The following is a 230,270-nucleotide window of genomic DNA, read 5'->3' on the forward strand; positions in this document are numbered from 1 at the left end:
AGGCTTGTTTTTTTAACACTCTTACAACTTTTGGAATTATTATCTACTGTGGCTATGTTTGATTTAAACCCATGATTTCTCTGACCGCCACCTTTGTTTTTCTCCTTCCTGTCTTTTGTTTCTATCCTTGTTTCCCTTTCCTCTGTCTCCCTGCTCAGGTTCCCAACCCCCTGCCATTTTAGTTTAAACCCTCCCCCAGAGCACTAGCAAACATCGGTCCCGGTCCTGCCCAGGTGCAAACCATCCGGTTTGTACTAGCCCCACCTCCCCCAGAACTGGTTCCAATGTCCCATGAATTTGAATCCCTCCCCCTTGCACCATTCCTCTAGCCACGTAGTCATCTGAAATACCCTTCTATTTCTACTCTGACTAGCACGTGGCACTGGTAGCAATCCTGAGATTACTACCTTGGAGGTCCTATTTTTTAATTGACCTCCTAACCCCCTATATTCATCTTTTAGGATCTCATCCGGTTTTTTGCCTATATCGTTGGTACCTATATGCACCACGACAATTGGCTGTTCACCCTCCCCTTCCAAAATGTTCTGCAGCCGCTCTGGAGGCACCCTTGACCCTTGCACCAGGAAGGCAACATACCATCCTGGAGTCACGTTTGCGGCCGCAGAAACCCCTATCTATTCCCCTTACAATAGAATCCCTTATTACTATAGCTCTCCCACTCTTTTTCCTCCTGTCCTGTGCAGCAGAACCACCCACGGTGCCAGGAAGTTGGCTGCTGCTGCCTTCCCCTGATAAGCCATCCTCCCCAACAATATCCAAAGCGGTATATCTATTTGAGAGGGGGATGGTCACAGGGGACCCCTGCACTACCTGCCTGCGCCTACTACTCTGCCTGGTGGTCACCCATTCTCTTCCTGCCTGTGCAGCCTTTACCTGCGGTGTGACCAACTCTCTAAACGTGCTATCCACAATGTCCTCAGCATCGCAAATGCTCCAGTATGTATCCACTCGCAGCTCCAGCACCGCAATGCGGTCTGTCAGTAGCTGCAGCTGGATACACTTCCCGCACACATGGTTAACAGGGACACAGGAAGTGTCACAAGAATTACACCCTATAAACTCCGCCACCTCGCTCATTATATCACCGCCATCACTCCTCACATGGCCGCTGCTGTGGGGCCTACCTGCTCCACCACCTCACTTTATATCACCACCGCCGCTCCTCACAAGTCCGCCGCCACCACCGCTGTGGGGCCTACCTGCGCCTCGGATAATAGATACATAGAAGATAGGAGCAGTAGTTGGCCATTCGGCCCCTCGAGTACCTGAAGGAAAGAAATTTGCAGGGTTACGGGGAAAGGGTGGGGAGTGGGACTAGCTGAAGTAGTCTTGCAGAGAGCCGGCACAGGCTCGACGGACTGAATGGCCTCCTTCTGTGCTGTAACCATTCTCTGATTCTATAAAATATTAGAAAGTTTGTTCTACAGAAGCACGAGGTTTATCTGATTTTATTGATGAATTTAAAAAGTCTCTATTAAAACCTGAGCCAGTGTGTTGTGAGCCAAAGAGCCTTTTGTCCAATGAGGGGAATAAAGGCCCACAGCCTCCCCTGGCCCCTGGCCCTGAACAAGGGACTGGAGAAACTCGCTGCCCTGCGGATCAGACTATCAGCCGGCGCTAGTCCCGCCCCTCGGGCTCCCCGACTGGTTGGAGGAACCGCCGCCGGCTCACTCCTCCAGCCCCGCCCCGCTCGCTCCCTATTGGTCGGAAGCTCCCATCAATCAGGCCGCGAGCCCGGGTCACGTGTCCCCGAGGAGATCACGTGCTCCGTCCAATTGACGCCGCTCGGTCCGGGGCCTCGCGGACTCTCAGGTTTTTCTATTTCTCTTTATTCTCTCCCGATCCACCCCTCCCCCCCACCCCACGTGATTCTCCACCCAATCGGAGCGGAGAAACTCACTTTGCGTCACCGATCACGACTCTGGAACCGACACCAAGGCATTTCCCCGGAATGCCCCGTGCCGACTCCGTCCGGCAGGATCCGAGTGCGCAGGCGCAGCTCCGAGTGGGGGAGGGGGGTTGGTGTCCTCTGGGCATGCGCAGTTATTACCCTTGGTGACCGGGAGGGGTCGCTGTACCGGACTCGGCCCAAACCGCCGCTCTGTGTGTGCATGCGCGGACTCTCGGCTGTCAATCAACCAACTAACTGCCAGAAGAGGTCGCTGGTGAGAACAGTGAAGAAAGAAAGACTTGCATTTCTAAAGCGCCTTTCACCACCACCGGACGCCCCAAAGTGCTTTACAGCCAATGAAGTATTTTTGAAGTGTAGTCACTGTTGTAATGTAGGAAACGCGGCAGTCAATTAGCACGCAGCAAGCTCCCACAAACAGCAATGTGATAATGACCAGATATTCTATCATTTTGTTACATTGATTGAGGGATAAACATTGACTAGGACACCGGGGATAATTTCCCTGCTCTGGAGAGCACCGAGGCGGCAGTACAAAAGGAGGAGTGAGGCGAGGCCCGACCAGATCGGACCAGGAGAGCACCGAGGCGGCAGTACAAAGGGAGGAGAGAAGCGAGGCCCGACCAGATCGGACCAGGAGAGCACCGAGGCGGCAGTACAAAAGGAGGAGAGAGGCGAGGCCCGACCAGATCGGACCAGGAGAGCACCGAGGCGGCAGTACAAAAGGAGGAGAGAGGCGAGGCACACTAACTCAGCAGCGGGGAGAGAGGTAAAAAGTGATCAGAGTGTGACGTCACCAGGGAGCAGGTAAGTGATTGGTTGGTGAGTATTTCTCTTTTTTAAACTTTAACTCTGTAGTTTATAGTTACTAAGGTCTTTTCTGGTGTAGCAGGGACTGTTGGTAAACCATACAAGCGCCTTAGAGTTATCCTTAATTGGTGATAGTGAATTAATTTAAATTAATTAAAGGGTAAGTCATGCCAGGAGAGCCCAGCCCCGTGTTATGCTCCTCTTGCTCTATGTGGGAATTCAGGGACACTCCCGGTGTCCCTGATGACCACGTGTGCCAGAAATGCATCCAGCTGCGGCTACTAGCAGACCACATTGCGGAGCTGGAGCTGCGGATGAATGGGCTTTGGAGCATTCACGATGCTGAGAGGGTCGTGGATAACACGTTTAGTGAGTTGGTCACACCGCAGGTAATGGCTGCACAGGCAGAAGGGAAATGGGTGACCATCAGGCAGAGCAGTAGAGGCAGGCAGGTAGTGCAGGAGACCCCTGTGGCCATCCCCCTCTCAAACAGGTATACCGATTTGGATACTGTTGAGGGGGATGACTGACCAGGGGTGCTTCTGCTGCTCAGGAAGGGAGGAAAAAGAGTGGGAGAGCAATAGTGGTAGGGGATTCTATCGTAAGGGGTACAGATAGGCGTTTCTGTGGCCGTAAACTTGACTCCAGGATGGTTTGTTGCCTCCCTGGTGCCAGGGTCAAGGATGTCACTGAACAGCTTCAGGGCATTCTGAAGGGGGAGGGTGAACAGTCAGAGGTCATGGTTCACATTGGGACCAATGACATGGGTAGGAAGAGGGATGAGGTCCTGCAGCAAGAATTTAGGGAGCGAGGTAGCAGATTAAAGAGCAGGACCTCAAAGGTTGTAATCTCTGGATTACTCCCGGTGCCACGTGCTAGTGAGTATAGGAATAGGAGGATAGAACAGATGAATGCATGGCTAAAGAGTTGGTGCAGGAGGGAGGGCTTTAGTTTCCTGGATCACTGGGCCTGCTTCTGGGACAGGTGGGACTTGTACAAGTCAGACGGGTTGCACCTGAACCAGAGCGGGACAAATATCATTGCGGGGAGGTTTGCTAGCACTGTTTGGGGGGGTTTAAACTAAAATGGCAGGGGGTTGGGAACCTGAGCAGGGAGACAGAGGAAAGGAAAACAGGGATAAAAGCAAAAGATAGGAAGGAGAAAAACAAAAGTGGCAGCCAGAGGAATCAACGGTTTAAATCAAACGTGGCCACAGTAAATAATAATTCTAATAGGTCTAAGTGTGTTAAAAAAACAAGCCTGAAGGCTTTGTGTCTTAATGCGAGGAGCATTTGTAATAAGGTGGACGAATTGGCTGCGCAAATAGAGGTAAACGAATATGATTTGGTTGGGATTACGGAAACGTGGCTCAAGGATGGCCAAGACTGGGAACTCTACAACCAGGGGTATTCGATATTCAGGAAAGATAGGCAAAAAGGAAAGGGAGGTGGGGTAGCATTACTGGTTAAAGAAGGGATTAATACAATTGTAATGAACGATATTAGCTCTGATGATGTGGAATCTGTATGGGTAGAATTGAGAAATACTAAGGGGAAAAATACATTAGTGGGAGTGGTATATAGACCTCCCAACAGTCAGGCGGAGGTTGGGGATGGCATTAAAAGGGAAATTAAAGAAGCGTGCAATAAGGGCACAGCAGTCATCATGGGTGACTTTAATCTACATATAGATTAGGCCAACCAAATTAGTAACAATACTGTGGAGGAGGAATTCCTGGAGTGTTTACGGGATCTTTCCTGGACCAATATGTCGAGGAACCAACCAGAGATCAGGCCATCTTAGACTGGGTATTATGTAACGACAAAGGATTAATTAGCAATCTTGTTGTACGAGGCCCCTTGGGTCTGAGCGATCATAATATGATCGAATACTTCATGAAGATGGAGAATGAAGTAGTTGACTCAGAGACAAGGGTCCTCAATTTAAATAAAGGAAACTGCGATGGTCTGAGGAGCGAGTTGGGTAGGATTGATTGGGGAATGGCACTCAAAGGGTTGATGGTGGATAGGCAATGGCAAACATTCAAAGACCGAATGGATGAGCTACAGAATTTGTTCATTCCAGTTTGGCAAAAAAATAAAACAAAAAAGGTGACTCAACCGTGGCTAACAAGGGAAATTAGGGATAGCATAAGATCCAAGGAGACGACATATAAATTGGCCAGAAAAAGCAATAATCCTGAGGATTGGGAGCAGTTTAGGAGTCAACAAAGGAGGACAAAGGGATTAATTAAGAAAGGGAAAATAGAATATGAGAGTAACCTAGCATGGAACATAAAAACTGACTGTTAAAGCTTTTATAGATATGTGAAGAGAAAAAGATTGGTGAAGTCAAGCGTAGGTCCCTTACAGTCGGAATCAGGGGAAATTATAATGGGAAACAAAGAAATGGCAGACCAACTAAATTCATACTTTGGTTCTGTCTTCACAAAGGAGGACACAAATAACCTCCCAGAAATACCACGGAACATAGGGTCTGATGAAAGGTTGGAACTGAAAGATATCAGTATTTGTAGGGAAATGGTGTTAGGAAAATTGATGGGACTGAAGGCCCATAAATCCCCAGGGCCTGATAATCTACATCCCAGGGTACTTAAGGAAGCGGCCCTAGAAATAGTAGATGCATTGCTGGTCATCTTCCGGAACTCAATAGACTCTGGAACAGTACCCATGGATTGGAGGGTAGCTAATGTTACCCCACTATTGAAAAAAGGTGGCAGAGAAAAAGCGGGGAATTATAGACCGGTAAGCCTGACATCGGTAGTGGGGAAAATGCTAGAGTCCATTATAAAAGATGTAACAGCAGAGCACTTGGAAAGCAGTGACAGGATCAGACAAAGTCAACATAGATTTACAAAAGGTAAATCATGCTTGACTAATCTACTGGAATTTTTTGAGGATGTAACTGGCAAAATAGATAAGGGAGAACCAGTGGATGTGGTGTATTTGGACTTTCAGAAGGCTTTCGATAAGGTCCCACATAAGAGATTAGCGTGCAAAATTAAGGCACATGGGATTGGGGGCAAGGTATTGACTTGGATAGAGAACTGGTTGGCGGACAGAAAGCAAAGAGTTGGAATAAACGGTTCATTTTCCGAGTGGCAGGCAGTGACTAGTGGGGTACCGCAAGGATCGGTCCTAGGGCCCCAGCTGTTCACAATATATATTAATGATCTGGACGAGGGAATTGGATGTAATATCTCCAAATTTGCAGACGACACAAAGCTGGGTGGGAGGGTAAGCTGTGAGGAGGATGTCGTGAAACTCCAGTACGATTTGGACAGATTGGGCAGAAACATGGCAAATGCACTATAATGTGGATAAATGTGAGGTTATCCACTTTGGTGGCAAAAACAGGAAGGCAGATTATTATTTGAATGGCAATAGATTGGGAGAAGGGGAAGTGCAAAGAGACCTGGGTGTTCTTGTGCACCAGTCGCTGAAGGTAAGCATGCAGGTGCAGCAGGCGGTTAAGAAGGCAAATGGTATGTTGGCCTTCGTAGCAAGAGGGTTCGAGTACAGGAACAAGGATGTCTTGCTACAGTTGTACAGGGCCTTGGTGAGACCGCACCTTGAGTACTGTGTGCAGTTTTGGTCGCCTTACCTGAGGAAGGACGTTCTTGCCATGGAAGGAGTGCAGCGAAGATTCACCAGGCTGATACCTGGGATGGCAGGAATGACATATGAGGAGAGATTGTGTCGATTGGGCTTATACTCACTGGAGTTTAGAAGATTGAGAGGGAATCTCATCGAAACTTAGAAAATTCTGTCAGGCCTGGACAGACTAGATGCAGGAAGGATGTTTATGCTGGCCGGGGAGTCCAGAACCAGGGGTTATAGTCTAAGGATAAGGGGTAAGCCATTTAGGACTGAAATGAGGAGGAATTTCTTCACCCAGAGAGTGGTGAACCTGTGGAATTCTCTGCCACAGAGGGCGGTGGAGGACAGTTCATTAAATATATTCAAGAAAGAGTTGGATATATTTCTTGAGGCTAAAGGGATCAAGGGATATGGGGAGAAGGCAGGGACAGGGTACTGAATTTGGATGATCAGCCATGATCTCATTAAATGGTGGAGCAGGCTCGAAGGGCTGAATGGCCTACTCCTGCTCCTATCTTCTATGTTTCTATGTTTCCCACATTACAACAGTGAGTACACTCCAAAAGTACTTCATTGGTTGTAAAGCACTTCAAGACGTCTGGTGGTCATGAAAGGCACTATATAAATGCAAGCCTTTCTTTCTTGAAATAGTGCCATAGGATCATTGACGTCCACCTGAGAGAGCAGACGGGGCCTCAGTTTAATGTCTCATCAGAAAGACGCCACCTCCGACAGTGCCGCACTCCCTCAGCACTGCACTGCAGTGCTAGCGTAGATTTTTGTGCTCAAACCTCTGGAGTGGGACTTAGAACCCACAACTTTCTGACTCAGAGACGAGAGTGCTACCAACTGAGCCACAGCTGACACTAAAGAAGAAGTAGTTCTAACGAAAGGTCATCGACCTGAAACATTAACTCTGTTTCTCTCTCCACAGACGCTGCCTGACCTGCTGCGTATTTCCAGCATTTTCTGTTTTTATTAAAGAAACGAGGGAGTGATTGCTGACAGGAAGAATGTTGGGTTGTCCTGCGCATGCGCACCTCCCTGGCGGCTGAGGCGAAACACTGACTCGCTCCTACCTGAGCCACACATGCATACCTGATGTTGCGGCCCCGCATGCGCACCCGATGTTCCAACCGCGGGGTTTTGTGCGCTGAGCATGCGCATTGCGGACCGATCGGGACGGGCGATTGTGGAGCAGGAGGGAGAGCGCGGGGGCCATGAGCACATGCGCAGGACTCAGAGTCAACAGATCGCTTTCTGCAGTGCCGGGGGCTTGTGGGTATTACAGCCGCCATTACTGCTGATCCTTTCAACCAACCTGTGCAGCAGCTGGGGCCTGAAAATCAGCTTCACTGCCCCTAGGTTCGGAAAGGGGAAAATTAAACAACAGTTTGCCTCTGATCCTTTTCTGAACTCGATTTACTGGGTTATAGAAGTGGAGCAGTTACAGGCAGGAAGCTCAGACCAATCATCACATCAAAATCTGAGGGTCGCTCGATTCATCAGGACCTGAATATCATCAGCCTTTGCACATGGAAGGAGAAAGCAGCCATGACAAACGGCACACGTGTTCAGTATGTAGACACGGATTCAGCCGATCGCCTGACCTGGTGGGACACGTGCAACGTCACACCGGGGAGAAACCGGGTAAAGGTGGGGACAGTGGAAAGGGAGTCAGTTCCCCGTCTGCATTGGAAGTTCAACGGCGCAGTCACACCAGGGACAGTCCATTCACCTGCTCCGTGTGTGGAAAGGGATTTGTTTGTTCATCCCACCTGCAAACACACCAGCGAGTTCACACTGGGGAGAGACCATTTCAATGTCCTGACTGTGGGAAGAGCTTTAAAAGTCCCGGGCATCTGAAGCGACACCAGCTTGTTCACACTGATGAGAGGCCGTTTACAGGTTCTGACTGTGGGAAGAGCTTTAAAAGCCCCGGGATCTGAAGGGACACCAGTGCCTCCACACTGTGGAGAGGCCATTCACCTGCTCCGTGCGTTGGAAGGGATTCTTGCAGTCCTCCACACTGCTGACACACCAGCTTGTTCACATTGATGAAAAGCCATTTAAATGTTCTCACTGTGGGAAGAGCTTTAAAATCCCCCGGGAGCTCAAGCAACACCAGCGAGTTCACACTGGGGAAAGGCAGTTCACCTGCTTCGTGTGTGGGAAGGGATTCACTCAGTCATCCACCCTGCAGACACACCAGCTTGTTCACACTGACGAGAGACCCTATAAATGTTCTGACTGTGGGAAAAGCTTTAAAAGCTCCAGGGAGCTGAAGAGACACAACACCTACACACTGGGGAGAGGCCGTTCACCTGCTCCGTGTGTGGGAAGAGATTCGCTCGGTCCTCCAACCTGCTGATACACCAGCGAGTTCACACTGACGAGAGACCCTTTAAATGTTCTGACTGTGGGAAGAGCTTTAAAAGCTCTAACATCCTTAAGGGACACCAGCGTGTTCACACTGATCATCAAATCTAACAGCACAGAAGGAGGTGATTCGGCCCATCGAGTCTGTGCCGGCTCTTTGAAAGAGCTGTCCAATTTAGTCCCAAACCACAGCTTTATCCCCAGAACTCTGCAAACTAGTCCTCTTCAAAGACATGTCCAATTACTGTTTGAAAGTTCCTGTGGAACCTGATTCCAGCATCCTTTCAGATGGTGCGTTCCAGATCTTAACAACCCTCTGTGTGAAAACAATTCTCCTCATTTCCCTCTAGTTCTTTTAGCAACTATTTTAAATCTGTGACCTTTGGTTACCAACCCACTTGCCAGAGTGAACAGTTTCTCCCTACTTGCTCGATCAAAACCCCTCATCATTTTGAACCCCTCTATTAGGTCTCCTCTTAACCTTCTCTGCTCTAAGGGGAACAATCCCAGCTTCTCCAGTCTCTCCACATAACTGAAGTCCCTCATCCCTGGTACCATCCTGGTCAACCTCCTCTGTATCCTCTCCAAGGCCTTGACATCCTTCCTAAAGTGTGGTGCCCAGAACTGTACACAATACTCCAGCTGAGGCCAAAACCCTGCAGCTGTACAACACCCTGGTTAGACCACACCTGGAGTACTGTGAGCAGTTCTGGGCACCACACCTTAGGAAGGATATATTGGCCTTGGAGGGAGTGCAGCGTAGGTTTACCAGAATGATGCCCGGACTTCAAGGGTTAAGTTACGAGGAGGGATTACACAAATTAGGGTTGTATTCCCTGGAATTTAGAAGGTTAAGGTGTGATCTGATGGAAGTTTTCAGGATATTAAGGGGAACAGAGGGTAGATAGAGAGAAACTATTTCCGCTGGTTGGGGATTCTCGGACTGGGGGCATCGTCTAAAAATTAGAGCCAGACCTTTCAGGAGTGAAATTAGGAAACACTTCTACACACAAAGGGTGGTAGAAGTTTGGAACTCTCTTCTGCAAACGGCAATTGATGCGAGATCAATTGTTAATTTTCAATCTGAGATTGATAGGTTTTTGTTACCCAAAGGTATTAAGAGATATGGGCCAAAGGCGGGTGTATGGAGTTAGATCGCAGATCAGCCATGATCACATTGAATGGCAGAACAGGCTCGAGGGGCTGAATGGCCTCCTCCTGTCCTATGTTCCTAACTAGTGATTTGTAAATGTTTAGTGTAACTTCTTTGTTTTTGTATTCAATGGCCCTATTTACAAAGCCAAGTATCCCATACGCTTTCTGAACCGCCTCACCAACTTGCCGTGGCACTTTCAAAGAATTATGAATATGGACCCCCAGGTCCCTCTGCTCTTGCGCCCCCTCAAAATAGTCCCATTTAGATTATACGGCCTCTCCCTGTTGTTCCTGCCAAAGTGCATCACTTCACACTTATCCTCATTTAATTTCATCTGCCTTGTGTCTGCTCATTTCACAGTCTGTCTCTGTCCTTCTGAAGTCTGCTACTACTATGCTCACTATTTACTACGTTGCCAAGTTTTGTATCATCCGTAAACTTCAAAATTGTACACCTATACCCAAGTCCAGGTCAGTTATATATAACAAGAAAAGCAATGGTCCTAATCCCGACCTCTGGGGGAACCCACTGCATATTTCCCTCCACTCAGAAAAACATCCCTCAGCACTGCTCACTGTCTCCTATCCCTCAGCCAATTATATACCCAAATTACCATCATCCCTTTAATTTCCTGTGCTTCTATTTTCCGAATAAGTCTCTTATGTGGTACTTTGTCAAATGCCTTTAGAAAGTCCATATATACAACATCTACTGCACTACCTTCATCAACCCTCTGTTACTTCATCAAAGAACTCAATCAGGTTAGTCAGACACGATTTACCTTTAACAAATCCATACTGGCTGCCCCTTATTAACCCATGCTTCTCCAAGTGAGAATTAATTTTGACCTTGACAATGGTCTCTAGTCGTTCACCTACCACTGACATTAGACTGATTGGCCTGTAGTTACCAGGTTTATCCCTCTCCCCTTTTTTAAACAGGGTGTAACATTTGCAATCCTCCAGTCCTCTGGCACCCCTCCCATATATCTGAGGGAGATTGAAAGATTGTGGTCGGAGCTTCTGCTATCTCCACCCTAGCTTCCCTCAACAACCTAGGATGTATCCCATCCGGACCGGGTGACTTGTTAACTTTGAGTGATGACAACCTATTTAGCACCTGCTTTCTATCCATTTTTATCCAATTTCTCTACTCCCCCCTCCTCTACTGCGACATGAACTTCATCCTCTTCTTTTGTGGAGACAGATGCTAAGTGCTCATTCAGTACCTCAGCCACGCCCTCTGCCTCCGTATGATGTGCGCCTATTTGGTCCCTAATCGGCCCCACCATTCATTTAACTATCCTTTTACTTTTCATATGTTTATAGAAGATTTTTGGGTTCTCTTTTATGTTACCCGCTAATCTTTTCTCATATTCTCTTTGCCCTTATATCCTGTTTCAATTTCCCCCGCACTCTCTGTATGCTCCCGGTTTTTGACTGTATTCTGTACCTGACATTTGTCGTAAACCTCCTTTCTCTGTTTTATTCTAACCTCGATATCCTTTGTCATCGGGAGCTCTAGCTTTGGATGCCCATCTTTCCTCCTTATGGGAATATGCTTGGTTTGTACCCGAACTATCTCAGCCTTGAAGGCCTGCCATTGGTCATTTACTGTTTTCCTGGACAATCTTTGTTTCCAGTCCACCTGTGCTCGATCCCTTCTCAAATCACTGAAATTGGCTCTCTTCCAGCTGGGTATTTTCACCATTGATTCTTCTTTGTCCCTTTCCATAACTACTTTAAACCCAATGATATTGTGATCACTGTTAGCCAGATCCCTCCTGTCCCAGAACCGATGAGAGACCCTTTAAATGTTATGACTGTGCAAAGAGGTTTCAGAGTTCATCCAACCTGCTGAGTCACCAGCGAGTTCACACAGATCTTCAAAAAAAGGAAGATGTTTTAGAAAGGCTGGCGGCACTAAAAGTTCACAGCCATCTCAGAGTAGTGTCCCTTTAATTACAATCTTGAGGAACAAGAAGAATCGCTGTCCCTTTAACTACCACAAATCCCTGTGTGGAGGAGAGGGGGAGATACAGTCTGTCCCAGTAACTGTCGCAGAACAGAATTAACGACCCTGTCCCATAAGGGCTTGACCCTTCCCCACTCCCTGCTTTTCCTCAAGTGTCTCATCCTTAAAATTCTCAGCCTTGTTTTCAAATCCCTCCGTGGCCTCATCCCTCCCTATCTATGTAATCTCTTCCAGACTCTACAAACCGCACCCCCCCCCCCCGCCCGAGATATTTGTGCTTCTCTAATTCTGCCCTCTTGAGCATCCCTGATTTTAATCGCTCCACCATTGGTGGCCGTGCCTTCAGCTGCCTGGGCCCGAAGCTCTGGAATTCCTTCCCTAAACCTCTCCATCTCTCTACCTCTCTCTCCTTCTTTAAGATGCTCTTTGACGAAGCTTTTGGTCATCTGCCCTACTATCTCCTTATGTGGCTCGGTGTCAAATTTTGTTTTATAACGATCCTGTGAAGAGCCTTGGGATGTTTTACTACATTAAAGGCGCTTTATAAAGACAAGTGGTTGCTGTTTCCTGAAACTAATAATAAATTCCCCAGAGGGAAAAAAACTTGTACTTTTACTCCCAAATATTAGAAAGTTTGTTCCACAGAAGCACGGGGTTTATCTGCTTTTATGGATGAAATTAAAAGGTCTCCAATAAACCTGAGCCAGTGTGTTGTGAGCCAAAGGGCCTTGCGTCCAATGAGGGGAATAAAGGCCCACAGCCTCCCCTGGCCCTGGGCCCTGAGCAAGGGACTGGAGAAACTCACTGCCCTCTGGATCAGACAATCAGCCGGCGCTAGTCCTGCCCCTCGGGCTCCCCGATTGGTTGGAGGACCCGCTGCCGGCTCGCTCCTCCAGCCCTGCCCCACTCGCTCCCTATTGGTCGGAAGCTCACGTCAATAACGTAGTACCATTATTCAAGAAGGGTAGCAGGGATAAACCAGGGAATTACAGGCCAGTGAGCCTAACATCTGTGGTAGGGAAATTATTGGAAAAAATTCTGAGGGACAGAATTAGTCTCCACTTGGAGAGGCAAGGATTAATCGGGGATAGTCAGCATGGCTTTGTCAAGGGTAAATCATGTCTGACTAATCTGATTGAATTTTTCGAGGGGGTGACTAGCTGTGTAGATGAGGGAAATGCTGTGGATGTGGTTTACATGGACTTCAGTAAAGCTTTTGACAAAGTCCCGCATAGGAGACTGGTCAAGAAGGTAAGAGCCCATGGGATCCAGGGGGCCTTGGCGCGTTGGATCCTAAACTGGCTGAGTGGCAGGAGGCAGAGGGTGATGGTCGAAGGTTGCTTTTGTGACTGGAAGCCTGTGTCCAGTGGGGTACCTCAGGGATCGGTGCTGGGTCCCTTGCTGTTTGTGATCTACATTAACGATTTGGATGAGAATGTAAAGGGTATGATCAGTAAGTTCGCGGATGACACGAAAATTGGTGGGGTGGTAAATTGCGAGGAGGAAAGTCTCAGGCTACAGGACGATATTAACGGGTTGGTCAGATGGGCGGAAAAGTGGCAAATGGAATTTAACCCGGAAAAATGCGAGGTGATGCATTTTGGACGGTCAAATAAGGCAAGGGAATACACAATGGGTGGTAGGGCCCTAGGAAGTACAGAGGGTCAGAGGGACCTTGGTGTACATGTACATAGATCCCTGAAGGCAGCGGAGCAGGTAGATAAGGTGGTTAAAAAGGCATATGGGATACTTGCCTTCATTAGCAGAGGCATAGAATATAAGAGTAGGGAGGTTATGATGGAGCTGTACAAAACGCTGGTGAGGCCACAGCTGGAGTACTGTGTGCAGTTCTGGTCGCCTCACTATAGGAAGGATGTGATTGCTCTGGAGAGGGTGCAGAGAAGATTCACCAGGATGTTACCTGGGATGGAGCGCCTTAGCTATGAAGAGAGACTCTACAGGCTGGGGTTGTTTTCCTTGGAGCAAAGGAGGCTGAGGGGGGACCTGATTGAGGTGTACAAAATGATGAGGGGCATAGATAGGGTAGATAAAGAGGAACTTTTCCCCTTAGTAGGGGGGTCAATAACAAGGGGGCACAGATTCAGGGTAAGGGGCAGGAGATTTAGGGGGGATTTGAGGAGGAACTTTTTCACCCAGAGGGTGGTTGGAAGCTGGAACTCACTGCCTGAAAGGGTGGTAGAGGCAGGAACCCTCACAACATTCAAGAAGCATTTGGATGAGCACTTGAAATGCCATTGCATACAAGGCTATGGACCAAATGCTGGAAAATGGGATTAGACTGGACAGGGATGGATGGGCGGCGCAGACACGATGGGCCGAAGGGCCTCTTTCTGTGCTGTAAAACTCTATGACTCTAATCAGGCAGTGGGCCCAGGTCACGTGTCCCTCACTGACTTTACAAAGAAAGCCCCGCGCGGTCACCGGGCAGAGCTGCAGGCCGGCGGGAGCGGGTTCGGGAGGTTAATAAACTGCGGGTAAGCCGCGCCTCAGGGTTTATAAAGTTGGAGAACGGTCTCAGGCCCGAATGAGATCCAGCGGCCGAATGTGTTCTGCCGGACGGCAGCGGTGAGGCTTTTTCTCGGTGACAGGCCCGGGGGGTTACCCGCCGCCATCTTGGCGAAGGAAAGACAGACCGGTTCTACCTGCAGCAGGGCGCATGCGTGGCCATCTTTGTACAGGAACAGAGAGTGGGCAGGGCTTCAGTGTCCCAGTGGCCAGGAGAGACAATCATTGACTCATTGATTTTATTCTCACTCTGCACACAGCAGGTGGAGAACTGAACCCAACCAGAGTAGAGGGAGGGGGAAAACTGGGAGTGGAGGAAAGAAATGTTGGAGATGGTGCGATGGGTTTGGATTCCAGCACAGGGAGCAGGGAGAGTGTGTGGGACGGGGATTTACAGCTTTGGGGTTAAAATGTGTTATTTTGGTCATATTTCTAGATTTGTCATTTTCTGCCCACAGGGCAATCACAGTGCACTGACCAACACCTCAGCTTGTCAGAATAGGGCAGGTGGAACCGAGCCAGAGGCAGCTCTGGGACTTCATCTTCTGAGCATTGGGTTGGGAAAGAAGAATTCCATTGTTTATTGGGCCCTGGGCGAGCACTGCCCTCCCTCCCACAATTTTAATATTTTGATGCATCTGTCTATTTATATACTGGAAATGTTTTAATTGCTTTCACAGCAAAATGCATTTATTATTAAACCTCCACAGAAGCAAGTGTAGTAACAATTGAATAAAACTCAGAGAGTTGTCGGGATCTGGAACGCTCGACCTGAAAAGGTCATGAGCTGATTCCATCAATGATTTTAAAAGGGAGTTGGGCGGGTACTTGAGGATGAGGATCTTACAGGGTTACGGACAACAAGCAGGGATGTGGGACTAAGCACGAGTGCTCTTTCTAAGAGCCAGCACAGGCACGATGGGCCAAATGGCCTCCTTCGTGCTGTACTTTTCAATGATTCTATGAAAACTAACAGAACCAAACAAAGAAATGATCTTAGAGTCATAGAGTTATACAGCACGGATAGAGGCCCTTCGGCCCATCGTGTCCGCGCCGGCCATCAAGCCCTGTCTAATCTAATCCCATATTCCAGCATTTGGTCCGTAGCCTTGTATGCTATGGCATTTCAAGTGCTCATCCAAATGCTTCTTGAATGTTGTGAGGGTTCCAGCCTCCACAACCCTTTCAGGCAGTGAGTTCCAGACTCCAACCACCCTCTGGGTGAAAAAGTTTTCTCAAATCCCCTCTAAACCTCCCACCCTTTACCTTGAATCTATGCCCCCTAGTTATTGACCCTTCTACTAAGGGAAAAAGCTCCTTAGTATCCATAGAATGACAAAATTGCAAAAATTGTTTATACCAATCTGGCATAAAAGGAAATCTAAAAAGGTGACTCAACCGTGGATAACAGGGGAAATTAGAGACAGCATAAAATCCAAAGATAGGGCGTATAAAATAGCCAAAAAAAGCGCCAGAGCGGAAGATTGGGAACAGTTTAAGATAGAGCAAAGGAGGGCAAAGGGCATAATCAAGAGGGGCAAAATAGCTTACGAAAACAAGCTGGCGGAAAATATAAAAACTAACTCCAAAAGCTTTTATAAGTATATCAAAAGGAAAAGACTGGTGAAAACCAAAGTTGGTCCATTGCAGTCAGATACGGGGGAATATATAATGGGAAATAAGGAAATGGCAGATCAACTAAATGCATACTTTGGGTCAGTCTTTACGAAGGAAGACACAAAAAACCTCCCTGGGATATCGGGAAAAATAGGGACATTGGCAAAGGAGGAACTGACGCAAATCAATATCTCTAAGGATATGGTGTTAAGGAAGCTAAAGGGATTGAAGGTGGACAAATCCCCAGGGCCTGATAACATGCATCCTAGGGTACTGAAGGAGGTGGCCCTAGAGATAGCGGATGCACTAAGGATGATTTTTCAGAATTCATTAGACTCGGGAACAGTGCCGATGGATTGGAGGGTAGCTAACGTTACCCCACTATTCAAAAAGGGGGGTAGGGAAAAAGCAGGTAATTACAGACCTGTAAGCCTTACATCAGTTGTGGGCAAAATGCTGGAGTCCATCATTAAGGATGAAATAGCGGAGCACTTAGCAAATGGGGACAGGATAGGACAGAGTCAACATGGATTTACAAAGGGTAAATCGTGCTTGACTAATCTATTGGAATTTTTTGAGGGAGTAACTGGTAGAATAGATGGGGGAGAGCCAGTAGATGTGGTGTACCTGGACTTCCAAAAGGCCTTCGATAAGGTCCCACATAAAAGATTAGCATGGAAAATTGAGGCTCATGGGATAAAGGGGAAAGTTTTGGCGTGGATAGGGAACTGGCTGTCAGATAGAAAACAGAGAGTTGGAATAAACGGCTCATTTTCTGAATGGCAGGCAGTAACAAGTGGGGTACCACAGGGATCTGTCCTGGGCCCCCAGCTGTTCACAATTTACATTAATGACCTGGATCAGGGAGTCGGATGCAGCATTTCCAAATTTGCAGACGACACTAAACTAGGAGGGGGGGTGGGCTCAGAGGAAGAGACCAGGAAGCTCCAGAGCGATTTGGACAGACTGGGCGATTGGGCGGATAAATGGCAGATGCACTATAATGTGGACAAGTGCGAAGTTATCCACCTTGGGTGCAGGAACGGGAGGGCAAATTATTATTTAAATGGCAATAGATTGGGAGAGAGACCTGGGTGTTCTTGTACACCAGTCACTGAAGGCGAGCATGCAGGTGCAACAGGCGGTCAAGAAGGCAAAACGGTATGCTGGCCTTCATAGCAAAAGGGTTAGAATACAGGAACAGGGATACCTTGCTGCAGCTGTACAGGGCACTGGTGAGACCACACCTCGAGTACTGTGTACAGTTTTGGTCGCCTCATCTGAGGAAGGATGTTCTTGCCATGGAGGGGGTGCAGCGGCGATTCACCAGGCTGATACCAGGAATGGCGGGGAATGACCTATGAGGAGAGACTATGTAGTTTAGGGATGTACACACTGGAGTTTAGAAGATTGAGAGGGGACCTCATAGAAGTGTATAAAATTCTGACAGGTCTAGACAGACTGGATGCAGAAGGAATGTTTCCCTTGGCGGGTGAGAACAGAACTAGAGGACATAATTTAAGGATAAGGGCTAAACCATTTAGGACAGAGATGAGGGGGAATTTCTTCACTCAGAGAGTGGTGAACCTGTGGAACTCATTGCCACAGAGGGCAGTGTATGCCAGCTCATTAAATATATTTAAGAGGGAATTAGATATATTTCTACGGGCAAAAGGGGTTAAGGGTTACGGAGAGAAGGCGGGGGACGGGATACTGAATTAAAGGATCAGCCATGATCTCATTAAATGGCGGAGCAGGCACGAAGGGCCGAATGGCCTACTCCTGCTCCTATCTTCTATGTATCTATGTATCCTATCTATGCCCCTCATAATTTTGTACACCCTCAATCATGTCCCCCCTCAGCCTCCTCTGCTCCAAGGAAAACAAACCCAATCTGCCCAGTCTCTCTTCATAGCTGAAGCGCTCCAGCCCTGGTAACATCCTGGTGAATCTCCTCTGCACCCTCTCCAAAGCTATCACATCCTTCCTGTAGTGTGGCGACCAGAACTGCACACAGTATTCCAGCTGTGGCCTAACCAGTGTTTTATACAGCTCCATCATAACCTCCTTGCTCTTATATTCTATGCCTCGGCTAATGAAGGCAAGTATCCCATATGCCTTTTTTACCACCTTATCCACCTGTTCCGCCGCCTTCAGGGATCTGTGTAACTTGCACACCCAGATCCCTCTGACCCTCCGTCTTGCCTAGGGTCTTACCATTCATTGTGTATTCCCTTGCCTTGTTAGTCCCCCCCAAAGTGCATCATCTCGCACTTTTCGGGTTAAATTCCATTTGCCACTGTTCTGCCCATCTGACCAACCCATCTATATCGTCCTGCAGACTGAGACTACCCTCCTCGCTATTTACCACCCTACCAATTTTTGTATCATCCGCGAACTTACTGATCATACCTTTTACATTCATATCCAAGTCATTAATGTAGACCACAAACAGCAAGGGACCCAGCACCGATCCCTGTGGTACCCCACTGGCCACAGGCTTCCAGTCACAAAAACAACCTTCCATCATCACCCTCTGCCTTCTGCCACTAAGCCAGTTTTGTATCCAATGTGCCAAGGCACCCTGGATTCCATGGGCTCTTACCTTCTTGACCAGTCTCCTGTGCGGGACTTTATCGAAGGCCTTACTGAAATCCATGTATACCACATCCACTGCATTACCCCTCATCCACACACCTAGTCACCCCCTCAAAAAATTCAATCAAATTAGTCAGACATGATCTTCCCTTGACAAAGCCATGTTGACTATCCCTGATTAATCCTTGCCTCTCCAAGTGGAGACTAATTTTGTCCCTCAGAATTTTTTCCAATAATTTTCCTACCACTGATGTTAGGCTCACTGGCCTGTAGTTCCCCGGTTTTTCCCTACTCCCCTTCTTGAATAATGGTACTACATTAGCAGTTCTCCAGTCCTCTGGCACATCCCCTGTGGCCAGAGAGGTCCTGAATATATGTGTTAGAGCCCCCCGCAATCTCTTCCTTTGCCTCACACAGCAGCCTGGGATACATTTCGTCCGGGCCTGGGGATTTATCCATTTTTAGGCCTGCTAAAACCGCCAATACCTCCTCCCTCTCGATGTTGATATGTTCGAGCATATCACAGTCCCCCCCGCCCTATTTCTATGTCTACATCGTCCCTCTCCATAGTGAAAACAGATGCAAAAAATTCATTTAGAACCCCTCCTACATCTTCCGGCTCCACACACAGATTGCCACTTTTGTCCCTAATGGGGCCCTATTTTTTCCCTAGTTATCCTCTTACCCTTAATCTATATATATAAAGTGGCTCTTCTGTCTGTCTGTCCGTCCGTTCTCTATACGTTTGAAAGTTATAGAGTGTACCTACGCGCGCGTCACGTCAAAAGAAAGCTTGCGATTCCGGACCGGTCATAGGCATATTTACGTTTTGGCCCGGACAAAAATCCCACCCGCGGTATCCAAAAAACATTCAAAATTCCACTCATTAGCAGCTCATTAGCGACCGTGTGACATCGAGGGGTCGACCAATCGTACGGCGGGTTCCTGGCGCGTGCCATCCTACAGTTGAATGTTGAGTGACTTGACGATTGACCAATCCTACGCTTCGGTGACCTGACGGTCGACCAATCGGTGAGTGTGTGGGGCGGGCCTTATCGTTCTGAACAGAGGTGAGTGGCCGCCATCTTGCTTCCATTCTTTTTCCTGCTTTCTGCGTCTTTCTTTTCAAATATACATTTCCAGCAAAATAAAAATTGAATTTATTAAATTGTTTAAAAAAAAACTTCATTCATTTGTAAATATTTTTTCTAACCTGAACATTCTTTTTCCTACCTTTCCCTGTTTTCTTGTTAGGCCTGAAAGCCTGGGCCTTTCTTGCCCAGCCAGGCCCGAGCTAGGGCTTCTGCTGAACTCCTCACACCACTGCACCCCCCGTCACGTTACCTGGGGCAACGGCGTCAGCCACGAGGGTCAGGGTGCACGCGCAGCAGGGAGCAGCTGAGACACGGCGTCTCTCTGTTCCGCGCTCGGCTCGGGCGGGGGGCGGGTCCCTCAGCCGCAATCGGCGATCTGGAGGGCGGGGCTCCGGAGAGCGGGAGGGCGGGGCTAAGGAGAGTGGGACGCCGCAGCTCGGGAGGGCGGGGGCGGGGCTCGGGACATCGGGGGGGACGGGAGGCGGGAGATCGGGGGGCGGGACATCGGGAGATCGCGGGACGGGACATCAGGAGATCGCGGGCCCCGGACTACAGATCGGGGGGGGCGGGGCTCGGGAGATCGGGGGGGGGGGGGGGGCGGGGGCTCGGGAGATCGGGGGGGGGCGGGGCTCGGGTGATTGGGGGGCAGGGCTCAGGGACTCTCCCCCTTCCCTCCCCTCCCCCCCCTCCTCCCCTCCCCTTCCCCCCTCCCCTCCCCACTCCCTCCCCGCCCCTCCCCTACTTCCCTTCCCTTTCCGACCCCTCCCCTTACCCCTCCTCCCCCTCCCCTCCCAATCTCTCTCTCTCTCACTCCCAATCTCTCTCTCTCACACTCCCAATCTCGCTCTCTCTCACACTCCCAATCTCTCTCTCTCTCACACTCCCAATCTCTCTCTCTCTCACACTCCCAATCTCTCTCTCTCACACTCCCAATCTCTCTCTCTCACACTCCCAGTCTCTTTCTCTCACACACTCCCAATCTCTCTCTCTCACACTCTCCCAATCTCTCTCTCTCTCACACTCCCAATCTCTCTCTCTCACACTCCCAATCTCTCTCTCACACTCCCAATCTCTCTCTCTCTCACTCCCAATCTCTCTCTCTCTCACACTCCCAATCTCTCTCTCTCTCACACCCCCAATCTCTCTCTCACACTCCCAATCTCTCTCTCACACTCCCAATCTCTCTCTCACACTGCAAGTCGCTCTCTCTTCCCCCCAGTCGCTCTCTCTCCCCCCCAGTCTCTCTCTCTCCCCCCAGTCTCTCTCTCTCCCCACCAATCACTCTCTCTCCCCCCCAGTCGCTCTCTCTTCCCCCCAGTCGCTCTCTCTCCTCCCCCCCAGTCGCTCTCTCTCTTCCCCCCCAGTCGCTCTCTCTTCCCCCCCAGTCGCTCTCTCTTCCCCCCCAGTCGCTCTCTTCCCCCCCAGTCGCTCTCTCTTCCCCCCCAGTCGCTCTCTTCCCCCCCAGTCGCTCTCTCTTCCCCCCCAGTCGCTCTCTCTCCCCCCTCAGTCGCACTCTCTTCCCCCCCAGTCGCTCTCTCTTCCCCCCCCAGTCGCTCTCTCTTCCCCTGTCTCTCTCTCTCCCCCCTCAGTCGCACTCTCTTCCCCCCCAGTCGCTCTCTCTTCCCCCCAGTCGCTCTCTCCTCCCCCCCAATCGCTCTCTCTTCCCCCCCGTCTCTCTCCCCCCTCAGTCGCACTCTCTCCCCCCTCAGTCGCACTCTCTTCCCCCCAGTCGCTCTCTCTTCCCCCCAGTCGCTCTCTCTTCCCCCCCAGTCGCTCTCTCTTCCCCCCCAGTCGCTCTCTCTTCCCCCCCTCTCTCGCTCACACTCCCAATCTCTCCCTCGCTTTCTCACACTCCCAATCTCTCTCTCTCACACTCCCAATCTCTCTCTCACGCTCCCAATCTCTCTCTCACGCTCCCAATCTCTCTCTCACGCTCCCAATCTCTCTCTCACGCTCCCAATCTCTCTCTCACGCTCCCAATCTCTCTCTCACGCTCCCAATCTCTCTCTCTCACGCTCCCAATCTCTCTCTCTCACACTCCCAATCTGTCTCTCTCACACTCCCAATCTCTCTCTCTCACACTCCCAATCTCTCTCTCTCACACTCCCAATCTCACACTCCCAATCTCTCTCTCTCACACTCCCAATCTCTCGCTCTCACACTCCCAATCTCTCTCTCACACTCCCAATCTCTCTCTCTCACACTCCCAATCTCTCTCTCTCACACTCCAAATCTCTCCCTCTCACACTCCCAATCTCTCTCTCTCACACTCCCAATCTCTCTCTCACACTCCCAATCTCTCTCTCACACTCCCAATCTCTCTCTCTCACACTCCCAATCTCTCTCTCACACTCCCAATCTCTCTCTCTCACACTCCCAATCTCTCTCTCTCACACTCCCAATCTCTCTCTCTCTCACTCCCAATCTCTCTCTCTCTCACACTCCCAATCTCTCTCTCTCACACTCCCAATCTCTCTCTCTCACACTCCCAATCTCTCTCTCTCTCTCCCAATCTCTCTCTCTCTCTCTCACGTTCCCAATCTCTCTCTCTCACGCTCCCAATATCTCTCTCTCTCACTCCCAATCTCTCTCTCTCACACTCCCAATCTCTCTCTCTGACACTCCCAATCTCTCTCACACTCCCAATCTCTCTCTCTCTCACACTCCCAGTCTCTCTCTCTCTCACACTCCCAATCTCTCTCTCTCTCACACTCCCAGTCTCTCTCTCACACTCCCAATCTCTCTCTCACACCCAATCTCTCTCTCACACTCCCAATCTCTCTCTCTCACACTCCCAATCTCTCTCTCTCTCACATTCCCAATCACACTCCCAATCTCTCTCTCTCTCACACTCCCAGTCTCTCTCTCTCACACTCCCAATCTCTCTCTCTCACGCTCCCAATCCCTCTCTCTCACACTCCCAGTCTCTCTCTCTCTCACTCCCAATCTCTCTCTCTCTCACACTCCCAATCTCTCTCTCTCTCACACTCCCAATCTCTCTCTCTCACGCTCCCAATCCCTCTCTCTCACACTCCCAGTCTCTCTCTCTCACACTCCCAATCTCTCTCTCTCACGCTCCCAATCCCTCTCTCTCACACTCCCAGTCTCTCTCTCTCACACTCCCAATCTCTCTCTCTCACACTCCCAATCTCTCTCTCTCTCACATTCCCAATCACACTCCCAATCTCTCTCTCTCTCACTCCCAGTCTCTCTCTCTCACACTCCCAATCTCTCTCTCACGCTCCCAATCCCTCTCTCTCTCACTCCCAATCTCTCTCTCTCTCACACTCCCAATCTCTCTCTCTCTCACACTCCCAATCTCTCTCTCTCTCACACTCCCAATCTCTCTCTCTCTCACACTCCCAGTCTCTCTCTCTCACACTGCCAGCCTCTCTCTCTCTCACACTCCCAATCTCTCTCTCTCTCACACTCCCAATCTCTCTCTCACACTCCCAATCTCTCTCTCTCTCACACTCCCAATCTCTCTCTCTCTCACACTCCCAATCTCTCTCTCTCTCACTCCCAGTCTCTCTCTCTCACACTCCCAATCTCTCTCTCTCTCCCAGTCTCTCTCTCACACTTCCAATCTCTCTCTCACACTCCCAATCCCTCTCTCTCTCACACTCCCAGTCTCTCTCTCTCACACTCCCAATCTCTCTCTCTCTCTCACACTCCCAGTCTCTCTCTCTCACACTCCCAATCTCTCTCTCACACTCCCAATTTCTCTCTCTCTCACACTCCAAATCTCTCTCTCACACTCCCAATCTCTCTCTCTCTCACACTCCCAATCTCTCTCTCTCTCACACTCCCAGTCTCTCTCTCTCTCACACTCCCAATCTCTCTCTCTCTCACACTCCCAGTCTCTCTATCACACACTCCCAGTCTCTCTATCACACACTCCCAGTCTCTCTCTCTCTCACACTCTCAATCTCTCTCTCTCTCACACTCCCAATCTCTCTCTCTCACACTCCCAATCTCTCTCTCTCTCAGTCCCAGTCTCTCTCTCACACACTCCCAGTCTCTCTCTCTCACACTGCCAGCCTCTCTCTCTCTCACACTCCCAATCTCTCTCTCACTCCCAATCTCTCTCTCACACTCCCAATCTCTCTCTCTCTCTCACTCTTAATCTCTCTCTCTCTCTCTCACTCCCAGTCTCTCTCTCTCTCACACTCCCAATCTCTCTCTCTCACACTTCCAATCTCTCTCTCACACTCCCAGTCTCTCTCTCTCACACTCCCAGTCTCTCTCTCTCTCACACTCCCAATCTCTCTCTCTCTCTCACGTTCCCAATCTCTCTCTCTCACGCTCCCAATCTCTCTCTCTCTCACACCCCCAATCTCTCTCTCACACTCCCAATCTCTCTCTCTCTCACACTCCCAATCTCTCTCTCACACTCCCAATCTCTTCCTCTCTCACTGCAAGTCGCTCTCTCTTTCCCCCAGTCGCTCTCTCTTCCCCCCAGACTCTCTCTCCCCCCCAGTCTCTCTCTCTCCCCCCCAGTCTCTCTCTCTCCCCCCCAGTCGCTCTCTCTCCCCCCAGTCGCTCTCTCTCTTCCCCCCAGTCGCTCTCTCTCCTCCCCCCCAGTCGCTCTCTCTCTTCCCCCCCAGTCGCTCTCTCTTCCCCCCCAGTCGCTCTCTCTTCCCCCCCAGTTGCTCTCTCTTCCCGTCTCTCTCTCTCCCCCCTCAGTCGCACTCTCTTCCCCCCCAGTCGCTCTCTCTTCCCCCCAGTCGCTCTCTCTTCCCCCCAGTCGCTCTCTCTTCCTCCCAGTCGCTCTCTCTTCCCCCCAGTCGCTCTCTCTTCCCCCCCAATCGCTCTCTCTTCCCCCCCGTCTCTCTCTCTCCCCCCGTCTCTCTCCCCCCTCAGTCGCACTCTCTTCCCCCCAGTCGCTCTCTCTTCCCCCCAGTCGCTCTCTCTTCCCCCCCAGTCGCTCTCTCTTCCCCCCCAGTCGCTCTCGCTTCCCCCCCAAGTCGCTCTCTCACACTCCCAATCTCTCCCTCGCTCTCTCACACTCCCAATCTCTCTCTCTCACACTCCCAATCTCTCTCTCTCTCACACTCCCAATCTCTCTCTCTCACACTCCCAATCTCTCTCTCTCACACTCCCAATCTCTCTCTCACACTCCCAATCTCTCTCTCTCACACTCCCAATCTCTCTCTCTCACACTCCCAATCTCTCTCTCTCTCACTCCCAATCTCTCTCTCTCACACTCCCAATCTCTCTCTCTCTCTCGTTCCCAATCTCTCTCTCTCTCACGCTCCCAATCTCTCTCTCTCTCACACTCCCAATCTCTCTCTCTCACACTCCCAATCTCTCTCTCTGACACTCCCAATCTCTCTCTCACACTCCCAATCTCTCTCTCTCTCACACTCCCAGTCTCTCTCTCTCTCACACTCCCAATCTCTCTCTCTCACACTCCCAGTCTCTCTCTCTCTCACACTCCCAATCTCTCGCTCTCTCACTCCCAGTCTCTCTCACACTCCCAATCTCTCTCTCACATTCCCAATCACACTCCCAATCTCTCTCTCTCTCACACTCCCAGTCTCTCTCTCTCACACTCCCAATCTCTCTCACTCCCAGTCTCTCTCTCTCACACTCCCAATCCCTCTCTCTCTCACACTCCCAGTCTCTCTCTCTCTCACACTCCCAATCTCTCTCACACTTATAATTTCTGTCTCTCACACTCCCAATCTCTCTCTCTCTCACTCCCAGTCTCTCTCTCACACACTCCCAGTCTCTCTCACACTCTCAATCTCTCTCACACTCCCAATCTCTCTCTCACACTCCCAATCTCTCTCTCACACTCCCAGTCTCTCTCTCTCACACTGCCAGCCTCTCTCTCTCTCACACTCCCAATCTCTCTCTCTCTCACACTCCCAATCTCTCTCTCACACTCCCAATCTCTCTCTCTCTCTCACACTCCCAATCTCTCTCTCTCACTCCCAGTCTCTCTCTCTCACACTCCCAATCTCTCTCTCTCTCTCCCAGTCTCTCTCTCTCACACTTCCAATCCCTCTCTCTCTCACACTCCCAGTCTCTCTCTCTCTCACTCCAAATTTCTCTCTCTCTCACACTCCAAATCTCTCTCTCACACTCCCAATCTCTCTCTCTCACACTCCCAGTCTCTCTCTCTCTCACACTCCCAATCTCTCTCTCTCTCACACTCCCAGTCTCTCTCTCTCTCACACTCCCAATCTCTCTCTCTCTCACACTCCCAGTCTCTCTCTCACACACTCCCAGTCTCTCTCTCTCTCACACTCTCAATCTCTCTCTCTCTCACACTCCCAATCTCTCTCTCACACTGCCAGCCTCTCTCTCTCTCACACTCCCAATCTCTCTCTCTCTCACTCCCAATCTCTCTCTCACACTCCCAATCTCTCTCTCTCTCTCTCACTCCCAATCTCTCTCTCTCTCTCACTCCCAGTCCCAGTCTCTCTCTCTCTCACACTCCCAATCTCTCTCTCTCACACTTCCAATCTCTCTCTCTCTCTCACACTCCCAGTCTCTCTCTCTCTCACACTCCCAGTCTCTCTCTCTCACACTCCCAATCTCTCTCTCTCTGTCACGCTCCCAATCTCTCTCTCTCACACTCCCAATCTCTCTCACACTCCCAATCTCTCTCTCTCACACTCCCAATCTCTCTCTCTCTCACTCCCAATCTCTCTCTCTCTCACTCCCAATCTCTCTCTCTCACACTCCCAATCTCTCTCTCTCACACCCCCAATCTCTCTCTCACACTCCCAATCTCTCTCTCTCTCTCACACTCCCAATCTCTCTCTCACACTCCCAATCTCTCTCTCTCACACTGCAAGTCGCTCTCTCTTTCCCCCAGTCGCTCTCTCTTCCCCCCAGACTCTCTCTCCCCCCAGTCTCTCTCTCTCCCCCCCAATCGCTCTCTCTCCCCCCCGTCGCTCTCTCTCTTCCCCCCAGTCGCTCTCTCTCCTCCCCCCCAGTCGCTCTCTCTCTTCCCCCCCAGTCGCTCTCTTCCCCCCCAGTCGCTCTCTCTTCCCGTCTCTCTCTCTCCCCCCTCAGTCGCACTCTCTTCCCCCCCAGTCGCTCTCTCTTCCCCCCAGTCACTCTCTCTTCCCCCCCAATCGCTCTCTCTTCCCCCCCGTCTCTCTCCCCCCTCAGTCGCACTCTCTCCCCCCTCAGTCGCGCTCTCTTCCCCCCAGTCGCTCTCTCTTCCCCCCCAGTCGCTCTCTCTTCCCCCCCAGTCGCTCTCTCTTCCCCCCCCAGTCGCTCTCTTCCCCCCTCTCTCTCTCACACTCCCAATCTCTCCCTCACTCTCTCACACTCCCAATCTCTCTCTCTCACGCTCCCAATCTCTCTCTCACGCTCCCAATCTCTCTCTCACGCTCCCAATCTCTCTCTCTCTCACACTCCCAATCTCTCTCTCTCTCACACTCCCAATCTCTCTCTCTCACACTCCCAATCTCTCTCTCTCACACTCCCAATCTCTCTCTCTCACACTCCCAATCTCTCTCTCTCATACTCCCAATCTCTCTCTCTCACACTCCCAATCTCTCTCTCTCACACTCCCAATCTCTCTCTCTCACACTCCCAATCTCTCTCTCTCACACTCCCAATCTCTCTCTCTCACACTCCCAATCTCTCTCTCTCACACTCCCAATCTCTCTCTCTCACACTCCCAATCTCTCTCTCACACTCCCAATCTCTCTCTCTCACACTCCCAATCTCTCTCTCACACTCCCAATCTCTCTCTCTCTCTCCCAATCTCTCTCTCTCACGCTCCCAATCTCTTTCTCTCTCACGCTCCCAATCTCTCTCTCTCACACTCCCAATCTCTCTCTCTGACACTCCCAATCTCTCTCACACTCCCAATCTCTCTCTCTCTCACACTCCCAGTCTCTCTCACTCTCACACTCCCAATCTCTCTCTCTCACACTCCCAGTCTCTCTCTCTCTCTCACACTCCCAATCTCTCTCTCACTCCCAGTCTCTCTCTCTCACACTCCCAATCTCTCTCTCACGCTCCCAATCCCTCTCTCTCTCACACTCCCAGTCTCTCTCTCTCTCACACTCCCAAACTCTCTCACACTTATAATTTCTGTCTCTCACACTCCCAATCTCTCTCTCTCTCACACTCCCAATCTCTCTCTCTCTCTCACACTCCCAGTCTCTCTCTCACACACTCCCAGTCTCTCTCTCACACTGCCAGCCTCTCTCTCTCTCACACTCCCAATCTCTCTCTCTCACACTCCCAATCTCTCTCTCACACTCCCAATCTCTCTCTCTCACACTCCCAATCTCTCTCTCTCACTCCCAGTCTCTCTCTCTCACACTCCCAATCTCTCTCTCTCTCTCTCCCAGTCTCTCTCTCTCACACTTCCAATCTCTCTCTCTCTCACACTCCCAATCCCTCTCTCTCTCACACTCCCAGTCTCTCTCTCTCTCACACTCCCAGTCTCTCTCTCTCTCACACTCCCAGTCTCTCTCTCTCTCACACTCCCAGTCTCTCTCTCTCTCACACTCCCAGTCTCTCTCTCTCTCACACTCCCAATCTCTCTCTCACACTCCCAATCTCTCTCTCTCTCACACTCCCAATCTCTCTCTCTCACACTCCCAATCTCTCTCTCTCTCACACTCCAAATCTCTCTCTCACACTCCCAATCTCTCTCTCTCACACTCCCAGTCTCTCTCTCTCTCACACTCCCAATCTCTCTCTCTCACACTCCCAGTCTCTCTCTCTCTCACACTCCCAATCTCTCTCTCTCTCACACTCCCAGTCTCTCTCTCACACACTCCCAGTCTCTCTCTCTCTCACACTCTCAATCTCTCTCTCTCACACTGCCAGCCTCTCTCTCTCTCACACTCCCAATCTCTCTCTCTCACACTTCCAATCTCTCTCTCTCACACTCCCAGTCTCTCTCTCTCACACTCCCAGTCTCTCTCTCTCACACTCTCAATCTCTCTCTCTCTCACACTGCCAGCCTCTCTCTCTCTCACACTCCCAATCTCTCTCTCTCTCACTCCCAATCTCTCTCTCTCACTCCCAATCTCTCTCTCTCACTCCCAATCTCTCTCTCTCACTCCCAGTCTCTCTCTCTCTCACACTCCCAATCTCTCTCTCTCACACTTCCAATCTCTCTCTCTCTCTCTCACACTCCCAGTCTCTCTCTCACACTCCCAGTCTCTCTCACACTCCCAATCTCTCTCTCTCTCTCCCAATCTCTCTCTCTCTCTCTCACGTTCCCAATCTCTCTCTCTCTCACGCTCCCTATCTCTCTCTCTCTCACACTCCCAATCTCTCTCTCTCACTCCCAATCGCTCTCTCACACTCCCAATCTCTCTCTCTCACTCCCAATCTCTCTCTCTCTCACTCCCAATCTCTCTCTCTCTCACACTCCCAATCTCTCTCACACCCCCAATCTCTCTCTCACACTCCCAATCTCTCTCTCTCTCTCACACTCCCAATCTCTCTCTCACACTCCCAATCTCTCTCTCTCACACTGCAAGTCGCTCTCTCTTTCCCCCAGTCGCTCTCTCTTCCCCCCAGACTCTCTCTCCCCCCCCAGTCTCTCTCTCTCCCCCTAGTCTCTCTCTCTCCCCACCAATCGCTCTCTCTCCCCCCCAGTCGCTCTCTCTCTTCCCCCCAGTCGCTCTCTCTCCTCCCCCCCAGTCGCTCTCTCTCTTCCCCCCCCAGCCGCTCTCTCTTTCCCCCCAGTCGCTCTCTCTTCCCCCCCCAGTCGCTCTCTCTTCCCCCCAGTCGCTCTCTCTCCCCCCCCAGTCGCTCTCTCTCCCCGCTCAGTCGCACTCTCTTCCCCGCCAGTCGCTCTCTCTCCCCGCTCAGTCGCTCTCTCTTCCCCCCCAGTCGCTCTCTCTTCCCCCCAGTCGCTCTCTCTTCCCCCCCAGTCGCTCTCTCTTCCCGTCTCTCTCTCTCCCCCCTCAGTCGCACTCTCTCCCCCCTCAGTCGCACTCTCTTCCCCCCCAGTCGCTCTCTCTTCCCCCCAGTCGCTCTCTCTTGCCCCCCCAGTCCCTCTCTCTTCCCCCCCAGTCGCTCTCTCTTCCCCCCCTATCTCTCTCACACTCCCAATCTCTCCCTCGCTCTCTCACACTCCCAATCTCTCTCTCTCACACTCCCAATCTCTCTCTCACACTCCCAATCTCTCTCTCACGCTCCCAATCTCTCTCTCACGCTCCCAATCTCTCTCTCTCTCACTCCGAATCTCTCTCTCTCGCACTCCCAATCTCTCTCTCTCGCACTCCCAATCTCTCTCTCACACTCCCAATCTCTCTCTCTCACACTCCCAATCTCTCTCTCTCACACTCCCAATCTCTCTCTCTCTCTCCCAATCTCTCTCTCTCTCTCTCACGTTCCCAATCTCTCTCTCTCTCCACGCTCCCAATCTCTCTCTCTCTCACACTCCCAATCTCTCTCTCTCACACTCCCAATCGCTCTCTCACACTCCCAATCTCTCTCTCTCACTCCCAATCTCTCTCTCTCACTCCCAATCTCTCTCTCTCTCACACTCCCAATCTCTCTCTCTCACACCCCCAATCTCTCTCTCACACTCCCAATCTCTCTCTCTCTCTCACACTCCCAATCTCTCTCTCTCTCACACTCCCAATCTCTCTCTCACACACTGCAAGTCGCTCTCTCTTTCCCCAGTCGCTCTCTCTTCCCCCCAGACTCTCTCTCCCCCCCAGTCTCTCTCTCTCCCCCCAGTCTCTCTCTCTCCCCACCAATCGCTCTCTCTCTCCCCCCCAGTCGCTCTCTCTCTTCCCCCCAGTCGCTCTCTCTCCTCCCCCCCAGTCGCTCTCTCTCTTCCCCCCCAGCCGCTCTCTCTTCCCCCCCAGTCGCTCTCTCTTCCCCCCCAGTCGCTCTCTCTTCCCCCCCAGTCGCTCTCTCTCCCCGCTCAGTCGCACTCTCTTCCCCGCCAGTCGCTCTCTCTTCCCCCCCAGTCGCTCTCTCTTCCCCCCAGTCGCTCTCTCTTCCCCTGTCTCTCTCTCTCCCCCCTCAGTCGCACTCTCTTCCCCCCAGTCGCTCTCTCTTCCCCCCCCAATCGCTCTCTCTTCCCCCCCGTCTCTCTCTCTCCCCCCGTCTCTCTCCCCCCTCAGTCGCACTTCGCTCCCCCCTCAGTCGCACTCTCTTCCCCCCAGTCGCTCTCTCTTCCCCCCAGTCGCTCTCTCTTGCCCCCCCAGTCGCTCTCTCTTCCCCCCAGTCGCTCTCTCTCACACTCCCAATCTCTCCCTCGCTCTCTCACACTCCCAATCTCTCTCTCTCACACTCCCAATCTCTCTCTCACACTCCCAATCTCTCTCTCACGCTCCCAATCTCTCTCACGCTCCCAATCTCTCTCTCACACTCCCAATCTCTCTCTCGCACTCCCAATCTCTCTCTCGCACTCCCAATCTCTCTCTCTCGCACTCCCAATCTCTCTCTCGCACTCCCAATCTCTCTCTCTCTCACACTCCCAATCTCTCTCTCTCACACTCCCAATCTCTCTCTCTCACACTCCCAATCTCTCTCTCACACTCCCAATCTCTCTCTCACACTCCCAATCTCTCTCTCTCACACTCCCAATCTCTCTCTCTCACACTCCCAATCTCTCTCTCTCACACTCCCAATCTCTCTCTCTCACACTCCCAATCTCTCTCTCTCACACTCCCAATCTCTCTCTCTCTCTCACGTTCCCAATCTCTCTCTCTCTCACGCTCCCAATCTCTCTCTCTCTCACACTCCCAATCTCTCTCTCTCACACTCCCAATCTCTCTCTGACACTCCCAATCTCTCTCTCACACTCCCAATCTCTCTCTCTCTCACACTCCCAATCTCTCTCTCACACTCCCAGTCTCTCTCTCACACTCCCAATCTCTCTCTCTCACACTCCCAGTCTCTCTCTCTCTCACACTCCCAATCTCTCTCTCTCTCACACTCCCAGTCTCTCTCTCTCTCACACTCTCAATCTCTCTCTCTCACACTGCCAGCCTCTCTCTCTCTCACACTCCCAATCTCTCTCTCTCACACTTCCAATCTCTCTCTCTCACACTCCCAGTCTCTCTCTCTCACACTCCCAGTCTCTCTCACACTCTCAATCTCTCTCTCTCTCACACTGCCAGCCTCTCTCTCTCTCACACTCCCAATCTCTCTCGCTCTCACTCCCAATCTCTCTCTCTCACTCCCAATCTCTCTCTCTCACTCTCACACTCCCAATCTCTCTCTCTCACACTTCCAATCTCTCTCTCTCTCTCTCACACTCCCAGTCTCTCTCTCTCACACTCCCAGTCTCTCTCACACTCCCAATCTCTCTCTCTCTCTCCCAATCTCTCTCTCTCTCTCTCACGTTCCCAATCTCTCTCTCTCTCACGCTCCCTATCTCTCTCTCTCTCACACTCCCAATCTCTCTCTCTCACACTCCCAATCGCTCTCTCACACTCCCAATCTCTCTCTCTCACTCCCAATCTCTCTCTCTCTCACTCCCAATCTCTCTCTCTCTCACACTCCCAATCTCTCTCTCTCTCACACCCCCAATCTCTCTCTCACACTCCCAATCTCTCTCTCTCTCTCACACTCCCAATCTCTCTCTCACACTCCCAATCTCTCTCTCTCACACTGCAAGTCGCTCTCTCTTTCCCCCAGTCGCTCTCTCTTCCCCCCAGACTCTCTCTCCCCTCCCAGTCTCTCTCTCCCCCTAGTCTCTCTCTCTCCCCACCAATCGCTCTCTCTCCCCCCCAGTCGCTCTCTCTCTTCCCCCCAGTCGCTCTCTCTCCTCCCCCCCAGTCGCTCTCTCTCTTCTCCCCCAGCCGCTCTCTCTTTCCCCCCAGTCGCTCTCTCTTCCCCCCCCAGTCGCTCTCTCTTCCCCCCCAGTCGCTCTCTCTCCCCCCCCAGTCGCTCTCTCTCCCCGCTCAGTCGCACTCTCTTCCCCGCCAGTCGCTCTCTCTTCCCCCCCAGTCGCTCTCTCTTCCCCCCAGTCGCTCTCTCTTCCCCCCCAGTCGCTCTCTCTTCTCTCTCCCCTGTCTCTCTCTCTCCCCCTCAGTCGCACTCTCTCCCCCCTCAGTCGCACTCTCTTCCCCCCAGTCGCTCTCTCTTCCCCCCAGTCGCTCTCTCTTGCCCCCCCAGTCCCTCTCTCTTCCCCCCCAGTCGCTCTCTCTTCCCCCCCTATCTCTCTCACACTCCCAATCTCTCCCTCGCTCTCTCACACTCCCAATCTCTCTCTCTCACACTCCCAATCTCTCTCTCACACTCCCAATCTCTCTCTCACACTCCCAATCTCTCTCTCACGCTCCCAATCTCTCTCTCTCTCACGCTCCCAATCTCTCTCTCTCGCACTCCGAATCTCTCTCTCTCGCACTCCAATCTCTCTCTCTCGCACTCCCAATCTCTCTCTCACACTCCCAATCTCTCTCTCTCACACTCCCAATCTCTCTCTCTCACACTCCCAATCTCTCTCTCTCTCTCCCAATCTCTCTCTCTCTCTCTCACGTTCCCAATCTCTCTCTCTCTCACGCTCCCAATCTCTCTCTCTCTCACACTCCCAATCTCTCTCTCTCACACTCCCAATCGCTCTCTCACACTCCCAATCTCTCCTCTCTCACTCCCAATCTCTCTCTCTCACTCCCAATCTCTCTCTCTCACTCCCAATCTCTCTCTCTCTCACACTCCCAATCTCTCTCTCTCACACCCCCAATCTCTCTCTCACACTCCCAATCTCTCTCTCTCTCTCACACTCCCAATCTCTCTCTCTCTCTCACACTCCCAATCTCTCTCTCACACACTGCAAGTCGCTCTCTCTTTCCCCCAGTCGCTCTCTCTTCCCCCCAGACTCTCTCTCCCCCCCAGTCTCTCTCTCTCCCCCCAGTCTCTCTCTCTCCCCACCAATCGCTCTCTCTCCCCCCCAGTCGCTCTCTCTCTTCCCCCAGTCGCTCTCTCTCCTCCCCCCCAGTCGCTCTCTCTCTTCCCCCCCAGCCGCACTCTCTTCCCCCGCCAGTCGCTCTCTCTTCCCCCCAGTCGCTCTCTCTTCCCCCCAGTCGCTCTCTCTTCCCCCCCAGTCGCTCTCTCTTCCCCTGTCTCTCTCTCTCCCCCCTCAGTCGCACTCTCTTCCCCCCAGTCGCTCTCTCTTCCCCCCCAATCGCTCTCTCTTCCCCCCGTCTCTCTCTCTCCCCCGTCTCTCTCCCCCCTCAGTCGCACTCCGCTCCCCCCTCAGTCGCACTCTCTTCCCCCCAGTCGCTCTCTCTTCCCCCCAGTCGCTCTCTCTTGCCCCCCCAGTCGCTCTCTCTTCCCCCCCAGTCGCTCTCATCTTCCCCCCCTCTCTCTCTCACACTCCCAATCTCTCCCTCGCTCTCTCACACTCCCAATCTCTCTCTCTCACACTCCCAATCTCTCTCTCACGCTCCCAATCTCTCTCTCACCGCTCCCAATCTCTCTCTCACGCTCCCAATCTCTCTCTCTCTCGCACTCCAATCTCTCTCTCTCGCACTCCCAATCTCTCTCTCTCGCACTCCCAATCTCTCTCTCTCGCACTCCCAATCTCTCTCTCTCGCACTCCCAATCTCTCTCTCGCACTCCCAATCTCTCTCTCTCTCACACTCCCAATCTCTCTCTCTCACACTCCCAATCTCTCTCTCTCACACTCCCAATCTCTCTCTCTCACACTCCCAATCTCTCTCTCACACTCCCAATCTCTCTCTCACACTCCCAATCTCTCTCTCTCACACTCCCAATCTCTCTCTCTCACTCCCAATCTCTCTCTCTCACTCCCAATCTCTCTCTCTCACACTCCCAATCTCTCTCTCTCACACCCCCAATCTCTCTCTCACACTCCCAATCTCTCTCTCTCTCTCACACTCCCAATCTCTCTCTCTCTCTCACACTCCCAATCTCTCTCTCACACACTGCAAGTCGCTCTCTCTTTCCCCCAGTCGCTCTCTCTTCCCCCCAGACTCTCTCTCCCCCCCAGTCTCTCTCTCTCCCCCCAGTCTCTCTCTCTCCCCACCAATCGCTCTCTCTCCCCCCCAGTCGCTCTCTCTCTTCCCCCCAGTCGCTCTCTCTCCTCCCCCCCAGTCGCTCTCTCTCTTCCCCCCCAGCGCACTCTCTTCCCCGCCAGTCGCTCTCTCTTCCCCCCCAGTCGCTCTCTCTTCCCCCCAGTCGCTCTCTCTTCCCCCCCAGTCGCTCTCTCTTCCCCTGTCTCTCTCTCTCCCCCCTCAGTCGCACTCTCTTCCCCCCAGTCGCTCTCTCTTCCCCCCAATCGCTCTCTCTTCCCCCCGTCTCTCTCTCTCCCCCCGTCTCTCTCCCCCCTCAGTCGCACTCGCTCCCCCCTCAGTCGCACTCTCTTCCCCCAGTCACTCTCTCTTCCCCCCAGTCGCTCTCTCTTGCCCCCCCAGTCGCTCTCTCTTCCCCCCAGTCGCTCTCTCTTCCCCCCCTCTCTCTCTCACACTCCCAATCTCTCCCTCGCTCTCTCACACTCCCAATCTCTCTCTCTCACACTCCCAATCTCTCTCTCACGCTCCCAATCTCTCTCTCACGCTCCCAATCTCTCTCTCTCTCGCACTCCCAATCTCTCTCTCTCGCACTCCCAATCTCTCTCTCTCGCACTCCCAATCTCTCTCTCTCGCACTCCCAATCTCTCTCTCTCGCACTCCCAATCTCTCTCTCGCACTCCCAATCTCTCTCTCTCTCACACTCCCAATCTCTCTCTCTCACACTCCCAATCTCTCTCTCTCACACTCCCAATCTCTCTCTCTCAACTCCCAATCTCTCTCTCACACTCCCAATCTCTCTCTCACACTCCCAATCTCTCTCTCACACTCCCAATCTCTCTCTCTCACACTCCCAATCTCTCTCTCTCACACTCCCAATCTCTCTCTCTCACACTCCCAATCTCTCTCTCTCACACTCCCAATCTCTCTCTCACGTTCCCAATCTCTCTCTCTCTCACGCTCCCAATCTCTCTCTCTCTCACACTCCCAATCTCTCTCTCTCACACTCCCAATCTCTCTCTCTGACACTCCCAATCTCTCTCTCACACTCCCAATCTCTCTCTCTCTCACACTCCCAATCTCTCTCTCACACTCCCAGTCTCTCTCTCACACTCCCAATCTCTCTCTCTCTCACACTCCCAGTCTCTCTCTCTCTCACACTCCCAGTCTCTCTCACACTCCCAATCTCTCTCTCTCCCACACTCCCAATCTCTCTCTCTCACACCCAATCTCTCTCTCTCACACTCCCAATCTCTCTCTCTCACACTCCCAATCTCTCTCTCTCACACTCCCAATCTCTCTCTCTCTCACATTCCCAATCACACTCCCAATCTCTCTCTCTCTGACACTCCCAGTCTCTCTCTCTCTCACACTCCCAATCTCTCTCACTCCCAGTCTCTCTCTCTCACACTCCCAATCTCTCTCTCTCACGCTCACAATCCCTCTCTCTCTCACACTCCCAGTCTCTCTCTCTCACACTCCCAGTCTCTCTCTCACACTCCCAATCTCTCTCTCTCTCTCACACTCCCAGTCTCTCTCTCTCTCACACTCCCAATCTCTCTCTCTCACACACTTATAATTTCTCTGTCTCTCACACTCCCAATCTCTCTCTCTCTCACACTCCCAGTCTCTCTCTCACACACTCCCAGTCTCTCTCACACTCTCAATCTCTCTCACACACCCAATCTCTCTCTCTCTCACACTCCCAATCTCTCTCTCTCTCTCACACTCCCAGTCTCTCTCTCACACACTCCCAGTCTCTCTCTCTCACACTGCCAGCCTCTCTCTCTCTCACACTCCCAATCTCTCTCTCACACTCCCAATCTCTCTCTCTCTCTCACACTCCCAATCTCTCTCTCTCTCTCTCACTCCCAGTCTCTCTCTCTCTCACACTCCCAATCTCTCTCTCTCTCTCCCAGTCTCTCTCTCTCACGCTTCCAATCTCTCTCTCTCTCACACTCCCAATCCCTCTCTCTCTCACACTCCCAGTCTCTCTCTCTCTCACACTCCCAATCTCTCTCTCTCTCACACTCCCAATCTCTCTCTCTCTCTCACACTCCCAGTCTCTCTCTCTCTCACACTCCCAATCTCTCACTCTCTCACTCCAAATTTCTCTCTCTCTCACACTCCAAATCTCTCTCTCACACTCCCAATCTCTCTCTCACACTCCCAGTCTCTCTATCTCTCACACTCCCAATCTCTCTCTCTCTCACACTCCCAGTCTCTCTCTCTCACACTCCCAATCTCTCTCTCTCACACTCCCAATCTCTCTCTCTCACACTCCCAATCTCTCTCTCTCTCTCCCAATCTCTCTCTCTCTCTCACGTTCCCAATCTCTCTCTCTCTCACGCTCCCAATCTCTCTCTCTCTCACACTCCCAATCCCTCTCTCTCTCACACTCCCAGTCTCTCTCTCTCTCACACTCCCAATCTCTCTCTCTCTCACACTCCCAATCTCTCTCTCTCTCACACTCCCAGTCTCTCTCTCTCTCACACTCCCAATCTCTCTCTCTCTCACTCCAAATTTCTCTCTCTCTCACACTCCAAATCTCTCTCTCACACTCCCAATCTCTCTCTCTCACACTCCCAGTCTCTCTATCTCTCACACTCCCAATCTCTCTCTCTCTCACACTCCCAGTCTCTCTCTCTCACACTCCCAATCTCTCTCTCTCACACTCCCAATCTCTCTCTCTCACACTCCCAATCTCTCTCTCTCTCCCAATCTCTCTCTCTCTCTCTCACGTTCCCAATCTCTCTCTCTCTCACGCTCCCAATCTCTCTCTCTCTCACACTCCCAATCTCTCTCTCTCACACTCCCAATCGCTCTCTCACACTCCCAATCTCTCTCTCTCACTCCCAATCTCTCTCTCTCACTCCCAATCTCTCTCTCTCTCACACTCCCAATCTCTCTCTCTCACTCCCAGTCTCTCTCTCTCACACTCCCAATCTCTCTCTCTCTCACACTCCCAATCTCGCTCTCTCACACTCCCAATCTCTCTCTCTCACTCCCAATCTCTCTCTCTCACTCCCAATCTCTCTCTCTCTCACACTCCCAATCTCTCTCTCTCACTCCCAGTCTCTCTCTCTCACACTCCCAATCTCTCTCTCTCACGCTCCCAATCCCTCTCTCTCTCACACTCCCAGTCTCTCTCTCTCTCACACTCCCAGTCTCTCTCTCACACTCCCAATCTCTCTCTCTCTCTCACACTCCCAGTCTCTCTCACACTCCCAATCTCTCTCTCTCACACACTTATAATTTCTCTGTCTCTCACACTCCCAATCTCTCTCTCTCTCACACTCCCAGTCTCTCTCTCACACACTCCCAGTCTCTCTCACACTCTCAATCTCTCTCACACACCCAATCTCTCTCTCTCTCACACTCCCAATCTCTCTCTCTCTCTCACACTCCCAGTCTCTCTCTCACACACTCCCAGTCTCTCTCTCTCACACTGCCAGCCTCTCTCTCTCTCACACTCCCAATCTCTCACACTCCCAATCTCTCTCTCACACTCCCAATCTCTCTCTCTCTCTCACACTCCCAATCTCTCTCTCTCTCTCTCACTCCCAGTCTCTCTCTCTCTCACACTCCCAATCTCTCTCTCTCTCTCCCAGTCTCTCTCTCTCACGCTTCCAATCTCTCTCTCTCTCACACTCCCAATCCCTCTCTCTCTCACACTCCCAGTCTCTCTCTCTCTCACACTCCCAATCTCTCTCTCTCTCACACTCCCAATCTCTCTCTCTCTCACACTCCCAGTCTCTCTCTCTCTCACACTCCCAATCTCTCTCTCTCTCACTCCAAATTTCTCTCTCTCTCACACTCCAAATCTCTCTCTCTCACACTCCCAGTCTCTCTATCTCTCACACTCCCAATCTCTCTCTCTCTCACACTCCCAGTCTCTCTCTCTCACACTCCCAATCTCTCTCTCTCACACTCCCAATCTCTCTCTCTCTCTCCCAATCTCTCTCTCACGTTCCCAATCTCTCTCTCTCACGCTCCCAATCTCTCTCTCTCTCACACTCCCAATCTCTCTCTCTCACACTCCCAATCGCTCTCTCACACTCCCAATCTCTCTCTCTCACTCCCAATCTCTCTCTCTCACTCCCAATCTCTCTCTCTCTCACACTCCCAATCTCTCTCTCTCACACCCCCAATCTCTCTCTCACACTCCCAATCTCTCTCTCTCTCTCACACTCCCAATCTCTCTCTCTCTCTCACACTCCCAATCTCTCTCTCACACACTGCAAGTCGCTCTCTCTTTCCCCCAGTCGCTCTCTCTTCCCCCCAGACTCTCTCTCCCCCCCAGTCTCTCTCTCTCCCCCAGTCTCTCTCTCTCCCCACCAATCGCTCTCTCTCCCCCCCAGTCGCTCTCTCTCTTCCCCCCAGTCGCTCTCTCTCCTCCCCCCCAGTCGCTCTCTCTCTTCCCCCCCAGCCGCTCTCTTCCCCCCCAGTCGCTCTCTCTTCCCCCCCAGTCGCTCTCTCTTCCCCCCCAGTCGCTCTCTCTCCCCGCTCAGTCGCACTCTCTTCCCCGCCAGTCGCTCTCTCTTCCCCCCCAGTCGCTCTCTCTTCCCCCCAGTCGCTCTCTCTTCCCCCCCAGTCGCTCTCTCTTCCCCTGTCTCTCTCTCTCCCCCCTCAGTCGCACTCTCTTCCCCCCAGTCGCTCTCTCTTCCCCCCCAATCGCTCTCTCTTCCCCCCCGTCTCTCTCTCTCCCCCCGTCTCTCTCCCCCCTCAGTCGCACTCGCTCCCCCCTCAGTCGCACTCTCTTCCCCCCAGTCGCTCTCTCTTCCCCCCAGTCGCTCTCTCTTGCCCCCCCAGTCGCTCTCTCTTCCCCCCCAGTTGCTCTCTCTTCCCCCCCTCTCTCTCTCACACTCCCAATCTCTCCCTCGCTCTCTCACACTCCCAATCTCTCTCTCTCACACTCCCAATCTCTCTCTCACACTCCCAATCTCTCTCTCACGCTCCCAATCTCTCTCTCACGCTCCCAATCTCTCTCTCTCTCGCACTCCCAATCTCTCTCTCTCGCACTCCCAATCTCTCTCTCTCGCACTCCCAATCTCTCTCTCTCGCACTCCCAATCTCTCTCTCGCACTCCCAATCTCTCTCTCTCTCACACTCCCAATCTCTCTCTCTCACACTCCCAATCTCTCTCTCTCACTCCCAATCTCTCTCTCACACTCCCAATCTCTCTCTCACACTCCCAATCTCTCTCTCACACTCCCAATCTCTCTCTCTCACACTCCCAATCTCTCTCTCTCACACTCCCAATCTCTCTCTCTCACACTCCCAATCTCTCTCTCTCTCTCACGTTCCCAATCTCTCTCTCTCTCACGCTCCCAATCTCTCTCTCTCTCACACTCCCAATCTCTCTCTCTCACACTCCCAATCTCTCTCTCTGACACTCCCAATCTCTCTCTCACACTCCCAATCTCTCTCTCTCTCACACTCCCAATCTCTCTCTCACACTCCCAGTCTCTCTCTCACACTCCCAATCTCTCTCTCACACTCCCAGTCTCTCTCTCTCTCACACTCCCAATCTCTCTCTCTCTCACACTCCCAGTCTCTCTCTCTCTCACACTCCCAGTCTCTCTCACACTCCCAATCTCTCTCTCTCCCACACTCCCAATCTCTCTCACACTCCCAATCTCTCTCTCTCACACACTTATAATTTCTCTGTCTCTCACACTCCCAATCTCTCTCTCTCTCACACTCCCAGTCTCTCTCTCACACACTCCCAGTCTCTCTCACACTCTCAATCTCTCTCACACACCCAATCTCTCTCTCTCTCACACTCCCAATCTCTCTCTCTCTCTCACACTCCCAGTCTCTCTCTCACACACTCCCAGTCTCTCTCTCTCACACTGCCAGCCTCTCTCTCTCTCACACTCCCAATCTCTCACACTCCCAATCTCTCTCTCATACTCCCAATCTCTCTCTCTCTCACACTCCCAATCTCTCTCTCTCTCTCTCACTCCCAGTCTCTCTCTCTCTCACACTCCCAATCTCTCTCTCTCTCGCTTCCAATCTCTCTCTCTCTCACACTCCCAATCCCTCTCTCTCTCACACTCCCAGTCTCTCTCTCTCTCACACTCCCAATCTCTCTCTCTCTCACACTCCCAATCTCTCTCTCTCTCACACTCCCAGTCTCTCTCTCTCTCACACTCCCAATCTCTCTCTCTCTCACTCCAAATTTCTCTCTCTCTCACACTCCAAATCTCTCTCTCACACTCCCAATCTCTCTCTCTCACACTCCCAGTCTCTCTATCTCTCACACTCCCAATCTCTCTCTCTCTCACACTCCCAATCTCTCTCTCTCTCACACTCCCAGTCTCTCTCTCTCACACTCCCAATCTCTCTCTCTCACACTCCCAGTCTCTCTCTCACACTCCCAGTCTCTCTCTCACACACTCCCAGTCTCTCTCTCACACTCCCAATCTCTCTCTCTCACACTCCCAATCTCTCTCTCTCTCACACTCCCAGCCTCTCTCTCTCTCACACTCCCAATCTCTCTCTCTCTCTCACTCCCAGTCTCTCTCTCTCTCACTCCCAGTCTCTCTCTCTCTCACACTCCCAATCTCTCTCTCTCTCACTCCCAATCTCTCTCTCTCACTCCCAATCTCTCTCTCTCTCTCCTAATCTCTCTCTCTCTCACTCCCAATCTCTCTCTCTCTCTCACACTCCCAATCTCTCTCTCTCTCACACTCCCAGTCTCTCTCTCTCACACTCCCAGTCTCTCTTTCTCACACTCCCAGTCTCTCTCTCTCACATTCCCAATCTCTCTCTCTCTCACACTCCCAATCTCTCTCTCTCACACTCCCAATCTCTCTCTCTCACACTCCCAATCTCTCTCTCTCACACTCCCAGTCTCTCTCTCTCTCACTCCCAATCTCTCTCTCTCTCTCACACTCCCAATCTCTCTCTCTCTCTCCTTCCCTCTCTCTCTCTCTCTCCTTCCCTCTCTCTCTCTCCTTCCCTCTCTCTCTCTCTCCTTCCCTCTCTCTCTCTGTCTCTCTCTCCTTCCCTCTCTTTCTCTCTCCTTCCCTCTCTCCTTCCATCTCTCTCTCTCTCTTTCCATCTCTCTCTCTCTTTCCTTCCATCTCTCTCTCTCTCTCCTTCCATCTCTCTCTCTCCTTCCCTCTCTCTCGTTCCCTCTCTCTCGTTCCCTCTCTCTCTCCTTCCCTCTCTCTCGTTCCCCCTCTCTCTCTCTCCTTCCCTCTCTCTCTTCCCCCCAGTCGCTCCCTCTCTCTCTTCCAACAACAACATGCCCTCAAAAAGCCTCGGCACCGCCGGGCTCCCCCAGCTAGTATACTTATAAAACATCTTAGGATTTTCCTTTATTTTGCTCGCCAGTATTATTTCATGGCCCCTCCTTGATCTCCTAATTTCTTTTTTAAGTATCCCCCTGCACTTTTTGTACTCCTCTAGGGCTTCCTCCATCTTTAGCCTTTTGTATCTGCCAAAAGCCCTCCTTTTTTTTCTAATCCATTCTCGTATATCCCCTGACATCCAAGGTTCCCTGTGGTTTTTGGAACCACCCTTGACCTTTACGGGAACATGTTGCCATTGCATGATCTCAATCTCCCTTCTGAAAGCCTCCCATTGCTCCGATGCGGATTTTCCTACAAGTAGCTGATCCCAGTCCATTTTGGCCAGATCCTGCCTTATCCTATTAAAATCGGCCTTCCCCCAATTTAGAACCTTTATTTCTGGCCCATCCCTGTCCTTTTCCATGACCACCTTAAATCTCACCATATTATGGTCACTGTCACCAAAGTGCTCACCTACTAGCACTTCTTCCACTTGGCCGGCCACATTCCCTAGAATTAGGTCCAGTACCGCCCCCTCTCTTGTAGGACCTTCTACATGCTGGCTCAAAAAGCTCTCCTGGATGCACTTTAAGAATTCTACACCCTCTGTGCCTTTCACACTCTGACTATCCCAGTTAATATTGGGGAAGTTGAAATCCCCCATTATTATTACTCTATTATTTGCACATTTCTCTGAGATTTGCCTACATATCTGTTCCTCTATCTCCCCCTGACTGTTTGGAGGCCTATAGTACACTCCCAGCAAAGTGCTTGCCCCCTTTTTGTTTTTAAGCTCCACCCATATGGCCTCATTAGAGGAACCTGCTAATATGTCATCCCTCCTTACTGCAGTAATTGACTCCTTAATTAATATTGCGACACCCCCTCCTCTTATACCTCCCCCTCTGTCTCGCCTGAAGATTCTGTACCCCGGAATATTGAGCTGCCAGTCTTGCCCCTCCCTCAACCATGTCTCCGTGATAGCAACAATATCATACTCCCATGTGTTTATCAACACCTTCAGTTCATCCACCTTATTTGCAAGACTCCTTGCATTAAAATAGATGCCATCCAGCCTTGCCCTTGTATATTTGCCCTGTCTACCAAGCTGACTTGTTTTTTTCTCTATAATTGGCAGCACATCACCCCCTATTTCAGCTCCCCTCTGTATCCCATCCCCCTGCCAAGTTAGTTTAAACCCCCCCCAACAGTGCTAGCAAACCTCCCCGCAAGGATATTTGTCCCGCTCTGGTTCAGGTGCAACCCGTCCGACTTGTACAAGTCCCACCTTTCCCAGAAGCAGGCCCAGTGATCCAGGAAACTAAAACCCTCCCTCTTGCACCAACTCTTTAGCCACGCATTCATCTGTTCTATCCTCCTATTCCTATACTCACTAGCATGTGGCACTGGGAGTAATCCAGAGATTACAACCTTTGAGGTCCTGTTTTTTAATCTGCTACCTAGCTCCCTAAATTCTTGATGCAGGACCTCATCCCCCTTCCTACCTATGTCGTTGGTCCCAATGTGGACCACGACCTCTGCCTGCTCACCCTCCCCCTTAAGAATGCCCTGTAGCCGCTCAGTGACATCCATGACCCTGGCCCCAGGGAGGCAACAAACCATCCTGGAGTCACGTTTGCGGCCACAGAAACGCCTATCTGTTCCCCTTATGATAGAATCCCCTACCACTATTGCTCTCCAACTCCTTTTCCTTCCTTTCTGAGCAGCAGAAGCTTCACTGGTGCCAGGAAGTTGGCTGCTGCTGCCTTCCCCTGGTGAGTCATCCCCCTCAACAGTATCCAACTTGGTATACCTGTTTGAAAGGGGGCTGTCCGCAGGGGGCCCCTGCACATCCTGCCTGCCTCTGTTGCTCCGCCTGATGGTCACCCAAGTTCTTTCTGCCTGTGCAGCCCTACCCTGCGGCGTGAACAACTTGCTAAACGTGCTATCCACGACCCTCTCAGCATCGCGCATGCTCCAAAACTCATCCACCCGCAGCTCGAGCGCCGCAATGCGGTCTACAAGTAGCTGCAGCTGGATGCATTTCCCACACACATGGTCGCCAGGGACACTGGCAGTGTCCCTGACTTCCCACATAGAGCAAGAGGAGCAGAACACGGGGCTGAGCTCTCCTGCCATGACTTACTCCTTTAATTAATTTAAAAATATATTCAATACCCCAGTTACAGGTATACTCTAGGGCGCTTTATTTACCAACTGTCCCCACTACAACACAGAGACCCTAGAAATTTAACACCACAGAATTCAAGCTTGTATTGAAAAGAGAGAAATACTCACCAACCAATCACTTACCTGCTCCCTGGTGACGCCACACCCCAAATACTTTTTACCTCTCTGCTGCCCTCTGAGCTCGCAGACTGGAGTTTGTTATGCCTCTCCTGGCCCCGCTGCCGCTTTAAATACTTCGCCGCCGCCGCCGAGTCTCCCACAGGTCCGCCGCTCTCGCTACCTGCCGCCGCTGCTCTGAGGCCTCTCCTGGCCCCGCTGCCGCTTTAAGTACCTCGCCGCCGCCGCGTCTCCCACAGGTCCGCCGCTCTCGCTACCTGCCGCCGCTGCTCTTCCTTGGTTATTGATCGTTTCACTAAATTTCAACAGAGTTCTCTATACACCAACAACAACTTACCTTTATATAGAGCTTTTAAAACATCTTGCTGCAGTTGTACAGGGCCTTGGTGAGACCGCACCTTGAGTATTGTGTGCAGTTTTGGTCGCCTTATCTGGGGAAGGACGTTCTTGCCATGGAAGGAGTGCAGCGAAGATTCACCAGGCTGATACCTGGGATGGCAGGAATGATGTATAAGGAGAGATTGCGTTGATTGGGCTTATACTCGCTGGAGTTTAGAAGATTGAGAGGGGATCTCATCGAAACCTATAAAATTCTGTCAGGCCTGGACAGACTAAATGCAGGAAGGATGTTTCTGATGGCTGGGGAGTCCAGAACCAGGGTCATAGTCTAAGGATAAGGGGTAAACCATTTAGGACTGAAATGAGGAGGAATTTCTTCACCCAGAGAGTGGTGAACCTGTGGAATTCTCTGCCACAGAGGGCAGTGGAGGCCAGTTCATTAAATATATTCAAGAAAGAGTTGGATATATTTCTTAAGGCTAAAGGGATCAAGGGATATGGGGAGAAGGCAGGGACAGGGTACTGAATTTGGATGATCAGCCATGATCTCATTGAATGGCGGAGCAGGCTCGAAGGGTCGAATGGCCTACTCCTGCTCCTATCTTCTATGTTTCAAGGCACTTTACAGTAGGGTAATAAGACAACAATCGACACACATATTTTGTTTGTGGTCCAGTGCACTGACACAAAGTTCCTTCAAAACTGTAACAATTTTATTGCGGTTGCTGTGAAGGCTGCGCTCACTCTACTCGTACACCTGGTCTCCAAAGGAGGCAAAACAGGACTAATGCTGCCGAGCTCAGCTCTTTTTGATCAGAAAATATCAACTGTTTCGCCTCGCCAGGAAATGCACAAAAGAGGCAGCAGTGCTCATTGGCTGCCCAGGGAAGTCCTATTTAGATTAAACTCCTTCACCCAGAGGGTGCTGAGAATGTGGAACTTGCTGCCACAGGAAGCAGTTGAGGCGAAGAGCATGGATGTATTTAAGGGGAAGCTGGATAAACACATGGGAGAAAGGAATAGAAGGAGATGCTGATAGGGTGAGATGAAGAGAGATGGGAGGAGGCTCGTGTGGAGCATAAACACCACATGGACCAGTTGGGCCGATTGGCCTGTTTCTGTGCTGTACAATCTGTGTAATTCTATGTAATAAGAGAGGAGAGAATGTTCCATAGAAACTAGAATTATCTGTTCCGAATTTTAATCCTGAACTTACAGTGATGTCTTTTGTAAACTGCTTTTACAGGGAAATATCATCGGCCTTTGAATGTGGAAGGAGAAATGTTTACCTGTTCTGTCTGTGGGAAAAGATTTCAAAGATCGGTGTGACTGGAAAAGCACCGAGACACACACACCCGAGTGAGAGTGTTCCAGTGCACTGACTGTGGAAAGAGCTTTAACCAGTTACACAGTCTGAAAAACATCGCACCGTTCACAGCGGGGAGAAACCGTACACGTGTTGTGTGTGTGGATGAGGCTTCAACCGATTGTCCAACCTGGAGAGACACAAGGACACCCACACCACGGAGAAACTGTGGGGGCTGTGGGAAGGGATTTAGCTCCCCGTCCCGGCTGGGAACTCATTGATGCTGTCACACCGGGGAGAGGCTGTTCACCTGCTCCAAGTGTTGGAAGGGATTTAGTCAGTCATCCCACCTTCTGACACACCAGCGACTTCACACTGAGGAGAGACCATTCAGTTACTCTCACTGTGGGAAGAGGTTCAGGCAGTCATCTCAGCTCATTGAGCACCAGTGCATTCACACTGGGGAGAGACCATTCACCTGCCCTGTGTGTGAGAAGGGATTCACTAATTCATCCACCCTGCTGATACACCAGCACATTGACACTGCAGAGAGGCCATTCACCTGCCTCGTGTGTGAGAAGGGATTCACTAATTCCTCTGACCTTCTGAGACACCAGCGCATTCACACTGGGGAGAGGCCATTCACCTGCTCCGTGTGTGGGAAGGGATTCAATCAGTCATACAACCTGCTGACACACCAGCGAGTTCACACCGGGGAGAAACCGTTCACCTGCTCAGTGTGTGAGAAGGGATTCAATCAGTCATCCAACCTGCTGAGACACCAGCAAGTTCACAAGTGACTGCAGGGGTTCGATTCTGCTGTTATTGCTGCTGTTAATCACATCCAGGACTGAACCATGTTCATTCTGACAGTTGGGGTTTGTTTCTGCTGATGTTAATAACCCCTGTAACTGGGCTGGATTTTAATATTCTGGATATATAGCTGATTGAGTTGTCAGGGCTGCAGTGTCCCTTTAAGTACTGCTGTCTGATCTTTCCCCTTAATTTCTGATGAGTGTTCCTGAAATATTTTACAATAAAATTATGAACTTTTACTTCAATGGTAAATTAATCTTTGCTATAAAATCTACAATTAATTGCCTGAAAGATTCCATTGACTATCATCTCCAATTAGAAAGTGCTGATTAATCCTCGCTGATAACTCTTACTGACTTGCACATTACACACAGTGGCACCTCCATTATCCACCAGAAAGAAGGGGAATGGGAATTGGTGGAGAATCGAGAGTTCCAAAATGTTGCCCCTCCCATCTGGTACAGCAATCCCCTCGGCACGGGAATAGAGACAAGTCCAGTTATAGTGACGGGATGAGTTAAAGGTATTTACTCAGGCGGGCGGAAGGTGGGAAGTGGTGTTCCATGGGGATTGGTGCTGGGACCACTGTTGTTCACCATTTACATAAATGATTTGGATTTGGGAATCAGAAGTACAATTTCAAAATTTGCTGATGACACTAAATTGGGGGGTGTAGTTAATACTGAGGAAGACTGCGATAGCATCCTTGTAGAATTATTCAGTTGTGTTCAGTAAATAACACCATTTTTTAATTTGCTTTGACTGATCAGATCACTATATAGTTATGTGAAAAACAGAAATCATTAAAAGCTCCCAATTTCAGAATTGTTAGATTCAAACTCAACTTCTCCCAAGCACAATCTAACATTTCAAAAATTGTAATGGATGTAGGCGAGATATTAGGACTGTTGTCTAACACAATCCAAACAGAGTGACACACAGACAGATGGGCAGGTGTAGCTTCACAGCGAATCCTTTCAAGCCTCACTAAAAAGTGGCAGACTGGCAATCCATTGTTCACTAATGGAGTTGTGATCTTTGTAAATTAAGAAATGGAAATGTGTCAAAGAGTTGATTAACAGAGTGGGGCATCATCTTCCTTTGATTTCTATTTCTGACACCAGGCAACAGAAAAAGGTCATTACAACACGACATAAACAGACTCTTCAGGTGTGAGACATCAGACTTCCGAACAACACGTCTGCCAGCTCGGCCACAAACCTCAGTACAGTCAACCTTTCAGCAGCTGCAGCCCTGATTAAATAACTAGTAGTTTAACATGTCTAGTAGAACTTTTGTATCAAAATGGAAGAAATATATTTGTTACACACACACAATTAATAATTCAATCACAAAGTGATTGTCAGGATTGATTTTCGCCTCTTGATACCTTCCGTGTCCAGCGGTCGAGGAAGGTATCAAGTGAACCGGTGGACACCGCCTGCCCCCTCTCCAGGGCCACCCGGGCAGGGACAAGACCATGGGAGAGAGGCAGGCAGCCAGAGTGACCCCCCCCATGGGCCCCGCCCATCCTGAGCCTACAAATTGCTGTTTTCACCAGGCCCAAGAGCAGGTCCAGGAGAAGATCCTCCAAGTTACCCACGCCCTTCCGCACCAGTTAGGCAAAGATTAGGAGTGTGGGGCTAAAGTGTAACCAAGAGTTGAGGAGCAGCCCCTTCAGGGAACTACACAGGGGCTGTAACCTCTCACACTGAATATATACACGGCCCGTGGACTCCTCTAGGCCCCAGAAACCACATCTGGCCTTGGAGTCTGGAAAGGAGCTTAAACTGTTGCACACGACAGCTCCCTGCAACAGTCTCCTCCCCAGATTCCCAATGGAGCTGGGAAGGACTCCCGCAAAGAGAGCCCTCCATTGGGGACCCTCACCTCCATCAGACAGCAAGATGACCCGGCAGTCTGATTGAGATTGGGCAATAAACAAAATTAATCAATAAATGACACAGAAACCCGAGTCCCCGGATCCTCAGCCCTGGTGTGAAGTACGCTGGCCACCAATTTTCCGTTACTAACTCGCACCTCAGGCCCCGCCCAGTCTGGTTTAATTACTAAATGTTTTCTAACTCGGGTTCAGGCCTGTCATTCTGAGGGAAACAAGGCCTCATTTATTGGTGTGTCCCACCCGAGCGGCTGTTAATGGCTTTAATAAACTGGTAGCAAGGTTTTTTTTAAAAGGTGGAATGAGGTGAAAAACGCAACTGGCGATGCCTCAAAACTCACGGACAGAGAAATCCACTTCATCAGTGCCCCTGCCACAGGACTCAATATCCACCCGCTCCACCACTGGTGCACTGTGTCTGCAGTATGTACGGTCTACAAGAGGACCACGGTCAGGCCGTGTGGAGTCAAGGGCCAGGCAGCAGAATGGATGGAAAGATCGCTGCAAACTTCCCTTAACTCCAACACTCTGATTTCTGTTTTGTAGCCAGCTTTCCATCCATTCTGCTGCCTGGCCCTTCCCTACACACAGCCTGACCTTGGTCATCTTGTCGATCTTACATACTGTTATGGATAGCAAGCTGGTCACAAAACAGAAAAGAGAGAGTAGGGGTTAAGAATAGCTACTCAGACTGGCAAAAGGTGGGAAGTGGTGTTCCACAGGGATCGGCGCTGGGATCACTATTGTTCACCATTTACATAAATGATTTGGACGCGTGAATCAGAAGAACAATTTCAAAATTTGTTGATAACACCAAATTGGGAGGTAGAGTTAATACTGAGGAAGACAAAATGCAAGAAGACATTAATAAATTTCAGAATGGGCGTGTAATTGGCAAATGAATTTCACTGTAGATCAGTGTGAAGTGCTGTGTTAATGAATTTCACTATAGATCAGTGTGAGGCGGTGTGTTAATGAATTTCACTATAGGTCAGTTTGAGGTGGTGTGTTAATGAATTTCACTATAGATCAGTGTGAGGTGGTGTGTTAATGAATTTCACTGCAGATCAGTGTGAGGTGGTGTGTTAATGAATTTCACTGCAGATCAGTGTGAGCGGGTGTGTCAATGAATTTCACTATAGATCAGTGTGAGGTGGTGTGTTAATGAATTTCACTATAGATCAGTGTGAGGTGGTGTGTTAATGAATTTCACTATAGGTCAGTGTGAGGTGGTGTGTTTTGGTGGGAAGAATAAGGAGGCCACTCACTACACTTGGACAAGGGGGTGAAATTGTGTTGCTTTGTGCCTCCCGCGATATTCAGCAGGAGGTTAGCGGCGTAGGTAGTCGGTAGCTCCCCGCGGCACTGCACCGCCGGCAATGACATCATCGCCAAGCGCAGCACCCCGGCGGCAACCTTGGGTTACGACCCCTGACCTATCACCGGACGATATGTCCGACAGGGTCAGGTGTCGTTTCTGCAGCCGCGGCGATGCCACTTAAAGGGCAGGTGTCGGGCGGCAACTTTTTATTTTGGCCAACTGCCAGCACCTGCCCCCTTCCCTTTCTTCTTCAGGGTGTCGGCCGCAATCGCACAGCCCGGCGCTCCTCTTGATCCGACACCCCACTCCCCAGTGGTCCAGCAGGGCCCAGGTGTGCGCAGTGCTGCGCCCCTCCCCTTTAATCAGGGAGGGAGGTCTGCTATGGCATGGTGCAACATGCCGACGGGCATGGCGCTGCGACACGAAGTGCCGTGAAATTCACTGGTAGCGCCTCAAGAGGGAGGGGAGCGCTTCCAGTAGCACCCTGCCTCCTGCCTGGGGCGCTACCACTGAATTTAATGCACAAGGGCGCTAACTTTTTCAGGGCGCTAAAATTAGCCCCAGTGACGTTAGCGACCCAAAGGGGGCATCACCGAATTTCCCCCTAAGAGTCTAAATGGGCTGGAGGAGCAGAGGGATCCAGGGATACAGATACACAAATCACTAAAAGTAGCAACACAGGTTAATAAGGCCATTAAAATAAAAGCACTGGGGTACATTCCTAAAGGAGCATTCTGTTCCGTGCCTAGGAGCTCTGAACCATGGCAGAGAGTAGCTGGGACACGTTTCTCACATGCCTTGACATTAACCTGCACGGCAACTTTGCTGTCAGTGAAGAGAGACAAGAAAAACCAAGTGCCGTTTGCCCCTCTCAGTGTGACCCTGAAGGACTGTGTCCAGGCTGGAGTTCTGTTCCCACCGTATGATCCTCCCGCAGATTGTCCTTTGAGCTCCAGCCAGGTGATGCGAAACACTCAGGTGGGAAAGAAGAAAATCTACAATAATGTGTTTAAAACAAAGCTGGTTTATTTGACATCTATCCAGAATATTAAACTCCAGCCCAGTTATAGGGGTTATTAACATCAGCAGAAACAAACCCCAACTGTCAGAATGAACATGGTTCAGTCCTGGATGTGATTTAACAGCAGCAATAACAGCAGAATCCAACCCCTGCAGTCACTTGTGAACTCGCTGGTGTGTCAGCCGGTTGGATGCCTGAGTGAATCCATTCCCACACTCAGAGCAGGTGAACGGCCTCTCCACAGTGTGAACTTGTTGGTGTGTCAGCAGTTTGGATGCCAGAGTGAATCCCTTCCCTCACACGGAGCAGGTGAACGGCCTCTCCCCAGTGTGACTGCGCTGGTGTACAGTGAGCTCAGATGATCGCCTGAACCGAGTCCCGCAGTGAGAGCACCTGAACGGTCTCTCGTCAGTGTGAACACGTTGATGGTATGTCAGTACCCTGGAACTTTTAAAGCACTTCCCACAGTCCGGGCAATTAAAAGGTCTCTCATCAGTGTGAACTCGCTGGTGATTCAGCAGGTTCGATGAATTAGTGAATCCTTTCCCACACTCGGAGCAGGTGAACGGCCTCTCCCCAGTGTGAACTCGCTGGTGATTCAGCAGGTTGGATGAATTAGTGAATCCCTTCCCACACTCAGAGCAGGTGAATGGCCTGTCCCCAGTGTGAACTCGCTGATGATTCAGCAGGTTGGATGACTGAGTGAATCCCTTCCCACACTCAGAGCAGGTGAACGGTCTCTCCCCAGTGTGAACTCGCTGATGATTCAGCAGGTCAGATGACTGAGTGAATCCCTTCCCACACTCAGAGCAGGTGAATGGCCTCTCCCCAGTGTGAACTCGCTGGTGTGTCAGTAGGTGGGATAACCGAGTGTATCCCTTCCCACACTCAGAGCAGGTGAATGGCCTCTCCCCGGTGTGAATACGCTGGTGACTCAGTAGGTGGGATGACTGAGTGAATCCCTTCCCACACTCCGAGCAGGTGAACGGCCTCTCTCCAGTGTGAACACGCTGGTGTGTCAGTAGGTGAGATGAATTAGTGAATCCCTTCCCACACTCAAAGCAGGTGAACGGTCTCTCTCCAGTGTGAACTCGCTGGTGATTCAGCAGGCTGGATGAATTAGTGAATCCCTTCCCACACTCAAAGCAGGTGAACGGTCTCTCCCCGGTGTGAACACGCTGGTGTGTCTGAAGGTCAGATGACTGAGTGCATCCCTTCCCACACTCAGAGCAGGTGAATGGCCTCTCCCCAGTGTGAACACGCTGGTGTGTCAGCAGGCTGGATGACTGAGTGAATCCCTTCCCACACTCAGAGCAGGTGAATGGCCTCTCCCCGGTGTGAATGCGCTTGTGTCTCGATAGGCCAGATGGTTGGCTGAAGCCTCGTCCACACACAGAACACGTGTACGGTTTCTCCCCGCTGTGAATGGTGCTTTTTGCTTCCATGTTCAGAGGCCGGTGAGATTCAGATCCGACGAGTCAAGTGACTCTGTCAGATCTTGAAGTGATGTTTGGTTTGAGCTTACCGTCTGTAAATCCTCCCCTTCCAGTGCCCTGTAAAATTAATATAAAACAGGGAGCGTGAGAGACAACCCACAAGAAAACAAAGGCAGGTTGTGAAATTGAGCTCAATGAATCTGGTCAATTGTGGGGCCGGCACTAGAAAAAAGTGACCATGAAAGCTGCCGGATTGTCATAAAAACCCAACTGGTTCACTGATGTCCTTCGGGAAGGGAATCCGCCACCTGGTCTGGGCCTACACACAACTCTGGCCTCTATGGGAGGAGAGAGAGAGAGAGGTGGGAGTGGGAGGGGGAGGGTGCGAAGGAAAGGAACTTTATACATCTGCAACTTGACCAGAACTTTGATAGAACCTCCAAAACCCGCAACCTCCACCACCTAGAAGGACAAGGGCAGCTGTTGTATGGGAGCACCATCACATCCAAGTTCCCCTCCAAGTCACACATCATCCTGACTCAGATATATTCATCGTTGCTGGGTCATAATCCTGGAACTCCTTACCGAACAACATTGTGGGAATACCTTCACCACACGGACTGCAGTAGTTCAAGAAGGCGACTCACCACCCCCTTCTCAATGGGAAACTGGGGATTGGCAATATTTGCTGCTCTTGCGAGCTACGCCCACATCCAGAGAATGAATTAAAACAAATCTGTAGATGTAAACTGGATTAAAAGCCTGTACAGAAATACTTGTTCCTAAAAGAATACTCTTTTACATTGTACGGACAGTGTCTGTGTAACAACCTAATCTCCCCTAGAATCCACCTCCCTTGACAGTCTCACATTGGAAATTGTTGGGTCCTCCTGGGCTCACAAGTACTGGGGGTTAAACCCAGCAGCTTCTCCTCCATCTCCACTCCAGCTCAAACTGAAACAAGAAACATACAAACATAGAAACACAGAAGATAGAAGCAGGAGTAGGCTATTCGACCCCTCAAGCCTGCTCCGCCATTCAATGCGATCATGGCTGATCATCCAAATTCAGTACCCGGTCCCTGCTTTCTCCCCATATCCCTTGATCCCTTTAGCTTTAAGAAATATATCCAATTCCTTTTTGAATATATTTAATGTATTGGCCTCTACTGCCTTCTGTGGTAGAGAATTCCACAGGTTCACCACTCTCTGGGTGAAGAAATTCCTCCTAATTTCTGTCCTAAATGGCTTACCCCGTATCCTTAGACTGTCACCCCAGGTTCTGGACTCCCCAGCCATCAGGAACATCCTTCCTGCATCTAGTCTGTCCAGTCCTGTCAGAATTTTACAAGTTTCAATGCGATCCCCTCTCATTCTTGTAAACTCCAGCGAGTACAAGCCCAATCGTCCCAATCTCTCCTCATACGTCATTCCTGCCATCCCAGGTATCAGCCTGGTGAATCTTCATTGAACTCTTTCCACGGCAAGAACATCCTTCCTCAGAGAAGGCGACCAAAACTGCACACAATACTCAAGATGTGGTCTCACCAAGGCCCTGTACAACTGCAGCAAGCCATCCTTCTTCCTGTACTCAAACCCTCTCGCTACGAAGGCCAACATACCATTTGCCTTCTTAACCGCCTGCTGCACCTGCATGCTTACCTTCAGCGACTGGTGCACAAGGACACCCAGGTCTCATTGCACTTCCCCTTCTCCCAATCTATTGCCATTCAGATAATAATCTGCCTTCCTGTTTTTGCCACCAAAGTGGATAACCTCACATTTATCCACGTTATATTGCATCTGCCATGCTTCTGCCCAATCACCCAACCTGTCCAAATCATCCTGTAGTTTCTCGGCATCCTCCTCACAGCACACACGCCCACCCAGCTTTGTGTCGTCTGCAAATTTGGAGATATTACATCTAGTTCCCTTGTCTAGATCATTAATATATATTGTGAATAGCTGGGGTCCGAGGACCGATCACTGTGGTACCCCACTAGTCACTGCCTGCCACTCGGAAAAAGACCCGTTTATTCCAACTCTTTGCTTTATGTCTGCCAACCAGTTCTCTATCCAAGTCAATACCTTGCCCCCAATCCCAGGTGCCTTAACTTTACACACTAATCTCTTATGCGGGACTTATCGAAAGCCTTCTGAAAGTCCAAATACACAACTTCCACTGGTTCTCCCTTATCTATTTTACTAGTTACATCCTCAACAATGAAGCAACAAAAAGACCTACACAGGCAGCCAGGGACCTACCTTCCGTCAGCCTGCAATAAAACTCATCCCCACAGCTGCTGACTAATGGCGGCTGCAGCACCCACAATTCCCCGCACCCCAGAAACCGCTCTATGCAACGCGCCAATTTCCCCGCTGAGAGTGCGCATGCTCCCCAGGGCCGTGGGCCATTCTGGGAGCCTGGCTCCTGTCCTTTGTTCTGAGTCAGACTCAGTGGTACCAGCTGAAGAAACCGGGAAGCGGCGGCTCGGATGGGAGAGGCGCTGCACCCTGGGTTTCCTGGTGCCGGGGCCCAGCCGCCCTGATTCTGATTGAGTTTTTGATGAGGTAACAGAGAGGGTTGATGAGGGCAATGTGGTTAACGTGGTGTACATAGATTTCCAAAAGGCGTTCGACAAGTGCCACATTATAGACTTGCCAGCAAAGTTGAAGCCCATGGAATAAAAGGGACAGTGGCGGCATGGATACGAAATTGGCAAACTGACAGAAAACAGAGAGTAGTGGTGAACGGTTGTTTTGCGGACTGGAAGAAGGTATACAGTGGTGTTCCCCAGGGGTCGGCACTAGGACCACTGCTTTACTTGATATATATTAATGACTTAGACTTGGGTGTACAGTGCACAATTTCAAAATTTGCAGGTGACACAAAACTTGGAAGTATAGTGACCAGTGAGGAGGATAGTGATAGACTTCAGGAAGACATAGACAGGCTGGTGGAATGGGCGGACATGTGGCAGATGAAATTTAACGCAGAAAAGTGCGAAGTGATACATTTTGGTAGGAAGAACCAAGTGAGGCAATATAAACTAAAGGGTACAATTCTAAAATGTGTGCATGAACAGAGAGACCTGGGGGTATGTGTGCACAAATCGTTGAATGTGGCAGGGCAGGTTGAGAAAGTGGCAAAAAAACATACGGGATCCTGGGCTTAATAAATAGAGGCATAGAGTCCAAAAGCAAGGAGGTTATGATGAACCTTTATAAAACACTGGTTCGGCCTCAACTGGAGTATTGTGTCTAATTCTGGGCCCCGCACTTTATGAAGGATGTGAAGGCCTCAGAGAGGGTGCAGAAAAGATTTACAAGAATGGTTCCAGGTATGAGGGACTTCAGTTAGGTGGATAGACTGGCGAAGCTGGGGTTGTTCTCCTTAGAGCAGAGAGGTTGAGAGGAGATTTGATAGAGGTGTTCAAAATCACGAGGGGTCAGGACAGAGTAGAGAGAGAAACTGTTCCCATTGGTGGAAGGGTCGAGAACCAGAGGACACAGATTTAAGGTGATTGGCAGAAGAACCAAAGGCGACATGAGAAAAAACTTTTTTACTCAGCGCGTGGTTAGGATCTGAAATGCACTGCCTGAGAGGGTGGTGGAGGCAGATTCAATCACAGCTTTCAAAAGGGAATTGGATAAGTGCCTGAAGTAAAGAAATTTGCAGGGTTACGGGGAAAGGGCGGGGAGTGGGACTAGCTGAAGTGGTCTTGCAGTGAGCTGGCACGGGCTCGACGGGCCGAATGGCCTCCTTCTGTGCTGTAAACATTCTCTGATTCTATAAAATATTAGAAGGTTTGTTCCACAGAAGCACGAGGTTCATTTGCTTTTATTGATGAATTTAAAAAGTCTCTATTGAAACCTGAGCCAGTGTTGTGAGCCAACGAGCCTTGTGTCCAATGAGGGGAATAAAGGCCCACAGCCTCCCCTGGCTCTGGGCCCTGAACAAGGGACTGGAGAAACTCGCTGCCCTGTGCATCAGACAATCAGCCGGCACTAGTCCCGCCCCTTGGGCTCCCCGATTGGTTGGAGGACACACCCCGCTCGCTCCCTATTGGTCGGAAGCTCCCGTCAATCAGGCCCTGGGCCCAGGTCACGTGTCCCCGAGGAGCTCACGTGCTCCATCCAACTGACGCCGCTCGGTCCGGGGCCTCGCGGACTCTCAGGTTTTTCTGTTTCTCTTTATTCTCTCCCGATCCACCCCTCCCCCACCACCCCGCGCGATTCTCCGCCCAATCGGAGCGGAGAAAACTCACTTTGCGCCACCGATCAAGACTCTGGACCCGACACCAAGGCCTTTCCCCGGAATGGCCCGCACCGACTCCGTCCCGCAGGATCCGAGTGCGCAGGCGCAGCTCCGAGTGGGGTTGTTGCCCTTGGTGACCGGGAGAGGTCGCTGTGCCGGACTCGGTCCAAACCGTCGCGCCCTGTGCGCATGCGCGGACTATCGTCTGTCAATCAACCATCAGCCAGAATAGGTCCCTGGTGAGAACAGTGAAGAAAGAAAGACTTGCATTTCTATAGCGCCTTTCACCACCACCGGACGTCCCAAAGTGCTTTACAGCCAATGAAGTACTTTTGAAGTGTAGTCACTGTTGTCATGTAGGAAATGTGGCAGTCACATAGCGCACAGCAAGCTCCCACAAACAGCAATGTGATAATGACCAGATAATCTATCTTTTTGTTAACTCTGTTTCTCTCTCTACGGATGTTGCCTGGCCTGCTGAGTGTTTCCAGCATTTCCTGTTGTTATTTCAGATTTCCAACATCTGCAGTATTTTGCTATTATCCTTTTGTTATTGATTGAGGGATAAACATTGGCTAGGACACCGGGGATATTTCCCCTGCTCTTTCTCACATTATATCAGTGACTACACCTCAAAAGTACTTCATTGGCTGTAAAGCACTTCAAGACGTCTGCTGGTCATGAAAGCACTGTATAAATGCAAGTCTTTCTTTCTCAAAATAGTGCCATGGGATCTTTTACATCCACCTGAGAGAGCAGACAGGGCCTCAGTTTAATGTCTCATCCGAAAGACGCAACCTCTGACAGTGCCTCAGTACTGCACTGGAGTGTCAGCCTGAATTTTTGTGCTCAAGTCTCTGGAGTGGGAGTTGAACCCACAACCTTATGCCTCAGAGGCAAGAGTGCTACCATAGAGTCATAGATTTATACAGCACAGAAAGGGGCCCTTCGGCCCATCGTGTCCACGCCGGCCATCAAGCCCTGTCTATTCTAATCCCATTTTCCAGCACTTGGTCCGTAGCCTTGTATGCTATGGTGTTTCAAGTGCTCATCTAAATGCTTCTTGAATGTTGTGAGGGTTCCTGCCTCTACCACCCTTTCAGGCAGTGAGTTCCAGATTCCAACCACCCTCTGGGTGAAAAAGCTTTTCCTCAAATCCCCTCTAAATCTCCTGCCCCTTACCTTGAAACTATGCCCCCTGGTTACTGACCCCTCTACTAAGGGGAAAAGTTCCTTTCTATCTTCCCTATCGATGCCCCTCAATTTTGTACACCTCAATCAGGTCCCCCCTCAGCCTTCTCTGCTCTAAGGAAAACAATCCCAGCCTGTCCAGTCTCTCTTCATAGCTGAAGCACTCCAGCCCAGGTAAAATCCTGGTGAATGTCCTCTGCACCCTCTCCAATGCAATCACATCCTTCCTATCGTGTGGTGACCAGAACTGCACACAGTATTCCAGCTGTGGCCTAACTAGCGTTTTGTACAGCTCCATCATAACCCCCCTGCTCTTATATACATATCCTCGGCAAATGAAGGCAAGTATCCCATATGCCTTCTTAACCACCTTATCTAGCTGTCCAGCTGCCCTCAGGGATCTATGTACATGCACACCAAGGTCCCTCTGATCCTCTGTCCTTCCTAGGGTTCTACCATTCATTGTGTATTCCCTTGTTAGTCCCCCCAAAATGCATCACCTCACACTTTTCAGGGTTAAATTCCATTTGTCACTGTGCTGCCCATCTAACCAACCCGTCTATATTCTCCTGCAGCCTGAGGCTTCCCTCCTCGCTATTTACCACTCCACCAATTTTCCTGCCATCTGCGAACTTACTGATCATACCTCCTACATTCATATCTAAATCATTAATGTACACTACAAACAGCAAAGGACCCAGACCCTGTGGTACACCACTGGACACAGGCTTCCAGTCACAAAAACATCCTTCAACCATCACCCTCTGCCTCCTGCCACTAAGCCAATTTTGGATCCAATGTGCCAAATTGCCCTGGATCCCATGGGCTCTTACCTTCTTGACCAGTCTCCCATGTGGGACTTTGTCAAAAGCCTTACTGAAGTCCATGTAGACTACATCAACTGCACTGCCCTCATCCACACACCTAGTCACCCCCATCGAAAAATTCAATCAAATTGGTTAGACATGATCTCCCCCTGACAAAACCATGCTGACTATCCTTGATTAATCCTTGCCTCTCCAAGTGGAGACTAATTCTGTCCCTCAGAATTTTTTCCAATAATTTCCCTACCACTGATGTTCAGCTCACTGGCCTGTAATTCCCTGGTTTATCCCTACTACTACCCTTCTTGAATAATGGTACTACGTTAGCTGTTCTCCAGTCCTCTGGCACCTCCCCTGTGGCCAGAGAGGTTCTGAAAATGTGTGTCAGAGCCCCTGCAATCTCCTCCCTTGCCTCGCACAGCAGGCTGGGATACATCTCATCTAGGCCTGGGGGTTTATCCACTTTTAAGCCCGCTAAAACCACTAGTACCTCCTCCCTCTCAATGCTAATTTGTTCAAGTATATCACAATCCCCCTGCCTGATTTCTATGCCTGCATCGTCCTTCTCCATAGTGAACACAGATGCAAAATATTAATTTAAAACCTCACCTACATCTTCTGGCTCTACACACAGATTGCCACTTTGGTCCCTAATGGGCTCTACTCTTTCCCTGGTTATCCTCTTGTCCTTAATATACTAATAAAACACCTTGGGATTTTCCTTTATTTTGCCTGCCAGTGTTTTCTCATGACCCCTCTTCATTCTCCTAATTTCTTTTTTAAGTACCCCCCTGCACTTTCTATGCTCCTCTAGGGCTTCCACTGTTTTTAGTCCTTTGTATCTGCCAAAAGCCTCCCTTTTTTCCCTAAACCATTCTTGTATGTCCCTTGACATCCAGGGTTCCCTGGGTGTGTTGGTCCCACCCTTGACCTTTACAGGAACATGTTGGCGTTGTACTCTCTATTTCCTTTCTGAAAGACTCCCACTGCTCTGATGTGGATTTTCCTACAAGTGGCTGATCCCAGTCCACTTTGGCCAGATCCTGCCTTATCATATTAAAATCGGCCTTCCCCCAATTTAGAACCTTTATTTCTGGCCCATCTTTGTCTTTTCCATGACCACCTTAAATCTCACCATATTATGGTCACTGTCACCAAAGTGCTCACCTACTAGCACTTCTTCCACTTAGCTGGCCACATTCCCTCGAATTTGGTGCAGTACCGCCCCCTCTCTTGTCGGACTTTCTACATGTTGGCTGAAAAAGCTCTCCTGGATGCACTTTAAGGATTCCACACCCTCTAAGCCTTTCACACTCTGACTATCCCAGTTAATATTGGGGAAGTTGAAATCCCCAACAATTATTACCCTATTATTTCTACACTTCCCAGAGATTTGCCCACAAATCTGTTCCTCTACCTCCCCCTTACTGTTTGGGGGCCTATAGTACACTCCCAGCAAAGTGCTTGCCCCATTTTGTTTTTAAGTTCTACCCATATGGCCTCATTAGAGGAACCTGCTAAGGTGTCATCCCTCCTCACAGCAGAAATTGACTCCTTGATTAATATTACTAACCTGATTTTGGGTCAACTCTTGGAGTATTCATGTTTAATAAATCTCCGGGAGAAGGAGTCGCTTCACTTCTACTGGTTCCTGGGGCCTGATCACCTTACCCAGGTGCAGGGCATTGATTCTGGGGGGTGTATTATTGCACCGCTTGGTGTACTTGAGAAGAGCCCCCGGGGGGCGAGAGCGGGAGGGTCCGGGGGGGGGGGCGAGTGCGGGAGGGTCCGGGGGGGCGAGTGCGGGAGGGTCCGGGGGGGCGAGTGCGGGAGGGTCCGGGGGGGCGAGTGCGGGAGGGTCCGGGGGGGCGAGTGCGGGAGGGTCCGGGGGGGCGAGTGCGGGAGGGTCCGGGGGGGGCGAGTGCGGGAGGGCGAGTGCGGGAGGGTCCGGGGGGGCGAGTGCGGGAGGGTCCGGGGGGGCGAGTGCGGGAGGGTCCGGGGGGGCGAGTGCGGGAGGGTCCGGGGGGGCGAGTGCGGGAGGGTCCGGGGGGGGGGCGAGTGCGGGAGGGTCCGGGGGGGCGAGTGCGGGAGGGTCCGGGGGGGGGCGAGTGCGGGAGGGTCCGGGGGGGCGAGTGCGGGAGGGTCCGGGGGGCGAGTGCGGGAGGGTCCGGGGGGGCGAGTGCGGGAGGGTCCGGGGGGCCGAGTGCGGGAGGGTCCGGGGGGGCGAGTGCGGGAGGGTCCGGGGGGGCGAGTGCGGGAGGGTCCGGGGGGGCGAGTGCGGGAGGGTCCGGGGGAGCGAGTGCGGGAGGGTCCGGGGGGGCGAGTGCGGGAGGGTCCGGGGGGGCGAGTGCGGGAGGGTCCGGGGGGGCGAGTGCGGGAGGGTCCGGGGGGGCGAGTGCGGGAGGGTCCGGGGGGGCGAGTGCGGGAGGGTCCGGGGGGCGAGTGCGGGAGGGTCCGGGGGGGCGAGTGCGGGAGGGTCCGGGGGGGCGAGTGCGGGAGGGTCCGGGGGGGCGAGTGCGGGAGGGTCCGGGGGGGCGAGTGCGGGAGGGTCCGGGGGGGCGAGTGCGGGAGGGTCCGGGGGGGCGAGTGCGGGAGGGTCCGGGGGGGCGAGTGCGGGAGGGTCCGGGGGGGGCGAGTGCGGGAGGGTCCGGGGGGGCGAGTGCGGGAGGGTCCGGGGGGGGCGAGTGCGGGAGGGTCCGGGGGGGGCGAGTGCGGGAGGGTCCGGGGGGGGGCGAGTGCGGGAGGGTCCGGGGGGGCGAGTGCGGGAGGGTCCGGGGGGGCGAGTGCGGGAGGGTCCGGGGGGGGGCGAGTGCGGGAGGGTCCGGGGGGGCGAGTGCGGGAGGGTCCGGGGGGGCGAGTGCGGGAGGGTCCGGGGGGGCGCGAGTGCGGGAGGGTCCGGGGGGGGCGAGTGCGGGAGGGTCCGGGGGGCGCGAGTGCGGGAGGGTCCGGGGGGCGAGTGCGGGAGGGTCCGGGGGGGCGAGTGCGGGAGGGTCCGGGGGGGGCGAGTGCGGGAGGGTCCGGGGGGGGCGAGTGCGGGAGGGTCCGGGGGGGCGAGTGCGGGAGGGTCCGGGGGGGGGCGAGTGCGGGAGGGTCCGGGGGGGGGAGAGTGCGGGAGGGTCCGGGGGGCGAGTGCGGGAGGGTCCGGGGGGGGCGAGTGCGGGAGGGTCCGGGGGGGGCGAGTGCGGGAGGGTCCGGGGGGGCGAGTGCGGGAGGGTCCGGGGGGGGGCGAGTGCGGGAGGGTCCGGGGGGGGAGAGTGCGGGAGGGCCCGGGGGGGGCGAGTGCGGGAGGGCGAGTGCGGGAGGGTCCGGGGGGCGAGTGCGGGAGGGTCCGGGGGGCGAGTGCGGGAGGGTCCGGGGGGGCGAGTGCGGGAGGGTCCGGGGGGGGGCGAGTGCGGGAGGGTCCGGGGGGGGGAGAGTGCGGGAGGGTCCGGGGGGCGAGTGCGGGAGGGTCCGGGGGGGGCGAGTGCGGGAGGGTCCGGGGGGGGCGAGTGCGGGAGGGTCCGGGGGGGCGAGTGCGGGAGGGTCCGGGGGGGGGCGAGTGCGGGAGGGTCCGGGGGGGGAGAGTGCGGGAGGGCCCGGGGGGGGCGAGTGCGGGAGGGCGAGTGCGGGAGGGTCCGGGGGGCGAGTGCGGGAGGGTCCGGGGGGCGAGTGCGGGAGGGTCCGGGGGGCGAGTGCGGGAGGGTCCGGGGGGGCGAGTGCGGGAGGGTCCGGGGGGGCGAGTGCGGGAGGGTCCGGGGGGGCGAGTGCGGGAGGGTCCGGGGGGGCGAGTGCGGGAGGGTCCGGGGGGGCGAGTGCGGGAGGGTCCGGGGGGGCGAGTGCGGGAGGGTCCGGGGGGGCGAGTGCGGGAGGGTCCGGGGGGGCGAGTGCGGGAGGGTCCGGGGGGCGAGTGCGGGAGGGTCCGGGGGGCGAGTGCGGGAGGGTCCGGGGGGCGAGTGCGGGAGGGTCCGGGGGGGCGAGTGCGGGAGGGCGAGTGCGGGAGGGTCCGGGGGGGCGAGTGCGGGAGGGTCCGGGGGGGCGAGTGCGGGAGGGTCCGGGGGGGCGAGTGCGGGAGGGTCCGGGGGGGCGAGTGCGGGAGGGTCCGGGGGGGCGAGTGCGGGAGGGTCCGGGGGGGCGAGTGCGGGAGGGTCCGGGGGGGCGAGTGCGGGAGGGTCCGGGGGGCGAGTGCGGGAGGGTCCGGGGGGCGAGTGCGGGAGGGTCCGGGGGGCGAGTGCGGGAGGGTCCGGGGGGCGAGTGCGGGAGGGTCCGGGGGGGCGAGTGCGGGAGGGTCCGGGGGGGGCGAGTGCGGGAGGGTCCGGGGGGGCGAGTGCGGGAGGGTCCGGGGGGGCGAGTGCGGGAGGGTCCGGGGGGGCGAGTGCGGGAGGGTCCGGGGGGCGAGTGCGGGAGGGTCCGGGGGGCGAGTGCGGGAGGGTCCGGGGGGCGAGTGCGGGAGGGTCCGGGGGGCGAGTGCGGGAGGGTCCGGGGGGGCGAGTGCGGGAGGGTCCGGGGGGGGCGAGTGCGGGAGGGTCCGGGGGGGCGAGTGCGGGAGGGTCCGGGGGGGCGAGTGCGGGAGGGTCCGGGGGGGCGAGTGCGGGAGGGTCCGGGGGGGCGAGTGCGGGAGGGTCCGGGGGGCGAGTGCGGGAGGGTCCGGGGGGCGAGTGCGGGAGGGTCCGGGGGGCGAGTGCGGGAGGGTCCGGGGGGCGAGTGCGGGAGGGTCCGGGGGGGCGAGTGCGGGGGGGCGAGTGCGGGAGGGTCCGGGGGGGCGAGTGCGGGAGGGTCCGGGGGGGCGAGTGCGGGAGGGTCCGGGGGGGCGAGTGCGGGAGGGTCCGGGGGGGCGAGTGCGGGAGGGTCCGGGGGGGCGAGTGCGGGAGGGTCCGGGGGGCGAGTGCGGGAGGGTCCGGGGGGCGAGTGCGGGAGGGTCCGGGGGGCGAGTGCGGGAGGGTCCGGGGGGCGAGTGCGGGAGGGTCCATCTCCAGGACCAGTGTGTATCTGAGTCAATGGGACTCTCTCTCACCTTTCTCCCCAGTCCATCTCCAGGACCAGTGTGTATCTGGGTGAATGGGACTCTCTCTGACCTTTCTCCTGTCGGGGGGCATCTTTTAACTGGTTTAAGGTAATTCACCTGGTCTGCAGCCTTTGCCTGCACTCTGACTAATTCCAATCTTTTACCTGGTTTACAGTAATTCACCTGGTCAGGCAGCCTGCTGCTACACTGTAAACCAATTTCCAATAAACCAATTTTCAAACAGCAGTTTTGAATCGCTACCCCACCTTCCAGTTCTGACTGAAGGACTTATAATTAATGATATTAAAACAGACAAATGGTCTGGATGAGAGAAAAATCAAGTTTTATTAACTAAATAAACTACAATCAAATTGTAAACTATACCACACGAACACAGTAATAACAGTAAAATTGCTTAAATGGGGGAATGCAGACGGTAAAAACGAGGGATTAGATGGCTCCAATGTTAATTAAACAATCTTAGCAATATCCCCTTAATTACCATCCCCTAACTCCTTACTAGGTTGCTTTGCTGAGGAGTCAGAAACTCTGCTCACATGTGGTCCAGCGAAGTGCGAGAGCGGGGCTCACCTGTGGTCCCAGGAAGTAAACAGAGAGCGATAGCTTCTCAGGAGCTATCATATATACCTGGTGAGAACCCCCCTCCCCCCGCTGCTTGCTTGTCTGGAACATTCGCGCCCAAAAAGTTCCAACACACAAGAGAAAAGCTGTGATTGGCTAACTCAAAGTGGTTGGACTGGGTTAGTGTGTCTGCACTGTGGGGCGAAATGTTCCCGCCCACATCCGGAGCTCACCTGGGCTAAAACAAAAGGGAATACAACTGCTCTGTTGTCCAGAATGACGGGTGATTTAAACCCATTCAGTTCTTAAACTGTAGCAGGTCAAAATCCGTTCCAGGGTTCAGTCTCTCATAGTCTGTGAGAGAGCTCTGAATGGCTGTGTAAACAGAAGCAGTTTCAAATCGATTGTCCTGCTGTGGGTCTCAAGTGGGTAATTGCTTATATCAATAAGCAACTTCAAGTGCTGAGAGGGAAACTCCCTGGTTTGACTGACAGGTCTGACTCAGCCACTGCTAGATCCTCCCACTTTATACACAGACATCACAGGCTGGTTTTTTAAGCCCCAGTATCTTGGCCAATGCTTTCTGTGGCCATTTTAAAACCTTTTGCGATTGCCCAAACTCCAGGGAACGATTTTATTAAGATGTACTGTCTCAAGGTGTGTGAATATTTCCACGAATTCCTCGATTCCATTGTTGTCCATGTTCTTTCCATCTCAGCAGTCTTTTGCGGTTCTAGGCACATTTTTAAAACATTGTAGACAAGTCACATCACCCAATTCCTCGTCCACGATGTGGACCAATATTTTTCAATCTTCAGGGAAAATAGGGGATTTTGAGAAACCCCTACACTCCCCAGTCCATCGCCAGGACCAGTGTGTATCTGAGTCAATGAGACTCTCTCGGACCTTCCTCCCCAGTCCATCTCCAGGACCAGTGTGTATCTGAATCAATGGGACTCTCTTACCTTGCTCCCCAGTCGATCTCTGGAAGCTCCTTGAATCGGAAGGGTTATCTCCGGTTGGTGCGCACAATCCTGTGCTGGTTCACCTGCTGTTGTTCCTCAGTCAAAATCCCTGTTTACTTCAAGCTGAGCACCTTCCTCAATCACAGCATCATTCATCGGGAGATCTAATTATGGCAAAGCAGAAAATAAGAACAATATTGAGAGCGTGAAATAATGTAATGTAGACTTTTAATCTGCTTACTAATAATTCAATTTCAAGGCCGAGTATTGGTTTGATTTTGCCCCTTTCCTCAGATCCCCAGTTCAGGGGCTGTGTGCTTAGTTTGGAGATTTTCCTCATTGTAAATTTCCAGCTGCCTGAGACTCCCCCATTTCCACTGCTCTGGGCGGAAATGCGCCATTTTCTGTCAAAACTGCTCGTGAATCCACCACGCCCTCCACCCCCAGACCAGCCCCTGTATCGAGAGTCGGTTCAGCTCATTCCCCGGGACCTGATGAACCTACCACGCCCGGACCAGCCACTGTACTGTGACTGGTTCAGCTCATTCCCCGGGACCTGATGAATCCACCACACCTTCTACCGCCGGACCAGCCCCTGTATTGTGAGCCAGTTCAGCTCATTCCCCGGGACCTGATGAACCCACCGCGCCCTCCACCCCCGGACCAGCCCCTGTATTGTGAGCCAGTTCAGCTCATTCCCCGGGACCTGATGCTGACAGGAAGCTCCCCTCCATTACAAACCGGTTCTGTTGCACTTTAACATCCCTCCCTGTGATATAAATCATTAGAACGGAGACTTCCACTTTCTCACTCCTGTAGACGGAAATGCGCCATTTTCTCTGCCGAGTTACTAACCAGCACTGTGACCCTCCCTCCCTCGCTGTGATCTAAACTTGGGGCTGAGCAGCCACTGTCGGGCCGGGTGCTGAATGGAGCGGAGTTCCCTCAGTCACAGAGCGCCAGCCTAGCTCCAAGTTGAAGTTTAAGCCTCATTGTTCAGGACTCCCCCACCAGAGGAAATAGTTTCTCTCGATCCTGTCAATTCCTTTAATCATCTTAAACACCTCAATTAGATCACCCCTTGATCTTCTATATTCAAGGGAATAGAAGGCTGGTCTTTGCAACCTGTCCTGATAATTGAACCATTTTAGCTCAGGTATCATCCGATGAATCCCCTCTGCATCCCTTCCAAGGCCAACATCTCTCTTCTGAGGGGCGGTGCCCAGAACTGAACAACATGTGGAACAATATTCACTACTCAAAAATATGAGACAGAGTTTATCAAATTTAAAAAAGAAAGTTCCTAAACCATAGCAAGAGGAAGTCTTACCAATTATATGTATCCACATACCCTACTGCTCAGAACCAACAGGTTCCTACTCCTGGACTGCCGAGTACATAGACAGGAGTTTACACTGAATGTTTCACAGACTTTTAGATATAACTTGGAGCCAAGGCCTCTGGCACTGAGATCGGACAGATTGTTACCCTGACAACAGAGGAAATCACTCACCGACAATAACTGAAAACAGAAATAACATAAACCAACGTCACATGTTCAGAGTTTAGTGAAGAACATTAACCCTGAACATTCAGCCAGTGTTTCTAACCATGAAGCTGCGATTCCAATAACGGATTTTTAACACCACCAGACCTGACACTGCGGGTTTACTGAATCCACCGTCAGTTCAATCTGTACAGAACATTAAGCAGTGCCACATCTACAGAAATACATCAATACAATAGTCGCATTGTTGGAGATTCACCGTGACCGCTGAAAAGCAGATTGTCTTAAACCAGCTAAATCTGTTAGTTCTCGAATTGTATGTATCCAGACACCTGGATCATGGGACCAACAAGAAACTTTTTTCCTGACAACACAAAATAATTTTACTAATAATCATTAAAATATAAGATTTACGTATCATTTTATACTTAAACGCTAATCATTTAATTCAACTGCCATCGTGAAATTCAGAAATAGATTTACTGATAGAAAATAACTCAGCAAATCCAGCGTCCAGTTCAGAATTGTAATTCACAACTGAGTGCCGTTTGTCACGGAGTGCAGCTTGGAACAGAAACATAGAAGATAGGAGCAGGAGTAGGCCATTCGGTCCCTTCAGCCTGGTGAATCTTCGCTGCACTCCCTCCATGGCAAGAACATCCTTCCTCAGATAAGGCGACCAAAACTGCACACAATACTCAAGGTGTGGTCTCACCAAGGCCCTGTACAACTGCAGCAAGACATCCTTGTTCCTGTACTCAAACCCTCTCACTACGAAGGCCAACATACCATTTGCCTTCTGAACCGCCTGCTGCACCTGCATGCTTACCTTCAGCGACTGGTGCACAAGGACACCCAGGTCTCGTTGCACTTCCCCTTCTCCCAATCTATTGCCATTCAGATAATAATCTGCCTTTTCGTTTTTGACATCAAAGTGGATAACCTCTCATTTATCCACATTATATTGCATCTGCCATGCTTCTGCCCAAATCATACTGGAGTTCTCGGCATCCTCCTCACAGCGCACACGCCCACCCAGCTTTGTGTCGTCTGCAAACTTGGAGATATTACACCTGGTTCCCTCGTCCAGATCATTAATATATATTGTGAATACCTGGGGTCCAAGGACCGATCTCTGCGGTACCCCACTAGTCACTGCCTGCCACTCAGAAAAAGAGCTGTTTATTCCAACTCTTCGCTTTCTGTCGGCCAACCAGTTCTCTCGCCAAGTCAATACCTTGCCCCCAATCCCATGTGCCTTAACTTTACACAGAGTGTAAACCTGCGTGTTTAATGAGACAGGGAGTTAGGTGAGGAGTGGAGGGAGGTGCTCCTTTCTTCATCTATCTTTGTCAGCCTTCAGGAGAGCAGAAGTTAAAAAGCTGCACGAGAGGGGACAGAGAACCAGTGGGAGTTCGGCTCTGTGAAACCCCCCAACCGCATTCGGAGGAAAATAGGTGACATCACAGGGAAAAGGGTAAGTGATTGGTCGGTGAGTATTTTGCTCACTTCTCTTATCTTTTAAAGCCCAGGAAGTTTATTAGTAATTGTAAGGTTTCATTAGTATTAGTAAAGTTTACTAGCAGTAATAAATCTTATTGGGTGTAGTAGGGTTATAAAATAAATAAATTAAGACTCAATAAAGATAGCAGGGCAGGTGAGGTGTTGCGACTGCAGTAGGAGGGAGCTCCTGGACGCCAGTCTGATCCAGGACGAACACGTCTGTGATAAGTGTCTGCGGCTCGAGGAGCTTCGGCTCAGTGTTGATGAGCTGGAGGCCGAGATGCGGACACTGCGACACATCAGGGAGGGGGAAAGTTACCTGGACACGTTACTCCAGGAGGCAGTCACACCCCTTAGGTTAGGGTCTTTGGATTTGGTCAGTGGTCAGGGACAGGAGGATGTGACTGCGAGTGAAATCGAAACATAGAAGATAGGAGCAGGAGTAGGCCATTCGGCCCCTCGAGCCTGTTCCGCCATTTAACGAGATCAAGGCTGATCATCCAAATTCAGTACCCTGTCCCTGCTTTCTCCCCCTATCCCTGCGTCCTTTTAGCCGTAAGAAATATATCCAACTCCTTCTTGAATATATTTAATGAATTGGCCTCCACCGCCTTATTTGGTAGAGAATTCCACAGGTTCACCTCTCTCTGGGTGAAGAAATTCCTCCTCATTTCTGTCCTAAATGGCTTACCCCTTATCCTTAGACTGCAACCCCTGGTTCTGGACTCCCCGACCATCGGGAACATCCTTCCTGCATCTAGTCTGTCTAGTCCTGTTAGAATTTTAAAAGTTTCAATGAGATCACCTCTCATTCTTCTAAACTCCAGCGAGTATAAGCCCAATCGACCCAATCTCTCATACGTCACTCCTGCCATCCCAGGTATCACCCTGGTGAATCTTCGCCGTACTCCTTCCATGGCAAGAACATCCTTCCTCAGATAAGGCGACCAAAACTGCACACAATACTTAAGGTGTGGTCTCACCAAGGCCCTGTACAACTGCAGCAAACATCCTTGTTCATGTACTCGAACCCTCTTGCTACGAAGGCCAACATACCATTTGCCTTCTTAACTGCCTGCTGTACCTGCATGCTTACCTTCAGCGACTGGTGCACAAGGACACCCAGGTCTCGTTGCACTTCCCCTTCTCCCAATCTATTGCTGTTCAGATAATAATCTGCCTTCCTGTTTTTGCCACCAAAGTGGATAACCTAGCATTTATCCACATTATACTGCATCTGCCATTCTTCTGCCTAATCACCCAACCTGTCCAAATCATACTGGGCTTTCTCGGCATCCTCCTCACAGCACACACGCCCACCCAGCTTTGTGTCGTCTACAAACTTGGAGATATTACATCTTGTCCCCTCGTCTAGATCATTTATATATATTGTGAATAGCTGGGGTCCGAGGACCGATCCCTGGGGTACCCCACTAGTCACTGCCTGCCACTCGGACAAAGACCCATTTATTCCAACTCTTTGCTTCCTGTCTGCCAACCAGTTCTCTATCCAAGTCAGTACCTTGCCCCCAATCCCAGGTGCCTTAACTTTACATGCTAATCTCTTATACGGGACCTTATCGAAAGCCTTCCGAAAGTCCAAATACACCACAGCTACTGGTTCTCCCTTATCTATTTTACCAGTTACATCCTCAAAAAATTCCAGTAGATTAGTCAAGCACGATTTACCTTTTGTAAATCCATGTTGACTTTGTCCAATCCTATCACTGTTTTCCAAGTGCTATTACATCTTTTATAATGGACTCTAGCATTTTCCCCCCACTACCGATGTCAGGCTTACCGGTCTATAATTCCCAGTTTTCTCTCTACCACCTTTTTTGAATAGTGGGGTAACATTAGCTACCCTCCAATCCATGGGAACTGTTCGAGTCTATTGAATTTTGGAAGATAGACTATTTCTAGGGCCACTTCCTTAAGTACCCTAGGATGTAGATTATCAGGCCCTGGGGATTTATTGGACTTCAATCCCGTCAATTTCCCTAACACCATTTCCCTACAAATACGGATTTCTTTCAGTTCCTCCCTCTCATTAGACCCTATGTTCCCCGACATCTCTGGGAGGTTATTTGTGTCCTCCTTTGTGAAGACAGAACCAAAGTACAGGAAACTTCGCGATATCCGGCACCGACGGGACCGAGCTGCTGCCGATCTATCCAAACTTCCGGATAGACCAGCGCTAATGTTGTAGGATACGGAGGTTTTCATCTCCGTATCTGACAACAAACACTGTTGCTTAGCAACAGCTTGTAAACACTCAGCCCGTAACTTGGAAGCGTCTCTGAAGCTGTAGCTAAGCTACAGAGATGCTTTCCAGAGCCTGCCTGTTAAAAGAATGCTAGGAGAAGAAATAAAACCTAACCAAAATGGCTGCTGATTTCTGCTGTTAGATCGAGGTTTACGGACATACAACCTCCGGATAAACCAAAGTTTCCTGTATGTATTTAATTGGTTGGCCATTTCTTTGTTCCCCATTATAAATTCCCCTGATTCTGACTGCAAGGGACCTACGCTCGACTTCACCAAACTTTTTCTCTTCAAATATCTATAGAAGCTTTTGCAGTCAGTTTTTATGTTCCCTGAAAGCTTACTCTCATACTCTATTTTCCCCCCTCTTAATTAATCCCTTTGTCCTCCTTTGCTGAATCCTAAACTGCTCCCAATCCTCAGGTTTACTGCTTTTGCTGGCCAATTTATATGTCCTCTCCTTGGATCTTATGCTATCCCTAATTTCCCTTGTTAGCCACGGTTGAGTCAACTTTTTTGTTTTATTTTTATGCCAAACAGGGATGAAAAAATTCTGTAGTTCATCCATGCGGTCTTTGAATGTTTGCCATTGCCTATCCACCATCAACCCTGAGTGACATTCCCCAATCAATCCTACCCAACTCGCGCCTCATACCATCGTAGTTTCCTTTATTTAAATTCAGGACCCTAGTCTCCGAGTCAACTACTTCACTCTCCATCTTAATGAAGAAATCTATCATATTATGATCGCTCCGACCCAAGGGGCCTCACAACAAGATTGCTAATTAATCCTCTCATTACATAATACCCAGTCTAAGATGGCCTAATCCCTAGTTGGTTCCTCGACATATTGGTCCAGGAAACCATCCCGTATATACTCCAGGAATTCCTCCTCCACAGTATTGTTACTAATTTAGTTAGCCCAATCTATATGTAAAGTCACCCATGATAACTGCTGTGCCCTTATTGCACGCATCTCTAATTTAGCGTTTAATGCCATCTCCAACTTCCGCATTACTGTTTGGGGTTCTTTATACCACTCCCACTAACGTTTTCTGCCCCTTGGCATTTCTCAATTCTACCCATACAGATGCCACAACATCAGAGCTAATATCCTTCCTTACAATTGTGTTAATCCCTCTAACCAGCAATGCTACCCCACCTCCTTTTCACCTTTCTTTCCTGAATATTGAATACCCCTGGATGTTGAGTTCCCAGCCTTGGTCACCCTGGAGCCATGTTTCCATAATCCCAATCATATCATATCGGTTTACCTCTATTTGCACAGCTAATTCATCCACTTTATTACGAATGCTCCTTGCATTAAGACACAAAGCCTTCAGGCTTGTTTTTTAATGCTCTTAGACCTTTTAGAATTACTATTTACTGTGGCCATATTTGATTTAAACCCTTGATTTCTCTGACTGCCACCTTTGTTTTTCTCCTTCCTGTCTTTTGCTTCTATCCTTGTTTCCCTTTCCTCTGTCTCCCTGCTCAGGTTCCCAACCCCCTGCCATTTTAGTTTAAACCCTCCCCCAGAGCACTGGCAAACACTCCCGAGGACATCGGTCCCGGTCCTGCCCAGGTGCAAACTGTCAGTTTTGTACTGGTCCCACCTCCCCAGAAACAGTTCCAATGTCCCAGGAATTTGAATCCCTCCCCCTTGCACCATTCCTCTAGCCACATATTCATCTGAAATATCATTCTATTGCTACTCTGACTAGCACGTGGCACTGGTAGCAATCCTGAGATTACTACCTTTGAGGTCCTATTTTTAAATTTACCTCCTAACTCCCTATATTCAGCTTTTAGGACCTCATCCCGTTTTTTACCTATATCGTTGGTACCTATATGTACCACGACAACTGGCTGTTCACCCTCCCCTTCCAAAATGTTCTGCAGCCGCTCTGGAGACATCCTTGACCCTTGCACCAGGAGGCAACATACCATCCTGGAGTCACGTTTGTGGCCGCAGAAACGCCTATCTGTTCCCCTTACAATAGAATCCCCTATTACTATAGCTCTCCCACTCTTTTTTCCTCCCATCCTGTGCAGCAGAACCACCCACAGTGCCAGGAAGTTGGCTGCTGCTGCCTTCCCCTGATAAGCCATCCTCCCCAACAATATCCAAAGCGGTATATCTGAGAGAGGGGGATGGTCACAGGGGACTCCTGCACTACCTGCCTGCACCTACTACTCTGCCTGGTGGTCACCCATTCTCTTCCTGCCTGTGCAGCCTTTACCTGCGGTGTGACCAACTCTCTAAACATGCTATCCACGATTTCCTCAGCATCGCGAATGCTCCGGTATGTATCCACTCGCAGCTCCAGCGCCGCAATGCGGTTTGTCAGTAGCTGCAGCTGGATACACTTCCCGCACACATGGTCGTCAGGGACACAGGAACTGTCCCTGATTTCCCATAGTGCAGGAAGAGCATACCACGGCACAGGAGCTCTCCTACCATGCCTTACCCTTTAATTCATTCAAATTAAATTAAAAAAGTGAGGCAGGTATGGGGACCCAGGAGGTGGGGGAGCCTCAGCCTTTGCAATTGTCCAACAGGTTTGAGGTTCTTGCGGCCTGTATGGATGAAAGCAGTGGCTGCAGGGTGGATGAGCAAACTGACCGTGGCACCGAGGTACAGTAAGCGATTCAAGCGGGGGGAGTTAATAGGAATATATAGTGGTAATAAGGGATAGCATAGTAAGGGCGATAGATACAGTTCTCTGCGGCCAAGAGCGAGAGTCCAGATGGCTGTGTTGCCTGCCCGGTGCCAGGGTTCAGGATATCTGCTCTGGGCTAGAGAGGAACTTGCAGTGGGAGGGGGAGGAGCCAATGGTCATGGTCCATGTAGGTACCAACAACACAGTTAGAACTAGGAAAGCGGTTCTGCTGAGAGACTGAGCAGCTAGGGGCTAAATTAAAAAGCAGAGCCTCAAGGGTAATAATGTCTGCATTATTACCTGAGCCACGAGCAAATTGGCATAGGGTAAATCAAATTAGAGAGATGAATGCGTGGCTCAAAGACTGGTGTGGGAGAAATGGGTTTCGATTCCTGGGGCACTGGCACCACACTGGGGAAAGTGGGATCTGTATCGTTGGGACGGTCTTCACTTGAACCGTGCTGGGACCAGTGTTCTGGCGAGTCATATAACTAGGGCGGTAGAGAGGGTTTTAAACTAAATAGTGGGGGCAAGGAATCAAATTTGGGAAGATGTGGTAAATCAAAGAGTAGAGACAAGGCAATAGAGAAAGGTATTAATATGGGAAATGATAAACAGACCGTGACAGGAAGGGATAGAGAGGACAAATCTAAGAGTAAATCAACAGTTAAGGCTAGAGGTTACAAAAATAAAAAGGACAAAACTAAAGGCTCTGCATCTGAATGCACGTAGCATTCAAAACAAAACAAAGGAACTGATGGCGCAAATAGGAATAAATAAGTATGATCCGATAGCCATTACAGAAACATGGCTGCAGGATGACATAGATTGGGACCTGAATGTTGAAGAGTATGTGACATTTAGGAAGGACAGAAAGCTAGGAAAAGGTGGAGGGGTGGCTCTGTTAATTAATGATGGTATTAGCACAATAGAGAGGGATGACCTAAGTTCAGGAAACCAGGATGTAGAAGTGGTTTGGGTAGAGATGAGAAATGATAAAGGCAAGAAGTCACTTGTGGGAGTGGTGTACAGGCCCCCTAACAGTAACCACACGGTAGGATGGAGTATAAAGGAAGAAATAATGGGAGCTTGTCAGAAAGGTATGGCAATAATCATGGGGGATTTAATCTACATAGAGACCGGAAAAATCAGATGGGCAAAGGTAGCCTAAATGAGGAGTTCATAGAATGTTTTCAGGATAGTTTCTTACAACAGCACGTTCTGGAGCCAACCAGAGAGCAGACTATACTAGACCTGGTATTGTGCAACGAGATAGGATTAAAGACCTCAGTGAAGGAGCCCCTAGGTAGCAGCAATCATAATATGATTGAACTTTACCTTCAGTTTGAGGGAGAGAAGAGTGGGTCCAAGACTAGTATTTTAAAATTAAATGAGGGCAATTACAAGGACATGAAAGCAGAGCTAGTTAAAGTGAACTGGCAAATTAGGTTAAGGGATAGGTCAATAGAGATGCAGTGGCAGACATTTAAGGGGATATTTCAGAATACACAGAATATACACATTCCAACGAGAAAGAAAAATTCCAAGGGGAGGACCCACCATCCATGGTTAACTAAAAAAAATTAGCAATAGCATCCAACTTAAAGAAAAAGCATATAATTGCGCAAAGATGGCTGGCAGGTCAGAAGATAGGACAGAATATAAAAAACAGCAAAGAGTGACTAAAAGATTAATGAGAAAAATTAGAGTACGAGAGAAAACTAGCTAGAAATATAAAAACAGATAGCAAGTGCTTCTATTGATATTTAATAAAGAAAAGATTTAACAAAAAGTGTCTCAGGGAATTAAAAATGGAAAATAAGAAGATGGCAGTTGAATTGTACAGGCATTTTGTATCGGTCTTCACCATAGAGGATACAAGTAACATCCCAGAAATAGCTGTAAATCAGGAAATGGAAGGGAGGGAGGAACCAGTGTGTATCTGAGTCAATGGGACTCACTCTGAACTTTCTCCCCAGTCCATCTCCAGGAACAGTGTGTATCTGAGTCAATGGGACTCTCGCTGACCTTTTCCCCCCAGTCGATCTCTGGAAGCTCTTCGAATCGGAAGAGTTCTCTCCAGTTGGTGCTCTCACAATCCTATGTTGGTTCACCTGCTGTCGTTCCTCAGTCTACAATCCCTGTTTACTCTCAGCTGTGGACCTCTCAATCACTCAGTCTTTCACCAGGAGATCTAATTATGGCAGGACTGAAAATAACAACATGAATAGTGTGAAGTAATGTAATGTAGACTTTTCTTCAGCTTAATAAAAATAAAAGTTTGGGTCCGAGTGCTTCTGTCTGATGTTGTCCCTTTTCTCAAATCCCCGCCACGCCCGCTTGGGCTTCCAGCAAATCACCAAAGTTCTGGATAGAAATGTACAAATTCCCTGTGCTTTAGGCAAACCGAAGCTGGGGCCATCTTTCCCAGGTAACACACTGGCTGATCTCACTGGTCCCATCCTCCCTGGGTTACACACTGTCTGATCTCACTGGGCCCATCCTCCCCGGGTTACACTGTCTGATCTCACTGGGCCCATCCTCCCCGGGTTACACACTGTCTGATCACACTGGGCCCATCCTCCCCGGGTTACACACTGTCTGATCACACTGGGCCCATCCTCCCCGGGTTACACACTGTCTGATCACACTGGGCCCATCCTCCCCGGGTTACACACTGTCTGATCACACTGGGCCCATCCTCCCTGGGTTACACACTGTCTGATCACACTGGGCCCATCCTCCCTGGGTTACACACTGTCTGATCTCACTAGGCCCATCCTCCCCGGGTTACACACTGTCTGATCACACTGGGCCCATCCTCCCCGGGTTACACAATCATAGAAATTTACTGCACAGAAGGCCGCCATTCGGCCCATCTTGTCTGAGCCGGCTGACAAAGATCTATCCACTCTAATCCCACTTTCCAGCACTTGGTCCGTAGCCTGGTAGCTTACAGCACTTCAAGTGCATATCCAAGCAGTTTTTAAACGTGATGAGCTTCTCTGCCTCTACCACCCTTTCAGGCAGTGAGTTCCAGACCTCCACCACCCTCGGTGTAAAAAAAAACTTACCTCAAAACCCCTCTAACCCTTTGACCATCTGCTTTAAATCTATGCCCCCCTGATTATTGACCCTTCTGCTAAGGGAAATAGATCTTTCCTATCCACTCTATCTAGGCCCCTAATAATTTGATACACCTCAATCGAGTCTCCCCTTGGCCTTCTCTGTTCCAAAGAAAACAACCCCAGCCTATCCAATCTTTCCACATAGCAAAAATTCCCCAGCCCAGGCAAAATCCCCGTAAATCTCCTCTGCAATGCAATCACATCCTTCCTGTAATGTGTTGACCAGAACTGCACGCAGTATTCTAGCTGCGGCCTAGCTATACAGTTCACGCATTACCTCCCAGCTCTTATATTCTATGCCTCGGCTAGTAAAGACCTTGCTCCTGTGTCCATCCACTAGAGGGTGCAGAGCAGATGTAATTTTTTTCACCCAGAGGGTGGTGGGAGTCTGGAACTCACTGTCTGAAAGGATGGTCGAGGCAGAGACCCTCAGCACATTTAAAAAGTACTTGGGTGTACACTTGAAGAGCCGTAACCTACAGGGCTGTGGAGCAAGAGTCTGCAGGACGGGTTCATGGAATCCATTCGGGACAGTTTCCTGGAACAAAATGTCATGGAACCAACAATGTTAGAACTTGTATTGTGTAATAAGACAGGGTTAATTGGCAATCTCATAGTAAACGATCTACTGGGGCAGAGTGATCATAATATGTTAGAACTTCACATTAATTTTGAGAGTGACTTGCCTAAGTCCGAAACTAGTGTCTTAAACTTAAATAAAGCCAATTACATTAGGTATGAGGGGCGAGTTGGCTGAGGTAGATTGGAAAAATAGATTAAAAAGGTATGGCAGTAGATAAGCAGTGGCTAGCATTTAAAGAAATATTTCATAATTCTCAACTAAAATACATTCCATTGAGAAACAAAAACTCCACGGGAAGTGATCCAACCATGGCTAACTAAAGGTGGTAAGGATAGCATTAGATTGACAGAAGCTTATAATGTTGCAAAGAATAATAGTAAGCCTGAGGATTGAGAGTTTCAGAAACCAGCAAAGATTGACCAAAAATTGATAAAAAAGGGAAAAAATGCAATGACAGAAAACAAGCAAGAAATCTAAAAGCAGATTGTAAGAGTTTCTACAAGTATGTAGGAAGGAAGAGAGTAGCAAAAGTAAACATTGGTCCCTTAGAGGCTGAGACAGGAGAAATTATTATGGTGAATAAGGAAATGGCAGAAACGTTAAACAAATATTTTGTATCTGTCTTCACAGTAGAAGACACAAAAAGCAGACCAAAAATGGTGGGGAACCAAGGGTCTAATGAGGGTGAGGAACTTAACGTAATTCATATAAGTAGAGAAAAAGTACTAGAGAATCTAATAGGACTGAAAACCGACAAATCCCCTGGACCCGACGGCCTACATCCTAGGGTTGTAAAAAAGAGGTGGCTGAAGAGATAGTGGATACATTTGGAAGTTCAAAACCAAATTCCCTAGATTCTGGAAGGGTCCCAGTGGATTGGAAGGTCGCAAATGTAACACCGATATTCAAGAAAGGAGGGAAGAGAGAAAACAGGGCACTACAGGCCAGTTAGCCCGACATCAGTCATTCGGAAAACACTAGAATCCAGTGTTAAGGAAGTGGTATCAGGGCACGTAGAAAAATCATAACATGATTAGGCAGAGTCAACATGGTTTTATGAAAGGGAAATCATGTTTGACAAATTTATTAGAGTTTTTGAGGATGTTACTAGCAGGGTAGATAAAGTGGAACCAGTGGATGTAGTATATTTGGATTTCCAAAAGGCATTCGATAAGGTGTCACATAAAAGGTTATTGCACAAGATTCGGGCTCATGGGGTTGGGGTAATATAGTAGCATGGATCAAGGATTGGTTACCAGACAGAAAACAGAGAGTAGGGATAAACGGACCTTTTTCAGGTTGGCAGGCTGTAACTAGTGGGGTGCCGCAAGGATCAGTGTTGGGGCCTCAACTATTTACAATCTACATTAATGACCTAGATGAAGGGACCGAGTGTAATGTATCCAAGTTTGCCGACGATACAAATCTAGGTGGGACGGTAAACTGAGGAGAACACAAAGACTCTGCAAAGGGATATAGACAGACTAAGGTGAGTGGGCAGTAAGGTGGCAGATGGCGTGTAATGTGGGGAAATGTGAGGTTATTCACTTTGGTAGGAAGAATAGAAAAACAGAATATTTTTTAAATAGTGAGAAACTTTCAAATGTTGGTGTTCGGAAAGATTTGGGTGTCCTCGTGCAAGAAACACAGAAAGCTAGCGTGCAGGTACAGCAAGCAATAAGGAAGGCAAATGGCATGTTGGCATTTATTGCAAGGGGGTTGGAGTATAAGAGTAAGGAAGTCTTGCTACAATTGTACAGGGCCTTGGTGAGACCACACCTGGAGTACTGTGCACAGTTTTGGTCTCCTTATCTAAGGAAGGATATACTTGCCTTGGAGGCGGTGCAACGAAGGTTCACTAGATTGCTTCCTGGGATGAGGGGGCTGTCCTATGATGCGAGATTGTGTAGAATAGGCCTATACTCTCTGGAGTTTAGAAGAATGAGAGGTGATCTCATTGAAACATACAAGATTCTGAAGGGGATTGACAGGGTAGATGCCGAGAGGTTGCTCCCCCTGGCTGAAGTGTCTAGAACTAGGGGGCATAGTCTCACAACGTGGACCACTTTCCATACCTCGGGAGCCTACTGTCAACAAGGACAGACGTCGATGACGAAGTCCAACACCGCCTTTAGTGTGCCAGTGCAGCCTTCGGTCGCCTGAGGAAGAGAGCGTTTGAAGACCAAGACCTCAAACCCGGCACTAAGCTCATGGTCTACAGAGTAGTGATACCCGCCCTGCTGTATGTCTCAGAGACATGGACCATGTACAGCAGGCACCTCAAAGCACTGGAGATATACCACCAATGCTGCCTCCGCAAGATCCTGCAAATCCATTGGCAGGATAGGCGCACCAACGTTGGTGTTCTCGCTCAGGCCAACATCCCCAGCATCAAAGCTTTGACCACGCTCGATCAGCTCCGATGGACGGGTCAAATTGTCCGCATACCCGATACGAGACTCCCAAAACAAGCGCTCTACTCGGAGCTCCGGCACGGCAAGAGAGCCCCAGTTGGGCAGAGGAAACACTTCAAGGACACCCTCAAAGCCTCCTTGAAAAAGTGCAACATCCCCACCGACACCTGGGAATCCCTGGCCCAAAACCGCACAAACTGGAGGAGAATAATCCGGGAAGGTGCCGAACACCAAGTCTCTTCGCCGGGAGCAATCGGAAGACAAGCCCAGGCAACTCGCGTCAACCCAAGCGCCCGCCCACACGCCCCTTCGCCCCAAGGTTCCCAGAGATTGCCTGAGAGAGAGGCCGGCGCTGCTGTAAATGTCGGAAATTCTCTGATCCACACTCACCGCACCATCCGTTTCTCCTCAGTCCTGCCGCCATTTTATCTCCTTCCTCAAACCGGAGCCTCATCCGGGGACTGCGAGCAGCACCGAGCATGCGCACTGCGGCCACACAGCCCGCGCTTAAAGTCCCTCACGGAGTCCGTCTCTTCTATTGGCTGCGACTCGTAGATTGACAGCTGCGCTCACCAATCGCAGCCCGCAACGCCTCGAGGCCCCGCCCACTGAGTGAAAAGGCCGCCGCCAGCTCCGGGGTCACGTGGCTACTGATCGGCCGTTCAACCGCCTCAGCGCGCGGGTGACGTCATAGCCCCGCCCACCGGCGAGCCCTTGTTGCCCAAGGTGCCGGCCGACTGCTGTCCCTTCTCCCCGGGCGGGCGGGCGGGCGGCGGCGGCTGTCCTTCCCCCGGTGGGTGGATTTCTCTCTAACTCTGTTCTCCAACTGCTCCTACCCGCTCCGGGCTGCGGCTTTTATAGCAGCCGCCGGCCCAGCCCAGCCGCGCCTTCTGATTGGCTGAAAACTCGGCAAATCTCTGCCTCTGATTGGCGCGTTTTTCAATCCGCTCCAACCTCGGACACCAACGAAAAAGGCGGCTTATAGAATAAGAGCTCGTCTGTGAATCAGACTCGTTATTGTTAAACTGATGGCCCTCTGTGGGACTGAATATTAACCAGTTATTAAAATCATTGCATCTGTGGGATTGAATAATGATCATTATTGTTAAAATAATTGCATCTGTGGATTTGAATAATAATCATTATTGTTAAAATCTTTGCATCTGTGGATTTGAATAATAATCATTATTGTTTAAATTATTGCATCTGTGGGATTGAATAATGATCATTATTGTTTAAATTATTGCATCTGTGGATTTGAAAAATAATCATTGTTTAAATTATTGCATCTGTGGATTTGAAAAATAATCATTATTGTTTAAATTATTGCACCTGTGGATTTGAATAATAATCATTATTGTTAAAATCATTGCATCTGTGGATTGAATAATAATCATTATTGTTAAAATTATTGCATCTGTGGGATTGAATAATAATCATTATTGTTTAAATTATTGCATCTGTGGGATTGAATAATGATCATTATTGTTTAAATTATTGCATCTGTGGGGATTTGAAAAATAATCATTATTGTTTAAATTATTGCATCTGTGGGATTGAATAATAATCATTATTGCTTAAATTATTGCATCTGTGGATTGAATAATAATCATTATTGTTAAAATTATTGCATCTGTGGATTGAATAATAATCATTATTGTTAAAATTATTGCATCTGTGGGATTGAATAATAATCATTATTGCTTAAGTTATTGCATCTGTGGATTGGATAATAATCATTATTGTTAAAATTATTGCATCTGTGGATTGAATAATAATCATTATTGTTAAAATTATTGCATCTGTGGATTGAATAATAATCATTATTGTTTAAATTATTGCATCTGTGGGATTGAATAATAATCATTATTGTTAAAATTATTGCATCTGTGGGATTGAATAATAATTGTTAAAATTATGGTATCTGGGACTGAATAATAACTAAAACTATGGCATTTGTGAGACTAAGTAATAATCATTACTGCTAAAGATTGTCATCTGTGGGACTGAATAATCATTTTAATTAAAATTATAGCATCTGTGGGACTGAATAATCATTAAATTGGCATCTGTGAGACTGAATAATTCACTATTAAATTGTGAATTATGGCAAATTGATCCTTTAAAATTACTGGTTCCTGAATTGACAGATTTAATTTCATTTTAGCTTTTCAGCGATCCGCTTATAAATGAGTGCTTTGTACAAAACAGGGCAGTGACAATGCATCATTTTGTTATTATATTTGTTAAATTTCAATCTATTTTAAATTAACGATATACTGTATTACAAAAACACACCAGCAAAATCTGAACATTCGACAAGAAAATGAAAGTGAGGGTTAAATAAAGAAAGGATGATAAAACTTTTTTTTTTAAAGAGTTTCATTCTTTATGCTGTCCATATTTCAAATGTCATTAGTCAAATGAAAATAAATAGTCCCTTCTGGATCTCGTGAGTGGCTCTGAAAAGAGCCTTTGGGTTGAGTTTTTAAGGTAGGAGGAACGAGAGGATTTATTTGCAGCTGGTGTATTTGGTGACTGCTTTGGTCCCCTCCGAGACGGCGTGCTTGGCCAGTTCCCCGGGCAGCAGGAGGCGGACGACGGTCTGGATCTCCCGGGAGGAGATGGTCTGGCGTGAGGCCTCGCAGGCGATGCGCTCGAAGATGTCGGTGACGAACGAGTTCATGACACTCATGGCCTTGGAGGAGATGCCGGTGTCGGGTCGGGGTGGGCCTGCTTCAGCACCTTGTAGATGGAGATGCTGTAACTCTGCTTCCTGGTCTTCCTGCGCTTCTCATCGCCTTTGGCCCGCTTCTTGGTGGCCGCTTTCTTCGGCCCCTTTTTCGGGGCGATGCCCCTGGACGCCGCTTCAGGCCTGGTGAATGGACGCGAGGGTTTGTGATGGAGAAAGTCTCCCGGACGCGCTATTTAATAGCTAGGCGTATGCAAATGAGGAATCAGAAAGTGAAGGATTCCCATTGGTGAACCAGCGCATAAGTATCTATGGAAAATGACATCACTCTTCACCAGCCAATCACAATCATTGCCTTCACCCATCCCTCATTAGCATAGGGCTGTGGGGGCAGCCTATTTATTCTGAGTGTGGAGCGGGTTTGCATTATTTGTGTTGAAATCGAGTTTGAGAATGGTTGAAGAAAAGAAAACAGTGGCCAAGAAGGGCGCTAAGAAAACCATCACTAAACCGGCAGCGAAGGGCGGCAAGAAGCGCAGAAGGTCACGGAAGGAGAGCTACTCCATCTACATTAACAAAGTGATGAAGCAGGTTCACCCCAACACCGGCATCTCCTCCAAGGCCATGAGCATCATGAACTCGTTTGTGAACGATATTTTCGAGCGCATCGCGGGTGAGGCTTCCCGCCTGGCCCATTACAACAAGCGGCACACCATCAGCTCCCGGGAGATCCAGACCGCCGTGCGCCTGCTGCTGCCCGGGGAGCATATACACCAGCTCCAAGTAAAACTCCACGCTGTCCTGAAAGAACAAACCCAAAACACAACGGCTCTTTGAAGAGCCACCCACAATCTCTCTGAAAGAGCTGCACAATCACATCTCCCTTTAGACTCAATTTACTGTAATTATTTCCTGAACAAGTGTGTTTGAGAACTTTTGAAGTTCCAGCTGTAGATTTAGGTTTGAATTCTCAGATAAGCAGGTTCACTGACCCGATCGACCTTAGTGCCGCAGTTGAATTTCCTGCCCAGTAAACTACAAACACGGTCCGTGGTCGCTATTTCCCTTTGCACTCAGACTCTGCGTCTATTTCCAGCGCCTGCCAAATAATTAAAAGCTTGTTTCCGGGATGAAACTCGGATATGAGACGGGCCGAATGGCCGCCAATGTGCTGTAATGAATCTGTAATAGATTTGAAGTGCAGAGTGCCTCTTTTAAAGAATTTTAATCATATTGTCCGCCTGTTGCTTTTCTGGGAAGCGAGTGGTCAGGGTCTGGAATGAACTGACTGAGAGGGAGGTGGAGGCGGACTCAATCGTAGTGTTCAACAGAGAATTGGATAAGTACCTGTAGGGGAAAAATGCAGGGCTACGGAGAAAGGGCAGGTGTGTGGGATTAGCTGAAGTGTTCTTACAGAGAGCCGACGGGCTCGATGGGCCGAATTGCCTCCTACTATGCTGTAACGATTCTGCAATCGATTTGAAGGGCAGCATGCCCCATTTGTTGAATTTTAATTATATACAGCGTTTATTGTTTTTATAGAAATCCTTGATTATCAGGATTTCTCTGAATGTGTATTTAGCTTTTGTGAAGATTTTACAGAGGATTGTAACGTCAATGTGGAGAGGTTGCTGGTAGCTCAGAGCCCTTTCTCTCTCACTCTGAATCTGTCTTCTTCATTCCCGCTCTCTCTGCTCCCTCTTTTTCAACTCCCTCACTTCCGCCTCACGTACAGTCTGCCTTTCTCAGCCAGGTCCGCTCAGACTGCATAAATAATGTTGTAAGGCGAAGGAATCTCATTCAGCGCCAATTTCAGTGAAGAATCATCATGACTGGACGAGGTAAAGGAGGCAAAGGACTGGGCAAAGGTGGAGCCAAGTGACACCGTAAAGTGCTCCGTGACAACATCCAGGGGCATCACCAAACCAGCCATCCGCCACCTGGCTCGCCGTGGCGGTGTCAAGCGGATCTCGGGTCTGATCTACGAGGAGACCCGCAGGGTGCTGAAGATTTTCCTGGAGAATGTGATCAGGGATGCCAAGCGCAAGACGGTCACTGCCATGGATGCGGTGTATGCTCTGAAACGGCAGGGCCGCACTCTCTATGGATTCGGCAGCTGAACAACTCGACTCTTTCAACCAAACACAACACAAAGGCTGTTTTAAGAGCCAACCAACACCTCACTGAGAGAGCCATGACCTGGGAGCGGGGATTGTTGTGTCTGTGTGTTGAAAGAGACACTGAAGACAGGAGTTGGTTTCATAGGTGTTTACTAAACAAAGTCTGGTGGGGAACTAACTGATACAACACAATATACAGGCTTATATAGCCTGAGTGGCCATTACCGGCATTACAGTACACATGGGGCTCTTAAAGGCGCATACACTACAATTCCTCCCCTTTTAGCCAACCAGTACATAATATTTTAAGTAATTATTAATTACATGTTAAAAGAAAAATAATCTACACATTGCTGCAGTTAATTAATTATAAGTCAGTCTCTCTGGAGGCTTCCTGACTCGGTCCGGATAATGCCTCGGTGGTGTAGTAGTTTCTGGTGGTGTAGTAGGTTCTTTTGGCAAGGCTGATTCGGCTTGAATGCCAGTGTCGGGTTCATCGGGTTCCAGTATCCCTGGATCGGAGGTAGATATGGGTATCTCTACTTCATCGTTAGGCATATAGAGTTGTGGTGTAGGTTGTCCCTTTCGGATGACTCTATGATTTGGTCAGCATGGTGCCTTATTATGCTTTCTCCGATGTCCACGGTATACATCAGCAGTCCTAGTCATGTGCAGATAGTTCCAGGCTGCCATTTCTCGGTACGGTAGTCCCGGGCCAAAACTTGTTACCTATCTGGAAGGTTCTAGTTGGCCTTTCATTCATGCCTTGAAATTGCCGGTTCTCCATGTCCCTTCTGATGTTGGGCTTGATCAAATCCAGCCGGCATCTTAGGCTTCTATTGAAGAACATCATGGCGGGAGTTTCGTTTGTAACCATGTGTTGCATTCCTGTATGCGAACAAGAAGTTATCCACCTTGTGCTGAAGTTTTATGTCTTCATTACCCATGGCCTTTATGGCCTTCTTGAAGGTCTGGACAAACCTCTCAGCCAATCCATTGGTGGTGGGATGGTATGGAGCGGACGTGTAGTGCTTAACCCCATTGTTTTTTAAGAACTTCCTGAATTCTTCGGGCACAAATTGCGGTCCATTATCAGAACAGATCTGTTCCGGCAGCCCATTCCTGGCAAATATGGTCCTTAATACTGTGATGGTTTTTTCCGTGGTGGTGGAGGGCATCTTTATTACCTCTGGCCACTTGGAGTGCGCATCAATCGCGATTAAGAACATTGAGTCCATAAATGGACCAGCAAAGTCGATGTGTACCCTTCGCCAGGGAGATGAGGGCCACTCCCATGGATGTAGAGGGGCTTGGGGTGGAGCGTTTTGGACCTTCTGGCATCCTAGGCAGCTCTTGGTCATTTCTTCGATGTCTCCATCGATACCTGGCCACCATACAAATGCCCAGGCTAGGTTCTTCATTTTCACTCCACCCAGATGCCCCTCGTGAAGCTCCTTTAGAGCTTTATCCTGGAGTTTGGTTGGAATCACCACTCTGGATCCACACATCAAGGTTCCTCGGCACACTGACAGCTGTTCTTTTCTTTGCGAGCATGCTGGCAACAGTGGTTTGCCATGTGCTGGCCATCCCTTCACTGTTAAATCGTAGACTCGTGAGAGAGTCGGGTCATTTCTAGTTTCCCTTTCAATGGCAGAATTTGTTACTGGTAGACATTCGACTATGGTAGAGTGAAAAATCTCCACTGGGTCTACGGTAGGTGCTTCTTCTACCATTGGCAACGGTAGGCGCGATAACCCATCAGCATTCCCATGCTGTTTTGATCCTTTGTATTCTATGTTGTATTGGTGTGCCCCTAGAAAAAGGGACCACCTCTGTAGCCTTTGAGCTGTCATAATGGGAGCACCCTTTTTAGGGTTGAATATGGAGATGAGGGGTTGATGGTAAGCCAACAAGGTAAACTTTTGTCCGTGTAGGTAATGGTTGAATTTCTTCACTCCCCATACCAGGCTGAGTGCTTCCCTGTCGATTTCGGCATAGTTATGCTCAGCTGAGTTCAATGAGCGTGACGCTAAAGCTATCAGCCGTTCCGAGCCATCAGGGAATTTATGTAATAATACTGCTCCTATGCCGTAAGGGGATGCACGCACGCCAGTCTGATTGGCAGTGATGGGTTGTAATGAGCCAAAACTTCTTTGGATGTGATTAAGTCTTTGCATTTATGGAAGGCACGTTTACAGTCTTCGCTCCATTTCCAAATTACTCCTGTTTGTAGCAGTTCATTAAGAGGGTGTAGAAGAGTTGATAAGTTCGGTAAAAATTTATGATAGTAATTTATTAATCCCAGGAACGACCTTAATTGTGAAACATTTTCAGGTGCTGGGGCTTTTATAACTGCTTCAATTTTTTCAGGTGACTTATGCAACCCTTCCTTATTAATTATGGGGCCACAATATGATATTTGATTTTGGAAAAATTTGCACTTGGGGCGATTTGCTCGTAGGCCCCGTTCTCTCAGCCTAGTGAGCACCTGCTCCAAATTGGCAAGGTGCTCGTTGTCGTTTTCTCCTGTTACAAGGATATCGTCTAGGTAGCATTGAGTCCCCGGAATCCCTTGGAGAACTTGCTCCATAGCTCTTTGCCAGATAGCTGGAGCGGATGCTACTCCGAAAACCAGTCGATTGTACTGGTACAGACCTTTGTGTGTATTTATCGTGAGATATTTTTTAGAGGCCTCTTCAACCTCCATCTGTAGATATGCCTGTGCCAAGTCAATTTTGGTGAAACGTTTCCCTCCGGACATTGAGGCGAAAATATCTTCTATCCTCGGAAGAGGATACTGTACCGTGTGAAGGACCGGGTTTACAGTCACCTTGAAGTCTCCACAGATGCGAATTTTTCTCTGTTCTTCAGATTTATCATTATTCAATGCTTTCTTCATGACTGGAACGATGGGTGTTGCCCACTCGCTCCAATCTATTTTGGATAATACGCCTGCCTTTTCCAAATTCTCCAGCTCTGCCTCGACTGCTGGACGAATTGTGTATGGCACCGGTCTTGCCTTAAAAAACTTGGGAATTGCTGCATCTTCCACTTTTATTGAGGCGGTGATGCCTTTCAAGGTTCCTAGTTTCTCTTGAAACACTTCTTTGGTGTTGGCCAAGAAGTCTTTTAATCGTTCAGGTATGACGTCATCATCGTTTTTTTTCTTACTGGTCACCGTCAGTGCCTGAATGGAGTGCCAGTCTAAACGTATTTTCCTGATCCATTCACGTCCCAACAGTGGTGGACCACCATCTTGTAGAATGTATAAATACAACTTTTGTATTTCCTTGCCATTGTGTACAACAGGCACCCTTATTTTTCCTTTGGGGTATACTTTCTGCCCCGTATATGTTTTCAAGATAATGGATGTGTCTTTTAAAGATATATGCGGAAATAGCCGCTCGTAATCCCGTCGATTTATGACGGTCAGAGCTGATCCTGTATCGAGCTCCATTTTAACTGGGGACCCTGCTATCGTGAGGGTAACCCAAATGGTCTGGTAATCATCTTTGGCAATTACATTATGTAATTTGAGACAGCTTAGTCTCTTGTTTTCGGAGTCACAATCGCTCTTCTGGTCTTCGGAGCTACTGTCCGTCATCATTTGTACCTTTCTGTACTTTTCTTTATTGATTTTTTTTTCCTGTCTGTGGATTTTTTTTGTCCAGATCGGCATACCCGTGCAATGTGTCCAATCTTTCCGCATTGCCTGCACACTTTGTCCTTGAACCAGCAGTCCCTCTGGTCATGGGTGGATCTGCCGCAGCGATAACATCTCTCAAAACCCTGTGTCATTTCATGGGTGCCGAAGTCCTGTGTCTTTTGTTGTATCTCTGCAGCTCCTCTTGCGGCTGCTTCGTATGATACAGCCATACTGAAAGCCTTGTCCAGTGTTAAATCTTTTCAGAAAGCAGCCTTTTTTGTGTTCCTTCACTTAAGAGACAACAGACGAATTTGTCTCGAAGATAATCTGCTAGTCCTGCCCCGAATTGGCAGTGTTTTGATAGCTTTCTTAATTCGGTGAGGTAATCAGCGTTACTTTCATTCTTGTGTTGATTTCTCTTGAAGAATTTGAATCATTCCGCTATCAGCAGCGGTGTTGGGTTTAAGTGCTCCTGTAGGGTATCAACAATTTCTTTAAAATTCTTGTCCTTTGGTTTGGCTGGAGTGATTAAATTTCGTAACAGCCCATATGTCTTTGCGCCCATTAGATTTAGCAGTACTGAAGCTTTTTTTCATCTTCTATTCCATTTGCGGTGCAATATATCTCCACTCTTTCCACATATGTGGTCCAATCCTCTATCTCGTTATCAAAAGCATCAATATTGCCAGACTTAGGCATCCTAGAAATAAAATGGCGCTTCCCGCGCTTTTCTTTCTTTTCTGCAGAAAAGATATGGCACTTCCCGCGCTTCCCCGCCACTGCTGCCGATGCCAACGCTGTTTCCTGCGGTTTCCGTTCTTTTTATTTATTTATTTACAGTTGGAGACTCGTTCCCGCCGGACTCTCTCTCTAGGTCTGAACGCCGATCTGCTTGCAGCGCCGGCCGTCTCCTGAGTGCCCCCTCCCCGTCTGTTACTGCTTGCCTCCGCTTTCGCTGCTTGGCCTAGCTGTAGAGCCAGCCGCTGGAGCCCCAGCCCGATGCCCAGGAAGGATTATTGCAGTACCTGCCACCAGCTTGGCTAGCTGGTGAAACCACAGCTTTTTCTTGATTTTTCTTCAACTTTGGACGCCAGAGGAATCGATGTCCTTGAGGTGCTGCCGAATTGCAGGTAAGCCCATTTCCAATTCATCGCCACTGTTGTGTCTGTGTGTTGATAGAGACACTGAAGACAGGAGTTGGTTTCATAGGTGTTTACTAAACAAAGTCTGGACGGGAACTAACTGATACAACACAATATACAGGCTTATATAGCCCGGGTGGCCATTACCGGCATTACAGTACACATGGGGCTCTTAAAGGCACATACACTACAGGGATAGATTGATGATTTACATTGTGATCGGTGAAGATCTATATTTAATTCCAAGATCAAATTTAGGTGTGGAGGTGTTTTAAATCAGCATACGCACGATGGGTCGAATGGCCTTCAGTCGTTGAATCATAGACATTTACGGCAGTGAAGGAGGCTATTCGACCCTTCGTCTCTGCCGGCCATAGCCTTGTCGGTAGCGGCACTTCAGTACCTGTCAGTTTCTGCTCTGGGATTTATGTGGGTGTTGATTTTACTCTATATCTGTCACTTTCTGGGCTCTGACTGAGAGTTACTGTGTATTTCTTAGGGTCTAGTATGTGAGTGTGTCTTTATAGCTCTCTGTCTCTGTGATGTATAGTATAGCAGGAGGCCATTCGGCCCATCGTGTCTGTGTTGGCCATAAACAATCTATAAAGCCAAATCCCACTTTACAGCTCTTAGTCCGCAGCCTTGCAGTTTACGGCACTGCTTGGATATAGCCATGAACTTTTTAAAATGTGATGAAGGTTTCTGCCTCTACAACCCATTCAGGCAAATAGTTCCTGATCCCCACCACCCTGTGGGTGAAAATAAAATCTCAATTGACAGAATGTGTGAACCTGTTCAGGAACTCCCACTCCAGTCTGCAGTCACACACTCGGTTTATCAGTAATTCGGATGATAATTAACATCATCTCCATGAGGCCCATTGAATGAATGATAAAAGTGATTTGTGAAACGATCACATTTTGGCTGATTTAAGTGTGATAAAAAGAAGACTGATCTTGCGCTAAAATACAACCCTCGCCTCGGCCTCCCCCACACTTTTTAAACCCATGGGAAGGGCCCCTGCGAGCACCGCTCCTCCAGCGGATGCCGTTTCCTCTGGGCTCGACTGATAAGAACTACAAACACGGTCGTGGTCGCTCTTTCCCTTTGCTCTCAGTCCCGTTCATCTACAGCGCCTGCCGACGAATTAAAAGCTTGTTTAAGGGACGAGACGCTGATTTCAATCATCTTGTACTCTTGTCAAGGCCTTTCCAATTTTTTAAATTCCATTTGGGAGTCAATCCGTTTATTAATTGAGATTTTCTGCAGTGTAACAACCCAGAATGGGAGTTCTTATAGAGACCAGAACGGGGTCAGTTTGAACACTCTGTCCCTCTTTTTTCACAGATGGACTCCCAGTTCTAGCTTCACCGCTGCAGCAGCGGAGTACATCTAAGTTGTTGTCCCGTCTGACAAGGTGTGCTTGGGGCATTGCATATAATGGTCTGGGAATCGATGAATGGGCAGATGATTCTCCCTCTGCTCTTGGGATGACCTTACTGACTGCAGAGGGCATGCTGGTGGCAAACACACAATCTGATTGGATAGATGAAGAAGCCAATCAGAAAGATGCAGAATAATGAAAATTGAAATAATTCCTAACCAGCCATTCACAATCATTGCCTTCACCAATCCATCATTAGCATAGGGCTTTAGGGTTGCCTGTATATTCCGAGCGCGGAGCGGCTTTGCATCACTTTGTGTTTGAAATCGAGTTTGAGAATGGTTGAGGAAAAGAAGATTCAATCTAATAACCCAAAGGCGCTTTTCAGAGCCACCCACACTTTCTAGGAAAGGGTTGGTTCCTGTTCTGTCCTATGGGGCACAGATAGCCTGGAATTAATTTATATGTTAAATCTCTGCAATTAAGCAGGGAGTTTCCTGATCAGAAATGATCCTCAGACATTTTTGGTTATACACAAGACACTCTGTCGATCATGTAGAAATCTAGATCCACAAACACTGCAGGGAGATTGCAATAAGCAGAAAATCAGATCAGTTATTCAATATAGAGAGAGACTGGCTTCAGAGAAAAGCAAAACTAACAGAATCTTAACCTGAGAGGAGCCGTCTTTGAACACGCTGTTGGGAGAGCCGAAAATAAACGGATGTTAAAAACCGAGTATAAAGGGAATGAGCATTTGATGGGATCACCATTTCTTATTGGGGCAGTAATTCCATAGGGAGAATTAAACACATTGATCCAGACATATTTTTCCCTGCTAATTTTTTTTTATTCATTGATGGGATGTGGGCGTCGCTGGCTGGCTAGGCCTGTATTTAGTGCCCATCCCTAATTGCCCTTGAGAAGATGGTGGTGAGCCACCTTCTTGAACCGCTGCAGTCCATATGGTGCAGGTACACCCACAATGCTGTTAGGAAAGGAGTTCCAGGATTTTGGCCCAGCGACAGTGAAGGACCGGCGATGCAGGTCCAAGTCAGGATGGTGTGTGGCTTGGAGGGGAACTTGTAGGTGGTGATATTCCCATGCGTCTGCTGCCCTTGTCCTTCTAAGTGGTAGAGGTCGCGGGTTTGGAAGGTGCTGTTGAAGGAGCTTTGGCGGGTTGCTGCAGTGCATCTTGTAGATGGTACACACTGCAGCCACGGTGCGCCAGTGGTGGAAGGAGTGAATGTTGAAGGTGGTGGATGGAGTGCCAATCAAGCGGGCTGCTTTATCCTGAATGGTGTCGAGCTTCTTGAGTGTTGTTGGAGCTGCACTCATCCAGGCAAGTGGAGAGTATTCCATCACACTCCTGACTTTCACAGAACACAGAAACCCCACAGTGCAGATAGAGGCCATTTTGGCCCATCGAGCCTGCACCGACACATATCCCACCCGATCCCTGTAACCCCTACACCAACACATATCCCACCCTATCCCCGTAACCCCACGTATTTAATCCCCCTAACACTAAGGGTCAATTTATCATAGCCAATCATCCTAACCCGCACATCTTTGGACTGTGGGAGGAAACCGGAGCACCCGGAGGAAACCCACGCAAACACGGGGAGAATGTGCAAACTCCACACAGACAGTCACCCGAGGCCGGATTCGAACCCGGGTCCCTGGCGCTGTGAGGCAACAGTGCTAACCACTATGCCACCGTGCTTTGTAGATGGTGGAAAGGCTTTGGGGAGTCAGGAGGTGAGACACTCGCCGCAGAATTCCCAGCTTCTGGCCTGCTCTTGTAGCCACAGTATTTATATGGCTGGTCCAGTTCAGTTTCTGATCAATGGTAACCCCCAGGATGTTGATAGTGGGGGATTCAGTGATGGTAATGCCATTGAATGTCAAGGGGAGATGGTTAGAGTCTCGCTTGTTGGAGATGGTCATTGCCTGGCACTTGTGTGGTGCAAATGTTACTTGCCACTTGTCAGCCCAAGTCTGAATGTTGTCCAAGTCTTGCTGCATATGGACATGGACTGCATCAGTATCTGACGAGTCTCGAATGGTGCTGAACAGTGTGCAATCATCAGCAAACATCCCCACTTCTGACCTTATGATGGAGGGAAGGTCATTGATGAAACAGCTGAAGATGGTTGGGCCTAGGACACTGCCCTGAGGAACTCCTGCAGTGATGTCATGTGATTGAGATGAATGACATCCAACAACCACAGCCAACTTCCTTTGTGCTAGGAATGATTCCAACCAATGGAGAGTTTTCCCCTTGATTCCCATTGACTTCAGTTTTGCTAGGGCTCCTTGATGCCACACTCGGTCAAATGCTGCCTTGATGTCAAGGGCAGTCACTCTCACCTCACCTCTTGAGTTCAACTCTTTTGTCTATGTTTGGACCAAGGCTGTAATGAGGTCAGGAGCTGAGTGGCCCTGGCGGAACCCAAACTGGGCATCAGTTAGCAGGTTATTGCTGAGTAAGTGCCGCTTGATAGCACTGTCGACGACACCTTCGATCACTTTGCTGATGATTGAGAGTAGACTGATGGGACGTTAATTGGCCGGGTCGGATTTGTCTTGCTTTTTGTGGACAGGACATACCTGGGCAGTTTTCCACATTGTCGGATAGATGCCAGCATTGTAGCTGTACTGGAACAGCTTGGCTAGAGGCGTGGCTAGTTCGGGGTGTTGTCAGGTGTTTGCTGTATCCAGTATGCTCAACCCTTTCTTGAAATCAGGTGGAGTGAATGGTATTGGCTGGTGGAACAGGCTGGAGGGGCTGAATGGCCGCCTCCTGACAATATGTTCCGATGTAGTCCTCCCACCACTGGGAGCAATAGTGATGCGTTCGTGCGACATCGCTCTCCCACGCAGGCGCAGTGCCGCTCCTTGCACTCCGGCGCAGGCGCAGTGCCGCTCCCTTACTCTTTCCCGCGCATGTGCAGTGCCGGGCCCCTTTTCTCTCTCCCGCGCACAGGAGCACTGCCACTCCATTGCTCCCTCTGGCACAGGTGCAGTGCTGCTCCCCTGCCCTCCCTTACCTCTCTCTCTCTCTCGCGCAGACGCAGTACCACTCCCTTGCCCTCCCGCGCAGGCGCAGTGCCGCTCCCTTCCTCACTCTCCCTCTCTCTCTCACTCGCTCTCCCTGTCACGTAGGTGCAGTGCTGCACCCCTGGCCTCCTGTGCAGGCGCAGTGCCGCTCCCTTTCTCCCGCCTGCGCAGGCGCAGTGCCGCTCCCGTTCTCTCTTCCGCGCAGGCGCAGTGCTGCTCCCTTGCTGTCCCGCGCAGGCGCAGTGCCGCTCCCTTGCTCTCCCACGCAGGCGCAGTGCCGCTCACTTTCTCTCACTCCGGCGCAGGCGCAGTGCCGCTCACTATCTCTCTCCCACGCAGGTGCACTGCCCCTCTTGCTGCTGCTTCATATGATACAGCCATACTGAAAGCTTTGTCCAATGTTAAATCTTTTTCAGAAAGCAGCCTTTTTTGTGATCCTTCACTTAAGAGACCGCAAACGAATTTGTCTCGAAGATAATCTGCTAGTCCTGCCCCGAATTGGCAGTACTTTGATAGCTTTCTTAATTCGGTTAGGTAATCAGCGTTACTTTCATTCTTGTGTTGATTTCTCTTGAAGAATTTGAATCGTTCCGCTATCAGCAGTGCTGTTGGTTTTAAGTGCTCCTGCAGGGTATCAACAATTTCTTTAAAATTCTTGTCCTTTGGTTTGGCCGGAGTGATTAAATTTTGTAACAGCCCGTATGCCTTTGCGCCCATTAGGTTCAGCAGTACTGAAGCTTTTTTTTCATCTTCTATTCCATTTGCAGTGCAATATACCTCTACTCTTTCCACGTATGTGGTCCAATCCTCTATTTCGCTATCAAAAGCATCAATATTGCCAGACTTAGGCATTTCAGAAAAGATATGGTGCTTCCCACGCTTATCTTTCTTTTCAGCAGCAAAGATATGGCGCTTCCCGCGCTTTCCTGCCGCTGCTGCCGATGACAACGCTGTTTCCCGCGGTTTCTGTTCTTTGTTTTGTTATTTTTTATTTTATTTGTTTACAGTTGGAGACTCGTTCCCGCCAGACTTTCTCTGCAGGTCTGAACGCTGACCTGCTTGCCGCGCCGGCCGTCTCCCGAGTGCTCCCTCCCACTCCGTTATTGCTTGCCTCCGATTTCGCTGCCTGTCTCAGCTGTAGAGCCAGCCGCTGGAGCCCCAGCCTGACGCCCAGGAAGGATTAGCGCAGTACCTGCCACCAGCTTGGCCAGCTGGTGAAACCACAGCTTCTCTCACTTTCTTGAGTCTTCTGGACGCCCGAGGAATCGATGTCCTGGAGGTGCTGCCGAATTGCAGGTAAGTCCGTTTCCACTTCGTCGCCACTGTAGTGTCCGTGTGTTGATAAAGACACTGAAGACAGGAGTTGGTTCATAGGTGTTTACTAAGCAAAGTCTGGGGGGGGGTTCTAACGGATATACACAATACACAGGCTTATATAGCCCGAGTGGCCATTACCGGCATTACAGCACACCTGGGGCTCTTAAAGGCACATACACTACAGAAACCATCCCGTATACACTCCAGGAATTCTTCCTCCACAGTATGGTTACTAATTTGGTTAACCCAATCTATATGTAGATTAAAGTCACCCACTATAACTGCTGTGCCCTTATTGCACGCGTCTCTAATTTCCCGTTTAATGCCATCCCCAACCTCAGCATTACTGTTTGGAGGTCTGTATAACACTCCCACTAACATTTTCTGCCCCTTGGTATTTCTCAGCTCTGCCCATACAGATTCCACATCATCAGAGCTAATATCCTTCCTTTCAATTGTGTTAATCTCCTCTTTAAAAAGCAATGCTACCCCACCTCCTTTTCCTTTTTGCCTATCTTTCCTGAATATTGAATACCCCTGGATGTTGAGTTCCCAGCCTTGGTCACCCTGGAACCATGTTTCCGGAATCCCAATCATATCATATCCGTTTACCTCTATTTGCGCAACTAATTCAATCCACCTTATTACGAATGCTCTTCGCATTAAGACACAAGGCCTTCAGGCTTGTTTTTTGAACACTCTTACACCTTTTAGAATTATTATTTACTGTGGCTATGATTGATTTAAACCCATGATTTCTCTGACCGCCACCTTTGTTTTTCTCCTTCCTGTCTTTTGCTTCTTTCCTTGTTTCCCTTTCCTCTGTCTCCCTGCTCAGGTTCCCAACCCCCTGCCATTTTAGTTTAAACCCTGCCCCAGAGCACTAGCAAACACTCCCCCTGGGACATCGGTCCCGGCCCTGCCCAGGTGCAAACCGTCCGGTTTGTACTGGCCCCACCTCCCCCAGAACCAGTTCCAATGTCCCAGGAATTTGAATCCCTCCCCCTTGCACCATTCCTCTAGCCACATAGTCATCTGAAATATCCTTCTACTTCTACTCTGATTAGCACGTGGCACTGGTAGCAATCCTGAGATTACTACCTTGGAGGTCCTTTTTTTAAATTTACCTCCTAACCCCCAATATTCAGCTTTTAGGACCACATCACGTTTTTTTTACCTATATCATTGGTACCTATATGCACTACGACAATTGGCTGTTCACCCTCCCCTTCGAAAATGTTCTGCAGCCGCTCTGAGACATCCTTGACCCTTGCACCAGGAAGGCAACATACCATCCTGGAGTCACGTTTGCGGCCGCAGAAACACCTATCTATTCCCCTTACAATAGAATCCCTTATTACTATAGCTCTCCCACTCTTTTTCCTCCCGTCCTGTGCAGCAGAACCACCCACGGTGCCAGGAAGTTGCCTGCTGCTGCCTTCCCCTGATAAGCCACCCTCCCCAACAATATCCAAAGCGGTATATCTATTTGAGAGGGGGATGGTCACAGGGGACCCCTGCACTACCTGCCTGTGCCTACTACTCTGCCTGGTGGTCACCCATTCTCTTCCTGCCTGTGCAGCCTTTACCTGCGGTGTGACCAACTCCCTAAACATGCTATCCACGATGTCCTCAGCATCGCGAATGCTCCAGTATGTATCCACTCGCAGCTCCAGCGCCGCAATGCGGTCTGTCAGTAGCTGCAGCTGGATACACTTCCCGCACACATGGTTATCAGGGACACAGGAAGTGTCACAAGAATTACAGGCACCCTATAAACTCTACCGCCTCGCTCTTTATATCACCGCCGCCGCTCCTCACAGGTCCGCTGCTGTGGGGCCTACCTGCTCCACCACCTCACTTTATATCACCGCCGCCGCTCCTCACAGGTCCGCCGCCACCGCCACTGTGGGGCCTACCTATGCCTCGGATAATAGATACATAGAAGATAGGAGCAGGAGTTGGCCATTCGGCCCCTCGAGTACTTGAAGGAAAGAAATTTGCAGGGTTACAGGGAAAGGGCAGGGAGTGGGACTCACTTAAGTGGTTTTGCAGAGAGCCGGCATGGGCTCAACGAGCCGAATGGCCTCCTTCTGTGCTGTAACCATTCTATGATTCTATAAAATATTAGAAAGTTTGTTCCACAGAAGCACAGGGTTTATCTGCTTTTATTGATGAATTTAAAAAGTCTCTATTAAAGCCTGAGCCAGTGTGTTGTGAGCCAAAGAGCCTTGTGTCCAATGCGGGGAATAAAGGCCCACAGCCTCCCCTGGCCCCGGGCCCTGAACAAGGGACTGGAGAAACTCGCTGCCCTGCGGATCAGACAATCAGCCGGCGCTAGCCCTGCCCCTCGGGCTCCCCGATTGGTTGGAGGACCGGCCGCCGGCTCGCTCCTCCAGCCCCGCCCTGCTCGCTCCCTATTGGTCAGAAGCTCCCGTCAATCAGGCCGCGGGCCCGGGTCATGTGTCCCCGAGGCGATCACGTGCTCCGTCCAACTGACTGCGCTCGGTCCGGGGCCTCGCGAACTCTCAGGTTTTTCTATTTCTCTTTATTCTCTCCCGATCCACCCCTCCCCCCCCACCCCGCGCGATTCTCCACCCAATCGGAGTGGAGAAAACTGACTTTGCATCACTGATCGCGACTCTGGAACCGACACCAAGGCCTTTCCCCGGAATGGCCCGCGCCAACTCCGTCCGGCAGGATCCGAGTGCGCAGGCGCAGCTCTGAATCAGGGAGGGGGGTTGGTGTCCTCTGGGCATGCGCAGTTATTACCCTTGGTGACCGGGAGGGGTCGCTGTGCCGGACTCGGCCCAAACCGCCGCTCCGTGTGTGCATGCGCGGATGCTCGTCTGTCAATCAACCATCACCCAGAAGAGGGCACTGGTGAGACCAGTGAAGAAAGAAAGACTTGCATTTATATAGCACCTTTCACCACCACCGGATGTCCCAAAGCGCTTTACAGCCAATGAAGTAGAGTCACTGTTGTAATGTAGGAAACGCAGCAGCCAATTAGCGCACAGCGCGCTCCCACAAACAGCAATCTGATAATGACCAGATAATCTATGTTTTTTGTTATGTTGATTGAGGGATAAACACATTGGCTAGGCCACCAGGGATAACTCCCCTGCTCTTATTCAAATAGTGCCATAGGATCGTTGATGTCCACCTGAGAGACCAGACGGGGCCTCGGTTTAACGTCTCCTCCAAAAAACAGCACCTCCGACAGTGCCGCACTCCCTCAGCACTGCCCTGGAGTGTCAGCCTGGATTTTTGTGCTCAAGTTTCTGGAGTGGGACTTGAACCCACAACTTTCTGACTCAGAGGCGAGAGTGCTACCCACTGAGCCACTGGCTGACACTAAACAAGCAGTTCTGACGAAAGGTCATCGACCTGAAACGTTAACTCCGTTTCTCTCTCCACAGATGCTGCCTGACCTGCTGAGTATTTCCAGCATTTTCTGTTTTTGTTAAAGAAACGAGGGAGTGATTGCTGACAGGAAGAATGTTGGGTCGTCCTGCACATGCGCACCTCCCTGGCGGCTGAGGCAAAACACCAACTCGCCCCCACCTGAGCCGCGCACGCGTACCAGATGTTGCGGCTCCGCATGCGCGCCCGATGTTCCAACCGCAGGGTTTTGTGCGCTGAGCATGCGCGTTGCGGACCAATCGGGATGGGCGATTGTGGAGCAGGAGGGCGAGCGTGGGGGCCATGAGCACATGCACGGGACTCAGTCAACAGAGTGCTTTCTGCAGCGCCGGGGCTTGTGGGTATTGCAGCCGCCATTAATGCTGATCCTTTCAACCAACCTGTGCAGCAGCTGGGGCCTGAAAATCAGCTTCACTGCCCCTAGGTTTGGAAAGAGGAAAATTAAACAACAGTTTGCCTCTGATCCTTTTCTGATCTCAATTTATAGGGTTACAGACGTGGAGCAGTTACAGGCGGGAAGCTCAGACCAAACATCACGTCAAGATCGGAGAGTCGCTCGATTCATCAGGACCTGAATATCATCGGCCTTTGCACATGGAAGGAGAAAGCAGCGATCGCAGCGCAAACAAACCGCACACGTGTTCAGTGTGTGGACGTGGATTCAGCCAATCGCCTGACCTGGTGAGACACGTGCACCGTCACATCAGGAAGAAACCGGGTAAAGGTGGGGATGGTGGGAAGGGCTTCAGTTCCCCGTCTGCATTGGAAGTTCAACGGTGCAGTCACACCAGGGACAGTCCATTCACCTGCTCCGTGTGTGGAAAGGGATTTGTTTGTTCATCCCACCTGCAAACACACCAGGGAGTTCACACTGGGGAGAGACCATTTCGGTGTTCTGACTTTGGGAAGAGCTTTAAAGGCCCCCAGGATCTGAAGGGACACCAGCTTGTTCACACTGATGAGAGACCATTTCAATGTTCTGACTGTGGGAAGAGCTTTAAAAGCCCCGGGGAACTGGAGGGACACCAACGAGTTCACACTGATGAGAGACCATTTCAATTTTCTGACTGTGGGAAGAGCTTTAAAAGCGCTCAGTATCTGAAGGGACACCTGCTTGTTCACACTGATGAGAGACCATTTCAATGTTCTGACTGTGGGAAGAGCTTTAAAAACCCCAGGGAACTGAAGGGACACCAGCTTGTTCACACTGATGAAAGACCATTTCAGTGTCCTAACTGTGGGAAGAGCTTTAAAAGCCCCGGGGAACTAAAGCAACACCAGCGAGCTCACACTGATGAGAGGCCGTTTAACTGTCCTGACTGTGGTAAGAGCTTTAAAAGCTCCGGGCAGCTGAAGGGACACCAGCGAGTTCACACTGGGGAGAGACCCTTTAAATGTTCTGACTGTGGGAACATAAGAAATAGGAGCAGGAGTAGGCCTATCGGCCCCTCGAGCCTGCTCCGCCATTCAATAAGATCATGGCTGATCTGATCCTAACCGCCAATCTACTATCACAGAACCATCTCCTGAATCTAACAGAATTAGACACACGAAATAGGAGCAGGATCAGGCTACACGGCCCCTGGGCCCGCTCCGCTACCCACAGGGCCATGACCGATCCGAACCTAGACTCATGTCCAAATTCCTGCCCGCTCCCCATAACCCTTTATTCCCTTTACTTCTAGGAAACTGTCTATTTCTGTTTTAAATTTATGTAATGATGTAGCTTCTACAGCTTTTTGGGGCAGCATATTCCATGGACCTACCACCCTCTGAGTGAAGTAGTTTCTCCTCATCTCAGTTTTGAAAGAGCAGCCCCTTATTCTAAGACTATGCCCCCTAGTTCTAGTTTCACCCATCATCGGGAACATCCTCCCCGCATCCACCCGATCCAACCCCTTCACAATCTATATGTTTCAATAAGATCGCCTCTCATTCTTCTGAACTCCAATGAGTAGAGTCCCAATCTACTCAACCTCTCCTCATATGTCCATCCCCTCATCCCCGGGATTAACCGAGTGAACCTTCTTTGTACTGACTCGAGAGCAAGTATGTCTTTTCTTAAGTATGGACACCAAAACTGTATGCAGTATTCCAGGTGCGGTCTCACCAATACCTTGTACAACTGAAGCAATACCTCCCTATTTTTATATTCTATCCCCCTAGCAATGAAAGCCAACATTCCATTGGCCTTCTTAATCACTTGCTGCACCTGCATACTAACCTTTTGAGTTTCGTGCATCAGGACCCCCAGATGCCTTTGTACTTCAGTACTTTCCAGTTTCTTGCCATTAAGATAATATCTTGCTCTACGATTTTTCCTGCCAAAGTGCATAACCTCACACTTTCCAGAGTATTGTATTCCATCTGCCAAATCTCTGCCCACTTACTTAGCCTGTCTATGTCCCCTTGCAGGTTTTTTATGTCCTCCTCACTCACTACTTTCCCTCCCATCTTACTATCATCTGCAAACTTTGATATGTTACACTCGGTCCCCTCCTCCAAATCATTAATATAGATTGTAAAGAGTTGGGGACCCAGCACTGACCCCTGTGGAACACCACTAGTTACTGATTGCCAGTCCGAGAATGAACCATTTGTCCCAACTCTCTGCCTTCTGTTAGATAGCCAATCCTCTATCCTCTAGCTCAAGCAACACCAGCGCCTCCACACTGGGGAGAGGATATTCATCTGCTCTGAATGTGGGGATTCACTGAGTCATCCAAACTGCAGACACACCAACTTGTTCACACTGACGAGAGACCCTTTAAATGTTCTGACTGTGGGAAAAGCTTTAAAAGCCTTGGGGAGCTGAAGAGACACCGGCTCCTACACACTGGGGAGAGGCCGTTCACCTGATCCGTGTGTGGGAAGGGATTCGCTCGGTCCTCCAACCTGCTGGAACACCAGCGAGTTCACACTGGAGAGAACCCCTTTAAATGTTCTGACTGTGGGAAAAGCTTTAAAAGCCCTGGGGAGCTGAAGAGACACCGGCTCCTATACACTGGTGAGAGTCCGTTCACCTGCTCCGTGTGGGGGAAGGGATTCACTCAGTCATCCACCCTCCTGTCACACCAGCTTGTTCACACTGACGAGAGACCCTTTAAATGTTCTGACTGTGGGAAGAGCTTTAAAAGCTCTAACATCCTTAAGGGACACCAGCGTGTTCACACTGATCATCAAATCTAACAGCACAGAAGGAGGTGATTCGGCCCATCGTGTCTGTGCCGGCTCTTTGAAAGAGCTGTCCAATTTAGTCCCAAACCCCAGCTTTATCCCCAGAACTCTGCAAACTAGTCCTCTTCAAGGACATGTCCAATTACTGTTTGAAAGTTCCTGTGGAACCTGATTCCAGCATCCTTTCAGATGGTGTGTTCCAGATCTTAACAACCCTCTGTGTGAAAACAATTCTCCTCATTTCCCTCTAGTTCTTTTAGTAACTATTTTAAATCTGTGACCTTTGGTTACCGACCCACTTGCCAGAGTGAACAGTTTCTCCCTACTTGCTCGATCAAAACCCCTCATCATTTTGAACACCTCTATTAGGTCTCCTCTTAACCTTCTCTGCTCTAAGGGGAACAATCCCAGCTTCTCCAATCACTCCACATAACTGAAGTCCCTCATCCCTGGTACCATCCTGGTCAACCTCCTCTGCACCCTCTCCAAGGCCTTGACATCCTTCCTAAAGCGTGGTGCCCAGAACTGTACACAAGACTCCAGCTGAGGCCAAAACCCTGCAGCTGTACAAAACCTTGGTTAGACCACACCTGGAGTACTGTGAGCAGTTCTGGGCACCACACCTTAGGAAGGATATATTGGCCTTGGAGGGAGTGCAGCGTAGGTTTACCAGAATGATACCCGGACTTCAAGGGTTAAGTTACGAGGAGAGATTATATAAATTAGGGTTGTATTCCCTAGAATTTAGAAGGTTAAGGTGTGATCTGATCAAAGTTTTCAGGATATTAAGGGGAACAGATAGGGTAGAGAGAAACTATTTCTGCTGGTTGGGGATTCTAGGACTGGGGGCATAGTCTATAAATTAGAGCCAGACCTTTCAGGAGTGAAATTAGGAAACACTTCTAAACACAAAGGGTGGTAGAAGTTTGGAACTCTCTTCCGCAAATGGCAATTGATGCGAGATCAATTGTTAATTTTCAATCTGAGATTGATAGGTTTTTGTTACCCAAATGTATTAAGGGATATGGGCCAAAGGCGGGTGTATGGAGTTAGGTCGCAGATCAGCCATGATCTCGTTGAATGGCGGAACAGGCTCGAAGGACTGAATGGCCTCCTCCTGGTCCTATGTTTCTCACTAGTGATTTGTAAAGGTTTAGAAACATAGAAACATAGAAGATAGGAGCAGGAGTAGGCCATTCGGCCCTTCGAGCCCGCTCCGCCATTCAATGTGATCATGGCTGATCATCCAAATTCAGTACCCTGTCCCTGCCTTCTCCCCATATCCCTTGATCCCTTTAGCCTCAAGAAATATATCCAACTCTTTCTTGAATATATTTAATGAACTCGCCTCCACCGCCCTCTGTGGCAGAGAATTCCACAGGTTCACCACTCTCTGGGTGAAGAAATTCCTCCTCATTTCAGTCCTAAATGGCTTACCCCTTATCCTTAGACTATGACCCCTGGTTCTGGACTCCCCGGCGATTAGAAACATCCTTCCTGCATCTAGTCTGTCCAGACCTGACAGAATTTTATAGGTTTCGATGAGATCCCCTCTCAATCTTCTAGACTCCAGTGAGTATAAGCCCAATCGACACAATCTCTCCTCATACGTCATTCCTGCCATCCCAGGTATCAGCCTGGTGAATCTTCGCTGCACTCCCTCCATGGCAAGAACGTCCTTCCTCAGGTAAGGTGACCAAAACTGCACACAATACTCAAGGTGCGGTCTCACCAAGGCCCTGTGCAACTGTAGCAAGACATCCTTGTTCCTGTACTCGAACCCTCTTGCTATGAAGGCCAACATACCATTTGCCTTCTTAACCGCCTGCTGCACCTGCATGCTTACCTTCAGCGACTGGTGCACAAGGACGCCCAGGTCTCTTTGCACTTCCCCTTCTCCCAATCTATTGCCATTCAAATAATAATCTGCCTTCCTGTTTTTGCCACCAAAGTGGATAACCTCACATTTATCCACATTATAGTGCATTTGCCATGTTTCTGCCCAATCACCCAACCTGTCCAAATCGTACTGGAGTTTCCTGACATCGTCCTCGCAGCTTACCCTCCCGCCCAGCTTTGTGTCGTCTGCAAATTTGGAGATATTACATCCAATTCCCTCGTCCAGATCATTAATATATATTGTGAACAGCTGGGGTCCTAGGACCGATCCTTGCGGTACCCCACTAGTCACTGCCTGCCACTCGGAAAACGACCCGTTTATTCCAACTCTTTGCCTTCTGTCCGCCAACCAGTTCTCTATCCAAGTCAATACCTTGCCCCCAATCCCATGTGCCTTAATTTTGCATGCTAATCCCTTGTGTGGGACCTTATCGAAAGCCTTCTGAAAGTCCAAATACACTGGTGAGTATTTGGACTGGGAAAGTCCAAATACTCACCAGGGGAAGGCAGCAGCAGCCAACTTCCTGGCACTGGGGGTGCTCCTGCTGCCCAGGAGGGGGGGAAAAAGAGTGGGAGAGCAATAGTGGTAGGGGATTCTATAGTAAGGGGAACAGATAGGCGTTTCTGTGGCCGCAAACGTGACTCCAGGATGGTTTGTTGCCTCCCTGGTGCCAGGGTCAAGGATGTCACTGAGCGGCTGCAGGGCATTCTGGAGGGGGAGGGTGAACAGCCAGTGGTCGTGGTCCACATTGGTACCAACGACATAGGTAAAAAGAGGGATGAGGTCCTGCATCAAGAATTTAGGGAGCTAGGTAACAGATTAAAGGGCAGGACCTCAAAGGGTGTAATCTCTGGATTACTCCCAGTGCCACGTGCTAGTAAGTATAGGAATGGGAGGATAGAGCAGATGAATGCGTGGCTAAAGAGTTGGTGTAGGGGGGAGGGTTTTACTTTCCTGGATCACTGGGCCTGCTTCTGGGAAAGGTGGGACTTGTACAAGTCGGACGGGTTGCACCTGAACCAGAGCGGGACAAATATCCTTGCGGGGAGGTTTGCTAGCACTGTCGGGGGAGGTTTAAACTAACTTGGCAGGGGGATGGGATACAGAGGGGAGCTGAAATAGGGGGGGATGTGCTGCCAATTATGGAGGAAAAAACAAGTCAGCTTGGTAGACAGGGCAAATATATAAGGGCAAGGCTGGATGGCATCTATTTTAATGCAAGGAGTCTTGCAAATAAGGTGGATGAACTGAAGGTGTTGATAAACACATGGGAGTATGATATTGTTGCTATCACGGAGACATGGTTGAGGGAGGGGCAAGACTGGCAGCTCAATATTCCGGGGTACAGAATCTTCAGGCGAGACAGAGGGGGAGGTATAAGAGGAGGGGGTGTCGCAATATTAATTAAGGAGTCAATTACTGCACTAAGGAGGGATGATATATTAGCAGGGTCCTCTAATGAGGCCATATGGGTGGAGCTTAAAAACAAAAAGGGGGCAAGCACTTTGCTGGGAGTGTACTATAGGCCTCCAAACAGTCAGGGGGAGATAGAGGAACAGATATGTAGGCAAATCTCAGAGAAATGTGCAAATAATAGGGTAATAATAATGGGGGATTTCAACTTCCCCAATATTAACTGGGATAGTCAAAGTGTGAAAGGCTCAGAGGGTGTAGAATTCTTAAAGTGCATCCAGGAGAGCTTTTTGAGCCAGCATGTAGAAAGTCCTACAAGAGAGGGGGCGGTACTGGACCTAATTCTAGGGAATGTGGCCGGCCAAGTGGAAAAAGTGCTAGTAGGTGAGCACTTTGGTGATAGTGACCATAATATGGTAAGATTTAAGGTGGTCATGGAAAAGGACAGGGATGGGCCGGAAATAAAGGTTCTAAATTGGGGGAAGGCCGATTTTAATAGGATAAGGCAGGATCTGGCCAAAATGGACTGGGATCAGCTACTTGTAGGAAAATCCGCATCGGAGCAATGGGAGGCTTTCAGAAGGGAGATTGAGATCATACAAGGGCAACATGTTCCCATAAAGGTCAAGAGTGGTTCCAAAAACCACAGGGAACCGTGGATGTCAGGGGATATACGGGAATGGATTAGGAAAAAAAGGAGGGCTTTTGGTAGATACAAAAGGCTAAAGACGGAGGAAGCCCTAGAGGAGTACAAAAAGTGCAGGGGGATACTTAAAAAAGAAATTAGGAGATCAAGGAGGGGCCATGAAATAACACTGGCGAGCAAAATAAAGGAAAATCCGAAGATGTTTTATAAGTATATTAAGGGTAAAAGGATAACTAGGGAAAAAATAGGGCCCATTAGGGACAAAAGTGGCAATCTGTGTGTGGAGCCGGAAGATGTAGGAGGGGTTCTAAATGAATTTTTTGCATCTGTTTTCACTATGGAGAAGGACGATGTAGACATAGAAATAGGGCGGGGGGACTGTGATATGCTCGAACATATTAACATCGAGAGGGAGGAGGTATTGGCGGTTTTAGCTGGCCTAAAAATGGATAAATCCCCAGGCCCGGATGAAATGTACCCCAGGCTGCTGTGTGAGGCAAAGGAGGAGATTGCGGGGGCTCTAACACATATATTCAGGACCTCTCTGGCCACAGGGGATGTGCCAGAGGACTGGAGAACCGCTAATGTAGTACCATTATTCAAGAAGGGTAGTAGGGAAAAACCGGGGAACTACAGGCCAGTGAGCCTAACATCAGTGGTAGGAAAATTACTGGAAAAAATCCTGAGGGACAAAATTTGTCTCCACTTGGAGAGGCAAGGATTAATCAGGGATAGTCAACATGGCTTTGTCAAGGGAAGATCATGTCTGACTAATTTGATTGAATTTTTTGAGGGGGTGACTAGGTGTGTGGATGAGGGTAACGCAGTGGATGTGGTATACATGGATTTCAGTAAGGCCTTCGATAAAGTCCCGCACAGGAGACTGGTCAAGAAGGTAAGAGCCCATGGAATCCAGGGTGCCTTGGCACATTGGATACAAAACTGGCTTAGTGGCAGAAGGCAGAGGGTGATGGTCGAAGGTTGTTTTTGTGACTGGAAACCTGTGGCCAGTGGGGTACCACAGGGATCGGTGCTGGGTCCCTTGCTGTTTGTGGTCTACATTAATGACTTGGATATGAATGTAAAGGGTATGATCAGTAAATTCGCGGATGATACTAAAATTGGTAGGGTGGTAAATAGCGAGGAGGGTAGCCTCAGTCTGCAGAACGATATAGATGGGTTGGTCAGATGGGCGGAACAGTGGCAAATGGAATTTAACCCGGAAAAGTGCGAGGTGATGCACTTTGGGGGGTCTAACAAGGCAAGGGAATACACAATGAAGGGAAAGACCCTAGGCAAGACGGAGGGTCAGAGGGATCTGGGTGTGCAGGTACACAGATCCCTGAAGGCGGCGGAACAGGTGGATAAGGTGGTAAAAAAGGCATATGGGATACTTGCCTTCATTAGCCGAGGCATAGAATATAAGAGCAAGGAGGTTATGATGGAGCTGTATAAAACACTGGTTAGGCCACAGCTGGAATACTGTGTGCAGTTCTGGTCGCCACACTACAGGAAAGATGTGATCGCGTTAGAGAGGGTGCAGAGGAGGTTCACCAGGATGTTACCAGGGCTGGAGCGCTTCAGCTATGAAGAGAGACTGGGCAGATTGGGTTTGTTTTCCTTGGAGCAGAGGAGGCTGAGGGGGGACATGATTGAGGTGTACAAAATTGTGAGGGGCATAGATAGGATGGATGCTGAGGAGCTTTTCCCCTTAGTAGAGGGGTCAATAACTAGGGGGCATAGATTCAAGGTAAAGGGCGGGAGGTTTAGAGGGGATTTGAGAAAGAACTTTTTCACCCAGAGGGTGGTTGGAGTCTGGAACTCACTGCCTGAAAGGGTTGTGGAGGCAGAAACCCTCACAACATTTAAGAAGCATTTGGATGAGCATTTGAAATGCCATAGCATACAAGGCTACGGGCCAAATGCTGGAATATGGGATTAGATTAGACAGGGCTTGATGGCCGGCATGGACACGATGGGCCGAAGGGCCTCTATCCGTGCTGTATTACTCTATGACTCTATGACTCTATGACCACATCCACTGGTTCTCCCCTATCTATTTTCCCAGTTACATCCTCAAAAAATTCCAGTAGATTAGTCAAGCATGATTTACCTTTTGTAAATCCATGTTGACTTTGTCCGATCCTGTCACTGCTTTCCAAGTGCTCTGCTATTACATCTTTTATAATAGACTCTAGCATTTTCCCCGCTACCGATGTCAGGCTTACCGGTCTATAGTTCCCCGCTTTTTCTCTACCACCTTTTTTGAATAGTGGGGTAACATTAGCTACCCTCCAATCCATGGGTACCGTTCCAGAGTCTATCGAGTTCTGGAAGGTGACCAGTAATGCATCTACTATCTCTAGGGCCACTTCCTTAAGTACCCTGGGATGTAGACCATCAGGCCCTGGGTAATTTCCTTGTTTTTGTATTCAATGGCCCTATTTACAAAGCCAAGTATCCCATATGCTTTCTGAAACCTCACCAACTTGCCGTGGCACTTTCAAAGATTTGTGAATATGGACCCCCAGGTCCCTCTGCTCTTGCACCCCCTCAAAATAGTCCCATTTAGATTATACGGCCTCTCCCTGTTGTTTCTCCCAAAGTGCATCACTTCACACTTATCCTCATTTAATTTCATCTGCCTTGTGTCTGCTCATTTCACAGTCTGTCTCTGTCCTCCTGAAGTCTGCTACTACTATGCTCACTATTTACTACGTTGCCAAGTTTTGTATCATCTGTAAACTTCAAAATTGTACACCTATACCCAAGTCCAGGTCAGTTATATATAACAAGAAAAGCAATGGTCCTAATCATGACCCCTGGGGGACCCATTGCATACTTCCCTCCAGTCAGAAAAACATCCCTCAGCACTGCTCACTGCCTCCTCTCCCTTAGCCAATTAGCAGGAGTGGGCCATTCGGCCCCTCGAGCCTGCTCCACCATTCAATAAGATCATGGCTGATCATCGATCTCCATATCCCATGATTCCCCTAGAGTCCAACAATCTATCGATCTCAGCCTTGAATATACTCAAAGACGCAGCATTCACAGCCCTCTGGGGCAGAGAATTACAAAGATTCACAAGCCTCTGAGTGAAGAAATTCCTCCTCATCTCAGTCTTAAATGGCAGGCCCCTTATCCTGAGACTGTGCCCCCTAGTTCTAGACACTCCAGCCAGGGGGAACAACCTCTCAGCATCTACCCTGTCAATCCCCTTCAGAATCTTGTATGTTTCAATGTGATCACCTCTCATTCTTCTAAACTCCAGAGAGTATCGGCCCATTCTACACAATCTCTCATCATCGGACAGCCCTCTCATCCCAGGAATCAATCTAGTGAACCTTCGTTGCACCGCCTCCAAGGCAAGTATATCCTTCCTTAGATAAGGAGACCAAAACTGTGCACAGTACTCCAGGTGTGGTCTCACCAAGGCCCTGTACAATTGTAGCAAGACTTCCTTACTCTTATACTCCAACCCCCTTGCAATAAAGGCCAACATGCCACTTGCCTTCCTTATTGCTTGCTGTACCTGCACGCTAGCTTTCTGTGTTTCTTGCACGAGGACACCCAAATCTCTCTGAACACCAACATTTGAAAGTTTCTCACCATTTAAAAAATATTCTGTTTTTCTATTCTTCCTACCAAAGTGAATAACCTCACATTTCCCCACATTATACTCCATCTGCCACCTTACTGCCCACTCACTCAGTCTATCTATATCCCTTTGCAGAGTCTTTGTGTTCTCCTCACAGCTTACTGTCCCGCCTAGATTTGTATCATCAGCAAACTTGGATACATTACACTCGGTCCCTTCATCTAGGTCATTAATATAGATTGTAAATAGCTGAGGCCCCAACACTGATCCTTGCGGCACCCCACTAGTTACAGCCTGCCAACCTGAAAAAGGTCGGTTTATCCCTACTCTCTGTTTTCTGCCTGTTAACCAATCCTCTATCCATGTTACTATATTACCCCCAACCCCGTGAGCCCTAATCTTGTGTAATAATATTTTATGTGGCACCTTATCGAATGCCTTTTGGAAATCCAAATATACTACATCCACTGGTTCCCCTTTATATACCCTGCCAGTTACATCCTCAAATAACTCTAATAAATTTGTCAAACACCATTTCCCTTTCATAAAACCATGTTGACTCTGCCTAACCATGTTATGATTTTCTAAGTGCCCTGATACAACTTCCGTAACAATAGATTCCAGCATTTTCCTGACTGATGTCAGGCTAACTGGCCTGTCGTTCCCTGTTTTTTCTCTCCCTCCTTTCTTGAACAGCGGTGTTACATTTGCGACCTTCCAATCCGCTGGGACCATTCTAGAATCTAGTGAATTTTGGAAGATCAAAACCAATGTATCCACGATCTCTTCAGCCACCTCTTTTAGAACCCTAGGATGTAGGCGGTCAGGTCCAGGGGATTTGTCGGCTTTTAGTACCATTAGTTTCTCTCGTACTTTACATTAAGTTCCTCACCCTCATTAAACCCTCGGTTCCCCACCATCTTTGGTATGCTTTTGTGTCTTCTACTGTGAAGACAGATACAAAATATTTGTTTTAACGTTTCTGCCATTTCCTTATTCCCCATAATAATTTCTCCTGTCTCTCCCTCTAAGGGACCAACGTTGTCAGCTAGAGCTCAGTGGCCAGCACACTCGCCTCTGGGTCAAAGGGTTGTGGGTTCAAGTCCCACTCCAGGGACTCGAGCACATAAAGCTAGGCAGACACTCCAGTGCAGTGCTGAGGGAGTGCTGCACTGTCGCAGGGGCCGTCTTTCTGATGAGACGTTAAACCGAGGCCCCGTCTGCCCTCTCAGGTGGATGTAAAAGATCCCATGGCACTATTTCGAAGAAGAGTAGGGGAGTTATCCGGGAGTCTTGGCCAATTTTTATCCCACAACCAACATAACAAAAACAGATTATCTGGTCATTATCACAATGCTGTTTGTGGCAGCTTGCTGTGCGCTGCCACATTTCCCACATTACAACAGTGACTCCACTTCAAAAAGTACTTCATTGACTGTAAAGCGCTTTGAGACGTCTGCTGGTCGTGAATGGCGCTATATAAATGCAAGTCTTTCTTTACTTATGCTACTCTCTTCCTCTTTGATGCTTTTGATTTAATTTTTAAACATTTAAGAAATTATTGCAGTGACAAAGGCTGTCTCTGAAACTGCAGGAAATTTGTCTTTAAATAAGCTTTTTTAAATTTATTATTTTTAAAATTTGCCAGGCCCGCAGTCTGCGGCCCCTCTCCCAGATTCCAGCCCCGGCTCTGTGCTGACTGTGGCCCCTCTCCCAGATTCCAGCCCCAGCTCTGTGCTGCCTGCGGCCCCTCTCCCAGATTCCAGCCCCGGCTCTGTGCTGACTGCGGCCCCTCTCCCAGATTCCAGCCCCAGCTCTGTGCTGCCTGTGGCCCCTCTCCCAGATTCCAGCCCCAGCTCTGTGCTGACTGCGGCCCCTCTCCCAGATTCCAGCCCCAGCTCTGTGCTGACTGCGGCCACTCTCCCAGATTCCAGCCCCAGCTCTGTGCTGCCTGCGGCCCCTCTCCCAGATTCCAGCCCCGGCTCTGTGCTGACTGCGGCCCCTCTCCCAGATTCCAGCCCCAGCTCTGTGCTGCCTGTGGCCCCTCTCCCAGATTCCAGCCCCAGCTCTGTGCTGACTGCGGCCCCTCTCCCAGATTCCAGCCCCAGCTCTGTGCTGACTGCGGCCACTCTCCCAGATTCCAGCCCCAGCTCTGTGCTGACTGCGGCCCCTCTCCCAGATTCCAGCCCCAGCTCTGTGCTGACTGCGGCCCCTCTCCCAGATTCCAGCCCCAGCTCTGTGCTGACTGAGCTGCTCTCACCTGCGGACAGCGCGTCACAATCGGCCCCAGCGCACCTGAGCTGGAGAGAAGGCCCCGCCCCCTAGCCGCGCCGCCATTGGTTGGAGGACCCGGCCCGCCCCCCAGTTCCGTCCTCCCAGCTCAGCGCTCTTCCTATTGGTCCGCGCTCCCGTCAGTCACAATCACTTTGCTCCGGCTCACTCCGCCACCCCGCGCGGATGAATCCGCACCGTCCGGTGTCCGCGGAGGTCCCGCCCGCCCGACTCTCAGGTTTGGTTTTCTCGTATTTCACTTTATAATCTCGCTCTTCGCTCCCCCCTCACCTCGATTTAAATCGATTCCCAAGCACTTTACTTTATCCGGCCGCTGATTCCACCTCTTCCCCGGGCCCGGCTCTTCCCTCTGCTCCCCGGAAGCCCCGCGCATCCCCACTGACAGCCTGGTGTTGTGGTGGGGCCGAATAAGCATGCGCGGCCCCGCCTCTCCACATTTAAAGGGACACCCACCCTCTCCACATTTAAAGGGACACCCACCCCCCTCCACGTTTAAAGGGACACCCACCCCCTCCACGTTTAAAGGGACACCCACCCCCTCCACATTTAAAGGGACACCCACCCCCTCCACATTTAAAGGGACACCCACCCCCCCCGCTACATTTAAAGGGACACCCACCCCCTCCACATTTAAAGGTACACCCACCCCCTCCACATTTAAAGGGACACTCACCCCCTCCACATTTAAAGGGACACCCAACCCCTCCACATTTAAAGGGACACCCACCCCCTCCACATTTAAAGGGACTCCCACCCCCTCCACATTTAAAGGGACACCCACCCCCTCCACATGTAAAGGGATACCCACCCACTCCACATTTAAAGGGACACCCACCCCCTCCATATTTAAAGGGACTCTCTCCCCCCTCTCGTGTGTTCTTCTGATTAAAGGGACAGTGACAATTTCCCCGGCCACCGCACCTTAGCAAGGATGTGAAAGACCTTGACAGCCAGCCAGTTGGTAGCACCCTGAGTCAGAAAGTTGTGGGTTCAAAGTCCCTAATCCAGGGACTAGGCTGACGCTCCGGGGCAGTGTCGAAGGAGCGCCGCACTGTCGGAGGGACAGTACTGGAGGAGCACCGCACTGTTGAAGGGTCAGTACTGAGGGAGCGCCGCATTGTCAGAGGGCCGTCTTTCGGATGAGACATTCAGGTACACATAAAAGATCCCACTATTTCGAAGAAGGGCAGGAGAGTTATCCCCGGTGTCCTGGCCATTATTTATCATGCAAATTGGCTGCAGTGTTTCCCACATTACAACAGCGATTACACTTCAAAAAGTACTTCATTGGCTGTAAAACCATTGGTCGTGAAAGGCGCTGTACAAAGGCCAGTCTTTCTTTATTTTCTCTCCTGTATTTACATTAATTAATTACTTATATAAAGCTGTTTTACCATCTCTTGCAAAGGGAGGAATTGCAGATGGGCAGCTTAACGCAAACTTCATACGAAGATCTGACAGAGTCACTCGATTCATCAGGACCCGAATATCATCGACATATGGAAGCGGAAAGCAGCAATCAGAGTGCGGACAAACTGCACACGTGTCTTGTGTGTGGACGTGGATTCAACCGAACGAGCAGCCTGGGGAGGCACAAGTGTAACCAAAGTGAGGAGAGTGCGTGCAAATGTTGGGAATGCGGGAAGGGATTCAGTTGCCTCTCCGGCTGGAGACTCATCAACACAGTCACTCCTTGAAATGGCCGTTCACCTGCTCCGTGTGTGGGAAAGGATGCACTCATTCAGGCTCCCTGCGGGCACACCAGCGAGTACACACCGGGGAGAGGGCGTTCACCTGCTCCGTGTGTGGGAAGGGATTCACTCTCTCCTCCACCCTGCTGATACACCAGCGAGCTCACACTGGGGAGAGCCCGTTCACTTGCACCGTGTGTGAGAAGGGATTCAGCCATTCTTACTCTCTGCGGGTGCACCAGCGAGTTCATACTGACGAGAGACCCTGTAAGTGCCCTGACTGTGAGAAGAGCTTTAAAAGCACTGAGGATCTGAACAAGCATCAACGCATTCACACCGGGGAGAGGCCATTCAGCTGCTCTCACTGCGGAAAGAGGTTTGGTAAGTCATCGAACCTGGTGAGACACCAGCGACTGCACACCGGGGAGAGGCCGTTCACCTGCTCCGCGTGCGGGAAAAGTTTCACTCGTCCCTCCTCTCTGCAGGAACACCAGCTGGTTCACACTGACGAGAGGCTGTTCTCCTGCTCCGAGTGCAGGAAAGGTTTCACTCGTCCCTCCTCTCTGCGGGAACACCAGCTGGTTCACACTGACGAGAGGCCGTTCTCCTGCTCCGAGTGCGGGAAAGGATTCACTCGTCCCTCCTCTCTGCGGGAACACCAGCTGGTTCACACTGACGAGAGGCTGTTCTCCTGCTCCGAGTGCAGGAAAGGATTCACTCGTCCCTCCTCTCTGTGGGAACACCAACTGGTTCACACTAATGAGAGGCCGTTCTCCTGCTCCGAGTGCGGGAAAAGATTCACTCGTCCCTCCTCTCTGCGGGAACACCAGCTGGTTCACACTGACGAGAGGCCGTTTAAATGCTCCGACTGCGACAAGAGTTTCAAATGCTCCAAGGGCCTGAAGATGCATCGACGCATCCACTCTGGGGAGAGGCCGTTCAGCTGCTCTCACTGCGGGAAGAGGTTTACGCACTCATCCGATCTTCTGAAACACCAGTTCACCCACACCGGGAAGAGGCCGTTCCCCTGCTCAGTGTGTGAAAAGGGATTCAGCTATCCATCTGACCTGCTGAGGCACCAGTGAGTTCACACCTGAGCGCACTGGTCCCATTCTGCTGTTAATCACATGAAGGACTGATCTGTGTTAATAATGGCAATTACGGGGTTGAGGGGGCGTGGGGCGGTTTGAAGATGCTGATAGCCCCAGTAACTAGGCTTGAGTTTAAGAGGTGTCAGCCTCGGCTCAGTGGGCGACACTCTCACCTCTAGAGTCAGAAGGTCGTGGGTTTGAGTCCCACTCTGGAGACTTGAGCACGTAATCTAGGCTGACACAAAGAGTTGGAATAAACGGGTCTTTTTCCAAGTGGCAGGCAGTGACTAGTGGGGTACCGCAGGGATCGGTCCTAGGACCCCAGCTATTCACAATATATATAAATGATCTAGATGAGGGAACTAGATGTAATATCTCCAAGTTTGCAGACGACACAAAGCTGGGTGGGCTGTGAGGAGTATGCTGAGAAACTCCAGTATGATTTGGACAGGTTGGGTGATTGGGCAGAAGCATGGCAGATACAGTATAATGTGGATAAATGTGAGGTTATCCACTTTGGTGGCAAAAACAGGAAGGCAGCTTATTATCTGAATGGCAATAGATTGGGAGAAGGGGAAGTGCAACGAGACCTGGGTGTCCTTGTGCACCAGTCGCTGAAGGTAAGCATGCAGGTGCAGCAGGCGGTTAAGAAAGCAAATGGTAAGTTGGCCTTTGTAGCGAGAGGGTTTGAGTACAAGAACAAGGATGTCTTGCTGCAGTTGTACAGGGCCTTGGTGAGACCACACCTTGAGTATTGTGTGCAGTTTTGGTCGCCTTATCTGAGGAAGGATGTTCTTGCCATGGAGGGAGTGCAGCGAAGATTCACCAGACTGATACCTGGGATGTTAGGAATGATGTATGAGGAGAGATTGGGTCGATTGGGCTTGTACTCGCTGGGGTTTAGAAGAATGAGAGGGGATCTCATTGAAACTTATAAAATTCTAACAGGACTGGTCAGACTGGATGCAGGAAGGATGTTCCCGATGGTCGGGGAGTCCAGAACCAGGGGTCACAGTCTAAGGATAAGGGGTAAGCCATTTAGGACAGAGATGAGGAGGAATTTCTTCACCCAGAGAGTGGTGAACCTGTGGAATTCTCTACCACAGAAGGCAGTAGAGGCCAATACATTAAATATATTCAAGAAGGAGTTGGATATATTTCTTAAGGCTAAAGGGATCAAGGGATATGGAGAGAAGGCAGGAACAGGGTACTGAATTTGGATGATCAGCCATGATCTCATTGAATGGCGGAGCAGGCTCGAGGGGCCGAATGGCCTACTCCTGCTCCTATCTTCTATGTTTCTAAGTTTCTATGTAATTTTACATTAAGTTTGAGAGTGATGTAGTCCAATCTGAAACTAAGGTCTTCAATCTAAACAGAGGAAACTACAAGGGTATGAGGGACAAGTTGGCCATGGTAGATTGGGAGACTACACTAAAAGGTGTGAAGGTGGACATACAATGGCTAACATTCAAGGAAATAATGCATAATTTGCAACAAACATATATTCCTCTAGGGCATAAAAACTCAAAAGGAAAAGTGATCCAACCATGGCTAACAAAAGAAATTAAAGCTAGTATTAAGTCAAAGGAGGAAGCTTATAAAGTTGCCAGAAAAAGCGGTCAGCCTGAGGATTGGGATCTTTTTAGAAATCAGCGAAGGGGGACCAAGAAACTGATAAAAGGGAAAATGGATTATGAGCACAAACTAGCGAAAATATAAAAACGGATTGTAAAAGCTTCTATAGGTATGTTAAAAGGAAAAGACTGGCAAAGGTAAATGTAGGTCCTTTACAGTCAGAGATGGGAGAAATTATAATGGGGAATGAGGAAATGGCAGAGAAATTAAATAAAGACTTTGTTTCTGTCTTCATGGAGGAAGACACAAAAAACCTCCCAGAAATACGAGAAAACCAAGGGTGTGGCGAGAATGAGGAACTTAAAGAAATTATTATTTGTAATAAAACAGTACTAGCAAAATTAATGGGACTAAAAGTCGATAAATCCCAAGGACCGGGTGACATAGAAACATAGAAGATAGGAGCAGGAGTAGGCCATTCGGCCCTTCGAGCCTGCTCCGCCATTCAACGAGATCATGGCTGATCATCCAAACCCTAGCACCCGGTCCCTACACCGACAGCCATCCCACCCAAACCCTATCCCCATAACCCCGTAACCCCACGTATTTAATCCCCCCTAACACTAAGGGCCAATTTTTATCATGGCCAATCAACCTAACCCGCACATCTTTGGACTGTGGGAGGAAACCAGAGCACCCGGAGGAAACCCACGCAAACACGGGGAGAATGTGCAAACTCCACACAGACAGTCACCCGAGGCCGGATTTGAACCCGGGTCCCTGGCGCTGTGAGTCAACAGTGCTAACCACTATGCCACCCTGCTGCCTAGTGACCTACATCCTAGGGTTTTGAAAGAGGTGGCCATTGGGATAGTGGGCGCATTGGTTGTCATCTTCCAAAATTCTATAGATTCTGGAACGGTTCCTGCAGATTGGAGGATAGCAAATGTAACCCCGCTATTTAATAAAGGAGGGAGAGGGGGAACTACAGACCTGTTAGCCTCACATCAGTAGTTGGGAAAATGCTGGAATCTATTATAAAGGATGCAATAACTGGGCACTTAGAAACTAATAGTAAGATTGGGCAGAGTCAAACTGGATTTATGAAAGGGAAATCCTGTTTGACAAACCTATTGGAGTTCTTTGAGGATGTAACTAGTGGAATAGACAAAGGGGAACCGGTAGATGTGGTGTATCTGGATTTTCAGAAGGCCTTCGATAAGGTCCCACACAAGAGGTTGGTGAACAAAATTAGGGCACATGGAATTGGGAGTAATATACTAGCATGGATTGAGAACTGGTTAACAGACAGAAAACAAAGAGTAGGGATAAACGGATCTTTTTCAGGATGGCAGGCTGTGACTAGTGGGGTACCGCAAGGATCGGTACTTGTGCCCCAGCTATTCACAATCTATATCAATGATTTGGATGAGGGGACTAAATGTAACATTTCCAAATTTGCTGATGATACAAAGCTAGGTGGCAGTGTCAGTTGTGAAGAGGATGTGAAGAGGCTTCAAGGGGATCTCGACAGGCTCAGTGAGTGGGCGAGAAAATGGCAGATGGAATATAATGTGGCTAAGTTTGAAGTTATCCACTTTGGTAGAAAAAACAGAAAGGCAGAATATTTCCTAAATGGTGAAAGATTGGGGAATGCAGATGCTCAAAGGGACCTGGGTGTCCTTGTACATTAGTCACTGAAAGTGAAGGTGCAGGTGCAGCAAGCCATTAGGAAGGCAAATGGTATGCTGGCCTTCATTACAAGAGGATTTGAGTACAGGAGTAAAGAAGTCTTACTCCAATTATATAGGGCCTTGGTGAGACCACACTTGGAGTACTGTGTACAATTATTGGTCTCCTTACCTAAGGAAGGATATACTTGCCATAGAGGGAGTGCAACGGAGGTTCACGAGATTGATTCCTGGGATGGCGGGACTGTCGTATGAGAATAGATTGAGTAAACTAGGCCTGTATTCTCTTGAATTCAGAAGAATGAGAGGGGATCTCATTGAAACATACAAAATTATTACAGGGCTTGATAGGGTGGATGCTGGGAGAATGTTTCCCTTGGCTGGGGAGTGTAGAACCAGGGGCCACAGCCTCAGGATAAAGGGTAGACCATTCAGGACTGAGATGAGAATAAATTGGGTATAATCAAAACAGAAGTCGATAGATTTCTGACTAGTAAGGGCATCAAGGGATATGGTGAGAGGGCCGGTGAATGGAATTGAGGCAGAAGATCAACCATGATCTCACTGAATGGCGGAGCAGGTTCGAAGGGCCGAATGGCCGACTCCTGCTCCTATTTCTTATGTTCTTAAACCTTTATAAATCACTGGGTTCGTCCCCAGCTGGAGTATTGTGTTCAATTCTGGGACCCGCACTTTATGAAGGATGTCAAGGCCTTGGAGAGGGTGCAGATGAGATTTACCAGAATAGTTCCAGGAATGAGGGACTTCAGTTATGTGGAAAGACTGGGGAAGCTGGGATTGTTATCCTTAGAGCAGAGAAGGTTAAGGAGAGATTTAATAGAGGCGTTCAAAATCATGAAGGGTTTTGATAGAGTAAATAAAGAGAAACTGTTTCCAGTGGCAGGAGGGTCGATAACCAGAGAACACAGATTTAAGATAATCGGTAAAAGAACCAGAGGGGAGATGAGGAGAATGTTTTTTACGCAGCGAGTTGTTGTGACCTGGAATGCGCTGCCTGAAAGGGCGGTGGAAGCAGATTCAATAGTAACTTTCAAAAGAGAATTGGATCGATACTTTAAGGGGAAAAATTTGCAGGGATATGAGGGGAGTGGGATTAATTGGAGAGCTCTTTCAAAGACTCCAAGGGTTAAGTTATGAGGAGAGATTACACAAACTAGGGTTGTATTCCCTAGAATTTAGAAGGTTAAGGGGCGATCTGATGGACGTTTTCAAGATATTGAGGGGAAATAGAGAGGGGCGATAGAGAGAAACTATTTCCGCTGGTTGGGGATTCTAGGACTAGGGGGCATAGTCTAAAAATAAGAGCCAGACCTTTCAGGAAGAAATTAGGAAACACACAAAGGGTGGTAGAGGTTTCGAACTCTCTTCCGCAAATGGCAATTGATGCTAGATCAATCGTTCATTTTAAATCGGAGACTGATAGATTTTTGTTAACCAAAGGTATTAAGGGATATGGGCCAAAGGCGGGTGTAAGGAGTGAGGCTGCAGACCAGCCATAATCTCATTGAATGGCGGAGCAGGCTCAAGGGACTGAATGGCCTCCTCCTGCACTGTATAGAAACATAGAAGATAGCAGCAGGAGTAGGCCATTTGGCCCCACGAGCCTGCTCCACCATTCAATGAGATCATGGCTAATCATCCAAACTCAGTACCCGGTCCCTGCCTTCTCCCCATATCCCTTGATCCCTTTAGCCTTAAGAAATATATCTAACTCCTTCTTGAATATATTTAATGAAGTGGCCTCTACTGCCTTCTGTGGTAGAGAATTCTACAGGTTCACCACTCTCTGGGTGTAGAAATTCCTCCTCATCTCTGTCCTAAATGGCTTACCCCTTATCCTTAGACTTTGACCCCTGGTTCTGGATTCCCTGACCATCGGGAACATCCTTCCTGCATTTAGTCTGTCCAGTCCTGTCAGAATTTTATAAGTTTCAATGAGATCCCCTCTCATTCTTCTGAACTCCAGCGAGTACAAGCCCAATCGTCCCAATCTCTCCTCATACGTCATTCCTGCCATCCCAGGTATCAGCCTGGTGAATCTTCGCTGAACTCCTTCCACGGCAAGAACATCCTTCCTCAGATAAGGCGACCAAAGCTGCACACAATACTCAAGGTGTGGTCTCACCAAGGCCTTGTACAACTGCAGCAAGACATCCTTGTTCCTGTACTCAAACCCTTTTGCTACGAAGGCCAACATACCATTTGCCTTCTTAACCGCCTGCTGCGCCTGCATGCTTACCTTCAGCGACTGGTGCACAAGGACACCCAGGTCTCGTTGCACTTCCCCTTCTCCCAATCTATTGCCATCAGATAATAATCCGCCTTCCTGTTTTTGCCACCAAAGTGGATAACCTCGCATTTATCCACGTTATATTGCATCTGCCATGCGTCTACCCAATCGCCCAACCTATCCAAATCATACTGGAGTTTCTCAGCATCCTCCTCACAGCACACACACCCACCCAGCTTTGTGACGTCTGCAAAGTTGGAGATATTACATCTAGTTCCCTCGTCTAGATCATTAATATATATTGTGAATAGCTGGGGTCCTAGCATCGATCCCTGCGATATCGCTCTATAATTCTTTAAAATAGGCTTTGCTGACTCAGCAAACCTCATTTGCTTTGCTGTTTTTTGGCTGAGTAAATAAAAGTTTTTTTTTGGCTGCATGCAGGTATTTAATTGAGTTAGTTCAGGCTTGCTGTCAGTCCTGGCCCTGGTCCCGCCCCTTCCTGCACCTCATTGGCTGACACCGCTGTCAATCGACACCACGAGGGGGAAGGGAGGGTGATTGACAGGTGACAATTGAGAGAAGCGCCTGCCCGCGCTGTGATTGGTGCAGGGGAAGGCAAGTTGGCGTGTCAGGGCGCGGCCCACGTGGGGGAGGCAAAGGCTGGCTGGAGCGCATGCGCAGCCCGCCTCGCACCGTTGGAAAGCTTTTCAAATTTTTTTTTTTGCGAAACAAATTGAAAACACTCATTAATTCCCCCAACCTCCTCCCCTCTAAAGTGCGATTATTATTATTTTTGTTTCTCCTCATTTGTGTGGGGTGTCTTTTTTTTTACCTTGCGGTGGCGTGCGCCGATCCAACCGACCCCCGGGCGTTGCGTGCTGGCGTCAGCGCGTAAGCGGAGGGCGGTGATTGACGCGAGGCGCCCGCCAATCAGGAACGCGGAAAACGCTGGGCGGACCGGGCGGGCTGACGGTCCTCCAAGCAATAGCGGGGCGGGACCTCGGTGGGCTGCGTGCGCCGATCCAACCGACCCCCTGGGCGTTGCGTGCATGCGTCAGCGCGTAAGCGGAGGGGGGTTGCTTGACGCGAGGCGCCCGCCAATCAGGAGCGCGGAAAACGCTGGGAGGACCGGGCGGGCTGACGGTCCTCCAACCAATGGCGGCGCGGGAGAGAGGGGGGCGGGACCTCGGTGGGCTGCAGGTCGCTTTCCTGCTTTCATTGTCTGCAGGAGCTGTTAAAGGGGAGGGTGGGAAAAAAACAAGCTTGTGAGTGTTTATTCCTTTGTATTACCTTTATTGCAAGGCTGTTCATCAATTGCATTGATTTAAAAATAAGTGAACCTTTTCTCTTTTTGACTTTCATCCAGAACAAAGAGCCCTGGTGCTGTGAACATTTTGGTGGGCAGCCACTTTTAAAGGGACAAAGACCAGCATTCTTCCTCCCCTCTCTCTCTCTCTTGTGAGTATTTGTGGTGGGTGAGAGGGTTGGGGGGGTGGGGGTGAGTCAAAGGGGACTGCGGCCCCTTTTCAACAATAAAAATTGCTTGGCCATTTAAAGGGGACTGGGTGCCCCCCGACCCCACCCCACCCCACCCATCCCAGTTATTTAATGGGGCAGTGCCTCTTTCTTTCTGTATCATGTAAGAGCAGGGAGGTTCTGCTTGAACTTTACAAAAAACAGCAGTTAGGCCACCGCGTGCAGTTCTGGTCGCCCCATTGCAGGAAAGATGTGACTGTGTGCTCGAGACGGGAGATTTACGAGGATGTTGCCAGGACTAGAGAATTTCAGCTACAAGGAAAGATTGAATACATAGAAGATAGGAGCAGTAGTAGGCCATTCAGCCCCTCTCGCCTGCTCTGCCATTCAATGCGCTCATGGCTGATCATCCAAATTCAGTACCCGGTCCCTGCTTTCTCCCCATAACCCTTGATCCCTTTAGCATTAAGAAATATATCTAACTCCTTCTTGAATATATTTAATGAATTGGCCTCTACTGCCTTTTGTGGTAGAGAATTCCACAGGTTCACCACTCTCTGGGTGAAGAAATTCCTCCTCAATTCTGTCCTAAATGGCTTACCCCTTATCCTTAGACTTAGAGATGAGGAGGAATTACTTCACCCAGAGAGTGGTGAACCTGTGGAATTCTCTACCACAGAAGGCAGTTGAGGCCAATTCATTAAATATATTCAAGAAGGAGTTAGATATATTTCTTAATGCTAAAGGGATCAAGGGCTATGGGGAGAAAGCAGGGACCAGGTACTGAATTTGGATGATCAGCCATGATCTCATTGAATGGCGGAGCAGGCTCGAGGGGCCGAATGGCCTACTCCTGCTCCTATCTTCTATGTTCCTATGCGACCCCTGGTTCTGGAATCCACGACCATCGGGAACATCCTTCCAGCATCTAGTCTGTCTAGCCCTGTTAGAATTTTATAGGTTTCGATGAGATCCCCTCTCAATCTTCTAATCTCCAGTGAGTATAAGCCCAATCGACCGAATCTCTCATACGTCATTCCTGCCATCCCAGGTATCAGTCTGGTGAATCTTCACCGCACTCCCTCCATGGCAAGAACATCCTTCTTCAGATAAGACGACCAAAACTGCACACAATACTCAAGGTGTAGTCTCACCAAGGCCACGTACAACTGCAGCAAGACATCCTCGTTCTTGTACTCAAACCCTCTCGCTACGAAGGCCAACATACCATTTGCCTTCTTAACCGCCTGCTGCACCTGCATGCTTACCTTCAGCGACTGGTGCACAAGGACACCCAGGTCTCGTTGCATTTCCCCTTCTCCCAATCTATTACCGTTCAGATAATAATCTGCCTTCCTGTTTTTGCCACCAAAGTGGATAACCTCGCATTCGTGGGGGGGCCGAATGAGCATGCGCGGCCCCGCCTCTCCACATTTAAAGGGACACCCACCTCCTCCATATTTGAAGGGTCTCCCTCCCCCCTCGTGTTTTCTTCTGATTAAAGGGACAGTGACAATTCCCCCGGCCACCGCACTTTAGCAAGGATGTGAAAGACCTTGAGAGCCAGCCAGTGGCTGCATTGGGAGCACCCTCGTCTCTGAGTCAGAAAGTTGTGGGTTCAAAGTCCCCACTCCAGGGACTCGAGCACATAAACCTAGGCTGACGCTCTGGGGCAGTGCCGAAGGAGCGCCGCACTGTCAGAGGGGCGGTGCTTAGGGGGCGCGGCCCTGTTGGAGGGGCAGTACTGAGGGAGCGCCGCACTGTCAGAGGGGCAGTACTGAGGGAGCGCCGCACTGATGGAGGGGCAGTACTGAGGGAGCGCCGCACTGACGGAGGGGCAGTACTGAGGGGGCGCAGCCCTGTCGGAGGGGCAGTACTGAGGGAGCGCCGCACTGTCGTAGGGGCAGTACTGAGGGAGTGCCGCACTGTCGGAGGGGCAGTACTGAGGGAGCGCCGCACTGTCGGAGCGGCAGTACTGAGGGAGCGCCGCACTGTCGGACGGGCAGTACTGAGGGAGCGCCGCACTGTCGGAGGGGCAGTACTGAGGGAGCACCGCACTGTCAGAGGGGCAGTACTGAGGGAGCGCTGTGCTGTCGGAGGGGCAGTACTGAGGGAGCACTGTCAGAGGGCCGTCTTTCGGATGAGACGTTCAGGTGGACATAAAAGATCCCACTATTTCGAGGAAGGGGAGGAGAGTTATCCCCGGTGTCCTAGCCATTATTTATCATGCAAATTGGCTGAAGTGTTTCCAAAATTACAACAGCGACTACACTTCAAAAAGTACTTCGTTGGCTGTAAAACCGTTGCTCGTGAAAGGCATTGTATAAAAGCCAGTCTTTATTTTCTCTCCTGTATGTACATTAATTACTTATATAAACCTCTTTTACCGTATCTTGCAAGGGGAGGAATTGCAGACGGGCGGCTTAACGCAAACTTCACACGAAGATCTGACAGAGTCACTCGATTCATCAGGACCTGAATATCATCGACATATGGAAGCGGAAAGCAGCAATCAGAGTGCGGACAAACTGCACACGTGTCTTGTGTGTGGACGTGGATTCAACCGAAGGTGCAGCCTGGGGAGGCACAAGTGTAACCAAAGCGAGGCGAGTGCGTGCAAATGTTGGGAATGCGGGATAGGATTCAGTTGCCTCTCCGAGCTGGAGAGTCATCAACGCAGTCACTCCGTGAAATGGCCGTTCACCTGCTCTGTGTGTGGGAAGGGATTCACTCATTCAGGCTCCCTGCGGGCACACCAGCGAGTTCACACCGGGGAGAGACCGTTCACCTGCTCCGTGTGTGGGAAGGGATTCACTCAACAATCCGCCCTGCTGAGGCACCGGCGTGTTCACACTGGGGAGAGGCCGTTCACCTGCTCCGTGTGCGGGAAGGGATTCAGCCATTCTTACTCTCTACGGGTGCACCAGCGAGTTCATACTGACGAGAGACCCTGTAAGTGCCCTGACTGTGAGAAGAGCTTTAAAAGCGCCGAGGATGTGTCGAGGCATCAATACATTCACACCGGGGAGAGGCCGTTCAGCTGCTCTCACTGCAGAAAGAGGTTTGCTAAGTCATCGAAGCTGCTGATACACCAGCGACATCACACCGGGGAGAGGCCGTTCACCTGCTCTCACTGCGGAAAGAGGTTTGCTAGTTCATCGAAGCTGGTGATACATCAGCGATATCACACCGGAGAGAGGCCGTTCACCTGCTCCGTGTGCGGGAAGGGATTTGTCCAGTCCCACACTCTGCTGGTACATGAACGTGGGCACACTGACGAGAGGCCGTTCTCCTGCTCCGAGTGCGGGAAAGGATTCACACGTTCCGACTCTCTGCTGATACACCAGCTGGTTCACACTGACGAGAGGCCGTTCTCCTGCTCCGAGTGCGGGAAAGGATTCACTCGTCCCTCCTCTCTGCGGCTGCACCAGCGAGTTCACACTGATGAGAGGCCGTTCTCCTGCTCCGAGTGCGGGAAAGGATTCACTCTCTCCTCCACCTTGCTGATACACCAGCGAGTTCATACCGACGAGAGGCCGTTCTCCTGCTCCGAGTGCGGTAAAGGATTTACTCGTCCCTCCTTTCTGCGGGAACACCAGCTGGTTCACACTGACGAGAGGCCGTTTAAATGTTCCGACTGCGACAAGAGTTTCAAATGCTCCAATGACCTGAAGAAGCATCGACGCATCCACACCGGGGAGAGGCTGTTCAGCTGCTCTCACTGCGGGAAGAGGTTTTCACACTCCTCCACTCTTCTGAATCACCAGTTCACCCACACCGGGGAGAGGCCATTCAGCTGCTCTCACTGCGAGAAGAGGTTTAAGCACTCATCCGGTCTTTGGAAACACCAGTTCACCCACACCGGGAAGTGGCCGTTCCCCTGCTTAGTGTGTGAAAGGGGATTCACCAGTTCATCTGACCTGCTGAGACACCAGCGCACTCACACTGGGGAGAGGCCGTTCCCCTGCTCAGTGTGTGAAAAGGGATTCAACAGTTCATCTCACCTGCTGAGACACGAGCGAGTTCACACCTGAGCGCACTGGTCCCATTCTGCTGTTAATCACATGAAGGACTGTTCTGTGTTAATAATGGCAATTACGGGGTTGAGGGGGCGGGGGGTGGTTTGAAGATGCTGATAACCCCAGTAACTAGGCTGGAGTTTAAGAGGGGTCAGCCTCGGCTCAGTGGGTGACACTCTCACCTCTAGAGTCAGAAGGTCGTGGGTTTGAGTCACACTCTGGAGACTTGAGCACGTAATCTAGGCTGACACTCCAGGTCAGTACTGAGGGAGAGCTGCTCTGTCAGAGGTGCCATCTTTCGGATGTGACATTAAACCGCTGCCCCGTCTGCCCTCTCAGGTGGGTGTAAAAGATCCCGTGGCCGTCATTTTGAAAAACGGAAAGGAGAAAGGATCTCGACTCAGAAGATCAGGAAGTAGAATAAGGAGCTAAGGAATAACAAGGGGCAGAAAACACTGGTAAGAGTAGTATATAGGCCCCCTAACCGTAGCTAAACTGTTAGACAGAATATTAATCAAGAAATAGCAGTAGCGTGCAACAAAAATAATGCAATAATCTTGGGGGACTTTAATCTTCATATAGAATGGACAAATCAAATTGGCAAAGGCAGTCTGGAGGATGAGTTCATGGGATGCATTTGGGACAGTTTCGTAAAACAATATGTCGTGGAACCAACCAGGGAACAGGCTATTTTAGATCATGTATTGTGTAATGAGACAGGGTTAATTAACAATCTCATAGTAAAGGATCCTCTGGGGCAGAGTGATCATAATATGATAGAATTTTATGTTAATTTTGAGAGTGACTTGCCTCAGTCCAAAACTAGAGTCTTAAACTAAAATAAAGCCTATTGCATAGGTATGAGGGGCGAGTTGGCTAAGGTAGATTGGAAAAATAGATTAAAAGGGTATAGCATAGATAAGCAGTGGCTAGCATTTAAAGAAATATTTCATAATTCTCAACAAAAATACATTCCATTGCGAAACAAAAACTCCACGGGAAAAGTGATCCAACCGTGGCTAACTAAAGAAGTTAAGGATAGCATTAGATTGAAAGAAGAAGCTTATATTGTTGCAAAGAATAATAGTAAGGCTGAGGATTGGGAGAGTTTCAGAAACCAGTAAAGGTTGACCAAAAAATTGATAAAAAAGGGAAAAAGTAGAATGAGAGAAAACTAGTAAGAAATATAAAAGCAGATTGTAAGAGTTTCTACAAGTACGGAAAAAGGAAAAGAGTAGCAAAAGTAAATGTTGGTTCTTTAGAGGCTGAGACAGGAGAAATTATGAGGAATAAGGAAATCGCGGAAACGTTAAAAAAATGTCTTCACAGTAGGAGACACAAAAAGCATACCAAAAATTGTGGGGAACCAAGGGTGTAATGAGGGTGAGGAACTTAACATAATTAATATAAGTAGAGAAAAGGTAAACATAGAAACATAGAAGATAGGAGCAGGAGTAGGCCATTCGGCCCCTCGAGCCTGCTCCGCCATTCAATAAGATCATGGCTGATCATCCAAATTCAGTACCCTATTCCTGCCTCCTCTCCATATCCCTTGATCCCTTTAGCCTTAAGAAATATATCCAACTCTTTCTTGAATATATTTAATGAACTGGCCTCTACTGCCTTCTTTGGCAGAGAATTCCACAGGTTCACCACTCTCTGGGTGAAGAAATTCCTCCTTATCTCAGTCCTAAATGGCTTACCCCTTATCCTTAGACTGTGACCCCTGGTTCTGGACTCCCTGACCATCGGGAACATCCTTCCAGCATCTAGTCTGTCTAGTCCTGTTAGAATTTTATAAATTTTGATGAGATTCCCTCTCACTCTTCTAAACTCCAGCGAGTACAAGCCCAATCGACCCAATCTCTCCTCATATGTCATTCTTGCCATCCCAGGTATCAGCCTGGTGAATCTGCTGCACTGCTTCCATGACAAGAACATCCTTCCTCAGATAAGGTGACCAAAACTGCACACAATACTCAAGATGTGGTCTCACCAAGGCCCTGTACAACTGCAGCAAGACATCCTTGTTCCTGTACTCGAACCCTCTCGCTACGAAGGCCAACATACCATTTGCCTTCTTAACCGCCTGCTGCACCTGCATGCTTACTTTCAGCGACTGGTGCACAAGGACACCCAGTTCTCGTTGCACTTCCACTTCTCCCAATCTATTGCCATTCAGATAATAATCTGCCTTCCTGTTTTTGACACCAAAGTGGATAAGCTCGCATTTATCCACATTATATTGCATCTGCCATGCTTCTGCCCAATCACCCAACCTGTCCAAATCATACTGGAGTTTCTCGGCATCCTCCTCACAGCACACACGCCCACCCAGCTTTGTGTCGTCTGCAAACTTGGAGATATTACATCTAGTTCCCTCGTCCAGATCATTAATATATATTGTGAATAGCTGGGGTCCAAGGACCGATCCCTGCAGTACCCCACTAGTCACTGCCTGCCACTCAGAAAAAGAGCCGTTTATTCCAACGTTTTGCTTTCTGTCTGCCAACCAGTGCTCTATCCAAGTCAATACCTTGCCCCCAATCCCATGTGCCTTAATTTTACACGCTAATCTCTTATGCGGGACCTTAACGAAAGCCTTTTGAAAATCCAATTACACCACATCCACTGGTTCTCCCTTATCTATTTAACCAGTTACACCCTCAAAAAATTCCAGTAGATTAGTCAAGCACGATTTACCTTTTGTAAATCCATGTTGACTTTGTCCGATCCGGTCACTTTTTTCCAAGTGCTCTGCTATTACATCCTTTATAATGGACTCTAGCATTTTCCCCACTACCGCTGTCAGGCTTACCGGTCTGTAATTCCCCGTTTTCTCTTTACCACCCTTTTTGAACAGTGGGGTAACATTAGCTACCCGCCAATCCATGGGTACTGTTCCAGAGTCTATCGAATTTTGGAAGATGACCAGCAATGCATCTACTATTTCTAGGGCCACGTCCTTAAGTACCTTAGGATGTAGATTATCAGGCCCTGGGGATTTATCGGCCCTCAATCCCATCAATTTCCCTAACACCATTTCCCTACAAATACTGATTTCTATCAGTTCCTCCCTTTCATTAGACCCTATGTTCCCCGACATCTCTGGGAGGTTATTTGTGTCCTCCTTTGTGAAGACAGAACCAAAGTATGTATTTAATTGGTCTGCCATTTCTTTGTTCCCCATTATAAATTCCCCTGATTCTAACTGCAAGGGACCTACGTTTGACTTCACCAATCTTTTTCTCTTCACATATCTATAAACGTTTTTACAGTCAGTTTTTATGTTCCCTGCAAGCTTACTCTCATACTCTATTTTCTCCCTCTTAATTAATCCCTTTGTCCTCCTTTGTTGGATCCTAAACTGCTCCCAATCCTCAGGTTTACTGCTTTTTCTGGCCAATTTATATGTCCTCTCCTTGGACCTTATGCTATCCCTAATTTCCCTTGTTAGCCACGGTTGAGTCACCTTTTTTGTTTTATTTTTATGCCAAACTGGGATGAACAAATTCTGTAGTTCATCCATGCGATCTTTGAATGTTTGCCATTGCCCATCCACCATCAACCCTTTGAGTGACATTCCCCAATCAATCCTACCCAACTCGCACCTCATACCATCATAGTCGCCTTTATTTAAATTCAGGACCCTAGTCTCTGAGTGAACTATTTCACGCTCCATCTTAATGAAGAATTCCATCATATTATGATCGCTCCGACCCAAGGGGCCTCGCACAACAAGATTGCTAATTAGTCCCATTAGGTACTAGGAATACTAATGGGACTAAAAGCCGACAAATCACCTGGACCTGACGGCCTACATCCTAGGGTTGTAAAAGAGGTGGCTGAAGAGATACTGGATGCACTGGTTTTGATCTTCCAAAATTCCCTAGATTCTAGAACGGTCCCAGTGGTTTGGAAGGTCACAAATGTAACACCGCTATTCAAGAAAGGAGGGAGAGAGAAATCAGGGAACTACAGGCCAGTTAGCTTGACATCAGTGTAGGATAGGGTGTACCTGTAGGATTTAGTAAACATTAAGATTCAATAACCATTCTAATATAACTATAATATGTGAAATTGTATGTTAAGAGCTTAAAAGCCTGTATAAAATGGCGAATGGCTGAGAGCAAAGCAGGATGGGATTATGCCAACCTGACTAAAATGCTCTGTTTAAAATTACTGAAGTAATGGAATGTTGTGCTAAGTTTATGGAGACGAGGGATTCAGATATATTATGCTTAAAGAGATAAAAACTAGAGAGATAGATAAGAGTTGGAGACGTTCTTCATTGGTCCAGCTATAGCATGGACAGACTGTGTCGTCAACATTCTAGGAAGTGTTCTGTGAAAAGTGAAGATCTGAGATAAGGGGACTTTGTTACGCATGGAGAAAAAGTCAGAAGGATCAAACAAGGTCCTAAGATGGGTAACGAGGGAGCAAGACTTTTTACCAGGTGTTAGAGGGTTAATTACTGCCACGTCGGCAAAACAAGAGGGAAAAGGGGCATAAAGGTACAGGATTTGAACATCGAAAGCAGCGCACCGTGTAACCAGAGATTGATAGGAACTTCGGTCAATGGAACACAGCAAGATACATCAGGAGACTTGCGCCGCGCTCACTCGGAAGGAACGCCGGGGTTTGAACGAACAGACTGTGACTATCTTCTTGTTAAGTACTGCTTCTTTGTCCTGGATTTTTAATGCTTAATAAACCTGTTTTACTGATACACAATATACCTGGACCCAGAGCGGTTTGTGTAGTCACGGACTGTTTTACTGATACACAATGTACCTGTACCCAGAGTGGTTTGTGTAGTCATGGACTGTTTCACTGATACACAATATACCTGTACCCAGAGTGGTTTGTGTAGTCATGGACTGTTTTACTGATACACAATATACCTGTACCCAGAGTGGTTTGTGTAGTCACGGACTGTTTTACTGATACACAATATACTTGTACCCAGAGTGGTTTGTGTAGTTACGGACTGTTTTACTGATACACAATATACCTGGACCCAGAGTGGTTTGTGTAGTCACGGACTGTTTTACTGATACACAATGTACCTGGACCCAGAGTGGTTTGTGTAGTCACGGACTGTTTTACTGATACACAATATACCTGGACCCAGAGTGGTTTGTGTAGTCACGGACTGTTTTACTGATACACAATATACCTGTACCCAAAGTGGTTTGTGTAGTCACGGACTGTTTTACTGATACACAATATACCTGGACCCAGAGTGGTTTGTGTAGTCATGGACTGTTTTACTGATACACAATATACTTGTACCCAGAGTGGTTTGTGTAGTCACGGACTGTTTTACTGATACACAATGTACCTGGACCCAGAGTGGTTTGTGTCGTCACGGACACATTATTATAAGAGCTTTTGAAAGCTACATCAGTCATCGGGAAAATGCTGGAATCCATTGTTAAGGAAGTGGTATCAGTCACTTAGAAAATCATAACATGATTAGGCAAAATCAACATGGTTTTATGAAAAGGAAATTGTGTTTGACAAATTTATTAGAGTTTTTTGAGGATGTAACTAGCAGGGTAGATAGAGGGGAACCAGTGGATGTAGTATATTTGGATTTCCAAAAGGCATTCGATAAGGTGCCATTTAAAAGGTTATTGCACAAGTTTAGGGCTCATGAGGTTGGGGGTAATATAGTAGCATGGATAGAGGATTGGTTAACGGACTGAAAACAGAGAGCAGGGATAAACAGATCTTTTTCAGGTTGGCAGGCAGTATCTAATGGGGTGCCGCGTGGATCAATGTTAGGGCCTCAGCTATTTACAATCTATATTAATGACCCAGATGAAGGGACCGAGTGTAATGTATCCAAGTTTGCTGATGATACAAAGCTAGGTGGGACAGTAAGCTGTGAGGTGCCTTTGGACCTTCTGACAATCACCTTAAATCTGTGTCCTCTGGTTCTCGAGCCTTTCGCCAATGGGAACAGTTTCCCTCTATCTACTCTGTCCAGACCCCCTCACGATTTTGAACACCTCCATCAAATCTCCCCTTAACCTTCTCTGCTCTAAGGAGAACAACCCCAGCTTCTCCAGTCTCTCCACCTAACTGAAGTCCCTCATCCCTGGTACCATTCTGGTCAATCTCCCCTTAACCTTCTCTGCTCTAAGGACAACAATCCCAGCTTCTCCACATAACTGAAGTCCCTCATCCCTGGTACCATTCTGGTAAATCTTTTCTGCAGCCTCTCTAAGGCCTTCACATCCTTCCTAAAGTGCGGTGCCCAGAATTGGACACAATAAGAAAGAAAGTTGGACTTGCATTTACAAGAACATATGAAATAGGAGCAGGAGTCGGCCATTCGGCCCTTCGAGCCTGCTCCGCCATTCAATGAGATCATGGCTGATCTGCCTCAACTCCATTCACCGGCCCTATCGCCATATCCCTTGATGCCCTTACTAGTCAGAAATCTATCGACTTCTGTTTTGAATATACCCAATGACTGAGCCTCCACAGCCCTCTGGGGTAGAGAATTCCAAAGATTCACCACCCTCTGTGTGAAGAAATTTCTTCTCATCTCAGTCCTGAATGGCCGACCCTTTATCCTGAGGCTGTGGCCCCTGGTTCTACATTCCCCAGCCAAGGGAAACATTCTCCCAGCATCCACCCTATCAAGCCCTGTAATAATTTTGTATGCTTCAATGAGATCCCCTCTCATTCTTCTGAATTCAAGAGAATACAGGTCTAGTTTACTCAATCTTTTCTCATACGACAGTCTCGCCATCCCAGGAATCAGTCTCGTGAACCTTCGTTGTACTGCTTCTATGGCAAGTATATCCTTCCTTAGGTAAGGAAACCAAAATTGTACACAGTACTCCAGGTGTGGTCTCACCAAGGCGCTATATAATTGGAGGCAGTGTTGGTGGTACCTCTCCAGTGCTTTGAGGTGCACTGGAGAGGTACCACCAACGCTGCCTCCGCAAGATCCTGCAAATTAATTGGCAGGATAGACGCATCAGCATCAGTGTTCTCGCTCAGGCCAACATCCCCAGCATCGAAGCTTTGACCACGTTCGATCAGCTCCGATGGGCGAGTCACACTGTCCGCATGCCCGATACGAGACTCCCAAAACAAGCGCTCTACTCGGAGCTCCGGCACGGCAAGAGAGCCCCAGGTGGGCAGAGGAAATGCTAAAAGGACACCCTCAAAGCCTCCTTGAAAAGGTGCAACATCCCCACTGACACCTGGGAATCCCTGGCCCAAGATCGCACAAAGTGGAGGAGAAGCATCCGAGAAGGCGCCGAACACCGAGTCTCTTCGCCGGGAGCAAGCGAAAGCCAAGCACAAGGAGCGCACGTCAACCCAAGCACACCACCCACCCGCCCCTTCAACCACCATCTGCCCCAGCTGTGTGGACACATCAGTCACCTAAGAACTCATTTTTAATGTGTAAGCAAGTCATCCTTGGTTCCGAGGGACTGCCTAAGAAGATATAATTGGAGTAAGACTTCTTTACTCCTGTACTCAAATCCTCTTGTAATGAAGGCCAGCATACCATTTGCCTTCTTAACCACCTTTCACGATCACCGGACGTCCCAAAGCACTTTACAGCCAATGAAGTACTTTTGAAGTGTAGTCACTGTTGTAATGTGGGAAACGCGGCAGCCAATTTGCGCACAGCAAGCTCCCACAAACAGCAATGTGCTAATGACCAGATAATCTGCTTTTTCGTCATGTTGATTGAGGGATAAATATTGGGCTCAAAACACCGGGGATAACTTCTTCGAAATAGTACCACGGGATCTTTTACGTCCACCTGAGGGGTCAGACGGGGGCCTCGGTTTTATGTCTCATCTGTAGGACGGCATCTCCGACACTGCAACGCTCCTTCATTACTGCCCCTCCGACAATGCGGCGCTCCCTCAGTACTGCCTCTCCGACAGTGAGGCACTCCCTCAGTACTGCCTCTCCGACAGTGAGGCACTCCCTCAGTACTGCCCCTCCAACAGTGCAGCACTTCCTCAGTACTGCCCCTCCGACAGTGCGGCGCTCCCTCAGCACTGCCCCTCCGACAGTGCGGCGCTCCCTCAGCACCGCACTGGAGTGTCAGCCTCACTTTATGTGCTCAAGTCCCTGGAGCGGGATTTGAACCCACAACCTTCTGACTCTGCTATCCACTGAGCCACAGCTGACACCAGACTTTTACACAGTTTCATCATAACTTCCTTGCTTTTTGCACTCTACGCCTCTCCTAAAGCAGGGGAGTTATGATGAATTGTTAAACAGTTTTTTTTGCAGAGTGACCAAGGCTGTCTGTAGGAAACAATTTTGCATTTGAAAGAAGCTTGTATTGTAAAGCTTGTGCCCCTTTGCCAGGCCCGCTGCCTGCGGCCCCTCTCCCAGATTCCAGCCCCAGCTCTGTGCTGACTGCAGCTCCTCTCCCAGATTCCAGCCCCAGCTCTGTGCTGACTGCAGCCCCTCTCCCAGATTCCAGCCCCAGCTCTGTGCTGACTGCGGCCCCTCTCCCAGATTCCAGCCCCAGCTCTGTGCTGACTGCGGCCCCTCTCCCAGATTCCAGCCCCAGCTCTGTGCTGACTGAGCTGCTCTCACCTGGGGACAGCGCGTCACAATCGGCCCCAGCGCACCTGAGCTGGAGAGGAGGCCCCGCCCCCTTGCCGCGCCGCCATTGGTTGGAGGACCCGGCCTGACCGCGTCCTATTGGTCAGAGCTCCCGTCAGTCACATGCCGGGCCGGCCTCTATCCACCTGAATGGGCCTCTTCCTGTGATGATGTCACAATCGGGCCCCAGCCTACCAGCGCCGGGGAGGGAATGTCCCGCCCCCTAGCTGTGCCACCATTGGTTGGAGGACCAGGCCGCCCAGTTCAGTCCTCCCAGCACAGCCCTCTTCCTATTGGTCAGCTCTCCCGTCAGTCAGAATCACATTGCTCCGGCTCACACCGCCACCCAGCGTGGGTCAATCTGCTCCGATCGGCGTCCGCGGAGGTCCCGCCCGCCCCGACTCTCAGGTTTGGTTTTCTCGTACTTTTACTTTATAATCTCGCTCTCCGCTCCCCCCTCACCTCGATTTAAATCGCTTCCCCAACACGTTACTTTACCCCGGCCGCTGATTCCGCCTCTTCCCCGGGCTGGGCCTTCCGTGTGCTCCCCGGAGGCCTTGTGTTTTGGTGAGGGGGCCGAATGAGCATGCGCGGCCCCGCCTCTCCACATTTAAAGGGACTCCCTCCCCCTCCACATTTAAAGGGACTCTCTCCCCCCTCCACATTTAAAGGGACACCCACCCCACTCCACATTTAAAGGGACACCCACCCCCTCACATTTAAAGGGACACCCACCCCCTTCACATTTAAAGGGACACCCACCCCCTCCACATTTAAAGGGACTCCCTCCCCCCTCCACATTTAAAGGTGTTGTGTCTGTACCTTTCAACTTAGACACAATTAGGACTCAGAACACAGAGATTCAAACATGAGGTACTTTATTCAAAAAGAAGGTTCTGGAGAGACAGAACAAAGAGAACAAAAACCCAACCAAGAGAACAAACACAAACATTTATCTGCTGTGACAGCGCCACCACAGGTGGGAGGAGAACACATAACACATAACATATTCCTCCCCTCTTATGAAATGTCCACATTATTCCTCAACAGATAAGTTACTTTCAATGCACTCACTAACCAAGGGTCGAGTTAGACTGCCTCAAACCCTGATTTTACCCTGGGGTTTATTCTGCCCCAGTCTTGTGGGTAAGTCGCTAAGCCTACAGATCCAAGCACCTTGGAGGCTGCCGCTCTCTGACAGGATACCGGCGGTCATCGCTGGCTTCCACAGCCGTAGGCATTGACACAGGCCTAGATAGAGAAGGTGCCTGTGTCAGTCGAAAATCAGGAGTGTGCACAGGTGGAACAGTCTCTTTGACTTCCTGTATTGGAGAAGAGCACTGTGACAAAGGATGCTGGTTTGCGTTATCATCCGGAAACAGTTCAGGCCAACCAGCCATTGGAGCCTCTGTGGCTAGCTCTGCTCCTAGCAACAGTTGATCAGTGTGTCTTCTCCAGACGATGTCCTCAGCAATCTCAACTGTGTAAGACACAGGGCCCGTCTGCGCGATCACCATAGCAGGAACCCATTTTGGTCCAGTGTTGTAGTTTCGAGCTAGGACGTGCTCTCCAGGATGAAACCGTCTCTCCTTGGCTCTTTTCTCTCTCCTTTCAACTTGAGCTTGTTGTTGGCGTTGGACAACCTGCTCTGCCCTTGGAGGTTTGAGTAAGTCAAAACTTGTCTGCAACTGCCTCTTCATCATGAGCGAAGCAGGGGAAGTTTTGGTTATGGCATGCAGCTCGTTCCTGTAGGACAACAGGAAGCTGTTCAGACATCGGTGAATTGAGCCCTGATCTTGCGATGCCTTCAAGGCGTGCTTCAAAGTTTGCACGAACCTTTCTGCCAGGCCGTTAGTAGAGGGATGATAGGGGGCAGACCTGATGTGTTGGACACCATTCACTTGCAGGAAGGTTGCGAACTCCTATGATACAAATTGTGGACCGTTGTCACTTACGAGTTGTTCCAGTGAGCCATAACGGCTGAACATCTCACCAAGTTTCTCAATTGTTTACTCTGCCGTGGTAGACCTCATCACAGCGACCTCCGGCCACTTGCTACGAGCGTCCACAACCACCATAAACATCTCCTCTTTGAAAGCACTGGCGAAGCCCACATGTACGCGCTGCCACACTTCATCAGGCCAATCCCAGGGGTGTTGGGTTGCCAGCTGTGGAACATTCCGGACCCTTTGACATGGGGAACATGTTTTGGCTTTCTCCTCAATATTTCCATTGAGACCTGGCCACCAGAAGTAGCTTCTTGCCATTTCCTTCATCCGATCCATCCCACTGTGGCCTGTATGAAGTTGTTGCAGTACAGGTTCCCTCAGAGGTGGCGGAATGACACGGCGTCCCCAGAAAAGACAACCTGCCTGGACGGAGAGCTCATTTCTTTTTGAAACGTAAGGTTTCAAACTAGGAGAATCTCCTGTAGCTCTCCCTCGAATGACATCGTCCATTACCTCAGACAGGACTGGATCGTTGCGGGTGTACCTTCGCACCTGAACTGCAGTGACAGGTGCTCCCTCCACTTGTCTAAAGTAGAAGATGTCTATCTGACGAGGCTCTGGGGGAGTAACAGGCAAGGGCAGCCTCGAGAGACCATCTGCATTGCCGTGCAAGTCTGATTTGCGATATTTGATGTCGTATGTGTGTCCCGACAACAGTAAAGCCCACCTTTGCATCCTGCTTGCAGCAAGAGACGGAATTCTGGTGTGGGGCCCGAAGATTGAAGTCAATGGACGGTCGTCCATCAGGAGTGTGAACCTTCTCCCAAACAGGTACTGATGAAATTTTCGAATTCCAAAAATGATTCCCAAGGCCTCGCACTCAATCTGTGCATAGTTACTCTCGGCCTTGTTCAAGGTGCATGATGCGAAGGCGATAGGTTTCTCTTCACCCGAAAAAAATCCATTTGCAAAGGAGTGCATGATACACTAAATTCGCGTTTAACGTTTTATGAGGCATTTTAAGATAATGGATACCCAGCTGAACCCTGTAGGTAAGCTTTTTCCTCAGGCCTCGAAGCCTCGGCCTCTCCTCGCCAGCCACACCTGAGCTAGGCACCGCCCGTCCCGCTGGGCCCGATTGCAAACCCGCGGCCCGCGATCGCCACTATCTTGGTAAAGGCTGGCGGGGCGGGGCGGAGCCCAGCGTAGCCATCATCGCCATCTTGGTAAAGGCTGGCGGGGCAGGACCTCGAGCTTTCACTCCCTCGGCCCGGTCCCGGGGCTCGGATCCGTTTGCGGCCGGGGACTCGGCCTTTCCCCCCTCGGCCCAGTCCCGGGGCTCGGCTCCGTTTGCGCCCGCGGGCCGGGGACTCGGCCTTTCCCCACCTCGGCCCGGTCCCGGGGCTCAGCTCCATTTGTGGCCATGGGCCGGGGACTCGGCCTTTCCCCCCCTCGGCCCGGTCCCGGGGCTCAGCTCTGTTTGCAGCTGCGCACCAGGGACTCAGCCTTTTCCCCCTCGGCCCGGTCCCAGGGCTCGGTTCAGTGTTCGGGCCTGAGGCGCTAGGGAGGGAGAGGGGTGGGGGAGGGAGGGACAGAGAGGAAAGCAGGGAGAGACAGGGGGAGGGAGAGAGAGAGGGGGAGGGAGGGAGAGAGGCAGGGAGAGGATAGAGAGAGAGGGAGAGGGAGGGAGGGAGGGGGAGAGAGGAGAGAGAGCGGGGAGGGAGGGGGAGAGAGAGAGGGGAGAGACGGGGCAGGGAGAGAGAGAGGGGAGAGAGAGGGGGAGAGAGAGAGAGAGTGGAAAGGGAGGGAAAGAGTGAGGGTGTGGGAGAGGGAGGGAGAGCTCGCCTTCCTTCCTTCCTTTGCAGGGGTCCATCGGGCCAGACCTGAGGCGCTCCTTCCCCCCCATCTCTCTCTCCAGGCCAATGCCGAACTAAATCCAGCAGTCTCTCTCTCTCTCTTCCCCCCGTCTCTCTCCTCCCCCCAGTCCTCTCTCTCTCTCTTCCCCCCATCTCTCTCTTCTCCCCCCAGTCTCTCTCTCTCTCTCTTCCCCCCAGTCTCTCTCTCTCTCTCTCTTCCCCCGTCTCTCTCTCTCCCCCTCTCTCTCTCCCCCCTCTCTGTCCTGCCCTCCCCTCTCCTCCCCCCTTCTCTCCTCCCCCCCTCTCTCCTCCCCCCTCTCTCCTTCCCCCTCTCTCTCCTTCCCCTCTCTCTCCTCCCCCCCTCTCCTGGAAGAAATCCCCCAGCTGCAAACACCGGATCTTCAGGTTATTATTCGGGGCTTGCGGCCTACACCAGTTGTTTATGAATTCTCCCCAACCATCCACCGGTCCGTTATTCCCCAGCACCTCTGATTTTTACCCGCTGCGGAATCGTTCGAACAGATTCTGTTCCTCCATCAGTCGGTCTCCAGTACCGTACTGCGCATGCTCAATGTAAGCCCCCCCCCTTTTGCGCATGCGTGCTGGGCTGCTCTAGATGCAGTATGACATGGGTACATGTTTTTTTATTCAAGTCTAGGATCAGGGCATCGCTGGATGGCCCAGCATTTATTGCCCACTCCTAGTTGGCCTTGAGAAGGTGGTGGTGAGCCGCCTTCTTGAACCACAGCAGTCCGTGTGGTGAAGGTGCTCCCACAGTGCTGTTAGGGAGTTCCAGGATTTTGACCCAGCGACGAACAAGGATCAGCGATATATTTCTAAGTCAGGATAGTGTGTGACTTGGAGGGGAACTTGGAGGTGGTGGTGTTCCCATGCGCCTGCTGCCCTTGTCCTTCTCGGTGGAAGAGGTCTCGGTTTGGGAGGTGCTGCCGAAGAAGCCTTGGCGTGTTGCTGCAGTGCATCTTGTTAATGGTAAACACTGCAGCCACGGTACGACGGTGGTGGAGGGAGTGAATGTTTAAGGTGGTGGATGGGGTGCCAATCAAGCGGGCTGCTTTGTCCTGGATGGTGTCGAGCTTCTGGAGTCTTGTTGGAGCTACACTCATTCAGGCAAATGTGAAGTTATCCACTTTGGTAGGAAAAACAGAAAGGCAGAGTATTATTTCAATGGTGATAGATTGGGAAATGTTGATGTACAGGGGGATCTGGGTGTCCTTGTACACCAGTCACTGAAAGCAAACATGCAGGTGCAGCAAGCAGTTAGGATGGCAAATGGTTTGTTGGCCTTCATTGCAAGAGGATTTGAGTACAGGAGCAAGAATGTCTTACTACAGTTGTACAGGGCCTTGGTGAGCCCACACCTGGAGTACTGTGTGCAGTTTTGGTCTCCTTACTTAAGAAAGGATATACTTGCCTTAGAGGGAGTGCAGCGAGGGTTCACCAGACTGATTCCTGGGATGGCAGGACTGTCGTATGAGGAGAGATTGGACCGACTAGGCCTGTATTCACTAGAGTTTAGAAGAATGGGAGGGGATCTCATTGGAATGTATAAAATTCTGACAGGGCTAAACAGACTGGATGCAGGAGGATGTTTCCCCTGGCTGAGGGTCTAGAACGAGGGGTCACAGTCTCAGGGTACAGGGTAGAACATTTACGACTGAGATGAGGAGAAATTTCTTCACTCAGAGGGTGGGGAACCTGTGGAATTCTCTACCACAGAAGGCTGTGGAGGCCAAGTCACTGAATATATTTAAGAAGGAGATAGATAGATTTCTAGACACAAAAGGCATCAAGGGGTATGGGGAGAGAACAGGAATATGGTATTGAGATAGAGGATCAGCCTTGATCATATTGAATGGTGGAGCAGGCTCGAAGGGCCGAATGGCCTACTCCTGCTCCTATTTTTCTATGTTTCTATGATATGGGCTTGGCTATATGGAGCACAAGATCAAAATCTCCAGATGAGACCAGAATAGGGACTGTGGGAAGCTGTGAAGAGGACTGTAAGTGACTTCAGTGTGAATACACAGGTTAGTGAATGGGGCATGTAGATGTCAATGAAATTTAACGCAGTGAATTATAAGGTGATGCATTTTGGCTGGAAGAAAAAAGTAGGAAATCTACATTAAATGGTAAAACTTTTAAAGGTATAGAGGAGCAGAGGGACTTTGGGGTGTAAGATTCTAGCTAATGCCTTGTCTTATTAATTAGCAGAATTGAGAGTCTCATGTCACCAACTTTAATACCTTATTCGGAAATATAAGGTCAGCAGATCCTCTGTCCTCTACCGTACCTTATATTGATCCTCTATCAGAGTAAACATGCAAGCCCTGCATGTCCACAGTAACTTACAAACATAGAAACATAGAAGATAGGAGCAGGAGTAGGCCATTCAGCCCCTCGAGCCTGCTCCGCCATTCAATCCAAACTCAGTACCCTGCCCCTGCCTTCTCCCCATATCCCTTGATCCCTTTAGCATTAAGAAATATATCTAACTCCTTCTTGAATATATATAATGAATTGGCCTCTACTGCCTTCTGTGGTAGAGAATTCCACAGGTTCACCACTCTCTGGGTGAAGAAATTCCTCCTCATCTCGGTCCTAAATGGCTTACCCCTTATCCTTAGACTGTGACCCCTGGTTGTGGATTCCTCGGCCATCGGGAACATCCTTCCTGCATCTAGTCTGTCTAGTCCTGTTAGAATTTTACAAGTTTCAATGAGATCCCCTCTCATTCTTCTAAACTCCAGTGAGTATAAGCCCAATCGACCCAATCTCTCCTCATACATCATTCCTGCCATCCCAGGTATCAGTTTGGTGAATCTTCACTGCACTCCCTCCATGGCAAGAACTTCCTTCCTCAGATAAGGTGACCAAAACTGCACATAATACTCAAGGTGTGGTCTCAACAAGGCCCTGTACAACTGCAGCAAGACATCCTTGTTCCTGTATTCGAACCCTCTCGCTATGAAGGCCAACATACCATTTGCCTTCTTAACCGCCTGCTGCACCTGCATGCTTACCTTCAGCGACTGGTGCACAAGGACACCCAGGTCTCATTGCACTTCCCCTTCTCCCAATCTATTGCCATTCAGATAATAATCTGCCTTCCTGTTTTTGCCACCAAAGTGGATAACCTCGTATTTATCCACATTATACTGCATCTGCCATGCTTCTGCCCAATCACCCAACCTGTCCAAATCATACTGGAGTTATTCGGCATCCTCCTCACAGCACACATGCCCACCCAGCTTTGTGTCATCTGCAAACTAGGAGATATTACATCTAGTTCCCTCATCTAGATCATTTATATATATTGTGGATAGCTGGGCTCCTAGGACCGATCCCTGTGGTACCCCACTAGTCACTGCCTGCCACTCGGAAAAAGAGCCATTTATTCCAACTCTTTGCTTCCTGTCTGCCAACCAGTTCTCTATCCAAGTCAGTACCTTACCCCCAATCCCATGTGCCATAACTTTACACGCTAATCTCTTATGCAGGACCTTATCGAAAGCCTTCTGAAAGTCCAATACACCACATCCACTGGTTCTTCCTTATCTATTCTACCAGTTACATCCTAAAAAAATTCCAGTAGATTAGTCAAGCACGATTTACCTTTTGTAAATCCATGTTGACTTTGTCCAATCCTGTCACTGTTTTCCAAGTGCTCTGCTATTATATCTTTTATAATGGACTCTAGCATTTTCCCCACTACCGATGTCAGGCTTACCGGTCTATAATTCCCCATTTCCTCTCTACCACCTTTTTTGAATAGTGGGGTAACATTAGCTACCCTCCAATCCATGGGAACTGTTCCAGATTCTATCAAATTTTGGAAGATGACCAGCAATGCATCTGTTATTTCTAGGTCCACTTCCTTAAGTACCCTAGGATGTAGATTATCAGGCCCTGGGGATTTATCGGCCTTCAATCCTGTCAATTTCCCTAACACCATTTCCCTACAAATGCTGATTTCTTTCTGTTCCTCCATCTCATTAGACTCTATGTTCCCTGACATCTCTGGGAGTTTATTTGTGTTCTCCTTTGTGAAGACAACCAAAGTATGTATTTAATTGGTCTGCCATTTCTTTGTTCCCCATTATAAATTCCCCTGATTCTGACTGCAAGGGACCTACGCTTGACTTCAACAATCTTTTTCTCTTCACATATCTATAAAAGCTTTTACAGTCAGTTTTTATGTTCTTTGCAAGCTTACTCTCATACTCTATTTTCCCCCTCTTAATTAATCCCTTTGTCCTCCTTTGCTGCATCCTAAACTGCTCCCAATCCTCAGGTTTACTGATTTTTCTGGCCAATTTGTATGTCCTCTGCTTGGATCCTATGCTAGCCCTAATTTCCCTTGTTAGCCATGGTTGAGTCACCTTTTTTGCTTTATTTTTATGCCAAACAGGGATGAACAAATTCTGTAGTTCATCCATGTGATCTTTGAATGTTTGCCATTGCCTATCGTCAACCCTTTGAGTAACGCTTTGAGTAACATTCCCCAATCAATCCTACCCAACTCACGCCTCATACCATCGTAGTTTCCTTTATTTAAATTCTGGACCCTAGTCTTTGAGTCAAATACTTCACTCTCCATCTTAATGAAGAATTCTATCATATTATGTTCGCTCTGACCCAAGGGGCCTCGCACAACAAGATTGCTAATTAATCCTTTCTCATTACATAATACCCAGTCTAAGATGGCATGATCTCTAGTTGATTCCTCGACATATTGGTCCAGGAAACCATCCCGGAATTCCTCCTCCACAGTATTGTTACTAATTTGGTTAGCCCAATCTATATGTAGATTAAAGTCACCCATGATAACTGCTGTGCCTTATTGCACGCGTCTGTAATTTCCCATTTAATGCCATCCCCAACATCTGCATTACTTCTTTGGAGGTCTGTATACCACTCCCACTAACATTACACGAGGTCAGCCCGCTGGCTGGAACCTCAGGTACCCTGAGCTTGATCTCCAGTCCCGACTGCCCCCTTACATCAGTATCCCCTCACTTTTATACCCTGCAGTGATCCATCTCTGGCACCTGACTCTTCTTTGTCTTCTCTGCTGGGTTTTGGCAGGAAGCGAGGAAAAGACAGCTGGAAGTTCACTAATCTGTGATTTACAAGGACACATTCCCTGGTTCCCAACAGTTACTTTTCTTCAGTAATGTTCTCATCATCCCTAAACTACCATGCCTGCTGTTAATTTTGTTATTTCTTATAGTTTCACAATTATACATATGAACAGCACACATTATAATTTAATCTATTCTACGACTCACTCTGCTTTAAGCTTATATTGAGTTTAATAACAGACAAAACCTGTTTTTCCCCTGATCTGATTACAGATTCCAATCAGTCGATTCAGTGAATGGAATGTCTTTTCAGTGTTGCCATAGCGACCTGTCTGCAGTGAAACACCTGTTTGAGTTTCTAACTCAGACTAAACTTCTCTTTCCCATAATGCATATTACATAAGACATTTGATGTCAATGAATTTTAGCCTTATGTTAATATTTCTAAAACCTACAAGAATGAAGACTTGCATTTATATAGCACCTTTCACCACCTCAGGACATCGCAATGTTCTTCATAGCCAATGAAGTACTTTGGAAGTGTAGTCACTGAGAGTGTGTATTGTAGGAAACAAGCGGCTCAGATACACAAACCTTTAAGAGTGGGAGGACAAGTTACAGCTCACAGTATTAAAGGGAGTGGGGCAGCGTGGATAGGAAGTTTTGTAAAGGACAGAGAATAGTGGTTAATGGATGTTCAGACTGGAGGGATGTAAACAGTGGTGTCCCCCAGGGTCAGTGTTGGGACCATTGCTCTTAATATAGACAAATGATCTGGGCTTGGGTTTATGGAGCACAAGATCAAAATATCTAGCTGAGACTACAATAGGGAGTGTGGGGAACTGTGAAGAGTGATTTCAATGTGATATACATGGGCTAGTAGATTGAACAGGTAGAGGTCAGATGAAATTTAGTGTAGAGATATGTGAAGTGATACATTTTGGGAGGAAAAATGAGGGGAAATGTACATTTTAAGTTGAAACATACAAGATTTTGAGGGGTATTGACAGGGTAGATGCTGAGAGGTTGTTTCCCCTGGCTGGAGTGTGTAGAACTAAGGGGCATAATCTCAGGATAAGGGGTCGGCCATTTAAGACTGAGATAAGGAGGAATTTCTTCACTCAGAGGGTTGTGAATCTTTGGAATTCTCTGCCCCAGAAGGCTGTGAATGCTGAGTCTTTGAGTGTATTCAAGGCTGAGATAGATAGATATTTGGACTCTAGGGAAATCAAGGGATATGGGGATCGGGTGGGAATGTGGAGTTGAGGTCAATTATCAGTCATGAACTTACTGAATGGCGGAGCAGGCTCGAGGGTCCGTGTGACGTACTCCTGCTCCTAATTCTTATGTTCTTATGTAAAACTTTAAAAGGAGTAGAGGAGCAGAGTGATTTAAGAGTTCAGGTACAGTGGTGTTCCACAGGAATCGGTGCTGGGATCACTGTTGTTCATAAACGATTTGGATTCGGGAATCAGAAGAACAATTTCAAAGTTTGTCGATAACACCAAAAAAGGTAGAGTAAATACTGAGGAAGACAAAATGCAAGAAGCCATTAATAAATTTCAGCATGGGGGTGTAATTGGCAAATGAATTTCACGAAAGATCAGTGTGAGGTGGTGTGTTAATGAATTTCACTATAGATCAGTGTGAGGTGGTGTGTTAATGAATTTCACTATAGATCAGTGTGAGGTGGTGTGTTAATGAATTTCACTATAGATCAGTGTGAGGTGGAGTGTTAATGAATTTCACTATAGATCAGTGTGAGGTGGTGTGTTAATGAATTTCACTGTAGATCCGTATGAGGTGGTGTGTTAATGAATTTCACTATAGATCAGTGTGAGGTGGTGTGTTAATGAATTTGACTATAGATCAGTGTGAGGTGGTGTTAATGAATTTCACTGTAGATCCGTATGAGGTGGTGTGTTAATGAATTACACTATAGATCAGTGTGAGGTGGTGTGCTAATGAATGTCCCTATAGATCAGTGTGAGGTGGTGTATTAATGAATTTCACTATAGATCAGTGTGAGGTGGTGTGTTAATGAATTTCACTGTAGATCAGTGTGAGATGGTGTATTAATGAATTTTACTATTGATCAGTGTGAGGTGGTGTGTTAATGAATTTCACTGTAGATCAGTGTGAGGTGGTGTGTTAATGAATTTCACTGTAGATCTGTATGAGGTGGTGTTTTAATGAATTTCACTATAGATCAGTGTGAGGTGGTGTGTTAATGAATTTCACTTTAGATCAGTGTGAGGTGGTGTGTTAATGAATTTCACTATAGATCAGTGTGAGGTGGTGTGTTAATGAATTTCACTATAGATCAGTGTGAGGTGGTGTGTTAATGAATTTCACTGTAGATCCGTATGAGGTGGTGTGGCAAAGCCACCAACGGACTCCTGTACAAATGTATAACTGTCTTTAACAGAGTGGTACAGCACCTATGTTTGTTTACTGTATGTTAATAGCCTTTCTGGTTAAGTCCCAGAATCAGAGCGATGACGTCATCATGTTGGTCACGTGTTGCCCCGAATGGCGGGAAACGTGATGACATCATGACATCAGAGAGTGGGAGGTTCCCAATTCAGACCTCGTGAAACCAGCACCTGAAAAGACCTGTTGATTGTTTCTCCAGCATGCTCTTCTTTGTTCTCTAGTTTTAATTAAACTTTGTTTTATTATCGGACTGACTCGACCTCAGTACTTTAGTTGGGGATCTGTCAATTCCTACATTGGTGACCCCGAAGCTTCGCGGATGATTTTTGCGGAGAACGTGCAGAACAAAACGATGGATGTGAATGCAGCGACCTTGAAGCTCCCTCAATTTTGGGAACAACAGGCGGCCTCCTGGTTCGTCCAAGTGGAGGCTCAGTTCCAGCCTTGGAACATCATGCTGGAACAGACCCGTTATCTTTACGTGGTCTCCACACTGGACAGCTTGACGGCTTCCCGAATCATCAGTCTGCTGGAGACCCTGCCCGTGTATAACAAATATGATACACTTAAGGCATGACTTATGCAGGTATTCGGCCTCACGAAAGCGGAGCGCGTGCGACGTTTGCTCACACTCCCCGGGTTAGGTGACGCTAAGCCGTCTGAGTTGGTGAGCCAAATGCTCACACTCCTTGGGTCTGAGCCGCAGTGTTTTCTGTTTCGGGAACTGTTCCTGAGCCAGCTCCCCTAGCAGGTGCAAGCAGCCCTCGCCAGGTCGGAAGCTACGGACGGTGTCGCGCTCGCGGCCGAAGCCGACACCATTTATGCGGTGATGCAGCAGTACTGTGCCACCTCGAAGCATCCCGCCCCAAAGAACCCCGCCTCGGCGCCTCCACTGACCGGCCTCTGCTACTACCACGCCCGTTTAGGTCCAAAAGACAGATGCTGCCAACCCCCATGTAGTTTCGTGCCAACTGCACCGAGAAAGCAGCAACACCGATTGCGAGAATGGAAGAACGACCCCGAGGTCGGTTTCGCGTCTATGATGGCAGATGGCGATTCCGGGAGATTGTTGTATATCACCGACTCCATTTCGGGCCGGCGGTTCTTGTGCGACACGGGCGCTCAGTGCAGCATCCTCCCCGCTTCGCTCCTTGACGTCAGGTCAGGGAGGCGCGGTTCTCCACTCCATGCCGCCAATGGCAGTGCTATTCGTACGTTCGGGAAGCAGCGGATCCAGGTGTGTTTCGGCAGGCAACTTTTCCACTGGGAGTTTATAACCTCCAAAATAGCACAGGCAATCCTCGGCACTGATTTCTTCTGTACCAATGGCCTATTGGTTGATTTACGTAATCATCGTCTGATTCACGCCGCCATGTTTGCCTCCATCCCCTGTTTTCGGGGCTCAGGCGCACCCCACGTGGGTTCCTGCACCGAGCCGGCGCCCGACGACTTCACCCGCCTGCTCGGGGAATTTCCGGACCTCACTCGACCCACCTTCTCGGTGACGATCGCTAAACATGGTGTTGAACACCACATCGCAACGACCGGCCCCCCAGTTTACACCCAGGCTCGTCGACTGGAGGCCAGTAAACTCGAGGCCACGAAGGCGGATTTCGCCACCATGGAATGACTGGGAATCGTTCGCCAGTCGGATAGTCCCTGGTCGTCGCCACGACACATCGTACCTAAGCCCAGCGGTGGTTGGCGGCCCTGCGGTGATTATCGACGCCCCTGCGGTGATTATCGACGCCTCAATGAGGTCACGACTCCGGACCGGTACCCGATACCGTACATCCAAGATTTCTCCGCTCATTTAGCAGGCAATTTGTTCTTTTCCAAGATCGACCTCGTCCGGGGGTACCATCAAGTGCCCGTCCACCCCCAGGACGTCCAGAAGACGGCGGTCATTACCCCTTTTGGACTTTTTAAATTCCTCCGAATGCCTTTCAGACTCAAAAATGCGGCGCAGGCGTTCCAGTGCCTTATGGATTCAGTGCTGCGGGATCTCAAGTTCCTCTTTGTGTATCTCAATGACATCCTGGTTGCCAGTGCTTTGAAAGAGGAACAACTACAACACCTGCGCCTCCTTTTTCGCCGCCTCCATCAGCATGGCCTTATAATTAACCCGAACAAATGTCAATTCGGACTGCGGCAGATCGACTTTTTGGGCCACCGCATCACTGCGGCAGGGACACTGCCGCTCTGGTCGAAGGTGGCGGCCATCGCTGCTATCCCATGCCCGCAATCCATTAAAGCGCTCCAGGAATTCCTCGGAATGGTAAACTTTTACCATCGGTTTGTCCCCCGAGCCGTGCAGTTAATGCGGCTGCTCTACGAGGCACTCACAGGGAAGCCAGGGAAGGAACCTGTGGTTTGGACGCCGGAGATGGATTGTGCTTTTGTGGGCACAAAGGAGGCCTTCGCCAACGCAACGATGTTGGCGCACCCGCTGCCTGGCGCCACCATCGCGCTCATGATGGAGGCTTTGGACTATGCTGTCGGCGCCGTGCAGGAGCAATGGGTCAACAGGACATGGCAACCACTGGTGTTTTTTAGTCACCAATTGCGTCATAACAAGCGTAGCTACAGCACGTTCGACAGGGAGCTGCTGGCATTGTTTCTGGCCATCCGCCATTTTCGCTTTCTATTGGAAGGACGCCAATTCACCACATTTGTGGATCACAAGCCCCTGACGTTTGCCATGGCCAAGACGAGTGAGCTGTGGTCGGCTCAGAAGCAACAACAGCTCACCTTTATTTCCGAGTTTACCACCGACATCCGGCACATGGCCGGCAAGGACAACGTGGTCGTCGATTGCCTCTCGCGTGCGACCGTCCAGCTGGGACTCGATTATTCACTCATGGCTGCTGACCAAGCGGCTGATCCGGAAACGCAGGCTTTCCGCTCTGACCCGTCCTGCCTGCAGCCAGCGGACATACTTTTCCACTCAGCTGGCACCTCCTTGCTCTGCGACGTCTCCTTGGGGGACCCGCGCCCGATCATTCCGCTGTCCTGGTGCAGGAACGTGTTCGATGCCATTCATGGGCTTGCGCACCCGCGTGTGTGGGCTAAATTCGTTTTCGTCCGGCATGACGCCCACCGTAGTCCTCTCATGCCTCCATATACCGGCCCTTTCCAGGTACTGTGGGCGGGCGCTAAGAGTTTTTTAGTGGACGTTGGGGGCAAGCCTGACCACATTTCCATGGACCACCTCAAGGCCGCACACCTGGACCTCGAGCAACCGGTCGAAGCTGCGCAGTCTCCACGTCGTGGGCGGCCGCCCGTGACCGCCATGCCTGAACCGACTGTTCCGCAGACCAGCTCATCGCCTGCACAACCCATTCCTCTCCGGGAATATCGGAGTCATTCGGACAGGCTTGTCTGACCTCCTCTGCGATTGACTTTTGAGGTTAAAGACACTTCTGGGGGGGTGCATGTGGCAAAGCCACCAACGGACTCCTGTACAAATGTATAACTGTCTTTAACAGAGTGCTTCAGCACCTATGTTTGTTTACTGTATGTAAATAGCCTTTCTGGTTAAGTCCCAGAATCAGCGCGATGACGTCATCATGTTGGTCACGTGATGCCCCGAACGCCGGGAAACGTGATGACATCATGACATCAGAGAGTGGGAGGTTCCCAATTCAGACCTCGTGAAACCAGCACCTGAAAAGACCTGTTGATTGTTTCTCCTGCATGCTTTTGTTTGTTCTCCAGTTTTAATTAAACTTCGTTTTATTATTGGACTGACTCGACCTCAGTACTTTAGTTGGGGAACTGTCGATTCCAATAGTGGTGTGTTAATGAATTACACTATAGATCAGTGTGAGGTGGTGTGCTAATGAATGTCCCTATAGATCAGTGTGAGGTGGTGTATTAATGAATTTCACTATAGATCAGTGTGAGGTGGTGTGTTAATGAATTTCACTGTAGATCAGTGTGAGATGGTGTATTAATGAATTTTACTATAGATCAGTGTGAGGTGGTGTGTTAATGAATTTCACTGTAGATCAGTGTGAGGTGGTGTGTTAATGAATTTCACTATAGATCAGTGTGCGGTGGTATGTTAATGAATTTCACTATAGATCAGTGTGAGGTGGTGTGTTAATGAATATCACTATAGATCAGTGTGAGGTGGTGTGTTAATGAATTTCACTGTACATCAGTTTGAGGTTGTGTGTTAATGAATTTCACTATAGATCAGTGTGAGGTGGTGTGTTAATGAATTTCACTATAGATCAGTGTGAGGTGGTGTTTAATGAATTTCACTATAGGTCAGTGTGAGGTGGTGTGTCAATGAATTTCACTATAGATCAGTGTGAGGGGGTGTGTTAATGAATTTCACTATAGATCAGTGTGAGGGGGTGTATTAATGAATTTCACTATAGATCAGTGTGAGGTGGTGTGTTAATGAATTTCACTATAGATCAGTGTGAGGTGGTGTGTTAATGAATTTCACTGTAGATCAGTGTGAGGTGGTGTGTTTTGGTGGGAAGAATATAGAGGCCACTACTTGGACAAGGGGGTGAAATTGGGTTGCTTTTTGCCTCCTGTGATATTCAGCGGGAGGCTAGCCGCGGCGGAAGCCGGTTGCGCCCCATGGCACCGCACCACCGGCAATGATGTCATTGCCATGCGCAGCACCCCGGCTGCAACCTTAGGTTGCGACCCCTGACCTATCGCCGGACGATAGGTCCGACAGGGTCAGTGGTCATTCCTGCAGCCGCGGTGACACCACTTAAAGGGCAGGTGTCGGGCGGCAACTTTTTATTTTGGCTGACTGCCAGCACCTGCCCCCTTCCCGTTTCTTCTTCGGGGTGTCGGCCACGAAAGCTCAGCCCGGCTCTCCTCTTGATCCGACACCCCGCTCCCCGCTGGTCCAGCAAGCCCCCAGTGTGCGCAGTGCTAGGCCCCTCCGCTTTAATCAGGGAGGGAGGTCTGGTATGACGCAGTGCTATGTGCCGACGGGCATGGCACTGTTACATGAAGCACTGTGAAATTCACTGGTAGCGCCTCAAGAGGGAGGGGAGCGCTTCCAGTAGCACCCTGCCTCCTGCTTGGGACGCTACCACTGAATTTAATGCGCAGGGGTGCTAACTTTTTCAGGGGGCTAAAATTAGCCCCGGCGACGTTAGTGACCCAAAGGGGGTGCCACCGAATTTCCCCCTAGGAGTCTAAATGGGCTGGAGGAGCAGAGGGATCCAGGGATACAGATACACAAATCACTAAAATTAGCAACACAGGTTAATAAGGCCATTAAAAAAAAAGCACTGGGGTACATTCCTAAAGGAGCCTTCTGTTCCATGCCTAGGAGCTCTGAACCATGGCAGAGAGCGGCTGGGACACCTTTCTCACACGCCTCGAGATTTACCCGCATGGGGACTTTGCTGTCAGTGAAGAGAGAGAAGAAAGACCAAAGTGCCATTTGCCCCTCTCAGTGTGGCCCTGAACGACTATGTCCAGGCTGGAGTTCTGTTCCTGCCATACGATCCTCCCCCAGATTGTCCTTTCTGAGCTCCAGCCAGGTGATGCTAAACACTCAGGTGGGAAAGACAAAAATCTACAACAATGTGTTTAAAACAAAGTTGATTTATTTGACAATATATCCAGAATATTAAACTCCAGCCCAGTTCCTGGAGTTACTAACATCAGCAGAAATAAACCCCAACTGTCAGAATGAACATGGTTCAGTCCTGGATGTGATTAACAGCAGCAACAACAACAGAATCCAACCCCTGCAGTCACTTGTGAACTCGCTGGTGTCTCAGCAGGTGGGATGACTGAGTGAATCCCTCCCCACACTCAGGGCAGGTGAACGGCCTCTCCCCAGTGTGAACTCGCTGGTGTACAGTGAGGTCAGATGACTGCCTAAACCCAGTCCCGCACTGCGAGCACCTGAACGGTCTCTCCCCAGTGTGAACACGTTGATGGCGTATCAGTTCCCCAGAACCTTTATAGCACTTCCCACAGTCCGAGCATTTAAAAGGTCTCTCATCAGTGTGTACACGCTGGTGTGTCAGCAGGTGGGATGAATTAGTGAATCCCTTCCCACACTCAGAGCAGGTGAACGGCCTCTCCCCAGTGTGAACTCGCTGGTGTGTCAGCAGGTGGGATGAATTAGTGAATCCCTTCCCACACTCAGAGCAAGTGAACGGCCTCTCCCCAGTGTGAACTCGCTGGTGTGTCAGCAGGTGGGATGAATTAGTGAATCCCTTCCCACACTCAGAGCAGGTGAACGGCCTCTCCCCGGTGTGAACACGCTGGTGTATCAGCAGTTTGGATGACTGAGTGAATCCCATCCCACACTGAGAGCAGGTGAACGGCCTCTCCCCGGTGTGAACTCGCTCGTGTGTCTGAAGGTCAGATGACTGAGTGAATCCCTTCCCACACTCAGAGCAGGTGAACGGCCTCTCCCCGCTGTGAATGCGCTTGTGTTTCAATAGGCCAGAGGGTCGGCTGAAGCCTCGTCCACACACAGAACACGTGTAAGGTTTCTCCCCGGTGTGAACGGTGCTTTTTGCTTCCATATTCAAAGGCCGATGATATTCAGTTCCTGATGAATCGAGTGACTGTCAGATCTTGACGTGATGTGTGGTTTGAGTTTCCCGTCTGCAAATCCTCCCCTTCTAATACGCTGTAAAATGAATTTAAAACAGGGAGCATGAGAGAGAACCCACTAAAGAGGCAGGTTGTGAAATTGAGCTCAATATATCTGGTCATTTGTGGGGCCGCTACCAGAAAAAAGTGACCATGAAAGTTGCCGGATTGTCATAAAATCCCGCTGGTTCACCAATGTCCCTCAGTGAAGGGAATCTATCACCTGGTCTGGGCCTCTGGCCTCTATGGGAGGAGAGAGAGAGAGAGAGAGGTGGGAGTGGGAGGGGGCGAAGGAGATGGACTTTATACATCTGCAACTCGACCAGAACTTTGACAGAACCTCCAAAACCCGCAACCTCCAGCACCTAGAAGGTGCATGGGAGCACCATCACCTTCAAGTTCTTCCAGTCACACACCATCCTGACTTGGACATATATCGCCGTTGCTACATCATCACTGGGTGAAAATCCTGGAACTCCTTACACAACAGCATTGTGGGAGTACCTTCACCACACAGACTGCAGCGGTTCAAGAAGGCGGCCCACCATCACCTTGTCAACGGGAAGATGGGGATTGGCAACATATTCTGGTCTTGCGAGCGACGCCCACATCCCAAGAATGAATTAAAACAAATCTGTATATGTAAAATGGATTAAAAGCCTCTACAGAAATACTTGTTCCTAAAACAATATTCTTTTACATTGTAGGGACAGTGTCTGTGTAACAACCTAATCTCCCCCAGAATCCACCTCCCTTGACAGTCTAACATTGGAAATTGTTGGGTCCTCCTGGGCTCAGAAGTACTGGGGGTTAAACGCAGCAGCTTCTCCTCCATCTCCACTCCAGCTCAAACTGAAGCAACAAAAAGACCTACAGAGGCGGCCAGGGACCGACTTCCGTCAGCCTGCAATAAAACTCTTCCCGACAGCTGCTGACTAATGGTGGCCTGAGCACCCACAATTCACCGCGCCCCAGAAACCAGTCTATCCAACGTGCTGATTTCCCCGCTGAGAGTGCGCATGCTCCCCGGGGCCGCGGGCCACTCTGGGAGCCTGGCTCCTGTCCTTTGGCCTCAGTCGGACTTGGTGGAACCGGCTGAAGAAACCGGGAAGCGGCGGCTCAGATGGGGGAGGCGCTGCACCCTGGGTTTCCTGGTGCCAGGACCCTGGCCGCATGTCCGCCAGGCCCGGCTGCTCTGATTCTGATTAGAGGTTTTTGATGAGGTAACAGGGAGGGTTGATGAGGGCAATGCGGTTAACATGTTGTACATGGATTTCCAAAAGGCGTTCGACAAGTGACACATAATAGGCTTGCCAGCAAAGTTGAAGGCCATGGAATGAAAGGGACAGTGGCAGCATGGATACGGAATTGGCAATGTGACAGGAAACAGAGAGTAGTTGTGAACGGTTGTTTTTCAGACTGGAGGAAGGTATACAGTGGTGTTCGCCAGGGGTTGGTACTAGGACCACTGCTTTTCTTGATATATATATATATCTATATATATATATAGATATGACTTAGACTTGGGTGTACAGGGCACAGTTTCAAAATATGCAGATGACACAAAACTTGGAAGTATAGTGAACAGTGAGGAGGATAGTGATAGACTTCAAGAGGACATAGACAGGCTGGTGGAATGGGGGGACACATGGGAGATGAAATTTAACACAGAAAAGTGCGAACTGATATATTTTGGTAGGAAGAATGAGGAGAGGCAATATAAACTAAAGGGTATAAGTCTAAAATGTGTGCATGAACAGAGAGACCTGGGGGTATGTGTGCACAAATCATTGAAGGTGACAGGGCAGGTTGAGAAAGCAGTTATAAAAGCGTGCGGGATCCTGGGCTTAATAAATAGAGGCATAGAGTCCAAAAGCAAGGAGGCTATGATGAACCTTTATAAAACACTGGTTCGGCCTCAACTGGAGTATTGTGTCCAATTCTGGGCACCGCACTTTATGAAGGATGTGAAGGCCTTAGAGATGGTGCAGAAAAGATTTACAAGAATGGTTCCAGGGATAAGGGATGAGGGACTTCAGTTAGGTGGATGGACTCGAGAAGCTGAGGTTATTCTGCTTAGAGCAGAGAAGGTTGAGAGGAGATTTGATAGAGGTGTTCAAAATCATTAGGGTTCTGGACAGAGTAGAGAGAAACTGTTGCCATTGGCGGAAGGGTCGACAACCAGAGGACACAGATTTAAGGTGATTGGCAGAAGAACCAAAGGCGACATGAGGAAAAACTTTTTTACTCAACGAGTGGTTAGGATCTGGAATGCACTGCCTGAAAGGGTGGTGGAGGCAGATTCAATCACGGCTTTCAAAAGGGAATTGGATAAGTACCTGAAGTAAAGAAATTTGCAGGGTTACGGGGAAAGGGCGGGGAGTGGGACTAGCTGAAGTGGTCTTGCAGAGAGCCGGCACGGGCTCTATGGGCTGAATGGCCTCCTTCTGTGCTGTAACCATTCTATGATTCTATAAAATATTAGAAAGTTTGTTCTGTAGAAGCACGGGGTTTATCTGCTTTTATTGATGAATTTAAAAAGTCTCTATTAAAACCTGAGACAGTGTGTTGTGAGCCAAAGAGCCTTGTGTCCAATAAGGGGAATAAAGGCCCACAGCCTCCCCTGGCCCCGGGCCCTGAACAAGGGACTGGAGAAACTCGCTGCCCTGTGGATCAGACAATCAGCCGGCGCTAGTCCTGCCTCTCGGGTGCCCCAATTGGTTGGAGGACCGGCCGCCGGCTCGCTCCTCCAGCCCCGCCCCGCTCGCTCCCTATTGGTCGGAAGCTTCCGTCAATCAGGCAGTGGGCCCGGGTCACGTGTCCCCGAGGAGATCACGTGCTCCATCCAACTGACGCCGCTTGGTCCGGGGCCTCGCGGACTCTCAGGTTTTTCTATTTCACTTTATTCTCTGCCGATCCACCCCTCCCCCCCACCCCGAGCGATTCTCCACCCGATCGGAGCAGAGAAAACTCACTTTGCGTCACCAATCGCGACTCTGGAACCGACACCAAGGCCTTTCCCCGGAATGCCCCGCGCCGACTCCGTCCGGCAGGATCCGAGTGCACAGGCGCAGCTCTGAATGGGGGGAGGGGGCTGGTCTCCTCTGGGCATGCGCGGTTATTACCCTTGGTGACCGGGAGGGGTCGCTGTGCCGGACTCGGTCCAAACCGTCGCTCCCTGTGCGCATGCGTGGACTATCGTCTGTCAATCAACGATCAGCCAGAAGAGGTCGCTGGTGAGACCAGTGAAGAAAGAAACACTTCCATTTCTATAGCGCCTTTCACCACCACCGGACATCCCAAAGTGCTTTACAGCCAATGAAGTACTTTTGAAGTGTAGTCACTGTTGTAATGTAGGAAATGTGGCAGTCAAATAGCACACAGCAAGCTCCCACAAACAGCAATGTGATAATGACCAGATAATCTATCTTTTTGTTAACTCTGTTTCTCTCTCTACGGATGTTGCCTGGCCTGCTGAGTGTTTCCAGCATTTCCTGTTGTTATTTGAGATTTTCAGCATCTGGAGTATTTTGCTATTATCCTTTTGTTACATTGATTGAGGGATTAAACCTTGGCTAGGACACCGGGGATATTTCCCCGGCTCTTTCCCACATTACAACAGTGACTACACCTCAAAAGTACTTCATTGGCTGTAAAGCACTTCAAGACGTCTGCTGGTCATGAAAGCACTATATAAATGCAAGTCTTTCTTTCTCAAAATAGTGTCATGGGATCTTTTACATCCACCTGAGAGAGCAGACAGGGCCTCAGTTTAATGTCTCATCCAAAAGACGCCGCCTCTGACAGTGCCTCAGTACTGCACTGGAGTGTCAGCCTGAATTTTTGTGCTCAAGTCTCTGGAATCGGACTTGAACCCACAACCTTATGCCTCAGAGGCAAGAGTGCTACCATAGAGTCATAGATTTATACAGCACAGAAAGGGGCCCATCGTGTCCGCACCGGCCATCAAGCCCTGTCTATTCTAATCCCATTTTCTAGCAAATGGTCCATAGCCTTGTATGCTATGGTGTTTCAAGTGCTCATCTAAATGCTTCTTGAATGTTGTGAGGATTTAATGCCTCTACCACCCTTTCAGGCAGTGAGTTCCAGATTCGAACCACCCTCTGGGTGAAAAAGCTTTTCCTCAAATCCCCTCTAAACCTCCTGCCCCTTACCTTGAAACTATGCCCCCTGCTTACTGACCCCTCTACTAAGGGGAAAAGTTCTTTTCTCTCTACCCTATCTATGCCCCTCATAATTTTGTACACCTCAATCAGGTCCCCCCTCAGCCTTCTCTGCTCTAAGGAAAACAACCCCAGCCTGTCCAGTCTCTCTTCATAGCTGAAGCGCTCCAGCCCAGGTAACACCCTGGTGAATCTCCTCTGCACCTTCTCCAATGCAATCACATCCTTCCTATATTGTGGCAACCAGAACTGCACACAGTATTCCAGCTGTGGCCTAACTAGCATTTTGTACAGCTCCATCATAACCTCCCTGCTCTTATATTCTATGCCTCGGCTAATGAAGGCAAGTATCCCATATGCCTTCTTAACCACCTTATCTAGCTGTCCAGCTGCCCTCAGGGATCTATGTACATGCACACCAAGGTCCCTCTGATCCTCTGTCCTTCCTAGGGTTCTACCATTCATTGTGTATTCCCTTGTTAGTCTTCCCAAAATGTATCACCTCACACTTTTCAGGGTTAAATTCCAATTGCCACTGAGCTGCCCATCTAACCAACCCAGCTATATTCTCCTGTAGCCTGAGGCTTCCCTCCTTGCTATTTATCACTCCACCAATTTTCATGTCATCTGCGAACTTACTGATCATACCTCCTACATTCATATCTAAATCATTAATGTACACTACAAACAGCAAAGGACTCAGACCCTGTGGTACACCACTGGACACAGGCTTCCAGTCACAAAAACAACCTTCACCCATCACCCTTTGCCTCCTGCCACTAAGCTAATTTTGGATCCAATGTGCCAAATTGCCCTGGATCCCATGGGCTCTTACCTTCTTGACCAGTCTCCCATGTGGGACTTTGTCAAAAGCCTTACTGAAGTCCATGTAGACTACATCAACTGGACTGCCCTCATCCACACACCTAGTCACCCCCATCAAAAAATTCAATTAAATTGGTTAGACATGATCTTCCCCTGACAAAGCCATGCTGACTATCCTTGATTAATCCTTGCCTCTCCAAGTGGAGACTAATTCTGTCCCTCAGAATTTTTTCCAATAATTTCCCTACCACTGATGTTCGGCTCACTGGCCTGTAATTCCCTGGTTTATCCCTACTACTACCCTTCTTGAATAATGGTACTACGTTAGCTGTCCTCCAGTCCTCTGGCACCTTCCCTGTGGCCACAGAGGTTCTGAAAATTTGTGTCAGAGCCCCTGCAATCTCCTCCCTTGCCTCACATAGCAGCCTGGGATACATCTTGTCTGGGCCTGGGGGTTTATCCACTTTTAAGCCCGCTAAAAACACTATCACCTCCTCCCTCTCAATACTAATTTGTTCAAGTGTATCACAATCCCCCTGCCTGATTTCTATGCCTGCATCGTCTTTCTCCATAGTGAACACAGATGCAAAATATTAATTTAAAACCTCACCTACATCTTCTGGCTCTACACACAGATTGCCACTTTGGTCCCTAATGGGCTCTACTCTTTCCCTGGTTATCCTCTTGCCCTTAATATGCTAATAAAACACCTTGGGATTTTCCTTTATTTTGCCTGCCAGTGTTTTTTCATGACCCCTCTTTGTTCTCATAATTTCTTTTTTAAGTACCCCCCTGCACTTTCTATACTCCTCTGGGGCTTCCACTGTTTTTAGTCCTTTGTATCTGCCAAAAGCCTCCCTTTTTTTCCTAAACCATTCTTGTATGTCCCTTGACATCCAGGGTTACCTGGGTTTGTTGGCCCCACCCTTGACCTTTATGGGAACATGTTGGCGTTGTACTCTCTCTATTTCCTTTCGGAAAGGCTCCCACTGCTCTGATGTGGATTTTCCTACAAGTAGCTGATCGCAGTCCACTTTGGCCAGATCCTGCCTTATCATATTAAAATCGGCCTTCCCCCAATTTAGAACCTTTATTTCCGGTCCATCTTTGTCCTTTTCCATAACTACTTTAAATCTCACCGAATTATGGTTACTGTCACCAAAATGCTCTCCTACTAACCTTCTACCACGTGCCCTGCTACATTCCCTTGAATTAGGTCCAGTACCACCCCTCTCTTGTAGGACTTTCTACCTGTTGGCTGAAAAAGCTCTCCTGGATGCAATTTAAGAATTCCACACCCTCTAAGCCTTTCACACTCTGACTATCCCAGTTAATATTGGGGAAGTTGAAATCCCCAACAATTATTACCCTCTTATTTCTACACTTCTCTGAGATTTGCCTACATATCGGTTCCTCTATCTCCCCCTTACTGTTTGGGGGCCTATAGTACACTCCCAGCAAAGTGCTTGCCCCCTTTTTGTTTTTAAGTTCTACCCATATGGCCTCATTAGAGGAACCTGCTAAGGTATCATCCCTCCTTACAGCAGAAATTGACTCCTTGATTAATATTACTAACCTGATTTTTGGTCAACTCTTGGAGTATTCATGTTTAATAAATCTCCGGGAGAAGGAGTCGCTTCACTTGTACTGGTTCCTGGGGCCTGATCACCTTCCCCAGGTGCAGGGTCTTGACCCTGACTTTGTTCACTTGTACTGGTTCCTGGGGCCTGATCACCTTCCCCAGGAGCAGGGCTTTGATTCTGGGGGTGTATTATTGCACCGCTTGGTTTACTTGAGAAGAGCCCCATCAGGGTGAGTGTGGAAGGGTCAGGGGGCGAGTGCGGGAGGGTTTTAATGTATGTACCTTTAAGGGGAGAACTACTTTTTGCAGCTCCTGTATACTGTAGCACCGGCAGTGACCACACCTGTATATAAACCCTGAGTAGTGATCTGTACAATTAGTTCTAGAGTAACCCTCATTCAGTAAACACCTGTTGAATCGTTCCCTGCAGCCTGTTGTCTGATTATTGAAGGACACAACATTAAGATACACGGACCTAGCAGTGGCGATGAGCAAGTTTGAACCTACCCGGAGCTCTGCATCACCTCCCAGGGATTCGCTCCTGGAGAACAGTGGAAGAAGGTCAAGTCCAGAAGCACGGGCGTCGATCACGGGCAACCGCCCAGTCATCCAGCAGAGATTTTAGCATCGCAGGGGAGGCTGTCGAGAGCCAGGCTTGGCTTTCCAGTCACGGTGGTCCAGCGAAACGGGCTGGCAACAGGTACTGTGCAGACCCTTCCCGGACAGCGGCGGGCTAGAGCCCGACCGGGCGGCACAGAAAAAGGCCGAGCAGCATCGACAGGGGAGAGAGGGCAGAGCGCACAGGGCGCAGCCGGTGTTCAGGACCGAGCGGCGTCAACGGGGGAGAGAGAAGGGAGAGAGCAGAGCGCAGCCGGTGTTCAAGGGCCGAGCAGCGTCAACAGGGGAGAGAGGTGAGAGAGAGCAGAGCGCAGCCGGTGTTCAAGGACCGAGCACCGTCAACGGGAGAGAGAGGCATGCAGGAAAATGCGAGGCGCTGCCATTGCCACGAGGACCACAGAGAGCGGCATTGGCAGCAGTGCAGGAGCAGCACACAAAACCCACAGGGCGTTGCAATTTGCCACGAGGACCGCCGAGAGCGGTGTTGGCAGCAGCACGGGAGATGCCATTTTAAGCTGCAGCGGGGAAGAAAGGAAAGCGCAGGAGACGCCATTTTAAGCCAGTCTAACCACACCCAAAAATGCCAAAGAGTGGCAGTATCACAGCGTTCGACAATGAAGTCGAAGATTGGACGACATATGTCGAACGCATAGAAGTATACTGCAAGGCGAATGAAGTGCCAGATGACAAGAAAGAGCTGGTATTGTTGAATTCAATGGGTGCCAAAACGTATGGCTTACTACGAAACCTAGTAACCCCAGAGAAACCAGTAGAAAAGGATTTTGAAAACATAGTGTCAATCCTACAGGACCACTTAAACCCCACACCACTGCTGATAGCAGAAAGATTTAAGTTTCACAAAAGGAACCAGCATAAAGATGAAAGTAATGCTGAGTATTTAACGGAACTGCGCAAGCTATCGAACGACTGCCAGTTTGGAACGGGACTAGCAGATACTTTAAGGGACAAGTTTGTGTGTGGGCTTCAAAGTGAAGGAACCCAGAAACGGCTTCTATCAGAAAAGGATCTTACGCTGGACAAGGCTTTCAGCATTGCAGTATCGCACGAAGCAGCAGCACAGGGCGCTGCACAGATACAACGGAGACCGCAAGAATATGGCACAAATGAAATGTCATACGGAACAGTGAAGTGCTATCGCTGCGGCAGAACAACACACGACCATAATGATTGCTGGTTCAAGGACCAAGTGTGCAGACAGTGTGGAAAAGTAGAACACATAGCAAGAGTCTGCAGGTCGGGAAAGAAAACCAGCAGCAAGAAATCTCCACAGGAGAAGTACAAGAAGGTACATAAGGTGATGGAGAGTAGTTCAGATGAACAGAAGAGTGATACAGACTCTGGAAGCAAGGAGCTGGGTTGTCTGAAACTACATAATGTGATCAAAACGGAGGATCACCAAACTATCTGGGTCATGCTCAAGATAGCAGGAGTCCAAGTGAAAATGGAACTGGACACAGGATCAGCCCTAACAGTCATAAACCAAAGGGACTACAAGCGGCTATTCTCACATATACCCTTGAGAGATACAAAGATTGTCTTGAAGACGTACACAGGGCAAAAAGTCTACCCCAAAGGAAAAATAAGGGTGAACGTTATATATAACGGCAAGGAAACACCAAAAATGGACCTATATGTTTTGCCAGATGGAGGACCACCACTACTAGGACGTGAACGGATCCGGAAGATACAGCTAGATTGGCATTCCATACAGGCACTGACTGTGGCTGAAAAAAGGATGACGACGTCACACCTGGGCGACTGTCAAAGATCCTAACTGATGCAAAAGAAGTGTTCCAGCAAAGACTCGGAACACTAAAAGGCATGACAGCGATGATTAAAATTGAAGAAAACGCAAGGCCAAAATTTTTTTAAGGCCAGACCGGTACCTCATGCGATCCGCCCAGCCGTCGAAGCAGAGCTGGAGAGTCTGGAACATTCAGGTGTACTGTCCAAGGTAGACTGGAGCGAGTGGGCTACACCCATCATCCCTGTGACGAAAAAGTCGTTGAGCAGCATGCCTGGGGAACCAAGGAAGGTTCGCATCTGTGGGGACTTTAAGGTAACAGTGAACCCAGTCCTTCACACCGTACAATATCCACTTCCGCGGATTGAAGATATTTTCACCTCGCTATCTGGAGGGAAACGCTTCACTAAGACTGATCTGGCCCAGGCGTATCTGCAAATGGAGGTAGAAGAAGCATCAAAAAAATACCTCACAATCAACACCCATAAAGGTCTCTACCAATACAACCGGCTGGTATTCGGGGTAGCATCAGCTCCGGCTATTTGGCAGAGAGCAATAGAATAAGTCCTGCAAGGGATCCCAGGGACCCAGTGTTATTTGGACGACATCCTGGTCATGGGCGAAAATGACAGTGATCACCTTGCCAACCTGGAGCAGGTGCTCACTAGATTGCAGGAATATGGGCTCCGAGCTAACCGCCCCAAATGCGAGATTTTTAGAAAACAGATCTCGTATTGTGGCCACGTTATCGATAAAGAGGGGTTACATAAGTCCCCAGAGAAGATTGAGGCAGTAGTCAAGGCTCCAGCACCGGAAAATGTGTCACAACTGAGGTCGTTCCTTAGGCTGGTAAACTACTACCATAAGTTCTTGCCAAATTTGTCTACAATACTACACCCACTGAACACCCTACTGCAAACTGGGGTGCCATGGAAGTGGAGTGACGAATGTAGATGAGCTTTCCAGAAGAGCAAAACACTAATCACATCGAAAGAGGTATTGGCCCATTACAACCCGGCATTACCAATTCGGTTGGCATGTGATGCGTCACCCTACGGCATTGGAGCGGTGCTGTCGCACAAATTCTCGGATGGCTCAGAGAGGCCAATAGCCTTTGCGTCACGATCTCTAACCTCAGCCGAGCGTAACTATGCCCAGATTGACAGGGAGGCCCTCAGCCTAGTGTGGGGAGTGAAAAAGTTCAATCACTATCTGCACGGGCAGAAGTTCACCTTGCTGACTGACCACCAACCACTTGTCTCCATCTTTAATCCAAAGAAGGGCGTTCCGGTGATGACTGCGCAACGGCTACAAAGATGGTCCCTTTATCTAGGGGCGCACCAATATGAAATCGAGTATAAGGGCATGAAACAGCATGGAAACGCTGATGGGCTATCATGCCTGCCACTGCCTACTGCGGAGGAAGCACCAGCAGTGGATCCTGTTGAAATATTTCATTCGACTATAATTGAATGCTTGCCAGTAACTAACGCTGGTATAGAGAAGGAGACCTGAAATGACCCGACACTGTCTCGGGTATATGATTTGACGGTGAAGGGATGGCCAGCACATGGCGACTCACTGTTGCCAGCATTCTCATCCAGAAGAGAACAGCTGTCAGTATGCCAGGGGACCTTGATGTGTGGATCCCGAGTGGTAATTCCACCCAAGTTAAGGGAGAGAGTGCTCAATGAGCTTCACGAAGGTCATCTGGGAGGGGTGAAAATGAAAAGCCTTGCTAGGGCTTATGTGTGGTGGCCGGTGATCGATCAGCAAATCGAGGACCTGACAAAGAGCTGCTCAGGGTGCCAGATGGTCCAAAATGCACCACCATATGCCCCTCTACACCCATGGGAGTGGCCCTCATCTCCATGGCAACGGGTGCATATTGATTTTGCTGGTCCATTCATGGACTCAATGTTTTTAATAGCCGTGGACATGCACTCGAAATGACCTGAGGTGATCAAAATGTCCTCCACCACCACAGAGAAAACTATTACAGTCCTACGGACCATTTTTGCCAGGAACGGCTTGCCAGAGCAGATTTGCTCTGATAACGGACCACAGTTTGTGTCCGAAGAGTTTCGAAGATTTATGAAAAGGAATGGGGTAAGGCATTACACATCCGCCCCGTATCATCCAGCCACAAATGGATTGGCTGAGAGGTTCGTACAAACCTTTAAGAAGGCAATAAAGGCTATGTACAATGACAACATTCCACTGCAGCACAAGGTGGACAATTTCTTGTTCGCCTACCGGAATGCGACACGTGCAGACACCAACCAGGCCCCAGCCATGATGTTCTTTAACTGAAGGTTAAGATCTCACCTGGATTTGCTCAGACCAAACGTACGAAGAGATGTTGAGAGTTAGCAATTCCAGCACATCCATGAGAAGCCAACAAGGAGCTTCAATGTAGGGCAACCAGTCTTGGCCCGTGACTACCGAACAGAAAAATGGCAGCCAGGAACGATATGCACACGGCAGGGCCCACTAATGTACACAGTGGACGTTGGGGAGAGCATCGTGAGACGCCATGCTGACCAGATCCTAGAGTCACAGGAACAAGTCAACACCATGCCTCGCCCATACGTACCTGGTGATGAACCCGACGTACAGGTAGCATCTACCCCAGAAACAGTAGCATCAGAAGCTGATGAACCAACCGACAACAGGGGGCCAGAATCGCCTCCGCACCAAGAGCAAGACACTCAGGAAAGGCGCTATCCAGAAAGGATCAGGAAGCCTCCCCAAAGACTGAATTTATAAATAGACTATTTTCAGCTAATGTTGCATGTTAAAAGTGTTAATTGTAATTAGTTTGATATTTAATTGTTAAATGAGTGTTATGGTAGTTAATCTAAAAGGGGAGGAATTGTAATGTATGTACCTTTAAGGGGAGAACTACTTTTTACAGCTCCTGTATACTGTAGTACCGGCAGTGACCACACCGCTATATAAACCCTGAGTAGTGATCTGTACAGTTAGTTCTAGAGTAACCCTCATTCAGTAAACACCTGTTGAATCGTTCCCTGCAGCCTGTTGTCTGATTATTGAAGGACACAACATTAAGATACACGGACCTAACAAGGGTCAGGGGGTGAGTGCGGGAGGGTCAGGGGGCGAGTGCGGGAGGGTCAGGGGGCGAGTGTGGGAGGGTCAGGGGGCGAGTGTGGGAGGGTCAGGGGGTGAGTGCGGGAGGGTCAGGGGGTGAGTGCAGGAGCGTCCATCTCAAGGACCAGTGTGTATCTGAGTCAATGGGACTCTCTCTGACCTTTCTCCCCAGTCCATCTCCAGGATCAGTGTGTATCTGAGTCAATGAGACTCTCTGACCTTTCTCCCCAGTCCATCTCCAGGACCAGTGTGTATCTGAGTCAATGGGACTCTCTCTGACCTTTCTCCCCAGTCCATCTCCAGGACCAGTGTGTATCTGAATCAATGGGACTCTCTCTGACCTTTCTCCCCAGTCCATCTCCAGGACCAGTGTGTATCTGAATCAATGGGACTCTCTCTGACCTTTCTCCCCAGTCCATCTCCAGGACCAGTGTGTATCGGAGTCAATGGGACACTCTCTTACCTTGCTCCCCAGTCGATCTCTGGAAGCTCTTTGAATTGGAAGGGTTCTCTCTGGTTGGTGCTCACAATCCTGTGCTGGTTCACCTGCTGTCGTTCCTCAGTCTACAATCCCTGTTTACTTTGAGCTGAGCACCTTCCTCAATCACACCATCACTCACCGGGAGATCTAATTGTGGCAAAGCAGAAAATAAGAACAATATTGAAAGCGTGAAATAATGTAATGTAGTGTGGCGGAACCACCAGAGGATTACAGACAATTGTATATAATTCCTTTTATAGCAATGTGGTACAGCTGGGGGCTGCACCTTTAATGTATCTATTAAATGTACTATGGCTTCTTTCCTGTACTCCGTGTAATGATGTCATGCCGCCCGTCACGTGATCTCCCAATGGCGGGAAGAACGTGATGATGTCATGACGTCAGAGCTCGGAACCGTCTAGCAGTTCAAAGTGGCTTTCAAACAGACCAGATTTTTGATTCTCTGCATCGATCTCAATTCTTCAGCTAGGAACCTCAGTTCCTACAGTAGACTTTTAATCTGCTTACTAATATTTCAATTTCAAGGCCGAGTATTTGTTTGATTTTGTCCCTTTCCTCAGATCCCCAGTTCGAGGGCTGTGTGCTGAGTTTGGAGATTTTCCTCACTGTAAATTTCCGGCCTCCTGAGACTCCCCCATTTTGACTGCTCTGGGCGGAAATGCGCCATTTTCTGTGCGGAGTTACCAACCGGAGCTGTGACCCTCCCTCGCTGTGATCTAAACTCGGGGCTGAGCAGCCGGTGTCGGGCCGGGTGCTGAATGGAGCCGAGTTCCCTCAGTCACAGAGCAGGCCCTGTAAACCGGGCAACCAGCCTGTTTCTGACCAGCCGGCGCCGCCCAGCCCAGTACACAGCAAACCCATGGTCAGCAGGGGAGCGGCACTGCGCCTGCACGGGAGGGCAGGGGAGCAGCACTGCGCCTGCGCGGGAGGGAGAAAGTGAGCGGCACTGCGCCTGCTGGGAGCGATAATGATGCGTTCGTGCGACATCGCTCACCCGCGCAGTGCCGCTCCATTTATCTCCTGCGCAAGCGCCGTGCCGCACCCCAGCCCCCCCGCGCAGGCGCAGTGCCGCTCGCTTACTCTCTGCCGCTCAGGCACAGTGCCGCTCCCTTTCTCTCTGCCGCGCAGGCGCAGTGCCGCTCCCTTTCTCTCTCTCTCGCTCTCTCCCACGCAGGCGCAGTGCCGCTCCCTTGCCCTCCCGCGCAGGTGCAGTGCCGCTCCCTTTCTCGCTCCCATGCAGGCACAGTGCCGCTCCCCTGCACTCCCGCGCAGGCGCAGTGCCGATCCCTTTCTCTCTCTGGTGCAGGCGCAGTGCCGCTCACTTTCTCTCACCCGCGCAGGCGCAGTGCCGCTCCCCTGCCCTCCCGCGCAGGCGCAATGCTGCTCCACTGCCCTCCCGCACAGGCGCAGTGCCACTCCCCTGCTGATCATGGGTTTGCTGTGTGGTGGGCCGGGCGGCGCCGGCCGGTCAGAAACAGGCTGGTTGCCCGGGTTACAGGGCCTGCTCTGTGACTGAGGGAACTCAGCTCCATTCAGCACCCGGCCCGACAGCGGCTGCTCAGCCCCGAGTTTAGATCACAGCGAGGGAGGGTCACAGGGTCACCGCTCCGGTTAGTAACTCCGCACAGAAAATGGCGCATTTCCGCCCAGAGCAGTGAAAATGGGGGAGTCTCAGGAGGCCGGAAATGTACAGTGAGGAAAATCTCCAAACTCAGCACACAGCCCTCGAACTGGGGATCTGAGGAATGGGACAAAATCAAACAAATACTCGGCCTTGAAATTGAATTATTAGTAAGCAGATTAACTCGGAGGGAAGGAGAGAGGTAAAAAGTAATCCAAGTGTGACGTCACCAGAAAGCGGGTAAGTGATTGGTTGGTAAGTATTTCTCCCTTATTAAGCTTAAATCTCTTTGGTTTATAGTTTCTAAGGTGTGATATTCACCATCTAGAATCGGGGCAGAGGGTATTTAAGAATAATATTAATAAATTTAATTAATTACATAGAATGGGAGATCAGGTGATGTGTTGCTGCTGCAATATTTCGGAGCTGGTGGACACCATTGATGCTCATGGTGATCACATTTGCAGTAAGTGTTGGCTGCTCGAGGAATTCCGGCTCCGTGTTGAAGAGCTGGAGTCTGAGCTTCAAACACTGAGACACATCAGGGAGGGGGAGAGTTACCTGGACTCTGTGTATCACGAGGTATTCAGACCAATTAGATTAATTAATTCAGATGTAGTCCGTGGCCAGGGTCAGGATGGTGTGACTAGAAGTGAGGCAGGTACGGGGATCCAGGAGGTAGTGTTGGAGGAGCCACAGCCCTTGCACTTGTCCAACAGGTTCGAGGCTCTTATTCCCTGTGAGGATGGGAACAGGGACTGTGGGGAGGATGAGCAACCTGGCCACAGCACCGTGGAGCGGCGGGCCATTCAAGTGGGGGGAGTTAAAAGAAATGTTGTAGTGGTAGGGGATAGTATCGTTAGGGGGATAGATAGAGTTCTTTGCAGCCGAGAGCGAGAGTCCCGAAGGCTGTGTTGCCTGCCCGGTGCCAGGGTTAAGGACATCTCCTCTGGACTGGAGAGAAACTTGGAGTGGGAGGGGGAGGATCCAGTTGTCGTGGTCCATGTTGGTACCAATGACATAGATAGGACAAGGAAGGAGGTTCTGCTGAGTGAGTTTGAGCAGCTAGGGGCCAAATTAAAAAGCAGAACCACAAGGGTAATAATCTCTGGATTATTACCTGAGCCACGAGCAAATTTGGCTGGGACAAATAAAATTAGAGAGTTAAATGCGTGGCTCAAAGACTGGTGTGGGAGAAATGGGTTTTGCTTCCTGGGACACTGGCACCAGTACTGGGGCAGGAGGGAGCTGTTCCGTTGGGACAGGCTTCACTTGGCCAGTGCTGGGACTAGAGTTCTGGTGGATCATTTAACTAGGGCTGTAGAGAGGGCTTTAAACTAACTAGTGGGGGGGAGGTTCCTAGAGAGCAAATAATAAAAATGACAACAGAGAAGGTCATAGACTTAGGTAGCAGTGGGGAAATTAAAAACCAGAGCATGTCAGGAAGGGGCAGAAGGTATGGAGTAAAAGGTAAAGTAATAAAAGGGGCAAAAGCAGGAACTAAGTGTCACAAAACATCTTTGAAAGTTCTCTATCTGAATGCACGTAGCATTCGTAACAAAATAGATGAGTTAATGGCACAAATAACTACATATGGGTATGATCTTGTGGCCATTACAGAAACATGGCTGCAGGGTGACAATGCCTGGGAATTAAACATACCAAGTTATTTAACGATCAGGAAGGACAGGCAGGAAGGAAGGGGAGGTGGGGTGGCTATATTAATAAAGGAAGGAATCACTGTAATACAGAGAAATGATATTCGGTCAAAAGATCAGGATAATGAAACAGTTTGGGTGGAGGTAAGGAATAATAGGGGGAAAAAACAATAGTGGGCGTAGTCTACAGGCCTCCGAACAGTGGCAACTCTGTTGGACGGAGTATCAATCAAGAAATAGTTGAGGATTGTAATAAGGGAACATCTATAATTATGGGGGATTTTAACTATCATATTAATTGGACAAATCAAATTGGGCAGGGCTGCCTTGAGGATGAGTTCATTGAGTGTATTAGGGATGGGTTTCTTGAGCAGTATGTAACTGAACCGACCAGGGGGCAAGCAACCTTAGATCTGGTCCTGTGTAACGAGACAGGATTAATTAAAAATGTCCTTGTAAAGGATCCCCTTGGAATGAGTGACCATAACATGGTTGAATTCCATATTCAATTAGAGGGTGAGAAGGTTGGATCTCAAACAAGTGTGCAAAGCTTGAATAAAGGAGACTATGAAGTTATGAGAGCGGAATTGAGTAGAGTGGATTGGGAAAATAGATTAAAGGGTAAGACGATACATGATCAGTGGTGTACGTTTAAGGAGTTATTTTACAACTTCCAAAAAATATATATTCCACTGAGAAGAAAAGGGTGTAAAAGAAAAGACAGCCATCCGTGGCTAAGTAACGAAATTAAGGATAGTATTCGACTAAAAACAAGCGCATATAAGGTAGCCAAATCTAGTGGGAGGACAGACGATTGGGAAAACTTTAAAAGACAGCAAAAAATAACAAAAAGATTGATTAAGAAAGGGAAGATAGATTATGAAAGTGAATTAGCAAAAAATATAAAAACAGATAGTAAGAGTTTTTACAGTTATATAAAAAGAAAAAGGGTGGCTAAAGTAAATGTTGTCCCTCAGAGGATGAGACCGGGAAATTAATGGAGGGAAATATGGAGATGGCAAAAACACTGAATGAATATTTTATATCAGTCTTTACAGTAGAAGACACTAAGAATATCCCAACACTGGACAAACAGGGGGCTAAAGGGGGGGAGGAGCTAAACACGATCAAAATCACTAAGGAAGTGGTACTCGGTAAAATAATGGGACTCAAGGCGGATAAATCACCTGGACCTGATGGCTTACATCCTAGGGTCTTGAGGGAAGTGGCGGTAGGGATTGTGGATGCATTGGTAATAATTTTCCAAAACTCCCTGGACTCGGCAAAGGTCCCGGCAGACTGGAAAACTGCTAATGTAACACCCTTATTTAAAAGGGGCAGTAGACAGAAGGCTGGAAACTATAGACCGGTTAGCCTAACATCTGTGGTAGGTAAAATTTTGGAGTCCATTATTAAGGAGACAGTAACAGGACATTTGGATAATCATAATTTAATAGGACAAAGTCAGCATGGTTTTATGAAGGGGAAGTCATGTTTGACAAATTTGCTGGAGTTCTTTGAGGAAGTAACATATCGGGTGGATAAAGAGGAACCAGTGGACGTAGTGTATTTAGACTTCCAAAAGACATTTGACAAGGTGCCACACAAAAGATTATTGCTTAAGATAAAAATCACGGGATTGGGGGTAATATTCTGGCATGGATAGAGGATTGGCTATCTAACAGAAGGCAGAGAGTTGGGATAAATGGTTAATTCTCAGACTGGCAATCAGTAACTAGTGGTGTTCCGCAGGGGTCAGTGCTGGGTCCCCAACTCTTTACAATCTATATTAACGATTTGGAGGAGGGGACCGAGTGTAACATATCAAAGTTTGCAGATGATACTAAGATGGGAGGGAAAGTAGTGAGTGAGGAGGACATAAAAAACCTGCAAGGGGACATAGACAGGCTAAGTAAGTGGGCAGAGATTTGGCAGATGGAATACAATACTGCAAAGTGTGAGGTCAAGCACTTTGGCAGGAAAAATCGTAGAGCAAGTTATTATCTTAATGGTAAGAAACTGGAAAGTGCTGAAGTACAAAGGGATCTGGGGGTCCTGGTGCACGAAACTCAAAAGGTTAGTATGCAGGTGCAGCAAGTGATTAAGAAGGCCAATTGAATGTTGGCTTTCATTGCTAGGGGGATAGAATATAAAAATAGGGCGGTATTGCTTCAGTTGTACAAGGTATTGGTGAGACCGCACCTGGAATACTGCGCACAGTTTTGGTGTCCATACTTAAGAAAGGACATACTTGCTCTCGAGTCAGTACAAAGAAGGTTCACTCGGTTAATCCTGGGGATGAGGGGATGGACATATGAGGAGAGGTGGAGTAGATTGGGACTCTACTCATTGGAGTTCAGAAGATTGTGAAGGGGTTGGATCGGGTGGATGCGGGGAAGATGTTCCCGATGATGGGTGAAACTAGAACTAGGGGGCATAGTCTTAGAATAAGGGGCTGCTCTTTCAAAACTGAGATGAGGAGGAACTACTTCACTCAGAGGGTGGTAGGTCCATGGAATATGCTGCCCCAAAAAGCTGTAGAAGCTACATCATTACATAAATTTAAAAAAGAAATAGACAGTTTCCGAGAAGTAAAGGGAATTAAGGGTTACGGGGAGCGGGCAGGAATTTGGACATGAGTCTAGGTTCGGATCGGTCATGGCCCTGTGGGTAGCGGAGCGGGTCCAGGGGCCGTGTAGCCTGATCCTGCTCCTATTTCATCTGTCTAATTCTGATAGATTCAGGAGATGGTTCTGTGATAGTGGATTGGCGGTTAGGATCAGATCAGCCATGATCTTATTGAATGGCGGAGCAGGCTCGAGGGGCCGATTGGCCTACTCCTGCTCCTATTTCTTGTGTTCTTATGTTCTTATGAAAATTGGAGGATTGGTAAATAGCGAGGAGGGAAGCCTCAGCCTACAGGAGAATATAGATGGGTTGCTTAGATGGGCAGCACAGTGGCAAATGGAATTTAACCCTGAAAAGTGTGAGGTGATGCATTTTGGGAGGACTAACTAGGGAATACACAATGAATGGTAGAACCCTAGGAAGGACAGAGGATCAGAGGGACCTTGGTGTGCATGTACATAGATCCCTGAGGACAGCAGGACAGCTAGATAAGGTGGTTAAGAAGGCATATGGGATACTTGCCTTCATTAGCCGAGGCATAGTATATAAGAGCAGGGGGGTTATGATGGAGCTGTACAAACCCTAGTTAGGCCACAGCTGGAATACTGTGTGCAGTTCTGGTTGCCACACGATAGGAAGGATGTGATTGCATTGGAGAGGGTGCAGAGGAGATTCACCAGGTTGTTACCTGGGCTGGAGCGCTTCAGCTATGAAGAGAGACTGGACAGGCTGGGGTTGTTTTCCTTAGAGCAGAGAAGGCTGAGGGGGGGACCTGATTGAGGTGTACAAAATTATGAGGGGCATAGATAAGGTAGAGAGAAAGGAACTTTTCTCCTTAGTAGTGGGGTCAATAACAAGGGGGCATAGTTTCAAGGTAAGGGGCAGGAGGTTTAGAGGGGATTTGAGGAAAAACTTTTTCACCCAGAGGGTGGTTGGAATCTGGAACTCACTGCCTGAAAGGGTGGTAGAGGCATTAAATCCTCACAACATTCAAGAAGCATTTAGATGAGCCCTTGAAACGCCATAGCATACAAGGCTATGGACCAAGTGCTGGAAAATGGGATTAGAATAGACAGGGCTTGATGGCCGGCGCGGACACGATGGGCTGAAGGGCCCCTTTCTGTGCTGTATAAACCTATGCCTCTATGGTAGCACTCTTGCCTCTGAGGCATAAGGTTGTGGGTTCATAGTCCCACTCCAGAGACTTGAGCACAAAAATTCAGGCTGACACTCCAGTGCAGTACTGAGGCACTGTCAGAGGTGGCGTCTTTCAGATGAGACGTTAAACTGAGGCCCTGCCTGCTCTCTCAGGTGGATGTAAAAGATCCCATGACACTATTTTGAGAAAGAAAGGCTTGCATTTATATAGTGCTTTCATGACCAGCAGACGTCTTGAAGTGCTTTACAGCCAATGAAGTACTTTTGAGGTGTAGTCACTGTTGTAATGTGGGAAAGAGCAGGGGAAATATCCCCGGTGTCCTAGCCAATGTTTATCCCTCAATCAATGTAACAAAAGGATAATAGCAAAATACTGCGGATGCTGGAAATCTGAAATAACAACAGGAAATGCTGGAAACACTCAGCAGGCCAGGCAACAGCCGTAGAGAGACAAACAGAGTTAACAAAAAGATAGATTATCTGGTCATTATCACATTGCTGTTTGTGGGAGCTTGCTGTGCGCTATTTGACTGCTGCATTTGCTACATTACAACAGTGACTACACTTCAAAAGTACTTAATTGGCTGTAAAGCACTTTGGGACGTCCGGTGGTGGTGAAAGGCGCTATAGAAATGCAAGTCTTTCTTTCTTCACTGGTCTCACCAGCGACCTCTTCTGGCTGATGGTTGATTGACAGACGATAGTCCGCGCATGCGCACAGGGAGTGCCGGTTTGGACCGAGTCCGGCACAGTGACCCCTCCCGGTCACCAAGGGCAACAACCGCGCATGCCCAGAGGACACCAACCCCTCCCCCACTCGGAGCTGCGCCTGCGCACTCGGATCCTGCCGGACGGAGTCGGCGCGGGGCATTCCGGGGAAAGGCCTTGGTGTCGGTTCCAGAGTCGCGATCGGTGACGCAAAGTGAATTTTCACCACTCCAATTGGGTGGAGAATCGCACGGGGTGAGGGGGAGGGGTGGATTGGGAGAGAATAAAGAGAAATAGAAAAACCTGAGAGTCCGCGAGGCCCCGGACCGAGTGGCGCCAGTTGGACGGAGCACGTGATCACCTCGGGGACATGTGACCCGGTCCTGCGGCCTGATTGATGGGAGCTTCCGACCAATAGGGAGCGAGCGGGGTGGGGCTGGAGGAGCGAGCCGGCGGCGGGACCTCTAACCAATCAGGGAGCCTGAGGGGTGGGACTAGCGCCAGCTGATTGTCTGATCCACAGGGCAGCGAGTTTCTCCAGTCCCTTGTTCCGGGCCCGGGGCCAGGGGAGGCTGTGGGCCTTTATTCCCCTTATTGGACACAAGGCTCTTTGGCTCACAACACACTGACTCAGGTTTTAATAGAGACTTTTTAAATTCATCAATAAAAGCAGATAAACCTCGTGCTTCTGTGGAACAAACTTTCTAATATTTTATAGAATCATAGAATGGTTACAGCACAGAAGGAGGCCATTCAGGCCGTCGAGCCCGTGCCGGCTCTCTGCATGACCACTTCAGCTAGTCCCACTCCACCGCCCTTTCCCCGTAACCCTGCAAATTTATTTACTTCAGGTACTTATCCAATTCCCTTTTGAAAGCCGTGATTGAATCTGCCTCCACCATCCTTTCAGGCAGTGCATTCCATATCCTAACCACTCGCTGCGTAAAAAAGTTTTTCCTCATGTCGCCTTTGGTTCTTCTGCCAATCACCTTAAATCTGTGTCCTCCGGTTCTCGACCCTTCCACCAATGGGAACATTTTCTCTCTCTCTACTCTGTCCTGACCCCTCGTGATTTTGAACACCTCTATCAAATCTCCTCTCAATCTTCTCTGCTCTAAGGAGAACAACCCCAGCTTCTCCAGTCTATCCACATAACTGAAGTCCCTCATCCCTGGAACCATTCTTGTAAATCTTTTCTGCACCTTCTCTAAAGCCTTCACATCCTTCCTAAAGTGCGGTGCCCAGAATTGGACACAATACTCCAGTTGAGGCCGTACCAGTGTTTTATAAAGGTTCATCATAACCTCCTTGCTTTTGGACTCTATGCCTCTATTTATAAAGCCCAGGATCCCATATGCTTTTTTAACCACTTTCTCAACCTGCCCTGCCACCTTCAACGATTTGTGCACACATACCCCCAGGTCTCTCTGTTCCTGCACCTACTTTAGCATTGTACCCTTTAGTTTATATTGCCTCTCCTCATTCTTCCTACCAAAATGTATCGCTTTGCACCTTTCTGCGTTAAATTTCATCTCCCATGTGTCCCCCCATTCCACCAGCATGTCTATGTCCTCTTGAAGTCTATCACTATCCTTCTCACTGTTCACTATACTTCCAAGTTTTGTGTCATCTGCATATTTTGAAACTGTGTCCTGTACACCCAAGTCCAAGTCATTAATATATATATATATATATATATATCTCAAGAAAAGCAGTGGTCCTAGTACCGACCCCTGGGGAACACCACTGTATACCTTCCTCCAGTCTGAAAAACAACCGTTCACCACTACTCTTGTTTCCTGTCACTTAGCCAATTTCATATCCATGCTGCCAGTGTCCCTTTTATTCCATGGGCTTCAACATTGCTGGCAAGCCTATTATGTGGCTCTTTGTCGAACGCCTTTTGGAAATCCATGTACACCACGTTAACCGCATTGCCCTCATCAACCCTCTCTGTTACCTCATCAAAAAACTCAATCAGAATCAGAGTGGCCGGGCCCGACGGACGTGCAGCCAGGGCCGCGGCACCAGGAAACCCTGGGTGCAGTGCCTCCCCCATCCGAGCCGCCACTTACCGGTTTCTTCAGATGGTTCCACCAAGTCTGAGTCGGGACAAAGGACAGGAGCCATGCTCCCAGAATGGCCCACGGCCCCGGGGAGCATGCGCACTCTCAGCGGGGAAATCAGAGCGTTGGATAAAGCGGTTTCTGGGGCACGGTGAATTAGTCAGCAGCTGTCGGGAAGAGTTTTATTGCAGGCTGACAGAAGATAGGGCCCTGGCCGCCTGTGTAGGTCTTTTTGTTGCTTCAGTTTGAGCTGGTGTGGAGATGGAGGAGAAGCTGCTGGGTTTAACCCCCAGTACTTCTGAGCCCAGGAGGACCCAACAATTTCCAATGTGTGACAGTCAAGGGAGGTGGATTCTGGGGGAGATTAGGTTGTTAAACAGACACTGTCCCTACAATGTAAAAGAATATTGTTTTAGGAATAAGTATTTCTGTAGATGCTTTTAATCCAGTTTACATCTGCAGATTTGTTTTAATTCATTCTTGGGATGTGGGCGTCGCTCGCAAGACCAGAATATGTTGCCAATCCCCATCTTCCCCTTGAGAAGGTGATGGTGGGCCACCTTCTTGAGCTGCTGCAGTCCGTGAGGTGAAGGTACTCCCACAATGCTGTTGTGTAAGGAGTTCCAGGATTTTCACCCAGTGATGATGTAGCAACGGCGATATATGTCCAAGTCAGGATGGTGTGTGACTTGGAGAACTTGCAGGTGATGGTGCTCCCATGCAGCTTCTGCCTTTGTCCTTCTAGCTGCTGGAGGTTGCGGGTTTTGAAGGTTCTGTCAAAGTTCTGTTCGAGTTGCAGATGTATAAAGTCCATCTCCTTCGCCCCCTCCCACTCCCACCTCTCTCTCTCTCTCTCTCCTCCCATAGAGGCCAGAGGCCCAGACCAGGTGGCAGATTCCCTTCACCGAGGGACATTAGTGAACCAGTGGGATTTTAGGACAATCCGGCAGCTTTCATGGTCACTTTTTTCTAGTGCCGGCCCCACAAATGACCAGATTCATTGAGCTCAATTTCACAACCTGCCTCTTTAGTGGGTTCTGTCTCACGCTCCCTGTTTTAAATTCATTGTACAGGGTATTAGATGGGGAGGATTTACAGACGGGAAACTCAAACCACACATCACGTCAAGAGCTGACAGAGTCACTCGATTCATCAGGAACTGAATATCATCGGCCTTTGAATATGGAAGCAAAAAGCACCGTTCACACCGGGGAGAAACCGTACACGTGTTCTGCGTGTGGACGAGGATTCAGCCGACCCTCTGGCCTATCGAGACACAAGCGCATTCATACCGGGGAGAGGCCGTTCAACTGCTCTGAGTGTGGGAAGGGATTCACTCGGTCATCTGACCTTCAGACACACCAGCGTGTTCACACCGGGGAGAGACCGTTCACCTGCTCTGAGTGTGGGATGGGATTCACTCGGTCATCCAAACTGCTGATACACCAGCAAGTTCACACTGGGGAGAGGCCGTTCAGGTGCTCTCACTGCGGGACTGGGTTCAGGCAGTCATCTGACCTCACTGTCCACCAGCGGACTCACACTGGGGAGAGGCCGTTCACCTGCTCTGAGTGTGGGAAGGGATTCACTCGCTCATCCACCCTGCTGACACACCAGCGAGTTCACAGTGGGGAGAGGCTGTTCACCTGCCCTGAGTGTGGGAAGGGATTCACTCAGTCAACCCACCTGCTGAGACACCAGCGAGTTCACACTGGGGAGAGGCCGTTCACCTGCCCTGAGTGTGGGAAGGGATTCACTCAGTCATCCCACCTGCTGACACACCAGCGAGTTCACACTGGGGAGAGGCCGTTCACCTGCTCTGAGTGTGGGAAGGGATTCACTCAGTCATCCTACCTGCTGACACACCAGCGAGTTCACACTGGGGAAAGGCCGATCAGGTGCTCGCACTGCGGGACTGGGTTCAGGCGATCATCTGATCTCACTGTCCACCAGCGCACTCATACTGGGGAGAGACCGTTCAGGTGCTCTCACTGCGGGACTGGGTTCAGGCGATCATCTCAGCTCACTATACACCAGCGCACTCACACTGGGGAGAGGCCGTTCACCTGCTCTGAGTGTGGGAAGGCATTCACTCGCTCATCCCACCTGCTGAGACACCAGCGAGTTCACGTGTGACTGCAGGGGTTGGATTCTGTTGTTTTTGCTGCTGTTAATCACATCCAGGACTGAACCATGTTCATTCTGACAGTTGGGGTTTGTTTCTGCTGATGTTAGTAACTCCTGTAAGTGGGCTGGAGTTTAATATTCTGGATGGATGTCAAATAAATCAGCTTTGCTTTAAACACATTGCTGTAGATTTTTGTCTTTCCCACCTGAGTGTTTAGCATCACCTGGCTGGAGCTCAGAAAGGACAATCTGAGGGAGGATCGTATGGTGGGAACAGAACTCCAGCCTGGACACAGTCCTTCAGGGCCACACTGAGAGGGGCAAACGGCACTTTGGTCTTTCTCATCTCTCTTCGCTGACAGCAAAGTCCCCGTGTGGGTAACCTTGAGGCGTGTGAGAAACATGTCCCAGCCTCTCTCTGCCATGGTTCAGAGCTCCTAGGCACGGAACAGAAGGCTCCTTTACGAATGTAGCTCAGTGCCTTTTTTTAAAAATGGCCTTATTAACCTGTGTCACTTCTTCTAGTGATTTGTGTATCTGTTTCCCTGGATCCCTCTGCTCCTCCAGCCCATTTAGACTCTTGCGGGGAAATTCGGTGGCATTCCCTTTGGGTCGCTAACGTCGCCGGGGCTAATTTTAGCGCCCTGAAAAAGTTAGTGTCCTGTGCATTAAATTCAGTAGTAGCGCTCCAGGCAGGAGGCGGGGTGCTACTGGAAGCGCTCTCCTCCCTCTTGAGGGGTTACCAGTGAATTTCACAGTGCTTCGTGTAACAGCGCCACGCCCGTCGGCACATAGCACCGCGTCATAGCAGACCTCCCTCCCTGATTAAAGGGGAGGGGCCTAGCACTGCACACACCAGGGCCCTGCTGGACCACCGGGGAGCGGGGTGTCAGATCAAGAGGAGCGCCGGGCTGAGCGATCACAGCCGACACCCCAAAGAAGGGGAAGGGGGCAGGTGCTGGCAGTGTGCCAAAATTAAAATTTGCCGCCTGACACCTGCCCTTTAAGTGGTGTCGCTGTGGCTGCAGGAACGACCCCTGACCCTGTCGGACGCATCGTCCGGCGATGGGTCAGGGGTCGCAACCCAAGGTTGCACCCGGGGTGCTGCGCACGGCAATGATGTCGTTGCCGGCTGTGCAGTGCCGCGGGGCGCAACCGGCTGCCGCCACCGCTAATCTCCCACTGAATATCACAGGAGGCACAAAGCAAGTCAATTTCACACCCTTGTTGTCCAAGTATTGTGTGGCCTCCTTATTCTTCCCACCAAAACACACCACCTCTCACTGATCTACAGTGAAATTCATTAACACACCACCTCACACTGATCTATAGTGACATTCATTAACACACCACCTCACACTGATCTATAGTGAAATTCATTAACACACCAACTCACACTGATCTACAGTGAAATTCATTAACACACCACCTCACACTAATCTATAGTGAAATTCATTAATGCCCCACCTCACGCTGATCTATAGTGAAATTCATTAACACACCACCTCACACTGATCTACAGTGAAATTCATTAACACACCACCTCACACAGATCTAGTGAAATTCATTAACACACCACCTCACACTGATCCACAGCGAAATTCATTAATACACCACCTCACACTGATCTATAGTGAAATTCATTAACACACCACCTCAAACTGACCTAGTGAAATTCATTAACACACCAGCTCAAACTGATCTACAGTGAAATTCATTAATACACCACCTCACACTGATCTATAGTGAAATTCATTAACACACCACCTCACACTGATCTACAGTGAAATTCATTAACACACCACCTAACACTGATCTATAGTGAAATTCAATAACACACCACCTCACACTGATCCATAGTGAAATTCATTATCACTCGTCGGCAGGAACTCAGCGGCAGCAGCGGGGCTATAAAAGTCCCAGAGACCAGGTAAGGCCTCACAGCATCGGCGGGAACTCAGCGGCAGCAGCGGGGCTATAAAAGTCCCAGAGACCAGGTAAGGCCTCACAGCGTCGCCGTGAACTCAGCGGCAGCAGCGGGCATATAAAAGTCCCAGAGACCAGGTAAGGCCTACCAGTCTCCGGTCTGGGAACTCGGAGGGAAGGAGAGAGTTAAAAAATAATCCAAGTGTGAGGTCACCAGAAAGCGGGTAAGTGATTGGTTGGTAAGTATTTCTCCCTTTTTAAGCTTAAATCTCTTTGGTTTACAGTTTCTAACGTGTGATATTCACCATCTAAAATCGGGGCAGAGGGTATTTAAGAATAATATTAATAAATTTAATTAATTACATAGAATGGGAGATCAGGTGATGTGTTGCTGCTGCAATATGTGGGAGCTGGTGGACACCACTGATGCTCACGGTGATCACATTTGCAGTAAGTGTTGGCTGCTCGAGGAATTCCAGTCCGTGTTGAAGAGCTGGAGTCCGAGCTTCAAACATTGAGACACATCGGGGAGGGGGAGAGTTACCTGGACTCTGTGTATCACGAGGTATTCAGAACAATTAGATTAATTAATTCAGATGTAGTCCGTGGCCAGGGTCAGGATGGTGTGGCTAGAAGTGAGGCAGGTACGGGGATCCAGGAGGTAGTGTTGGAGGAGCCACAGCCCTTGCACTTGTCCAACAGGTTCGAGGCTCTTACTCCCTGTGAGGATGGGAACAGGGACTGCGGGGAGGATGAGCAACCTGGCCACAGCACCGTGGAGCAGGGGGCCATTCAAGTGGGAGGAGTTAAAATAAATGTTGTAGTGGTAGGGGATAGTATCGTTAGGGGGATAGATAGAGTTCTTTGCAGCCGAGAGCGAGAGACCCGAAGGCTGTGTTGCCTGCCCTGTGCCAGGGTTAAGGACATCTCCTCTGGACTGGAGAGAAACTTGGAGTGGGAGGGGGAGGATCCAGTTGTCGTGGTCCATGTTGGTACCAACGACATAGATAGGACAAGGAAGGAGGTTCTGCTGAGGGAGTTTGAGCAGCTAGGGGCCAAATTAAAAAGCAGAACCACAAGGGTAATAATCTCTGGATTATTACCTGAACCACAAGCGAATTTGGCTAGGACAAATAAAATTAGAGAGTTAAATGTGTGGCTCAAAGACTGGTGTGGGAGAAATGGGTTTTGGTTCCTGGGACACTGGCACCAGTACTGGGGCAGGAGGGAGCTGTTCCGTTGGGACGGGCTTCACTAGGCCAGTGCTGGGACTAGAGTTCTGGTGGATTATTTAACTAGGGCTGTAGAGAGGGCTTTAAACTAACTAGTGGGGGGGAAGTTCCTAGAGAGTAAATAATAAAAATGACAACAGAGAAGGTCATAGACTTAGGTAGCAGTGGGGAAATTAAAAACCAGAGCGTGTCAGGAAGGGACAGAAGGTATGGAGTAAAAGGTAAAGTAATAAAAAGGCAAAAGCAGGAACTAAGTGTCACAAAACATCTTTGAAAGTTCTCTATCTGAATGCACGTACCAATCGTAACAAAATAGACGAGTTAATGGCACAAATAACTACATATGGGTACGATCTTGTGGCCATTACAGAAACATGGCTGCAAGGTGACAATGCCTGGGAATTAAACATACCAGGTTATTTAACGATCAGGAAGGACAGGCAGGAAGGAAGGGGAGGTGGGGTGGCTATCTTAATAAAGGAAGGAATCACTGTAATACAGAGAAATGATATTGGGTCAAAAGATCAGGATAATGAAACAGTTTGGGTGGAGGTAAGGAATAATAAGGGGAAAAAAACACTAGAGGGTGTAGTCTATAGGCCTCCGAATAGTGGCAACTCTGTAGGACGGAGTATCAATCAGGAAATAGTTGAGGCTTGTAATAAGGGAACATCTATAATTATGGGGGATTTTAACTATCATATTAATTGGACAAATTAAATTGGGCAGGGCTGCTTTGAGGATGAGTTCATTGAGTGTATTAGGGATGGGTTTCTTGAGCAGTATGTAATTAAACCGACCAGGGGGCAAGCAACCTTCAATCTGGTCCTGTGTAACGAGACAGGATTAACTAAAAATGTCCTAGTAAAGGATCCCCTTGGAATGAGTGACCATAACATCGTTGAATTCCATATTCACTTAGAGGGTGAGAAGGTTGGATCTCAAACAAGCGTGCTAAGCTTGAATAAAGGAGACTATGAAGGTATGAGAGCGGAATTGAGTAGAGTGGATTGGGAAAATAGATTAAAGGGTAAGACGATACATGATCAGTGGTGTACATTTAAGGAGTTATTTTACAACTTCCAAAAAATATATATTCCACTGAGAAGAAAAGGGTGTAAAAGAAAACACAGCCATCCGTGGCTAAGTAAAGAAATTAAGGATAGTATTCGACTAAAAACAAGGGCATATAAGGTAGCCAAATCTAGTGGGAGGATAGAGGATTGGGAAAACTTTAAAAGACAGCAAAAAATAACAAAAAGATTGATTAAGAAAGGGAAGATAGATTATGAAAGTAAATTAGCAAAAAATATAAAAACAGATACTAAAAGTTTTTATAGTTATATGAAAAGAAAAAGGGTGGCTAAAGTAAATGTTGGCCCCTTAGAGGATGAGACCGGGAAATTCATGGTGGGAAATATGGAGATGGCAAAAACACTGAATGAATATTTTATATCAGTCTTTACAGTAGAAGACACTAAGAATATCCCAACACTGGACAAACAGGGGGCTAAAGGGGGGGGAGGAGCTAAACACGATCAAAATCACTAAGGAAGTGGTACTCGGTAAAATAATGGGACTCAAGGCGGATAAATCACCTGGACCTGATGGCTTACATCCTAGGGTCTTGAGGGAAGTGGCGGTAGGGATTGTGGATGCATTGGTAATAATTTTCCAAAACTACCTGGACTCGGCAAAGGTCCCGGCAGACTGGAAAACTGCTAATGTAACACCCTTATTTAAAAAGGGCAGTAGACAGAAAGCTGGAAACTATAGACCGGTTAGCCTAACATCTGTGGTAGGTAAAATTTTGGAGTCCATTATTAAGGAGACAGTAACAGGACGTTTGGATAATCATAATTTAATAGGACAAAGTCAGCATGGTTTTATGAAGGGGAAGTCATGTTTGACAAATTTGCTGGAGTTCTTTGAGGAAGTAACATATCGGGTGGATAAAGAGGAACCAGTGGACGTTGTGTATTTGGACTTCCAAAAGGCATTTGACAAGGTGCCACACAAAAGATTATTGCTTAAGATAAAAATCACGGGATTGGGGGTAATATTCTGGCATGGATAGAGGATTGGCTATCTAACAGAAGGCAGAGAGTTGGGATAAATGGTTCATTCTCAGACTGGCAATCAGTAACTAGTGGTGTTCCGCAGGTGTCAGTGCTCGGTCCCCAAGTCTTTACAATCTATATTAACGATTTGGAGGAGGGGACCGAGTGTAGCATATCAAAGTTTGCAGATGATACTAAGATGGGAGGGAAAGTAGTGAGTGAGGAGGACATAAAAAACCTGCAAGGGGACATAGACAGGCTAAGTAAGTGGGCAGAGTTTTGGCAGATGGAATACAATACTGGAAAGTGTGAGGCTATGCACTTTGGCAGGAAAAATCGTAGAGCAAGTTATTATCTTAATGGCAAGAAACTGGAAAGTACTGAAGTAGAAAGGGATCTGGGGGTCCTGGTGCAGGAAACTCAAAAGGTTAGTATGCAGGTGCAGCAAGTGATTAAGAAGGCCAATGGAATGTTGGCTTTCATTGCTAGGGGGATAGAATATAAAAATAGGGAGGTATTGCTTCAGTTGTACAAGGTATTGGTGAGACCGCACGTGGAATACTGCATACAGTTTTGGTGTCCATACTTAAGAAAGGACATACTTGCTCTCGAGTCAGTACAAAGAAGGTTCACTCAGTTAATCCCGGGGATGAGGGGATGGACATATGAGGAGAGATTGTGTAGATTGGGACTCTACTCACTGGAGTTCAGAAGAATGAGAGGCGATCTTATTGAAACATATAAGATTGTGAAGGGGTTGGATCGGGTGGATGCAGGGAGGATGTTCCCGATGATGGGTGAAACTAGAACTAGGGGGCATAGTCTTAGAATAAGGGGCTGCTCTTTCAAAACTGAGATGAGGAGGAACTACTTCACTCAGAGGGTGGTAGGTCTATGGAATATGCTGCCCCAAAAAGCTGTAGAAGCTACATCATTACATAAATTTAAAACAGAAATAGACAGTTTCCTAGAAGTAAAGGGTTACGGGGAGCTTGCAGGAATTTGGACATGAGTGTAGGTTTGGATCGGTCATGGCCCTGTGGGTAGCGGAGCGGGCCCAGGGGCCATGTAGCCTGATCCTGATCCTATTTCGTGTGTCTAATTCTGTTAGATTCAGGAAATAGTTCTGTGATAGTAAATTGGCGGTCAGGATCAGGTCAGCCATGATCTTATTGAGTGGCGGAGCATGCTCGAGGGGCCGATTGGCCTACTCCTGCTCCTATTTCTTATGTTCTTATGTTCTTACCTCACACTGATCTATAGCGAAATTCATTAACACACCACCTGACACTGATCTACAGTGAAATTCATTACCACACCACCTCACACTGATCTATAGTGACATTCATTAACACACCTCACACTGATCTATAGTGAAATTCATTAACACACCACCTCACACTGATCTACAGTGAAATTCATTAATACACCACCTCACACTGATCTGTAGTGAAATTCATTAACACACCACCTCACATTGATCTGTAGTGAAATTCATTAACACCCCACCTCACACTGATCTATAGTGTAATTCATTAAAACACCACCTCACACTGATCTACAGTGAAATTCATTAACACACCACCTCACACTGATCTATAGTGAAATTCATTAACACACCAACTCACACTGATCTATATTGAAATTCATTAACACACCTCACACTGATCTACAGTGAAATTCTTTAACACACAACCTCACACTGATCCAGTGAAGTTCATTAACACACCACCTCACACTGATCTAGTGAAATTCATTAACACACCACCTCACCCTGATCTATAGTGAAATTCATTAACACACCACCTCACACTGATCTGCAGTGAAATTCATTAACACACCACCTCACACTGATCTAGTGACATTCATTAACACACCACCTCACACTGATCTACAGTGAAATTCATTAACACACCACCTCACACTGATCTACAGTGAAATTCATGTACACACCACCTCACACTGATCTATAATGAAATTCATTGACACACCACCTCACATTAATCTATAGTGAAATTCATTAACACACCACCTCACATTGACCTGTAGTAAAATTCATTAACACACCACCTCACACTGATCTATAGTGAAATTCATTAACACACCACCTCACACTGATCTATTCTGAAATTCATTACACCACCTCACACTGATCTACAGTGAAATTCATTAACACACCACCTCACACTGATCCAGTGAAATTCATTAACACATCACCTCACACTGATCCAGTGAAGTTCATTAACACACCACCTCACACTGATCCAGTGAAATTTATTAACACACCACCTCACACTGATCTACAATGTAATTAATTATTACACCACCTGACACTGATCTACAGTGAAATTCATTAACACTCCACCTCACGTTGATCTGTAGTGAAATTCATTAACACACCACCTCACACTGATCCAGTGAAATTCATTAACACACCACCTCACACTGATCCAGTGAAGTTCATTAACACACCACCTCACACTGATCCAGTGAAATTTATTAACACACCACCTCACACTGATCTACAATGTAATTAATTATTACACCACCTCACACTGATCTACAGTGAAATTCATTAACACACCACCTCACAATGATCTATAGAGCAATTCAATAACACACCACCTCACACTAATCCATAGTGAAATTCATTAACACACCACCTCACACTGATCTAGTGAAATTCTTTAACACACCACCTCACACTGATCTACAATGAAATTAATGAATACACCACCTGACACTGATCTATAGTGAAATTCATTAACACACCACCTCACGTTGATCTGTAGTGAAGTTCATTAACACACCATCTCACACTGATCTACAGTGAAATTCATTAACACACCACCTCACACTGATCTACAGTGAAATTCATTAACACACCACCTCACACTGATCCAGTGAAATTCATTAACACACCACCTCACACTGATCCAGTGAAATTCATTAACACACCACCTCACACTGATCTATAGTGAAATTCATTAGCAAACCCCCTCACACTGATCCAGTGAAATTCATTAACACACCACCTCACACTGATCTACAGTGAAATTCATTAACACACCACCTCACACTAATCTATTGTGAAATTCATTAACACACCACCTTACATTGATCTGTAGTGAAATTCATTAACACACCACCTCACACCGATGTATAGTGAAATTCATTAACACACCACCTCACACTGATCTACAGTGAAATTCTTTAACACACCACCTCACACTGATCTATAGTGAAATTCATTTGCCAATTACACCCCCATGCTGAACTTTATTAATGGCTTCTTGCATTTTGTCTTCCTCAGTATTATCTCTACCTTTTTTGGTGTTATCGACAAACTTTGAATTTGTTCTTCTGATTCCTGAGTCCAAATCGTTTATGAACAACAGTGATCCCAGCACCGATCCCTGTGGAACACCACTGTACTATTAAATACTCTTAAATCACTCTGCTCCTCTACTCTTTTTAAAGTTTTACATAAGAATTAGGAGCAGGTGTGGGTCACACGGCCCCTCGAGCCTGCTCTGCCATTCAATAAGATCATGACTGATCATCGACCTCAACTCCACTTTCTCACCCGATTCCCATAGCCCCAAAAATCTATCTAGCTCAGCCTTGAATATACTCAAAGACTCAGCATTCACAGCCCTCTGGGGCAGAGAATTCCAAAGATTCACAACCCTCTGAGTGAAGAAATTCCTCCTTATCTCAGTCTTAAATGGCCGACCCCTTATCCTGAGATTATGCCCCTTAGTTCTACACATTCCAGCCAGGGGAAACAACCTCTCAGCATCTACCCTGTCAATACCCCTCAAAAATCTTGTATGTTTCAACTTAAAATGTACATTTCCCCTCATTTTTCCTCCCAAAGTGTATCACTTCACATATCTCTGCACTAAATTTCATCTGACCCCTACCTGTTCAATCTACTAACCCATGTATATCACATTGAAATCACACTTCACAGTTCCCCACACTCCCTATTGTAGTTTCATCTAGATATTTTGATCTTGTGCTCCATAAACCCAAGCCCAGATCATTTGTCTGTATTGAGAAGAGCAATGGTCCCAACATTGACCCTGGGAGACACCACTGTTTACATCCCTCCAGTCTGAACATCCATTAACCACTACTCTCTGTCCTTTACAAAACTTCCTATCCATGCTGCCCCACTCCCTTTAATACCATGAACCTTAACTTGTCCTCTCACTTTTAAAGGTTTGTGTATCTGAGCCGCTTGTTTCCTACAATACAACACTGTCAGTGACTACACTTCCAAAGTACTTCATTGGCTGTGAAGCACATTGCGACGTCCTGAGGTGGTGAAAGGTGCTATATAAATGCAAGTCTTTCTTTCTTGTAGGTTTTAGAGATATTAACATAAGAAAGCTAAAATTCATTGACATCAAATGTCTTATGTAATATGCATTATGGGAAAGAGAAGTTTAGTCTGAGTTAGAAACTCAAACAGGTGTTTCACTGCAGACAGGTCGCTATGGCAACACTGATAAGACATTCCATTCACTGAATCGAATGGTTGGAATCTGTAATCAGATCAGGGGAAAGAACAGGGTGTGTCTGTTATTAAACACAATATAAGCTTAAAGCAGAATGAGTAGTAGAATAGATTAAATTATAATGTGTGCTGTTCATACGTATAATTGTGAAACTATAAGAAATAACATAATTAACAGCAGGTGTGGTGTATGTGCCTTTAAGAGCCCCCTGTGTACTGTAATGCCGGTAATGGCCACTCGAGCTATATAAGCCTGTATATTGTCTTGTATCTGTTAGTTCACCTCCAGACTTTGTTCAGTAAACACCTGTAAAAACCAACTCCTGCCTTCCGTGTCTCCATTAACACACGGATACTACAGTGGTGATGAATTGGAAACGGACTTACCTGCAATTCGGCAGCACCTCAAGGAGATCGAGTCCTCAGACGAAAGTCAAAGAAAAGCAAGAAAGAAAAAAAAAAAAGAAAAAAACTTTGGTTTCACCAGCTAACCGAGCTGGTGGCAGGTACTGCAATAATCCTTCCCAGGTGGCGGGCTGGGGCTCCATTGGCTGGCTCTGCAGCAGGGCCGAGCAGCAAAGGCGGAGGCAAACAGAGACAGAGGAGGGGAGCACTCGGGAGACAGACGGCGCTGCAAAGCAGGTCGGCGTTCGGACCAAGCAGAGGGAGGGAAAAGTCCCAGAGAGTCTGGCGGGAACGAGTCTCCACCTGTAAATAAAAACCGTGGAAAACAGCATTGTCAGCAGCAGCAACGGCGGGAAAGCGCGGGAAGCGCCATTTTTTCTGCAGGGAAGAAAGGAAAGCGCGGGAAGCACCATTTTTTTTCAGGATGCCTAAGGCTGGCAATATTAATGCTTTCGATAATGATATAGAGGATTGGACCACATATGTGGAAAGAGTAGAGGTATATTGCACAGCAAATGAAATAGAAGATGATAAAAAGGCATCAATACTTCTAAATCTAATGGGCGCAAGGACATACGGGCTGTTACGAAACTTAATCACTCCAGCCAAACCAAAGGACAAGAATTTTAAGGAGATTGTTGATACCCTACAGGAGCACTTAAACCCAACACCGCTGCTGATAGCGGAACGATTCAAATTCTTCAAGAGGAATCAGCACAAGAATGAAAGTAACGCTGATTACCTCACCGAATTAAGGAAGCTTTCAAAGCACTGCCAATTCTGGGCAGGACTGGCAGATTCTCTTTGAGATAAATTCATCTGCGGTCTCCTAAGTGAAGGAACACAGAAAAGGCTACTTTCTGAGAAAGATTTGACACTGGACAAGGCTTTCAGTATGGCTGTATCATACGAAGCAGCCGCAAGAGGAGCTGCAGAGATACAGCAAAAGCCACAGGACTTCGGCACCCATGAAATGACACAGGGTTTCGAGAGATGTTATCGCTGCAGCAGATCCACCCATGACCAGAGGGACTGCTGGTTCAAGGACAAAGCATGCAGGCAATGCGGAAAGATTGGACACATTGCACGTGTATGCCGATCTGGACACAAAAAATCCACGGACAGGAAAAAAATCAATAAGGAAAAGTACAGAAAGGTACAAATGATGACGGACAGTAGCTCCGAAGACCAGAAGAGCAATAGCAACTCCGGAAACAAGAGACTAAGCTGTCTCAAATTACATAATGTAATTGCCAAAGAAGATTACCAGACCATTTGGGTTACCCTCATGATAGCGGGGTCCCCAGTTAAAATGGAGCTAGATACAGGATCAGCTCTGACCGTCATAAGTCGACGGGATTACGAGAGGCTATTTCCGCATATACCTTTGAAAGACACATCCATTATCTTGAAAATATATACGGGGCAGAAAGTATACCCCAAAGGGAAAATAAGGGTGCCTGTTGTATACAACGGCAAGGAAATACAGAAGTTGTATTTATACATTCTACAAGATGGTGGTCCACCGCTGTTGGGACGTGAATGGATCAGGAAGATACGTTTAGACTGGCACTCCATTCAGGCACTGACGGTGACCAGTAAGAATAAAAATGGTGATGACGTCATACCTGAACGATTAAAAGATATCTTGGCCAACGCCAAGGAAGTGTTTCAACAGAAACTAGGAACCTTGAAAGGCATCACCTCCTCAATAAAAGTGGAAGATGCGGCAATTCCCAAGTTTTTTAAGGCAAGGCCGGTGCTATACGCAATTCGTCCAGCAGTCGAGGCAAAGCTGGAGAATTTGGAAAAGGCAGGCGTATTATCCAAGATAGATTGGAGTGAGTGGGCAACACCCATCATCCCGGTCATGAAGAAAACGTTGAATAATGATAAATCTGAAGAACAGAGAAAAGATTCGCATCTGTGGCGACTTCAAGGTGACTGTAAACCTGGTCCTTCACACGGTACAGTATCCTCTTCCGAGGATAGAAGATATTTTCACCTCACTATCCGGAGGGAAACGTTTCACCAAAATTGACTTGGCACAGGCATATCTACAGATGGAGGTTGAAGAGGCCTCTAAAAAGTATCTCATGATAAATACACACAAAGGCCTGTACCAGTACAATCGACTGGTTTTCGGAGTAGCATCAGCTCCAGCTATCTGGCAAAGAGCTATGGAGCAAGTCCTCCAAGGGATTCCGGGGACTCAATGCTACCTAGACGACATCCTTGTAACAGGAGAAAACGACAACGAGCACCTTGCCAATTTGGAGCAGGTGCTCACTAGGCTGAGAGAACGGGGCCTACGTGCAAATCGCCCCAAGTGCGAATTTTTCCAGAAACAAATATCATATTGTGGCCACATAATTAACAAGGAAGGGTTGCATAAGTCACCTGAAAAAATTGAAGTGGTCATAAAAGCCCCAGCACCTGAAAATGTCTCACAATTAAGGTCGTTCCTGGGATTGATAAATTACTATCAAAAATTTTTACCGAACTTGTCAACTCTTCTGCACCCTCTTAACGAACTGCTACAAACGGGAGTAATTTGGAAACGGAGCGAAGACTGTAAACGTGCCTTCCATAAATGCAAAGGCTTGATCACGTCCAAGGAAGTTTTGGCTCATTACAACCCATCACTGCCAATCAGACTGGCGTGCGATGCATCCCCTTATGGCGTAGGAGCGGTATTATCGCATAAATTCCCTGATGGCACGGAGCGGCCGATAGCTTTTGTGTCACGCTCATTGAACTCAGCTGAGCGTAACTATGCCCAGATCGACAGGGTAGCACTCAGCCTGGTATGGGGAGTGAAGAAATTGAACCATTACCTACACGGACAAAAATTTACCTTGTTGACTGACCATCAACCCCTCGTCTCCATATTCAACCCTAAAAGGGGTGTTCCCATTTTGACAGCGCAAAGGCTACAGAGGTGGTCCCTTTTCCTAGGGGCACACCAATATGACATAGAATACAAAGGATCAAAACAGCATGGGAATGCTGACAGTTTATCGCGCCGACCATTGCCAATGGTAGAAGAGGCACCTACAGTAGACCCAGTGGAGATGTTCCACTCAACCATAGTGGAATGTCTACCAGTAACAAATTCTGCCATTGAGAAGGAAACGAGAAATGATCCGACTCCCTCACGAGTCTACGATTTAACGGTGAAGGGATGGCCAGCACATGGCGAACCACTGTTGCCAGCATTCTTGCAAAGAAGAGAACAGCTGTCAGTGTGTCGAGGAACCTTAATGTGTGGATCCAGAGTGGCGATTCCACCCAAACTCCAGGATAAAGTGCTAAAGGAGCTTCACGAGGGGCACCTGGGTGGAGTGAAAATGAAGAATCTAGCCAGAGCGTTTGTGTGATGGCCAGGTCTCGATGGAGACATCGGATAAATGACCAAGAGCTGCCTAGGATGCCAGAAGGTCCAAAACGCCCCACCACAAGCCCCTCTACATCCATGGGACTGGCCCTCATCTCCATGGCAAAGGGTACACATCGACTTTGCTGGTCCATTTATGGCCTCAATGTTCTTAATCGCGGTTGATGCACACTCCAAGTGGCCGGAGGTAATAAAGATGTCCTCCACCACCATGGAAAAAACCATCACAGTATTAAGGACCATATTTGCCAGGAATGGGCTGCCTGAACAGATCTGTTCTGATAATGGACCACAATTTGTGTCCGAAGAATTCAGGAAGTTCTTAAAAAAGAATGGGGTTAAGCACTACACGTCCGCCCCATACCATCCCGCCACCAATGGATTGGCTGAAAGGTTTGTCCAGACCTTCAAGAAGGCCATAAAGGCCATGGGTAATGAAGACATAAAACTTCAGCATAAGGTAGCTAACTTCTTGTTTGCATACAGGAATGCAACACATGTGGTTACAAACCAAACTCCCGCCATGATGTTCTTCAATAGAAGCCTAAGATGCCGGCTGGATTTGATCAAGCCAAACATCAGAAGGGACGTGGAGAACCAGCAATTTCAAGGCATGAATGAAAGGCCAACTAGAACCTTCCAGATAGGTCAACAAGTTTTGGCCCGGGACTAACGTACCGAGAAATGGCAGCCTGGAACTATTTGCACATGACTAGGACTGTTGATGTATACCGTGGACATTGGAGAAAGCATAATAAGGCGCCATGCTGACCAGATCATAGAGTCATCCGAAAAGGGCCAACCTACACCACAACTCTATACGCCTAATGATGAAGTAGATATACCCATAGTATCTACCTCCAATCCGGTAATACTGGAATCAGATGAACCCGACACTGACATTCAAGCCGGATCAGCCTTGCCAAAAGAACCTACTACACCACCAGAAACTACTACACCACCGAGGCGTTATCCGGACCGAGTCAGGAAGCCTCCAGAGAGACTGACTTATAATTGATTAACTACAGCAAATGTGTAGATTATTGTTCTTGTAACATGTTACTTAATGATTACTTAAAATATTATGTACTGGTTGTCCTAAAGGGGAGGAATTGTGGTGTATGTGCCTTTAAGAGCCCCGTGTACTGTAATGCCGGTAATGGCCACTCGGGCTATATAAGCCTGTATATTGTCTTGTATGTTAGTTCACCTCCAGACTTTGTTCAGTAAACACCTGTAAAAACCAACTCCTGCCTTCCGTGTCTCCATTAACACACGGATACAACAGCAGGCATGGTAGTTTAGGGATGATGAGAACATTACTGAAGAAAAGTAACTGTTGGGAACCAGGGAATGTGTCCTTGTAAATCACAGATTAGCGAACTTCCAGCTGTCTTTTCCTCACTTCCTGCCAAAACCCAGCAGAGAAGACAAAGAGTCAGGTGTCAGAGATGGATCACTGCAGGGTATAAAAGTGAGGGGAAACTGATGTAAGGGGGCAGTCAGGACTGGAGATCAAGCTCAGGGCACCTGAGGTTCCATCCAGCGGGCTGACCTCATGTAATGTTAGTGCGAGTGGTATACAGACCTCCAGACAGTAATGCAGAGGTAGAGACGCGTGCAATAAGGGCACAGAAGTTATCATGGGTGACTTTACCCGACCCTCCACCAGCCCCACCCGACCTTCCCCCGACCCGGCACCACCCGACACCCCCAACGACCCCGGCACCACCCGACCCTCCACCGACCCTGTTTCCAGCTGACCTTCCACCGACCCCGACCCCACTCGACCCTGGCCGACCCTCCACCGAACCCGGCCCCACCGACCCTCCACCAACCCCACCTGACCCTCCACCAACCCCGACCCCACCCGATGCTCTACCGACCCCGGCCCTACCCGAACTTCCACCAACCCCGTCCCCACCCAACCTTCCACCGACCCCGGCTCCACCTGACCCTCCAATGAGCCCAATCCCACCCGACCCACCACCTACCCCGGCCCCACCCGACCATCCACCAACACCACCCGACACTCCACCAACCCCACCCGACCCCTAACCCGACCCCACCCAACACTTCACCGACCCCGGCCCCACCCGACCCTCCACCTACCCTGACCCCACCCGACCCTCCACCGACCCCGGCCCCACACTACCCTCCACTGACCCCGAACCCAACCCTCCCCCAGCCCCACCTGACCCACCATCGACCCCACCCGACCCAGTTGTGTTCAGTAAATAGCACCATCTTTTAATTTGCCTTGACTGATCACATCACTGTATAGTTATGTGAAAAACAGAAATCATTAAAAGCTCCCAATTTCAGAATTGTCAGATTCAAACTCAACTTCTTCCAAGTACAATCTATCATTCAAAAATTGTAATGAATGTAGGCAAGATATTAGGAATGTTGTCTAACACAATCCAAACACAGTGACACACAGACAGATGGACAGGTGTAGCTTCACAGCGAATCCTTTCAAGCCTCACTAAAAAGTGGCAGACTGGCAATCCATTGTTCACTAATGGAGTTGTGATCTTTGTAAATTAAGAAATGGAAATGTGTCAAAGAGTTGATTAACAGAGTGGGGCATCATCTTCCTTTGATTTCTATTTCTGACACCAGGCAACAGAAAAAGGTCATTACAACACGACAGAAACAGACTCTTCAGGTGTGAGACATCAGACTTCAGAACCACACGTCTGCCAGCTCTGGCCACAAACCCCAGTACAGTCAACCTTTCAGCAGCTGCAGCCCTGATTAAATAACTAGTAGTTTAACATGTCCAGTAGAACTTTTGTATCAAAATAGAAGAAATGTATTTGTGACACACACACAATTAATAATTCAATCACAATGTGATTGTGAGGATCGATTATCGCCTCTTGATACATTCCGTGTCCACCGGTCGAGGAAGGTATTGAGTGAACCGATGGACACCGCCTGCTCCCTCTCCAGGGCCACCCGGGCATGGACAAGACCGCGAGAGAGAGGCAGGCAGGCAGAGTGACCCCCCCATGTGCCCCGCCCATCCTGGACCTACAAATTGCTGTTTTCACCAGGCCCAAGAGAAGATCCTCCGAATTAACCACGCCCCTCCGCACCGGGCGGCCAAAGATTAGGAGCGTGGGGCTAAAGTGTAACCAAGAGTTGAGGAGTAGCCCCTTCAGGTAACTATACAGGGGCTGCAACCTCTCACACTGAATATGTACACGACCCGTGGACTCTTCTAGGCCACAGAAAACACATCTGGCCTTGGCGTCTGGAAAGGAGCTTATAATCTGATGAACACGACAGCTCCTTGCAACAGTCTCCACCCCAGATCCCCAATGATGCAGGACAGGACCCCCACGTAGAAAGCTCTCCATTGGGGACCCCTGCCTCCACCAGACAGCAAGCTTACCTGACAGTCTGATTGACATTGGGCAATAAACTAAATTAATCAATAAATGATACAGAAACCCAAGTCCCCGGGTCCTCAGCCCTGGTGTGAAGTACGCTGGCCACCAATTTTCCGTTACTAACTCGCACCTCAGGCCACGCCCAGTCTGGTTTAATTGCTAAATGTTTTCTAACTCGGGTTCAGGCCTGTCATTCTGAGGGAAACAAGGCCTCATTTATTGGTGTGTCCCACCCGAGCGGCTGTTAATGGCTTTAATAAACTGGCAGCAAGGTTGTTTTTTAAAGATGGAAAGTGGTGAAAAATGCCACTAGCAATGCCTCAAAACTCATGGACAGAGAAATCCACTTCATCACCGCCCCTGCCACAGGACTCAATATCCACCCCCTCCACCACTGGTGCACTGTGTGTGCAGTATGTACGGTCTACAAGAGGACTACGGTCAGGCCATGTGGAGTCAAGGGCCAGGCAGCAGAATGGATGGAAAGATCGCTACAAACTTCCCTTAACTCCAACCCTCTGATTTCTGTTTTGTAGCCATCTTTCCATCCATTCTGCTGCCGGGCCCTTCACTCCACACGGCCTGACCTGGGTCATCTTGTAGATCTTACATACTGTTTATGGATAGCAAGCTGGTCACAAAACAGAAACCAGAGAGTAGGGGTTGGGAGCAGCTACTCAGACTGCCAAAGGTTGGGAAGTGGTGTTCCACAGGGATAGGCGCTGCGACGAGTTTTGTTCACCATTTACATAAACGATTTGGACTCGGGAATCAGAACAATTTCAAAATTTGTCGATACCAAATTGGGAGGTAGAGTTAATCCTGAGGAAGACAAAATGCAAGAAGATATTAATAAATTTCAGAATGGGCGTGTAATTGGCAAATGAATGTCACTGTAGATCAGTGCGAGGTGGTGTGTTAATGAATTTCACTGTAGATCAGTGTGAGGTGGTGTGTTTTGGTGGGAAGAATAAGGAGGCCACACACTATTTGGACAAGGGGGTGAAATTCGGTTGCTTTGTGCCTCCTGTGATATTCAGCGGGAGGTTAGCGGTGGCGGTAGACGGTAGCACCCCGCGGCACTGCACCGCTGGCAATGACGTCATCACCATGCACAGCACCCCGGCTGCAACCTTGGGTTGTGAACCCTAACCTATCGCCGGAGGATATGTCCGACAGGGTCAGGGGCCGTTCCTGCAGCCGTGGCGGCGCCACTTAAAGGGCAGATGTCGGGCGGCAACTTTTTATTTTGGCTCACTGCCAACACCTGCCCCCTTCCCCTTTCTTCTCTGGGGTGTCAGCCGCGATCGCTCAGCCCGGCGCTCCTCTTGATCCGACACCCCACTCCCCAGTGGTCCAGCACGGCCCCGGTGTGCGCAGTGCTAGGCTCCACCCCGTTAGTCAGGGAGGGAGGTCTGCTATGAAGCAGTGCTATGTGCCGACAGGCGTGGCGCTGTTACACGAAGTGCTGGGAAATTCACTGGTAGCGCCCCAAGAGGGAGGGGAGCGCTTCCAGTAGCACCCCACCTCCTGCCTGAATTTAATGCACAGGGACGCTAACTTTTTCGGGGGACTAAAATTAGCCCCGGTGACGTTAGCAACCCAAAGGGGGCGCCACCGAATTTCCCCCTAAGAGTCTAAATGGGCTGGAGGAGCAGAGGGATCCAGATACACAAATCACTAAAAGTAGCAACACAGGTTAATAAGGCCATTAAACAAAAAGCACTGGGGTACATTCCTAAAGGAGCCTCCATTTCCGTGCCTAGGAGCTCTGAACCATGGCAGAGAGTGGCTGGGACACGTTTCTCACACGCCTCGAGATTAACCCGCACGGCAACTTTGCTGTCAGTGAAGAGAGAGAAGAAAGACCAAAGTGCCGTTTGCCCTTCTCAGTGTGGCCCTGAAGGACTGTGTCCAGGCTGGAGTTCTGTTCCTGCCATACGATCCTCCCCCAGATTGTCCTTTGAACTCCAGCCAGGTGATGCTAAACACTCAGGTATGAAAGAAGAAAATCTACAATAATGTGTTTAAAACAAAGCTGGTTTATTTGACATCTATCCAGAATATTGACCCCTATAACTGGGCTGGAGTTTATTATCAGCAGAAACAAACCCCAACTGTCAGAATGAATATGGTTCAATCCTGGATGTGATTAACAACAGCAATAACAGCAGAATCCAACCCCTGCAGTCACTTGTGAACTTGCTGGTGTGTCAGCAGGTCGGATGCCAGAGTGAATCCCTTCCCTCACACGGAGCAGGTGAATGGCCTCTTCCCAGTGTGAGTGCGCTGGTGTACCATGAGCTCAGATGATCGCCTGAACCCAGTCCCGCAGTGAGAGCACCTGAACGGTCTCTCGGCAGTGTGAACACTTTGATGGCGTATCACTTCCCTCGAACTTTTAAAGCACTTCCCACAGTCCGAGCAATTAAAAGGTCTCTCATCAGTGTGAACTCGCTGGTGATTCAGCAGGTTGGATGAATTAGTGAATCCCTTCCCACACTCAGAGCAGGTGCACGTCCTCTCCCCAGTGTGAACTCGCTGATGAATCAGCAGGTTGGATGAACGAGTGAATCCCTTCCCACACTCAGAGCAGGTGAACGGCCTCGCCCCAGTGTGAACACGCTGGTGTATCAGCAGGTTAGATGACTGAGTGAATCCCTTCCCACACTCAGAGCAGGTGAACGGCCTCTCCCCAGTGTGAACACGCTGGTGTGTCAGTAGGTGGGATGACCGAGTGAATCCCTTCCCACACTCAGAGCAGGTGAATGGCCTCTCCCCAGTGTGAATACGCTGATGTCTCAATAGGTGGGATGACTGAGTGAATCCCTTCCCACACTGAGAGCAGGTGAACCCACTCTCTCCAGTGTGAACATGCTGGTGTGTCAGTAGTCGAGATGAAATTGTGAATCCCTTCCCACACTCAGAGCAGGTGAACGGCCTCTCCCCGGTGTGAATACGCTGATGTCTCAGTAGGTGGGATGACTGAGTGAATCCCTTCCCACACTCAGAGCAGGTGAACGGCCTCTCTCCAGTGTGAAAACGCTGGTGTGTCTGAAGGTCAGATGAGTGAGTGAATCCCTTCCCACACTCAGAGCAGGTGAACGACCTCTCCCCGGTGTGAATGCGCTTGTGTCTCGATAGGCCAGAGGGGTGGCTGAAGACTCGTCCACACACAGAACACGTGTACGGTTTCTCCCCGCTGTGAACGGTGCTTTTTGCTTCCATGTTCAGAGGCCGATGATATTCAGATCCGATGAGTTGAGTGACTCTGTCAGATCTTGACGTGATGTTTGGTTTGAGTTTCCTGTCTGTAAATCCTCCCCTTCCAGTGCCCTGTAAAATTAATTTAAAACAGGGAGCGTGAGAGACAACCCACAAGAAAACAAAGGCAGGCTGTGAAATTGAGCTCAATGAATCTGGTCAATTGTGCGGCCGGCACTAGAAAAAAGTGACCATGAAAGCTGCAGGATTGACATAAATACCCAACTGGTTCACTGATGTCCTTCATGGAAGGGAATCCACCACCTGGTCTGGGCCGACACAAGACTCTGGCCTCTATGGGAGGAGAGAGAGAGAGAGAGAGAGAGAGAGAGGTGGGAGGGGGAGGGGGCAAAGGAAAGGAACTTTATACATCTGCAACTCGACCAGAACTTTGACAGAACATCCCAAACCCGCAACCTCCACCACCTAGAAGGACAAGGGCAGCTGTTGTATTGGAGCACCATCACCTCCAAGTTCCCCTCCAAGTCACACATCATCCTGACTCATATTCATCGTTGCTGGGTCATAATCCTGGAACTCCTTACCGAACAACATTGTGGGAATACCTTTGAAGGGGTTAAAATGAACCCTCTCAGAATTCAGACAGCCGAGGTGACCACTACTTAAGTGATGCCAGCAAAATTAAAATCAGAACAAAGGAGTGGGGTCATGTGAAAGTGATAAGAATTAAAAGAAGCCAGGTTGAGATAAGAAATATCACAAACATTGACTTACGTAAAAAGGCAAAACTAAACAAAGAACAATGTGAGAAGCTTCGAAAAACCAAGATAAGACGCAGTTGTGGGACCAGACAGAATATGTGCGTTTTGCGTAAGCGATAAGGAATATGCTGCTTTAGCTAAAAATTGTAGACACAGCAGAATATAGGGGTCATGGGAATTTGACCTGTGACCAAAGGCATAGTAAGATGTAACTAACCATTATTAATACTGAAAAGAATCCATGTGATCAGGTGATTATTGTAATACAATGTGATTGGATGAAAATAGAAAAAGCTGTACCAACCAAGAGAGAACGAGAAGGTGCTCGCACAGACCGCGGGGTCTGAGACTCTTCTCCCAGAGCTCTGATAATAAACTGCATCTTTTTACTTTTACACGGTTTAGATGTGAATTTATTTTCACCACACGGACTGCAGTGGTTCAAGAAGGCGACTCACCACCCCCTTCTCAACGGGAAACTGGGGATTGGCAATATTTGCTGCTCTTGCGAGCTACGCCCACTTCCCAAGAATGAATTAAAACAAATCTGTAGATGTAAACTGGATTAAAAGCCTGTACAGAAATACTTGTTCCTAAAACAATACTCTTTTACATTGTATGGACAGTGTCTGTGTAACAACCGAATCTCCCCGAGAATCCACCTCCCTTGACAGTCTCACATTGGAAGTTGTTGGGTCCTCCTGGGCTCAGAAGTACTGGCGGTTAAACCCAACAGCTTCTCCTCCATCTCCACTCCAGCTCAAACTGAAGCATAGAAACATACAAACATAGAAGATAGTAGCAGGAGTAGGCTATTTGGCCCCTCAAGCCTGCTCCGCCATTCAATGCGATCATGGATGATTATCCAAATTCAGTACCCGGTCCCTGCTTTCTCCCCACACCCCTTGATCCCTTTAGCTTTAAGAAATATATCCAACTCCTTCTTGAATATATTTAATGTATTGGCCTCTACTGCCTTCTGTGGTAGAGAATTCCACAGGTTCACCACTCTCTGGGTGAAGAAATTCCTCCTAATTTCTGTCCTAAATGGCTTACCCCGTATCCTTAGACTGTGACCCCTGCTTCTGGACTCCCCGACCATCAGGAACATCCTTCCTGCATCTAGTCTGTCCAATCCTGTCAGAATTTTATAAGTTTCAATGAGATCCCCTCTCATTCTTCTAAACTCCAGCGAGTACAAGCCCAATTGTCCCAATCTCTCCTCATACATCATTCCTGCCATCCCAGGTATCAGTCTGGTGAATCTTCGTTGAACTCCTTCCACGGCAAGAACATCCTTCCTCAGATAAGGTGACCAAAACTGCACACAATACTCAAGATGTGGTCACACCAAGGCCCTGTACAACTGCAGCAAGACATCCTTGTTCCTGTACTCAAACCCCCTCGCTACGAAGGCCAACATACCATTTGCCTTCATAACCGCCTGCTGCACCTGCATGCTTACCTTCAGCGACTGGTGCACAAGGACACCCAGGTCTCGTTGCACTTCCCCTTTTCCCAATCTATTGCCATTCAGATAATAATCTCCCTTCCTGCTTTTGCCACCAAAGTGGATAACCTCACATTTATCCACGTTATATTGCATCTGCCATGCTTCTGTCCAATCACCCAACCTGTCCAAATCATCCTGTAGTTTCTCAGCATCCTCCTCACAGCACACACGCCCACCCAGCTTTGTGTTGTCTGCAAATTTGACATCCAGGGTTCCCTGGGCGTGTTGGTCCCACCCTTGACCTTTACGGGAACATGTTGGCGTTGTACTCTCTATTTCCTTTCTGAAAGGCTCCCACTGCTCTGATGTGGATTTTCCTACAAGTAGCTGATCCCAGTCCACTTTGGCCAGATCCTGCCTTACCATATTAAAATTGGCCTTCCCCCAATTTAGAACCTTTATTTCTGGTCCATCTTTGTCCTTTTCCATAACTACTTTAAATCTCACCGAATTAGGGTCACTGTCACCAAAATGCTCTCCTACTAATGCTTCTACCACTTGCCCTGCAATGTTCCCTTGAATTAGGTCCAGCACCGCCCCCTCTCTTGTAGGATTTTCTACATGTTGGATGAAAAATCTCTCCTGGATGCACTTGAAGAATTCCACACCCTCTAAGCCTTTCACACTCTGACTATCCCAGTTAATATTGGGGAAGTTGAAATCCCCAACAATTATTACCCTATCATTTCTACACTTCCCTGAGATTTGCCTACATATCTGTTCCTCTATCTCCCCCTTACTGTTTGGGGGCCTATAGTACACTCCCAGCAAAGTGCTTGGCCCCTTTTTGTTTTTAAGTTCTACCCATATGGCCTCATTAGAGGAACCTGCTAAGGTATCATCCCTCCTTACAGCAGAAATTGACTCCTTGATTAATATTGCTAACCTGATTTTTGGTCAACTCTTGGAGTATTCACGTTTAATAAATCTCCGGGAGAAGGAGTCGCTTCACTTGTACTGGTTCCTGGGGCCTGATCACCTTCCCAGGAGCAGGGCCTTGATTCTGGGGGTGTATTATTGCACCGCTTGGTTTACTTGAGAAGTGCCCCAACAGGGCAAATGCGGGAGGGTCAGGGGGAGAGTGCGGGAGAGTCAGGGGGCGAGTGCGGGAGAGTCCATCTCCAGGACCAGTGTGTATCTGAGTCAATGGGACTCTCTCTCACCTTTCTCCCCAGTCCATCTCCAGGACCAGTGTGTATCTGGGTCAATGGGACTCTCTCTGACCTTTCTCCTGTAGGGGGGCATCTTTTAACTGGTTTAAGGTAATTCACCTGGTCTGCAGCCTTTGCCTGCACTCTGACCAATTCCAATCTTTTACCTGGTTTACAGTAATTCACCTGGTCAGGCAGCCTGCTGCTACACTGTAAACCAATTTCCAATAAACCAATTTTCAAACAGCAGTTTCGAATCGCTACCCCACCTTCCAGTTCTGACTGAAGGACTTATAATTAATGATATCCAGACCATTTGTCTGTTTTAATGAGAGAAAAATCAAGTTTTATTAACTAAATAAACTACAATCAAATTGTAAACTATACCACACGAACACAGTAATAACAGTAAAATTGCTTAAATGGGGGAATGCAGACGGTAAAAACGAGGGATTAGATGGCTCCAATGTTAATTAAACAATCTTAGCAATATCCCCTTAATTACCATCCCCTAACTCCTTACTAGGTTGCATTGCTGAGGAGTCAGAAACTCTGCTCACATGTGGTCCAGCAAAGTAAGTGAGAGAGAGAGAGAGAGAGAGAGAGAGAGAGAGAGAGGCTCACCTGTGGTCCCAGGAAGTAAAGAGAGAGCAATAGCTTCTCAGGAGCTATCATATATACCTGGTGAGAACCCCCCTCCTCCCGCTGCTTGCTTGTCTGGAACATTCGCGCCCAAAAAGTTTCAACACACAAGAGAAAAGCTGTGATTGGCTAACTCAAAGTGGTTGGACTGGGTTAGTGTGTCTGCACTGTGGGGCGAAATGTTCCCGCCCACATCCGGAGCTCACCTGGGCTAAAACAAAAGGGAATACAACTGCTCTGTTGTCCAGAATGACGGGTGATTTAAACCCATTCAGTTCTTAAACTGTAGCAGGTCAAAATCCGTTCCAGGGTTCAGTCTCTCATAGTCTGTGAGAGAGCCCTGAATGGCTGTGTAAACAGAAGCAGTTTCAAATCGATTGTCCTGCGGTGGGTCTCAAGTGGGTAATTGCTTATATCAATAAGCAACTTCAAGTGCTGAGAGGGAAACTCCCTGGTTTGATTGACAGGTCTGACTCAGCCACTGCTAGATCCTCCCACTTTATACACACAGACATCACGGGCTGGTTTTTTAAGCCCCAGTATCTTGGCCAATGCTTTCTGTGGCCATTTTAAAACCTTTTGTGATTGTCCAAACTCCAGGGAACGATTTTATTAAGATGTACTGTCTCAATGTGTGTGAATATTTCCACGAATTCGATTCCATTGTTGTCCACGTCCTTTCCATCTCAGAGCAGTCTTTTGCGGTTCTAGGCACATTTTTAAAACATTGTAGACAAGTCACATCACCCAATTCTTCGTCCATGATGTGGACCAATATTTTTCAATCTTCAGGGAAAATAGGGGATTTTGCAAAACCCCTACGCTCCCCAGTCCATCTCCAGGACTGGTATGTATCTGAGTCAATGGGACTCACTCTGATCTTTCTCCCCAGTCCATCTCCAGGACCAGTGTGTATCTGAGTCAATGGGACTCACTCTGACCTTTCTCCCCAGTCCATCTCCAGGACCAGTGTGTATCGGAGTCAATGGGACTCTCTCTGACCTTTCTCCCCAGTCCATCTCCAGGACCACTGTGTATCTGAGTCAATGGGACTTTCTCTGACCTTTCTCCCCAGTCCATCTCCAGGACCAGTGTGTATCTGAATCAATGGGACTTTCTCTTACCTTGCTCCCCTGTCGATCTCTGGAAGCTTTTCGAATCTGAAGGGTTCTCTCTGGTTGGTGCTCACAATCCGGTGCTGGTTCACCTGCTGTCGTTCCTCAGTCTGCAATCCCTGTTTACTTCGAGCTGAGCACCTTCCTGAATCACAGCATCATTCACCGGGAGATCTAATTGTGGCAAAGCAGAAAATAAGAACAATATTGAAAGCGTGAAATAACGTAATGTAGACTTTTAATCTGCTTACTAATAATTCAATTTCAAGGCCGAGTATTTGTCTGATTTTGTCCTTTTCCTCAGATCCCCAGTTCGAGGGCTGTGTGCTTAGTTTGGAGATTTACCTCACTGTATATTTCCGGCCTCCTGAGACTCCCCCATTTTCACTGCTCTGTGCGGAAATGTGCCATTTTCTGTCAAAACTGCTCATGAACCCACCGTGCCCTCCACCCCCGGACCAGCCCCTGTATTGAGAGCCGGTTCAGCTCATTCCTCGGGACCTGATGAACCCACCGCACCCTCCACCCCCGGACCAGCCCCTGTATTGTGAGCCGGTTCAGCTCATTCCCCGGGACCTGATGAATCCACCGCGCCCTCCACCCCCTGTATTGTGAGCCGGTCCAGCTCAATCCCCAGGACCTGATGAACCCACCGCGCCCTCCACCCCCTGTATTGTGAGCCAGTTCAGCTCATTCCCCGGGACCTGATGCTGACAGGAAGCTCCCCTCCATTACAAACCGGTTCTGTTGCACTTTAACATCCCTCCCTGTGATATAAATCATTAGAACTGAGACTTCCACTTTCTCACTCCTGTAGATGGAAATGCACCATTTTCTCTGCTGAGTTACTAACCAGTGCTGTGACCCTCCCTCCCTCGCTGTGATCTAAACTCGGGGCTGAGCAGCCGCTGTCGGGCCGGGTGCTGAATGGAGCGGAGTTCCCTCAGTCACAGAGCGCCAGCCTAGCTCCAAGTTGAAGTTTAAGCCTCGTTGTTCAGGACTCCCCCACCAGAGGAAATAGTTTCTCTAAAGGAGTTGACAGGATCGATAATAATCTTAAACACCTCCATTAGATCACCCCTTGATCTTCTATATTCAAGGGAATAGAAGGCTAGTCTTTGCAACCTGTCCTGATAATTGAACCATTTTAGCTCAGGTATCATCCGATGAATCCCCTCTGCATCCCCTCCAAGGCCAACCTCTCTCTCCTGAGGGGCGGTGCCCAGAATTGAACATGTGGAACAATATTCACTACTCAAAAATATAATGAGACACAGTTTATCAAATTTAAAAAAGAAAGTTACTAAACCATAGCAAGAGGAAGTCTTACCAATTATATGTATCCACATACCCTACTGCTCAGAACCAACAGGTTCCTACTCCTGGACTGCCGAGTACATAGACAGGAGTTTACACTGAATGTTTCACAGTCTTTCAGATATAAATTGGAGCCAAGGCCTCTGGCACTGAGATCTGACAGATTGTTACCCTGACAACAGAGGAAATCACTCACCGACAATAACTGAAAACAGAAATAACAAAACCAATATCAGATGTTCGGAGTTTAGTGAAGAACATTAACCCTGAACATTCAGCCAGTGTTTCTAACCATGAAGCTGCGATTCCAATAACGGATTTTTACACGACCAGACCTGACACTATGGGTTTACTGAATCCACCGTCAGTTCAATTTGCACAGAACATTAAGCAGTGCCACATCTACAGAAATACATCAATACAATAGTTGCATTGTTGGAGATTCACCCTGTGACCGCTGAAAAGCAAATTGTCTTAAACCATCTAAATCTGTTAGTTCTCGAATTGTATGTATCCATACACCTGGATCATGGGACCAACAAGAAACTTTTTTCTGACAACACAAAATAATTTTACTAATAATCATTAAAATATAAGATTTACGTATCATTATCAGTTTATACTTAAACGATAATCATTTAATTCAACTGCCATCGCAAAATTCAGAAATAGATTTACTGATAGAAAATAACTCAGTAAATCCAGCGTCCAGTTCAGAATTGTAATTCACAACTAAGTGCAGTTTGTCACGGAGTGCAGCTTGGAACAGAAACATAGAAGACAGGAGCAGGAGTAGGCCATTCGGCCCCTTCAGCCTGGTGAATCTGCGCTGCACTCCCTCCATGGCAAGAACATCCTTCCTCAGATAAGGCGACCAAAACTGCACACAATACTCAAGGTGTGGTCTCACCAAGGCCCTGTACAACTGCAGCAAGACATCCTTGTTCCTGTACTCAAACTCTCTCACTACGAAGGCCAACATACCATTTGCCTTCTGAACCGCCTGCTGCACCTGCATGCTTACCTTCAGCGACTGGTGCACAAGGACACCCAGGTCTCGTTGCACTTCCCCTTCTCCCAATCTATTGCCATTCAGATAATAATCTGCCTTCTTGTTTTTGACATCAAAGTGGATAACCTCGCATTTATCCACATTATATTGCATCTGCCATGCTTCTGCCCAAATCATACTGGAGTTCTCGGCATCCTCCTCACAGCGCACACGCCCACCCAGCTTTGTGTCGTCTGCAAACTTGGAGATATTACACCTGGTTCCCTCGTCCAGATCATTAATATATATTGTGAATACCTGGGGTCCAAGGACCGATCTCTGCGGTACCCCACTAGTCACTGCCTGCCACTCAGAAAAAGAGCTGTTTATTCCAACTCTTTGCTTTCTGTCGGCCAACCAGTTCTCTATCCAAGTCAATACCTTGCCCCCAATCCCATGTGCCTTAACTTTACAGATTGTAAACCTGCGTGTTTGATGAGAGAAGGAGTTAGGCGAGGAGTGGAGGGAGGTGCTCCTTTCTTGATCTATCTTTGTCAGCCTTCAGGAGAGCAGAAGTTAAAAAGCTGCACGAGAGGGGACAGAGAACCAGTGGGAGTTCGGCTCTGTGAAACCCCCCAACCGCATTCGGAGAAAAATAGGTGACATCACAGGGAAAAGGGTAAGTGATTGGTTGGTGAGTATTTTGCTCACTTCTCTTATCTTTTAAAGCCCAGGAAGTTTATTAGTAATTGTAAGGTTTCATTAGTATTAGTAAAGTTTGCAAGCAGTAATAAATCTTATTGGGTGTAGTAGGGTTATAAAATAAATTAATTAAGACTCAATAAAGATGGCATGGCAGGCGAGGTGTTGCGACTGCAGTATGTGGGAGCTCCTGGACGCCAGTCTGATCCAGGACAAACACGTCTGTGATAAGTGTCTGCGGCTCGAGGAGCATCGGCTCAGAGTTGATGAGCTGGAGGCCGAGCTGCGGACACTGCGATGCATCAGGGAGGGAGAAAGTTACCTGGACACGTTATTCCAGGAGGCAGTCACGCCCCTTAGGATAGGGTCTTTGGATTTGGTCAATGGTCAGGGATAGGAGGATGTGACTGCGAGTGAAATAGAAACATAGAAGATAGGAGCCGGAGTAGGCCATTCGGCCCCTCGAGCCTGTTCCGCAATTTAATGAGATCAAGGCTGATCATCCAAATTCAGTACCCTGTCCCTGCTTTCTCCCCATATCCCTTGATCCTTTTAGCCTTAAGAAATATATCCAACTCCTTCTTGAATACATTTAATGAATTGGCCTCCACTGTCTTCTGTGGTGGAGGATTCCACAGGTTGACCACTCTCTGGGTGAAGAAATTCCTCCTCATCTCTGTCCTAAATGGCTTATCCCTTATCCTTAGACTGCAACCCCTGGTTCTGGACTCCCCCGCCATCAGGAACATCCTTCCTGCATCTAGTCTGTCTAGTCCTGTTTGAATTTTATAAGTTTCAATGAGATCCACTCTCATTCTTCTAAACTCCAGCGAGTATAAGCCCAATCGACCCAATCTCTCCTCATACGTCATTCCTGCCATCCCAGGTATCAGTCTGGTGAATCTTCGCTGCACTCCCTCCATGGCAAGAACATCCTTCCACAGATAAGGCGACCAAAACTGCACACAATACTTAAGGTGTGGTGTCACCAAGGCCCTGTACAACTGCAGCAAACATCCTTGTTCCTGTACTCGAACCCACTTGCTACGAAGGCCAACATACCATTTGCCTTCTTAGCCGCCTGCTGCACCTGCATGCTTACCTTCAGCGACTTTTGCACAAGGACACCCAGGTCTCGGTGCACTTCCCCTTCTCCCAATCTATTGCTGTTCAAATAATAATCTGCCTTCCTGTTTTTGCCACCAAAGTGGATAACCTTGCATTTTTCCACATTATACTGCATCTGCCATGCTTCTGCCTAATCACCCAACTTGTCCAAATCATACTGGGCTTTCTCGGCATCACCCTCACAGCACACACGCCCACCCAGCTTTGTGTCGTCTGCAAACTTGGAGATATTACATCTAGTTCCCTTGTCTAGATCATTAATATATATTGTGAATAGCTGGGGTCCCAGGACCGATCCCTGCGGTACCCCACTAGTCACTGCCTGCCACTCGGAAAAAGACCCGTTTATTCCAACTCTTTGCTTCCCGTCTGCCAACCAGTTCTCTATCCAAGTCAGTACCTTGCCCCCAATCCCAGGTGCCTTAACTTTACATGCTAATCTCTTATGCGGGACCTTATTGAAAGCCTTCTGAAAGTCCAAATACACCACATCCACTGGTTCTCCCTTATCTATTTTACCAGTTACATCCTCAAAAAATTCCAGATTAGTCAAGCACGATTTACCTTTTGTAAATCCATGTTGACTTTGTCCGATCCGGTCACTGTTTTCCAAGTGCTATTACATCTTTTATAATGGACTCTAGCATTTTTCCCACTACCGATGTCAGGCTTACCGGTGTATAATTCCCCGTTTTCTCTCTACCACCTTTTTTGAATAGTGGGGTAACATTAACTACCCTCCAATCCATGGGAACTGTTCCAGAGTCTATCAAATTTTGGAAGATAGACTATTTCTAGGGCCACTTCCTTAAGTACCCTAGGATGTAGGTTATCAGGCCCTGGGGATTTATTGGACTTCAATCCCGTCAATTTCCCTAACACCATTTCCCTACAAATACGGATTTCTTTCAGTTCTTCCCTCTCATTAGACCCTATGTTCCCCGACATCTCTGGGAGGTTATTTGTGTCCTCCTTTGTGAAGACAGAACCAAAGTACAGGAAACTTCACGATATCCGGCACTGACGGGACCGAGCTGCCGCCGATCTATCCAAACTTCCGGATAGACCAGCGCTAATGTTGTAGGATACGGAGGTTTTCATCTCCGTATCTGACAACAAACACTGTTGCTGAGCAACAGCTTGTAAACACTCGGCCCGTACCTTGGAAGCGTCTCTGAAGCTGTCACTAAGCTACAGAGATGCTTTCCAGAGCCTGCCTGTTAAAAGAATGCTAGGAGAAGAAAAAAAACCTAACCAAAACAGCTGCTGATTTCTGCTGTTAGAGCGAGGTTTACGGGCATACAACCTCCGGATAAACCAAAGTTTCCTGCATGTATTTAATTGGTCTGCCATTTCTTTGTTCCCCATTATAAATTCCCAATTCTGACTGCAAGGGACCTACGCTCGACTTGACCAAACTTTTTCTCTTCACATATCTATAGAAGCTTTTGCAGTCAGTTTTTATGTTCCCTGAAAGCTTACTCCCATACTCTATTTTCCCCCTCTTAATTAATCCCTTTGCTGAATCCTAAACTGCTCCCAATCCTCAGGTTTACTGCTTTTTCTGGCCAATTTATATGTCCTCTCCTTGAATCTTACGCTATCCCTAATTTCACTTGTTGGTTGAGTCACCTTTTTTGTTTTATTTTTATGCCAAACTGGGATGAACAAATTCTGTAGTTCACCCATGCGGTCTTTGAATGTTTGCAATTGCCTATCCACCGTCAACCCTTTGAGTGACATTCCCCAATCAATCCAACCCAACTTGCGCCTCATACCATCGTAGTTTCCATTTTTAAAATTCAGGACCCTAGTCTGAGTCAACTACTTCACTCTCCATCTTAAATGAAGAATTCTATCATATTAGGATCGCTCCGACCCAAGGGGCCTCGCACAAGATTGCTAATTAATCCTCTCATTACATAATACCCAGTCTAAGATGGCCTAATCTCTAGTTGGTTCCTCGACATATTGGTCCAGGAAACCATCCCATATATACTCCAGGAATTCCTCCTCCACAGTATTGTTACTAATTTGGTTAGCCCAATCTATATGTAGTTTAAAGTCACCCATGATAACTGCTGTGCCCTTATTGCACGCATCTCTAATTTACCGTTTAATGCCATCTCCAACCTCCACATTACTGTTTGGGGTTCTGTATACCACTCCCACTAACGTTTTCTGCCCCTTGGTATTTCTCAATTCTACCCATACAGATTCCACATCAGGGCTAATATCCTTCCTTACAATTGTGTTAATCCCTCTTTAACCAGCAATGCTACCCCACCTCCTTTTCACCTTTCTTTCCTGAATATTGAATACCACTGGATATTGAGTTCCCAGCCTTGGTCACCCTGGAGCCATGTTTTCGTAATCCCAATCATATATCTGTTTACCTCTATTTGCGCACCTAATTCATCCACTTTATTATGAATGCTCCTCGCATTAAGACACAAAGCCTTCAGGCTTGTTTTTTTAATGCTCTTCGACCTTTTAGAATTATTATTTACTGTGGCCATATTTGATTTAAACCCTTGATTTTTCTGACTGCCACCTTTGTTTTTCTCCTTCCTGTCTTTTGCTTCTATCCTTGTTTCCCTTTCCTCTGTCTCCCTGCTCAGGTTCCCAACCCCCTGCCATTTTAGTTTAAACCCTTCCCCAGAGCACTAGCAAACACTCCCCCTAGGATATCGGTCCCGGTCCTGCCCAGGTGCAAACTGTCAGTTTTGTACTGGTCCCACCTCCTGCAGAACCGGTTCCAATGTCCCAAGAATTTTAATCCCTCCCCTTTGCACCATTCCTCTAGCCACGTATTCATCTGAAATATCCTTCTATTGCTACTCTGACTAGCACGTGGCACTGGTAGCAATCCTGAGATAGACCTTTGAGGTCCTATTTTTAAATTGACCTAACTCCCTATATTCATCTTTTAGGACCTCATCCCGTTTTTTACCTATATCGTTGGTACCTATATGCACCACAACTGGCTGTTCACCCTCCCCTTCCAAAATGTTCTGCAGCCGCTCTGGAGACATCCTTGACCCTTGCACCAGGAGGCAACATACCATCCTGGAGTCACGTTTGTGGCCGCAGAAATGCCTATCTGTTCCCCTTACAATAGAATCCCCTATTACTATAGCTCTCCCACCTCTTTTTCCTCCCGTCCTGTGCAGCAGAACCACCCACGGTGCCAGGAAGTTGGCTGCTGCTGCCTTCCCCTGATAAGCCATCCTCCCCAACAATATCCAAAGCGGTATATCTGTTTGAGAGGGGAATGATCACAGGGGACCCCTGCACTACCTGCCTGCGCCGACTACTCTGCCTGGTGGTCACCCATTCTCTTCCTGCCTGTGCAGCCTTTACCTGTGATGTTCCTGGGGCACTGGCACCACACTGGGGAAAGTGGGATCTGTATCGTTGGGACGGTCCTCACTTGAACCGTGCTGGGACCAGTGTTCTGGCGAGTCATATAACTAGGGCGGTAGAGAGGGTTTTAAACTAAATAGTGGGGGCAAGGGATCAAATTTGGGAAGATGTGGTAAATCAAAGAGTAGAGACAAAGCAATAGGGAAAGGTATTAATATGGGAAATGATAAATAGACCGTGACAGGAAGGATAGAGAGTACAAATCTAAGAGTAAATCAACAGTTAAGGCTAGAGGTTACAAAAATAAAAGGACAAAACTAAAGGCTCTGCATCTGAATGCACGTAGCATTCAAAACAAAACAGATGAACTGATGGCGCAAATAGGAATAAATAAGTATGATTTGATAGCCATTACAGGAACATGGCTGCAGGATGACATAGATTGGGACCTGAATATTGAAGAGTACATGACATTTAGGAAGGACAGAAAGCTAGGAAAAGGTGGAGGGGTGGCTCTGTTAATTAATGATGGTATTAGCACAATAGAGAGGGATGGCCTAAGTTCAGGAAACCAGGATGTAGAAGCGGTTTGGGTAAAGATGAGAAATGATAAAGGCAAGAAGTCACTTGTGGGAGTGGTGTACAGGCCCCCTAACAGTAACCACACGGTAGGATGGAGTATAAAGGAAGAAATAATGGGAGCTTGTCAGAAAGGTATGGCAATAATCATGGGGGATTTAATCTACATAGAGACCGGAAAAATCAGATGGGCAAAGGTAGCCTAAATGAGGAGTTCATAGAATGTTTTCAGGATAGTTTCTTACAACAGCACGTTCTGGAGCCAACCAGAGAGCAGGCTACACTAGACCTGGTATTGTGCAATGAGATAGGATTAAAGACCTCATGGTGAAGGAGCCCCTAGGTAGCAGCAATCATAATATGATTGAACTTTACCTTCAGTTTGAGGGAGAGAAGAGTGGGTCCAAGGCTAGTATTTTAAAATTAAATAAGGGCAATTACAAGGACATGAAAGCAGAGCTAGTTAAAGTGAACTGGCAAATTAGGTTAAGGGATAGGTCAATAGAGATGCAGTGGCAGACATTTGAGGGGATATTTCAGAATACACAGAATATATACATTCCAACGAGAAAGAAAAATTCCAAGGGGAGGACCCACCATCCATGGTTAACTAAAAAAATTAACGATAGTATCCAACTTAAAGAAAAAGCATATAATTGCGCAAAGATGGCTGGCAGGTCAGAAGATAGGGCAGAATATAAAAAACAGCAAAGAGTGACGAAAAGATTAATAAGGAGAAAAATTAGAGTACGAGAGAAAGCTAGCTAGAAATATAAAAACAGATAGTAAGAGTTTCTATAGATATTTAATAAAGAAAAGGTTTAACAAAGTGAGTGTTGGTCCGATAAAAAGAGTGTCAGGGAATTAATAATGGAAAATAAGAAGATGGCAGTTGAATTGTACAGGTATTTTGTATCGGTCTTCACCATAGAGGATACAAATAACATCCCAGAAATAGCTGTAAATCAGGAAATGGAAGGAAGGGAGGAACCAGTGTGTATCTGAGTCAATGGGACTCTCTGACCTTTCTCCCAGTCCATCTCCAGGACCAGTGTGTATCCGAGTCAATGGGACTCTCTCTGACCTTTTCCCCCAGTCGATCTCTGGAAGCTCTTTGAATCGGAAGAGTTCTCTCCAGTTGGTGCTCTCACAATCCTGTGTTGCTTCACCTGCTGTCGTTCCTCAGTCTACAATCCCTGTTTACTCTCAGCTGTGGACCTTTCTCAATCACTCAGTCTTTCACCAGGAAATCTAATTATGGCAGGACTGAAAATAACAACATGAATAGTGTGAAGTAATGTAATGTAGACTTTTCTTCAGCTTAATAAAAATAAAAATTTGGGTTCGAGTACTTCTGTCTGATGTTGTCCCTTTTCTCAGATACCCGCCACGCCCGCCTGGGCTTCCAGCAAATCATCAAAGTTCTGGATAGAAATGTACAATTTCCCTGTGCTTTAGGCAAACTGAAGCTAGGGCCATCTTTCCCAGGTAACACAGTCTGATCTCACTGGGCCCATCCTCCCTGGGTAACACACTGTCTGATCTCACTGGGCTCATCCTCTCCGGGATGCACACTGTCTGATCTCACTGGGCTCATCCTCCCCGGGTAACACACTGTCTGATCTCACTGGGCTCATCCTCTCCGGGATGCACACTGTCTGATCTCACTGGGCTCATCCTCCCCGGGTTACACACTGATCTCACTGGGCCCATCCTCCTCGGGTTACACACTGTCTGATCACGCTGGGCCCATCCTCCCCAGGTTACACAATCATAGAAATTTACTGCACAGAAGGCCGCCATTCGGCCCATCTTGTCCGAGCCGGCTGACAAAGATCTATCCACTCTAATCCCACTTTCCAGCACTTGGTCCGTAGCCTGGTAGCTTACGGCACTTCAAGTGCATATCCAAGCAGTTTTTAAACGTGATGAGGTTCTCTGCCTCTACCACCCTTTCAGGCAGTGAGTTCCAGACCTCCACCACCCTCTGGGTGTAAAAAACTCACCTCAAAACCCCTCTAATCCTTTGACCATCTGCTTTAAATCTATGCCCCCCTGATTATTGACCCTTCTGCTAAGGGAACTAGGTCTTTCCTATCCACTCTATCTAGGCCCCTAATAATTTGATACACCTCAATCGAGTCTCCCCTTGGCCTTCTCTGTTCCAAAGAAAACAACCCCAGCCTATCCAATCTTTCCATAGCAAAAATTCCCCAGCCCAGGCAAAATCCCCGTAAATCTCCTCTGCACCCTCTGTAATGCAATCACAGCCTTCGTGTAATGTGTTGACCAGAACTGCACGCAGTATTCTAGCTGCGGCCTAGCTATACAGTTCACGCATTACCTCCCAGCTCTTATATTCTATGCCTCGGCTAGTAAAGACCTTTCTCCCAGTCCATCCACTAGAGGGTGCAGAGCAGATGTAATTTTTTTCACCCAGAGGGTGGTCGGGGTCGGGAACTCACTGCCTGAAAGGACGGTAGAGGCAGGGACCCTCAGCACATTTAAAAAGTACTTGGGTGTACACTTGAAGAGCCGTAACCTACAGGGCTGTGGAGCAAGAGTCTGCAGGACAGGTTCATGGAATCCATTCGGGACAGTTTCCTGGAACAAAATGTCATGGAACCAACAATGTTAGAACTTGTATTGTGTAATAAGACAGGGTTAATTAGCAACCTCATAGTAAAGGATCCACTGGGGCAGAGTTATCATAATACGTTAGGCAAGTCACTCTCAAAATTAATGTGATGTTCTAAGTCCGAAACTAGTGTCTTAAACTTAAATAAAGCCAATTACATAGGTATGAGGGGAGAGTTGGCTGAGGTAGATTGGAAAAATAGATTAAAAGGTATGGCGGTAGATAAGCAGTGGCTAGCATTTAAAGAAATATTTCATAATTCTCAACTAAAATACGTTCCATTGAGAAACAAAAACTCCACGGGAAGTGATCCAACCATGGCTAACTAAAGAAGGTAAGGATAGCATTAGATTGACAGAAGCTTATAATGTTGCAAAGAATAATAGTAAGCCTGAGGATTGAGAGAGTTTCAGAAACCAGCAAAAATTGACCAAAAATTGATAAAAAGGGAAAAAATGCAATGACAGAAAACGAGCAAGAAATCTAAAAGCAGATTGTAAGATTTTCTACAAGTATGTAGGAAGGAAGAGAGTAGCAAAAGTAAACATTGGTCCCTTAGAGGCTGAGACAGGAGAAATTATTATGGGGAATAAGGAAATGGCAGAAACGTTAAACAAATATTTTGTATCTGTCTTCATAGTAGAAGACACAAAAAGCATACCAAAAATGGTGGGGAACCAAGGGTCTAATGAGGGGAGAAACTTAATGTAATTCATATACAGGAAACTGTGCGCTATCCGGAGGTGAGCTATCCGGCAATCTGGAGCCACCGGCAAAAATCAGCAGCCACTTTTTATTCTTTTTGTTTGTTTTTTTTGCTTTGTTTGAACAGTCAAGCTGTGCAAGGTCTGTAGCTATAGCAACAGCTTCATATACAGAGCTTGCAAGCCACACCCAAGTGTTTAGAAGCTGTTGCTAAGCAAGTGTTTGTTGTCAAATAGAGATAAGAATCTCCGTATCTCAACATTAACTCTGGAGAGTACGGCAGTTTTGAGGCAACGGCAGCAGCTCGGACCTGTGGGTGCCGGATAGCACAAAGTTTCCTGTAAGTAGAGAAAAAGTACTAGAGAATCTAATAGGACTGAAAACCGACAAATCCCCTGGACGCGACGGCCTACATCCTAGGGTTGTAAAAGAGGTGGCTGAAGAGATAGTGGATACATTGGTTTTGATCTTCCAAAATTCCCTAGATTCTGGAATGGTCCCAACGGATTGGAAGGTCGCAAATGTAACACCGCTATTCAAGAAAGGAGGGAAGAGAGAAAACCGGGAACTACAGGCCAGTTAGCCCAACATCAGTCATTCGGAAAACACTGGAATCCAGTGTTAAGGAAGTGGTATCAAGGCACTCAGAAAAATCATAACATGATTAGGCAGAGTCAACATGGTTTTATGAAAGGGAAATCATGTTTGACAAATTTATTAGAGTTTTTTGATGATGTTACTAGCAGGGTAGATAAAGTGGAACCAGTGGATGTAGCATATTTGGATTTCCAAAAGGCATTCGATAAGGTGTCACATAAAAGGTTATTGCACAAGATTAGGGCTCATGGGGTTGGGGGTAATATAGTAGCATGGATCAAGGATTGGTTACCAGACAGAAAACAGAGAGTAGGGATAAACGGATCTTTTTCAGGTTGGCAGGCTGTAACTAGTGGGGTGTCGCAAGGATCAGTGTTGGGACCTCAGCTATTTACAATCTACATTAATGACCTAGATGAAGGGACCGAGTGTAATGTATGCAAGTTTGCTTACGATACAAATCTAGGTGGGACGGTAAGCGGTGAGGAGAACACAGAGATTGCAAAGGGATATAGACTAAGTGAGTGGGCAGTAAGGTGGCAGATGGAGTGTAATGTGGGGAAATGTGAGGTTATTCACTTTGGTAGGAAGAATAGAAAAACAGAATCTTTTTTAAATGGTGAGAAACTTTCAAATGTTGGTGTTCAGAAAGATTTGGGTGTCCTCGTGCAAGAAACACAGAAAGCTAGCGTGCAGGTACAGCAAGCAATAAGGAAGGCAAGTGGCATGTTGGCCTTTATTGCAAGGGGGTTGGCATATAAGACTAAGGAAGTCTTGCTACAATTGTACAGGGCCCTGGTCAGTCCACACCTGGAGTACTGTGCACGGTTTTGGTCTCCTTATCTAAGGAAGGATATACTTGCCTTGGAGGCGGTGCAACGAAGGTTCACTAGATTGATTCCTGGGATGAGAGGGCTGTCCTATGAGGAGAGATTGTGTAGAATAGGCCTATACTCTTTGGAGTTTAGAAGAATGAGAGGTAATCTCATTGAAACATGTAAGATTCTGAAGGGGATTGACAGGGTAGATGCTGAGAGGTTGCGTCCCCTGGCTGGAGTGTCTAGAACTAGGGGGCATAGTCTCACAACGTGGACCACTTTCCATACCTCAGGAGCCTACTGTCAACAAGGACAGACGTCGATGACGAAGTCCAACACCGCCTTTAGTGTGCCAGTGCAGCCTTCGGTCGCCTGAGGAAGAGAGTGTTTGAAGACCAAGACCTCAAACCCCGCACTAAGCTCATGGTCTACAGAGCAGCAGTGATACCCGCCCTGCTGTATGCCTCAGAGACATGGACCATGTACAGCAGGCACCTCAAAGCACTGGAGAGGTACCACCAACACTGCCTCCGCAAGATCCTGCAAATCCATTGGCAGGATAGGCGCACCAACGTCGGTGTTCTCGCTCAGGCCAACATCCCCAGCATCGAAGCTTTGACCACGCTCGATCAGCGCCGATGGACGGGTCACATTGTCCGAATGCCCGATACGAGACTCCAAAAACAAGCGCTCTACTCGGAGCTCCGGCACGGCAAGAGAGCCCCAGGTGGGCAGAGGAAACGCTTCAAGGACACCCTCAAAGCCTCCTTGAAAAAGTGCAACATCCCCACCGACACCTGGGAATCCCTGGCCCAAAACCGCACAAAGTGGAGAAGAATAATCCGGGAAGATGCCGAACACCGAGTCTCTTGGCCGGGAGCAATCGGAAGACAAGCGCAGGCAGCTCACGTCAACCCAAGCGGTCCCCCACACCCACTTCGACTCCAGGTTCCCAGAGATTGCCTAAGAGAGGCCGGCGCTGCTGTAAATGTCGGAGATTCTCTGATCCACACTCACCGCACCATCCGCCGCTCCTCAGTCCCGCCGCCATTTTATCTCCTTCCTCAAACCGGAGCCTCATCCGGGGACTGCGAGCAGCACCGAGCATGCGCACTGCGGCCACACAGCCCGCGCTTAAAGCCCCTCAGAGTCCGTCCCTTCTATTGGCTGCGACTCGTAGATTGACAGCTGCGCTCACCAATCACAACCCGCAACGCCTCGGGGCCCCGCCCACTGTGTTAAAAAGCCGCCGCCAGCTCCGGGGTCACGTGGCTCCTGATCGGCCGTTCAACCGCCTCAGCGCGCGGGTGACATCATAGCCCCGCCCACCGGCGAGCCCTTGTTGCCCAAGGTGCCGGCCGACTGCTGTCCCTTCTCCCCGGGCGGGGGCTGTCCTTCACCCGGGAGGCGGGGCAGAGCCGACTCTTCTCTAACTCTGTTCTCCAACTGCTCCTCTGCGCTCCGGGCTGCGGCTTTTATAGCAGCCGCCGGCCCCGCCCAGCCCAGCCGCGCCTTCTGATTGGCTGAAAACCCGGCAAATCTCTGCCTCTGATTGGCGCGTTTTTCAATCCGCTACAACCTCGGACACCAACGAAAAAGGCGGCTTATAGAATAAGAGCTCGTCTGTGAATCAGACTCGTTATTGTTAAAGTGATGGCCCTCTGTGGGACTGAATATTAACCAGTTATTAAAATCATTGCATCTGTGGGATTGAATAATAATCATTATTGTTTAAATTATTGCATCTGTGGGATTGAATAATAATCATTATTGTTTAAATTATTGCATCTGTGGATTGAATAATAATCATTATTGTTTAAAGTATTGCATCTGTGGGATTGAATAATAATCATTATTGTTTAAATTATTGCATCTGTGGATTGAATAACAATCATTATTGTTAAAATTATTGCCTCTGTGGGATTGAATAATAATCATTATTGTTTAAATTATTGCATCTGTGGGATTGAATAATAATCATTATTGTTTAAATTATTGCATCTGTGGGATTGAATAATAATCATTATTGTTTAAATTATTGCATCTGTGGGATTGAATAATAATCATTATTGTTTAAATCATTGCATCTGTGGGATTGAATAATAATCATTATTGTTTAAATTATTGCATCTGTGGGATTGAATAATAATCATTATTGTTAAAATCATTGCATCTGTGGATTGAATAATAATCATTATTGTTTAAATTATTGCATCTGTGGGATTGAATAATAATCATTATTGTTTAAATTATTGCATCTGTGGATTTGAATAATAATCGTTATTTTTAAAATCATTGCATGTGGGATTGAATAATAATCATTATTGTTTAAATTATTGCATCTGTGGATTTGAATAATAATCATTATTGTTAAAATTATTGCATCTGTGGGATTGAATAATAATCATTATTGTTTAAATTATTGCATCTGTGGATTTGAATTATAATCATTATTGTTAAAATCATTGCATCTGTGGATTGAATAATAATCATTATTGTTTAAATTATTGCATCTCTGGGATTAAATAATAATCATTATTGTTTAAATTATTGCATCTGTGGGACTGAATAATAATCATTATTGTTTAAATTATTGCATCTGTGGGATTGAATAATAATCATCTTTGTTTAAATTATTGCATCTGTGGGATTGAATAATAATCGTTAAAGTTATGGTATCTGGGACTGAATAATAATTAAAACTATGGCATTTGTGAGACTAAATAATAATCATTACTGCTAAAGATTGTCATCTGTGGGACTGAATAATCATTTTAATTAAAATTATAGCATCTGTGGGCCTGAATAATCATTAAAATGGCATCTGTGAGACTGAATAATTCATTATTAAATTGTGAATTATGGCAAATTGATCCTTTAAAATTACTGGTTCCTGAATTGACAGATTTAATGTCATTTTAGCTTTTCAGCGACCCGCTTTGTACAAAACAGGGCAGTGACAATGCATCATTTTGTTATATATTTGTTAAATTTCAATCTATTTTAAATTAACGATATACTGTATTACAAAAAACACCAGCAAAATCTGAACATACGACAAAAAAATGAAAGTGAGGGCTAAATAAAGAAAGGATGATAAAACATTTTTTAAAGAGTTTTGTTCTTTATGCTGTCCATATTTCAAATGTCATTAGTCAAATGAAAATAAATAGTCCCTTCTGGATCTGGTGAGTGGCTCTGAAAAGAGCCTTTGGGTTGAGTTTTTAAGGTGGGAGGAATGAGAGGCTTTATTTGCAGCTGGTGTATTTGGTGACAGCTTTCATCCCCTCGGAGACGGCGTGCTTGGCCAGTTCCCCGGGCAGCAGGAGGCGGACGGCGGTCTGGATCTCCCGGCCGGGAGGAGATGGTCCGGAGTGCTTGGCCAGTTCCCCGGGCAGCAGGAGGCGGACGGCGGTCTGGATCTCCCGGCCTGGAGATGGTCCGGCGTGCTTGGCCAGTTCCCCGGGCAGCAGGAGGCGGACGGCGGTCTGGATCTCCCGGCCGGGAGGAGATGGTCTGGCGTGCTTGGCCAGTTCCCCGGGCAGCAGGAGGCGGACGGCGGTCTGGATCTCCCGGCCGGGAGGAGATGGTCCGGCGTGCTTGGCCAGTTCCCCGGGCAGCAGGAGGCGGACGGCGGTCTGGATCTCCCGGCCGGGAGGAGATGGTCTGGCGTTTGGTGCACTCTTTTGGTTGGTGCTTAAACAAATTGACTGTAAATTAACAAAAGTTCAAATAAAATTAAACAAATCAAATTAAAATTTGGTGGTCCGGGTTGATGATGCACTCCAGTCCCCACGGCGCACACCGGTCGCGGAAGTACTCAAGCATGCCGGCGGACACCGCGTGCTCCATCTCCAGGGCCACCCGGGCACGAACATGGCCGCGGAAGAAAGGCAGGCAACCTGGCTGGACGACCCCCTTGACTGCCCGCTGCCTGGACCAATTGATGGCTTTTTTAGCCAGGCCCAGGAGCAGGCCTACAAGGAGGTCCTCCAACCTGCCCGCTCCCCTCCGCACTGGGTGACCGTAGATCAAGAGCGTGGGACTGAGGTGCAACCAAAAATCGAGGAGCAGCCCCTTCAGGTAATGAAAGAGGGGCTGCAACCTCTCACACTCCATATATACGTGGAACACCGACTCCTCCAGGCATGGCGTTTGGTGCAATGGATCAGGCGGGAGGCCTCGCAGGACTCTGAGTGATTGATAGGGAATAAGGCGGACGTCGACCCTTTATACCAGAGGGGAGAAGAAGCTCTCCCGGTTTACCCTTACACAGTCAGTCATTCAGGTGAAGTCTTCAGTTCGGGTGGATATAAGTCCCGTAGCAGCAATTGAAGAAGAAATAGGTGTCTCCGTGTCCCAACCACCTTTGTAAGGATATCAAGGGATACGGAGCTAAGGTGGGTACATGGAGTTGAGGTACAGATCAGCCATGATCTAATTGAATGGCAGAGCAGACTGGAAGTGCTGAATGGCCAACTCCTGTTCCTATGTCACCAACATTTCACAACTCAGCCAACACCACCTAAAACAGATTGTCTGGCTGTTCCTTCATTGAAGAGTAATCTTAGGTTGTCAGGTGTTTTGGGATGTCCAGAGGATTTGAAAGGCACTATATAAATTGAAGTAGTGGCAAGGGAGAACTTGTAAACACCCGAGGGTTTTTGAATTCACAGGAGAGCGGATGTTTGACAAGGCCACGTCCTATAAATAGCGATAATCGGAGGGCTGCCTACTGCTAGTTTGGGCAGAGATCATGCACATTAGATCTGCGGCCGCCGTGCCCAAGAAGATCCAGCAGGCAATAAGCAGCATTTTCATTTCAATGCCTTGATGCAGCAGGTCATGTCATTTAGATGTCGATGCTATTTTGTGGCCTTTACCCCATAGGTTCTATTAATTTCGGCCATGGTCGCGGAGCTGTACTTTTGAAAATAAACATTTGAAAGGATCACCTGCAACTTCCATTCTCAAGCGTTGTGTTGAATGTTGCTGATAGGTTGTGGGGCTACTCATCGATCTGGGTCCGCACAATCACACACTGGTTCTTGGTGACCAAATCCTATTACCTGGGATGTTGGGAAGTCCCAACATTTCACCAGTACGTTGGAGACCACATTCTAAAATTCCATGTGTTTATAAGTAGGGCCACCTGGTTTATGGTGCCTGAATTTTAGTTTCACGTTTTGTAGGAATTTCGCCAGCATTTTGGAGGTTGTATTCTGCGATAACATCCATTTCTTTACGTTATAAAAATGTAAATTGGTGGTCTTGACAAAGACAATCTCAGCTAGGCTATTAAAAGTGTATCGGAAGCACACAATGGAAGCGAAAATAGCTCATTATTTTTGTTTCAACATTGATTCTTACACATTCAAGTGGCGAAGACGACTTACCTACCGAAATCGTGTCACTAACAGAATTTAAATGTTATCTACAAGGCATCACCGCACCCGCAGGAGTTCATAAAGACGTTTGTAGTTTCACGATATGCACATTGCAATAAATACTTGCAGCAACAATCATCAGCTGCACGACAGGATTTGATTTCAACCAATTTATAATTTTCAGATAGTCTCATTGCTGGAACGAGAAATATAACAAAATGAACAATTTGAGCAAAAGCTGCCATTGCGGAGCTGGCTGAGGACTGTTGAAAGTGGTGCCCAGGCTGAGGATTCCTGGTCTTCCGATTCTCCCGCCCTACAATCTATCACAGCTCTGCTGCTCTCAATTTAACCACCTTTAAAATAGGAGTTAAAAACCAATATTGGTTCATATATTATATTATTCCTGGAAGGTATACTTCAGGAATTAAAACTCAATCGAAGTTTTAATAATTTCCAGTATTGTAATGGGGAAATAATTGGTTTTCTATTTTTCAATAAGGATGATTTTGGTCATATACCATCGGGCCAATTGCAATGTTCCTTTTTTCACACACCCAACGCTCCGGTCCGGCTCTTTGTGAATGTTTTTCGTGGCTCTGAAAAGAGCTGTTTGATATTGAGGGTATTCATCCTCTGATTGGTCTCCCCTTTAGGAGCTGTCCTCTTGCTCTGAGCAAACTTGGCTTTCTTTCTCCGACAGGGAGATCTCCTCCTGAGTGGGGGTTTGGTTCACTTCCTGCTCCGGTTGTTTGGCCAGCTTTCTCGGCTTTGTACACTGGTGTTTGCCTTTCCCTTTGGCCCTGGCCACCTTCCTCCCCTTGGGTTTGCGGGCGGTGGCCCTCCTCGGCCCATTCCTGGTGGCGCCGTTTCTTGGTCTTCCTGGGCGAGCCTCTGCTCCTGGGCACCACTTTCCTGACCGCACCTTGCTTCATCCTCCTCCTCCTTTCCCTGGTGGCGGCGGCGGGCTCCCTCTTGGGTTTCTCCTCCTCCTCCCGGTCGCCCCACCTCTTGCTGAGCCTGAAGGAGCCCGAGGCGCCGGTGCCCTGCAGCAGTGAGCCTTTGGTCACCAGGCTCCGGGCCGCCTGGTGGACCCGCCAGTTGTTTCTGGCCACCTCATAGCCACGGCCCGAGAGGACCTTCTTGAGAGCCGAGAGCCCCCGGCACTCCTTGGTGGCCACCACCACCTCCAGGATCTGCTGGGACACGGTGGCGCCAGGTCTCCTGGCCGGTGGTGCAGTCCTGGTCTTCCTCCTGGTGTTCCTGGCAGGGAGAGTGTCGGCCATGGCTTGGGCTGGGACCTTCTCTCTCTCTCTCTCTCTCTGAGTGTGTGTTGGGGGATGAAGAGTTTCCAGCAGCCGGCGCTATTTAACCAGGCGAACCAGACGCTGCAGAGCCAAAGGTCTCATCTCCTGAAAAATGCCCGCCAACAAAACACAAAACAAAGTCGCCTTCTTTCCAAAGCGTGTATCACCTCAGAGCAATTATATATCCCCAGAGACATTCTCTCTCACTCTTTACGGAGGTCACTGACCATCATCAAAGCCCCTACCCACCCCAGCCACAGTCTGTTCACCCCCCTGCCATCTGGGAGACGCTACAGATGCATTCGCACCCGAACGACCGGATTTAGGAACAGCTTCTTTCCCAGGGCTGTCATCCTACTGAACTCCACAAATAAACTCTAAAGCCTGCACATCTGCCAATGCACTTTATTATGTTTATGTTTATGTATTACAAGCCAAATGAATGTTGAATGTTAAATGTCTCAATCTAAATGTACACTCTCGGGAGCCACAAGCCTACATTTCGTTGTACTGCACTTGTGCACTAACAATGACAATAAAGTTGATTATTATTATTAAGTTCTTCTGAATCTTATGTTTTTTTCATGTATCTTTAGCTCAACTCTCTGTAAAGACTTGAGCGTCTCTTCATCTCTTTCTCCCGTGAAACGTCTTGGGACGTGTTTCGACCTTAAATGTCGTTTGTAAATGCGAGTTGTGCAGATTTCTTGATCTGGGGAAATGTGTCCATCTTATCTCCTACTCCAAGTCGCGGTCTCAATGATTTCTTGTCTCCAAGTTCTCCCCTTCCCTGTACAAAACAAAGGTCTTCCTAAACCAAAATGTGGTGTCACTTAACATTAATGCTTGAGCTACCTCCTATTTTACCCGCCTTTTTCCACAATATTGGCGGTCCGGCAACATTGATCTTCGCTGTACTCCTGGGTTTCAATATCGAGTAAATTCTTCAACTGGCAGGGAAGAGCCTTGGAGCTGGTGTATTTGTTGACCACCTTGGTCCCCTCCGAGACGGCGTGCTTGGCCAGTTCCCCGGACAGCAGGAGGTGTGTCAAGGATCAGCCAATTGGAATAGACAATTTGGCATCCTTCATTAGCATAATAAAGCTGTGTATATAAAGGAGGGGTTGCGGGCTCCATTTTGATGTTGCTTTGTGTTTTTATTAACCAGTCGAGGTGGAGAAGGAATTGAAGGGCTTGCCATGCCGACTGCTGCTGCTGTTTCCACCAATTCCACCACAGCCGGTGCCAAGGGCTCCGTCTCCAAGAAGGGCTCGAAGAAAACCGCCATGAAAATGACCAGGAGGGGGGACAGGAAGCACAGGAGGAGCAGGAAGCAGAGTTACAGCATCTACATCTACAAGGTGCTGAAGCAGGTCCACCCCGACCCGACACCGGCATCTCATCTCCTCCAAGGCCATGAGTGTCATGAACTCGTTCATCACTGACATCTTCGAGCGCATCGCCTGCGAGGCTTCCCGCCTGATCCATTACACCAAACACCAGACCATCTCCTCCCGGCCAGGAGATCCAGACCGCCGTCCGCCTCCTGCTGTCCGGGGAACTGGCCAAGCACGCCGTCTCGGAGGGGACCAAGGTGGTCAACAAATACACCAGCTCCAAGTAGAGTCCCCCTCCCAAAATAAAACCTGCAATTAAATCACCAAACGGCTCTTTTAAGACCCACTTCGCAAAGCCTTAAAACGGAGCTATAAAACAAAACCGAGACCCCTGAACAAATACTTCTGTTAGGCTGTATGTTAATGCAATGAATTGCCAAATTAATCGTCCGGTTCATCCATCTACATGTGGCGCGTTCTATTTATGAAAGCTGTTTTAATTCGCATTTCTTACTTTTGATTATAAGTCCCTGAAGAGATTGGGGAATTCACGGGGAAGGGGGCAATCGGCGCTCAATAACTCCGAGAACAAGGATTTCGGTTGAAACCAAGACTCTTCCCTGCCAGTTGAAGAATTTACTCGATATTGAAACCCAGGAGTACAGCGCCTGCTTGACGGCGGCCAGCGACAGGCCGCGCCGCTCCCTGGAAGCCGCCACCGCCTGCAGGATGTGGCCCGACACCGTGGGCCCGCCCGCCGGCCGGCCGCGCCTTGGGCTGGGCTCCTCCTCTTCCTGGCCTTGCGGCCTCGGGCCGGGCCTTTGGTCTGGTCGCCCGAAGTCATTTTATTTTTTCGCTCGCTCAGCGCCTCCCCCCCCCTCCTCCGGCCGCTCCGCGCTCCTCACCGCGCCGAGTCCAGCTGCTCCGCTCAGCGCCTCCCCCCCCTCCTCCGGCTGCTCCGCGCTCCTCACCGCGCCGAGTCCAGCTGCTCCGCTCAGCGCCTCCCCCCCTCCTCCAGCTGCTCCGCGCTCCTCACCGCGCCGAGTGCAACTGCCGAGCGGCGGCGGCCGCGCCTTTTGTAAGCTCAAGGCGGACGGTCCAGAGGTAACTCCTCCACCGGACCCGGCGCGTGGCCGAGCGCCACCTGCGACTCTTTCTGTGTGAGCGTGAAAAGATTTGGTTGCATTCTTCAAACCTTCAACCCCTCCCTCTCCCGAGGCGGCTGCATCCCATTTTGTTGCATTCTTTAAACTTTCAATCCCTCCCTCTCCCTAGGCGGCTGCATCCCATTTTGTTGCATTCTTCAAACCTTCAACCCCTCCTTCTCCCTAGGCGGCTGGATCCCATTTTGTTGCATTCTTTAAACCTTCAACACCTCCCTCTCCCTAGGCAGATGCATCCCATTTTGTTGCATTCTTCAAACCTTCAACCCCTCCCTCTCCCTAGGCGGCTGCATCCCATTTTGTTGCATTCTTCAAACTTTCAACCCCTCCCTCTCCCTAGGTGACTGGATCCCATTTTGTTGCATTCTTTAAACTTTCAACCCCTCCCTCTCCCTAGGCGGGTGCATCCAATTTGATTACATTCTCCAAACCTTCAATCCCCCCCTCCCTAGGCGGCTACATCCCATTTGGTTGCATTCTTGAAATCTTCAACCCCTTTCTCACCCGAGGCGGTGCATCCATTACATTAACCATGCGAACTAAACTTTGAATTCGGGTTTGCCTCACACCGATTACTCCATTCCACGACCGGTGCGTGCCGCGGGGACTGGAGTACATGATCAACCCGGACAATCAAATTTTTATTTAATTTGTTACGTTTTCTTTAAAGTTTTATTAATTTACAGTCAATTTGTTTATCCACCCCCATCAAAAAAGAGTACACCGATTACTCCTCGGATAACGAAGCAGTCCCTGCCCGCCTGCAGCAAGACCTGGACAACATTCAGGCTTCGGCTGATAAGTGGCTAGTAACATTCGCAACTCACAAGTGCCAGGCAATGACCATTTCCAACAAGAGAGAGTCTAGCAACCTCCATTTATCTGCCCATTCTGCAAGCCTGTTTATATATTCCTGTGTTTTGGTGCAGCTCCCCACATTATTAGCTCTACCCCCCCCCCCCCTCAACCTCACCCCAATTTGGCATCAAATTGATCGATTTTTGTTAGACAAAGGTATTTAGGGTCATGGGAACAAGGTTGGTAGAGGGGGTTGAGATACAGATCAGCCATGATCTCATTGAATGGCGGAACAGGCTCGAGGGGCTGAATGGCCTCCTCCTGTTCCTATATACCAATCAGCAAATTTCGACTCTAGATCTCTGATTTCTGAGTCGAAATCATTTATATATATATATCTATAAGGTGAACAACGGTGGTCCCTGTAGGACACCACTTCCCATTTTCTGCCAGTCCATGAAACATCCCTTAACTTCTATCCTCTGTTTTATAGCCATCTTTGCTAAAATCACCAATGTTTAGAACGTAAAGGAGACTGGGGAAATTCTCTCCAATTTTGCATTTTTAGATTCATTATAGATTTTCATGACTACATAAGACCAGGTTAAAATTTGGTCACAAACCAGTACAATGGAAGGATATGCTTTTGTTCCAATTTCTGCCACTGGAGCTTTTGCCCTGCCAAGCACTACCCCTGGGCACTGAAGAAAGCACCCTGGCCTGTTTGTCCAGTTCTCCCCAGGCTGAAGATGCACGGCAGTCTTGATCTCCCTGGACGGAATGGTTGAGCGTTCGGTATAACAGGCCGAACGAAAAGTCTTGTTTGTGACAAGTTAAAAAAGACGTGATTAAGTAAAGAAAGACTTGCATTTATATAGCGCCTTTCATGACCTCAGGATGTCCAAAAGCTCTTTGCAGCTAATGAAATACTTTTGAAGTGTAGTTACTGTTGCAGTGTAGGAAATGCAGCAGCCAATTTGCGCACAGCAAGCTCCCACAAACGGACAATGTGATAAAGACCAGATAATCTGTTTTTGTTATGTTGATTGAGGGATAAATATTGGCCAGGACACCGGGGATAACTCTCCTGCTCTTGTTCGAAATCGTGGCCCTTGGGATCTATTTACATCCGCCTGAGAGAGCAGACGGGGCCTCGGTTTAACGTCTCATCTGAAAGACTGCACCTCCGACAGTGCAGCGTTCCCTCAGCACTGCACTGGAGTGTCAGCCTAGATTGTGTGCTGATGTTTCTGGAGTGGGGACTCTGAACCCACACCCTTCTGATTCAAGAGGCAAGGGTGCTACCCACAGAGCCACAGCTGAAAGCAGGTCTCTCTCACAAATCACCCCTGCCCTTGCTGACCTACTTTGGCTCCTGGCTCCCTAACACCTCCAATTTAAAAGAAAATAAATGTTGTATATTAATGCAAGAGGCTTTCAAAACAATAAAAATAAATTCAAGATTCCCATGGATTTGGAAGAAATTTCTAACTTAGGAGTAAACCTGCTTTGTTAGTTCATAAATGTCATAAGGCTCAGTCTGGGGGTTGAATCTGGCGAGACTTCCTGTTATAGAAGTCATCCAATTTTCACTACATTAAATTCAACCGAATGAAAATCGGGCGGGCAGCCGATCCGCAACACTCGTTTTACGCCTGAGTGCTAAGGTGAAAATCTAGCCCCTGGGTTTCTCCCCTTACTCTCCATCACGAATATCGCCTACTTCCACCCCTGTGGCATCGCCTGCCTCCGCCCCTGCCTCAGACCATTTGCTGCTGAAAGTCGCATCCATGCCTTTGTCGCCCCCCAGGCACGGCTATTCCAATGCTCACCTGGGCAGCCTCCCTTCCTTCACCCTCGGCAAACTTCAGCTTATCCAAGACTCTGCTGCCCGCTTTCTATCCCGCACCAGGTCCCGCTCACAAATCACCCCTGCTCTTGTCGGCCGACATTGGCTCCTGGTTCTCTACCGTTTCCAATTTCACAGGAAAGAAAGGAATATGCTGCATATTAACTTAAGAGGTGCACAAAACAACAACAATGTAGTAAAACGTCCCAAGGCGCTTCACAGGAGCGATTATCCACCAGAATTTGACAGTGAGCCACATAAGGAGAGAATAGGGTGGATGACCAAAAGCTTGGTCAAAGAGGGAGGTTTTTTGGAGTGTCTTAAAGGAGGAAAGAGAAGTAGAGAGACGGAGAGGTTTAGGGAAACAATGGAAAACAATTACTGAGAAATAGGCCACAAAATATTAATGTTGCATCCATAGACCTTCCTATCTAGCAAAGATTGATTAGTATTGTAAACCATAGTAATCACATGCAATTGGAAATATGGGGAGCTGGAGTAACATTTCTATTAGGAATGATTCCTAGTAGCCTTGTCTGTATATTGGCAAGTGGCTGTTTATTCTGATTAATTTTTGTGCTGGTAAAGCTGCTGATGGACAACGCACATACAGTGGCCCTTGCATTCTGAAACCCCTGGAGCTACTTTCTAAAGCAAAGGTTTCACCTCAGATCACAATTGGGATTTCACTGATTGCTGGTAGGTGCTCAAGTCTGAGGGTCAGGAGGACTCGGAGAGTAGCCATCTCCCAGTCATTATTATATTAAACCTTTGTGCTTATCAGCGATTACAACACTCTGTGAAAGAGGTGTCTAGGCTGCCTTCATCCAGGTTGCATCTAACTGAAGGCATCTCCCCACCCCCACCCTCCATCCCTGTTAACTTGTGAAAACCCGGGTGAACTGGAAACACCCCACAAAGGCGGGGTGGCGGGGGGGGGGGGGGGGGGGGGGAAGCAGTGGTGCAATGGAAAAGTCGTCTGCTGGAAGGACCGAAACATGTAATGGGAGATAAAAACTGGGAAGGACTTTAATAAAGCACAGCTGAAGGAGACAAAACTGTGTCCAAAACAAGGTCTGGCACAAGGAAGATCGATTCTATTTCACTCTCTCTCTCCCCACAGGTGCTGCCCAACCTGCTGCGTATATTCCGTGCAGTTTCTGTTTTTATTTCAGGTTTGACAGCATTCGCAGTATTTTGCTTATCTCCCCCACGGGTGCAGTTCAATATCGGCTACTTGAGAAGGAACCGGGAGTCCTCATTTTCATCCTGGCTCCGCCCATTTATGGGTTTCCAACCAGGTCCGCCAGCATTGTATAAAAGGAGTGTGCGGCGCCAAAAACTCTTATTCCCAATTCAATTACTGGGGTTGTTTCTTTTGCAATAGCTTAAGTTTCAGTTATGACCGGCAGAGGGAAAGGGGGTAAGGGGCTGGGGAAAGGCGGAGTCAAGCGGCACAGCAAAGTCCTTCGTGACAACATCCAGGGCATCACCAAGCCCACCATCCACCGCCTGGCTCGGCGAGGCGGCGTCTACGAAGAGACCCGGGGTGTGCTGAAGGTCTTCCTGGAGAACATCATCAGAGACTCGGTCACCTACACGGAACACGCGAAGCGCAGGACGGTCACTGCCCTGGACGTGGTGTACGCACTGAAACGCCAGGGGTGGACACTCTGGATTCGGCGGTTGAAAAGATTAAAATAAAATTATGGATCTGAACCAAAGAAAAAAGGCTCTTTTAATAGCCACCCATTCAATCGACAAGAGGTCTGTGAAATGTAAAAATTCTGGTAAACCTCACTGCGAGATTTGACAATGAGGGGCGTGGCAGGAGTAGGCACAGATAAGAACATAAGAAACAGGAACGGGAGTCGGCCATTTGGCCCTTCGAGCCTGCTCCGCCACCTCATCTCCACTTTCCTGAACTATCCCCTGATGCCCTTAATATTAAAAAATCTATTTCTCTGTCTTGAATATACTCAATGACTGAGCCTCCTTAGCCCTCTGGGGTAGAGAATTCCAAAGTTTCACAACCCTCTAGTGAAGACATTTCTCACCTCCGTCCTAAATGGCCGACCACTTATTTTGAGACTGACCTCTGGTTCTAGACTCCCCAGCCAGGGGAAACATCCTCCCTGCATCTACCCTGTCAAGCCCTGTCAGACTTGTGTATGTTTCAATGAGATCACCTCTCAATCTAATAAACTCTAGAGAATATAGGCCTAGTCTACTCAATCTCTCCTCAAAGGACAATCTCCCCATCCCAGGAACCAGTCTGCTGAACCTTTGTTGCACTCCCTTTATGGCAAGTATATCCTTCCTTAGGTAAGGAGACCAAAACTGTACACAATACTCCAGGTGTGGCCTCACCAGGGCCCTATATAATTGCAGTAAGACATCTGGGGCTAGATTTTCAGTATAGGCAGTTTTGGGGCGCTAACTTTAGCGCCCGCCCGAAGTTAGCGCCCGCCCCAAAGTAGCGCCCCGTTGCCGGGAATTCAGTGGCTTCGCCCTAAGAGGTTGGTGGAGCGCTAAAAGAGGCGTTCCACTACTCTCTTTAGGCGCTAAGCCGGCGGTCCAGAGGGATAGCGCCCAGGCGGGGCGCAGCACGGGTGTGGTCATTTTTGCACTGACAGCAGACCCCGTGGTGCCGACCAGCTCTTAAAGGGGGAAGGGACGAATTGGTCTGCTGCCACGCCCTGCACACTGCAGCCTTGCAAAGAGGCCTCAACACTACTGCTCAGCCCCAGGGAGTCATGGCAACGCCAGAGAAGGCCCGTCAGCGTGCCCTGCGCTTCTCAGAGGGTGATCTGGACATAATGGTCACAGCTCTGGAGGTGAGGCGCAAGATCTTGTTTCCAGAGAGTGGGAGGAATCCAACCCACCACGACTACACCAAAGCCTGGAAGCAGATCGCCCAGAGGGTGACGTTCACCGGCGAGGCCCCCAGGACCCACAAACAATGCCGTAAGAAATACAACGATCTGACCAGGATTGTGAGGGTGAGTAGCCTTTCCAGTCTCCTCCTCATTCTTGCATGTACACCTGACATGATGGGCAAAGGGACCTGAAAGTCCTATTGGCCAGCCCTCAGCCAGCAGCATTGGGACAGTCATGAGCATCAAATGGCCATTCGGCACTCTACACTTTGGCCAAGCTATTCCACCATGGGAGGCAGTGGACAGTACATCAGGGCTTCACTCTGTCCAAGCTATTCCACCATGGGAGGCAGTGCACACCACATCAGGGCTTCACTCTGTCCAAGCTATTCCACCATGGGAGGCAGTGCACACTACATCAGGGCTTCACTCTGTCCAAGCTATTCCACCATGGGAGGCAGTGCACACTACATCAGGGCTTCACTCTGTACAAGCTATTCCACCATGGGAGGCAGTGCACACTACATCAGGGCTTCACTCTGTCCAAGCTATTCCACCATGGGAGGCAGTGCACACTACATCAGGGCTTCACTCTGTCCAAGCTATTCCACCATGGGAGGCAGTGCACACTACATCAGGGCTTCACTGCGCACTTACAGCCCGTCCTTTCTCTTGCAGGCTAAAGTAGCGTTTAATCGCCAGGCCCGTGCCAGGGGTGGCCGCGCCAAGCTGCAGAAGCTCACTCGGCTGGAGGAGCGCGTGTGTGTGCTCATGGGAGCCCGTGTGATTGTCCCCACAGCGTGCGGTGTATCCGACCCTCCACTGCCCGGCAATGGTAAGGACCTCGCCTTTTGGCCCTCTCGCGTCGCACTGGCCCATCCGAGCTACCTCCTTTGCCACTGTCCCACCAATGCGCTGAATCCCACCAGTCCTAACTCCCTCGCTGACGCCGTCTCCTCACTCTGAAGCTACTCTTGTGCATTCCTGCTTTCAGCTGGTGACGACCAGGACCCTGAGGCTGCCAGTGACAGCACCTCCGACCAGGAGGAGGAGGAGGAGCAAGCCGGACCTTCGGGGGAACAGTCACGTCCCGCAGGAGAGGAGGAAATGCTTGACACCTCCTCACTGGATGAGTGCCTGGAGGAACTGTCGCAGGGCAATGCAGCTTCTGGGACCAGTGGCGTCCAGCCACCTAGCAGCCGTGCGCGTGGCCCGCGGCCTTCCCCCCAAAGGGGGGAAGGATCAGAGGGGAGTGCTGCTGCTCGGCACACTCGCCGTCACCAACGCGGCAAGGGTCCCCTAGTTCGGCCCCCTCCTCCCCAGCGGGAGAGTCGCGACTCCAGTCCGGACACCTTCACTTCGGAGGAGGTGCGGAAGCTCGATCAGATGGCCGATG

At 49.0% G+C, this 230,270-nt stretch overlaps 3 protein-coding genes and 2 pseudogenes across 4 annotated transcripts; 2 read left to right on the forward strand and 3 right to left on the reverse strand.

The window, feature by feature from the left end:
• Window positions 1-50,933: 50,933 nt before the first annotated feature.
• LOC147091564 (uncharacterized) lies at window positions 50,934-80,035 on the reverse strand. The gene is made up of 3 exons (XM_085976810.1): window positions 79,638-80,035; window positions 65,185-65,348; window positions 50,934-52,501 (listed from the first exon to the last, which is right to left on the reverse strand). Exon 3 carries the CDS (start codon window positions 52,391-52,393, stop codon window positions 51,245-51,247), a length of 1,149 nt encoding a protein of 382 aa, XP_085832936.1. The 5' UTR covers window positions 52,394-52,501; window positions 65,185-65,348; window positions 79,638-80,035; the 3' UTR covers window positions 50,934-51,244.
• Window positions 80,036-81,737: 1,702 nt separating this feature from the next.
• On the reverse strand, window positions 81,738-82,291 carry LOC147091565 (histone H2B 8-like; annotated as a pseudogene).
• Window positions 82,292-82,392: 101 nt separating this feature from the next.
• Window positions 82,393-120,820, forward strand: LOC147091566 (uncharacterized). The gene is made up of 4 exons (XM_085976607.1): window positions 82,393-82,465; window positions 83,482-83,573; window positions 112,877-113,835; window positions 120,735-120,820. The coding sequence occupies exons 1-4, from the start codon at window positions 82,393-82,395 to the stop codon at window positions 120,781-120,783; spliced, it is 1,173 nt and encodes a 390-aa protein (XP_085832733.1). The 3' UTR covers window positions 120,784-120,820.
• Window positions 120,821-123,257: 2,437 nt separating this feature from the next.
• Window positions 123,258-176,129, forward strand: LOC147091567 (uncharacterized). Its single transcript, XM_085976814.1, has 2 exons — window positions 123,258-124,866; window positions 175,115-176,129. The coding sequence occupies exons 1-2, from the start codon at window positions 123,337-123,339 to the stop codon at window positions 175,967-175,969; spliced, it is 2,385 nt and encodes a 794-aa protein (XP_085832940.1). The 5' UTR covers window positions 123,258-123,336; the 3' UTR covers window positions 175,970-176,129.
• On the reverse strand, window positions 150,377-215,612 carry LOC147091568 (uncharacterized; annotated as a pseudogene). The gene is made up of 6 exons (XR_015075217.1): window positions 215,172-215,612; window positions 210,481-210,662; window positions 201,323-201,487; window positions 196,397-196,464; window positions 195,113-196,242; window positions 150,377-151,320 (listed from the first exon to the last, which is right to left on the reverse strand). The product of XR_015075217.1 is annotated as an uncharacterized LOC147091568 (transcript).
• Window positions 215,613-230,270: the final 14,658 nt, after the last annotated feature.

The sequence above is a fragment of the Somniosus microcephalus genome, unplaced genomic scaffold (assembly GCF_052327205.1).
Source record: "Somniosus microcephalus isolate GS21.2 unplaced genomic scaffold, FLI_Smic_1.0 unresolved_chr3, whole genome shotgun sequence".
Classification (NCBI taxonomy): Eukaryota; Metazoa; Chordata; class Chondrichthyes; order Squaliformes; family Somniosidae; genus Somniosus; species Somniosus microcephalus.

Excerpts from the sequence above, each read along its gene's own strand:
- LOC147091564 (XM_085976810.1), bottom strand. The coding sequence starts at position 52,393 with ATGGAAGCAAAAAGCACCATTCACAGCGGGGAGAAACCGTACACGTGT.
- LOC147091566 (XM_085976607.1), top strand. The coding sequence starts at position 82,393 with ATGGTTGAAGAAAAGAAAACAGTGGCCAAGAAGGGCGCTAAGAAAACC. Across the intron at positions 83,574-112,876 it reads TCAATGTGGAGAGGTTGCTG|GGATTCACTCTCTCCTCCAC; the intron begins GTAGCTCAGAGC and ends GTGTGTGGGAAG. Across the intron at positions 113,836-120,734 it reads TCTGACCTGCTGAGGCACCA|AACAAAGAGCCCTGGTGCTG; the intron begins GTGAGTTCACAC and ends ACTTTCATCCAG.
- LOC147091567 (XM_085976814.1), top strand. The coding sequence starts at position 123,337 with ATGGAAGCGGAAAGCAGCAATCAGAGTGCGGACAAACTGCACACGTGT. Across the intron at positions 124,867-175,114 it reads ACCTGCTGAGACACGAGCGA|CGCATTCATACCGGGGAGAG; the intron begins GTTCACACCTGA and ends TCGAGACACAAG.